At 35.7% G+C, this 249232-nt stretch overlaps 4 protein-coding genes and 1 pseudogene across 6 annotated transcripts in view; 1 reads left to right on the forward strand and 4 right to left on the reverse strand.

Annotated features, from left to right (window-relative positions):
* The window catches only part of PAN2 (PAN2-PAN3 deadenylation complex catalytic subunit PAN2), a 207770-nt gene extending 158260 nt beyond the window's left edge, over window positions 1-49510 (forward strand). The window contains exons 16-21 of one of the 2 annotated variants that reach the window (XM_089090455.1): window positions 10332-10546; window positions 20474-20603; window positions 22322-22543; window positions 34657-34766; window positions 39424-39545; window positions 48545-49510. In XM_089090455.1, the coding sequence (XP_088946581.1) occupies window positions 10332-10546; window positions 20474-20603; window positions 22322-22543; window positions 34657-34766; window positions 39424-39545; window positions 48545-48601 (856 nt within the window). In that variant the 3' untranslated portion in view covers window positions 48602-49510. Of the gene's footprint in view, window positions 1-10331; window positions 10553-20473; window positions 20604-22321; window positions 22544-34656; window positions 34767-39423; window positions 39546-48544 lie in introns of both variants that reach the window. The other variant, XM_089090454.1, reaches the window with a different exon arrangement.
* LOC148950786 (uncharacterized) lies at window positions 41735-43518 on the reverse strand (annotated as a pseudogene).
* Window positions 49511-64789: 15279 nt separating the features above from the next.
* Uggt (UDP-glucose-glycoprotein glucosyltransferase) lies at window positions 64790-98918 on the reverse strand. 2 transcript variants are annotated; one of them, XM_089090456.1, is made up of 4 exons: window positions 98785-98918; window positions 78277-80132; window positions 73552-75807; window positions 64790-69155 (listed from the first exon to the last, which is right to left on the reverse strand). In XM_089090456.1, the coding sequence occupies exons 2-4, from the start codon at window positions 80116-80118 to the stop codon at window positions 68739-68741; spliced, it is 4515 nt and encodes a 1504-aa protein (XP_088946582.1). In that variant the 5' UTR covers window positions 80119-80132; window positions 98785-98918; the 3' UTR covers window positions 64790-68738. The 2 variants fall into 2 exon arrangements, with proteins under 2 accessions (XP_088946582.1, XP_088946583.1); XM_089090457.1 differs by having other exon boundaries at window positions 98768-98830.
* Window positions 98919-105686: 6768 nt separating this feature from the next.
* On the reverse strand, window positions 105687-192301 carry LOC148950788 (uncharacterized). Its single transcript, XM_089090458.1, has 12 exons — window positions 192178-192301; window positions 182818-182932; window positions 168515-168686; window positions 162086-162282; window positions 154389-154556; window positions 151214-151525; window positions 144160-144346; window positions 125033-125182; window positions 114763-114925; window positions 113179-113428; window positions 110017-110157; window positions 105687-105824 (listed from the first exon to the last, which is right to left on the reverse strand). Exons 1-12 carry the CDS (start codon window positions 192298-192300, stop codon window positions 105763-105765), a joined length of 2040 nt encoding a protein of 679 aa, XP_088946584.1. The 5' UTR covers window position 192301; the 3' UTR covers window positions 105687-105762.
* LOC148950789 (T-cell immunomodulatory protein) lies at window positions 185457-192307 on the reverse strand. Its single transcript, XM_089090459.1, has 2 exons — window positions 192178-192307; window positions 185457-187305 (listed from the first exon to the last, which is right to left on the reverse strand). Exon 2 carries the CDS (start codon window positions 187297-187299, stop codon window positions 185551-185553), a length of 1749 nt encoding a protein of 582 aa, XP_088946585.1. The 5' UTR covers window positions 187300-187305; window positions 192178-192307; the 3' UTR covers window positions 185457-185550.
* Window positions 192308-249232: the final 56925 nt, after the last annotated feature.

Genomic DNA, 249232 nt, shown 5'->3' on the forward strand with positions numbered 1-249232 from the left:
CATAGAGACGACATGCATAGAGACAACACACACACACACACACACAGACGACACCCATACAGAGGCGACACACACAGAGACGACACACTCAAAGTGACGACTTACATATAGAGACGACAAACACACACACACACAAACACACAAACACAGACACACTAACACACACACACACACACACACAAACACACACACACAAACACACACACACACACACACACACACACACACACACACACACACACACACACACACACACACACACACACACACACACACACACACACACACACACACACACACACACACACACACACACACACACACACACACACACACACACACACACACACACACACACACACACACACACACACACACACACACACACACACACACACACACACACACAAACACACACACAAACACACAGACATACAGACAGACGCGCACACACAAACATACACACAAACAAAAAAAAAAAAACAAACACACACACACACAAACGCACACAGAGAAAGCGAGAGAGACGATAAACACACAGAGACGAGACACATAGAGAGACGACAAACCCACACAGAGAGACGACAAACACACAGAGACGACAGACACAGAGAGACGACACACACACAGAGAGACAACACAGACACAGAGACGACACACACACAGAGACGACACATACACAGAGGCGACACACACATAGATACGAAAAACATACAGAGAAGACACAAAAAACAGAGACGACACACTCACATAGAGACGACACACACACACACACACACACACCACACACACACACAAAGACAACAAACAAAGAGAAAATATGCAAAGTCGACATAGCTTTATTTCATTTTTTAAGGTTAATTTAGACGAGGTTACGTGCGCGCACGTAACCTCGTCTAAATTAACCTTAAAAAATGAAATAAAGCTATGTCGACTTTGCATATTTTCTCTTTGTTTGTTGTCTTTGTGTGTGTGTGTGTGTATGTGTGTGTGTGTGTGTGTGTGTGTGTGTGTGTGTATGTGTGTGTGTGTGTGTGTGTGTGTGTGTGTTGTGTGTGTGTGTGTGTGTATATGTTATGTGTGTGTGTGTTTGTGTGTGTTTGTGTGTGTGTTTGTGTGTGTGTGTGTGTGTGTGTGTGTGTGTGTGTGTGTCGTCTCTATGTGAGTGTGTCGTCTCTGTTTTTTGTGTCTTCTCTGTATGTTTTTCGTATCTATGTGTGTGTCGCCTCTGTGTATGTGTCGTCTCTGTGTGTGTGTCGTCTCTGTGTCTGTGTTGTCTCTATGTGTGTGTGTCGTCTCTCTGTGTGTGTCGGTTCTGTGTGTTTGTCCTCTATGTGTGTGAGTCATCTCTTTGTGTCTGTCGTCTCTAAGTGTTTGTCATCTCTCTGTGTGTGTATGTCGTCTCTCTATGTGTCTCGTCTCTGTGTGTTTGTCGTCTGTGTGTGTGTGTTTGTGTGTGTCGTCTCTATGTGTAAGTCGTCTCTTTGAGTGTGTCGTCTCTGTGTGTGTGTCGTCTCTGTGTGTGTGACGTCTCTGTATGAGTGTCGTCTGTGTGTGTGTGTGTGTTTGTGTGTGTGTGTTGTCTGTATGCATGTGTCGTCTCTGTGTGTGTTTCGTATCTGTGTGTGTGTGTTCTCTCTGTGTGCGTGTTGTCTTGAGTGTCCTTACTAAAAAAACTACAGTATTAAAAAAAAAAAATTAAATTGATCATACGACCTAAATTATTTCATCAGATACGCCATGTCTCGTCTCTCTGTGTGTGTTGACTCTGGGTGTGTGTATCGTCTCTGTGCTTGTGTCGTCTCTATGGGTCGGTTCTGTGTGTTTGTCGTGTCTGTGTGTGATTCGTCTCTGTGTGTCTGTCGTTTCTGTGTGTTTGTCCTCTCTGTGTGTGAGTGGACTCTGTGTGTGTGTCGTCTCTGTGCATGTGTCGTAACTGTGCGTATGTTGTCTCTGTGTTTGTTGTCTTTGTGTGTGTGTGTGTCGTCTCTATGTGAGTGTGTCGTCTCTGTTTTTGTCTTCTCTGTATGTTTGTCGTCTCTATGTGTGTGTCGTCTCTGCCCTCATAAACGCCAGATACGCCAGCCCTCATAAACGATCCTTTTTTGAAATTCTGCTAATAACATCGATGCTCAAGGTAAAAGTTTGAATCAAACACTTTTAGGATATCGAGTGTCCTTACTGAAAAACTACTGAATTAAAAAATAAATTAAATTGATAATACGAACTAAATTATTTCATCGGATACGCCAGCCCTCATAAACGATCCTTTTTGAAATTCTGCTAACAACATCGATGCTCAAGGTAAAAGTTTTAATCAGACACTTTTAGGATATCGAGTGTCCTTACTGAAAAACTACTGAATTAAAAAATAAATTAAATTGATCATACGACCTAAATTATTTCATCAGATACGCCAACACTCATAAACGTTCCTTTTTTGAAATTCTGCTAACAGCATAGATGCTCAAGGTAAAAGTTTGAATCAAGCACTTTTAGGATATCGAGTGTCCTTACTGAAAAAAATTCAAAATGAATTTTGAAAAATCATGAGAATGTAGCTGTGACAAGGTAAACCATGACAAGACACTACTGAAATATTCCAATTCTTGCATTTCACGAAAGAAATTCAAAATGAACTTTGAAAAATTAAGAGAATGTAACTGTAACAAGGTAAAGCACAACAAAACACTACTAAAATATTCCAGCTCTTGCATTTCAATGAAAGAAGTTCAAATTGAAATATGAAAATCAACAGAATGTAACTGTGACAAGGTATAGCACAACAAAACACTACTGAAATATTCCATTTCTTGCATTTCACGACAGAAATTCAAAATGAACTTTGATAAATCAAGAGAATGTAACTGTGACAAGGTAAAGCACAGCAAGTCACTACTGAAATATTCCAACCCTTGCATTTCAACGAAAGAAATCCAAAATGAACTTTGAAAAATCATGAGAATGAAGCCGTGACAAGGTAAACCACGACAAGACACTACTGAAATATTCCAATTCTTGGGTTTCACGAAAGAAATTCAAAATGAACTTTGAAAAATTAAGAGAACGTAACTGTGACAAGGTAAAGCACAACAAAACACTACTGAAATATTCCAACTCTTGCATTTCAATTAAAGAAATTCAAAATGAACTATGAAAATCAACAGAATGTAACTGTGACAAGGTAAAGCACAACAAAACACTACTGAAATATTCCAACTCTTGCATTTTACGACAGAAATTCAAAATGAACTTCGAAAAAACAAGAGAATGTAACTGTGACAAGGTAAAGCACAACAAGTCACTACTGAAATATTCCAACTCTTGCATTTCACGACAGAAATTCAAAATGAACTTTGAAAATTAAGAGAATGTAACTGTGACAAGGTAAACCACAACAAAACACTGCTGAAATATTCCAACTCTTGCATTTCAATGAAAGAAATTCAAAATGATCTATGAAAATCAACAGAATGTAACTGTGACAAGGTAAAGCATAACAAAACACTACTGAAATATTCCAACTCTTGCATTTCAATGAAAGAAATTCAAAATGAACTATGAAAATCAACAGAATGTAACTGTGACAAGGTAAAGCACAACAAAACACTACTGAAATATTCCAACTCTTGCATTTCACGACAGAAATTCAAAATGAACTTCGAAAAATCAAGAGAATTTTAACTGTGACAAGGTAAAGCACAACAGGTCCCTACTGAAATATTCCAACTCTTGCATTTCACGACAGAAATTCAAAATGAACTTTGAAAAATCATGAGAATGTAGCTGTGACAAGGTAAACCACGACAAGACACTGCTGAAATATTCCAATTCTTGCATTTCACGAAAGAAATTCAAAATGAACTTTGAAAAATTAAGAGAATGTAACTGTGACAAGGTAAAAATCAACAAAACACTACTGAAATATTCCAACTCTTGCATTTCAATGAAAGAAATTCAAAATGAACTATGAAAATCAACAGAATGTAACTGTGACAAAGTAAAGCACAAAAAAACTATACTGAAATATTCCAACTCTTGCATTTCACGACAGAAATTAAAAATGAACTTCTAAAAATCAATAGAATGTAACTGTGACAAGGTAAAGCACAACAAAACACTACTGAAATAATCCAACTCTTGCATTTCAATGAAAAAAATTCAAAATGAACTATGAAAATCAACAGAATGTAACTGTGACAAGGTAAAGCACAACAAAACACTGCTGAAATATTCCAACTCTTGCATTTCAATGAAAGAAATTTAAAATGAACTATTAAAATCAACAGAATTTAACTGGGAAAATGTAAAGCACAACAAAACACTACTGAAATATTCCAGCTCTTGCATTTCAAGAAATAAATTAAAAATTAACTTAGAAAAATAATGAGAATGCAACTCTGACCAGGTAAAGCACAACAAGTCACTACTGAAATATTTCAACTCTTGCATTTCACGACAGAAATTCAAAATGAACTTTGAAAAATCATGAGAATGTAGCTGTGACAATGTAAACCACGACAAGTAACTACTGAAATATTCCAACTCTTGCACTCACGACAGAAATTCAAAATTAACTTTGAAAAATTAAGAGAATGTAACTGTGACAAGGTAAAGCACAACAAAACACTACTGAAATATTCCAACTCTTGCATTTCAATTAAATAAATTCAAAATGAACTATGAAAATCAACAGAATGTAACTGTGACAAGGTAAAGCACAACAAAACACTACTGAAATATTCCAACTCTTGCATTTCAATGAAAGAAATTCAAAATGAACTATGAAAATCAACAGAATGTAACTGTGACAAGGTAAAGCACAACAAAACACTACTGAAATATTCCAACTCTTGCATTTCACGACAGAAATTCAAAATTAACTTCGAAAAATCAAGAGAATGTAACTGTGACAAGGTAAAGCACAACAAGTCACTACTGAAATATTCAAACTCTAGCTTTCAACGAAAGAAATCCAAAATGAACTTTGAAAAATCATGAGAATGTAGCTGTGACAAGGTAAACCACGACAATACACTACTGAAATATTCCAATTCTTTCATTTCACGAAAGAAATTCAAAATGAACTTTGAAAAATTAAGAGAATGTAACTGTGACAAGGTAAAGCACAACAAAACACTACTGAAATATTCCAACTCTTGCATTTCAATGAAAGAAATTCAAAATGAACTATGAAAATCAACAGAATATAACTGTGACAAGGTAAAGCACAACAAAACACTACTGAAATATTCCAACTCTTGCATTTCAATGAAAGAAATTCAAAATGAACTATGAAAATCAACAGAATGTAACTGTGACAAGGTAAAGCACAACAAAACACTACTGAAATATTCCAACTCTTGCATTTCACGACAGAAATTCAAAATGAACTTCGAAAAATCAAGAGAATGTAACTGTGACAAGGTAAAGCACAACAAGTCACCACTGAAATATTCCAACTCTTGCATTTCACGACAGAAATTCAAAATGAACTTTGAAAAATCATGAGAATGTAGCTGTGACAAGGTAAACCACGACAAGACACTACTGAAATATTCCAATTCTTGCATTTCACGAAAGAAATTCAAAATGAACTTTGAAAAATTAAGAGAATGTAACTGTGACAAGGTAAAGCACAACAAAACACTACTGAAATATTCCAACTCTTGCATTTCAATGAAAGAAATTCAAAATGACCTATCAAAATCAACAGAATGTAACTGTGACCAGGTACAGCACAACAACACACAACTGAAATATTCCAACTCTTGCATTTCACGACAGAAATTCAAAATGAACTTCGAAAAATCAAGAGAATGTAACTGTGACAAGGTAAAGCACAACAAAACACTACTGAAATATTCCAACTCTTGCATTTCAATGAACGAAATTCAAAATAAACTATGAAAATCAACAGAATGTAACTGTGACAAGGTAAAGCACAACAAAACACTACTGAAATATTCCAACTCTTGCATATAAATGAAAGAAATTCAAAATGAACAAGGAAAATCAACAGAATGTAACTGTGACAAGGTAAAGAACAACAAAACACTACTGAAATATTCCAACTCTTGCATTTTACGACAGAAATTCAAAATGAACTACTAAAAATCAAGAGAATGTAACTGTGACAAGGTAAAGCACAACAAGTCACTACTGAAATATTCCAACTCTTGCATTTCACGACAGAAATTCAAAATGAACTTCGAAAAATCATGAGAATGTAGCTGTGAGAAGGTAAACCACGACAAGAAACTACTGAAATATTCCAATTCTTGCATTTCGCGAAAGAAATTCAAAATGAACTTTGAAAAATTAAGAGAATGTAACTGTGACAAGGAAAAGCACAACAAAACACTACTGAAATATTCCAACTCTTGCATTTCAATGAAAGAAATTCAAAATGAACTATGAAAATTAACAGAATGTAACTGTGACAAGGTAAAGCACAACAAAACACTACTGAAATATTCCAACTCTTGCATTTCAATGAAAGAAATTCAAAATGAACTATGAAAATCAACAGAATGTAACTGTGACAAGGTAAAGCACAACAAAACACTACTGAAATATTCCAACTCTTGCATTTCACGACAGAATTTCAAAATGAACTTCGAAAAATCAAGAGAATGTAACTGTGACAAGGTAAAGCACAACAAGTCACTACTGAAATATTCCAACTCTTGAATTTCACGAAATAAATTAAAAATTAAATAATAAAAAACATGATAATTTAGATGTGACAAGTTAAAGCACGAAAATACTCTACTGAAATATTCCAATTCTTGCATTTCACGAAAGAAATTCAAAATGAACTTTGAAAAATTAAGAGAATGTAACTGTGACAAGGTAAAGCACAACAAAACACTACTGAAATATTCCAACTCTTGCATTTCAATGAAAGAAATTCAAAATGAACTATGAAAATCAAGAGAATGTAACTGTGACAAGGTAAAGCACAACAAAACACTACTGAAATATTCCAACTCTTGCGTTTCACGACAGAAATTCAAAATGAATTTCGAAAAATCAAGAGAATGTAACTGTGACAAGGTAAAGCACAACAAAACACTACTGAAATATTCCAACTCTTGCATTTCAATTAACTAAATTCAAAATAAACTATGAAAATCAACAGAATGTAACTGTGACAAGGTAAAGCACAACAAAAAACTACTGAAATATTCCAACTCTTGCATTTCAATGAATGAAATTCAAAATGAACTATGAAAATCAACAGAATGTAACTGTGACAAGGTAAAGCACAACAAAACACTACTGAAATATTCCAACTCTTGCATTTCTTGACAGAAATTCAAAATGAACTTCGAAAAATCAAGAGAATGTAACTGTGACAAGGTAAAGCACAACAAGTCACTACTGAAATATTCCAACTCTTGCATTTCACGACAGAAATTCAAAATGAACTTTGAAAAATCATGAGAATGTAGCTGTGACAAGTTATTCCACGACATTACACTATTGAAATATTTCAATTCTTGCATTTCACTACATAAAATCAAAAAGAAAATTGAAAAATTAAGAGAATGTAACTGTGACAAGGTAAAGCACAACAACACACTACTGAAAAACTCCAACTCTTGCATTTCAAAGAAACAACTTCAAAAGGAACTATGAAAATCTAAGAGAATGTAACTGTGACAAGGTAAAACACAACAATACACTACTGAAATATTCCAACTCTTGCATTTCAATGAAACAAATTAAAAATGAACTATGAAAATCAACAGAATATAACCGTGACTAGGTAAAGTACAACAAAACACTACTGAAATATTCCAACTCTTGCATTTCACGACAGAAATTCAAAACGAACTTCGAAAAATCAAGAGACTGTAACTGTGACTAGGTAAAGCACAACAAAACACTACTGAAATATTCCAACTCTTGCATTTCAATGAACGAAATTCAAAATGAACTATGAAAATGAACAGAATGTAACTGTGACAAGGTAAAGAACAACAAAACAATACTGAAATATTCCAACTCTTGCATTTCAATGAAAGAAATTCAAAATGAACTATGAAAATCAACAGAATGTAACTGTGACAAGGTAAAGCACTACAAAACACTACTGACATTTTCCAACTCTTGCATTTCACGACAGAAATTCAAAATGAACTTCGAAAAATCAAGAGAATGTAACTGTGACAAGGTAAAGCACAACAAGTCACTACTGAAATATTCCAACTCTTGCATTTCACGACAGAAATTCAAAATGAACTTTGAAAAATCATGAGAATGTAGCTGTGACAAGGTAAACCACGACAAGACACTACTGAAATATTCCAATTCTTGCATTTCACGAAAGAAATTCAAAATGAACTTTGAAAAATTAAGAGAATGTAACTGTGACAAGGTAAAGCACAACAAAACACTACTGAAATATTCCAACTCTTGCATTTCAATGAAAGAAATTCAAAATGAACTATGAAAATCAACAGAATGTAACTGTGACAAGGTAAAGCACAACAAAACACTACTGAAATATTCCAACTCTTGCATTTCACGACGGAAATTCAAAATGAACTTCGAAAAATCAAGAGAATGTAACTGTGACAAGGTAAAGCACAACAAGTCACTACTGAAATATTCCATATCTTGCATTTCAACGAAAGAAATCCAAATCCCGTTTATTTTCGATTCTGAGTATTTTTGGTTTTCCCTCCAAAATTGACCCCCCCCCCTGCCCTCAGAAATGGGGGACGGAGGGGCTTCTGTGCCTTGCCCTTGAGGCAGATCCCATTTATTTTCGATTCTGAGTATTTTTGGTTTCCCCTCCAAAATTGACCCCCGCCCCTCCCCTGCCCTCAGAAATGGAGGAAGGAAGGGCCTCTGAGCCTTGCCCTTGAGTCAGATCCTGTTTATTTTCGATTCTGAGTATTTTTGTTTTTCCCTCCTAAATTGACCCCCCCTCCCCTGCCCTCAGAAATGGGGGAAGGAGGGGCCTCTGAGCCTTCCCCTTGAGGCAGATCCCATTTATTCTCGATTCTGAGCATTTTTGGTTTTTCCTCCAAAATTGACCCCCCCTCCCCGGCCCTCAGAAATGGGGGAACGAAGAGCCTCTGAGCCTTCTCCTTGAGGTAGATCCCATTTATTTTCGATTCTGAGTATTTTTGGTTTTCCCTCCAAAATTGACCCTTCACGTTAAAAAATTATCCAATCACTAATTACCCCTTTTTTGCAAATGTCAATCAATGAATTCCGATTGTAAAAGCGTGTTTAATCATGTTACCTAACCCACATTTCAGCAATTTGATATGCGTAGCCTACTGCCAGGAACCAGTGGGGGGATCCTTGCTCGTAATTGCTAATCACCTTAACCCTTTTATCCATCGTCAAGTACATGCTCCAAAAATATTTAATTCAGAGATTTCACGTTAAAAAATTATCCAATCACTAATTACCCCTTTTTCGCAAAGGTCCATCAAACGCCAAGGAACGTAATCTCACCGAACACGTCAAACTGTTTCCACATACTTCAAAAATGGAACTGTGGATAACACATGGGTGATTGACAGCTTTCCCTAAAAAACCTTTCCTAATAACTTGTCTAGTAATCTACCATGGAAGGCTGCCAGGGAACGTGCCGCACGCAAATAACACCGGATGGAACATAAAGTATTAGAAGTATAAGTTAACATACTACTAACAGTATTGCATGTCACCTGTTTAAGAGGCATTACTGTCCGTCCTTGAAGGACTGGCATCCAGTTTCCTAAATTATGTAAGAAAGAAAAAAAACAATAAGTTACTCCCTCAACGGGGCCGTACCTAAGGGGGTTGGGTGTGCCAGGTTTTAACCCCCACCTAAAAAAATATTTTACCGATTCGCGAATTAGTCTTGAAGATACAGGTAGAAAAAACTATATCTCCTAAATAACCTAAAAATTATTTCTTCAATTTGTAAACATATCCGAAAATGCCAGCAAAAAAAACGTATTTTAGACTGTTAGAAAATGTCTGCAGGAGGCAAACCCTTTCTTTTTCATTCTTCTGGTAACCCACTCCCCCCCCTCCCCCATAACAAAAACTATGATACAGTCCTGCCCACAAATCAATGTTTCGAAAAAAAACATACTGTAAAAAAAAAAATCGAAAATAAGGATGTTTTTATTTTTGCTGACTTAAAAGGTAAAAAATAGGGGGCTAAGCCGTTCAGCATCAGCCATACATTTCAACCTGTCATCCACATACAATTTTCTTTAAAACTTTCGTTTTTTTAGAATAACAGCTGTTGAAAATACAGATTTATTTATTTTCTTACAATAGTATTTCCCAGCTTGAATTACTTCTGTTTTTAGTGTGAAAAAAATTGGTATTGATGACGCCTTAGTTTGTGCTCCCCATTGGAAAGTGCCTTGCTTCGTTTCGTACATTTTAGAAGGGTCCAATTTGCCTTTAAGTACACCAACAAATCCAATCGCGAGGGATGTCTTTTCTGATAACTGGGAACTAAAGGTCCTGAAGAACCCACGTGAAGGTCCCTTCAAACCACTTGGTAGTGATGAACACATCGGTAAAGGTAACTATTCAAATCCCTATCTTGATTTAGTGGCCTTTTCGGTTTTCTTTTAATTTATGATTTTCCAATTAATTATATTTTGGGTTCTCACTAAATTGTTCTTTTGCTCCCTGGACTGGTGCTCCTTTAAATCGACACTTGAGATAGCAGCTTCCTAATTTTGAGACCAAAAATGTATCTTAAGTCGGAACCAATAAATAAAATACATGATACAATTAAATCTCCCTGTAAGGTAGCAATCAGTACTTTAACAAATGACGCAAAGCGCAAACGATGTTCTGCTCTTTAGAAAACGTATGAAGTGTTGGTCCTACTAATGTTTGTAGTAATTTCTGTTCGGTTCAGGTTTGACCTGATTATTTATTTTAATTTGTGTTCATTTTGGGTTGTTGTTTGTGGTCTGACGCGTTCGACAAATAGGTCATATGCGTTCAATTTTGGGTTTCATTTATTTATTGATGGTAATTTTTGCTCGTTTTACGCTGGAATTATTATTTTACCTTATTCTGCTCGTGTTTGGTAGGAAATTCACTGTTTAATAAAACAAAAACGGAGTTGTCAGATACTTTCTATTCTGAAGTTTGGAGATTTTTTTTTTTTTGTCGGAGAAATTTAATGGTTATTTTATCCAGCAAATAATTAAAGCAACTTGAGTTTGAAAATAATCTAAATAAGACATTAAAATTTTTATTTTTAAACTTGGCCTAAAATGTGCAAACCAAGTCAATAAGAATTGGAATATCTTTGGACTGGATAAATTTAGAATTAGAAAAATATTTGAAATTGTTTTCAAAATTTTCATTTTTTCAAAAATCTGAAAATTAGAATTTGATTAAAAAAATACAACAAGTTTTGAAAAATCCAGCCTAGAGCACTAATGAATCCAAAACTCTGTAGAAGCAATGCGTAATAAAATCATATCTTTGAACTTCAGAATGTTCGAAAAGATTTATCAGGGGAAAACCTATTATTAATTTAGTATAAAAGATAAAATGCTGACATTTAGGCTTGTTCGGCTAAAATTTAGCATATGGCAATCATGTTGACAGTTGACAATTTTTTAAGAAAAAATACTTGAATTGCACTTGTACTTCCTGTAGAGAATGCTGCTCATCAACTGTAACTCCATATTTTTCACTTTTCTCTCTTGAGACATGTTTAATACCAGGAACTTCGGCAATTAATCCGACAACAAACTCGTGAATAATATTTTCTTTCAGTTTCTACCACTTTCTTAAATCCCTCTTTCTTCTTCTTCTTCGAGAAAGAAACACTGGTGCATTGAGCGTTGATGTTATGGTTGTTATTTAATAGATTGTGGAATAAAATAAGATTTTATTCATTATCAAAACACATACAATAATACACTGTGCTAGTCCCCCCAAAGGCTCCTTGGCCTGTAGCTCCTAGGGATATGTCTTTTGAAATGTAAAACTCATTTTAATTTTAATGAAACTACATAATAATAAATTTGTTTAATTTATAAATTCAAGAAAAATATTGTTCAATAAAACTGTTGCTTGTCTAGATTTGTCAGCTAAAATCTAACGTCATATGTAGCTTGGTGCATGGGGTGCCAAATTAATTTTTCTCTTCACATTCTAGGGTGTCTAAAATTCTTAAATATTCTAGTTTGTGAACAAAACAATCTGGGGTGCTTAAAATTCTGAAATATTCTAGCTTGTGAACAAAACAATCTGGGGTGCTTAAAATTCTGAATATTCTAGCTTGTGAACAAAACAATCTGGTTTGCTCTAAATTCTTAAATATTCTAGCTTGTGAACAAAACAATCTGGGGTGCTTAAAATTCTGAAATATTGTAGCTTGTGAACAAAACAATCTGGTTTGCTCAAAATTCTTAAATATTCTAGCTTGTGAACAAAATGATCTGGGGTGCTTAAAATTCTGAATATTCTAGCTTGTGAACAAAACAATCTGGTTTGCTCTAAATTCTTAAATATTCTAGCTTGTGAACAAAACAATCTGGGGTGCTTAAAATTCTGAAATATTGTAGCTTGTGAACAAAACAATCTGGGGTGCTTAAAATTCTGAAATATTCTAGCTTGTGAACAAAACAATCTGGGGTGCTTAAAATTCTGAAATATTCTAGCTTGTGAACAAAACAATCTGGGGTGCTTAAAATTCTGAAATATTCTAGCTTGTGAACAAAACAATCTGGGGTGCTTAAAATTCTTAAATATTCTAGCTTGTGAACAAAACAATCTGGGGTGCTTAAAATTCTGAAATATTCTAGCTTGTGAACTAAACAATTTGGGGTGCTTAAAATTCTGAAATATTCTAGCTTGTGAACAAAACAATCTGGTTTGCTCAAAATTCTTAAATATTCTAGTTTGTGAACAAAACAATCTGGGATGCTTAAAATTCTGAAATATTCTAGCTTGTGAACAAAAGAATCTGGTTTGCTCAAAATTCTTAAATATTCTAGCTTGTGAACAAAACAATCTGGGGTGCTTAAAATTCTGAAATATTCTAGCTTGTGGATAAAATAATCTGGGGTGCTTAAAATTCTGAAATATTATAGCTTGTGAACGAAACAATCTGGTTTGCTCAAAATTCTTAAATATTCTAGCTTGTGAACAAAACAATCTGGGATGCTTAAAATTCTGAAATGTTCTTGCTTGTGAACAAAACAATCTGGTTTGCTCAAAATTCTTAAATATTCTAGCTTGTGGACAAAACAGTCTGGGGTGCTTAAAATTGTGAAATATTCTAGCTTGTGAACAAAACAATCTGGTTTGTTCAAAATTCTGAAACATTCTAGCTTGTGAACAAAACAATCTGGGGTGCTTAAAATTGTGAAATATTCTAGCTTGTGAACAAAACAATCTGGTTTGTTCAAAATTCTGAAATATTCTAGCTTGTGAACAAAACAATCTGGGGTGCTTAAAATTCTGAAATATTCTAGCTTGTGAACAAAACAATCTGGTTTGCTCAAAATTCTTAAATATTTTAGCTTGTGAACAAAACGATCTGGGGTGCTTAAAATTCTGAATATTGTAGCTTGTGAACAAAACAATCTGGTTTGCTCTAAATTCTTAAATATTCTAGTTTGTGAACAAAACAATCTGGGGTGCTTAAAATTCTGAAATATTCTAGCTTGTGAACAAAACAATCTGGTCTGTCCAAAATTCTGAAATATTCTAGCTTGTGAACAAAACAATCTGGGGTGCTTAAATTTCTGAAATATTCTAGCTTGTGAACAAAACAATCTGGTTTGCTCTAAATTCTTAAATATTCTAGCTTGTGAACAAAACAATCTGGGGTGCTTATAATTCTGAAATATTCTAGCTTGTGAACAAAACAATCTGGTTTGCTCAAAATTCTTAAATATTCTAGCTTGTGGACAAAACAATCTGGGGTGCTTAAAATTCTTAAATTTTCTAGCTTGTGAACAAAACAATCTGGTTTGCTCAAAATTCTTAAATATTCTAGCTTGTGGACAAAACAATCTGGGGTGTTTAAAATTCTGAAATATTCTAGCTTGTGAAGAAAACAAACTGGGATGCTTAAAATTCTGAAATATTCTAGCTTGTGAACAAAACAATCTGGTTTGCTCAAAATTCTTAAATATTCTAGCTTGTGAACAAAACAAACTGGGGTGCTTAAAATTCTGAAATATTCTAGCTTGTGAACAAAACAATCTGGGGTGCTTAAAATTCTGAAATATTCTAGCTTGTGAACAAAACAATCTGGTTTGCTCAAAATTCTTAAATATTCTAGCTTGTGAACAAAACAATCTGGGGTGCTTAAAATTCTGAAATATTCTAGCTTGTGAACAAAACAATCTGGTTTGTCCAAAATTCTGAAATATTCTAGCTTGTGCACAAAACAATCTGGGGTGCTTAAAATTCTGAAATATTCTAGCTTGTGAACAAAACAATCTGGTTTGTCCAAAATTCTTAACTATTCTAGCTTGTGAACAAAACAATCTTGGGTGCTTAAAATTCTGAAATATTCTAGGTTGTGAACAAAACCAATCTGGTTTGTCCAAAATTCTGAAATATTCTAGCTTGTGCACAAAACAATCTGGGGTGCTTAAAATTCTGAAATATTCTAGCTTGTGAACAAAAAAATCTGGTTTGTCCAAAATTCTGAAATATTCTAGCTTGTGCACAAAACAATCTGGGGTGCTTAAAATTCTGAAATATTCTAGCTTGTGAACAAAACAATCTGGTTTGCTCAAAATTCTTAAATGTTCTAGCTTGTGAACAAAACAATCTGGTTTGCTCAAAACTCTTAAATATTCTAGCTTGTGGACAAAACAATCTGGGGTGCTTAAAATTCTTAAATATTCTAGCTTGTGGACAAAACAATCTGCGGTGCTTAAAATTCTGAAATATTCTAGCTTGTGAACAAAACAATCTGGTTTGCTCAAAAGTCTTAAATATTCTAGCTTGTGAACAAAGCAATCTGGGGTGCTTAAAATTCTGAAATGTTCTAGCTTGTGAACAAACCAATCTGGTTTGCTCAAAATTCTTAAATATCAAAGCTTGTGGACAAAACAATCTGGGGTGCTTAAAATTCTTAAATATTCTAGCTTGTGCACAAAACAATCTGGGGTGCTTAAAATTCTGAAATATACTAGCTTGTGAACAAACAATCTGGTTTGCTCAAAATTCTTAAATATTCTAGCTTGTGAACAAAACAAACTGGGGTGCTTAAAATTCTGAAATATTATAGCTTGTGAACAAAACAATCTGGGGTGCTTAAAATTCTGAAATATTCTAGCTTGTGAACAAAACAATCTGGTTTGCTCAAAATTCTGAAATATTCTAGTTTGTGAACAAAACAATCTTGGGTGCTTAAAATTCTGAAATATTCTAGCTTGTGAACAAAACAATCTGGTTTGTCCAAAATTCTGAAATATTCTAGCTTGTGCACAAAACAATCTGGGGTGCTTAAAATTCTGTAATGTTCTAGCTTGTGAACAAAACAATCTGGTTTGTCCAAAATTCTGAAATATTCTAGCTTGTGCACGAAACAATCTGGGGTACTTAAAATTCTGAAATATTCTAGCTTGTGAACAAAACAATCTGGTTTGCTCAAAATTCTTAAGTATTCTAGCTTGTGAACAAAACAATCTGGGGTGCTTAAAATTCTGAAATGTTCTAGCTTGTGAACAAAACAATCTGGTTTGCTCAAAATTCTTAAATATTCTAGCTTGTGGACAAAACAATCTGGGTTGCTTAAAATTCTTAAATATTCTAGCTTATGGACAAAACAATCTGGGGTGCTTAAAATTCTGAAATATTCTAGCTTGTGAAGAAAACAAACTGGGGTGCTTAAAATTCTGAAATATTCTAGCTTGTGAACAAAACAATCTGGTTTGCTCAAAATTCTTAAATATTCTAGCTTGTGAACATAACAAACTGGGGTGCTTAAAATTCTGAAATATTCTAGCTTGTGAACAAAACAATCTGGGGTGCTTAAAATTCTGAAATATTCTAGCTTGTGAACAAAACAATCTGGTTTGCTCAAAATTCTGAAATGTTTTAGCTTGTGAACAAAAAAATCTGGGGTGCTTAAAATTCTGAAATATTCTAGCTTGTGAACAAAACAATCTGGTTTGTACAAAATTCTGAAATATTCTAGCTTGTGAACAAAACAATCTGGGGTGCTTAAAATTGTGTAATGTTCTAGCTTGTGAACAAAACAATCTGGTTTGCTCAAAATTCTTAAATATTCTAGCTTGTGAACAAAACAATCTGGGGTGCTTAAAATTCTGAAATATTCTAGCTTGTGAACAAAACAATCTGGGGTGCTTAAAATTCTGAAATATTCTAGCTTGTGAACAAAAAAATCTGGGGTGCTTAAAATTCTGAAATATTCTAGCTTGTGAACAAAACAATCTGGTTTGTCCAAAATTCTGAAATATTCTAGCTTGTGCACAAAACAATCTGGGGTGCTTAAAATTCTGAAATATTCTAGCTTGTGAACAAAACAATCTGGTTTGTCCAAAATTCTTAACTATTCTAGCTTGTGAACAAAACAATCTTGGGTGCTTAAAATTCTGAAATATTCTAGGTTGTGAACAAAACAATCTGGTTTGTCCAAAATTCTGAAATATTCTAGCTTGTGCACAAAACAATCTGGGGTGCTTAAAGTTCTGAAATATTCTAGCTTGTGAACAAAACAATCTGGTCTGTCCAAAATTCTGAAATATTCTAGCTTGTGCACAAAACAATCTGGGGTGCTTAAAATTCTGAAATATTCTAGCTTGTGAACAAAACAATCTGGTTTGCTCAAAATTCTTAAATATTCTAGCTTGTGAACAAAACAATCTGGTTTGCTCAAAACTCTTAAATATTCTAGCTTGTGGACAAAACAATCTGGGGTGCTTAAAATTCTTAAATATTCTATCTTGTGGACAAAACAATTTGCGGTGCTTAAAATTCTGAAATATTCTAGCTTGTGAACAAAACAATCTGGTTTGCTCAAAATTCTTAAATATTCTAGCTTGTGAACAAACCAATCTGGTTTGCTCAAAATTCTTAAATATTAAAGCTTGTGGACAAAACAATCTGGGGTGCTTAAAATTCTGAAATATTCTAGCTTGTGAACAAACAATCTGGTTTGCTTAAAATTCTTAAATATTCTAGCTTGTGAACAAAACAATCTGGGGTGCTTAAAATTCTTAAATATTCTAGCTTGTGAACAAAACAATCTGGGGTGCTTAAAATTCTGAAATATTCTAGCTTGTGAACAAAACAATCTGGGGTGCTTAAAATTCTGAAATATTCTAGATTGTGAACAAAACAATCTGGTTTGCTCAAAATTCTTAAATATTCTAGCTTGTGAACAAAACAATCTTGGGTGCTTAAAATTCTGAAATATTCTAGCTTGTGAACAAAACAATCTGGTCTGTCCAAAATTCTGAAATATTCTAGCTTGTGCACAAAACAATCTGGGGTGCTTAAAATTCTGTAATGTTCTAGCTTGTGAACAAAACAATCTGGTTTGCTCAAAATTCTTAAATATTCTAGCATGTGGACAAAACAATCTGGGGTGCTTAAAATTCTGAAATATTCTAGCTTGTGAACAAAACAATCTGGGGTGCTTAAAATTCTGAAATATTCTAGCTTGTGAACAAAACAATCTGGTTTGCTCAAAATTCTTAAATATTCTAGCTTGTGAACAAAACAATCTGGGGTGCTTAAAATTCTGAAATGTTCTAGCTTGTGAACAAATCAATCTGGTTTGCTCAAAATTCTTAAATATTCTAGCTTGTGGACAAAACAATCTAGGGTGCTTAGAATTCTGAAATATTCTAGCTTGTGAACAAAATAATCTGGTTTGCTAAAAATTCTTAAATATTCTAGCTTGTGAACAAAACAATCTGGGGTGCTTAAAATTCTGAAATGTTCTAGCTTGTGAACAAAGCAATCTGGTTTGCTCAAAATTCTGAAATATTCTAGCTTGTGGACAAAACAATCTGGGGTGCTTAAAATTCTGAAATATTCTAGCTTGTGAACAAAACAATCTGGTTTGTTCAAAATTCTGAAATATTCTAGCTTGTGAACAAAACAATCTGAGGTGTTTAAAATTCTGAAAAATTATAGCTTGTGAGCTCAACACAAACACACACAAAGAAAAATCTAGCACATTTGGTTGAAACTTTTATATTTGGTTGAACACAGGCATCTGAACACAATTTTGCCTGCCTAAGAAACACCTTAATCAACCCTGGTCCATCGGAGCAGTGAGTCTAAAAAATCAGTTTTCTGAAATCATTTTTTTTAGAGTCCCTGAAGATATCTTTGACAATTTCCTGTTTAAGAAATCGTATTGGATTTTATTTTAGATAAAAATTTGAAAAAAGAGTACCAATAGCAGATTTTTACGTGTGGATAAACAGTGTAAAATAATAACTATAATTTTATGTTTATTTATTTTAATTAAAGGGCATTAAAAAAATCTTCTTGAGGGCGAAATCTAGGTCACTGCTATGATCAGAGTTGATAAATTATTTGAATAGTTACTTTGAGGCTCAGTGACTTCAAATTTTGTGTTTAGAGGGGGGGGGGATAATTTGTCTCTGATCATTATAAAAAAGAACAAGCAACGATTTCTTGTTGTATAAAATCTGAAAAATCAGTCTGATGAAGTCATTTTTTAGACTCCCTGAATATATCCTAAAAAAAATTTTTTTTTTAAGAAATGGTAGTATTGGAATGTATTTTAGATATACATTTGAAAAAAGAGTACCAATAGCAGATTGTTACGTGTGCATAAACAGTAATATAATAACTAAAATTTCACATTTATTTATTTTCAATTAAAGTGCATTAAAAAATTCTTCTTGAGGGCAAAATTTAGATCACTGCTACGGTCAGAGTTGATAAAATTGTTTGAATGGTTACTTTGGGGCTCGGGGACATCAGATTTTGTGTTTTTTTTTGGGGGGGGGGATTTTTCTCCGATCATTATAAAAAGAACAGGCAATGATTTCTTTCAGCCTGTCGGCGGACGGGCTTTGCTGCTAGTTGTTGTATAAAATCAAATAAGTATGCATGTTCGGCGTGTTTTGTGTCGAGTGACCTTAATAACAAGCTAAACTAATCAACCTTTACAAAGTCGTCGAATTTTCCGATATTTTCAAAAACCATGCCATTTTTTTACGTGAGCAATTTTATTTGCTTGGAATCAGCATAAATAGCAAATTTTTTAAATGTATATATTGTAATAAGGTGACAAAACGTGCCAAGTCCCAAAACAATTTGTTTTCTTGTTTTTCATTGGATGATCCAAAGGACCACTGTACCAGTGTCTATTGTATATCTAAAGTCTGCTTCGCATTTTTCTGGGTGCAAAACTCAGCATATATGTAATTTTTATGTTATTTACTACTTTTAGACCATTTTAAGACCATATATTTTTTTCTGCTTTTGTGTAGAGAGGTTCGAAAAGTTTATGTCGTTGCTAATGCATGTTTCCTTTGTTACATTCCTAAGATGAAAATAATTAATTTTTTAAAATTCATTTTGTCTAACAATAATACAAAATTAAAGAAAAATTTTAAATAAAAAATAAAAGTTTGTAATTGTAAAAATCTGAAAAAAATTGTTTTGTTCAACATCATATTAAAGAATATAGTAAAGTTAAGAGATAGGATCTTCGGTGCTTTAGCATTTGGTGGTTATTTTTAACATTCCATTGACTTATAAAGTCAACGAAAAGTATGCATAAGTGTTGTCTCAAATCATTAGATACCTAAGCTCAGATAACTAATATTAGCTCCATCCAGGCCTTACATGAGGGGGGGGGCAACCGAGGCAAGCTGCCCTGGGCTCTGTGGTGTATTATCTGGGGGGGATGCCACGGATGAAGGCTGCCTACTTTGATCAAATTTTTCACTTTGATTTGGCTTCAATGTCTTATATTTGAGTCGGGAGGGGGGGGGGCTGTAAGGAACGGCTATGGTTCTATCTTACCTATCTTGTCAAATCTAATCATTTTGTTTTGTCCCTGTCGTAGTGTAAACAGTTTTGAAAATTTGACCCGTTTTTTAGTTCAACTAAGTTTTATACTATCTTTGGTCAAAAGTAACTCACGGATAATTTTTGGTAATACTTTAATTTTTGGTAATCTTGTTTTGGTAACATGTAGACAGTTTACTTTCTTGGTAGCCTTTCCGATTTTTTATTGTCAGGTTGCAATCCAATTAATTTTGCAGGTTCTCCTTATTTAAAAAAAAACTAGGGGTGAAGCTTTTCTATGATAAAAAATCATTCGCTTTTTGTATTTAAGAATTATTTATTGGGTTGCCAGCGATTCATGGGAATCCAGTGGAAGGATGTAGCTCCCTTCAGTCTCACCTAAATGGTATCCAGATTATCGTGTGTATATTTTTAGGGTTTCCTGTTTTTTTGTTATAATTTTCCTCTTAAATTACTTCTCAAGGTACTTTGGTTTCGATGGATGCCGAGTTCGTCACACTTCAAAGTGAAGAAGCCGAATTGAAGTCGGAAGGAAAACCGGTCATTATTCGCCCTTCTCACAAAGCAGTTGCTCGTATCACCGTTATTCGAGGGTAAGTTGTGCTTGTAAAAACTGGGATGCGACTGTGTTGCGATACTACTTTGTTTCGAACTATGTGAACTTGTTAAATGGTAGCATTGTTCAGAAGTGTTTGAACCTTGACTGATTTTTCTCTCTCTCTCTCTCTCTTCCTCTCTCTCTCTCTCTCTCTCTCTCTCTCTCTCTTTATATCGTGCTATCTTTTTTATTTTTAGTGGTCTTGTGCTCACTTTGTCTTAAATCGCGTTTAAGTCCCATCAAGGCTTTTTAAGGTGCTTAATAACCTTGCTTGAATTCTCTGTTCAACGACCTTGGTAATGGAAATTGGGTTTTCTTACAATATAAATATTTTTGAATATAAAAAAAGCCGTTCTAGCCGAGTGGATTGGTGCGCTGTATTTAAGATTCTTTGTCCGAGTGGGCGAGGATTCGAATCCTAGTGTATCCAATTATTTGGTTTGGAACGGGGGTCAGTGGCGTGACTCTGTACGCTCAGCTAGAGTCAACCCAGCTGTAAATGGGTACCAGGAGAAATCTGAGGAAAGTAAACAGGCAGGGTGTGCGAAAGCACAGGATGGTTTGCCCTCACCCCCCATCGCACTTCATGGCTGAAGGCCCAAGAAACGGAGATCAGCACCGCCGATAGGGACTGTAAAGTCCAATGCCATATTCTTTACCTTTTTTTTACCTAAATATTTTTGTCATTTACACACATGGCGATATTCTTTAAGTTTATTTTTTTCCGACATTTTTTCGGATTGTTTCTGAAATAATTTAAGTTTTGTAGGTAAACTTCAAAAAGCGTTATGTATGTTAATTTCAAGAATATATCTAGTGGTCATAGTGTTTGGCTTAAACTCACAATTTTTGGCTCAAGACAGGTTTTCTTTGGTATCTGGTGCAACTATTGATGGTCGCTTTTGTTATGCGATCTAAATTTTTCCCTAGATCAGAATTTTTGCTCAAATTTTCGGCTTTAGCTCACAGTTTTCTACTCAAAAAAGCTGCTGGGATATTTGATGCGACTATTAACAGTGAATTTGGATGTACAATCGGAATTTTTACTCGTGTTCAAAAATTTCTGGTTCGAGTTTAAGCGCTTCTCCTAATTTAGGTGCTATGAATTATTTATGAATGTTAATTTTAATTGTTTAGGGAAGTTTTTATATGCTGAAAAAAAAAATATATATGTTGAGTGCTCGTAGTTGTATCCATGCTGTAGCGATTTCAGGTTTTTAATTTGAATTGTCGGCGTTTCAGGTATAAAAAAGGTTCAAAAAATCATTCTGCAAAACTGTTGGCAATGTAAATGCTCTGAACTCATTTTCGAAAGTAGCGTAGAACCCCCTGCTGGAATCACATATTATTGTTCCAAATCCTAGCAAAGATTTAACTCGGTTTCTGTTGCCGTTTTCCGAGCAGGAAGCAAAACTTCATGGCTGTGCGCTTTTCACGAAATTCAGACATCGCAAAAAAATGACGAGTCACCTTAATTTAAAAAAAAAATAGAACGCAACCTTCTACGGTGATGGCAGTTGACACGCTGACTTGTGAAAAGTTGCTGCAGACCCTTTTACTAGCGAAAAATCCGTACTACAGAAACCTAGTCCTCCAAAACATCAGTCTAGTTTTGTTTTGGGTACCCCTTCGTATTTATATAGTGATGTTTTACAATATATTTTTAAAACCGTTCTTGGTGTTATGTATTTAACTTTTCTTTTCTTCTTCTAGAGAAGGGGAAGATGAGGGAGTTCCTTTTTTGGACGACTATATATCAACTTTTGATCACGTTGCTGACTATTTGACTGCTTATTCAGGAATTCAGCCGGGTGATCTGGATGCAAGGAGCTCAGCGCGATGTCTTGCTACCTTGAAATCAGCTTACGTTCGCTTGCGACATCTTGTCGATTTTGGAGTTGTCTTTGTTGGTCATGGACTAAAGAACGATTTTTTGTAAGACTACAAATGCTCTTTTATATTAGCGCATTTTTGCCTATTCTTTTCCTCTTTTTTATTCTTAGGGCACCAAGGACATAAAAATAAAACCACTTCCCCCTTAAACCCAGCTTAGAATTATTCTTACCCAGAAATGCAATATTCTCGGGTTTTTAATGCAATTTTCGCAGATTTTTTCTTTTAGTTGTTTCAAATATATCATAATTTATTAAAAAAAATTAAAAAGAATTATCGAAATTATCAAAGTAGTTTCAAAATTTGGTTTTATCAAAATATTGTTGACATTGTTTGTTTTGTATTTTTTTTTTTTTTTTTTTTTTTACTTTTTTTTTTTTGTCATGGACTAAAGAACCATTTTTGTAAGATTATAATGTTCTTTTATAGCAGCGCTTGCAGTTACTATATGTTTTTACCTATTATTTTTCTCTGTTTGATTCTTAGGGGACGAAGGTCATAAAAAATAAAAACACTTCCCCCTGAACCCGTTTTACATTTATTCTTACCCAAAAATGCAATTTTCTCAGTTTTTTTTTTCTTTTGGCTGTTTCAAAATTATCTAAAACATAAAAAAAAAATAAAATAATATATATAAAAAAGCAAAAAATATCAACATTATCTAAGTTGTTTCAAAATTTGGTTGTATCAAAATATTGTCGACATCGTTTTTTTTTTTATAGTGGATTACAAAATTCTTTTTAGTAAGATTTTAAATGATCGTCTATATCAGCAAACCTTATTGACCATGTTGTTGTAAAACGAAGACCGGCAGGATCAATACAAGATACTAGGGTAAATAGGAGTTGGTGTTATTGATGTTAAAAGTAAAGATCACCATCTAGTAGTGTCTAGGGTTAATTTAAAGCTGAAATTTCGGAAGGGTAGCTACCTCCCGGGAAGTTATGATGTTGGTACATTCCAGGGTGGTAATTTGAGAGAAACTTCCCAGGAACAGTTAAATACTAAGCTTAAGAGTTTAAAATTTGACAATGTGGAAGATGATTGAAATAATTTTGGAAAAATAATTTGTGAAGTTGCTGATGGTGTTTTTTGGAAGAAAGTCAGGACTGCAGCTAGGAATATTAGTGAAAAAGCCTTATGTTTAATGAAAAGGAGAAAGGGCTTGTACAAGAACTATCTGAGTGATTGATCATATGAAACCAAAAAAAAAAATAAATAAAAAAAGTGGAGAAAGTATTAAAATATGAAATAAAGAGGTGTGAAGAGGAGGTCATGGATAAAATTGCCGTGGATCTGGAAGATGCAGCTAGAAAGCATAATAGTAAAGTATTGTACTGGCATGTTAATAAATTGAGAAGGAGTTGTCAATCCAGACTTGTCTTAGTTAAAGATAGAAACGGGGCCATAATAAGTGCTAAGGAAAGAGTTAAAGAGAGATGGGCAGAACATTTTGAGAATGTGCTAAACCAAGATAGAGTTGCTAGGAAAAGATATAGAGGAAAATGAAAATGTTTGTGATACCTTGGATGTGAAGGAAGATTTGTTTTTGTGAGGAAAAATTAGCGACAGTACTAAAAGGATTAAAGAATAATAAGGCTCTAGCTGCTGAAAGTGTGATAAATGAGGTTCTTAAATATGGTGGCTCAGAGGTTAGAAATAAGCTACTGAAAATTATGAATATGATTTTTGAAAAAGGGAAAGTTCCTAAAGATTTTAGGAAAGCCTTAATTAAACCACTGTATAAGAAAGGTGATAAGAGTGAGTGTGATAATTGTCGAGATATTAGTCTGGTCTCTGTAGGCAGCAAATTACTTAGTAATATGATACTTCTTAGACTGAGAGATGCTATAGACAAAAATTTAAGAGAAGAACAGTGCGGTTTTGGAAAAGATAGAGGATCTGTCGACCAAATTTTCACTCTTAGCTTAATAATTGAGAAGTGCCTGAGGTGTCAAACACCTTTGGTCCTCAGTTTTATAGATTATGATCAAGCGTTCGATTCTATTGATAGAAGAGTTTTTGCAAAGGTCTTATTCTTGTATGGTATACCAGACAAATACATTAAAGTGACTAGTGCTATATACGAGAATAACACTGCTGTGGTTAGTAGGAAATGAGGTTAGTAGCTGGTTTTGTATTAAATCAGGAGTTAAGCAGGGTTGTGTTATATCCTCCCTTATGTGGATCATTTTGATGGACTTTGTCCTTAAGAGCACAGTAAAGGCAACGGGAGACCACGGAATCAAATGGGGGAGGGGAAAAACTCTCCTGGACTTAGATTATGCTGATGATTTAAGCATCCTAGATGAAATTTTGAGCAAAATGAATGAAGTTTTAGAGGTTTTGTAAGTTCAGGGTGCTAAAATAGATTTGAAAATTAATGTTAAGAAGACTAAGTCACTAAGGCTAGGAATAAGTGAAGATGAAAAGGTGACTTTGGGTAACGAAAAGATTGATCAGGTGGGCAGCTTCACTTAGCTTAGTAGTATTATTAGTGAAGACGGTGGGAACAGTGAAGATGTTAAAAGTAGTGTAGCCAAGGCTCAGGGTGTTGACCGTATTTCACAGTAGGCTGTAAGAAAAATGTTGTTTAATCCCGCTTTCTAGGGCTATAATGAAGGAAAGGCTGAGGTGGCTAGGGCACTTTGTGTGGATGAAGGATGACAGATTTCTGAAGAGTGTCCTTTTCGGCTAACCGTCTAGGGCTAAACGGAAAGTAGGTTGTCCTCGTCTGGGGTGGGAGGATGTCATAATAAAAGATTTAAAGGGAATGGGAACTTCCTGGGAGGGTGTAAAAAGGGAGGCTTTGAATAGATTGGGATGGAGGAGGAGCGTACGTAGCTGTGTTGGCCTCAGGCGGATGAATGCTGGGGTGAGTTGTTAGTAGCAGTAGTAGAATCCTTATTTGAACTTTTTATGCGTCATATAAAGGCAGTCTGGTCTTTGAAAATACCTATATGCTAGTGGAAAGATGTTTGTGAGACCTTTACTAAATTAGGAGCACTTACTAAATTAAGTTACAAAATTAGGAGCTTGAAACCACTATACTAGGGTTTTCCGATACGCTCAATCTGATGGTGTGATTTTCATTAAGATTCTAATACTTTTAGGGGGAGTCCCCCTTATTTCGAAAATCAGGCAAATTTTCTCAGGCTCGTAGCCTTTAATCGTTAAGACTAAACTTAATGAAACTTATATTTTTAAAATCAGCATAATAAGCCCATTCTTTCGGTATATCTATTGGTATCAAAACTCTGTGTCTTAGAGTTTCGGTTACTATTGAGCCGGGTCGCTCCTTACTTACAGCTCGTTGCCACGAACTGTTTGATGCTCAAGTCTCTGTATGACTACCCATAAACAATGGGAGAGCTATAAAAATGACTTAAAAGAACTGAGAGAGTCTGAAATACCTCTAGTAGTTAAAGTAGGGTAGACTTTATTCTTGATTAACAAAGAAACTTAAGACTCCAATGGAAGGAGCTTCAAGAATCCAAATGTTCTAGTTATTCATATAATCTTACAGCTGTTAAACATTTCTTAGTTCAAGTTGTATTTGAGGGATAGGAAGAGATTTTTTTTGCTGAATCTCGACTGCTGTGCTTTAAATAATCTCGTATCTTTCCAACTTTTTAAATATTTTTGCTAGTCCCTTCCTCTCCCCCTCTGGAAAGACGCTCTTCCTTTTTTTTATGCTTTTTGTTTGTGAAGAAGTCCCCCAGGGCCAAGGACCTTAAACCTGAAAGCATGTACGTTTTTTAGAATTTTTGATGTTTTTACTCAAGTCTCAATAAGTATCCTACCTGGAGAGACCGTAATTGAGCTAACTTTAGTTTCAAGTACATGTGCTGGAAGCACTATTTAAATACTATTAATTAAAAAAAAACTTTCCACAAAATAAGTTTTTCAAAGAAAAGTAAAGAACTCCATTAAACAAAAAATGAGCAAAAATAAAATCAAATAATCTATAAAGCGTGAAACTACCTTAAATCAGCATCGATAAATAAATGAAACCCAAAACGAACAGAAATTAACATAAGTTGGGAGCAAAACCCCTATGCCTCCCCAAGGCCAGAACAAAATTTGCACTTTACTGAAAAAAATATAAATGTTTTTACTTTTATAAGTTTAATAAATCAAATAATTTAATATTTTGATTACTAAATATCAGTATATGTATATTAAACTGACAATGCACATTCATTTGTATTTTATCAGTAAAGTGCAAATTTTGTTCTGGCCTTGGGAAGGCATAGGGGTTTTGCTCCCAACTTATGTTAATTTCTGCTATAAAATATAAATGTTTTTACTTTTATAAGTTTAATAAATCAAATAATATTAATATTTTGATTACTAAATATCAGTATATGCATTTCGATTACTAAATATCAGTGTATGTATATTAAACTGACAATGCACATTCATTTGTATTTTTTCAGTAAATTGCAAATTTTGTTCTGGCCTTAGGAAGGCATAGGGGTTTTTCTCCCAACTTATGTTAATTTCTGCTCGTTTTGAGTTTGACTCGGTTATTTATTGTAATTTCTATTCGTTTTGGGTTTCATTTATTTATCGTTGCTGATTTAAGGTAGTTTCACGCTTTGTAGATTATTTGATTTTAATTTTGCTCTTTTTTTTGTTTAATGGAGTTCTTTACTTTTCTTTGAAAAACTTATTTTGTGGAAAATGTTTTTTAAATTAATTTCTGTTCGCTTTATATTGACATAGTCTTTTCAGGGAAAAAGGAAATAATACTTTAAATCTTTTCGTTTCTTAATACTTTATAGTTTGTCATGCTATTTGCATGCTTGAGCAAAATTTTCATTGATTTTAGATACTATACACCCTTTGTAAAATTTTGACACAGATAGCACTGTTTAACTCATTTTCATACCTCCTTAAGTTGACCTGAAATGGAAAACTTGATACCATTCGCAAAAAAATCTGTTTACCTTCTTTGATAGCACGGATACACTTACGCTATTTTGATTTGGTTAAATTTTAGAGCAGAAATAGCCCTGAAAGTTTGAACATGATATCCTCAGTCGTTCTTGGGATACGGCTGAGATGCCTTATTTGGAATTAGCAATATCACAGTGTATTTTGATTTAATCTTAAGGCAACATTTAGTTTTTAAACATAATGGGCAAATGGGAGGGTGGGAGTGGAAGGGGGATTAGTTGCCCTCCAATCACTTTTGACTATTAAAAATGGCATCAGCCCTTTCTATTTTCAATCGAATGAGTCCCTTTCGAAGTTCCCAAAACTACTCCTTCGATACGAAGTGCCCTGATCTAAACAACAACAGCAACAAAAAATATCACTAATCACTTTCGACTATTACAAAAGGTACTAGCCCTTTGAATTTCAAATCGAATGAGCCATTTTTCAAGTTTCTACAGCAAAGATTTCAAAAACAACCTTATATGTCCCCAGGGCATAACTTATAACCCTTGCCCTGAGGGTTGTGGGGGAGTGTCCTCCTCAAAAACATATTTTCTCTCTGGAAATCAACTACACTGAACAAAATGGCTATCTCAAAATTTTTATTGGGTGTGTTTGGGGGAATGGTGGGCGTGGGGGAGGGGGGCTAGTTGCCCTCCAATCACTTGTGACTTAAAAAGGGCACTAGCCCTTTGAATCTCCAATCGAATGAGCTTTTTTTGAAGTTTCTACGACAACGCTTTCCATAAAAACCTTATATATCCCCAGGGCATAACTTAAAACCCTTGCCCTGAGGGCTGTGGGGGGTATTCTCCTCAAAAACATATTTTCTATCTGGAAATCAACTACGCTGAACAAAATGGCTATCTCAAAATTTTGATTGGATGTGTTTGGGGGAATCATGGGCGTGGGGGGAGGCTGTTTGCCCTCCAATCACTTTCGACTATTAAAAAGGTCACTAGCCCTTTGAATCTCCAATCGAATGAACTTTTTTTGAAGTTTCTACGACAACGCCTTCTATAAAAACCTTATATGTCCCCAGGGCATAACTTTGAATTTCCAATCGAATGAGCCTTTTTTGAGGTTTCTAAGACAACGCCTTTTATAAAAAAAAAACCTTATATGCCCCCAGGGCATAACTTAAAACCCTTGCCCTGAGAGTTGGGGGGAAGTGTCCTCCTCAAAAACATATTTTCTATCTGGAAATCAACTACGCCGAACAAAAAGCTATCTCAAAATTTTGATTGGATGTGTTTGGGGAATAATGGGCGTGGGGGGGGGGTTTAGTTGCCCTCCAATCACTTTCGACTATTAATAGCTTTGAATTTCCAATCGAATGAGTCTTTTTTGAGGTTTCTAAGACAAGGCCTTCTATAAAAAAAAATCTTATATGCCCCCAGGGCATAACTTAAAACCCTTGCCCTGAGGGTTGGGGGGAGTGTCCTCCTCAAAAACATATTTTCTATCTGGAAATCAACTACGCCGAACAAAATGGCTATCTCAAAATTTTGATTGGATGTGTTTGGGGAATACTGGGCGCGGGGGGGGCCTAGTTACCCTCCAATCACTTTCGAACTTTCGACTATTAAAAAGGGCACTAGCCCTTTGAATTTCCAATCAAATGAACCTCTTTTGACGTTTCTGCGACAACGCCTTCTATAAAAACCTTACATTCCCCCAGGGCATAACTTAAAACCCTTGCCCTGAGGGTTGTGGGGAGTGTCCTCCTCAAAAACATATTTTCTATCTAGAAATCAACTACGCTGGACAAAATGGCTATCTCAAAATTTTGATTGGATGTGTTTGAGGAAATGATGGACGTGGGGGGGGGGCTAGTTGCCTTCCAATCACTTTCGACTATTAAAAAGGGTACTAGCCCTTTGAATTTCCAATTGAATGTGCCTTTTTTGAAGTTTCTACGACAACGCCTTCTATAAATACCTTATATGCCCCCAGGGCATAACTTATAATCCCTGCCCTGAGGGTTGTGGGGGAGTGTCCTCCTCAAAAACATATTGTCTAACTGGAAATCAACGACGCTGAACAAAATGGCTACCTAAAAATTTTGATTGGACGCGTTTGGGGTAAAAATAGGCAATGGGCGGGGGGTCTAGTTGCACTCCAATCACTTTCGACTTTTAAGAAGGGCACTAGCCCTTTTAATTTCCAATCAAATGAGCCCCTTTTGACGTTTCTACGACAACGCCTTCTATAAAAACGCCTTCTATACCCTGGTCTAAACAACAACAGCAACAAAAAATATCACTAATCATTTTCGACTATTACAAAAGGTACTATCCCTTTGAATTTTAAATCAAATGAGCCATTTTTCAAGTTTCTGTAACAAAGATTTCAATAGAAACCTTATATGCCCCCAGGGCATAACCTATAACCCTTGCCCTGAGGGTTGTAGGGGAGTGTCCTCCTCAAAAACATATTTTCTCTCTGGAAATCAACTACACTGAACAAAATGGCTATCTCAAAATTTTTATTGGATGTGTTTGGGGGAATGATGGGCGTGGGGGAGGGGGGCTAGTTGCCCTCCAATCACTTGTGACTTAAAAAGGACACTAGCCCTTTGAATCTCCAATCGAATGAGCTTTTTTTGAAGTTTCTACGACAACGCTTTCTATAAAAACCTTATATGTCCCCAGGGCATAACTTAAAACCCTTGCCCTGAGGGTTGTGGGGGAGTGTCCTCCTCAAAAACATATTTTCTATCTTGAAATCAACGACGCTTAACAAAATGGCCATCTCAAAATTTTGATTGGATGTGTTTGGGGGAATGATGGGCGTGGGGGGGGGCTAGTTGATCTCCAATCACTTTCGACTATTAAAAAGGGCACTGGCCCTTTGAATTTCCGATCGAATGAGCCTGTTTTGAAGTCTCTACGACAACGTCTTCTATAAAAGCCTTATATGCCCCCAGGGCACAACTTAAAACCCTTGCCCTGGGGGTTGTGGGGGAGTGTCCTCCATAAAAAATATATTTTCTATCTGGATATCAACAAGCCTAAGCTTAACAAAATGGTTGTATCAAAAATTTTGAGTGGAGGTGTTGTGGGGACTGATGGGCGTGGGGGGGCTAGGTGCCCTCCAATTACTTTCGACTATTAATAAGGGCACTAGCCCTTTGAATTTCCAGTCGAATGAGCCTTTTTCGAAGTTCCTACGACAACGCCTTCTATAAAAACCTTATATGTCCCCAGGGCATAACTTAAAACTCTTGTCCTGAGGGTTGTGGGGGAGTGTCCTCCTCAAAATCATATTTTCTGTCTGGAAATCAACTACGCTGAACAAAATGGCTATCTCAAAATTTTGATTGGATGTGTTTGGGGGAATGATGGGCGTGTGGGGGGGGGGGCCTAGTTGCCCTCCTTTCGACTGTTAAAAAATGCACTAGCCCTTTGAATTTACAATCGAATGAGCCTGTTTTGAAGTTTCTACGACAATTCCTTCTATAAAAACCTTACATGCCCCCAGGACATAACTTAAAACCCTTGCCCTGAGGGTTGTGGGGAAGTGTCCTCCTCAAAAACATATTTTCTATCTGGAAATCAACTAGCCTTCGCTGAACAAAATGGCTATATCAAAATTTAGATTGGATGTGTTTGGGGGAATGATGGGCCTGGGAGGGGGCTAGGTGTGCTCCAATCACTTTCGACTATTAAAAAGGGCACTAGCCCTTTGAATTTCCAATCGAATGAGCCTGTTTTGATTCTTTTTTTTTCTATGACAACGCCTTCAATAAAAACCTTATATGCCCCCAGGGCAGAACATAAAACCATTGCCCTGAGGATTGTAGGGGAGTGTGCTCCTCAAAAACATATTTTCTATCTGGAAATCAACTACGTTGAACAAAATGGCTATGAATGATGGGCGGGGCGAGGGGCTTGGGGTCCTCCAGCCTCTTCTTACCTAGAAGAATTGCACTAGCTGCTTCCATTCCAAATTGAATAAGCCGTTTTTGAAGTTTCTACGACAACTCTTTCTACACGAAATGCTCGGGTCTAGAGAAAAAAACACAGTGTAACCACATCGTTCTTTACTTAGGCAGCGCTAGGTCGCTGCCTATGATTACTGCTAACAACTCACTGCTGCACCAAGCCACCTGACGCCAACAGTAAAAAAACCTTTTAATTTGCTAAGTTTTCGTCCAAGTTATCTTTACACCTAAATTCATGGTGCTATTTGACTACGATAGCCGTAAAGCTAACATAACATGGATGAGTTGAAGACAGGGCATAGAGATGGAGAGGGATATTACACTCAGTGTGAACTATTCGGGAAAATGTTGTGCGAAAATATTATGCTTTGTGAAAATGACCTCTTGAAAATTGGTCAGAAAAATATTGTTATTATAACATAAGACTCGCACTTAGAATCGTCCGACCCCATGATTTAGCTTTAAGTAACATGTCAAAGATTAATAAAGTTATGGATGTCAAAATTTGGACGACCCGGCACATTATTTACTATACTTGCTAAGATTTATATCTTCCCATGTCGGTTGGCGCACAAGACAACAGCGGCAACTTTCCAACATGACCTCTCGGGTGCTTTACACAAAGCTTTTTCAGGAATGACCTGTACAGCACAACATCCTTCTGGACGTATCAGCCGAATATTTTCTACATCTTCTCGGTATCTGTATGCCGGGTGTTTAACCACAAAGCTGCGTTTAGAGTATTATCTGCTGTTTTGCTGTTGCCGACATCTCGACGACTTCTGTTTGGCAGGACAGAAGAAAAATCTTTGGCAAGAACAAATCCTAGCGTCTGGTTCCCGCCGAAAATTAGTAAGCAAGACATCTTGGACGGTGTAGACATCTTCCAGAGACGACCTGTGACATAGCATCCTTCTTGAGACAATGCTTTTTTTTCTTTTTTCTATTATCCACGTCATGTAATGCTGGGAATTAAGCCATAAAACTGCCTTGACAGCTCTACCACAAAATTTTGCACATTGCAGGATCGAAGTTAATTTTTCAGTAAAGAAATAGTGATAATAAGTGGGGGGAGCTGGATCCTTAGCTAGTATTTTTTTTTTTTTTTTTATTGCAGACTAGTACCTATACTCTTCTTATTGTAGAGTACAGAGCTGAATCACTAGGCTGTATTCTGATGTTTAGACTTTGTTTTGAAGGTTCCCTGTCAAACATGCAATTCTATGACAAGCCAGAAGTATGACATTTCTTGTACGTATTGTGTCCTTAACTCACTTAGAAAATCGGAAAATATTCCTTTTTTTGTATATTTCTGCATTATTGTTTATTGTATTTTTGAACCAAAAAAAAACTTCAAAGTAAATTGAAAAATTTAGATAGTATAAAGTTGAACAATAAAATAAAATTTTATTTATAATAGTGAATTAATAAGAATTAATAAAAATTGTTCTAATAATGTTCTAATAATTGTTCTAATTAATCTAATAATTGTTCTAATTAATAAAAGGTTCTTAACAAAAGAACAATTAATAAAAATTTAGTTCAGTATTTAGTTCAGATAAAGCTGAATCTTAGCTGTGGGATGATAGCCAAATTTTCACCTTATGTTATAGCATTGAAATTACAGAACTGTAGTAAAAATATGTTTTTCACATATACATATATACATATACATACGATTTTTTTATTTTTACGTCCTTGGCCCTTTAAGATTCTGTATTTTTGTAATATCCTGTTAATATTATAAAATAAAGTAATTAAAACTAAAGAGTTTAAATAACAAAGTGCGCAGGTTTGTTGAAATATGACTCGATATTAGGTTAGTTTCTATTCTCTATTGGTGTTTATATTACATATTGAAATGTGTATAGAAGATATATAATACATAAATTCCCAAACAACCCGAAAAATCCCCCCTCCCCTAAAAAAAACTAAACATAGTCCGCAATCTAAAAAAGCTAGTGAGACTTGGTGTCTGCAAGGCTATTTTGCTGTTTAAGTTTTTATCATTAGAGTATTAATCTAAGATTAATCTATATTTCCTATTTGTATATGTTATTAATATTAGTAACTATAAATATTGGAATTGTTAATGCTTATCATTAATTATCTATTAGATCAATAGTTAATCAATCATTAATTGATTTCAGTGTGAATGAATTTTTGAGAGTGCACTTTTTTAGAGTGCAGGACGCAAGACGAGGTTTAATATATATATGTAGTCTAATTACTGTAAATAGATATTTAATAAATAAAGTATCAATAGGTTGTTTAAATGGGAGAATAAATAAATGATAAGAATAAATGAGAGTGAGGAGGTGATGTCAGATAACTAGAAGATCAATCAAGTGGATAGATACACTTACCTTGGTTGTATTGTTATTGAAAAGAGTGGAAGCAGTATAGACGTAAAAAGTACAATAGCCAAGCCCCAGGGTGTTTTTTTATCGTTGGAAAAAGTTTGGAAGAATAGGAAGTTGTATCTGTGAACTTAGATTAAAATATTGGAAGCCACGGTAATGACAGTGGTCAAGGATGGTTTTTGGACGCGGAAATTTCAAAAAGGGTGAGAGAAATTTATAAATGTATTCTAGAGAAATTGTCTAAGGTTAGTTTTAGGTAATAGATTGACTCACCGTATATTAGCAAGCTGTACAAAAAATATGCTTTGATCCATCTTTCCAGGGCTATAATGAAAAATGGCCCGTGTAGCTAAGCCATGTTCCACGGATGAAGGATGATATATTGCAAAAGATTGTGGTTTCAGTCATCAAGCTATACAAAAATATGCTTTGATCCATCTTTCTAGGGCTGTAATGAAAAATGGCTGATACAGCTAAGCCATGTTCTGCGAATGAAGGATGACATATTGCCAAAGATTGTGGTTTCAGTCGTCCCTCTTGGGCCAGACGAAAAGCAGGCTGTTTCTAATTGGGGTGGGAGGGATTCTTAAGGAAGGATGCTCCTAAGGAATTTGGAACTTTATGGGAGGGGTAAATAATGAAGCTTTGCATTAATTTGGACTGGAGGAGGAGAAAGCGCGCAGCTGTGTTGGCCACAGGCGGCATGCCGCTGCATTAAGTTGTTAGTAGCAGTATTTGTAGCATCTATTATAATTATTTTACGTCAAACTAATTTATTTTCATTTTTCAGATATTTCTATAGTTGAATTTTCTTACCAATAGCTTTTGTAATCAGCTTTTAGTTCGTAATTCTTATAATCCCCCATTTTCCTTTTCCATCAGTAATCCGTTCCTTTTTCCAGTGTTATAAACTTACTGGTTCCACCCGAACAAATTCGAGATACTGTTCATCTATTTCATCTACCTCACCAAAGGATGATATCTCTTAAATTTCTCGCATGGTACTACTTAGGTAAGTTGTTCTCTTGAAAAATGCCCCCCCCCCTGTACCTTTCAAAAGAGGTGATAAAAAACAATCCTTTCTAGGATAAACATTTTGTTTCTAGACAACCTTTGATAATTTAAGTAAATAAGTAGAGGATCATCTTGGATATCCTATTCTGAAAGTATCTGAAGTTAGTCCGAGAAGGGATTGTTTACCCTTACCCATGCCTGGTGATTGTAGAGGATAAACACCGTAGAAAATAATGTTATATGCTGATCAACGGTCCGTACATTACAGGTACTAATCTCCCGATTTTCGGCCTTCGATCGGGAGTGCGATGAGTGGTCGAGTTAGGTTGAGTGTTGTGGGGGAAATCATCTGATACTTCTCGTGCTTTTTGGACTGATTTCTTTAGGTGCCAGTTTGGAGCTGGGTCATCTCTGATTGAGCTAACAGGCTCACACCATCGATTCCCATCCCAACCAAATAATCGGACACCAGGCCTCCATCACCTGCTTTTACGGATATGGGTTTGTAAATCCAGAGCATGAGCCAGTCGGCTAATATTGCTAAAAATTTTGTTTTCTGGCCAAATTCTACCATGTTAACCTATGTTAAACCACCAAAGAGATTAAATCGCCAGAAGTTTAATTCTCTTCTGCTGTCTGTTTTCTTTGGTTTTTCCTATCAACTTTTGCGTTATAGATAAAGTACGTCTTAGTATTATTATTTCTGTTAGCATTATGGAAACTGATGTTCGACTCAGGCCACAAATTCCCATAGTCGCCACACTCAAACAGCCACTGCGCTGTTGGTACTCCCTCGGAAATGGCTCGCATATCCTTCTTTCCCCTTTTTAAAAGAGCCTTGGCAGTGTAAACGTGTCCACCATTGTTTCCCACATCCTAAAAACCTCAATTTCCAGCCATCAGCTGGAAAACATTTTGTTTCTTAGAATCCTGTAATGCTCCTTAAGATATCTTGTTTGTGTTACGGCTAGAACTTTAGATGTGCAGGGAATTGAACCCCTCCTCCCCCCCCCCCTCTTATGATTTTGTCAGCCATTTCTGGCTTCAAAATATCCCATCTCGGCAACATATTCCACAAAATACCCTGCCTCATAGTCAAAACTTGCCAGGACGGCCAGTGGTTGGAAGGTGACTGAGATTAGCAGTAGTAGACCTCTATTTATGTCTACTACTCTCGGAGGCAGCACGAGTAGGTACCACTACGCCCGAAGTATGTGCTAGCGCACAAATAAAAGTTCAAATAGGGATAAATCCTTTTATTAGATAGTGAAAAGCAATGAAAAAAAAATGCTGGATTACAGTGAGGTTTAATGTATCTGCTGATGACGGTCACTGTATATAAGATTGAAATATCCAGAATCTTTTGTCATTGTTTTTACTGTCTAAAAAGAAATTTATCCCTATTTGAACTTTTTATGCGTCATGGAAAGGTATAAGATAAATTGAGAGATAACGATTTTATTTTCAAGCGCCATAAAAACGGTCATGCCGATCAGCGGCGGTTTTTGTCATAGCAAGACACTAAACATATAAAACATATAAAAATCACAGTCACAGCCATCGTCATGCAAAAATATACATTGATTCGAAATATCACAAATTCAAACTAAACAGGGTCAAAACGGAGTCAAGTTTAAAAAGAATAATGAACTAAAGAAAATAAAAATATATAATTATTGACGAGTGGGTGCAGAATTAAAAATCTTGACGAAGGAGGGAACAAAACTGCTTGCGTACCGCATATGCCACGCTGGTACCAGCTGAATTTTTGGTACCGCTTGAGCTACATTTCGCGGGAGCCTTCGACGCGTAGGGAGATACTCAGGGGGGAGGATTCCACGAAGCCGCGGATTTTCCAAAACACCGACACCAAATTTAAGACACAATTCATCACGGCGTGTCGATAGAGTTTTAAGCGAAAATTGTTTCAACAGGGTGCAATAAGGGACTTTGGGAGATTTTGACACTACCAGAAGACCTCGGTACTGGATCCTTTCCAGGCGTTCTGGTCTGAAGTCAGGCCGTAATGCCAAACGGGACAAGCATATTCTACCAGCGGTCTGAGAAATGTAAGAACAATACGCAATAGGTGGGGGGTGGGGACACCAGGATGACTAAAGATTTTTAAAGAAAGGATATCCAAGTTTGCCCGTTTGATCATCTCCTTTGTATGTCTTTCCCCCTTCAGGTCATGTCTAAGATATATTCCCAAGAATTTAATATCTATAATGCCTGAAATATTCTGTAAAGCAAGGGATAAACTGTCTCTTAGAAAAGAGAAAGTTAATATGAGCGATTTTTCACGACTGACGATCATTTTGCCCTCCTCAGCTTGACGTGATAAACTCGCTATTATTTTGTCTTCATCACTTGAAACACTCTTTTCACCCAGCTCCAGTACGGATAGATCATCAACGAATTTAAAGTTATCCGACTCATCATTTACCAACTCATTAACCATAACCAAAAAAAGTAGAGGGCCTAAAATTGTTCCCTCTAAAAAGAAAGGTAGTCTGGTCTTCGAAAATACCTATGTGCTAGTGGAAAGATGTGTATGAATCCCCTTTATTCATATTATGTGCAAGCTTAAAAATCCCATTAAAGTTTGTTCTTTTGGTTAAATAGTTAATTCAAAGAAGCCTAAATGACGCGATAGGCATATTTGCAGAGATTTATTTCTGGGGCAGGAAAAACTCAAAGCAAACTTAGTCTCTATTAAACTGCCTAAAATATGAACTAGAAACTTTACAAAAAAATAATAATAATAATAAAAATCATAAAAAATTGCTCTTAAGTTAAGTGAAAAATGTACGAAATTGTGTTCACATCGTTAAAATCATGGGAATCTGGGAAGGGGAAACAGGCCAAACTTTTATTTTTAACGTTTGAATTTTATATTATTCTATGTCAGTAGTCTTACAGCTATTTTCACGTTTTTATTCAACTTTGTAACGCTATGCTTTAGAGCCATGAGCTATGTGATAACAATAATAACTATATCCATAACTTTTATAACAGTTACAACCATTTTGTCCTAAGAGTATTTAAATTTCATTGTCTTATGACTCGAAAGTACCTCTGGAAGAGAGACATCGTCACTCACAAGGCAGTCATGTGCTTTTTCCAGGTTTTATGTTTATCCTGGGTTTCTGTCGTACCCTTTATGGGGACGGATTAAATTGACTCTCAAGTCATATGTTTGTTCTTTTTCAACCTGGAATGTGAGATCAATCAATCAATCAATCAATCAATCAATTTATTAATACTAAAAAAAAAAAAAATACAATTACAAACTTAAAAATTTAAATACGCCCAAGAAGCTAAGCTTGTACAGGGCCAACAAAACAAATAAAACACTATTATAAAGCACTAAAAAAAAAAAAAAAAAAAAAAAAAAAAAAAAAAAAAATTAGATAAGAGACATTTATGAAAATAGGAGAAATAATAGGAGAAAATAGGAGAATTATTTGAAATATATTGAATGAAAGAAAAAAAAAAGACATAAATGTGGATAGAATGCAAAAAATGAAGAAAAAAGGGGGAAAATACTATACTGGAAATACCCAGCGAGAAAGTGCCTTTGCAGAAAGAGATAGAGGGACATCAGGAGGGATGGAGTTCCATAGTAAAATAGATTGATAAACAGGAGACCTCTGACCTGCTGTCGATGAACGCTTAGGTAAAATGAACCTGCGATAAGAGCTACGTAAAAAAGAAGAGTACCTACCTGAGCCTGACAGAAAGAAAAACAATTGCAGAAGAAATCAATTGCAGAAGAGTTGACAGATTTTTTTTTTCTTGATTTATTTATGTTCGTCGAATCAGAAAATTAAGATGTGAACTTTAAAACAATGTTTTGGAAATTTTATTTGAAATTACAAGAAAAGAAATTTTTTATCAATTGGGTCACTGATCTAGTATTCTGCAGCTAGTGTCGGTTTTTGCTAATCTTAGATTTTGGGTGATTGGCTCGATTCTGAAACCTGAATTTTTGGTCTTTCAATTTTAATTTTCCTAATTTGTAATCGTGTCGTAATCTTCATCGTTTTCATGATCGTATTGAACACTTTTTGGAATCTATGACGTCATTCGCAATTATACAGGATGACGTTAACTTGCTGTTAAATATTACTTTGGACCCTGTTATTACTTTGATCGAACAATCCTACCATCTGAAAGAAAATCATATATTTTTGAAGGGATTTTGATATTTCTGCTAGATATCGGTTCTGTATTAATTTTAAATTACTTAAAAATATCGCGTTTTTATCGTGTAGATATAAAAATATCGCGGTATTATCACGTAGATATAAAAATATCGGGTTTTGGGCTTTAGTGTGGTGTCATGACTGTAAAAATAAGAAAAAGCAAATTTGGTTGATGTTGTAGCATCGATATATTAGATTATGTGGTTTTCATCTTCATGGTTATCACATTTCCTAGCCAAAACTGCTGGTATGGAAATACTGCTTTTTGGGCTTTACTCTGGCGTCATTAGGGCTATATTTACCACTAATTGTTATTAAACTCAATCTTAAATAGCACATATTTTAGCCGTTTTTATAAATTCGATTAGCCAAATTCAATTTTTAATATCTCAATTTGTGTAAACTACTTCAACTTGGCGTTGTTAAGATTTTTTGAATTTCTTTTAGGGGCAAATATTCAGTCTGGATCTCATGATTCTGTTGAGGATGCAAGAACGGCATTGAAGCTGTATAGAATTTACATTAAGTTACTCAATGATGACGAAAAAACATTGAGAGATTCCTTAAAGGTAAAATATTTTTAGATTTTCGTCTTCAATTCTCGTTTCTTTTTTTTTATCTAACTCATGTTTCAAATAGAAAAAGTTGCTGCGATTGGCAAATATTCATGAATTCGTTATGTTCACATAAGATCACCTCTTCTAAGATAGGTGTATGCAAGAATAGGATTACTCTTTTATCTTTTCTATGGCTGCTGCTATTGTATAGAAAAGATCTAAACAGAAATTTGGATTGCTGTTAAGAAAATTGCCAAAAGAATCGCAAAGCTACTCGATAACTGTTGAATTCCTTCAACTCAATTAATTTCTTGACAAACCGACCAAATATGACGGTGTCGGTAAAAAATTGCCTCGACTAGCGAATGGTGCTCAAGTCCAAAGATGTATATGAAGCAACATTCACGCCTAGTTTTCATTTCGCTGTTATCCCGTGCACACGAGATACTTACAAAGAATGGGGAAAATTTTCTAATAAGGCTCTTAACTCTACTCTAGCTTATTATTGAAATATGACAATTAAGCTTCTTACTTCATCCTAGCCAAGTGGTTAGCGCACTAGTCTCGAAATTCCTTGTTCATGAGGACGGGGGTTCCTAGTGTCGCTGCTTATTTGGTTTGGAACGGGGGTCAGTGGCGTGACTCTGTAAGCTCAGTCAGAGTCAACCCAGGTCTAAATGGGTATCTTGAGAAATCTGGGGAAGGTAAACAAGAACTGTGTGCGAAAACACATGACGGCTGGCCCCCAACTTCCTATTGCACTTCTTGGCTGTAGGGCCATGAAACGGAGGGCAGCACTACCGGTGGGGATTGTAAAGTCCAATACCTTATTCTATACATTTCCTTCACATTCTCACATAGCTGCTAGCTCTAAAATTGACGTTTTAGCAGCTACTTTTTTGCCGCCCAAAAAGGCTTTGCTAGGGCAAAACCACTTTTTTTATCTAAGTGGTGTAATACATATTCTGAGTGATATTTTGGATAGGGCTCAGTTAAGTTTTCTTCCACACACAGTTGTTTAAGTTGCATAGCATGACACAACGAAAAGAATCAATACTTTAGTTCCAAGTGCACAGTAAAAACTAATTTAGTTCCAAGTGCACCATCAAAAGTAATTTAGTTCTAAGTGCACCACCAAAAGTAATTTAGTTCCAAGTGCACCACCAAAAGTAATTTAGTTCCAAGTGCACCATCAAAAGTAATTTAGATCGATTTGCACCACCAAAAGTAATTTAGTTCCAAGTGCACCACCAAAAGTAATTTAGTTCCAAGTGCACCATCAAAAGTAATTTAGATCTATGTGCGGCACCAATAGTAATTTAGTTCCAAGTGCACCATCAAAAGTAATTTAGTTCTATTTGCACCAACGAAATTAATTTAGTTCCAAGTGCCCCATTAAAAGTAATTTAGTGCCAAGTGTACCGCCAAAAGAAATTTAGATCAATGTGCAGCACCAAAAATAATTTATTTCCAATTGCACCACAAAAAGTAATTTAGTTCCAAGTGCACCATCAAAAGTAATTTAGTTCTATGTGCAGCACCAATAGTAATTTAGTTCCAAGTGCACCACCAAAAGTAATTTAGTTCTATGTGCACCACCGAAATTAATTTAGTTCCAAGTGCCCCACCAAAAGTAATTTAGTTCCAAGTGCCACTAGTAATTTAGTTCCAAGTGCACCATCAAAAGTAATTTAGTTCTATGTGCACCACCAAAAGTAATTTAGTTCCAAGTGCACCACCAAAAGTAATTTAGTTCTATGTGCACCACCTAAAGTAATTTAGTTCCAAGTGCCCCATCAAAAGTAATTTAGTGCCAAGTGTACCGTCAAAAGAAATTTAGTTCTATGTGCAGCACCAAAAGTAATTTAGTTCCAAGTGCACCACCAAAAGTAATTTAGTTCCAAGTGCTCCATCAAAAGTAATTTAGTTCTATGTGCACCTCCAAAAGTAATTTAGTTCCAAGTGCACCACCAAAAGTAATTTAGTTCTATGAGCACCACCAAAAGGAATTTAGTTCCAAGTGCACCACCAAAAGTAATTTAGTTCCAAGTGCACTACCAAAAGTAATTTAGTTCCAAGTGCACCATCAAAAGTAATTTAGATCTATATGCACCACCAAAAGTAATTTAGTTTCATGTGCACCACCAAAAGTAATTTAGTAACTTTTCTTTTCTCGAAGAATAAGCTGCTGCATTCTTGGACTACAAAATTCCACAACAAGTGGGCGAGATTTCAAACCTGAGCCGTTTTCCAATCCTTCTAACAGAAACTATGTCATTCTTAGTCAAAGAAATTCCAGGAAATCTAGTAGTGCAAAATCCAAGAAATTTGCTTTCAGAAGCTTCTGGATAAGGGTCTTATTTGAAACCAAATAGGATCAGATGATTTGAAATTGTCGTTTGGTCAAACTGATCGCTCAGACGATCCACATTGAGTTGAATTGGTTTCAGAGATTTTTGCAGCTCTGACAAGCCTGAGTCAAGCAAATGAAGGGATGATTCAAGCTTTGACATCCTCAAACCATATTGTTTTAGTGATTTTTCCACAAGCACATCAAAATCCATTTTAAGACTATTGTATACCTCTTGTTTAATGATTTCCATGTTGTTAGCATCAAAAGCAGCAGGTACATGACTAGAGGCAAGTTTTTTAACAGAGGCCTCAACCAAAGAACCAACCTCATTAGACAGTGCCTCACTGACAACTTCTGCCATAGTAGATTTAAGGTTTTGGTCATTAAGTGAATCTGCAATTAGCTTCTGCTTGTTCTTAAGGGTGTTAATGTGTGAGGTGGGCATAGCAATCTGCTCATTAATAGATTCAGCTCCTCTGTACTGGATGGAGCAGTCTGATCTCATCTCTCTGTGACTAGGAGGTCTATAGCTCTTTTTTGAGTTGTCACCCCTGATGTAGGCTAAAGTGAACTCCAAACTAGGCTAATCAAGCTACAAGCTAACAGCAAAATGCAAGGGGTCTTCTGGCTGGCACAAGCAATTATAAAAAGGGTCTAATAACAGCTAAGCAGAGGTGTAGGCACCAGGCAGAAAAATAAAAAGACTGTACCTGGGGGGTCCCCAATTGCACCCCTGGGGTTGGAGCTGCTAGGCTTGCCTGCCTTTTCCACTGGACTGGTAGGCAGGCTAAACCAGTTCTTCAGACAAATTCAATTTAACGAGAAGATTAATGACGCCAGATATTACCACTTAAATAAGCAATATAAATTCCAGTGTGCTTCTTAATAAATGTTTCTTATAAGAAAATGACATAAATTTTTCTGTATCGATATTTTTTCTGGCAGCTTGATTTTTTTTTCCTTTTTTAATCAAAATTTCATTAAAGCAAGAATTAATTATGTTTTAACTTTTGCCTAAATATAATTGTGCATCTCAGTAGATTGATTCGAATACTGAAATCTATATTTTCGCAATTTGTTTAACCATTTTTTTTTTTTTTTTTTTTTTTTTTTTACATGTTTGGAAGGGATGGGTCTTGAAGGAAGCATTGATGGAAATTAGAGCTGTATTAAAATAACATAACTAAATTAACTGCCACAAAATAATGTTTTTGGTAAAGCGTAAATGATACTTTACTCACTTAAGAGTTTCGAGGGGGAGGGGCTGGCAACCCCATATATATTTGCGGTAATTAATAATTTTTTTTTAATTAAAATTGTTTGTTTCTGAACTCTAATCGTCTTAGATTTCATTTAACCATTCATAGTAAATTCTCTTCGTAATTTTTGTCCTACAACTTCATGCTGCAATGTATGACCTTTGCAATGAAGATTTTGACTTCGCAATAGTCGAACCTTCTATTTAGTGCTGGAGCTACTTTATAATCGTTTCAAATTTTGAATTCGCTTTTTGCTTTTCGTGGATTTTTTTTTTAATTTATTTCTAAAAATGAAAAAAAAAACCTCAACAACATTGATTAGTTTAAGCACTTCGTGCACATTTGTGACCGAGGCTATATTCTGGAATTCCATGCTAATTTACCTATATTCCAGCTACAATTTTAATAAGAGAAAGTAGCTTCTTTTGTCATATTTGGGATACAACCCGCAATCTCTTGGTATATAGTTAATAATGCCTTTTGCAATAAGCAGTTTTAACATACCTGCTAAATGCTTCTGTAGATTAGATTTAGTGAAGTCTCAGTATCAGTAGACCAATGACCTACTTGGCCTATTGATAAATGCGATCCTACTCTTATATAGTTTATACCCTCAAAAATGCGAAGTAATTAATTGACCCCCCCCACCCCTGAAATTTGGCAATAAAAACTTTTAAATTCTAAAATGTTCTTAAAGTCCCCCCCCTCAAGGATAGGATCTGCATACACCTATGGCTGTCTGGTTGTTTTCAACCCATCTGTGGGCTAAGTTCCTATTAGTGTAATGACAAGTGTACATTCGTGCATTGACCAAGATAGGTCAGCAGTTATAAAGGAACTTCAAGAATATCATTAAAAAAGTTTAGAGCTGATTTCTGGAGAGATTCCTTCTTATCTGTTTTGTAGATCCATTCAAGTTTAGGTGTGACAATATCGAAGACAGAAGTCTTCAAAGTCATAGACTGCGCTTAAATTTGTTTTAGATTCCTGACCATGCCTCCTTGAGTTTTATAGGCCTGTATCCAGGATCTTTCTTGGGAGAATTTGGTTTGTTGTTGAGGATGGGGGCCCATCTATAATAAAGCACAAGCTTATTCGTTGTCTACAAAATATAAAAAAGCGTGTTATTACACGCTAGGAGGGATGTGTGGGGACTAATTCTCCCCTAGATTAGTCCGGAAAACTCCTTTCTTGGAATATTGATAACAGTAGCCTAAAAATAAACTTCTCTTGTCTTTTGAAATCTTCCCCTGGCTATGGGAAAATTCTTCTTATCCCCCCTCAAAGGGAGGATAAGTGCATCTATGTTTTCATATTAGGTGTGACGTGGGTGGATACCACCAAAAACTTAGGGGGCCAGAGAATTAGGGAGTTGGACCATCATCACCACCCTCCCCCCCCCCCAAAAAAAAACTCATTTTTGACAATCGTGTATATCTTGTTTGTGGGTATCTACAAACGAAATTTTAGTTATTACAGAAACAATTTAAGAAATAAATTTAAGTTGTTAACGTTCTCAGTTCTCACTTTTAGTTTTATGGATAGTTCTCCATCTCTAAACCCCCCCCCCCCCTCTCACTTTGATTACTTATCACGCCAATTTCCTTGGTATTACACTGCCATCCAGTCTTAAATGGGATGCCCGCATTGACATTAAGAAACAGGCAAACCAATACCCTACTCTATGTCCTATCTGTCATTAAGACCGAACTGTGGACGATAAAAAGAGAATCGGAAATATTCAAGAGAGACCTCTTAAGATTAGTTTTAAAGCTCAAATGATTATTTTTCAACGAAAAGGGGGTCTAATTACCGTACACAACAGACAAAGATAAACAGCGCAACAAATTTGGGGCCCTTTGTATCAGCTTTAGACCCCGGCACCGCGCCGATGAGGGAAGGTCGGAAATGGCGAGGCAAAATAGCGCGCCACGCCGCACTGCCGGTAAGATATCGGTGATACACCGTCGGTAAGATTTCGGTGATACGCTGCTGGCGCGATCCATGTTGACAGCAAACATCAATGGTTTCATCAGTCTTTCTCAAATCACAGCTTAAATTTACAACAGATTCGAGCCTTTTCATGAGTTCAAAAATTCACAAGTCGCTGGCTGGAAACTGGTCTTCTTCGTTATTCATCAAGAGAAGTAGAAACGAAATGGCTGTGGCGTTTCAGAACCCTTGCATAATACGAGTAGTTGAAGTATCTATTAGCCATGTATTCTTAACATAAATAAATGTTAAAATTAGTAGCTTTTTTATCGAGCAATGCTGCATACAAAACTTCCAATACCGTATCACAAAATTCGTCAGTTCTCTGGGTAAAAACTTAGAATGTAACTTTGAAATTAGAAGCTTAATTTTTTCATAATGCCCTTTGCCTATATCTGTTTTGTCACCTTTAAAACAGTTTAAATTGGGCGACTTTTATATTGATTGTTTTTTTTTTTTTTGCTCTTTTGGATTCCTAAGAAGCCTTCTTGTGTTAAAAACTGGTTTTTAATAACAATTTAAAAAAAATGAATTTTAAAGTTTTTTTTTGGCTTCTTTATAGAATATATGTCATGTAGGCTAAGGCTGAACTGCTAATTTTTTATTACTTTTGGCTGCTCTTTTGGATATTATTCATTTTTTCTTTTGAGGATTCATTCCAAATTATAAACTGATAAATACCTAATATCAGTCAAATTATAAACTGCATCTAAAAGGAGTAAATTTATCAAATTGAAAAATACATGGTGAACACTTCACATGAGAACACTTCAATTACAATGACACAAAAAACACTTAATAGTTTATTGGCTATGAAGAAAAATGAAGTGCCAGCTATTTTCTTAGGTAAAAAATGAAAAGCTCATCCGTTTTAAGTGTAATTAAATTAAATATTTTGCAGACCGAAGTAGCTCCAGAAAGATGCTAACATTTTCATCCTCGTTCCTTACTTTTAGTCCAAGGAAAATGCTATGATACTTAGTATCAGTTATTTAATTTAAGCTTTGATTTCCAAATGCTCACAAGAATTACCAAATTTAAGAAAGTCGCAACAATGAGTCAGCTGTGATCAAAATACTCAAAGACTCCTCTTTGATCCCCACCCATACAGGCTCAAAGCTTCTGCTATGGTCATTTCCATGGAAATCTCCAAAGAGTTTCTTTTTAAAATAGCTTTCAAGCGTAGTTAGGGGTATTTAGACTTTTTTGCTTTTCTTCAAAGCTTTGAAAAAAGTGTTGTAATATTCCAAATGTTACATTTGTGCATATTTTTGGTAATCATTTGTGGGGTGATCGAATTTTCTAAACCACCGTAGATAGGTAAGAACGTTGCAACATCTAGTACCCTGAGATCATAAGACTGTCAAAAACTCCTCCTTTAACCTCCCAAATTGAAAGCTTTTATTATGACCTGGCCTTTTAATTCAACTTGGGCACTGGACCAAGGGCGCCATTGTTACTCGAGCGCAACGTTAGGTGGGGATGTCGATATCGCTTTCGTCACACCAATTCGTTTTAGTGTGAATCTGCCTGGTACTTATGAATGAATGTTTTCAAAGTAAACCCGTTTCATCAATAAGAAAAAAAAATGGATTGGACGCATATGTCCCTTTCCCTTTGGACTATAAAACCATGCAAGTGCTGTATCAAATATAACTCACGAAAATCTTGTTAATTTTGTCAACTTTTCAACTTTTTGACATCCCTGCTTTCAATAAAAAAAAATCAAGGTACTATCACTTAAATATAATAACTCCCTATGCCCCCCCCTTCTGGATACCATCTTGATAGGATACCGTCTCTGCTTTAGATAACAAAAAAATAATTTACTTATTGGCACCCCTGCTTTAAAAAACATCGAGGTATTATCATTTAAATATGATAGCTCACTACCCCCTCCCCTCTGGATACCACCTTGATAGGATGAAGAACTGTGTATATTGCAATATTTGCAATAGTATATTGCATCTATCTGGTTTTTATGCAAAGTAACAAAAGAGACGAAAATTAATGAACAAGAGAGTAGTGAAGAATTATGGTATGCAAAGTAATATTTGGCAGGGAAAGTCACTGGTGATAAATCGCTAGGGGTGGCACCAGGATTGGGTGATTTTAGGGAATTCAGGAACTAAATTTTTTTTCGTGGTGACGCAGAGATTTTCGAGCAAATACCTGTAAACTCGGGGATAGTGCAAGCCCTGCTTGATTTCTAATCAGGAAAATCAGAATGCTAAACCACACGAGAAAGAAAAGCTCCGACTTTGCGGTTGACGCAATAAAGAATTACCGCAAAATTAATTTTAAGTCGACCGAACGCCGCCGCCTTTGCCGGCGGCGGCGTGCTTGCGGTGCGCCAGCGGCGTTACGACACTTTGGCGGCGTTCGACCTGGCCTCTCGTCGGCGGCGTTCGGTCGATCCGCCGGCGCGGAGCCGGGGTCTAATCAGCTTCGACCGACGGTAGTAGTTAGTTACTGGACCAAGGAGCTATCCCCCCCCCCTTCCACAACCTTATTAGGGTTTGCCGTCCAACGATTAAATATCAGATGTTTTCCATTAATATCAGAAGGTTTCTCTGCTCTCAGTTGGCTAGAGTTGAAATTTCGTTTTAACTGTTTGTATTAATGAAGATTTAGGTATCACCTCCAAATGGACATGTGGGCCTATAAGAGGGTTTTTAAGCAATTTTTTGCTTCTATTTGTTTCAGACCAACTCCGTTTCAATTATTTTAAGTCATTTTAGACCCACGTCATTTTATACAATTCTGAAGAAGGCTTATGCCAGCTTTGCCTCTTAACTTTTTCATCACAGTCCACCAGCTTTATTTTTTTTCTACAACTTAATGACTAAAATATTTTAGTTTGATTTTTAATTTCGTATATTTTGATTTTTATTCAGTTAACAACAAAATTACTACGGGAGTTATTTAGTTTGTTATATATTCAGCAGTATGTTCTGTATTGATTTTAATTTTGATTGACTTTTATCTTTGTTTCATCAAAACTAGTGTTGCAATTTTTATATTTGCATTAGTAATTCCCGTAAATATAAGTTGGACAATATTTGCTAGCGAGAGAGCTATTTTTAGACTGAAACTCACAACGTTTATTACAGACAGATAAATAAAATATTCAGGTGTTTCTCGCTCTCTCTTTCGCTGTTCGCAGATATACACTTTTTTGGGTTTTTCCTTTTTTTTACTAGCCTATGTTGTGCATACTAACCTTACCTCGACAGTTTTATTTTAATAAAGAAATTAATAAATTTTTAAAATAAGATAGAAAAGAAAAATCATGAAATTGTTCTGTCATGAAGAAAAATCGGTTTAACAAAATGTTAAACACAACTAAACAATTATCAATAATATTTTTATAAAAATTTCTATGCAAGTTCTTTCTTATATTTCAGAAATTGTATGAAGCTGGAACAAGACGAAACTGGTTGATTGAGAATACCTTGAAATAATCATGGAAATACGATCAATATTATTCTTAATAAGCTAGAAGGTTTGACGAAGGTCTAACTGAACGGTTGTGGATATAGTTTCTATTGGTACCTTAGAGTGTTTTAGCAATTTTTCAAATTTTACATCGGTTTTGAGAAAAAAAATTTTTAAAGAAGGTCTTACGTTCACTTTAATGATTTCTTTTTAAAAAATAACTTAAAATTGTTTCTTTTTTAAATAACCACCAAAAAAATATACGAATGTCAAAAATAAGTTTTACAGTTCATAATTTTCAAATTTTCAGACTGCGTCTTCAGAGAAAGATTATTGCTAGTGAGCTCTTCTCGCCTCCTCCCCCCATTTCTGAGCAGGTAAGTAGGAAAATGAAATCCTGTATTACACAATCAAAGTGTTTCTGAGAGGAATAGAGAGTAGAGTAGAATATTTTTATTTACAACACATACATAAATAAATATCACAAAACAGCGCACATGCCTAGTGGCATACTTTAGCGCTGAAAATATTGCCAACGAAAAAAACAGCCATCTTCTAACTAAATTTTACAACAACGAAAAAGAAAACCACAATAAACAAAATGCTTAGCTTGTTGTAATATGTTTCTTCACTAGTCTTAGAAAATGACGCTTGTTGCTGCATTCTCGAACTGATGCTGGAATTGAGTTCCAGATTTTTGGCCCAGTGCGACGGATACTGAATCCGCTCTCGACGTCGGGCGAATTTCCCAGGAAAGGTCTGAACGATGCGTAGTAGGATAATTATGAAATTAGAAATTAGTTGGAAACATACCGGAGAAATTTACAGGTAAATTACTATATTGATAATCGTGACAAATACTAGAGATAGAAATTAAATGAAGTTGATCCAAAGAATAAATTCCTGAAGTCCCATATAGGTGTCTAACTGAAGATCTGCAATCAACATTAAACAGAATCCTCATTGCTTTATTGTGACGTATTTGGAGAGATTTGAATATAGACGAAAAGGTAGAAGCCCAAACCAAAATGCAATAGAGAAAATATGGGTGGACGAAAGAATAATAAATAGATTTTAGGATAATTTTAGGAAAGAAATGACGAAGACGAGTTAGCATGCCAATATTTCGGGTAATTTTTAATAATAGTTCTTTTACATATCTATGAAACGACAGATTTTCATCTAAAATAATCTCAAGGTATTTAAACTGATCTATCCATTTTAGTTCAAGACCATTCAAGAAAAAAGAGAAGCCATCTGAAACTACTGATCCAGTTCGCGAAAATAACATATATTGGCTTTTTTTTTCATTAAGAGCTAGTAAATTCCTTGAATACCAATCAGATACAGTTAGTAACATACTTTTGAGGTTCTGGAAAAAAAACTGATAGGTCCTGGTGAGAAGCAAAAATTACTACATCATCAGCAAACATTATAATTTTATAAAGAGGCAAAACTTCTGGCAAATCATTTGTAAAAAGAAGAAATAGGATAGGCCCAAGGGCAGAGCCCTGAGGCACTCCGTAACTAATCGGAAAAGTTTCAAAACGGAGAACACGAGATTTATCAACACATTATAGTCGTCTCCCAGAAAGCTAAGATGCAAAAAAATTAACAGCTTGTGTTGAAAACCCATAAGACTTGAGTTTAAAAAGAAGCAACGAATGATTTACTGTGTCAAACGCTTTGGTGACATCAAGAAAAATCGCCAAAGCGTGTTGACCTTCATCTAGTGAATCATTAATATTTGGTAAAAGCTCATGAATTACCAGTTCAGTTGACTTTTCTTTTATATAACCATATTGAGACGTGTGTCAAATCTAACTATTAAATAAATATTTTTGTAATTGACTGTTTCCAAGTTTTTCCAAAATTTTGTTGAAAACCGAAAGTAGAGAAATGCCTCTGTAATCTGAAGGGTCAATTGAACTCCCAGCTTTAGGTAATGCTAAGATTTGCTTTTTTTAAAGGCTTAGTAAATACCCCTTGCATAAGTGATAGATTGAAGATATGTGCCAACAAAGGTGAAATGCTTGACGCTACTTGCTTTACGGTTTGAGCCGAAAATCCAAATTCGTCCGTAGAAAAACTCCGTTTAAGCTTCAGAATAATTTCTTCAATCCAGTGAGGTACAATCTCAGAAAAAGAAAACGAATTTTCTGCATATTGCTCATTAACTAGAACAAAGGGGGAATTCAGGTGCTTATTCATAGTCGATGCAAGTCTAGAACCAATATTACTTGGTTCTTTGGAGAATTGGAAGAATTTGGTGTGTTGTTGAAGATGGGGGCCCATCTATAATAAAGCACAATCTTATTCGTTGTGTACAAAATATAAAAAAGCGTGTTATTACACGCTTGGGGGGGGTGACTAATTCTCCCCTAGATTAGTCCGGAAAACTCCTTTCTTGGAATATTGATAACAGTAGCCTAAAAATAAACTTCTCTTGTCTTTTGAAATATTCCCCTGGCTCTGGGAAAATTCTTCTTATCCCCCCTCAAAGGGAGGATAAGTGCATCTATGTTTTCATATTAGGTGTGACGTGGGTGGATACCACCAAAACCTTAGGGGCCCAGAGAATTAGTGAGTTGGACCATCACCACCACCCTCCTCCCCCCCTCCAAAAAAAACTCATTTTTGACAATCGTGTATATCTTGTTTGTGGGTATCTACAAACGAAATTTTAGTTATTACAGAAACAATTTAAGAAACAAATTTAAGTTTTTAACGTTCTCAGTTCTCACTTTTAGTTTTCTGGATAGTTCTCCATCTCTAAACCTCCCCCCTCTCACTTTGATTACTTCTCACGCCAATTTCCTTGGTATTACACTGCCATCCAGTCTTAAATGGGATGCCCGCATTGACATTAAGAAACAGGCAAACCTATACCCTACTCTATGTCCTATCTGGCATTACGACCGAACTGTGGGCGATAAAAAGAGAATCGGAAATATTCAAGAGAGACCTCTTAAGATTCGTTTTAAAACTCAAATGATTATTTTCCAGCGAAAAGGGGGTCTAATTACCGTACACAACAGACAAAGATAAACAGCGCAACAAATTTGGGGCCCTTTGTATCAGCTTCGACTGACGGTAGTAGTTAGTTACTGGACCAAGGAGCTATCCCCCCCCTTCCACAACCTTATTAGGGTTTGCCGTCCAACGATTAAATATCAGATGATTTCCATTATATTGGCTTTTTTCATTAAGGCTTTTATTGGCTTTTTTTTCATTAAGAGCTAGTAAATTCCTTGAATACCAATAAGATACAGTTAGTAACATACTTTCGAGGTTCTGGAAAAGAACTGATAGGCCCTGGTGAGAAGCAAAAATTACTACATCATCAGCAAATATTATAATTTTATAAAGAGGCTAAACTTCTGGCAAATCGTTTATAAAAAGAAGAAATAGGATAGGCCCAAGGGCAGAGCCCTTGGGCCTATCCTATTTCTAAAAGAAAACGAATTTTCTGCATATTGCTCATTAACTAGAACAAAGGGGGAATTCAGTTGCATATTCATAGTCGATGCAAGTCTAGAACCAATATTACTTGGTTCTTTGGAGAATTGGAAGAATTTGGTTTGTTGTTGAAGATGGGGGCCCATCTATAATAAAGCACAAGCTTATTCGTTGTGTACAAAATATAAAAAAGCGTGTTATTACACGCTTGGGGGGGGATGACTAATTCTCCCCTAGAACTCAGTTGCATATTCATAGTCGATGCAAGTCTAGAACCAATATTACTGAAATAATCGCCATGTCTTTCTCATATCTGATTTATACTCCAAAAATTTCTCTTTATAATATTTTCTCTTCCCATGTCTTACTAATTGAATTTAGCTTATTCCTATAAACTTTGCATTCTTCAAACGACTCAGGTGTCTGTAATTTTAAGGGGGCAGCCGCTTCTGTGATGGAGGGGGGAGGGGTCTTACTAATACTTCCCCAGGTCCTTTGAATATAGGTCTTTAGAAACTAGCCATTCTATATTTCGCTAAAACTCGGCCTTTAACATTTTCCATGTTCTACTTTTCCTGCAACAGTATCAAGGAGGCACACTTGTGCCTCTTTAAAGAGGCGACCCACCACAATGTTAAGCGATTTCCGGTCCTAGCGGTCGCAGAGAGACGGCGGTGATCGCATTTTGTAGCCTAAGCTCAAACTAATAAAAATACAAAATTTCACCCTCCTCCGGCTTTATCTTCATGGGGGAAAGTGGACCGGAAGTTTCGACCGTCCAAACACAGCCCCCCTTTAACGTTGTCCGATCAGGCTGAAATTTAGAGGATATGTTTTCCTAGGGCCTGGGAGCTCGTCCTCACAAATTTCAGCTCAATCCCATCACTCCTTTCCTGTTTTCCAAAGACCAAATATAGCCACTGAATAGACATCAAATTATTTTTTTTATCAGCCGCACCTACAGGCAACAGTTGGCAACGAATCCGGGTGAATTAGGACTCATTGGAAGCGGAATTTGACCTTTTAGGGCCTTTTGATTTTCAAACCGAAAAAATTATCCCCCGAATTTACATTTACGAAAAACCTCGTTTTCCTATAAGAGCCCATGTTAATTTTTGAAATTCCTAAAAGCATAGTATTTCTTTACTAAATTAGATCAAAATAGTCCTCTTAACCTGAAAAGACCGACTGCAAGCTTCCAGAAATTCCAGCTCTTTCCCAGAAGTTTTTTTTGTTAAAAAACAAAAATCGTAGTTTGTACTTGCTCGCGTCGAAAATAGATTTCAGGGACTAAGAACATATTAACAACAGTTCATGCTAGTAGAGTGGTCACTATTCCTGTCTGTCATGTGGAAGGCCCGGGTTCGATTCCCCGTCAGAGTAAATTTTTATATATTGAATTTAAAGTAGTATCTCTTAAATTTAAAGTTTAAAAAAGAAACTCAGTTTCTTTTTTAAATCCAATCTATTAAATCCTTCGGCTCAACAGGCGTCTCCAGAAGAATATCACAGTCGGCCTTCAGCTTACAGGTAAGTCTCTCCTGCTTTGATAAGATACCGTATACCCGCATGCTCAAAGAAAAGTTGAAAAAAGAAAAACTTTCTGTGCATTTGATTTGAGTATTTAGGAATTAAAAGCCTTAGCACAAGAATCTTCAAAAGCCGTGGGTTTAGGGGGCGGAGCTGCCCTGCTTTAACTCCGGACAAGATCACCTAAGAGTTAATCAATCAATAATAAGTAATAAACTGTAAAAAAACGTGCAGAAATCATTTGAAAAAAAAACTACGTTTTCTAAAGAGTTAAAGAGGCTGAGTCACAAGTTTGAACCTTAAAACCTACAGGGATTAGGAGGTACAGTTGGGGGCTGCCGCCCCCCAAACCCCCAGCTTTTGCAGCCACTTTTGTTAAGGTTTTTTACGTCCTGTAGCCTGCAATCCGTTGGTCGTACCAAACCGAATGAAGCTGTTTCAATGGCATTTTTTTTTAATCTCTAGAGAAATTGCCAGTGACAACTCAGTGTCTTACAGTTGTAACTACAAACCTCTCTTTGTGCCAGGCATAATTATCGAATTGGTCGGATTATGTATGTTGGAAAAATGGATGAACCCGAACCTATTCGGACCTAAATTGATTGTTTAATCTGAATCCTTCTACTGTTCTTTTTTTTTTCAGTTCATAATTTTTAAGTTTATCCCATTACAGCTTGTTATCCGCTAGAGAAAAATCTCATGTAAACAATCCAGCAAACAAGCTCAGTACTGTTTCTGATCAAAGAGATGCAATAGGATGTTCTTACGGTAAAAAATTCTAGCAGATTTCGTTCGTGTTGCAAAGCATTTCTTTGCAAGGGAAAAAGTGGGGGTTGAGGGGGGGCGGGAGACCCCCAAAATAAAAATCTTAACAAAAGAGGCTGCAAAAGCGGGAGGTTTGGGGGCGGCAGCCCCCCAACTGTACCTCCTAATCCCTGTACGTTTTAAGGTTCGAACTTGTGACTCAGCCTCTTTAACTCTTTAGAAAACGTAGTTTTTTTTCAAATAATAATATAAAAGATCCACTATGCAACTTCCAATTTCCAGAAAACATAAACACCACAAAAGCGATTTGACACAAATCACATTATGGTTAGATAACAGCTTCTTCTAAGAATTCAGTTCAAAAGTTTACACTTGGGCAAAATTAAATATCAAAATTGGTATAGGGGAGACCGGCCCACGTTTAGCCAAAGCAAACAGTTTCAATATAAGAACCTATGGGGCTTCTGGTGGATTTTAAAAGCTCTGACAGATGGCAGTGTATGTTTTTAAAAATAAACCTTAATTAATACTTTTACCAAAAATATTAGATTGGATCTGGTTTTAAGGTGATTAACTATGGAATTTTGTTCAATTTTGTTTGAAAGCTTACGCCTAATTACGAATACTAGAAAACTTGCGTTGTAAGGTCACATTGTATTCTCTTTCTATATGCCTGTTTTTGGCAGCTTCCGAGACGTGTCATCTTCGCCAGTTTGCTGATAGTATTTTTTCATCCAGTGGGATAGCAAACTCCTATGTTTGGTCAAAATACCTAGGGTAAATTCAGCATGCCGTACCAAGTTGTCCAAAAGTGGGCTATGCTTGTAAAAGCTGTGTAAACAGCATATGTAAAGGTTGAAGGCAAGCTTAAAACCCAAAACTCTGTTAATTCTGGTGTTGTTTAATCCTGTCAGAACAGTAGGTGAACTGAAGTTCCATTTTTTCCTGTTAAATTTCATTCAAGATAAAATGCTTAAAAGTAAAACAGAACAGAAAAGAAAGAAAAGTGGCTGTGATCCAGAAGAAAATAAAACAGCAATTTTTTCTGTCTTATTCTACAAGAAGTCAGTTGGATTCTCTAGAAGTGCCATGGTTGTCCTTAGAGGAAAGCTGCAAGACTACATAAAAAAAGTTGAGAAGCTGAATATCCCTCTAGAAAGTATGGACCTAAGTTTCCTTACACCCTGCTACAACACATGATAAATATTTACAGAGGAACAAGAAAAAAGACTAACAACTTACTTGAAAACGATAGCTCATATGCTTTCGACTGTATTCCCCTAGAAGCGTGTAAATTTACATACACTTATGCCATTATTAAGAGTATAAAAGTACCAAATAACGGAACTGCAAAGGCAGTGGAGACAGTGGAGGAATTACAGGTAAAGATTGGTACTGTGGTTTTATGGATTGCCTTAAAACTCTATCAGTAAGAACGCCAGAGAGTACAAGCCTATGACGAACAGCTGCTTTCAACTGTCACAATGTAGGAGCTTTCTTTAACAATCTGGAACGAGGCCTATATAAACACATATTCAGACCACGACAAATTTGAAATTTTGATAAATTAGGTTTGATAAAATCCACAAGCCTGGGAAAGTCATTGCACAGGGAGGCCAGAAGTAAGTAGGGAAGGTCGCGTCAGCAGAAAGAGGTCAGTTGACCATGATTTGTGCTGGTGTTAATGCATTCGGAACACAGTCCTTCCTCTACTTATTTCCCCACAGAAACAGTGTCCGGAAATTTTACTCAGGGAGCTTTATCAGGAACCATCACGATCAGCTCAGAAAATACTTCTGGCTGGATGACTGCCTCTCATTCTTTGCTTTACTTGCAGCATTTTATCAATCAAGTCAAACCCTCCAAACAGTCGCCTGTACCTCTGAAATTAGAGCACTAGATCAGCCGATACACCATTGAATTGCTTGATCTAGCTAAAAAAAATAATACTGTTGTCCTTTTAACTGTCCTTCCCCACACTACTCACAAACTACAACCTCTAGAAATGATAGTCATGGGGCGCCTTAAGGACAACTACAACCAGGAAGCCACAAGTTTTATGACTGTCCACAAATGTAAAGCTATATCAGTGAATAAGATTGCTGTGCTGCTGGGGAAAGCATATCCAAAGGCTTTCACTCCTGAAAATATAATCAGTGGAATCAGAGCAAGTGGTGCCTACCCCACAAAATTAGATGTTTTCAAGGATCATCAGTTCTTCTTGTCATATGTCTCTGACAGAATGCCTACCACATCTAGTGAAGCACTTACCAGAGAAGTTTCTATGCTCAGTGGAACTCCTGTGCGACATTTAGACTCCTTTAACATAAACCCTGAAACAGACGCAGCATAGGTTCTGTCTCTAAATGAGAAGCAAAGGTCAACAGATGATTCGTTAAAGAGATCGTCCATGCAAACCCCTTTCCACACGAAAAATCAACAGGAAAAAAATATGAAAAAGTCAGAAGTGCTCACTGACACCACCATGAAAGAATGCATTACTGCTAGGATAAAAGCTCTATCTGCCAAAAAGCCCTAGTCCTGGAACGGAAGTCAGACAAGTGAAAAGACTAAAAAGCAAAAGGCGTGTCTCTCGCAACAAGAGTTACAGTTAGAGTGACGATTTTGACGTAGACGATCCTGTATACAACAACTCTTCAGACCCCAGCATAGACATTGAAGACGAGCCTCCAACCAGCAACTTCTAATTTGACACTGAGAAAGTCAAGGCTGGTGATTACATTCTGACTGAACTGAAGAGCAAGAAAGGGAAATTTGTTCAGAATGTTATCATTATCAAAAAGTAGCAACTGAAGAACTTAAGGTCCACTTTTGAAAGGAGACTGGAGCAAGAGACTTTGCGCTAACTGAGGAGGTGGAAAATGGCGGAGTATTTCTAATTGTCTTTTCAAGGATGGTATTGAATGAGTTACTTTTGCTTTGGCATGCTCAGTGTTGGGGTTCAACCCCTGTTTCTTTTCCTTTCAGATAAATGACCTATTTTCGTTTCTTTAATTACATTTGCTTATAGTATAATTTCAAAAGACAAGTAAAATTCCCGTTACTAAGCGATAGTGGTTTTGCAATAGGTAAGCTGTGAAGCAATTTTATTTTTACTTCCTGGTTTGGGGCTTCATTGAAAGAAATCTAAGAGGTAAAATTGGGTTTGAAAGAGGAGGTAGCTGATTGGCTGGGCCAAGTGACAGTCCACCCATACAAACAGTGATGTACAAATTATTATTATGTTTTAGTCTGCGTTCTGACCCCAGTCAGGGATATATATATTTGTGGTATTTGTCGGACAAAGATGAGATTAAAAGGGCGAGTGAAGCCCATAGAAAAAGTAGGAAAATAGAAAGAAAGGCAAATATGGAGGCCTTTGAGAGAGAGCACCAAGAATATAAGGGAAAAATGCAAGCTGAGAAAGATGAAACTAAAAAGAATAGAAAACAGGACGAAAGGGCTAGAGTAGCCTATAAAGAAAGAGACAATACGGATAAAGAACGAACATATTCAGAAAATGAATTAAGAAGAAATAATGACAGACGGAATCAAAGTAGTCCGAGTAGAAGGAGCAGTGTTAAATTGAGGTCCAGCAGGGGCTCGCGAAAAAGCACTCGAATAGATATAGCACAACGAATATTAAATTTCATGGAGGAAGAAAGAATAGCCAGAGAACGAGAAGACGAAAGAGATAGAAAAGAAAGGGAACAAAGAGAGAAGGAAGAAAGAATAGCCAGAGAACGAGAAGACGAAAGAGATAGAAAAGAAAGGGAACAAAGAGAGAAGGAAGAAAGAATAGCGAGAGAAAAAAAGGAAGAGGCTGATAAAATAGCTAGAGAGAAAGAAGCCCCGGCTGATGAAAGAGCTAGAGAGAAAGAAGAAAGATATCACCAAGAGTTTAAAAGAACGATGATAGGTCTAATAGAATCCCACTGGGGAATTCCAGAAAGTGAGACTTTATCACAACTAACTTCTAGGCTGTCAAATACCCATAACAATTTGTCTAAGAATCAATTGGGAGAAAACGAAAATTACCACACATCAAACGCTTTTACGAAAAAACATAATACTTCGCTAACTTCGAGGGGAGATGAACCGGGCCATAAGACACATGCGAAGGCTGTGCCATCCTATTGGAAAAACGAAATACATGATACGCATGTTCAAAATGTTGATATTTCACAAAGGGATGCGGCAAAAAATAAACAAGATAAAATTGAAAATAAGACACGCGAAATGGATTTTTCAGGAAAATTTGCAAATAATAGAAAACTTGAGAACACTTTTAATAAATATGAGACGCGAACAAATTCAGGCCAAAATGAAACACTGATTGAACCAGAAATAAGGAGACGAAATTTATTGTATGCACTTTTCCTTAGAAAGTTCGAGAAATTTTAGTAAAATATGAAAAACCAAATGTCGGAGTTCAATTCCCATTTGAAGACGAACTATTTATTTCGACGGTAAAAATAAAGAAGACTAGAAGAGAGAAAAGAGATATTAAACAGAGCTACAATGAAGTAATGCATTCAAAGATAGTGGACACTGGAGTCCAAATTAGATATAACGATGATTTATTATTTTGCGCGAATGACAGAATTGAGAAAAGTAGAGACGAAAAGAGGAATTCAAAAAAGAGAAAACATTGGGAGATTCAGCCTGCAGTGGCGAAAAATAAAAAATTAACTGGGTTGTGCCTAGATAACATAAATAATAGGGAGAAAAATGAAAAAATGTTGGCTGGGCTTTGCCTTGAAAACATAGACACTACGTTGGGCAGAGAGTACCAAGATCCCGGTGGAAGCATACAAAATGGATACAAAATAGAGATGGAGAAAATAAAACGAATTGGAGGACAGTTGTGAAATATTGAATGTCAAATTAGACTGAAAAAATTTTGGAAGGAAACTAAAATTGGTTTGATCGACTCAAAAGATGGGTTTGTTCCTTTGTGAGGGGGAAGAATCCCTTGGTGAAGATCCCCTGCGGGGAGTCGCGAAAGATAGCCCTTTTTCTCAATGCACAACTGATCGACAGGTTGTGATCCCTTTACCAAGATTTCGCCTTTCTGATCTGGAGTCCTTGGTGGATACTCTCTCTCAGTCACTTCATACGTCACCCAAACGTGTGTCCAGTAACCCTATTCATAGTTGTTATTATTAACGGGAACCGAAAATTATTCCTGGCAAATTGTATTCAGTGGGAGATGTATCCAAATTTCATTTTTAATTAGAATCAACGTAACTTCTTCAGTTAATTTTCCCAGGGATGGGACCCAGAGAAAAGCGATTCATGGTTCACCCAAAATTTTACTTCATTCCCAGTACCCTTGTTGTTTTCACACGGCCGTGTATTTTCGGCCTTAGATTATTTAAAATTATACCAAGGGCAAATTTACATATTAATTGAGATGTGGGGTTGTTTCCACAGACGGAAATCAAGAGGCTAGTACAGCCAATTTTTCATGATGGCTGGCATCATCACAGGCGCCAAAAACTGATTCTCTGCTCCTCTCCGATGTACATTCGTGAAAGCGAGAAAATTTGTTGTTTTGAATTGTGCAGCGCACATTCATTACCTATGAATCTTGAAGATTTCAACTTGCAAAATCTAAGTGCGGATGCTATGCGATTTAGACCATGGTGGTCCTACAGTAGGGACGCGTCGAGGACGACCGATCCAGATTCCAGAGCCAAGCGGTGGAAGAGAGAAGGCAAATGGATTTTGTAAAGTTGAAGTTAAGTGTTTATTTTGGTAAGGGTAGACCAAGGTAGCATGTAGGCTGTCATACATCTCACGGGGGGAGGTACTAAGGTTCCACCCTTCCTTCTTTTCCTTTCAGATAAATGACCTAATTTCGTGTCTTTAATTACATTTGCTTATAGTATAATTTCAAAAGACAGGTTAAATTCCCGTTACTAAGCGATAGTGGTTTTGCAATAGATAAGCTGTGAAGCAAGTTTATTTTTACTTCCTGGTTTGGGAGTCATTGAAAGATAACTCTAAGAGGTAAAATTGGGTTTGAATGAGGAGATACCTGATTGGCTGGGCCAAGTGACTGTCCGCCCATACAAACAGTGTAGTAAAAATTATTATTATGTTTTATTCCGCGTTCTGATCCCAGTCAGGGATATATATATTTTTGCGGTGTTTGTGACCCTTTTGGAAGAATACAAGTAAGGTATTTTCTACAAACTGCTTACTATTTTCTGTAACCCAGGCAGGGTAGAAATAGAGGTAAAAGGCACCGTCATTATTATATTGACAGGGAGGGTTGTTACCTCCAAGGAGAGAGTAGAGATTTTCTAGTCGCAACCCAAGGCGGGTACAGTTGGTTTTAGAAAGTGGTCATTTGACCACTCGATCGCGTGATCAGAACCTGGGACAGGATACACTGTACCAAACCCGATATTTGGAGAACCGTTGGGGTAAGAGCGGGAATCTCACTAACATTTGGGCCGACAAGGGGTTCTCCCCTTCGAGTAAGTAACATAGCAACCTTTTTTGCGCCATTTTTGCCTTTAAAAGTGGTGACCCCGCGCATACACCCCAATACTCAGCAACTTCTTATCGTTTGAATCAACTCATAGAGAATTAAACAAGTCAAAATCAGCCGATCGTGGTCCAGTCTCCTATCTATATATCGGACCGAAAATCAATATTGAAGATCGAAACGTAAATGTTGATATCTCAAACGATGTTGGGAAATTTCTGTTTGTTTCCAGCTTTTTTAACCATTTATCAGATAACATCCAGCAAAAAATTCCAGCATATGAAAATTTCTCGTTAATATCTAGCGTAAATTTGAAGTTCTAGGGGGGGGGGGCAGCTACCCTCCCCTGCCCCCCTTCCCTACACCCATGACTAATGGTCCATGGTTTCATCCAAACTTGATATATAAAGGTTTCGTTCTTGATGATTAATATTGCAGCATAAAAGTTCAAAGGCAGAATGCTTTAAGTAAATGTACAATAGTAGACTAGATAGAATAGTTTGTTTAAATAAACCAATTATGTTTTGTTTTCATAAAGCCGATATTTATGGATTTTCTCAGGCTGCTGTCTGTAAATTTGAGGCTCATCCTGTAATATAAGATTTTAAAACATCATATTAAGTCGAAATTTACAACTAGTAATAAAAGATTCCAAGTTTTTTTACTATAAAACTTAGGCTAATAACGCAACGTAGAATTTGAAAACCAAACTAATATTTAAAGTATTTCGGATGTTGTTGATTACAACTGGGTCGCCAACATGACGATGGAGCAATTTTCTGGCTTGGTTATTTTATTTTATCTTTATGAACTAATTTTATTATTTATACATTTATTTTATAAATATTTTCTTTTTATCTGTAAAGTAACAAATATTTTTTGTGTACAAGTTTTTTTTTCATTTGTTTGTAAACTATTTAGCGTATTTTGACAAATCCAGAGATTCAAGATTTGTGAGATTTAAATTAGAAAAAATATCTTAGTAAAACCATGATTGACTGCGAATTCTATTTATACATTCAAATTTCAGCTCGAATTTGAATTGTCATCTGAGATAAAACTTGTGCAAAGAACGGGTTTGAGATAGACAACCCCCTCATAAATAGAATAATTTCTGCTTGTTCTAAGTTTAATGTTATAGTTTGCTTTCTTAAAAAATACGATTTTTATTAATTTCTAAATGTTCTAATACCATATTTAGGATTTTCGCCGATATAAGAGGGCTGCTGCCCCACTCCCCCTGAACTCCTGTTGTTTATGCTAATATTTAACATTTGCAAAACTATTCCCTGAGAATGGAATGGCTCATTCAGGTGCCTTTGCTTTATATAACCTTTACGTTTTTTGTTTTTTTTTTACCAGTCAGGTTCGTCAAAAGTTAGAATTTTGAACTTTTCTACATTTTGCAACTTTAAAACACCCATTTTCGAAAATGTTTCGAAAATGTGAGTAAAGACTGGAAGAAAGTTAAGTTCCCACACGCCTACGATAGAGGTTATCCCCCCCCCCCTCTGATCTGGGGCCTCTCAAAGGAATTTTGGCTAAAATAGAATTCTTTATGGCCTCGGGCACTACTGACTCCCGACCCAACAACACTGGCACTGGGCAATGCTGTTTACAGTATTGCGATTACAGTAACTTTACTGTTTAGCTAGTTTACAATTACTATTTACCAGCATTCACCTGTAGCTAGTCAAGTTTTACAGGAGTAGGATCAACTGACTCGTTTAAGACTCCAATATTAACATTGAGCTTCCGCACATCATGGCGCCTTGGCGTCGAGACTTAACAGATTTCCTAAAGAAGATTCTTTTCGTTAATACAGCATTATCCATATCATTGGATTCTTGAACTGCCAGAGTTGGCATTACTGGGCAAAGGAATATCATCCTACCGTCTCAGAAAACTTTCAGAGCCAAAATAAGATAAGATTAGGATGTCAAATGGCTTTCCTGATGCTGGAAGATGCAATTTCGTCCCAATGTTGAAAGATGAAATAGGGTTAGCCGGAATGCCAAGGAGAATCTTTTAATTTTTCGTCAAGATGGAGCCCTCCATAAATTGTTATTATTTTCCATCAATAGCCCAATAGACATTTCCCTTGGTGATGGCTAAGTCGACACAGAATTGATTAAATCAGGGCTAAATGTCTTGATTCAACACCATACAACTTTTTTCTTCAATCTATGAAATTTGACACCTGAGATTTTAGTCTCGCTCACTAAATCCAGCCACAAAACTAACTATCAACTTTTCGTTTGTGCTTAAGCAACAAATTTCTGCAGTCAGCCAGAACTGAATTTGTTAGCCAGTGCGAATTCGGCCCATCTGGGCTCGTGATAGACATTTTTATAAATAAATCTTATCTTACATACACAAGTAGACGATGGGGTATGAACAATCACTTACTGTTGATATAATTATAAAGGCCCTTTTGTCTTTGCATTTGTAGGGATAATTGCTTCTTGTTTTACTTTTATTCTGTCATTTTAGCTGTTTATTTCGAGCTTTTTCAACTATCTACCTTTAATCAACTGCTTTTTTAGAGCCATATACCTTTTTTAAACAGCTTTTTCAACCTTCTGCTTTTTTAGACTTATCCAGTGTAAATTCGAAGTTCTAGGGTGGGGCAGCAGCTTCCCCCCCTCCGTAAACCCATGAACGTAGGGGCTATTTAGAGTAGAAGGTGTTCATGTACTATAATCCAATAATAAACTTTAAGTAAGGAGCAACTCGACCCGATAGTAACCGAAATCCTGAAAAATGGAACTTTGATACCAATAGATACATCAAAAGGATTGGAATTTTTTCTGATTCTGAATATATACAATTAATTAAGTTTAACGTTACCTGTCAAAAGCTAAGAGACTGAGAAAGTTTGCCTGATTTTCGAAAAAGAGTGGAAACACCCTGAAAAATCAAGTGATCTTGATAAAGATCATATCATCAAATTTAGCAGATCAGAGTACCCTACTTTAAAATTAACTAAATTCGATCTAATTACTTTTATTTTAAAGGAATGGTGATGAAGATATAGAAAAAATGAAAATTTCGGATTCAATTTGCTTTTACTTTCTGCCAACTCGGCCCTGTGCTTTATCTTAAGAAAAATGAAAGTTTTCAAAATGATTATAACCATTAGATTATCTATTTGAAATTTTGCACCCAGGGCATATACCCTCCTAAAAACTGCCTCTTAACATGACTATTAAAAACATAAATGCTACTATACAAGACAAAATTCAAGGAACATAAAACTTTATTCATATTTTTTCATCAGAATATGAACTTTGGCAACATGAGTAGGGGAGAGTCCACGACGTTTTCACCGTTATCGAGACCTCTTCTGACTTTTTTATTAAGTCATTTTCTATTGTATTAATTAATTAAAATTTATTTAAGAATTAAATTTGATTTCAGGATTAGCTTTACGGCATGGGTAAAAATGACTCAACTGCATTTCAGACACCGCTACTAGGCACTAAACTATTTGTCGATTATTATTAAGTTAAACAATGGTATAAATTAAAAAAAAATACTAAAAGTGATGAATATTAGAGGCTACAGAACTGAAGGGTATGAAAAGTTTTTGTCCCACTCTTTTCATTTGACTTGCTATAAGACTTTAATTCAATATTAAATAAAAGTTTTCGAAAAGCGGCGATTTACCAAATGATACATAAAATACGCACGTGGATCCACGCTTATAGTCAGCACTTAACTATCTGTTTATTAACATAACTTAAGATTAGTTTCAACCAAACTATTTCACTCGGTTCATCTAACTCCACTAAAAAGTAAGCAACACTGCATATCTATGACTCCCTAAGAAACCTTCCCCGCAAGTGACTCCCCTAAGAAACCTTCCCCGCAAGTGACTCCCCTAAGAAACCTCCAATCGACCAATATTAATCATTTTCCTATTCGATGTTTTGGGATGTGGTCTTGACATGGAAACTTTCAACATTGAAAGAGAGGAAGGATAAGCAAAAGGCTGAGAGCATTTTTCACACGACGATTAAGTGGCCTCTGAAGAAGGTACTTTTTACCAGGACTATTTTCCACATATTCTCAACGGGGGGGGGGGGGGGAGGTCCTGTAGATTATGTTTTGGAGGGAGACAGTATATGTATTTACATACATTTCAAATTCCTTTGTGGCTTTATTCTTGTCACCAGCACTTTTAAAAAAAATTATTTTTCGTTATCATAATTTCAAATGAATTTCAATCCAAATATTTGAAATCAATCGTATCTACCAAAGTAAATCAGTTAAAAAAGTGGATATAATAAAGAAATATATATCTAAGACATTTGAATGGCTTAAAATAAAACATAAATAGAAAAAATGCATCACAATTATTTAAACAATATGGTAGCACATACTTGGAAGTTGCATCAGGAATTCGAATGTAACTAAATTTACAAAACCTAATATAAAACAATCAAAGAGGCATACACGCATCATTTAAAACACGATAATGCTAACATTTGAAAGCAATGAAGGAATCCTGATCAACGGTTGAAGGAACCTCATCAAAATCTAGAAGATTTTGGCGTTAAAATTCACTATTAAAGGGGTTTCAGACCCTCTCAATCGAAAAGCATCACCAAAGACCCCTCTGAAATATTGTTGGCGTTCACCAATGATTGCAGCAAGTTCAAATGTTTAGGAAAGACCAGAAAGCTTGAAATTTTATCTTTTTTTTCATAATTCGAAATTATTTGCTGTCTTCTCAAATGTCCCTAAATCCAATACCGGGGTTGCAGAAACAGGAAAGGGAGTTTTAACGGATGGAGTCCAAAGAACGGCAACTCTTATCAAAAATTGGTAGATTATATACCAGGCCAACATAATTAAATAACACGTCATTGTTTTTTTGGGGGGAGGTACAAGGGGGGGAGGGAAGAGCAACAGCTCCGTTCCCCCGCCCTCAAGATCTGAACTTGAAAATATGCACTTCTCCTTAGTTTATTTGGAATAGGATCAGTGTATAAAGTCACCAAAACTAGAACTCTCTTTTTCTTCTGCAAAATATTTCGTAACTAAAAAGTGGAATGTTGAAATTACTTTAGTTTTGAAACAAATCATTACACCTAGAAAGACAAATCACTTTCAACATTACTGTACTGTAATATGCCACCGTTAAAAGCTCCAAGGAGTATAAAAAAATGGATATCAAAAAGGATAAATGGATATTTTAAAAAAGGATAAATAAAAACCAAATTCGCGAGTTATTGAAATCAGAAAAATAATACCAGAAAAAGTTCAATAATGTCAATTTCACCTAACAGTTGCATCCCAATGTGCCCTGGTTAAGAATTAACTACTATATATCACAATAACTTATTGAAACCAACATTAAATAAATAGTTATTTTCTATTAAAACTATTAAAGCAAATATTCACCTAAAAGCTACACCCCAATACGCCCTGTTTGGGAATTCCAAACTTACCATACATCGCAAATACTTATTAGAGCCAGCATTAAATAAATAGGTATTAATTAGAAAACAGATTCACGATTTTTTTGAAAAAGATGGTTTCATTCTTGATAAATAAATTTTGCACAAAAATCTATAAAATGAATCAAATACTACTAGCTGACCCGTTTCCAAATTCCATCAGAAGTTTTCAAACGGTTCGTGGTAAATTTGCAGTTACTCGGCCCAATACTAACTGCAACTCTAAAAACTGAATTTTGATAACAATAGATATATCAAAAGAATTGGCCTTTTATGGTCATTCCAAATATATAAAATTCATTACATTTAATTCCATTATATTACCCATCAAAAGCTATGAGCCTGAAAAAATTTACCTGACTTTCAAAAAATGGCGGAAACTCCTCCAAATAGTCAAGCAATTTTAATGAAAATCACACCTTAAGATTCGACATATCAGAAAACCCTACAGTAGAGGTTTCAAGCTCCTACCTACAAGAATATAGAATTTCTTATTTATTGCCAGAAGATAGATCACGGATGTGTGTTTATTTGTTTGATTTTCCCTGGAATGATCGTATCGAACTAATTATCCTAGAAAATAAGGAAAGGGCTCATTTAAAAATAAATGAAAATTTCTAATGCCCTTTATAAGTAACCAAGATTGGAGGGCACCTAGCCCCCCTTCCACGTCCCCTGCTTCTCCAAAGACGTCCGATCCCATTTTCGAAATAGCCCTTTGATTCAGCATAGTCGAAAGATCCAATAACTATGTCGTCGGGGATGATATAACCCCCCATGAGCGAAAAGACTATAATTGCGCAATTTGCCCATTATTCTCGTACAGTATTTGTTATTGGGAAAATATACTGAAATTCTTTGGTGGAATTTTCCGTATGAAAGAAAGTTTCTGGGGAGAATTTTAAACACAGTGGGGGGGGGTTGACCTAAAAAACAGCTCAGAGCCCTCTCAGAGGCTGTCCCCCCCCAAGGACAGACGCCCCCTTTACCTTCCCTAGGTAAGCCACTGCTACATAACCAACGACCATAACCAGGACCAATGTATATTCGTATATATAACATTGAATAATTGTATATAGATAAATACATGGGGCCATTTTTGATCCCAAGGGGACCAAAAATTCTCTCATTGTTTCTTGTACTGTTCTAATTTTCTGAAAAATAAAAGAGGAGCAGGTTATATATTTTAATCCTTGCTAACCTGTATTTAATCCTACGCTAGATGTAAATGAAAACCAAACAGAAAAGGCCTTGCATCAGAGAGGTAAAACATTAGTAGTTGGATTAGCAAAAAAAACTGGCCATATTTTTGGACTATGAGTTCATACTCAGTAAGGTAAAAAAGGACTCAGACAAGCCAAATAGAAAAGGACTTGCAACAGAAAGATAAGATATTATCAGCTGGATTAGCAAAAACGGGCCAAATATTGACAGAAGTCTCTCAGTCACTTAAGAGGTTTGCCAAATAAAATAAACTTGTCAAAAAAATTCACATGATCAAAAAAAAATTTTTACGCGAAATGAATATGCACTCAATTTGACTATTGCCTCCTTTTTTAAAAAATATAGGAGTCCTTTTTTTGAAAATATTCTTTTTTTTAACAAGACAGCTTTCTAGTGAGGTTTTTACTGTTGACTTAAAAACTTAACAAAAAAAAAAAAAAAAAAAAAAATCATCACATAAAACAAAGGAAAGAATTGGACGAAATTTTGAGTTTAGTACATAAACTTGCGTCAAAAAACTTTCACAAATAATTAGTTCTTTTACTTAAATTTAAAACACTCAAATTTCTCAAGAAACAAATTGTCAACAAAAATTGCACCACAAAAACTATGGGCAAAGAAAACAAGCTTCCAATTGCATATTCAAAATAAGCGTTAAAATGTCAATAACAAACATCGAATCCCAGCGTTAAATAATAAATTAAATAATTAAATTGATAAAAACTTCAATAAATAATATGAAAAAGTAGGGCGGGGTCATTACGTAGGGCAACACCATTTTTTTAAGCTGTTTCCCTTTCAGAAATGTAAACGCTATATTTGAGACTGGTGAATTAAAAAAAAAATGATTTTTCAAGAAAAATTTCAGAAAACAAGAAATTTCATAATCTTCTGACTGATTTATATAAATCCTCCTAAAACACATTACACAAAAAGTTCTAGACCACACTATAATTCTGAACGATCGTGGGACAGCTTTTCCTCTGGTTCAATTTCCAATCCTTGATGAAACTTTTTTCGTTAAGTTTCCGCATTTTTTTATAAGTTGTTTCACTTTCATAAATGTGAGCAATATATTTAAGACTGGTGAATTAAAAAAAAAATATTTTTTTTCAGTTTTTTTTTCAGAAATATGTTTAGAAACTAAGAAATTTCATAGTCTTCTGACTGATTTATACAAGATTCCCCTTGTACATACTACACAAAAAGTCCTAGATCACACTATAATTCTGAAGGATCATGGGACAGCCTTTCCTCTGGTTCGATTTCCAATCCTTGATGAAACTTATTCAAAAGTTCTTTAATTTCATTATCATAACTTGACCACTCACTGATAATTCTTTGAGCAGCAGTCAACTTTGATTCTTTCGTCATAGGATTGTTGCACAGATCAATAGTCTTTGCATGTTCTTTGGACTTGTCGTCACACCACGTTTCACACCAGAGCCATTCCTGAGGTAAGGACTTGATAGCAACTTGATGAATCATGTTATTAGGCAAATCTTGATCTAAATTTGATAAGCTATTTGGATCTTGACTTAGTGCTTGATACTGTCCTCGAAGTCTGTCACCTGCAGCTACCTTGCGGAACTTTTTCAGATCAACAACGTAAAGAGCAGAAATATGGTACTTTCGGTTCTAAAAAGCAAACAAAGAACAATGACTAAGGTTTTGTTCAAAAGTATCATAAGAAAACAACAATGGTATAAATATGGTACTGAAAACAACAATGGTATAAACAATGGTAGAAATATGGTACTTTCGGTTCTAAAAAGCAAACAAAGAATAATGACTAAGGTTTTGTTCAAAAGTATCATAAGAAAACAACAATGGTATAAATATGGTACTGAAAACAACAATGGTATAAACAATGGTAGAAATATGGTACTTTCGGTTCTAAAAAGCAAACAAAGAACAATGACTAAGGTTTTGTTCAAAAGAAAACAACAAATAGAATCTATAAACGAAAATATAAAAACAAAAACAAGTTCTAAATTCTGAGATATTTATAAGCAAAAATTCGGAACAAATAAGTTTGAGTTCTTAACGTTTTATTACACCCATTATTTATTAATTAATAATCAATTCAATCAATCAATCATTTTATTGATACTAAGAAGGAATCATCTTTTACAAACACTAAAAGGCCCATGAAGTTTAGCTAGTAAAAAATAAGTAAATTTTGAAAATTGATAAACAATTTTAAAAGCACCATGAATTGAGCAATGAGCAACTCTAAAAAAAAACGAAGAGTAAGGTTTTGTTGAAAAGCGTCATAAAAAAACAAAAAAAAACAATTGTATAAACGACAAAAATAAAACCAAAACATTCAAAATTCTGATATATTCACAAACACAAATTCGGAACAAAAAAGTCCAAGTTTCTTAAGCCTTTATTACAGCCATTATCAATTAATTAATTATAGATTAAATCAATTAATAATTTTATTGATATTAAATAGAAATCTACTTCTACTAGCACTAAACGGCCCATGATGTTTGGCTCATACAAAAAGTCAATCTCCAAAAACTGATAGACAATTTTGAAAGAATATGAACTGAGTGACAAGCATCTCTGTGAAGAAAATAAAAAAAAACGAATAAGGTTCTGGTCAGAAGCATCCTGAGAAAATAAAGATTGTATAAACACCGATATAAAAACCAAGAAATTCCAAAATTCAGACATATTAATAAACATATTTAGAACTTAAAAAGGTCCAAGTTTTTAATGTTTTATTAGTGATTATCTATTAAGTATCTATTCTTGGTTCAATCAATTATTTTATTGATACTAAAAAGAAATCCACATTTACAAGCATTACAACAGCCCTGTACAAAAAAAGTAAATTCCCAAAAAATGATAGAAAATTTTGAAAGACTGTGAACGGAGCAGCAAGCAACTCTAAAAAGTAAAAAAACAAAAACAACAACCAATAAGGTTTTGGTTAGAAGCATCCTGACAAAACAAAATATGTATAAACGACAAGTTAAAAACCAAGAAAACCAAAATCTGATAAACTAAATTCGAAATTAAAACAATCTAAATTCTTATTGTTTTATAACAGCCATTATTGTTTGATTAATTGAAAGTTCATTCAAAAAATCCCCAAAATATCCCCAAAAAACTGATGAACAATTTCAAGAAGATGAATTGATAGATAAGCAGCTTTGTTTCACAATGATTGCATAAAGCAAGCAGCATATAAATAAAGAAATAAACAGTTATTAAAATAGAGGCATTTGATCATAAAGTGGTGATCTTAGTGAGCGCCCGTTTTTCCTTGTAAATTATTATAAATAATAAAATACCTGATTCTTCAAAATTTATTTAAGAAAAAAGAAAAAATTCTGCAAAGCATTAAAATCATATTATTGGGTTGTTTCATTGAAGAAAAAATGCACATGTAAACCAAGCCTTTGGAGACGGCTCTAGTCAAAGTTAATTCTCAAGGCTACCACTATTTGGGATTTTTCCCAAAACCCGGAAAGTTCAGTCCTTAGGTTAGGATCTTTGGAAAAGTATGTGTATATTAAAAATTACCTTCAAAAACAATGTTCAGAGCATGTATTACTATTATTCAATATCTTATGATCAATTTTCAAAGAATTGGATTTTTGGCAAACGATTCTTAGCATAACGTTATTGTTAAAAGGTCAGTGACAGCCCTGTTATAACAGTACTAAAATAAATACTACTGTTCAGGGACGTACGAGGGGGGGCTCCCCCCCCCGAAATATCACGATTTTTTCATTTTCCCATAATTTTCTGATTTTCTCACAGAATAATGGGTTTGAAGGATTTGGCCCCCCCCCCGAAACAAATTGCCCCCCGAAACAAATTGCCCCCCCCGAAACAAATTCCTGCGTACGTGCCTACTACTGTTGCCACTGTTCCTCAATGTTTTTTTTTATATTTAATGCAATTACAAAAACACATTATAGTTGACAAAAATAAAATATATCGATTCTATCAACTATTTTGAGTAAGACTAATTAACAAAATTAATCTAAGGCATATTTTATTTATGCTCAATCAACAAATTCTACACACGCAAATGCCTGCGAAAAATATCTGACAAAAAAATTGATAGCAATGGAAATATGCTCTAAAAACTTGAAACTCGAAAATTATAACAACATAACAAATAAATCTGAAATATTTCTCTATTTTCCCGTTTTAAAGATTTCGTGTTATCCCTGATTTTAACATACAATTTTTATCAAGTTTTGAAGTTCACATAATTCCTCTAAACTTCAAAATAAATTATATACATTTTAGTTTATTCACAGATTCATGTTGCAAATCAGCTGGGATGAATTTATTCGCCTTAAATAAAATAAAGGCAGTGTATCTACTCATAAGAAGGCAGATTTGCCAGCCTATGAATATTTCATGGAATCCCCCAGAGACAAGCGAAAAATTTAGGCCTATTTTGGAGCCGTTTTCGCCCAAAAAGAATAGTGAATCTGAAAATATGACACATGTAATGGAGCTTAGAGATTAAAGCAAACAACATGCAGTACTCAACAGGATTTTTTAGGGAGTATTAGTGAGTATAGTGAGTATAGAGTATTAGTGAGCATAGTGAGTATAGAGTATTAGTGAGTATAGTATTTTGTATAGAATTAAAAACAATCTTTTAAAAACCTATTGTAGAAGAAATCACATCTTTCTTTTAAGCTTAATAGTCCTGATAAAAGACGGATGATAAGTTAGAAAAAAATATAAGGATACAGTCAGCTAAAAGTATTGAAAGAATTAATAAACATTAAAAAGGAAAAATTAGCTTAAACAATGTATATACGTAATACAATTTAATGTTCTGTTTCTATAATATTAGGCTATTATGTTAAAGCCATTTGTCAAATTTAAAACCCTTGTTTTTCTTTCACTCTTTGTTGTTATTTCTTGCTTCAACAGAAAATTAACTTGTGGCTTCATTTTAATCTTGCTTATGATATAGGTAAAGGAGGTAACATAAGTAGGGGTAAAGGAGGTACCCCTCTCCTCATATACGGAATAATTTCTGTTCATTTCAAGTTTCGACGTTGCTTCTTACTTTCAATTGGGAAAACTTGTTTGTTTTATTTAGTTTCTCATCGTTTTTTAAAACCATACAGGGAAATCCCAGCCCCAATCGGTGGAAAATCTCAAGTGAATCACTTTAGTTAAATCAAGCATCAAGATAATAAATGTCTATATTAATCTTTTATCTTAAGACTAGAATGGAATTCTCAATCACCGTAAATCACCTTTAGTTAAGTGAATCACATTAGTCAATTCAAGCATTAATAATAAATGTCTACATTAATCTTTTATCTTACATGAATTAGAATGGACTTTTGAATCCCCTTAAGTTAAATCAAACATTAAGATAATAAATGTCAATATTAATCTTTTATCCTAAATGGACTTTTGAGGAACAAAAGCGCCATCAATGGTTGTCAACAATTTAGTGTCACACAATGGCAGAAAAACACCAGTTTCTTGTGGCATAATCTTTTCAGTCACCGAAAAAGGACATTGGTACTTTTGATTTCCTTTCGGATGAGCCCTCTCCCCATCGTCTAGGCCCACCATTTCGATCCAATCATCCCTGGAAAAAATAAAACAGAACAAAAAATAAATAAATACACATCCATGATCTTCTGAGAAAAAATGCAAAATTCCATATTTTTGTAGATAGAAGTTGGAATCGTCTAATATAGGGTTCTCTGATATGCTGAATCTGATAATGAGATTTTAATCAAGATCACTTGACGTTTTCGGGACCCCCCCCCTGTTCGAAAATGAGGCGAAATTTCTCAGGCTCATAGCTTTTGATGAGTAACATTAGACTTGATGAACTTTATATATTTGAAGTCACCATAAAAAGCCAACAGGTTTTTATATATTAATTGTAATCAAGATTCTCCCGTTTTAGAGTTTCGATCACTATTAGGCAGAGCTGCTCCTTACTTACAGTTCGTTACCATGAACTCTTTGACACCAAAGAAAAAAAAACTTATAGGAAAGTTAAGCATTAAGTTTGTACCTGTAAATGAGTCTTCCAGTAGCCCTGTTGCCAGAATCTGTATCCATCCATTTCTTTTCTACTCTCACAGAATGGTGTATAGCCATAAGGGGCGCCTCCCAAATCCAAGTCACGCAATTCGGTCATATCAGCTCGCACAACTTGATCCGCATCCACGAAAATAATCTTTTTCACGTCTAGGGGAAAGAGTACATCAAGGAAAAGGATTTTGTAGCCCCAAATTATCCTTTGTTTTTCCGTCTGTTGGTTCAGCCATCGAGGCCATTTATACTGGACAAGTTCATATTGAAACCCATATTTCTTAGCCATGTAAGGCAAAAACTGCTTGAAAGACGGGGAGAGATAGTTCTTCAAAAACCAGAACTTCACTGGAGTTCTAGCATTTTTCAACACGCTAAGCATCATAATCCTCAGAAGCCGTTCATACAAGTGACCCGAGGCAAGAGAAAAAATGTTTAAAGTTTCGTCAGCTGACTCAGAAGTAGAACTTGAAAAAGTATTTGCTAAGGAGCTCCATAGCCCACCTCCTTCCTCTTCGCTTTCCAGAAGATCCTCATCCTCTTTGCCCGACTTCTTCTGTACCTTAAGTTTCAACAAATGCGACTTGAAAGACGTAATAAGGATAACATTATCATGGAAGTCTGTAGCTAGAGCTCCCTCAGCCTGTGTAATTGTATATAAATCATCTGATCTTCCATCTCTTAATTTTAACAAAAACATTCCCGGGTTGGCTTTGAGCTGAAAATAACCAAGGTTCGCCATGACGATCGTATCAAATGCATTGGGTTTTGTCTCGGTGCCAAGAACCAGCTGCAGCCCTCTTGGAGGTGAACCACTGGGCTGCTCAAAGCACTGACCTTCTAACAGAAAATACTCCAGTTCAAACTCACTATGGACCCCACCTTCAATATCAGCTAGTTTTATATTGTCGAGATCATGAATAGATTCTACAGCTTCTACAAGCCAATTATCAGGTACATGCATATTTAAGGTGAGAAGAGGTGTAGCTTTTGGCAATGAAAAGACAGCTGAAGGTCCTAAGAATGTTTTACCCTCTTCATTGAACTCTATCTCTGGTTCAAGTACATATCTATAAAAGCTTTTAAGAGGTATTTGACTGTGCTTAGCTATACAATTGAAAAATACCCGAATATCTGCATTAAGTACTTGACGTAACGAAACTAATATAGCAGATAGTTTTTGAGCCCCAGGACTTAAAGGATCTAAAATCACATTCAAATGAAAAATGGGCAAATCCAAACGTGGTGCACTGAAGTATACAGCACTGTGTTTATTCAAAAGTTCCCTCATCTCATACCGCTTCCTTGTAGTTGGATTTTGCGCCACGATGGCATAGCCTTTAAAGATGAGGTTGCTTATTTTTGGCGAAGAATAGTCTCCAAGCTTGAAATAAATTTGAGTTGCTGGCCCAACCATGATCTTCATTACAAGCTCTAAATCCCCCACTGTAAACTGTTCATTCCCATGAAATGGACCAAATATTTTTCCGTTTGCAATAATTCCCCGTGTTCCCAAGTCCCATTTAAGAACCCGCTCTGCAAATACGCGATCACAATGAGTCACCTCTGACACGTGTTCATATTTTGACTCCAAATCAGCCATACCTGGGATGTCAGAAATTTTTTTATCACCATTTTCAAGAGCTTTTGCATTGCTTGGCTTCAGAATAGCCTCAATAAAAGGAATCCATTTATCTTCAGGAGCAAAGTCCATAATGGTTTCATACAAATTTGCAATAGATATAGAATTCTCTAAGTCAATCTTTCCATTATGAATGACACCAAGTCTCATATTTTTTGACCTCTTTACATAACTGATATATTCACTTAATGATTCGCGGTTATCAGCATTAGCAAGGTCTGTGACAATCCAAACAGTAACAGGGCAATAACTAACGTCCTTACAACCGTTAATATAATTCATATGTTCAACCATGCTGGCAGATACATCTCTCTCATCAATTTCTTGAATACTAGTGGCACACATTCTAGGCAAAGGGGTTCCGTCAACTTGAAGAAACTTTGGCTCCGCCTTCAGAATGTGATTGTTAAACCGGGATACAACAGTAGGTTGCCTCATCAAGAAATCAAGCATATTATCACTGTCTTTGATTTCTCCTTTCATAACAGCTTTTGTCAAAAAATTCATTGTTTTCATTATCTCCATTATTACCGCCTCTTCAAATTCACCAGCTTCGAGGCTTGACTTTTCCAGTGGCTTCCCATTAAATAGTACCTAAATAAGTCAAGAAATTAAAAAGATCTTGAAAACAATTTTCCCTCTCTCTAATGTTGCTGCTGGAAAAACTTTTAAGGAAAATCTGCGCCGTCTCCGAAATACCAGGATTTAACTATTTTCTTAATTTCCAAAAAATTCCCTTTCTTAGCATTTTATTTCAAATTATACCTCCTTCCCTCCCCTTAGAACTAAACTGCAAAGTGCTTACTAGTGGGATTATTTCGAAAATATCCTAAGTGGCAAAATATACGAAATATGCATTAGATATCTTCAGTTTTTCAAAAAATATACCCATAAAACTAGCGATGAGACATGTCCAGAGGAGGGAGACTACGGGCCTGCCCCCCCCCCCAAAAAAATTGAGATATTACGAATTTCCCCGTACCCTCCGATATCTATTATGTTACTCAACTATTTTTAACATTTATGGCAGATTCTCAGTAAGTAGCAGCTTAAAAGGCCAAGCTAATAAAACAAATGAAAGCAATAAATTATATAAATGGAAAAAAATTGCACCCAAGAGATTAAAAAAATATACCTATTCTGAAATCAAAGGACAAATGAGGTTACGAAGTTGAGTTCCTTCAAGTATCTCTTTTGCAAGGTAGTAGTCAAATTACAGTACAAGTTTAACTAAAAAAAATAGGTTCCTTTCTTTCTTGTACCCTTTACCTTCCCAATGAAATCAATTTGTGGCTGGTTCCATTACTCTCATTAGAAGTTTTACCCGTTGTATTTTTTTTTTTTTTTTTGTTCTTCTAAAATGAGCTGTCTAAAAAACTATTTGGAGAATTAAAAGATATTCAAAGCATTGTGGCTTAAAGAAATTATTAACAATTAATTGCAAAAACTTTTAAAAAAGGCCAACTTAAATTACCCAAAAATAGAAAAGCCAATTGAAAAACTCTTCAAGACTTCAGTATAAAATATGTCCACCAGATCAGCACCCCGATGGAGCTCAAGCTGCAGCCATCTCCTGGGAACTGTGGATAATGAAAGACAAATGCAACGGATAACCCATAAATCTGACTTTAAAAATGTCCCTTAAACAACAAAATGTTATGCATAAATGTTCTAATTTTCAATTTAATTACTTTTTATCTCTAAAATATTATCCTCTTAACTTTATTCAAACTTGGATTTATATTTTATTAAATTTTAAATAAATAAATTTGGAGAAGGCATACATAAATAAATAAATGTAGGGACCCTAGACCAAACTCTCGTCTCCAATAATACAGGCTGAAAAGGCTTATACCATTCTGCTTCAAACAAGCTGCAACATGACCAGGCCAGGATTTACACATATGCCCATTAGGACCCGGCCTAGGGGCGCACAATACCGAGCGTCACAGAGAAAAACCCTGAACGATTTTTTTCTTAACAAATACTGGACTGACTTGATCCGTGGCCGCTTATAAACTGCCAGATGTCTCTCGAAAATGGCAGCTGAGACCTCAGTTTCACCTCTCTCTTGCATTACACTTGACTCATCACTCATCAGTTGCCTTCTGCTCAGGGCTTCCACTATGCCCGAATTTTCGAGGATTTCCCCGTAAATCGCTTGGACAAAGGAGCGCCAGAAACACAGAGCCTAGGGGCGCCAAAGACTTATGTCCGACCCTGAACATGACACCATTTCTGCTTAGAAGGTGACAGAATGGAAAAGGGAAGGGAGATAGAAAATTTAGGGATATAATATACAAATAAGTTATTAAATTAACATTAAATTATAAAATTATGTTTTCAATCGTTCTTTAAGATATAAATTCTTACTTTGTTTAAAATTTAATTTAATTTGTTAAATTTCGTCTGGAATTTATTTATCTAATTGAAAACGTTAAGGACGTTTTTCAATAAAATCAACAAACTTTTATTATTTTTTTATTAAACCTTCATTCTCTAAAATTATTTTTTAGTATTTTCAGATTCTAGTCTATTAAGGTGCAAACTGCAGATAATCTAGAATTGGCTATAATTGGACAGACAAATATTACTTTAGATCAATTATAGCAGTTGCAGACAAGTCAAACATGGATTCTATTGTTAAAATAAATATAATTTGACTTTCAGCCTATCGAAATTAAGTATAGCCTATAGCATTGCAAAGTGCACACACTAAAATTAAAAAATAAATGACATTTTTTTGTATAAACCAGCCTATGTAGCAATCAAATTTTTAATTGTCGAACAAGTGTATAATCAGTGAACCACCTATTGGCGACCCCAAAACTGACTACTGGAAACTGCTAGTACACAGTTAAGATAGTTCTGATGGAAAGATAGCCTGTTGACAGGGGCGAATCTAGAGACAAAATCTTGGGGGAGGGATTTGACAAGGGCATCAATAAGCAAAATCTTGCGGGGGCCAGAGGTCCCACACCACCCCCTAGATCTGCCACTGCTTGCTGATAATAGGTATCTTCCCTAACATTAAATAATTCTATGGTGTGAGCTAATATTTACCTGAGGTTTTTCTTTAATATCAGCCCGAGCCACAAACTCTTCCGCTAGTTTCCTCCCAACATCATATTCTGAATCTTGTTCAAAAACACTTTCTACATCAGCATTCTTATATTTCTTCTTAAACATAGTCTTAACATTTTCAACTTCAATATTTTTGGTGCCCACTATTGAATAGAGATCAGTAATGAAACTCAAAGCTGTCTTCATATCATTAATTTCAGCAATGTAATTGAATGCATTTAGAATTGCCACTCCCGGGTCAGTGTCTCCGGAGGCTGCACCAGAAGAATTCACCGCAAAAACAAAACCAATCCGAAGGGGAACACTATGCAACAGAAAGGATTCGGCAAATTTGACCAATGGTCTAACATTAATATCGCTTGGATCAAGAACAAAAATTAAGTGATTCACATTTTTTCGGATGGATCTAATCATGCCTGGATAAGTGGGCCGTAGAAGCTCTGTGATTGTCGAAGGCCATCGAGTATACTGCACATCTAACTCTATGTCATTAACATATCGTACCGCCGAGTCACGAATGTCAATTTGATACTCCTGATCATTATCCACTTTTAATAGAAGCAATTCGTGAATCTTGGAACCATTAATTCCAACTTTGTGAAATCCATCCATTAGCCTGAGTTCACCCTTAATATTATCAAATAACGTGAAAATATCTAAAGAATCAATGTCATGATATTGACCATTCAAAAATAGAGCTGATTCACCTGGTGAAAGATTATACAAGTCTCGAAATAGGTCTTGATTTTTTTTCATTTCCTTTCGAAATTTCTCTGGTACTTTAGTCCTTATTAATGATCTGGCTTGAATGGGGAAATTCTGGGAAATTGTCATTAGGGTCTTGAGTTGTTCCTCCTTTGACGTTTCCAAAATTCTAGCAGCTGCTTGATTGCTCAAATCTTGAAGCTGCCAGACTTTCATTGGTGTGAAGTCAGAATTCTCAATTAACAATTCTGTCTTTAATTCTAGCAGCTTATCAGTTTTATCAGGATGTAGCTTATTCAACTGCTCAAAGAGGAATCCTTCAACTTCATCTTCGTCTTTTAGCTTTTGCCCTATATCTTCATATGTGGCATTTCCAACTACTTGGGAATCATCACTAGCTTTATATTCTGTTGACTTTATCTGCAGCTCAACCCCATACCCAGAGAGTCTTGTGCGTTCATGCGATGGATGAAATATATGATGTCTTAATACATAATCAACCCTTCCAACCCTTGCAAGAGCCCGCAAAACCTGATGAAAGACACTAAATTCAGGAGTTCCAACTTCACCATAGAGAATGGCAACAACAGATCTTGATCTTCCTTCAGGTATTGAGGGCCCAGGATAAACATGATCAATAATAAATGTTTCAGCTTTGGGTGTATCCTGAGCAATAGCAATAGCTCTATCTAGTTGATGATGGTCACAAGTCCCAATTCCATTGATGTCGACGAATGTGCTACATCCAACAGGATAATTTTTTTGACTTGCAATCTGATGATACATAGCTATTTTGGGGGAATAAGCCCTTATGGAAACACTAAATTTTAACAATTCTAATGTGCCCTCAGTAAGATAACGTCCAGCTTCACTTATTAGAAAATCATATTTTTCTTTATCACTCCATTCATGATCACAATATCCAGCCTTGCCAATGGAGTCAACAAAGGACCAGAAAAACGATGGATCTTCATCATTCAAAAACTCACTTATCTCTAGAATTAGAGGATAGTCTGGCCATTTAGTTTTTAAATAAGTTGATACTGGCATCAGAAATCCACTGGAACAAGGCAAATATATAACACAAAACATACACGCCAAAAACCATATTTTCATCTTGCTGAATTAACCTGAAAAAAAACCTTCAGTTAATACATCTCTATAGGCTTCATATTCAATTTATATCCAACGATAGGCTGACAGAGAAGCCGACAAAGGGCGCCTTGTAGAAGCTAATAATCATTAAATATAGTCAATTACATGTTATTGTCTCAATATAAATTCTATCTCATTTGTGCTCGAACTAGACAAAATTTTTAATAATTCAGAATTTTCTATACAAAATGTTTCATTATCTGGTAGTTTAGAAGACAAATAATCATAAGAATCAATTATCACTAATGATAATTGTCATCTGGAAAAAAAAACAACATAGTGTCACAAGTACATACGATCATAAAGAAAGAAAAACGAGCGAAAAACGAGCTTCATACATACGAAGGAGAAGATTTGCTTTAGAAACAAGCTTGGGATCCCTACTAATCATATTCAAAAATAAACAAGCAAACTATATATCAAGAATTGCCTCATTCTTTTGCACAATCCAAAGACAGACCAAAAAAATAAAAATACTGTAAATAAACTGGCAAAACTTTTTGAAAACACAATGAGACGAAATGATTTATGAATCGAAATTTATGGTGGAACTTTTAATGCTCCCTATAAAGTGTTGAATGTTCATATTGTTATTGACAATATTTTGTTTTTGCTTCATCTCCATAAAAATTTAATAAATTAGCAAATTACTTTTTTGTAAGTACTTCTGCACTCTTACTTGGCCAGGCTTCTTTTACCTTTGTTACTGTGTCTATGATTTCTCAGTTTCTGAGGACTTACTGCCGCTTGGAGGCGAATTCGGTCCAATCAATAGGCCTATATGTAGTTTATATGAAGCTATTATAGACAGTTATATATTGCATTTTTATTATTGATTTAATTATTATGTATTTCGCAACTTAGTTATTTTATTTAGTAATTTAGTTATTTAGAGAAATGCAGACAACAATTATTAGACAATTATTTACAGGCTCCATTTAAACTTTATTCATTTATATATAATATTGCTGAGGCGCAGACCGACTGTAAAGATGAAGGAAGAGCATTGGATATTTCTTTTTTGAGGGGGAGGGGCATGAAGCCTCATTAAGTGCATTTTTATGTCCAAATGTTTCAGCTCCCTATAAGTCCTCCAAATAAATGTGGAAGGGGCAAATTAGCCCATTCATTTAAAGGAATATGTTTGACTAACTATCTAATACAGATTTTGGGGGACACCTCTTTTTTTAATGTGCAAAAATTTGGAGTTTAAAATGGGATATTAAATTCTCATATTTAAATCTGCAGAGTGGAGAGGCAAAGGGAATTAGACACGAATATGTTTAACAAGCTCATGCTCTCTTGAAAAAACTCAAAGTAAATTGAATAGCTTGTTATACACAAAAATTATTTTCAGCATTACCAACCCCCATAGAAACCATCTTTAGGAGTACACTTTTTCCAGGGATTATTTTGTCCAATCTACAATTATAAAACAGAACAAAGGCTCGTCCAAATAGTTCTCCTTCCTTTTATTCAAGGGCCTTTTTAAGAGCAAAGCAATATGAAGCCTTAATTAACTACCATTTTTTGCAGAAAAAAAATATTTTTGCCCAATTTGTTAATGAATGCCCTAAAACCAAAAAAATATGACTAAGCAGCCAGTCGTTTTTTTTTTATTAGTTTCTAAGGGCACATTCCCACGTGATCATGCCTCTTGTCCTTTAGACTATTACCGTGCTGTATAACAAGCAGATAAATAACTAACAGAAATTATTTCATTTTTAAGCTATTTTTTCTTGCTAAAAGTACTTTAACTGGCGCTTTCTTAAAAATTATTAGATACCAAATATTGGATAACAGATATCTGGTTTTATTTACCTACCGTCTTTACATAACTAAAACTGGTAATTTTGCTGTTTATTGAAAATTATTCATCTTAAAGCAAATGCACTTTAATTAGCACATTCATTCAAAAATTACTTTGATAAAGAGTAAAATTTTGAAAATATGCATTCATATCCTTTTGAAACTTTAACATTGCTCTTTACTTTCATCAGAAAGAAGTTATGATTTTTTCTAATTTAATACGCAATAAAGGACTGATGTGAGAGTATGCAAGCATCAAGAGGTAAACATCAAAATGCTATCAATTTTTTTCTTACTAGACTCATTGATTTTTCATTGTATATTGTGTAAAAAGAACATACTATGTCTACAAGGGTGCCGGTATATTGTGTACATAGGGTTTCCTTGCATATTGTGTACATAGAACATACTATGTCTACCAGGGTGCCGGTCAAAATTTCTCGGTTACTAATAGAGGCATGGGAGGAGCACGTAATCGCTTGAATAGAATCTTCAATTAGATATAAATATCATGACGTTTTTTTTTTATATAGGGCATAACTATTACAATTTTGGGTTAATAGAGCAAGCCTAATTTCCTTTCAATAATCCAAATATAACATGAGACAAGGCCTAGAACATTGAAACTAAACCCCCAGAAGAGATTGGGGAAAGGACAATGCTCACAGTAGTAATTATATTATTTTTCCCAGTAAAACAAATAATCATTAACAAATTTTTGTTATATACCTGGGTTCTAAGCCCCAGCCCCTCTCCCAAGGGTCAGGTGTGGGTGCACCTATATTTATTATCATTACAAACGACCAATCTTAAAAATTCAATAAAAATACCAACGTTTCTAGTACACCTCTTCAAACAATGTCAATGTCACTTTACTGAAATAAGTTGATTATAACAGAGGATGTGTGGTCAGTTTTCAGAAAATATGCTTTTTCAGTTAATGTTCATGACAGATTTTGTTCAAGCTTCTTATTAGCCAGCTGTGCTTTCCACTGGATGTGCACAACTGGCGCCTTATTTACTGTCAAGAAACAACTAATCACAGAATCCCCTGACAAAATACTACTGCCACTATGCATTAATAACTCACTGCAGCACCAAGCCACCTGAGGCTAAAATAATAGTGCACGCTCCTTCTCCACTTCTAACAACGCAGCTTTTTGCAAATATTCTACCTGTAAAGATACCATATTAATAGTTTTTTTTATTCTAGATGCTGCATTCAAAACATCATACTTCAGCATAGTCATGGACAGACCTTTAAAACTTTTATTACGTCCAAACTAGACAAAAAATTGCAAATCGTATGGTCACAGCTACTAGACAGCCATCTGGTCAGTACGGACAGGTCTATCCATAATCCTAGTATCAGGCTTCCAGTAAAATCTGAGAAACAAGAGTGATCTGCTAGAAGCAAGATATTTCGCCCAACCACCCAACCAGACAAAAAGATATTGCCTTTTCTCAGGCCAAGGCTAGTAGCAGTCTATTATACATCAGATGGTATAATAGACAAAGATGTCTATTTCTAGACCCTTTTTTTTAGTGCAGGGATAGATGTCTTTTGTCATGGTAAACTACCTAGACTTATACGCAGAAGGTAGTTTATAATGCCAATCTTTTAAAAAAATGAGTGTCTTACAAGCTAAATTGTAATTATGAGAAAATATATTTACCATTTGCCAGCTTTAAGGGGCCTCCCCCAGGCCACTCAGCGTGTCCCCAGGTGGCGAAAGGGGAACACCCTACAGATAAATAGGATACCTTCATAGGAGACACGGACCAAGGGGGGAGGCCTTGTCCCTGGGGGTCCATGACAGAAACTGGGGCACCCTCACCCAAGGCCATAAATACAGGTGAAGGAGAAAGAAGGCCCCTCAAATGCACACTCAACAGGGCCCACCGGCGAGTCCACACGTCCCCTGAGTTACAAACCTTCTCCCAGCAATGGGCTAAATTGCATAGTGACGCAGAACACCATCGCGGGAGGATCCTCTATAGGAGGACAACTGCGGCAGGGTGTAGGATCCAGATATATGGGCAACGGCCTCTGCAAAAGGCTGCCTCGACCCTTTCGGGGTAACTACAAGACTGGGGACCTTGTGGTCAACTCTATTCCAACTTGAGGAGTGGCGCCCCTCGAGAAAATTATAGCCTAGTAAACGACACAGCATTTGCCCGGGATTCTGATTAATGGATTATTCTTCTGGGCTTGGTTTGTCTTGACGGGAGTTCTCGGCCTGAAAAACCTATTCCTAGCTGATTTATCTATTTTGGGCTTCCTTCATTGTAGTAGCATAATATCTGTAGGCATGGGTATATAATGAGTCGGAGGTAGACCCCGAAGCAGCGCCGAAATAAAAATTGGCAGCGGTGGATATAATTACGCCGGCGGAGGCGCGCCGCCGGCGTCACCGAAAATTTTGGCGGCGCGCCTCCGAATAATTATCGGCGGCACGCCGTCAGTTGATCAGCGTTTGTTCTATTTTTAGTTTTTTTGGGCTACTTTTAAAAGTTTTGGAAACTTAATTGGTATCAGTTTTATCCTAAACCGGTCCACAATTTCTTTTTAGCTTCATTGCCATGACCAAACCTCGGAAAAAATAAGGACGAGATATCAATCTTAACTTCTCAAAAACATTCTTCTAATCCAAATGATCAACAGCGACACCTGAAACTGCCATACAATTGAATGAGTCCGAGATAATGGATAATTTGAAATTTAATTCAAATTAAGCTCTAAAACTTGAATTAAACAAATTTACTTGCACCATAAATCCATGGCTAATCATCAATGGAATCTGATGTGTATATCTTACTTTATGTTCGAATTTCCTGGTCTTGGAACCTGCATCCTGCATTCCACTTCTTTGACTACCGGATCCCTCAACCCCTCACTCTCTTACACTACAGAAGCCATCATACTCATTGCTTCAAGATTGGATCCTCTCAAGTGATAAAATAAAAGTTTTAAAATTAAATATTTTAACCAACTCCTTTGAGAATGAAGGAGTAAGGTACTGTCGTCGTGGACGTAACTGAACATGGCGGGTAAGCATATCAAACGATCAAATTTCTACTTCAGCGTCTAGGATTTAATACTGGATTTTTTTTTCTTTTTACAAAGCCAATTTTAAGAAAGTTAGCATATCGTTTTTCAAGAACAGTTTGTTCCCAGGTGTAAGATGAAAAAGAAGCAACATTTTGTAAAGAAAAGCTTTTATATAAAAAGAGGCAACATATTATAAAGAAAATCGTTCTTTATAATTATATTATTGAATATATTCTTAAGGTATTATTAAATTTTTAATTCTGACTTTAAATTTCAGAATTTAATTTGAATTAAGTTTTAAATTCCCTATTTTGTTAATTCTCAGGCAGTTTAAGGATCCAGAATTAAAAATTCAAAACACTCTAAAAATAAATTCAAGCACTATCCTTTAAATCTTTGACGAGCTTGCAGTTACCATGTATAAAAATTAAGCTTGTTTACACGGTGTGGAGCCAACGTAGAATGCATAGCCGTAATAATTAGTCCTATACCACTGAAAACCCTTTCTGCTCCGGCACTTGTTGCCGGCAACGATATAATTTTTCTTGCCAAAGCTGCAATCCATGACGGCTGGATAGAATATATTTCTCAGAAGGCAATGGTTCGGTTGATGGCATCAACTAGGACAGGATCATCTTCTGGCATGGACTGCCATGGTCAGATATAGATCGACTTGACGCCGAATCACATCATCATTTTCATTCTGTTCTGCATCATTGCTTTCACACATTTATCTGATGAAGCAGCCTCCTTTTTTATGCATGATCATGAAGAGATTTAGAGTTTCTGCCCTTCTGAGAAACACCATTAGCCATATTCACACAACTGACTGGGGAAGCTGATCCACCGAAATCACCAGAGATTACAGCCTCCCCTTCCAAGCTTTTCGAGGGCCATCTCCTCTTTGTACAAAAGAATTTCTACTGCACTAAAATACTCACCACTAGTTGAACTGGAGGAGCCTGGAATGTTGATAGGACAATTTCCGTTCACATGAGTTGTGATAGACTATCTTATCTCAGTCTCTAGCACTAGAGTCTTGACCATTTTGAACAAGAATTCCCTTCTTGTCAATGAACCATCAAGAAGGTTCAGATGGTCATCAGTTTCATTCATCTTGAATTTTTCACAGTCCAAAAGTGGGACTGACACCATGAGATGGAAGCGAAGGTCAAACTTATTTCTCATCTTTTATTTCAGAAGCAAAATATAGCTGCTATCATTTTGTTGCTCCTGAAGCTGATCTTTTAGGAGGCCTCAACAGAGCAGAGCAATATTCAGGGTGGGAAAGAATTCTCCGTCAATAACCTCGACTGTAGTAGAAAATTTGACAGCAGAGGGCAAAGGTCAAATATCAATTCATATTCCTCATCATCTACAGCAAGTTCAGCTCTCCAATTTTACACAAAACAATTGCCAGAGGGCCTTTGTATTGAATGATACTTTGCACCATACTATATGTTGCATTCCATTTTGTGGGCAAATTCCGTTTTAAGCACCTGTATTGTTCATATTTTGGCAACACAGTAGGCAAATGATCAGCAACCTGCACAATGGGCAACCGAACATTAGCACCAATAACCTAATCTAAATCACAAAATTTTTAAGGAATTCATTTCCATTTTAAATTTAAACTTTTTCTAGAAGGTTGTTAGGAAGACAAAGAATTTTTTCATACAAGTTTAGTTCTTCCACTTTGTACGTGCTTCCAAGTACATATGTAAAACAAAAGCATTTACATATGTAAAAACCTTGTTCTAAGGGTTTTGTAGAGTAGCTGCCTTTTTTGAATATTGTAAAGCATTCATAAATAAGGTATTCGAGGAATACCATGGCTAGTCGAAACTCATTTTAATTAGAAAATATTACATTGTAGCGAAGAGGAAAGAAACAAGTGAATGATAATCTGAAGTCTATAGTTGATGAGTAGACAAAAAAATATTTTGAGAGGATCCAAAATTTTTGCATGGACCATTACATATAAGATTTTGCATTATATTTGTTCTCAATAGTCTCAGAAAATAATTCGGTGCTTCAAATTTCTTGCAGCGCGCTGCCGCCGACCGTATCAGCGGCGGCGGTGGCGCACTGATGCCTTTTCGACAGCGGTACGCTGAAATGTTTTCGACGGTGCGACACCAGTTTTCGGCGCAGCTTCGGGAACTAGTCGGGGGTAATGGGCTTCAGACTGTCTGTGCAGGATTTCAACTCTTGCTGATAGAAGAACATCGCCAAGTGCTGAAAACCATGTTGTGACCAAGATGAGCCCCAGATTGCACAAAGCCTCCATTCATACTGGAGGTCCCCAGGGACTTCTCGATGTCCGGGTCTAAGCCGGCTTAGCGCTTCGGTGTAGACTTGAGAAGATATGTGATCCCGTTCTGCACTGGTATCTGGGATCATAGCTTTTCTGAGGCCAAAATAATTTCAATGATTTAAAGAACATGAAAATTGGAACTTGGAATGTTACGACGGTAAAAAAACAACTATCGATTCGACAATTTGACTGACGAATCCAGACGATTCAAACTCTTCTTATTAGGAATTTCAGAAACTCATATCATAGGGGTAGGAAGCATGAAATTAGATGATATGGAATTTGTTTACTAAGGCAGGAAGAATGGGGTACATAGACAGGAAGTAGAGCTCATGATGAATAAAGAAGCTGCTAGGTCTTGTTTAGGTTCGAAAGGTATTAATAATAGAATACTAATTGCTATTTTATGACCAAAAACTTCAGGGTATCAGGTATAGTAGTATATGTCCCTGTAGAACCGACTGATGGATACACTAGTAACTCAGAGATGAATTTTAGTTACAGTTACAGGAGCAAATAGACAGGGTCCCAGGTAAAAAATATGGTGCTTTTACTAGGAGATTTTAACGCCCAGGTCAGTAGAAACAGAGATAGATGGTATCCTAGCCTAGATAAATTTGGCGAAGGAAAAGAAAACAGTAATGGCTATAGACTTTTGCAGTTTTGTAGGAATAACAATCTAGTTATAACCAATAGTGTCTTTGGCCATAAAATGGCCCATAAGTTAACATGGTGTTCACATGATGGTAAGACAGCTGGCCTTATTGATTATGTTATTGTAAACTGAAGACCGGCAGGATCAATACCAGATACTAAGGTATATAGGAGTGTTGTCAATGATGTTAAGAGTAAAAATCACCATTTAGTAGTGTCTAGGGTTAATTTAAAGCTAAAATTTCGGAAGGTTAACTACCTCCCGGGAAGTTATGACGTTAGTAGACTCCAAGATGAGAATTTGAGAGAAATTTTCCAGGAGCAGTTAAATACTAATCTTGAGAGTTTCAAATTTGACAATGTGGAAGATGATTGGAATAATTTTAGAAAAACAATGTGTCAAGTTACTGATGGTGTCTCAGGGAAGAAAATTAGGACTGCAGCTAGGAATATTGGTGAAAAGGCTTTATGTTTAATAGAGAGGAGAAAGGGCTGGTATCTGAGTGATAGATCGTATGAAAACAAAAGGAATGTAAAGAAAGTGGAGGAAGCATTAAAATATGAACTAAGGAGGTTTGAAGTGGAGGCCATGGATAAAATTGCCGAGGATCTGGAAGACGCAGCTAGACAGCATAACTGTAAAATATTGTACTGGCATGTTAATGAATTGAGAGGAAGTAGTCAATACGGACTTGTCCCAGTTAAAGATAAGAACGGGGCCACAATTAGTGATAAAAAAAAGAGTCAAAGAGAGATGGGCAGAACATTTTGATAATGTGCTAAACAAAGACAGAGTTGCAGAAAAAGACATAGAGGAAAATGAAAAAGTTTGTGATACCTTGGACGTGAAGGAAAATTTGTTTTGTGAGGAAGAATTAGCGACAGTACCAAAAGGATTAAAAAATAAATGCTTCAGGTGCTGATAGGGTGGTAAATGAGTTTCTTAAACATGGTGGCTCTGAGGTTCGAAATAAGTTACTGAAGATTGTGAATACAATATTTGAAAAAGGGGAAGTACCTAACTATTTTAGTAAAACCTTAATTAAACCCCTGCACAAGAAACGTGATAAGAGTGAGTGTGGTAATTATCAAGGCATTAGTTTGGTGTCTGTAGCTAGCAAATTACTTAGTAATATGATACTTTTTAGACTGAGAGATGCTGTAGACAATGCTTCAAGAGAAGAACAGTGCGGTTCTAGAAAAGGTAGAGGATGTGTCAACCAATTTTCACTCTTAGATTAATAATTGAGAAGTGCCTGAGTTATCGAACACCTTTGGTTCTCAGTTTTATTGATTATGAGCAAGCGTTTAGATTCTGTTGATGGAAGAGCTTTAGCAAAGGTTTTATCCTTGTATGGTATACCAGAAAAATACATTAGTCATTAGGGCCATGTACGAGAAAAACACTGCTGTGGTTAAGGTAGGAAATGAGGTTAAAAGCTGGCTTGGCATTAAATCAGGAGTTAAGCAGGGCTATGTTCTATCCCACTTTATATGGATTATTTTGATGGACTTTGTCTGAAGGAGCACAGAAAAGGCAATGGGAGACCACGGAATCAAATGGGGAGGAAAAAGTCTCCTGGACTTAGATTATGCTGATGAATCAAGCATCCTAGATGAAAGTGTGAGCAAAATGAATGAAGTTTTAGAGGTTTTGCGAGTTCAGGGTGCTAGAATAGGTTTGAAAATTAATGTTAAAAAGACTAAGTCATTAAGGCTAGGAATAAGTGAAGATTAAAGGTGACGCTGGGAAAAGAAAAGATTAATCAGGTGGACAGCTTCACTTACCTTGGCAGAATTATTAGTAAAGATGGTGTGAGCAGTGAAGATGTTCGAAGTAGAATAGCCAAGGCTCAGGGTGTTTTTTGACAGTTCAAAAAGTTTGGAAGAATAGGAAGATAAGTCTGCAAACCAAGATTAGAATATTAGAAGCTACAAGGATGACAGTGGTCAAATATGGCTCTGGAGCATGGGAGCTTCGAAAAGCGGATTAAGATTTGCTAGATGTTTTGCAGAGAAATTGCCTATGGATTGTTCTGCACCAGCTGACTGACTATATTTCAAAGAGTAGGTTGTACAAAAATGTGGTAAAACCCTGCTTTTTGGGGCTATAATGAAAGAAAGGTTGAGATGGCTAGGGCATGTTGTGTGGATGAAGGATGACAGATTGCCAATGCTTGTCCTTTTTGGCCAACCATCAAGGGCTAAATGGAAAGCAGGTCGTCCTCGTTTGTGGTGGGAGGACGTTGTAAAGAAAGATTTAAAGGAAAAGGGAACTTCTTGGGAGGGTTTAAAAAGGGAGAATTGAATAGATTGGGATGGAGGAAGATTGTGCGTAGCTTTGCTGGCCTTCGGCGGCTTGGTTCTGTGGTGAGTTGTTAGAAATAGTAGTAGTATTATACAGTTCATTCAACATTGGTCCTTTCACTTCATTGCAACAAATGTTCAAACAATTGCAAATTACATAAAAAGCCTACTGGAAATTGTTGTTGTTAGGCTGGTCAAATAAACAAGTACACAAGATCTGTTAGATTCCTGCCATGTATTATCATATATTTTTTCCTTATGCCTTATCATATAATAATAATAATAATAATTTATTTATAACCCACTTTTATACAAAACAAGCAGAGTAAAGTACACTAAAAAGGGGAAAAAAATCAAATACACAGAGACAAAGATAACTTAAACCTTAATCACTGACAAAAACACACGGATAATATTATGGTTTATGCCAAGGGACACAAAGGCATGTCTAGTTAAACTAATACTAAGCAATTCAAACGATTGGATAATGTCGGTAGTACCATACTTCTCAATAATACATGTATTACGATATGAAGTGGGAAAGTACAATAAAAATTTGCAATATCTAAAATAAGCAATACGGATCTGACGCAAATCATTCTTATTCAATAACGAATACATTCCACTTAAAAACAAGACAGAATGGGCAAAATGTGTGGAATAAATTTTAGCTAAAGCTCGGCGTGAATATTTTCCACAGTTAGGTACAATTTTCGCATATCTAGTCTTCAACTTTTCTTTAACATCTCTCAGAACTTTAAGTTGCAAAAAAGTGAGTGTAGAACAAATACTAATTCCTAACCACTGTAAACTCATAACATTGTGAATTACTTAGGATCCACAGGACAAATTATGACCTGATGATTTGGGATTGAAAACTAAATATTCGCATTTATCAACATTCAAAAATAGACCAACATCCCGAAACATTATAGGAATACGTTGCACTAATAATGCCAAAATAGACTTGGTTCAGCTTAAAACTAGCAGGTTGTCTGCAAATGCAATATAAGACACATTTTGACACATTCCTAATAATACATTTTGAATGCAAGCATTAAATAGATAAGGTGATAGCACCCCACCCTGTCGTACTCCAGATTGAACTGGTATATTACCGCAGTACCCTGTACCAAATTTTAAACAAAGAAACGAATAACTATACCAAAAATTTAAGTACATGTATGACAGAAGGGTTCACTCCAAACTGTGACAAAGAGTTCCACATTTGTGCATGGCAAATACTATTGAAGGCTTTAGATAAATCCAAAGCGCAAATATGTAATTCATAACCTTTAGACTGGGCATCATAAAGAGTTGAAGCTAAAACCTTATGTGCATGTTGACACGCAATACGAGGTTGAAATCCAAATTGGTTTGAGTCTTTTGCAGTTCGTTCAATAATATATGGAAGCAGAACATATTCAAAAACCTTACTAATATTGCAAGAAACAATGATGGGTCTATACGAACTGCAATCAAAAGGGTCTCTTCCGCGTCTAAGAATCGAAGTTACCGTTCCGCAAAGGAAGGAATCAGGCACCATTGACAAACATAAACAGAACTGAAAAAGTAACTGGAGCTGAGCGACTAGTACCAGACAATCACAACGTAAATGGTGAGCGCTAATCACATCAAAATCACTCGATTTAGACTTATGTTTAAGCATACAATTAACAATACTTTTAGTTGAGACGGAAATAACATGACGTTGCAAAACTTTAGGTGGCACAAATTTAGAAACTAAGCACTGAAAATGATAATGAACACTATACTCAATCTTTGACAAGGCAACCTTAATATCTATTGTAAATGGCCTACCACAATCTTTTAAAGAGGTAATTAAGATAAAAAAAAATACATAAGACGAAATTTAGCAATATATAGAGACAGTGGGGATATTTCATTATGCCCAATTTATAACAATTTAATTTTGAAGGACTCGATCAATATTTTCACCCGGTGTAACTCGAGTGAACCTATTTGCACATCAAATGAAGACCGAATTTGTAGAACAGCTAAAGCTATAGCAAAACAAAGGATTATTGTTCAATCATCTTGGTAAATTTCTTTTTCATTGATTCCAACCTGGTTTTTATTTAGTTTATGTTCTGTCATTGTGAAGTAAACTTCGAAAGGTTCGATTTTTATTGGTTTCTTTTTTCTTTTCTTTCTTTTTTTTGTTTAGCACTGAAAACGACTTGGCTGAGGTCCTTGTTGAAATATTTGCTTGTTTCTTTGTCTTCATGGTTCACCACTGGCTGACAAAATCTTCGTTTTTTCACCCTTTTTTGATTTGATTTTTCATTTTGTTATTGTCTTTCCTCTCTGAGTTTCAATACTCAATCTTACAAAAAATATTTTTATAATACCTAAGCCAAGACGAATCTGGGATAACATCACTGGTCCCTAATGAATCAAATTTACACATATTAATGACTTCTTTCCATTGTACTGCACTTGTAGGAAACTCAGCACCATTATATCGAACCAAACAAAGATACCATTTATACTCCGCTTTTTTCTTACTCTTTATATCAAACACTTGGCCTTGCAAGGGCCACCCACACGCAATCCAGATGCAAAGCCAGAGTTTAGCACAATTTTTGATGGCTCTAAGACCCAGGTCTTCTTTCCAAATTGGACATCGAGTTTTGAGTTTAACCTGGACAAGGGGAACAGCCACATTCTCAGCTTGTTTCATGCACTTAACTAAGTGAAGGTAATAAACGTTCAGTTACACTCTGGCTTGTGGCGAAAAAAAGACTCGTGCACAGTAGATTAAAAGGGATCTTGACATAGGACAACAGAGCTGTTAGGGTAGAAATATATAAAGGCAGATTGGCTTTGCTCCACTCTCGTTTCATACACCATTTTTTATTAGCAGCACAGGGATGATAAGATGGATCAGCAGTTAATGTAACAGTAAGGGAAAGGGGAAGGTGGTCAAAATCATGTTCGTCTTTGTCAACATTAACAACAGAGCAGGGAACATTGGCAGAGCAAATACAATGATCAATATTGGTCACAGTACCACTATTATGAATATAACTGTAATTAAGAGCTTTGGGTACTATGAGGTAACCAACAGGCAACAAATCTAAAACTAAGTTGGTAAGATTAGAGGAGCTATGAACATCACAATTGAAGTCACCTATCATTAGCCAACAATAAACATGCTTTTCAATATTGCATAACAGAGTTTTAAGGGATGAGCAGGCATTAGAAAACTTAGTAAGTGAAGCTAGACGTTTCTGATCACAGGGAAGATATACATTTATAAATACAAGGTGACCAAGTCATATTGCCATAATAATATCAGAGGAATGAAATAAGATAGGTGACAAAGGAGTAGCTAATCGTTTGATAATACATGCAAGGCCCCCAGAAGGTTGGCCTTTTGTTTTTTGGGCACTGGTGGTAAAGACAATATAGTGGCTACTTCTTTGTAGAGAGTTAATGGAGACAGCGGGAAGTAAATGTTCTTGCAAGAACAAAATGTCAAAATAATTCATTTTTTGATTTAATGAGCCATCTTTATCTTCCATGCCATTGATATTAAAAGAGCAGATTGAGATGGACAATTCGACAGTCATTTCCAAATCACACATTTACTCAGGACATCACACAGAATACAACATTTTAGGCTGTATAATGCATCATTATCCTCACAATTAGCGCATTTTGGATCAAAAACACAGGGGGAATCACAGGATGGTACATGAGAGCTGCCACAGCAACTGCATTTTGTTGGCTTATTGCATTTAGTTTTCATGCGGTTGGGAGATTGACAATTATGACAGCAATGGGGCGGGCGCAGGAATTGAGAGACCCAGAATGATTCATAACCCACCTTGAGCCCGATTGTAGGCTATTACTCTGGGCTACAGCATCAGCAAAGGTAACTTTCACAGTCAGGAATTTTCCCAAACATTCAGTGTCAATGACACCTTCACATTCCTTAAAAATTATTGCCTCATCATTAGCAGGCACCCCCTTAACAATGCCATGAAATTTCTTTTCTTGCATCATGACATCACAGCTATTCAATATGGTTGGAATCGCATTGCTGAAAATCTTTGCTGCAGATTGACTAATCTGAATAGTTCCTGAACTTACTAATTGAAAATATGGGCTAAAATTATCATCCAGGCATCCTAAAACCAAATATGTCATACAACCTACACACTTGGCAAACAGCTTACAATTTCCACATCAGTTTTATAAATGGAATGCTGCAATTTCTACCATGAACAGTACTAATATAAGTACAACTAGTAATAAGATCCAAGATATAAATTCATTATAATTGTTTTCAAAATCAATAGCCTACATATTCCAAGTGACACTGGTTAATTTCAGGGAAACATCTTGGGGTTTTTGAAATGGGGAAATTAGAAATCCCAACTATGAGTGACATCTTAAGACTAGCGGATCTGTAGAAGAAAACATCCTAATAAACTAAAGTAGTAGTAGTACCATTAGATTTTATAGTTTATGCAATTTATGCTTTTACATTTTATAATCAATCTCTAACCCACTATTACAATAATGTAAGCAGTTGAATAAAGAACAGAGAGAAAAAAAATCAACAAAAAAACACAGATTCAAGATCATGGAAAGATGGCAATTGACTAATTCTATGCTAATATCTTAAAGCCTTTTCCTTGCTACTGCAACTTTTCAAAAGACATAATTTATTTTTTAAATTTTGGTAAGACTTTTATTTTACAGTACCAAGGCAGAAGAAAAAGCAAAAATTTACAGAAACAAAAATACTAAAAATAGAAAATAATTCTTTGTCAAAAGTGAGAAAAACCCAGAAATACATAAAATTGAACCACCACAAAAAAATATTTAACAGCAATATTTAAGTAATCAGTCCTACTCTTCAACCTGGAGTTGGAAACCAGCAGTGAATGGGAAGAATCTAAAAAAGTAGTATGGCAATGTTAATACCCAACCACCAAAAAGATAAGACAGAAGAAAAAAAATGGAATTTTTTTTTTTTACAAAAAGGGGAGGAGGAAGCTGTCATTAGTCATAAAGCACAGGAGAAAAATCTGAAGGCTCGATCAAACAGGCTAAGACACAAGAAAGATCACCCTAAGTAATATAGGAGAAGATGTAGTATATAATGTGACATTACTTGGTTCAGAAGATTAATACCAATGTCAGTTAACAGATCTTTCAAAAAAAGAATCTCATAGATCTCACATAACCCAATCCTTAAATGGCTCTCAAGAATATATACAAAACTCAAAGAGAACCCTAAAGCAATGGAGTTCTTAGTTTATAATATACATTATGTGTCTATTAATCAGATTATAATGTTTCCACCCATTGTTGTTCATACTCATAAAAAATTTTAAATAGCAGTTAATGCACACTTTTTGTTCTATTGTAATTACCAGGGGTGTAGCAACAGCATTTTTATTGGGCAAGAGCAGGTGCTATTCAAGTGGTAGTGAAGAAAAGTAACTGTTCAACAAACACATTACTTGGTGAATTTAACAACATTACAAAATACATTATAAACAATAAACACATTAAACAGTCATGTATATAACTACTGGTGCTTGGCAATGACTAAAATTGTCAGCAATGAGCTACTGCAGATGACAGTAGTATAGCATAAACAACCTTTCAGGTGGGTGAGGGTGAATGTTGTATACACTTGGCTTTTTTTCAGCCAGATTGACTACTAATACTGCTGTACATATCCCCCTTCACTTTCCCCAACCCCCACTCCTAACACAGGATGCTTAATCTCATAATTGAACCAAGGAATATTCTAACAGCCCTGGGTATCATGCTAATCATTTGCTTGTAACTTTGAATGGATTTTGCCTCTGTAATATTTAATTTGTTGTACTTAATTTTTAGTAGACATGTTTTATTAAAATATTATTTGTGATTTTTTATTAAATTGATCTTTGTGGGTTCCCCAATTTATATTAATAAACAACATTGATATCAGCCCTTTTTTTCTGAGCTTAATTCATAAATTAAGACAAATTCTATAAAAATTGCACATAAGTTTTTCTAATGTAAATCAGGGTGTGGGGGGTATACATCTCTTGAGGGAGGTTACACTGAATATCGTTTTTATGTCTATAATTATATTCACAAGCAAAGCTTGGTCTCTTAGTGCAGCATGACAAAACTGATCACAATAAAAATGGCTTGAAAATGAGAATGGGTTGGTACCACTTATATGTGCAGTCAAAACTTCTAAATTGTGAGAAAAATATACATATTTTGTTTATATTCTTGGTATTCTATTCTCAGCAGACAGTTCACACAGCATGCTGATGCAGATATAAATGTCCCACAAGTAGTGCAGGTGTTGTGTGAAATGTGACTAATTTCAGTCATAATTCTTAGCATATTTATGTCAATTCTTTTTTTGAAGCTGGTTAAAAGAAATAATTAAAAAAGCAAAAATAGCAGGAAGCAACCATGGTATTATACATAGAGGCAGTTATACATTTATGGGCTTAGTATGTGAATCCAAAACATAAGAAATAGGATGTTATCAGCACTTATTAGGCATACAAATGACAAATAAGATATTTGGAGTTTCAGTTATAAACTGGGAATAAAAAATAGTACAATTAAATGATTCCTGAAGCAAATCCCTCACTACCAAATTCCATGACCAAACTACAGCCAATTTGACCTATCTAGCTATAGTACAAATATCACTATAAAAAGCACTAAGTCTTTTTTTCCTTTTCAATGATTTCTTTTTTATTCAAGAAATTATATTCACTGTATGCCTTTTTAATTATGTCAACCTTCTTATTCTTCAATAATTCCCTTTCTTTCCTATTTCCAAATGTGGAGAGTGTATTCATTTCCATTTTTAAAAGTTTTAAAACCAGAGAATCTAATCTTGAACTGATATATTTTAGGAAATAAAAGCAACTTAAATATCAGGAAAAAAATTTAAATGAGCAAATATGGCAAAACAGGAATCATTAAACATTTTCTATAATTTTGACATTAACTAGGCTCACAGTTTTACTTGATGATGAAGTTTCAAAGGCACTATTTTAGGAAAAATATTACTTTGCAACATACTATGAAGTGTAATGGACCCCTATTGGTAAATTTCTAATGCACCTTATAATTTAGCTAAGATGAAAGTGAAAATGTCATTTGATGCCTTTTTTATAAGCTTTCATAATTCAATAATTGCTTCTGGGGCTAATTGCATCTTGAGTGCTTAAAGGCGCCCCAAAGGTATTTTATATGAATAACAAAAGCATGAAAAAAGCATCAAATGATGTCTTCACTTTCATCCTAGCTAATTATATGGTCCACTGCAAATTTACCCTACCCAATCCCAAATGTGGAAATATATACCATGAATTGTTGACAGTAAAGTTTTGAATCACAAAATTCAAAGTTATTTTTGTTGACAGCATATGAAAAACTTGAAACAGTAGGAAACAGTTTATATTTGATTTGCCTAACAAATAAGATTTGAATTGTTATAAATAAGTATTTTTGGAATATATTACTCTTAAACAACCTATTTATAAACTAACAATATGTTTTTAATCACTTTTCAATAACTTAACTAGTGTTGATAACTTTTTTGTGTGGTTCTAAAAATGAAATACCTTTCATGTCCCTTTAAGGGCTCAAGATGCAATTAGCCCCAGAAGCAGTTACTGAATTATGAAAGAGCATGAAAAAGGCATCAAATGACATTTTCACTTTCATCTTAGCTAAATTATAAGGCCAACTAGTTTTAATAAAAATCATCTTCTCAAAGTAAGGAGCAAACTTGACACTTAGAACAAGCAACAGTTTTAAAGCTACTTAGTAAATTATAGTTTTTTCCACATAATTGGGGGGTCAGCACTCCAAATTAGCCTACTGTCAGCACTTCTTTCATCCAGTCTTTCAAACAGTCCTTTAACTTGACAAGGAGTGGGAGAAGAAACCATGGAGGTTTGACTAGAGTCATCAACTCAAGAGCACTACATGTCTGGAGGACCTTAAAGCTACTCAAATGGATTAAGGTAGCCTAAGGTATCTAGTGGTAGGCCTACTACTTTTATTTCATCAAGATGTTTTCTGTTGAGAAATACCTAATCTAAAATTTTACAATAAGGTACATTGAGCTGCATATTCATCTTTTAGCTAGCAAATTAATTAAGACTACCAAAATTTATCAGAATAACAACACTAGACTAGGCTCTAACCTTCCAAAAAGGTTATTCAATAGTGTTTTGGACCTAGATTCATGGGTACCCACAGGCTGAATTTTAGGGGTGGTTTTTCTGGTCTAACCAGCACTTCCAATGCTGTATAATAGAAATCTCATAACAAAAATACAGGCCTAAGGCAGTAGGGTTCTCCTTCAGTCAGGGGGGGCTAGCGCAACCCCTCTTATGGGTGCCCATGGCTGGATTGCCCCCTTCCCCTAAGAAATCAAAGATTTAATCTTTCCTCACACTATACCAAGCATTACCAAGTTGGCTTAATTCTTAGCAACTTCAAGTTAATTTTCAATTTTGAAATAGGCCTCAAATCTCAATTCGGATTTCATAGCTCAGCAAGATTCTCAGCTCGAAGAAATAACAATTGTAATAAACAGACTGTGATCTAAAACTAAATATTTTATTAATAGTTATTCCATAAGTTTCTATGTTTACCTCAGTATTTATGTATGTGCACCAATTCAGCTAAATAAGGTATTTAATAGATGGCAAACTAAAAATCTTGTCTATGCTCTGTTACAAAGAGTATGGGAAGTATAGTTTCCAATACTCTTTGCCCTGTTATAGATAATCGGAGAAAGCTACATAGATATGTCGCAAAGCGGTTACCGAAACTAACAACTGCTGCCTGTTAGAAAGCCTTCAATTTATCTAAAATCATAAAGCATTGAAGACGTCCATTGGGTAGTACCAGCTTGATGATAAAACGTGTCTTAAAGGCAAAAAGTTCTAGCTGTGAAATTTCAATAGAAAGCGACTTTCAAACAGTTCGTGGTAACGAACTGTAAGTAAGGAGCAACCCGGCTCAATAGTAACTAAAACTCTAAAAACCAGAATTTTAATACAATTAGATACATTAAAAGAATTGGATTTTTATGATGATTTTAAATATATCAGTTTTAGTAAGTTCAGTTTTACCCATCAAAGGTTAAAAGCCTGAAAAAATTACTTATTTCCAAAAAAAGGGGAAAATGCCACCTAACAGTCATATAATCTTAACACAAATCACACCATCAGATTCAGTGTATAAGAGAACTTTACTGGAGAGGTTTCAAGCTTTAAGATAGCAATTTCAATTTGTCTTTAAATATCACTAGCTAAAATATTTCCCACTAGCTGTACGGATGTGATTTCAAAGGATAGTTAATTCTTGTCTTACTGCAAGTTTTTTTGATTATTTGCATTACAGGCGGAGTACGTTAACTATGTAATTTAAATTCTGATTATGCTAAATATCTAAACGTAACAGAAGCAATGGCTTCTTTTCTCATCAGATGATCTTGTCGGAGATTACAGGACATTAAAAGTTGTAGGTTTTGTTAAGTGACACTAGTATAAAATATAATAGCTTTTATTAGGTGCGTATCCTTTTCTGGGGGGGGGGGCACTAGTGGTGGAGGAAAACATAAGATTTTAACTGGAAACCCTAAAAAGATATTTCAAATTTAGTATGTACACAGTTAAAGAATTTTACCGTAAAATTTATGGAATCTAGCCTCCATTTCTTTTACTGTCTCTACAATTTTGCCAAGCAATCTTATCACAATCAATTTCTGACAGCCATGGGCTGCCAGATATTGAATAAGTTTTCAAAGAAATAAGTTCTCAAAGAATAAGTTTTCAAAGAAAAGTAAAGAGCTCTATTAAGCTAAAATGGGCAAAAATAAAGTCAAATAATCTTCCAAGCGTAAAACTACCAAATCACTATCAACAATTAAATGAAACAAACGAACAGAAATTATAATAAATAGCCGAGTGAAACTCAAAACGATCAAAAATTAACATTACTAGGGCTGACAACCTCCATGCCTTCTCAAGACCAGAACATAACTTAGGATTTACTGAAAAAAAAAAAAAAAAAAAATGACCGTAGATTGTCAGTCTAATTTATTCCTTACTGATAATTATTCCTTAAAATAAAAAATGGGAAAGAAAAAACTGACCAAAAAAGTTTTTTACTTATTTAAGTATAAAGAAGAGAAAAAATTTAAACATATTTTGATTCTAGTAAAGTGCAAATTATGTTCTGGTCTTGAGAAGGCATGGAGGTTATCAGCCCTTCTAATGTTAGTTTCGAGTTTGACTCTGCTATTTATTCTAATTTCTGTCCATTTTGAGTTTCATTTATTTATTGATAGTGATTTGTGGTAGTTTTACGGTTGGATGATTACTTGACTTCATTTCTGTCCATTTTTGGCTTAATGGAGCTCTTTACTTTTCTTTGAAAAGCTCATTTTGCGGAAAAAGTTTTTTTAGATGAATTTCTGTTGGTTCTTTATTGACAAAGTCGTTTCCATGAAAAAAATAATATTTTATATCTTTCCATCTTTTTTACAAGAATCCATAGTTTGTCAGTAGGGGTTTGAAATGCCCAATATCCCTGAATACATAGTTTCTGGACCGTTCTACTATGCTGAACAAAATAGTTGTCTACAAAATATTGACTAGATGTGTTTGGGAAATAAATCGACTTGAGAGACGAGCTGATTGCCCTCCAATTTCTTTTTACTCTTAGAAAGGACCCTAGAACTTTTAATTTTGAATCAAATCTGCTTCTTTAAATGCTTCAATGATATTTATAGCTATTATAGAGTGGTGCTGCTTATGATATTGCTTATATTTCTTTTTGAAAAACCTGCATGTCTACAGTTTTTTCGTTTAATTGGAACGCCCCCTACATTGGCCTGCCATAAGCTGAATTTTAGGGGGGGGGGGCTGAGCTGGTCTAATCGGCACTTCCAATGCTGTATAATAGAAATCTCAAAACAAAAACATAAATATAAGGTAGCACCATTCATCCAAGGGAGGGGCTGGAGCCCCCTCTGCCCCCCTTTTGGGCGCCCATGCCCCCTAAACACTTCCTAGAAGTTTTATCTTAATACTCTAAGCGTCATTAGTTACAGTAACTGTAGTTGTAGTATACACATAGTGCCTTCTGGCTAGTTCAAAATCCCCCACAACTTGCTCTTAAAGATCTAACTTAATAATATAAATTGTTCTTGAGATATTGCTTTCTCACCTTTTTGATATTTCACATGCTAATAGTTTTTTTTTTTATTTAGTTCAACGTCCGCCTAAATATTTCTTATATTTGATTACTGAAGACATTGCTATATTCTCTTTGGACTATTAGCTAAAAAATGGTTGTCTCACAATTTCGATCGAATGTGTTTGGGGAAAAGAGGATATCAGGGAGAGGGAGGCAAATTTCTCTCCATCACGCTTGACTATTAAAATGGGACTAGAAGTATGTATTTCCAATCAAATGAGCCTCTTCTAAAGTTCACAAGACCCCCTCTTCATAAAAACCTCGGATCCCCCCAGTGTAAGACCTAAAACCCGTATTCCCATACTGTGGGGAGAGCTGTCAAACCCAAGTACTGTGTTATGAGGTCTTTTGATTTGTTGGAAAAAATGGCTATCTTAAAATATCTATTGGATGCACTGGGGGAAAATATGACGTGAGAGGGAATAGCTGCCCTCCGATAATAATTTGACCCTTAAAATGCCCCTTCAACTTCCGATTTCCAATCGAATGAGCCCCCTCCGAAGTTTATACGACCACCGTTTCCATAAAAACCTTAAATGCCCTCGGTGCATACTTTACAACCCTTGCCCTGAGGACTGTGAGGGAGTTCTTATCCTCAAAGACATAATTTCTATACTTTTAAACTACGTCAAAAAAATAACTATCTCGAAATTTTGACTGGAAGTGTTTGGGGAAATAATGGGCGTGGGGGGATGGTTGCCCTCCAACCACTTTTCACTATGAAAGAAGGCACTAGCCATTTCAATTACCAACCGATTGAGCCCGTTTCGAGGTTTCTACTACAACAAATGTCCATCTTAAAATTTCCATCAGATGCGTTTCTGGAAAATACGACGTGTGTGTGTGGTGGGGGGGGGCTATTTGCCTTCTGATCACTTTGACTCTTAAAAAGAGCACTGTAACTTCTGATTAACAATCCAATCAGCCCTCTGTGAAGTTTATACGACCACCATTTCTATAAAAACCTTATATGCCCCCAGGTCGTAACTTACAACCCTTGACCTGAGGGCTATATGGGGGGGGGGGGGTTATCCTCAAAGACAAAACATAAGATTGCGAAGAAAGGAAGAAAACGAGGACAATTAAGAGCCAGTGAAAAACTGGCTTAACTTTTTCACTGTCTGTTAATTGTCCTCGTTTTCTTCCTTTCATCGCAATCTTATGTTTTATCATGATTAGCCAGTGTGGTCTCAGAAATGTGGTCTCATAGTTCAATCCAAGCAGAGAAAAAGGAACTTCGGACAGTCATCGATGAATGTCGACCTTAACCAGATTTCGGACATTCACGGTAACATATATTCAACTTTTCGAGTACATTAGCCAGCTATGAACATGTATAGACGGTCATCTGGTTATATTACCTAAGCTAATTTTGTGCTATCCTTATGAAAAAAAACATTCAGGTCCATTACTGTGGCGAAAGTAATACCTATAGACATGTTACCAATAAGCGTAGAAAGTTCTGCAGAAAAAAAACAACAAACAAACAAGGAACTATGCTCACAAAATCTAGCTCAATTGAACATCTGTAAATAAATGTTTTGTCTAAAACATTTAAAAAATGGGAAAGCAGTTCTGAAGGTTTATCCTTTGTATAAACTTTTATTCCAGCTGAAATAAGGGTTGCTGAAGAATTTTGCAACACGAGTACGAAGTTTTATTTCAGATGCTACAATATTACCTACCAGTAAGAATTTTCAAAATATTCCCTTTTGTCCTCTATTCTTTCACCATCATTTGATGTTAGTAACAACTAATAATTTGGAAAGGAATTTTCGGCTATACGACCAATAAAAAAAATTCTTTAAAGACGGGATGAATGTTTCCTATATTTTTTATTCGTTAAATTAATGAACCATAAAAGTTATGTCAACCTTGATGATGGTAATAAAAAGAGGGGATCATCCAACAGTAGTTCCTTCACCCGCCAGAGTCACCCATGGTATTCAGGAGAGACACGAGTCATTCCTCATATACACTGCTGTCCAGACGTCTTCCCACTGTGGTTGGACTATTGTCTAGACGCGCTCCAGGTTCCACCATAAGGTGTACTAAAGCATAGTTTTCACTCTCATTATCCCCTAGTTCTTTCTGACTATCACTTCAAAAACATTTTGGCGGAAAACAGAGAAAGTGATAGTGGCTAGTCTACACAGCAGCACTGAGATGAAATATGGCCAATTGCAACGGTGCTTTTGGAAGAAGAACAAATCTGATGGAACAAATAAATAAACAAAGATATTTTATATATTAATTCTTCAATAGCCTATTATCACGAAACAAAAAAAAAAAAAAATATAAATTAATGTTTCTGTGTAACGCTTCTGATTAGATTTGTTGACAAAAAGGTTCTATCCAACCACACGTCGTCCAGCGTTGAAAAAGTTCATTTGTCGTTTTTGATATATCAAAAGGAGAGCCTAAACAAACCAACTTATTATTGGTAGTGATTTAAAAGCTAAGCTCTTCAATTTAAGGTGTATAATACTCCTCTTTTGACAAAAATAACTCGTTCAAATTCCTCGTTTTCACTTAAGGTTAGTAATATATAGAAATTAACCATTCCGAAGCCAAATGAACAAAGTCCATAGAACAAGTAATTTTTGTTTGTTTTAAGCATGACTTGAGTATTCATTTTAATTTACTCGTTTTAGGATTTATCTATTCACCTACATCAGTATCTGTTATCCTTATGTTTGGTATGATTATCAATTTTAATTTCTGTTCATTTAGGCTTTCAGTTATTCTTTGAAAGTAATTTTGGTCGTTTTAGGTTGGAATTATTATAGGACTTTATTTATACCCGTCTTAAGTTTTAATATGACTCTTTGATTTTTTTGGAAGACTTCATTTTTGGAAAGTTTTTCATAATTGATGTGAAGGAAAAATCCTTGTGAATTGGCACATTTAAGAATCAATCACATGCTTTGTCACTAAATTAGACAGTTAGAAAAGAGCAAACTAAGCTTATTTAATCTGGCTTCTGATCTGTTCTAATATTGGTCTGAATTATCAATTCTTAAAAAAAAGATAGGTTTAGTTCTTCAAATATGTTCTTGATTGTAAAGAGAAGGCGTCATAACATCGAACCGTCAGGAACACGAACGTCAGAAGCAATACAAAATCCGTCATAACATCGACAAAAAAATCCGTCAGAACCTCGAACCGTCATAACATCGAAAATTTTAAAACTTTAGTTTTTTGGGGTTTAGAGGAGAAAAGGTACCTAGGTTAGGTTAGGTAGCGTATTTAATATATGCTATGCTTTACCCCCACTCCCCGTATGTGAAAATATATAGCCGGAATTTGTTTCTAAACAATTATATACTTATTACTATTATATAAACTTATAATTTTTTTAGATGTTATGAAGGTTTGAGGTTCTGACGGTTCGATGTTATGACGTTTCGTGCTTGTGAAGGTTCGCCAAAATGGTAGCACCCCGATTTAAATATATTTTATCACATGGGTAAGCTGTTTGCAACTGACGTCAATAATAACAGTTTTCTATCTTTCTAAATTTTTCTTCCGAAGTATAAGAGCCAAAAGATGGTGCATAACTCAATAAACCTCGATAACTTAACTCAATAACTAAAATTAGAAACTCGGTAAGTCGATAACAATGAAAATCGATAACAGTTTTCTATCTTTCTAAATTTTTCTTCCGAAGTATAAGAGCCAAAAGATGGTGCATAACTCAATAAATCCCGATAACTTAACTCAATAACTAAAATTAGAAACTGGATAAAGTAGATAACAATGAAAATCGATAACAGATTTCTATTTTTATAAATTTTTTTCCGAAGCATAACAACCGAAATCATGGTGTATAATTAAAAAGAAAAAAAAACAATAACTTAACTCGATAACTATAACTCGAAACTCGATAACGACAAAACTCGATAACAGTGCATAATTCAATAAAACTCAATAACTTATGCACAAATTTTAAGACCAAGAGAAGGATAGGTACGTATGCCTAAGTTTGACACATTAATCTATCATGATACGCTAATATGACCTGATACGCTAGTCTAGAGCGTCTAATATAGCTCTAAACTTCTGACAATGTCCGATGTTCCTTTCAGTAAAACGTATAACAAGTAGTGGCTCAGATATTCAACTGTCATAAAAACATCTATAAAAGTTAGCAAAATAAAATACAAAAAAGAAGAAACTTCTAGTCGTTCGAAGACACAAGAGGAGCCAAGCAATAGGTACATTCCGATGGCATGCCAAAAACTGAAAAAATGAAGCATTCAGTATGTTATTAGCATAAACATGAAAAAACATCCCATTTTTGTAGGAGGCAGCAATTAGTGACAGCTTTAAGTGGCTTTCACACTACCTTCGTTATTTTGTGCGCTAAGTGGTCAAGTTACGTTACGTTAAGCACAACCTTTCACCCTTAAACAAGTCCTTTCACACTAGCGTAACGTAGAAATCCATAAAACTATCATAATCATCGTCTAAAATCACCAAGATCATCATAGGCACATTATTCAAAAATTTTAAACGGAGAATAGAGCTGAAAATTTAAGCTCTGGTCAAGCATGAAAGGCTTTCTAAAAAAGCTTATTAATTTAATTTCCATATTTATTAATTGCTCAAGATTTAATTTTGTTGCTAGTCTAAGTTTCATGATGACTTTTCCATAACGTAAGATAATCTTCGTAACGTAGAATTCTAGGAAGGGCTCAAGTCTATTTGGCACCAACAAAAAAAATTTGCTCCGTAAAATTACACAGAACAACGTAAAGTCTCAAGTTATGCTGACGTAAAAGGTTCAACGGAGTATCGTGAAAGCACCAAAAGGTAGATTGGACGGAGAAGCGCAAACAAAGGAAATTACATGGCAGTTGCAAGCGATCGATAGTTCGGACAACTGGTATTAGTACTTGTAGAGGCAAATTATTTCGCGGTCACTAGTTCCATATCTCTAGAACCCTGTATCAGGATTATTTTTTTCAAAATTTGGGACAAAATGGATGGCTTTAATGCAGTTTATGCTCTAGTGTTCTAAGAATTCATAAACGAAAAAAAAGGTGCATGGAACATCATAAAATTAAATTACAAACCATCCCGTGCTCACACATCCGCATTTTTTTTTTTTTACAATAATTGTTCAATTTGACTTCAAGCAAAAAATCACTAGATTCCGCCAAAAAAATTTTCAAGTTCACATAAAAATATTTTTGAAGCACTTTCAGCCTAGAGCCAAAGATCCAAATTCCTTAAATGAGTATTTACCTCAGACCTACTTAACTTAACTAGGGATTTAGACTGAGAGGGACACGAGTTACTATAAAGAATCTAATCTTCTGATAAGTGAATTTAAAAAGAGTGGTTTTAAGGTAATTCTTATTCCATACAAGGTAGCTGTTCTACAACCTCTTATTTTCCTTCCAAAACTACTGCTACAGATTATTTCTCCCAGTTTTCACAACTATCTATTAGTTTTCTTGTTGCTTTTGATTTTGTAAATAAATTACTGGATGTTTTATGACTGTATCAATAAACTTCCCATGTTTATTTTTATCATGCATCTTTCAACTTCTTTTCTAGCTTGAAGCTGCGATTTAAGTTAAAGTTAATTAACTTCACTGATTTTTGAAATATCGTCAAAACCAACCACAAAAGTTACTGAAGAAACGGAAATCGTAAAAAAGAACGTGAATCCGTTGTTTCTTGCGTAAAACCACGGATGTGTGATAAGATTTTCTTCTATTAAAGCATTACAATGAAGCATAAACTATTATTTTTTGAAATAAATTAGTTACTTATCTACTTCTTTTCTTTGCGTAAAAAAGTAAAAAAGTTTTGGCTAAAATACTGAATAAGTAAAAACAGAAAAGAAATATATTATGATATACAGCATGCTATTCATATTAGGATGTAGCTCTGATATTGAAGAAGATCATACTCGGTTTCGCATTAAAGAAAGAAAGAAAAAAAGAAAGAAAGAAAAACAAAAAAGAAAGAAAGAAATAAACATGAATATGGTCGAATAAACTAGAATACCGTATCCAAAATCTCAAATACCTTACTACCATCTATTCTCTTACATTATGAGATAAAATAGATGGCATGAAAGCCGTTTATACGTGTTCCAAAGATACATTAAAAATATTGGAATTATTAATATTAACAAATAAGATTGGAGTGTTATTTTAATATAGTTTAAGAATGTGTTAGATACAATATCGGGAATTAATCATTGGCGTAATAGAATAATATAAAAAAGGTAGCATTAGAATGTACTCTAAAAGAATTTTTCTTTCATACCCGATTTCCGTCAAAAATGAATTCATAGAAAAGTCTAATGGTTCCAAAGGAGGGAGACAGTAATACTCAATATAAAATGAGTTTACCATGTGTTACAGACAGGAATATACTCAGGGGGGGGGGGTTTATGTCTATAAAACTTCAAGTTTTTACTCATAATTTCCTATACTTTTCGTTTAATGGGCTGCAGTATTTTACCTATTTTTTTTCGATTTTGGACCCCTTTGAGAAATAATTCCCATAAATAGCTAATTCATTCTTTACACTGAGTTCTTTCTGCCCAGGTAACTATTCGGGACAAGGATCAGTAGACACAACTCCTTACTGAAGGGCTGGTTTGGCAGTGACATCAATTATGGGGGGGGGGCAGGGGGCGTCTGTCCCTTCCCCTAGATTCTGTGACCTCTCCCTAGATTTTGAAAAATTAATAAAATATAATATACAACCTAAGCGAATGTTAAGACTATTTTACATATTGTTTTAATTCACAAATTTAATTAAAAATGACCTAAAATAATATAGGAAAAACCGGTAACCGGTTACACAAAATCTGCATCTAAAACCCCAACAAGACTGGTTACCAAAAAATAAAGAATCGCTTGAAAAACTTGTTCTTAAAATAATTTTATTAGGATGAATTACCTTGTGTGTCAGTCCTAGCTGAACTTGAGTGGAGCAATGATGTTAGGACTGTTTTATATATGGTTATATATTTAATTTTCTCGTTTTTATCCAACATTGAATTTTATCTTTATTCTACTTTTGTTTTCTACTGAGGACGTCAATGAAACATATGGCCGAAATGTCCATTTAGGTTGTATGCTATATTTTATTTACTCTTTTCAGAAAATTCATCATTAATTTCGTGTATTTTGTAAAAAGGAGGCATTTTTTTTCGAAATTTACAGAGGGAATCTTGCAGAGAGGGGGCAAATACCCTTACCCCTTTCCCCCACCCCTTTTGACGTCACTTTTTGGCAAAATGGCTTCTCGTTTAGTAGTCAAGGGTTTTGATGAAATTTTCTTTAAAGACGGACCAGGACAAGCTCAAGGATAGAAAATGTCCGGATCTTGAAACCACTTAAACAAAAGTCAACTAGATTGATCAACCAAACAATCCTTCGAAAGATGGCACCCATAATTTCAAAAGCCTTCAAAGATTTTATTTTACAGTCGCTGCAAGCTGAAGTAGAACACAAAAACGAGCCTGTGCAGTTCGGTTTTCGTCGAGGACACAGCACAACACACTATCTGGTCAGATTACTTAATGATCTACTAGAGCACCTAGAAAACCCCGAGGCCCTTGCTGAAATAATCATTTCTGATTCCGTGAAAGCTTCCGATCTGCTTGATCTAGAGACTGTAATCAACGAAGCCCGTGCCCTGGAAGTCTCGCAGTTTCTCTTATCTACCATCGCAAGTTTCCTTTCTGGTCGAACCCTAACCATTCAAAAAAAATTAAATTGTATAAAGTCTTGATTAGTTAATATTCATATTTTGATTCTATGACTTAACCTAAATTAAATTTCAACTGAATTATGGTTACATTTCCTTCAATGCAACTTGAAAAGTTACAATAGCTTTTTAGTTAAAGTTTATGTACAAAAGTAACAATTATGTTTTTAATGTTGGAAGATTCTTTTTTTTGTTTTGTTTTTTAAGCTTCTTCTTTAGTCCGTCACCTTGATGAATGTATGAGTTACAGGAACGTATTTAAATCAGTTATTCCAGTGGTAAGTCTGATTCTTATTTTAGGAAGTTTTCTGATTTTGGAAAAGATGTTCTGAAGACATCTAGAAACTTATTTAGTTATTAAACCTGGCCCTCCCAGATCACTTTTACCTACGTCTTTAAATGAACGGCCAAACGTCAGCTAACGTCTTATTTCTCTGCAGTTGGAAAAACCACTGCAGCAGCTATTTTTCCAGTGCCGTCTAATTCGAATTACAAGTCCTATCAAATATACCGACAATGAAAAAATTCATGTAATGCAGAATGAATTACTGTGAAAGCACAAAACTCATAAAAATGTGTAAACAGTAAAAAACTACTTATGGGAGCTTAAGGTTCTTAAAAAATTTCGTATTATTTATATTAGCAAGATCAATAGCGTTTAAAAAAAGAGAACGGACATTAAGAAAATATGTACCTGCATCAGCTCTAAACGTAACTCTGCACCAGGGACACAGTCTCAATGGCCTTGACTGACATAACCGAAGTGACTGTGGACATCTCTCAAAGCTGTGATGCTTTGGACAAGCTCCAGAAGATACCGTTGTCAATTCTATTCGTATTGACGAAAGTCAAGGGACAATAAAAATTTCATAAAAAGATAATAAATGAGAGAGAGAGGGAAAGAGAGGCAGAGAGAGAGAGAGAGAGAGAGAGAGAGAGAGAGAGAGAGAGAGAGAGAGAGAGAGAGAGAGAGAGAAAGAGAGAGAAAGAGAGATAATAGATATAAGAGAGAGAGAGAGAGAGAGAGAGAGAGAGAGAGAGAGAGAGAGAGAGAGAAAGAGAGAGAGAAGGAGAGAGAGAGAAGGAGAGAGAGAGAAGGAGAGAGAGAGAAGGAGAGAGAGAGAAGGAGAGAAAGAGAAGGAGAGAGAGAGAGAGAGAGAGAGAGAGAGAGAGAGAGAGAGAGAGAGAGAGAGAGAGAGAGAGAGAGAGAGAGAGAGAGAGAGAGAGAGAGAGAGAGAGAGAGAGAGAGAGAGAGAGAGAGAGAGAGAGAGAGAGAGAGAGAGAGAGAGAGAGAGAGAGAGAGAGAGAGAGAGAGAGAGAGAGAGAGAGAGAGAGAGAGAGAGAGAGAGAGAGAGAGAGAGAGAGCGAGAGAGAGAGAGACTGAGAATGACTAGATTCTGTAAGGTAGGTTTTTGATCGGAGGAGGGGGGGGGGGTTGAAGCTTAAAACCTGAATTTCCTACGCCAGACTATTCTTGTACGAGATACATCAGATTAATTTGGACGGGGAGGGTCAATGCACCCCTAACAAAGAGTTATGAGATTCCAAGAAAAATTCCTATTAAGTTTAAAAAAGCTAAGGGAGGTTTAATCGATACGACAAGATGACCGAATGCCAGATATCTGCGTGGTCTCATTCATAAAGGACCCAAGGTCCGACCGTTACCCAATCGAAGAGAGGGGTATTTGCAAGGGCTGAAAACTCGAGTCCCACAGAGTAAAGCGAAGGCCCGAGTGCAAGGGACGAAGGAGAGTCCTGACCAACCCTAAGGAAAGCTATCTGCAGTGACGGAAGGCTCAAGCTTCTAACCGTAAAAAGGAAGAAAGGCAGCCAAAACCCGACAAAGCGGGCTTATTGTTAGCCAAGAGGTCTGTCAAGTAATTGTTTGAGTCATTTTTTTTCATGTCATTCCTCTTTATCAATTGTTTGCGAAATTCTGCTATTGACATATATTTTGAGACAGTCATTTGCTGTAGAGTATCAAAAAGCCTTACGAACCCATCTGTTTCCCTGTACAGATTCGCACCGGTGACGAGTTGGATTTTTAAACAAATTATTGTGTAGTTTATAACTTATTCGTTATAAACAAATCTTTTAAATGGAATAAAGTTTAATATAGAAGTCAAGCTTCTTTTTTAAAATTAAAGGAGGACGATAAAACATAAAATCCCCAGAAATTATGCTAAATATAAAAACTGGAATCTGCTACCCTTTCTACTTAAGTTTTATTTCTGCAAAAATAAAAGCTTTCGAAAATGTTGAACTGAAAATTTTACAATTTACAGTACTGCAAAAAACTAAAGCAAAACGAGCTAAATGAGGATATTCGTTTTGGTAAATATATGTTCAAAATATGTTCAAAATCCTGCCTTGTTTGTATTAAACAGTAGGTTACATTTATGGTAAAGAAGGCAGGTTGAGGCGTAGGGACATTGTTCATTGAGAAAATAGAAATTGTTTAATATTAAACAATCGTTAAATATGGGTTTGATTTTAGTGATGTGCCTTGGGGTTTAAACAACTGTGATTGACTAATATTCATTCAAGCTTACAAAAGTTCAATTCAAAGGTTTATAAGTTGACTTCTTTATTTTAAATACAGCTTTCCTTAACAAAGTAAAATTCCTGGTAAATTTGCAGTGGGCCATATAATTTATCTAGGATAAAAGTGAAAACATCATTTGATGCTTTTTTATGCTCTTTCCTAATTCATATAAAATACCTTTGGGGCCCCTTTAAGGGCGCAAGATGCAATTAGCCCCAGAAGCAATTCTTGAATTATGAAAGATCATAAAAAAGGCATCAGATGAAGTTTTCACTTTCATCCTAGCTAAATTATATAGCCAATTATTGGTTGGGGCGTAGGGACATTGTTCCATAAGAAAATAGAAATTAACCTTTCGATAGTAAATTTGCAGTCAGTTTTAGGGCTTAGTTACTAATTACTGAATAAAAACCTAGGATGAGCCATATGAGCTTGAAAAAGGGAAATTAAAATAAAAGAAGAAGAAAAATAGAAATCTACAAAAAGAAAGATGAATTAATAAAAGGAAAAGGCTTAAGAATGAAAAGGAAACGAGGTAAATTGGACCATCTGTTGGATTTGGAGCTAATAAAAGACTAAGGCCCCTAAATAAGGTAAACATTAGGTGTAAAAGGAAGATCAATGTTGCCACCGTTTTAAAAAAAAGGTCAGAAATCATCGTTATTTCTCGAAACCAAATTTGGTCCTGCGGATATCATTACGTATTTTTTGTCCTCAGTGGAAGCAGAGTCTTTTATCCCAAGCACAAGAAAAAACGTCAATCTAATAAAAAAGAACATAGAACCTGCAATGTCAAGCAACCGGAGTCCAGAGAGACCTCAGAATAGAAAGTGCTGGTCCATTTTATGGGCCTGACACAAAGCCGTATCCAGGAGGAAGGGTGTCATTGGGTTTGAAGCACCGTCTAAAATTTTTGTCTTAAAAACGTAACAAAAAATACATATAAACAGAATTTTAATGGGTTTTAAGTTTCGTTTCTGTAAACCCTCCCCCAACCCCCTCAACAAAAATCCTGGATAAACCCTTGGCCTGACACCCTGTTTGTGTTTGGGCAATTGATCTACACCCATGGGGACTAAAGACTAGATTCAGGAGGACTTACCCAAATTGCCAAGTGAAAATTTTTCTATAAAGATTGAACAATTACCTAGCACAACAGTTGAATCTAAGTCCTGTTCTTAACTAAGAATAATATTAACAAAACCTTAATTCACTAGGCCCACATTCAGAAAAATCTAATTTATCAGAATTTCAGTTTTGGCTCCAGTTTCCAACAAAGAAACTTGGAAAAATAAGATTATAAAAGGATATCTTGCTTGTCAAATCGACAAACTTCTCTTGCTCTCAACGGCTTCCTCTCTCTTTCACCAAGCAGCTCATACTGCCTTCCAATGAGTTCTGGGTCAATAACAAGCTCACCAGTGAGCGATAATAAGAAGTCACACATTAAAACAGCAGACAAAACTTCTTCTTTATTAGATGGTCTCGAAGTCAGTCTCAATAAAATGTTTAAGCAGTAATCTTTCATTATCCTCATTTCGCATTGACTTTTTACTTTGTTCTAAAAGAAGAAAATTATCTTACTATCTAAAAAGCTAGATACATACTTTATTCGTTTAAAATATTGCCTTACAAATCGGCCCTCGGTCAAGAAATTCGGCTTGAAAACCGTTACCTTACTCATATCAACATGAACATTAACATATCATCTTCCCACATCAACATATCATTATCTCATTTCACTTGTTTTTAATGTAGAGAATGTACACCACTTCAGAGCAGAGGCAAACATTATCTTATATCATTCTATTTTAGTTTTGGTCTATTTACAACTACTAAGTCGGGAGCGATTTATTTACTCCAGATGAAGCAATACAATGTAAATTATACGATTGAACAACGTTACCAGACACTCGAGTGATATCCACTATTAGGCAATAAAGTAGATCTTTGGTTGTAAGCGCATTTGTCATAAGACACCAGAGAATGTGGTGAGCCTACGGTTAGCTACAACCACTACAGAGACCAATATGCATAGACATAGAATCGAATTCGGAATGAATTTCTGGTAGTAAGGAATGTTCAAATAGTTCGCTAAAAAAAACACGACGCACTAATTCGCTGGTAGCTACTGCAATTTTCAGAATCTTTTCCACGGTTTAGAATAGAACTAACATGACCGATTCAAAACCATCTGGTACAATAGATTAAGCTAGGCACACATGGAATAGGAGAATGAAATGACAAAAGAGGGGATGATATGATGACTAAAAAACGAAGGCATTTTAGCAATAAGTCAGTTTAGCTTTTTAGATGTTGTGTCTGTTTAAGATAAATAAACTGGATGATTAAAAGCAACTTACAAAAGCAGGGGCCTTGTCTGGATCTTTTATTGTTTTCCTTCGTTTAGCCCTTTAGAGAACACTATGTCTGTTAAGCCCTTTATGAATTTTGTCTGTTTGATATAAATAAACTGGATGATTGAAAGCAACTAACAAAAGCAGGGGCCTTGTTTGGATCTTTTATTGGTTTCCTTCGTTTAGCCCTTTAGAAAACACTATGTCTGTTAAGCCCTTTATGAATTTTGTCTGTTTGAGATAAATAAACTAGATGATTGAAAGTAACTAACAAAAGCAGTGGCCTTGTCTGGATCTTTTATTGTTTTCCTTCGTTTAGCCCTTTAGAGAACACTATGTCTGTTAAGCCCTTTATGAATTTTGTCTGTTTGATATAAATAAACTGGATGATTGAAAGCAACTAACAAAAGCAGGGGCCTTGTTTGGATCTTTTATTGGTTTCCTTCGTTTAGCCCTTTAGAAAACACTATGTCTGTTAAGCCCTTTATGAATTTTGTCTGTTTGAGATAAATAAACTAGATGATTGAAAGTAACTTACAAAAGCAGTGGCCTTGTCTGGATCTTTCGTATTTTTCCTTCGTTCTTGTGCAAGATCAGCTAATGCTAACCAACGAATGACGCGGTACTGAGTCAAGGCAGTGGACGTTTTCAGACCATTAAAAAGATCCAAAGAAGTCTGATTGTTTTGGCGAACTAAGTATCTGAAAAGGAGAAAGTAAAAGGAGAAAAGAAAAAGGAGAAATTATAAGAAGTCTATTTATGTGCCTTTTTTAAATAATTACAGTTTTTAAATAATCTTTTAAATAATTATAGCTTTCCCTTATGAATTTATTACAATAATTGTTATATTTGTTTCACAGGGAATTACATGATTTGTATTCACAGGTATAATCAAAATTCAACTTTTTCCACTTTTATAAATATATTTAATTATATTTATAATTTTTTTCATGTTTAATTATATTAATTATCTTTAATTATATTTATAGTTTATAATATGTAAGACACGTTTATAATTTTTTAATCTTTTATCCACTTTGGTAGAGCCATTGAAAATTTTTAGAAAATTTGGGTGGATGGTACAACGTTTGCCAAGGCGGCCGGAAAATTATTGACTATCACCATCACATGATCTTAAATGTGTGCTTTTTAATGATGATATATATATATATATATATATATATATATATATATATATATATATATATATATATATATATATATATATATATATATATATATATATATATATATATATATATATATATATATATATATATATATATATATATATATATATATATATATATATATATATATATATATATATATAAATACATTCCTGACGATCACAATCATTGTATACATATAGTCATAATATATGTATATATATTATAATAAATTATAAATGAATACACATTATTATAATGCATAAGCGAACGTTTCGTAACATCGTACTGAAAACTAAAAGGCCTATCAAATATTTTTGTAATTGTACAGGAGAGTCGAAATCAGATTTTGCGGTTTCTTCCCAGAACAGATTCTGTGTAGTTTTTGAAACAGACTGATCGGTATGGTGACGAGACATAAAAATGTGATCAAAATCACAAACTCACATTAAGGATACTATCTTTTTTCTTAAAAAATAGGGTTTCCCAACCAGCGGCGACCTTTATTTTTCCTATTGTAGTGGCTTTGCCTACTTGAAAAGCCCATGAGGGAATCACAAGGGGTCGACCAGGATTTAGGATTGACACATGACCGATAAGTAACCCGATCTCGCAGGCAAACAAGCGACCTGAGCCTAACAGGCCCGCTTGCCTAGAGTCTCAGTCACCATAAGACCTAGAAAGCAGATTTTAGACTATGCGTATATGAATAAAAATGTGATGAAGCGTGTAATATGGCTGCTAAGTGGGTAAGGCGTAAAATTATGCTACTAAGCTTTAGACTAAGATATACTGAAACATGTTTTGCCCCATTTTAGACCGTAAATACCTATCTCTTTGAAGTTAATTCGTGTCAGTACACGATCAACCTAATGGATAAAGATACGGTGCTCTTGGGGGGCACAACACTACTTTTTGGAAACCAAATATATATTTTTTTTTCCAACTTAAGGACATTAAAACTTAAAACGAGCATAAATTAACGCTGGAGAAATTTAGTTATTTAAAAAGGTTCCGTTTTCAAGTTCAACGGCCCTTGTGTTTCAGTAGTTGCTCTTAAAGATTTGGGACAAAAGTCAAATTTTTGCATAAAAAGTGGGAGTTGAGGAGGGGATATCTCCCCTCATATACGGAATAATTTCTGCTTGTTTCTAGTTTTAATGTTGCTCCTTACGTTCAGTTGAAAGGACTTGTTTTTTAAAGTTTAACTTCTGACCGTTTTTCAAATGATACAAGGCCTAATCACGATATGATGTTGGGTACGATCCCCACAAATTCCTGATTTCTTGCTGTTAAATTGCCTACGTCAATAATTGTAAATTGATTGGTAGCGCCCTGCTTTTACAGTTTTTCTGCTATATATATATATATATATACATACACATATATATATATATATATATATATATATATATATATATATATATATATATATATATATATATATATATATATATATATATATATATATATATATATATATATATATATATATATATATATATATATATATATAATATATATATATATATATATATATATATATATATATATATATATATATATACATATATATATATATATATATATATATATATATATATATATATATATATATATATATTTTGATCGGACGATTTTGGGAAAAAGGGGCGTGGGAAGGGGCTAGCTGCCCCCCCCTCCAATTTTTTTGGTCACTTAAAAAGGGCACTAGAACTTTTAATTTCAGTTAGAATAAGCCCTCTCTCGACATTCTAGTCCCACTGGGTCGATATGATCATCCCTGATATAAAATTAATCTTACATCAGCTAGATATTAGGCTAGATATTAGTTGGCCTTCCCCAGGCAATTCAGCGTGTCCCCAGGTGGCGATATGGGAACGCTCTACAGATATGTAGGGTACCTCCAGAGGAGGCACGGACCAAGGGGAGACCTTGTCCCTGGGGGTCCATAATAGAAACTGGGGCACACTCGCCCGGGGTCATAAATACAGGCAGAGGAGGAAGAAGGCACCTCAAATATACACTCAAAAGGGCCCACTGGTTTGTAAACAAGTCCCAGGAGTTACAAACCTTCTACCAGTAATGGGTTAAATTGCATGGTGATGCAGAACACCATCGCGGGAGGATCCTCTATAGGAGGACAACTGCGGAAGTGCGTAAGATCCAGGTCTATGGACAACGGCCTCTGCAAAGGGCTGTCTCGACCCTTTCGGGGTACCTTCAAGACTGGGGACCTTGCGGTCAACTCTATTCCTACTTGAGGAGTGGCGCTCCTCGAGGAAATTATAGCCTAGTAAACATGGGCGCCCATAAGCTGAATTCCAGGGGGGGGGGGCAAACCTGATCTAATTGGCACTTTTAATGCTATATAATAGAAATCTCAGAACAAAAGTATAAAAATAAGGCAGCATCATTCATCCAGAGAGGGGCAGCAGCCCCCCCTGCCCCCCCCCCATATGGGCGCCCATGCTAGTAAACGACACAGCATTTGCACGGGATTCTGACTAATGGATAATTCTTCTGGGCTTGGTATGTTTTGACGGGTCTTTTCAGGCTGAAAAACCTCTCCCAAGCTAACTTACCTACTATGGGCTGCCTCCCTATGGTAGCATAATATTTGTAGGCATGAATATATAATGAGTCGGAGGTGAAAGGCTCGATATTGTCTGTGCAGGATTTCGACTCGTGTTGATAAAAGAGCATCGCCAAGTGCTGAAAACCATGTTGTGACCAAGATGGACCCAGGATTGCACAAAGCCCCATTCATGGAGGTCCCAGGGACTTCTTGCTGTCCGGTTCTAAGCCGGCTTAAGCACTTCGGTGTAGATTTGAGAAGATATGTTGATCCCTGTCCTGCATTGGTATCTGGGATTATTTCGTTTTCTGATACAAAAATAGTTTTAACCATTTAAATAACATGAAAACTGAACCTTGGAATATTACGATGTGAAGAAGTGACCATCGTATCAACATTTTGATTGACGAATTCAGATGATTTGAGCTGGACTTATTAAGAGTTTCAGAAACTCATATCCCAGGGGTATGAAGTATGAAATTAGGTGATATAGAATTTGTTTACTCAGGAAGGAAGGATGTGGTACATAGACAGGGAGTAGGGCTCATGATGAATAAGGAAGCTGCTAAGTCGCGTTTAGGCTGGGAAGGTATTAATAATAGAATACTTATTGCTCATTTTATGACTAAAAAAATTAGAGTATCAGTTATAGTAGTATATGCCCCTGTAGAACCGACTGACGGAGATACTAGTGATCAAATGATTACAGTTACATGAGCAAATAGACAGGGTCCCAGGTAGAAATATGATGTTTTTACTGGGAAATTTTAACGCCCAGGTTGGTAGAAATAGGGATAGATGATACCCTAGCCTAGGTAAATTTTGTGTAGGAAAAGAAAACAGTAATGGATACAGACTTTTGCAATTTTGTAGGTATAACAATCTAGTTATAACCAATAGGGTGTTTTGTCATAAAATGGCTCATAAGTTAACATGGTATTCACGTGATGGTAAGACAGCAAACCTTCTTGTTTATTTTATAATAAACCGAAGACTGGCAGGGCCAATACTAGATGCTAGGGTATACAGGAGTGACTCTAATGATATTAAGAACATAGTTCACTATTTAGTATTGTCAAGGATTAATTTAAAGCTGAATTATCGGAAGGGTAAATACCCCCCAGGAAGTTATGATGTTGGTAGACTCCAGGATAGGAATTTGAGAGAAACTCTCCAGGAACAGTTGCATGCTAAACTTGAGAGTTTAAATTTTGATGATGTGGAAGATGGTTGGAATAATTCTAGAAAAATAATTTGTGAAGTTGCTGAAGGTGTCTTAGGGAAGAAAGCTAGAACTGCGGCTAAGAATATTAGTGAAAAAGCTTTATGTTTGATTGAAAGGAGAAAGGACTTCTGAAAGGAGAAAGGTACAAGAATTACCTTAGTGATAGATCATATGAAAACAAAAGGAATATAAAGAAAGTAGAGAAAGCATTAAAATATGAACTAAGGAGGTTTGAAGTAGAGGCTATGGATAAAATTGCTGAGGATCTGGGAGATGCAGCTAGACGGCATAACAGTAAAATATTGTACTGGCATGTTAATAAATTGAGAGGGAGTAGTCAATGCGAACTTGGCCCAGTTAAACATAGGAATGGTGCAGCAATTAGCGATAGGAAAAAAGCTAAAGAGAGATGGGACGAACATTTTGAGAATTTGCTTAACCGAGATAGAGTTGAAGAAAGAGATATAGAGGAAAATGAAAAAGTTTGTGATACATTGTATGTGAAGGAAGATTTGTTTTGTGAGGAGGAATTAGCGACAGTACTAAAAGGACAAAAAAATAATAAGGCTCCAGGTGCTGATAGGGTGGTAAATAAGTTTCTTAAATATGGTGGCTCTGTGGATAGAAATAAGTTACTGAAGATTATGAATATGATTTTTGAAAAAGGGGAAGTACCTAATGATTTTAGGAAAACCTTAATTAAACCAATTTATAAGAAAGGAGATAAAAGTGAGTGTGGTAATTATCAAGGGATTAGTCTGGTCTCTGTAGGTAGTAAATTACTTAGTAATATGATACTTTTTAGAGAGAGAGATGCTGTAGACAACGTTTTAAAAGAATAAAAGTGTGGGTTTTGAAAAGGTAGAGGATGTGTGGACCACATTTTTACTCTTAGGTTCATAATCGAGAAGTGCCTGAGTTTTCAAACACCTTTGGTCCTCAGTGTTATAGATTATGAGCAAGCGTTCGATTCTGTTGACAGAAGAGCTTTAGTAAAGGTTTTATCCTTGTATGGTATACCAGGCAAATACATTAAAGTGATTGTACGAGAATAACACTGCTGCGGTTAAGGTAGGAAATGAGATTAGCAGCTGGTTTTGTATTAAATCAGGAGTTAAGCAGGGCTGTGTTCTATCCCCCTTTGTATGGATTATTTTGATGGACTTTGTTTTAAGGAGCACAGGAAACGGAATCAAATGGGGAGGTAAAAGTCTCCTGGACTTCGATTATGCTGATGATTTAAGCTTCCTAGATGAAAGTGTGAGCAAACTGAATGAAGTTTTAGAGGTTTTGCGAGTTGAGGGTGCTAGAATATGTTTGAAAATTAATGTTAAGAAGACTAAGTCACTAAGGCTAGGAATAAGTGAAGATGAAAAGGTGAAGTTGGGTAATGAAAAGATTGATCAGGTGGATAGCTTCACTTACCTTGGTAGTATTATTACTGAAGATGGTTTGAGCAGTGAAGATGTCAAAAGTACAATAGCAAAGGCTCAGGGTGTTTTTTCACATTTGAAAAAAGTTGGGAAGAATAAGAAGATAAGTCTGCAAACCAAGATTAGTATTTTATAAGCTACAGTGACGACAGTGGTCATATATGACTCTGAAGCATGGGCGTTCCGAAAAGCGAATGAAGATTTGCTTGATGTTTTCCAGAGAAATTGCTTAAGGATTGTTATGGGTACCCGGCTGACTGACCGTATTTCAAACAATAGGCTATACCAAAAATGTGGTTCAATACCGCTCTCTAGGGCTATAATGAAAGAAAGGTTGAGGTGGCTAGGACACGTTGTGCGAATGAAGGATGACAGACTTCCAAAGAGTGTTCTTTTTGGCCAACCGTCTAGAGCTAAACGGAAAGCAGATTGTCCTTGTTTAGGGTGGGAGGACGTCATAAAGAAAGATTTAAAGGAAATGGAACGTCATTGCCGGGCGCAAAAAGGGAGGCTTTGAATAGATTGGGATGGAGGAGGAGCGTGCGTAGCTGTGTTGGCCTCAGGCGGCTTGGTGCTGCGGTGAGTTGTTAGTAGTAGTAGTAGTAGTATATATAATTTTATGAAATACAAAACAAATCATTCGAATACAATAAAGCTATAGAATAGATGTCCAAAACATTTTTATACGACAAGAAGGGAGGCATCACCTCGAAGCACCTTTATTCACGCTTATTATAAAAGAATGGAGAAGCCGAATTATCCTCCCCCCCCAATACCCCTTTCTGTATGCATCTGAAAGCTCATGGAGCGCTAGACAATTTGGGCATTCTCCTGCCCCCACCCCTCCCACTCAATGGACCCTTGCCCCTCCTTCGTAATAGCTGATGCAGAATTATAGATCACTAAACACAATTTCATAAAAATTACAGTGAATCAACTCAGTAAGATCAAGCATTAAGATGAATATCCATAGTAACTATTTATCTTGAATGAACTACGTGACTTTTTCAAGAACGAATGTGCTACCGTGCGGCATTACTTCCTCTGCAACTTGGAAGCTCAATATATAGTTTTTGATGCTTATAAATCAATTGGTTATCTCAGAATTTTCAATCGACAGCCACATGGTCCTCTTTGGGACAAAACCGTAATTTGGTGCCACAGAAAGGTAGAAAACGCCACTTTCCATGGCACAATCATTTTGATAACCTAAAAAGGGCACTAGAACTTTTAATTTCGGTCCGAGTGAGCCTTCTCCCAATTTCCTAAGACAACCGTTTCAATACAGTCACTCCGGGAGAAAACATACATAAAAAAAAAAAAAAAAAAAAAAAAAAAAAAAAAAAAAAAAAAAAAGAAAGTAAACAAGCACCCGTAATCTTTCTTCTGGAAAAAATTCAATAATTCATATTTTTGTAGATAGAAGCTTGAAACTTCTACGGTACGGAGTCTCTGATATGCTTAATAGAATGTTGGGATTTGGTTAAGATAGCTTGCCGTATTGACGCTGTTTTTCCCTTTTTTTTCGAAAACGAGGCAACATTTCCCAGGCTCGTAGCTTTTGAGGGTAACATTAAACTTACTGAATTTTATACATTTGGAATTTGCATAAAAAGCCCATTCTTTTGATGTATCTAACGTTACCAGAAGCCCGCGTTTTACAGTTTTGGTCACTACTCATCCGAGTCGTTCCTTACTTACAGCCTACCACGAACTGTTTGAAAATACAAGATACATCCTATTGTTTTAGACCAGATCAAAAAGTACGGGAAATTTTTAAGAGAAATAGTTGGTGATAGTGCCAAAAGGACAATCACCAATGCCATCTAGCGTTTGAAATCCCCCCCCCCCCAACTTACCTTAAATAAAAGAGGTAAAATTTAAATTTAAAGGCACTAGACTTCATAGTCCGATTCAACGGTGCTGATCTCCGTCTCATAGCCCTTAAGTCAGGAAGTGGATTGGGGGTTTGAGGCCATCCTGTGCTTTCGCACACCCTTCCTGTTTACCTTCCCTAGGTTTCACGAGGTAGCCATTTAGAGCTGGGTCGACTTTGGCTGATATTACAGATTCATTCCTCTGACCGATGTCCTAACCAAACAATCAGCTACACCAGGACTCGAGTCACAGCCTTAAAGGACATATAATTGCAAGTTAAGTGCGCTAACCACATTGCTAGGGTAGCTAACCACTTGGGTAGGGTAGCTACGAGAGGTGTCCTAAATTGCAACATACTTGTCGTTTCTGGTACTTCGAGATGTTGAGGAGCGTACAAAAAGACAAATTTTGCTACCACTTGGGTTACTAGCTTAAGGTCAACTAGTCCACTTGACCTGTCCTGATCTTCCAGAGCCAACCTAGGCTTACTTTGTGTAGACTGGATGTTGACTGAAATAATTCTTGAAAAATAAATGCTGATTAATTACCACTGACAGCGAAATTTCCGCTTTAGTCCTACAATATAGCAAATTAATTACACTGATTATCCAATCTTTGAAACTGTTTACTTTTTTGATAAAGTTGGCAGACATTACAATGTTACTAGTTTTGAATCCCTCGTGTAAGTGTCCCAATTCCCTTTATGTCAGACAAGTGGATCTTTAGAAAAAGAAAAGTTTTACTAATAAAGGTAACTATGTATCTTTTTTTCCTTTCTTTAGAAAATGATAAAACAACCCAATGCTTATGTAACTTTATAAGACCAACGAAACATCCCACAAAACCACTGGATTTCGGTGGTCCGGCTAATCCCCCCCCTCCAGGCAGAAAAATCACCCAAAGAGCCCACCCTCTGCAGAAAACTACCTCAAACTATTTCCCTACATATACCCGGCAAAATTTTTACAACGTATGAAAAATAAGAAGAATTAAAAAAAAGAATGGATTTTGAAAAATAATTCTACCCATATTCCAGAATATAGGCATTCTCTCCATCATAAATTTTTTTGGTTCTGACTTGGAGTTTGTCTCCATGTTACTGAAATTGAATTTAAAAAAAAAACACCCTTTAAAGGTACTTCAGAGGGGAAACCCCTTCGGGTTCTCGATCGCAAGGGTGAACTGGTATCATGTACTATACATATCGGTGCCAGGCCAAGTCCAAAGGATGTAATTATTCGTAATTCTTAGTCCCAGCCTGTAATTTCTGCGGACATTCATGATAATGCAACTATTCTGCAGTTGTCACTAACTTCATATTTTTATATTATTTTCTTTAGCCTTTATTTTACCCTGCTACGATAACTAAAACCCCAAAAACAAGAAAAAAAATTAAAGGAAATAAGAATATCAAAATAAATAGTATGCGACATTCTACGCCTACATTTTGGAATATAGGTGGTATATTCAAAACCCACTTCTTTTCTTCATTCTGCTTATTTGTCATAGTTTCCCTTTGGCTCCTCAATTTTGTACGTGAGGGAATTTTCCGATGAGGGATTTCATAGGGAAGATCCCACGGGAGGAAAATTTCTGGTATGGAATACATCTAGAAAACTGGATTTTAAATGCCAGATAAGTCAGAAAACGCTTGGTCCTGCCGCTAGCAAGCAAGCAACCCAACGTTATCTAATGTTGCTCTGAAATCGCTTTGAAACCTACTCTTATTTTAGTCGGTTAAAATTGGTTTCAAATTTCACGGTTTTCAGTCCCTTTCGACATGTCTTAAAAGTGTGTGTTGCCATTGCATTTTTTTAAACGGCAGACAATATAGAAAAACAGTTGCACCCTCCCACCTCCAAAGGCTGTACGACAAGGAATACAGGGAGAGTTTAGGTAGTTTTATCAATTGTTTTTTTTTTAACAAAAGAACTAAAACTCCATAATAACCCTGGGCGCATCTTAGAAAATCTTCTTAGATGAGTGGTCTTAAAACGATTTCTTAGAAATAAATTAGTTTTGTGGTCAAGACAATCTTATTCCATATTCAGGCTTAAAGTAGTAAAAAAAAAAAAAATCAACAATCAACCTACCTAAAATAAAATATAGAAATTGATAATCAAACGTCCTTAACTAAAGAAATATTTTCCCAACCAGAGAGCCTTGGGGGGGGGGGGAGGGGGTACATGATTAGATATTTGATTTTATTGTTTAATTTTATTGCTGAGTTGCTCAATAAGTCTATCTATCTACTTATTTTCCAAAGGCAACGTAGTTTATATCCATAGTAATAAAAAAAGACAAAACCTTGCCGTGTACAATTTTGAGAGGATCAAAGAAAAAAAAATTGCAACCCTCTCCCAAACAGAAAATTATATGCTCCCTTATCAAAATATATCTTTATGGAATCAGAAGGGCAGCTCGCATATGACAAAATAATTTTAAACTAACATTCCCTTATTTATTTAGGGTTTCCTTTTAATTTCTTGAGTCTTTGCTAAAAAATTGAAATAAAATATTGATACCTCAACACCTCCAACAATGCCCCTTTCTTTGAAAGTGGTTTTCTGTCATCACAGATTTCATTGAAGACTTCATTGACAGAAGACTTAGTTGTATAGATAGAAAACTTGGACGGGTCTCTGAGAACTAGATGATCATATGGTACTTGTATGCTGAGAAAAGAAAAAGATGAAGATAATTAATGATGATGGTAAAAAGTAAACAAGAAAACCAAGGCAAATAATGTAGTATTTGTTAAATTAATAAAAATTTTCTCCGACAATTAGGGAGGAGTTCAGAGCATAAGCAAAGTCAAATTAATCTGTATGATATTGGAGGGGTTATTAACTTTTGCCTCGACGTTGCTTTTAAAGCAATGGTGCAATTTCCACGTTACTGAAATTGTCTGATGCTCAGATGCATATTGCGTCAATTATTTTAAATTCAAAATTAATTTGTTGCATTTTCCTTAATAAAAAATTGTATTAAGATAAAACAATATATTGTGAACATGAAAGGAATGAAATCTAAAGGATGAAAACTTTGATAAAAAATGATTGTATTTTCACCCCTTAAAGTTTGGCTAGTTTAGTCTTAGATGGCGGGGGGGGGGGGGGTGGACGTAGCTTCGGAATTACTTAAGTCTTTCCCAGGAAGTGTGAAAACAAGTATCACCCTCTTTTTCTGTATAAAATCCCTGGGTTCTGCATGAGACCAAAATGAATTGACTTATTCGACTTTGGCAAAAAGAAGGAAATGAGTCCTCCACTCATCTTCGGGAAAACCATGAACAAAGTTTATAGCTCCCACCAAATATCACTAAGAACTAATGAGTTAGGAGTTGCAACTCTATGCATTAGGAGCTGCATAAATTAAACAAAACTGGGATAAAAGTTCGGGAAAAGAGCTCATGATAGCTGCGTCTCTGTGCAGATGATTCAGGTTAAAAAAAACAAAAAAAACAAACAAACTTAGAACTGACTGTAGGTTAATTATGGTTAGCAGAAGCTGAAGGTTCGAACATTCATTGACGGGCCAATAGGCCAAAAGACAAGATTTTTGGCTCGAAATCTGATAGGTTAGACAAAAAAAAACTTACAATGCTATTTTAATTAAATCTTTACACACAGGATACTAAAATATAATTAAATTTTCCCTTTACGTATGGCTATTGTGTAAAATGTGTTTTTAGCTAAATGTTTAAAACGCAAAAAGTCGAAAAAAGAAAGTGAGCAAGAACAAACTAAAGGTTCAAAGAGAAACCGAATTATTTGTCCAATAGGGCACACGAAACTGAACCACAAAAATTCTTAGAGGATTGAAACTTTTTTCTTTTTGAAAATCCAAGATACACATTTTTTTTTTTAACCAAGCTTTAAAAACCTACCCGAACTATACACGATGTAAATATTGTGTTTTCACATTGACATTCAGAATCAAAATTTTTATTAATAGAAAAAAACACTTCTTGAGCCAATAAATTAGTTTCCTGCTGTAGAGAAATTTGCTCTCTATTGTGAGCAAAATTGTTGGGTATAATATAATATGAAATAGCTATAAATTAGCCGACAAATAACAAAAAAGAACTTCAGCTGGAAGATACAAATCCCAACTATAAAAGTAAGAAACAGTATGACGGCAGTTTTACGTATCTACACACTAGCGTCAACACATAACTAGCCTTTGAAACCCGAAATAACTCTTTTTATTTCAATTATTTGGTTTCATACGAAACGAACAAAAAAGCCTTATAGTTTGGAGTTTTATATTTTTCTCCGATTTATTCACCAACTTACAAAAAACAAGAGAACGCCAAGCAGCTAAAAACTCGAGAACATATGAGAAAAATATAAAACTTTACGAAAAAAATTGGACAGATCTTGAGATTTCCGTTTCTGGACCAGTGACACTCTTCCCAGCAACCTACAGTTTATATTTTTCTCCAAATTTATTAGTGTTTTAAGCTTCAAAGGTAGCCTACAAAAAAAAGAAAAAAAGGGAGATTATGAGAAAAGTATACAACTTCACGAAAAAAATCGGACAAGCCATGAGACTTCGGGCTCTGGAGCAGTGACACTCATCCCACCAACCTACAGTTTTATATTTTTCTACAGACCAATCACACTTCTCCAATCACACCTATTGGATGTATACAACTTGAAATATTAGTTATTTTCTTCAGGCTCATAAGTTTCGATAGCCAATTGGTACGTACTATTTTTGATACATCCGAAAACTCATAAAATTTTGAAAATCTTAAAGATTACCTTGGTTTTCGACTTATTTTGTTTATTATAGTTCTCAGCGGGAAAAAATTAACCAATTAGAAGAAGGTCCAAATTTGAATTATAAAAAAACAAAATAGAAGAAAAACTTTGCATTTAACTTGCTGGTTGGCTATAAATCAATAATACCTGGCTTAAGCAATGGAGGGGTTTCCTAGGATTGTTTCTAATAGAGTAAGAGGGGAGGGGGGGGGTATTTTGTATTTGGATACAACCAAGACTTTGACGGAATTTTCAAAGTTTCATCGAAAACTTTCTGCAAAAACCTTACCCCCCCCCCCAAAAAAAAAAAATTAGGACACTGTCGCGTGTTAACATAGCAGCAATCTAAAATACTCCAGAAAAAGCAACAATTATTTCTAGAGGTTTCTCAATTAACACTGAAAATTTTTTGGTCTTCTACCCAACCCAACCAACATCCACCCAACCTAACAATTATGTATCGCCTTTTCATTCGTCCAAAACCCACTTCACACTTCTCAACTAGATTAGCTTCAGAGGCTATGAATAAGCAACAGAATTTCAAAATAATGGTCAGTATTAGCTGTAAGCGAGGTGGTTGTGCCCTATCAGAGGTAACGCTATAGCGTTGCCTATAGTAAAGGCCATACTGCTCCAACGTTTTATTATTTATTATTTTTTTTTCTCCCAGAGGCACTTCATATAGAAGGGATCGTCGTAGAATCTTCAAAGGGGGCTCATTCGATTGGAAATCGAGAATTCTAGTGCCCGTTTTAATAGTCGAAAGTGATTGGAGGGCAACTAGCCCCCCCCCCTGACGCCCCCCATTCTCCCCAACACATCCAATCAAAAGTTTGAGCTAGGTATTTTGTTCAGCGTAGTCGATTTCCAAATAGAAAATATGTTTTTGAGGAGGACACTCCCCCACAACCCTCAGGGCAAGGGTTTTAAGTTATGCCCTGGGGGCATACAAGGTTTTTATAGAAGGCGTTGTCGTAGAAATTTCACAACAGGCTCATTCGATTGGAAATTCAAAGGACTAGTGCCCTTTTTAATAGTCACAAATGATTGGAGGGCAACTAGCCCCCCCACCCATCATCCCCCAAACACATCCGATCAAAATTTTGAGATAGCCATTTTGTTATGCGTAAGTGATTTCCAGATAAAAAATATGTTTTTGAGGAGGATACTCCCCCACAACCCTCAGGGCAAGGGTTTTAAGTTATACCCTGGGGGCATATAATGTTTTTATAAAAGGCGTTGACGTAGAAACTTCAAAACAGTCTCTTTTGATTGCAAAATGGATGGGCTAGGGTCCTTTTCGTGAGTTGAATGTTATGAGATGGGAACTAGCCCCCCCCCACACCTATCATTCTCTACAACACCTCCCATCAAACTTGAGAGATAGTCATTTCGCACAAAGAAGTTTATTCCTACACAGACATTAGGTTCGTTAGTAGGTGACTCCCCAAAACACTAGAGGGCGATGGCTGTACGTTATGCCCGGGGGCGTATAAGTTTTTTATAGAAAGCGTTGTCGTATAAACCTCAAAAAGGGCTCATTTGATTGAGTATTGGAACTAACAGTGTTCTTTTTAATAGCCGAAAGTGATTTAACGGTAACAAGTCCCCCTCTCACGCCCACTATTTCCTCAAACACATCCAATCAAAATTTTTAGATAGCCATTTTGTTCAACTCAGTTTTGAGTTCTAGAAATTAGGTCTTTGAGAATGAGAACTCCCCCACATCCCTCAGGGCAAGGGTTGTAAGTTATGCCCTGGGGGCATATAAGGCTTTGTATAGACAATGTTGTCGTAGAAACTTCAGAAAGGGCTCATTTGATTGGAAATTTAAATGGCTAGTTCCCTTTTTAATAGTCGAAAGTGATTCTAAGGCAGCTGACACCCCTTCCACGTGCACCGTGAGTAATATGTGATATAGTTAAAATACAAAAAGATAAAATTTCTTCTTTCTAAAGATAATTCCGACATAAATTAGGCTTCCCCTAATTAAGTTCAAATCCCGTTTCCAAGAGTCTAAATTCTTAATCAGCAAAAAAGAAAAACTGCGTTTCGGCCTCAGCCAAACAACGACACTATTCGGTTTTGAATTTCGCTAAAATAATTGGTAATAAAAAAAAATGATAGATACAAAGTTTCACAGGAAGCTTAAGTTATGACGTTTAATCATCAGAAATATTTAAAGCAAATTATTGGACGGTCAGTGAGCATAATGAAGTGAGTTTGCAAACATAAGTACTAGGTAGCGGCCCCCTCCACAGGACCTTGGCCAATCTTGAAAAAGCTAGTAGAGCACAGAAGCTGTATTTGTGTGATATAGTGAAAAAAAACTGTTTTTCGTTTCAATTATGGATTGTCTCTATTGCCATCATCATTATTTTTGAGAGCCAATTTTATCCTTACCTTTGTTGTTGTCAGTTGAAGGGAAGCATTGTTGTACACAAGTCTCAATAAAACTATTGCTTTTCTGATTGTGTTTGTTTTATTTTATATGTCTGTATCTAATTGCACAACAGGTAATTAGTTCGCAGGTCTCCCTCGATAGTGCTCCCAGGAATCTGATTTCTACATAACCTTAGATGTAATCGACATGGCGATAACCCCTAGAAGCAAGGTTACGCTCCTGAATTGATAGTTGGAGGATTTCTAACCTTCTAAAGCTGCGCATGTCGTTTTCTCGCCTTTAGCGAGTGGCACGATCGGTACAGCGCTTTTGATCATAGTATTACATTTGTGGCCCCAGACTTCATTGCCACATTTGGCGCATCTTAATCGCCACAGCTTTAAAGAATAATATTACATATGGCGCAGTATTTAGCGCTATAAGTGGTGCAATCGGAGAACTTATAAGGTATAAGTTCACACCTTGAAAGCACGATATTACATTTGACGCGGTCAATCTTTATTACCACAATTAAGGCCAGTCTATTTTTATATCGCTACATATGGCACGGTCAGAAATTTGGAGGAAGACACGCGAACTAGTTAGTCTATAAACTTTGTAACTTAAATTTAATCATTGGAGAGATACAGACATATAAAAAAAAATTAGGCCTATAATCGCTAAGCTATTACAGGAAAACCCTTTAAAATATATCATAGGAGATAATAGCCTCCCCCAAAATAAGTTAAGTGAAAAAAGATTTATTTTGAGTTAATTTAAAACAAAAAATTTCGGAAGAATTAAGCGAAGTATTAATGGTGCAAAAGTTAGTCACGAAGAACGTAGAGATAGCAAAATCTATTCCACAATACGATGGACAAACAGATATCGACGAATTTAATATCAAATTGGCCCAGCTTGTAGAATTAACAAAAACAGAGCTAGAAACGTTAGTCGGCATGCTCCTATTAAGATTAAAAAGGCAGACTTTAACCTTCCTAAAGCAAATTGAACATACTATAGGTAATGACACCAGCTTGCCAATAAATACGGTGGACAAATTGTTAACGGCATTTAAAGATAGATTTATCGAAACCAGTCCTACAAATAAATTAAAACACGGAATGGTATGCTTTGACCATTCACAAAACGTAAGAGAATATCTTGATAATATATGGATTTCAGTAGAAGCAAAATACAGAAAAGTGTCAGGAGAACTGTATGAAAAAGTCATACTAAATATCGGACTACCCCCAAAACTATATCGAATGGTAATATCCAAAAATATTCAGACGTTAGATCTTGTAGTTCAGGAGGCAGGGCGATCGATTGAAGTCGATAAGATGGTGGCAAATCACAGTAAAACAAAAATAAATAGCCTAGGCGAATCAAAAGCAAGCCTCACCTTCAAGGGCGATCAGGCATCTCCCAATTTCTTTTCAAGGATAACTCCCCAGTGCCACAAAGAAATAAAACGCAAGAACCCGCTAGGCAGAAAACAGTACGTTTTCAGCCCGTAAAACAAATTAGTTATGAAAATAACCCGACAATAATAAGATGCTACATTTGTAATCGACCTGGGCATATCGCGAGAGAGTGCCGTTATGTCCCCAATCGCACAAAAACGATTGCAGTTGGTAAAACGCAAAATTACGGCAACCATTTGTTCGGCAAAACAAATTTTAGCGCCAGTGGTGCACTAGGCTATAACCAGGGAATCAGTACCTTACGACGCATACCAAGCAAATTTGTACAAAATTCCCCCCAATAGACAAATTAATTACCGATTTGAAAACCCAAATACTCGCCAAAGCCAATATAATGCGAGAATGGTATATAGAAATGTCGTAAATAATTTCTGAGACCACACTGGCTAATCATGATAAACAAAAAATCGCGAAGAAAGGAAACGAGGACAATTAACAGCCAGTGAAAAAAATTGAAAAATTATGCAAATATTTCGGTCAAGACCTCCGCTTGACCGTCCTCAGTGCAGAATAAAACTGATAAAAATGTAAAAACCAAACCTTAAAATACAAACACCAAACTAAAATTGGACGACCCTTTCCTAGTAACGGTGAAAGGGTAACCCTTTCACCTTTTGTTAGCCGAATAAAAAGAGCCAAATTTCCAGAAAGATGGGTACCGCATCCCCCGTCTGCCAATTCATACGATTCAAAAACTGAGCACCCTAAATCAAGATTGGCAGAGCTAAAACCCTTTAATTTCAATCAAGACTATTTCGAGAATGATAGTGACGAAGAAAACTTTGAAGAATTTTTAGCTATGAAAAATCTAGTTATTCCCAAGAGAAAATCCCTAATACCGGTAAGAATAAAAACGCCAAAAGATCCAGAAAGTCCATCATCGGAGAGTGCAGGAGAATTAGATTATACGATATATCCGAAAACTCCATTTTTCCCTGATAGAATTTCGACCCCTTGTCCCCCCAAAAGATTTCCAGACGATATGGTTTCCCCTGCAACGCCAATAGAGAGGCCCCTGTCATTAAAGGAGGAACAGAGCTGTAGAAACTCCGGGTATTACTGTAAAGAAAACTCCTCCCAAAGATTCAATTAAAACAAATCTGCGAGAAGCTATGGATTTAATAAATTTCCCAATAAAAAAGAGTCAAAGTACATTGCCTAAAAATCAAACTCCCAAGAATGACCAGCAAGGACAATATCATGATATATCAGTGTCCAAGGTCAAGCCTAAACAGTGGACTTCATTGAGGGAAACACTAGTGCAAAGAATGCCCCATCCCCCTGAAGACAGGGCATTTAAACAGTGGAGGAACCCCGCAAAAACTTTTGATTCCTCTCAAGGCTCTCGAGAATCTTTCAAATCTCCCGAGTCGGAAACTCAAAGTGATGACTTAGAGAATAAACCTTCTACTTCCAGAGGAGTAGAAATTTACGAAGGAAGGGGAGATGATACCTCTAATATGCAAGGTGCAACCTCTAAAAGTTCTAATGCGGAATCATCGGAAACCACTTCCGAAGAGTCTGACGACGAATCAAACCATATGGTAGTTAAAGAAATAGGGAAATCAAAACCGACTTCAGCAGCCGCGCACGCGAAAGAAACAAAATTAAAAGGGCAAGAATTTTTGAAAAAACAATACAAAAAATTAACCTTATATCGTTAGCAAAACTTAAAAAGAAAAAGAAAAAGTAACGACACAGTCATGTAGAACGGTTAAGAAACCGGAGAGATTAAAATAACCTTAAATATAAAAAAAAAAGATTTTTATGCATAGGCATCATAAAGGAATAATAATTTAAAACTTTTAGCTCACAAGTAAAAATCATACAACTACAAAAACGCCATAGAAAAATTTTGTTCAACATATATCAGTTCCCGAAAACAAATTCTAATTAAAAAGTTTCATTGCATATAATTAATTCGAATAATTTCCTTTAATGTAGGAAGTCTACCCGTACCATTCCAGTACGATGTATCCAGTCCAACTGAAAGAAGCCTTGATAGGAAGTACTAAACGAGAAATATTCATACACCTTAGAAATGACCTTTGGTTATTTTCTGTTCCAAGAGAAACTGTTGGAACTTTGTCCTGCTATAATAATACCGAAAGAAAAAATTCAAGTTACAGGACAGAATTACTGTTACAAGATGTGGGTACGATAACCATAAAACAAGGATGCCGACTTGTCACTAAAGAGTCAACTGTTAGAACGTCGTTAATCACCACGAGCGCAAATGTAATAAGTCCTAAAATAATCAATTTTAAGGCAATTAGCCTGTCGTACACTATTCCCGATATAGAAAGTGAGGAAATGAAAACCTCGATATGGTCCAAAATAGAAAAGATTAAAGGGACATTAAGGCTTACAAAAATAAGAGAAGCATTAGACTCTCAGATTCCCCTATTTACAAGTGAGGACCAGAGATTAACATATGTGTATAATAGATACGGATTATTCTCAACCAATTTCTGGTGGAACATACTACTGACTGTATGTTTCGTATTCGCGATTTCCCTGACCATGAGAATCTTACTGACTTTTAATTATGGAAAAATCCTGAGACTAAGAAGGCAAAACCCAAAGGAAGAACACGGGGAAATGGCTGAAATGCAGAAGTTAAACCCGGAACCCCATGAGAACGTCTAAGCCAAGAAACAGGGAAGACATTAGAAAGCGAGTGGGTATAGAGGTCTTCACTCGTCCTTGCTATGTCTTGTTCCCTCATTGTAAGTGTCGTTTACGTAAAACCGTGTGGCAATGACGCTGCAAAATGCGTTTCTTAACAAGCACGGACGTGCGTGAACAATGCAGGCATGAAATTTGTTGTAAAATTAGACCTCAAACTTAATGATGTAGCGTAACTTATATTTAAATGGTTATTTTAAATCTAATATAGAATTAAATGAGAGTTGAGAAAGATTAAGTTAAATTGTGTGTAACAAAATATACCAAGGAAAATAATAAGGGACATTAATTGAAGCTAAGAGAAGTAATCTCTAATAAGAGAAATAAAAATGCCAATTTGTTAAATACAATATATGCATATTAATATTGGCATTTGCTTGAGTGTAATGTTAACCATTTATTGTAACCAATCATATTGCTTATTATGTGTTATGACTATTTGTTTTAAAGAACGTGTGATTCTGCCTCGTTATTTTTATTACAGGAAGTGGATTGACATATTGGAAACCGATCATTACAATGCATAGTCCAGTGCAGATACAACATAGTAGCATCTATTTTCATCATACCTCAACCAACTAAGAGTACTCACCATAGACTCCAGGCAATTTTCATCCCAGCTTTGTCTACAAAAATTATAGCTACGTTTAATCGTTGCTTCCTCGACCACGAACCATATCGCGTATCAGGTAACACTATATTTGAATCTCAGTATTCAGTGCATTATTGAACTAGATATTCACTTGAATCCTGAGAACCCCATCGACCAGTACAAGACATAAGTACATGAAGATCACCCTCGAAAATCAATATGGACCCATATACCATACAACTGTACTGTTATGATATTTGATGATCCCAAAAATCATTCACGCGTCGAATCCCTTTCGACCATTTCTCGGAATCCATCCTATCACCTCCATCAAATAAGAAAAGTTAATATCTCTGTTATCCCATACATGATACGAGATAATTTCTGAAAAATAGACCTGGAAACCAACCATTGAATTACAGAAACAAAAATTAACCCCAGTGACTAACCCCTCAGTGACAATATACCCCTCCCACAAGTTAAAGACAATGAGTTGAAGGAGCCACTAAAGTTTGATTTCGCTCCATTCCAAATCCAAACATCAACTTCCCTGTGATTAATCAAGGAATCACCGCAAAAGTTAATAGACGCAAGCCAGGCACGAACAATTTTATAAGAGAACTGTAATCTCTAAGGGCACAAACGAACAATTTTATACGAGAAGTACATTCTCTATGTACTTTAAAATATCCCAAGAACGATATGCTGAGAAGAAAGTTAACGCAGTCCCAGTGTTCAACCCCTTAATGATAAGGCACCCTATGAACTATCCAAAAACAGTAGGTGAGAATGAACTCTGATATCAAAATTCCACACGCCTGTACCTGGGAGTATCATTTCCCATTTGACAATTAGAGAAAGCTTTTCGTGCAAGATGAACATAATCATGCTCGAACTGTTCTGTGAAGAAGCTATATTGTAAGTGTTTTAAAAATTTTGCCAAGACGAATGGAGTGAAGGACCATCATTTACAACAGAAGGATTGAGTACAATAAAAGACATTAATGGTGATGAAATAGGTGTGAATTTGCATATGTTACATTTTAGTAACTTCGATAACTTAAAAATTCCAATATCCTATCATTAATATTACATAGCAAACATTCCCAGTGAAAGTGTTCTAATGTTTACCAGTGAATGTGGTAAACATAATATTGTGTGTTTTAAATCGTTCTTATATGTAGTGTTAGATGTTCAGATAGAGTTATGTGTAGCGTTGTCGTACTATTCATTTAATTTAGCGTATATAGGAAGCACAATTATTCTATAGTTAGCAAAGGATAAAAACTTGTAAAAGGTGAATTTTCAAAAAAAACAACCTCATAGTAAGAGTAGAATAGCCTCAACCTTGTTGGAAATGTAAAAGTCATCAGTGTTAGATGTAGAAAAAAAATCTTTAGTATAGTAGCTAGCCTAGAACCATAGATAATCAGTAGATGAACTCTAGATAGGGATGTATAATAAAATAAAACAGTAATAAAGAAAATTTTAAACACTCCTGATTAAGCTTATATAAAAGTATAAAATAATACAATGTCAATTAAAATTAAGTAGAACAAATAGTTAATAGATAGCGAACATTTCGAAAGCCCAAGGGCAAGCAAGTCCTAATGACGGGACGTCATTAAATAATGGGAAGGGTAATATGCACCGTGAGTAATATGTGATATAGTTAAAATACAAAGAGATAAAATTCCTTCTTTCTAAAGATAATTGCGACACAAAATAGACTGCCCCTAATTAAGTTCAAATCACGTTTCCAAGAGTTTAAATTCTTAATCAGCAAAAAATAGAATCTGCGTTTTGGCCTCAGCCAAACAACGACGCTATTCGGTTTTGAATTTCGCTAAGATAATTGGTAATAAAAAAAATGATAGATACAAAGTTTCACAGGAAGCTTAAGTTATAACGTTTAATCATCAGAAATATTTAAAGCAAATTATTGGATGGTCAGTGAGCATAATGAAGTGAGTTTGCAAACATAAGTACAAGGTAGCAGCCCCCTCCACAGGACTTGGGCCAATCGTGAAAGCTTAGAGCGTTGAAGCTGTATTTGTGTGATATAGTGAAAAAACTGTTGTTCGTTTCAATTATGGATTGTCTTTATTGCCATCATCATTATTTTTGAGAGCCAATTTTATCCTTGCCTTTGTCGTTGCAGTTGAAGGGAAGCACTATTCTACACCTAAATATAAGTCTCAATAAAACTATTGCTTTTCTAATTGTGTTTGTTTTATTTTATATGTCTGTATCTAATCGCACGGCAGGTAATTAGTTCGCATGTCTCCCTTGATAGCGCTCCCAGGAATCTGATTTCTACATAAACTTAGATGTAATCGACACGGCGATAACCCGAGGAAGCGAGGTTACGCTCCCGAATTGATAGTTGGAGAATTTCTAACCTACTATAGCTACTCATTTTTTTTTCTCGCTTTCAGCGAGTGGCACGATCGGTACACCGCTTTTAATCATAGTATTACATTTGTGGCCCCAGACTTCATTGCCACATTTGGCGCATCTTAATCGCCACAGCTTTATAGAATAATATTACATATGGCACAGTCTTCAGCGCTAAAAGTGGCGCTATCGGAGAACGTATAAGGTGTAAGTACACAGCTTGAAAGCACGATATTACATTTGACGCGGTCAATCTTTATTACCACAATTAGTCCAGTCTATTTTTTTTTTATCGCTACACACGCCCACCATTTCCCCAAACACATCCAATCAAAATTTGATATAGCCATTTTGTTCAACGTAGTTGGAAGTTCTGGAAATTATATGTTTGAGCTGGACACTCCCCCCAAAGTCTTCAGGGGCAAGGATTATAAGTTATGCCCTGGGGGCATATATGGTTCTTATGGAAGGAATGCTCGCATAAACTTCAGAGAGGGCTCATTTGATTAGAAATTGAAAGTTCTAGTTCACTTTTTAGCGTCAAAAGATACTGGAGGGTAACCAGCTTCCCCCCTTCCCCAACCCTTTTCCCCCAAATGCATCCAATACAAATTTTAAGATAGCTATTTTGTTAAAAATAGTTCAAAGATCACATAACGAAAAATCCGGTGTCGATAAAACCCCCCAGGGCCCTAGGGCAGGCGTTGTAAGTTATGCCCTGGGGGCATATTTGGTTCTTATTGAAGGGAAGCTCGTACTAACTTCAAAGATGGATCATTTGATTGGAAATTGAAAGTTCTAGTTCACTTTTTAAGAGTCAAAAGAGATTGGAGAGCACCTAGCCCCCCTCTCTAAGCCCTTTTCCCCTCAAACCCATCCGATCAGAACTTTGAGATATTTTTTATTAAATAGTTCAAAGACCATATACCGAAAACTCAGGGGTCAACACAGCCACCCAGGGCCCAAGGGCAGGCGTTGTAATCTATGCTCTTGAGGACTATATGGTTCTCATTGAAGGGATGCTCGTAGAAAATTCAGAGATGGCTCATATGATTGGAAATTGAACGTTTTGGTTCAGTTTTCTAGAGTTGAAAGAGATTATTGGGTAATTAGCCCTCGTCCCACGCCCCTTTTTCCCCAAATGCTTCCAATAAAAATTTTGAGATAGCCATTAAGTTAAAAATTGCTCAAAAGTCAGATAAAAAACCCAGGTGTCGTCACAGTCCCCCAGGGCCCGGGGGCAGGCGTTGTAATTTATGCCCTGGGGCATATATTGTTCGTATGAAAGGGATGCTCGTATAAACTTCAGAGAGGGCTCATTTGATTGGACATTGAAAGTTCGAGCTCACTTTTTCATAGTCAAAAGAGATCCGAGGGCAGCTAGCCCCCCACCCCACGCCTTCTTTTTCAAAACCCATCTGATGAAAATTTTGATATATACATTTTGTTAAAAATAGTTCAAAGGTTGGATAAGAAAAAACCCGGTGTCAATAGAACCCCCCAGGGCACAGGAGAAGGCGTTCTAAGTTATGCCCTAAGGGCATGTATGGTTATTATGAAAGGGATGCTCGTATAAACTCATAGAGGGCTCATTTGATTGGAAATTGAAAGTTCTAGTTCACTTTTTAAGAGTCAAGAGAGTTAAACTAGCCCCCACAATCTTTTTTCCCGAAACCCGTCCGCTGCAAATTTTAAGATAGCCAGTGTTTTGAAAATGGTTCAAAATTAGATAACAAAAACGCCCCCCAGAGCCCGGGGTATAGGCGTTGTAAGTGTTGTCCTCGGGGCGTTTATGGTTATTATGAAAGGGATGCTCGTATAAACTTCAGAGGGGGCTCATTTGATTGGAAATTGAAAGTTCTAGTTCAATTTTTAAGAGTCAAAAGATTTCCGAGGGCAGCTAGCCCCCCCCCCCACCCCACACGCACACCCTTTTTTCCCCAAGCCCATCCAATAACATTTTTATAATACCCATTTCATTAAAAATAGTTCAAAGGTCAGATAAGAAAAATTCCTGTGTCGATGGAACCCGCCAGTGCCCGGAGGCAGGGGTTATGAGTAATGCTTTAGGGGCATATATAGTTTTTATGGAAGGGATGCTCGCATAAACTTCAGAGAGGGCTTATTTGATTGGAAATTGAAAATTATTGTTCACTTTTTAAGAGTCAAAAGAGATTGGAAGGAAAATAGCCCCATCCCCCCTCCTCCAAACCCTAAATCCATTAGATAAAAATTTGAGATAGACATAGTGTTAAAAATAGTTCAAAGTTCTGATAACAAAAAACTCCGGTGTCGGCCCAGCCCTCCCGGGCCCGGAGGTAGAAGTTTTAAGTTAAGCCCTGGGGGAATATATGGTTGTTATGGAAGGGATGCTCGTATAAACTTCCTAGAGGGCTCATTTGATTGGAAATTGAAAGTTGTAATTCACTTCTTAAGAGTCAAAAGTGATTGAAGGGCAGCTAGCCTCCCCCCCCCCCCAAATCCATTTATTTTTTTCCCAGAGGCAATTCATATAGAAGGGGTCGTCGTATAATCTTCATAGGGCGTCCATTCCATTGGAAATCGAGAGTTCTAGTGCCTTTTTAAGAGTCAAAAGTGATCAGAGGGCAACTGACCCCCCAATTTTAGGTAGCCATTTTGTTAAAAATAGTTCAAAGATCATATAACAAAAACTCTTTTACGTATGGTCATTTCGTTAAAAATAGTTCAAAGGTCAGGTGAGGAAACTCCTGTGTCGACACCCCCCCTCCCCCCAGGGCATGGGCAGGCGTTGTAAGTATTGCTCTGGAACATATATGGTTCTTATGGAAGGTATGCTCGTATAAAATTCAGAGAGGGTTCATTTGAATGGAAATTAAAAGTTGTAGTTCATTTTCTCAGAGTGAAAAATTATCAGAGGGCAACTAGCCCCTCTCGCCCTCCATGCCTTTGGGTGTATAGGATGGACAAACCCATCCGATAAAAGTTTCAGGTGACCATTTTTTTAAAAATAGTTCAACCATCAGATATTAAAACTCCAGGGTCTACACAATCCCCCAGGGCCCAGGGACAGGTGTTGAAGGTTATACTCTGGGGATATATATGGTTCTTATAGAAGGGATACTCGTATAAACTTCAGAGAGGGCTCATTTGATTGAAAATAGAAAGTTATAGTTCACTTTTAAAGAGTCAAAAGAGACCGAAGCTTAATCTAGTCCCCCCATGCCCTTTTTCCTCAAACCCTTCCGATAAAAATTTGGAGATAGCAATTTTGTTAAAAATAGCTCAAACATCAGATAATAAAACTCCAAGGTAGACACAAACACATTATTTCACTTTAATATTGTTACTTTGATATCAGTTTTGTTACTTCGATGAATATTTGATTTTTTTTTTTTTTTATATTGATTTTGAAATAAGGAATTTTTAAAAACTTGAAATTTTTGTAAAAAAAAACGAACAAAAATTGATTAAAAAAAAAAAACTCCGAAAAATAAGTTTTTCAAAGAAAAGTAAAGGCCATTTTAAACTTAAGCTCAGCAGATACAAATACCTTTCAAAATTCAAGCTCAAAACGATCAGAAATTACTATTAAAGAATAAATGAAACCCAAAACGAAAAGAAACTAAATAAACAATCCCAGCAAAAACATACAACAAGCAATAAGCTAACTGAATAAATAGATCTTAAGTGAGTAATGCTGTAGATTGAATATGAAAATCAATCTTAAAACGGAAAAAAATCTTTTCCTATTGAGGCATAAATGAAACTTAAAACGAACAGAAATTAAATAAAAAATCAATTCAAACGAACATAAAATAGATATTAATGTAAATTAATAAATAAATCTTAAAACGAGTGAAACTTAAATTGAATATGCAAATCAAGCTTGAAACGAACAAAAATCACCACAAACAAGAGTTTGGGTATGACATCCTTCTCTCACTGTAGAAGTCTAAAACCTACTGCGTCATTGGCGCTTTACTGAAAACTATTTGCGTCTTGAACAGTCTTCAAAAGTATAAACAACATCAAATTGAATATTTGATGTATAATGATAATTAATTCTTGAAAGATCCATCGGTTCAAGAATTTGTTTCACTGTAATTATATTTTTATTTTCAATGCTGTAAGAACTGGAAAAGATAATATTTGTAATATAATTCGTTTTCAGTGAAGCACCAATGACGCAGTAGGCTTTTGGTTTTTATTTACAGTTAGGAAAGGAGGCAGTATCCAATCACTTGTTTGTAGGGGAACTATATTCGTCTTTAACAACTTTAAAAAGAGCTAATAAATTAAAATGAATATTTGACGTATAATGATATTAATTGCTGAAAGCTAACCAGTTCAAAATGCTACTATGATTTTAATGTTTATTTTCAATATTAAGTACAAAAAAAAATATTTGTCATAAAATTGGTTTTCAGTGAAGCGCCAATGACGCAGTAGGTTTTAGACTTTTACAGTGAGAGAAGGAGGTCATACCCAAACTCTTGTTTGTGGTGATTTTTGTTCGTTTCAAGCTTGATTTGTATATTCAATTTAAGTTTCACTCGTTTTAAGATTTATTTATTAATTTACATTAATATCTATTGTTTGCTTGTTTGTTTGCATCGATTGTTTATTTAATTTCTGTTCGTTTTAAGTTTCATTTACACTTCAATAGGAAAATATTTTTTTTCGTTTTAAGCTTGATTTTCATATTCAATCTAAACATTACTCGCTTGAAGACCTATTTATTCATTTATATTGTTACTTGTTGCATGTTTTGGCTATGATTGTTTATTTAATTTCTGTTCGTTTTGGGTTTCATTTATTCTTTAATAGTAATTTCTGGTCGTTTTGAGTTAGAATTTTAAAAGGTATTTGTACGAGTTTTTTTTAATTAATTACCTAAAATGAGCAATCATTGCCCCTTTTCTAAGGTAATGGGGATTGTCTTAGCAAGCTTGAACGCTTTCCATACACAATTGGCTATTTTCCTTATTTTATTTATTTGAAAACCCGTCATACAGAGAAGGAAAAAGATGGAGAAGGAAGAAGGAATTATTTAAAATAATCTATGGATTTATTTATTTAATAGAAGAAGAAAGATGGAAGCAAAACACAAAAAACACAATATTTTCCATTCTGGCCTATTTTACTTTCCATTAACAAGGACAACTGCTTTCTCGAGTAGAACCTTGGCTGAAATTAAATAAAAAAAAACTAAGTTTTTTCTGCTGAAGGTAAGGAGCAACATTAACACTTAAAATGAACAGAAATTATTCCGTACATGAGGGGAGCTGCCCCCTCCTCAATACGTCTTTTTTAACGTTAAGTTTTTGTTTTTTAAGAACTTTAGAACGTTCTGATTCTAATTACACGGCCCTTGTGTTTCAGGAATCGTTCTTAATGGTTTGAGACAAAAGGCCGAACTTTAGTGTAAAGAAAGTATTGAGAAGGGGACAACCACCCCCCCCCCAATGGTAAGTTTCTCCTGTAGATAATTCTCCCACGGTAAAGAGCGGGGTATCGAGAAGGGAGCAGCTGTTAGGGGGTGTATCCCACCTTTTTTGAAAATAAGGCAAACATTCTCAGACTCGTAGTCTTTGATGGGTAACACTAAACATACTAAATATTATATATTTGAAATCAGCATAATAAGTCAATTCTTTTGATATACGTTGCTATCGAAATTCCCTTTTTAGAGTTTTGGTTACTATTGAGCTTTGTCGCTCCTTACTTATAATTCGTTACCACAAACTGTTCGATACTACGTAGCTAAAGCAGGTGTTTGCTCATACCTATATAAAGAGGAAGAGAAATATCCCCCTTAGATAATATATTACCTTGGACGTGAACACAGAAGTGGTAAGGCCTTTTGTAGTTCAAAAGACATTTTGATTATGTATGCGAGCATTTATTTATTTCAACGCTCTCCTGATGACGTCAGGAAACGTGACACAACAAGTATAACTCGTCTTTGAATCCTTTTTGTTCCACCATAATCCATAGGAAGAAGCCAAGAGAGCCCTTGAGCCCGCCGACTAGGAAGATGTATTAGCCATACACAATTTCATTTTTTTTAATCCCGTTTCAATTCTACTTTGAAGACTTCCCTCCTTTCAAATATGTGAAATCCTTAAATTTAACTCTGTGAGCTTGGGTAGTTGAGCGATCCAAAAATGTTCCTGAGTAATTATAGGCGTTGTAAGAGTAGCGGTATTTGTAGTAATAATCGTGGTAGTAATAAAAATGAATGCAGTAGTCAAGGAGTAGTAGTGGTCTAATCATAGCAGTAGCTGTGATAGTAAAAATAAGAGAAGTATTCGTAAAAAGAACAGTAGTGACAGGATATGCACGGAGGAAGCAATAATAACGTATGAGTGATAGTGGTAGTAGTAAGGGCTGTATCAAGACTGTGGCCTGAAAAAGTCACGAATGTTCATTAGTTCTTTGAATGTTGAAGAAATTTACAAAATTATTAAAATCAGGCAGTGAGCGTGCTAAGACTCTGTATTGTCTCTGCACAAAACATTTTGGTGTTCTGTATATGAAGGTCATCCTGGTAATTGGTTAGTCTATATTTATCCTAAAAGCTCTAACATATTACTAGACTCTCAGATTCATATTCCTATAGATATTCTGGGACAAATTTCCCTGATATAAGCTCCAGTACCTTCTCAGAGACAAATTTCAATAGATTCCTTCAGCCGATTTGCAGCATTTTCCTTGAAGAAGATTTTGATAATTTTCCTGACCAAAATTCTGGTAAAATCCCTTGCCCAAATCTCACTACATTCTCCCACAAGTTCAGTTAAGCCCCTTAGCTGAATTTTAGCATATTTCTCCGGGCACATTCCAGTTTATTCCCCTGCCAAATTTCTACAGATTATCATAGCCAGATTCCAGCAGACCTCGTGTGCCGAGCTCTGGTACATACCATGGGGATAATTCTGAAGAGTTTCCCGAGCAGTGAAAATCCAGTACATTCCCTAAAAATATCCTAGAAATTCTCTAAACTTAGCACGTTCACCCAGCTCTGACTGACTTGATAACATTTGAATTTTCCCGTGATTCCTTTTTTCACATAGGTTCTTGGGAGAGGTGGGGCGAGGGGTATCTTCCTCAAAATAGCCCTCAAAGACACGTAGCACCTCTTGAAAAATACACTACCAGATAGAAATTTTAAAATGCTAGGAAATTTGGATATAAAAATCTCTGTACTATGTAGAATAGTCTATAAAGTTAATCCCTAAAACATTAGTTTGTTGCTGACAAGTGTTTTGGATCCATCCCTGTTCTAAAATATCACATCAAAACCCGAAATACCACAATATAAGTTCATAAACCAAGATAAAAATTCACTCACCTTTCCTGCGTGCAAAAGAGAGAGCTGATGTAGATATTTTTCGCAATGCCCTTACAAGCAAATTTCGTACTTTCTTGGGCTATGATGAAGTTGCGTACTACTATTCCCTTTTCCTCCATCGATACTAGCTTTAGATTGAAACTCTCGCATCCAGCAAGGACAGTATCACTTTGATACAAAGTCATCGCTATTAGAAAGAGGAGAAAAATGAGACAGGCTAAAAACAGACCATAAAAGGGCAATAAAAAGACAAAATTCAAATTCAAATTCATTTAATTCAAAAACAAGATTTAGCTCTCGTGGGCGCAAAGCCCAAATATGATGTCTCTTAGTCATAATTAGCAAAATAAAGTTGTCTGATAAAACTTTGTCAGGATAAATAAACTAAAGGATAAAAATACTGGAGATTGAGAATAAAATTGTCTGATAAAACATCGTCAGGATAAAATAAACTAAAGAATAAAAACACTAGAGATCATTGAAATATTTCACAAAGCTTGGCACAAAGCTTTTACTGTAGCGCATGGTGTTACAGTGGACTGGGGTTAGTTTCAGGCCACTTCCCTGGGGGGACGAGATCTTATAAGGATAAAAGGTGGGGGAAGGAATGATCGGTAGATGGGATGTTGAAGGAGGGAGGAGCCAAATCTTTGGCACAACGGTGTTAAATAAGTTATTGTAATCTATTAGTAAACATAAGAATAATTCTATGGAACTAGACTAAACTGTCTAGTCTATCTTATCCAATAAGTTTACCAATTTATATAATCAATTTCAGCATTTTGCTTTTTCACGAGGCCAAAATAATTGAAAAGCGAATGTTTTGAACAAATATTACCTCCTTGGATACTACTTGACTTGGTGCTTTAGATAATTTCTTACTAATATTGATTAAATTGCATTGAAATACACATACACAGCAAGAACAATATCCCTTTGATACAATGTCATCACTATGAGGAAAAAATGAGACAGGTAGACCATAAAAGACAATAAAAAACGATAACGGTGTCAAATAAGTAATTGTAATATATTAGTGAGCATTAGAGTACTCAAATGAAACTAGACCTGTCGGAATAATCAGAATAAACTGTTAGACTTTATCCAATCAGTTTACCATTTTATATAATCCCTTTTGCCATTTTGATTTTTACCCATGCCAAAATAACTGATAGCTGAAGGCTTTGAACTACCGACTCATTTCCCTTCATGGACACTGTTTTGCTTAATGCATTAGATATTACTCAAAGTGCATTGAAATGTTCACACCCAGCAAGAACAGCATCAGTTTGATACAAAGTCGTCACTATCAAGAAATGAAAAAAACAGTTATCTTGAGCTATTGTAATTTGTTATTGAATACAAGACTAGCGAAATGAAAATTAAGATTGTTTGCTTACTAGCAGTTATTTGTGTACAAAGAAGCGTAACGACAAAAGCGTAACTGAAAACACGGTTAGTTATTTGTGTACACCTTTGAGAAAGAAAGAAATTCATTTTAATTAAAGACCAATATTAAAAAAAAAACTATCAAACAGACCTACCACAGGAAAATCTGTACAGATTTGTTTGTGGCAGGACAAAGAAGCATAACGACAAAAGCGTAACTGAAAACACGGTTGGGGGTTAAGGAATCGTCACCCTTCCCCATATATGAAAACAAACAAACTAAACCTTACGATAATTCGAAAAAAAAATGAAGATAAAACAAAGAACGAGGCCAATTTTAAGCCAGGGAAAACAAAACAATGCAGATAGTTCAGCAAGCATGTCCCCTAAGCTGTGTGCAGTGCTAAAAAAAAAAAAAAAAAAACTTTTCGAAGTCCTTAAAAACAGAAACCGAACTCAAATAAAAAAAAAAAAAAAAAAAAAAAAAAAAAAAAAAAGCCTTGTCAAAACACAGAAAGGTGCCATGCATTTAGGTATACACTCATTGGCGTAACCAAAATCCAAAATTCAATTTCACCGTGGCCTGGCTCTATAAAAACAGGTGGCAAATACATTTTGGTTATGGAATTAACAATGCTATATTTTTCGCTAACGGCAATAAAGTGACGCCAACCGGTACAATGTTACCAGCAACAAAGTAAGATTAACACTAAAACTTTCCACTATTTCAAGCTCTAAAAATACCCGGAAGAGTAGAAATGCTTGATAGACATGCAAGAATGGAATCGCAACATTTTTTTCTTAGAACATTTTGATAATGAACAGCATTGTCAAGTTAACTTTTTCGATGAAAAAGGCTTTTGCATTATCAGAAAATTACATCTCATTGGAAAGTTTTCACTTCAAATTCCCAGAGCACATGGTACCATAAGTAGGAACTTTTAAGGTCCAACCGACTAGAAATATATCTGTTGGGACCCTTCAACGTTCTATGTGTTCCCTGGGGAGCCTGCTATTTTCCACGGAAATAGTAGCAAACAAAGCTGACTCATTTGGAGGTTGCTACTTACAACGAAGATTAATATATACAAGTTTACCATATGCCGAGTGCCGGGGCCCGGCTTTGAACTATTTTGACATTTCTGGCTAAATACGACATAAAAAATTCACAAGCTTAAGGAAGAATTTGTATTTTTTTTCCGTGGTGGTTGTATCGAACCAATGGTGACGCCATGACATCAAGAAGTGGCTTATATTGTCTGCGGTTATAAGATAAGTTACAATGAGAATAAATTTACAAGCCTGTCGCGTAGCCAAGCTGTAGCCCGGCCTAAAAATCGACTACATAGTTTTTTTTTCTTCTGGCATACTGGCAAATTGACATTTCTGGCCACAAGAACGATCTAAATAGGTCACAACTTTAAGAAAGATTTCGAATTTCTAGCCCCCCACTGTTATGTAATCGGCCCATTATGCTTTAAAACTATAAGTTGCTTTAAAACTAAATCAAAAGGCACTGTGTGTATGATTGCCAATAAGACACCTCAGCAATATATCGAGAATGACTGGGGGCATTAAGTTGAAAGTTTCGGGGCTACTACTATTGCTACTTTTGCTCATGCAATTTAAATAAATCAAAGAGTGTAATTGTATCTAAGTTGTCAAAGAACATAGAAAGAATTTTTCGGGAATGACATTATATTTTATTTTTCAGGTTAACTTAAGGAGATATAAAATTATAGTAAACAATACTATTTGTGTCAGGATTAAACGTAGGCAAAAAAATTTCTCCAACATACAAATAGAAAGCCAAACTATGGATTCTTCTAGAAATTCAACAAAAATACAAGTTTTTCAACTGAAAGTAAGGAGCGACATTGAAACTTAAAACGAACAGAAATTATTCCGTATATGAAAGGGGCTGTCCCCTCCTCAACGCCTCGCTCTTTACGCTAAAGTTGTTTATTGTTTTAAAAAATAAAGTTGAGAGATAGTCAAACTTTAGCGTAAAGAGCGAGGCGTTGAGGAAGGGAAAGCCCTTTTCATATACGGAAGACATAGTTATTGTATTTTTCGACCATGCTGAACAAAATGGCTATCTAAACATTTTGATCGGGTGACTTTGGGAAAAAATGAGCGTAGGAGGGGGCCTAGTTGCCCTCCCTTTTCTTTGGTCACTCAAAAAGGGCATTAGAACTTTTAATTTCTGTTCGAATGAGCCCTCCTGCGATATTCTTGGACCACTGGGTCGATACGAACACCCCTGGGGAAAAAACAAATAAACACACATCCGTGATCTTTCTTCTGGAAAAAATACAGAATTCCACATTTTTGTAGATAAGTAAATGTGTAATGCTTATAACACGCAGATTCCCGTTTTTAATTCAAGCCTTGAGATTTCAAGAAATATTGATTTGCATGATTTCATACCTTCTGTGGTGATTGAAAGTCCAATCACAACCTTGAGTATCATCATTTGAAAATTATTTTGAAAATAGGAAGGGATAATTTCTATTTTTGTGGCTGAATACAGTTTTGCCTAACTTTGCCTCAAGATTGTCGTTTGATTTTATTCAGCCAGTTCCAGGCCTGAAAAGAGAAGGAGGATTGGGCTGTGGGCTTGGAACCTACTTCAAAAAACTTTTATTACAACTGAAAATCGATAATAATTCTATGCGGAATGATCTAAAAGATGATAACTCAAGCATACCCTAGGACCAGATTTCTTAACGTGAGAAGCTACTTTTTTAGATTATTCTCAAACGAACAATTAAAACTGGGTGTCAAGCATAGCGACAAACGTCATGGCTTCAGACCTAATTGCTCCTGAGCAGAACTTACATTATACTCACTGAGTACTTAATAAGAAATTTTATGAATGGCAATCTAGGCCATAGTCACTGACTTTGAAAAAGTATTTGAATCTGTTGACAGAGAAAGTCTTTTAAAGATACTTTTCCACTATGGTACCCAATCAAAGACAATCGAAATAGTCCATGATATGTATCTGAACACCGAGGCTTTAATTCACACACCCGAAGGCCTAGCACGACATGTCAAGGTTATTTCAGGAGTTAAGTAAGGATGCGTCCTCTCACCGTTACTATCCATCATAGTAATTGATCATCTACTGAGAAACGCAACCACTCATATATCAGCCTGAACGCAGAATAAAAGCATGTGATCTTGACCATGATGATGAAATTATTTTCTTCCAGAGCTGCAAGGAGCGCATCCAAAAGCTCCTTGATAAAATCAACACGATGGCAAAACGTACTGGGTTCAAAATCAACGCCAACAAAGCCAAATGCACATAGACATCAAATTCACTACTTAAGACCAAGTGCACTGATGGCGAGTTGGAACGAGTGGTCAAAAGTAAATGCTTAGAAAACATAATTGAAAACACTGGCTCATTGCCGAAATAAGTAGTGTCTTGTATAGGCTAAGGAAGTTGAGTTTTGAATGGGATGAAGAGAGTCTTGCGGTTAAAATTATTCTCATTTCTTATCAAACATAGACTCTTCAATAACAATGTTCTGTCGATTCTGACGTACACAGACAAACGATGGCATACTAATAGATAGTAATAGTGTCAGATGCTAACCTTTGAAAATACGTGTTGCCACAGAATCCTGAAAATAGACTGGACATATGCGAGTCTCAGTTTTTAAGATCTGAAAAATGACCAACCAGCCTGAATTACAAATATAGTCCACCAACGTCAGTGGTGGACAACATCTAGGCCATGTGCTTAGAACGGGAGATTTAGAGCTCCCAGGTCAACCTTTCAGTAGCAATCTAAAGAATGAAAGAATAGGGGTCACCTCAAGAACGTCTTAGGCCGCAGATATCAGTCAGATCTCCACTCTTTTAACACGATCCTGCAATTCAAGTGGGAAGATGTTCTGGCGACAGCATGATACTTCAAAGGCTACAGGCTCCTTGTCGATGGCTTAGACACTCCTTAAGAAGGACCTAGGGTGGTTAGGTCCTTAAGGACGACCTAAGGTCAAAGGTCTGTTTCATTTTCTTTTGCCTAAAAAAAGAGACAATCTATTTTCAGAAAAAAAAAAAACGTAGTAGAGTCGAGAATCCCTTGACAGAGGCAAAATTCCTTTTTTCCGTGTCTGTTTTCTTTTCTTTTCCCCAGAAAATAAAATCCATTTTTATAAAAAAAAAGAAAAAAAAAACAAAGAAGGGTTAAAGATCTCTTGAAAGAACAAAAATACTCACAGTAGAGATTGGGCCACTGATTGTTATCTTTCAAGAAGAAAAAAGTACGGTCAAAATACGACACATTCTTTACGGAGAAATACCTTTTCTATTTACTTGTAACATTACTGCTAATTTTGGATTTGTTCTTATTCTTTTAAGTGGAACATCTACAACAAATTATTATATAATAGTGTTACGGTAGCATGTTATGATTATTTCATAATATTAATATATTTTTAGAAGACAGATTTTTAGGGTGGGGCTTTTATGATTCTTGATCAACTTATTTCCCGACCTGTGGCGCCATTCACAAAACTGTGTGGGAGCATTTTTTTTTTTCAATTTTCTTAATGAAGTATTTTTCAGAATCTTGGGTGAGCCTTTTTCATTTTTTTTAAAGTTTTTTCATTAAAATACAAAAAGGATATTCAAAATTGCTCCCATTATGCATTGATACGAAATATACTTCAGTTAACTCTCCTTTAGCGCTTTTAGAATATGTCAGAAAACAGACACCGAGAAGGTCACTGCCTAATAAATGGACTTATCCCCATTTGAACGATTATTTGTTCGTCACAGAAAGGCAGTATGGCTGCAGAAAAAATACCTAATTTAAGATATTACGTCAAAAATAGATCAGGGGTTTTATTCCAGAAGGACTTTTGTGATACTTACGAAGTGACGTGAAATGAAGTGAAGTGCTGAAATTGAAAGTGAAGTGCCTGAAATTGAAGTGAAGTGGTCAAAATTAAGGCCTTAGTTTCGGTTAAAATTTGGTAAAACCAGTAAACAACTGTTAGACAAATTCTTAAACAGAAGCTTTCCGAAAGCTTTCAAATCTGAAAGCTTTCCACTAAAAGATGAGAGCAATAAACGCAAAAAAATTCAAATTGATTTAGAATAAAATGAAACCAGCTCACAGATGAATATCAGTATTGAGTATCAGCTAGTTTGTTGGTACGATAAAAATGCAAAATCAGACTTAGTTTACTTATCCCTCCAAATATGCCACTTCATTTAATACCAAGAACATCGGACTTCAACTGGACAACAAAATGCCCAAAATAAAACAAAAACAAAACTGCAATGCAAAATAACATATGAGAAATAAATATAAAAAATAAATTAAAATATTAAGATAAGAATGTAATTTTTTTGGAAAAAAATAAATATTTTTACAAAATATTATAAAAAAAATATATTTTACAATATAAAAATATAATAAATAAATAAATAGAGCACTAAGTATAATTGAAATAAAAAGTAAATGCAGAATAAAAATTAATCAATAAATTCCAAAATTACTTAACCCCCTACACATGCCATTTCATCTAATTTAAATAAAAACAAAAATAAGATACGACAAAAAAAAAAAAAAAACGCAGTATAAAACGAAAGTGAAAAAAAAATAATAACTAAAAAAAAAAAAAAAATGAAAAATATGTACCGGAAATAATGCTAGGCAAAACAATTGATCCAAATGTCCGAATTAAAAGATTCATCTCTGAGATTTGAAACATAATTCCAACCAGAAAACTAGACTTGGCAGCATAAAGAATAAAATCGTCATTAACTGCTCTCGTTAATGACGTGTCGTCCTTTCCGCTTTTCTTGACTAATATCATGTGATGTGCCGGGAGTTCATCCTCTTCGTCCCATAGTATACCCACATTAGTATATCGTAAGTTATCATCGGTAAAGGACAATCCCTTCAGGTAAACTTTGCCACATAAAGAAGCAATACTCAACAAGAAAGAACCTGCAATAGAACATAAATTCAAATAAAATACAAACGTAACAATTTGTGTGACAAAGATATTTTCTATTTTGAAAATGTTCTTCTTCTTACGAGCTCTTGCACGGAATTTGTATGACCATGGATACTAACATCTATACGAATTTAACTAATAATTGGATAATATAATACCCAAAACTGTTGTTTTTTTTTCGGCTAATATTCTTAAGCAATTCTCTCGGAATATTTATTTATGAATTTTAACAGCAAGATCTAACCCAGGTCAAGCTTGTTCTTTTTTTGACTAATTAGAGTTTTACTACATATGGATAGAGAGCATTCGACCGCGGTCCATAAATGTTGTTGGGATCAATTTTGCAAAAACATCCAGTTTTAAATTCCCCTATTAAATAACCTCCCCCCTTTCAGAAGGCGTCTAGAATTCATCTTTTATACTTTTCTTATATAATATCATGTTAGCGGTTCTGAGCACCATCGTCCCTTAGCATACCTACATCAACCTTTTTCTCTGCAAGGGTTGAGTGAGTTTGTAGGCACTAGCTTATTTGGCATTAACACGGCAAAGAGTAATTATATTCTGTTTAATCGGCCTGGTATATCTCCGAATCTTCCCAGTGAAATCGCAATAAATGGTTCTTTATTAAAGCAGGTTGAGGAAGTGCGGTACCTAGGACTCATTCTCGATCAGAACCTAAGCTGGAGAAGACACGCTGATGTGGTTGCGTGTAAGGTAGCGCTTGACCTTGGGATTTTACGACGTTTTCAACATTTTTTAACCTTCTCATATTTTAGTTCTTTTGTATTACTTTTTGATTCCGCTGTATATAAATTATGGATGTATGATTTGGGATAGTAATTTTACGGGCAATGTTAAATGAGTGCATATACAGAAAAATAAAGCAGCGGGGTTAATTGTTAAGTATGATACAGGAGTTTTAAGTACAGTGTCGATTTTTAGGAAACTTAGGATTTTGACTCTAGGTCAGATTAGAGATTTTCAGATTGGTATTTCTGTGTTTCAGAGTTTGAAAGGTTTCGGTTTCAGACTTTGAAAGGTTTTAATTTTTTGTTTTAATTCATTTCTCGGATATGCTACGAGAAATGCTGAAGACCTGGTAAGGGAGCCAAGAAGTACGGTTTGTTCTAACCATCTGGCAAGGCAGACGGGTCCGGTGGTCTGGAATACCTTTCCAGACTCGATTCGGGAAGCGGAAAGTTTGCCGCAATTTAAAAACCGGTTAAAGAAGCATCTCATTGCGGGCGGTTGGTATGTATGGGATTGGATTACGAGAGAGGACAATGTAAGTTTTTGGTCTTACTTCTATTATTAATATATTCTTTTCTTTTTTCTTTTTTAAATTTATTATTCAGTAATTATTATTAATATTTCTTTTTTTAATTGTTCTTTATTTATGTTTATTTCAGTGATGGTTTGGTTGTTTAGTGTTAGTTGTATAATTCAGTAATTGTGTATTGGTTGCGTTTTTCAAGCATACTTATTCTTTGTTTGTAACTGGTCGTCAAGCCGGCATGAATTATTTTTAATAAAGTTGTCGTTGTTGATGTTGAATGCAATAGACCCAATTTCTGAATAATCGTATACCTGAGGTATACCTGACAGTTTCTTCAAGTAAATTTTACCACATAAGCAATACTCAAGTTAAAAGAGCCTCAAAAGAGATTATCACAGGTTAATTTAAAACTCTCAAACTTTACAGGTTTTCAACCCCCCCCCTCCCCTCTTCCCTAAAAAAGGTAAAAACAAAGTAAGTCCTTAAATAAATAAATTGAGGATAATTGTCTATTTTATTAGAAAGGCCTAATTATCTAATTTGTTGTTAATTGATCCAGGTGAGGGAGGTATAGTTTACTTAGTTGAAATCCCCCCCACGCTCGAAATTGATCTTTAACTCGTAAATTGGCAGTAAACACACCTGTAAAACTACAATTTGTCAAAAAATAAAATACAAAATCCGACTCGTAATCTGGTTTGAAAAATGCAGGTGAAACATTTTATGCGCCAGTTAGACAAAATCTACAGGATATAAACCCCTCGTACTTAACTATTTTGATAGCCCCCACCCCCCTTCGAACGAAAATCCCAGACAAGGCCCTGGTTTATAGCGTAAAAGACAGTCACCATACTTAGCCGTATCATCAGTTTTTCAATATTAAACTTCATATGATCCAACAACGATTCGATTCGTTAAAAATTCGTTAACATCGGTAGCACAAATATTTTGTTAGCTCATGGAAACACAATTGTTAGTAAAATTGTTGCTAGTAACTTTCGTTAGTAATCTGGAGAAATGATTAGTCATGTGTGCTGTTCATTTGATGTTCAACAATAATAGCAACTAGTGCCGGTTCTGGCCTGTCTTGCACCCGGGGCAAAATCTTGATTGGCCCTTCCTCATGTCTCCCACACAATTTTCAGGCCAAATTTAAACACAATTTTCATTTATTAACAAAATTACTTTCAATTGATTAATTAATTAATAATTAAGTTTTCAATTATTTTATTATTATTAACTATTTTAATTATAATTATTTAATTTATTTTTATTTTATTAATTAATTATTGATTTATTAATTACTTTCATTTATTAACTGTGTCCTCTACTTTATTAATAAAATGTCAAAAATTACAAAAATGATTATAACAGTAGGATTATTTGTTTAAATTTAGCGCCCCTACAATTTCCGCGCCCGGGGCAAATGCCCCGTCTGTTTCTCCTTCGAAACTGCCTCCGACAGCAACTGATCTGCTGTCGTAAGTCCTTTTTTTTCTAAATTCTTTGCCAAACTTTGTAAGATTAGTGTACCAATTGGTTTTGTGATACGTCCTGAATTACTAATTCCTTACCTCGAGCAATGCATAAAGTTTCCATATAAATGGGTCTGTTTACACCGGAATCAATAAAATGAATCAGTTTGTTCTCTTTTCCGATTTTCCACAGAAACAAACAGCCATCTTTCTGCAGTGTCAGAAGAAAGCATGACTCATTTCCATCAGACTGTAACCACTTGAAGCCTAGAACAACGTTACAAATGAACCTATTAAATAGCAAATATGGATACAGCATTTGAAAAACTGCAGAGGGAAGTTCCAACTTTTTCAAAATTATCATTATGGGCAGGGGTCAGACCAAAAAAAATCAATTGCCTCCATCCCACCCCCCACCCCCCCCCCCGTGTAAAAATAATACACATAGCAACAACAGTGCCTGACCTAATGTTTTTTAGAAGCACCTTTATTTAAAAGGTTATTCCCACGGAACAATTGTCTGACACCCCCCCCCCCACACACAAAAAAAAGTATTAAACAGTGAGAGGTAATTCTAATTGTTTTTGCTTTTATGCTGTCAACAGAAATTTTTCTATCCTTAATTAGTCTTAACAGAGCAAAGAAAATTTTATACATAAGTTTTTACAGATCAGAGCTAATTTTCTGAAAATCCAACGCACCGTATTTTTCTTTCTCTAAAAAATGGAAAATCCAAAAGAAAAGAATCGATTAAAAGAGCAGGCAGAAAATTATTGGCTCTAAAAAAAAATCCTGGGCGGCAGGCCTTTGACCTAAACTTGAGAAGCTTGTGGCACATTCTAAAGCACTACGGGGTACCAGATGAAATAAAAGCCACTATTGAGAATATGTTCGACCAGTTCAAAACCAGAGTTGTAACCACAGATGGTTTTTCAGATGAATTTTTAACCTCGTCTGTCGTCTTACAAGGATGTATTCTATCTCAACGCCTGTTCAATCTGTTTCTACATGCCGCTGCTACACGCACCGAAAATAGGTAGAGCCCTCATTGACAAGATTGGATATACCGACGATATCTATCAGACGTCTGCAACCATAGCAGAACTGCAAAGACAGGTGGACTGTCTCAGTCAAGTAACGAGACCGCTCGGAATGGAAATAAATACCAACAAAACCAAACTTATGGCAAAGAGTCGTAACGAACTAGAAAATCCTCCCGCCATAGCCATTGACAGCCAGAAAGTCGAAACAGTCTACCACTTTATCTAACTGAACAGCCTCTTGACTTCTGATAACTGTCATACCACTGACATCAAACACCGCCTAGCTCTAGCAAGATCCAGCTTCAGGAGACTTGAATATAAGGAAAAGCAGTTACCTCTCCAATCAGTTGAGAGTCTATCTCTTCAAAAGTCTGACTGTGCCAATCGCTCTGTACAGGTGCGAGACCTGTACCTTAAATACATAAAACCAGCGCAACCTCTTCGCGTTCAAGATGCAGTACCTACGCCACATCGCAAAGATCAACTACATTGAGCCCATGACCAACGAAAGCGTGTGAAAACGGCTGGTGTTCTCTGGTACAATCCTTGATAAAATCAGATGGCAGCAGCTACAGTGATTTGGTCACGTCAAAAGAATACCCCTAACTATCTCCCAAAAATCGCACTCGATGGAACGATTGACGGAAAGCGACCGCGAGGAAGACCACAGAAACAAATGGATTAATAAATAACCTTGACCACAAGCACATCGCATAACTCTCAAGAACAGCACAAGATAGATCTTCATACCGATTCCTGGGTCAAGCCCTGTTAAAAGGAGTGGCCCCAAGACGTTCCATGAGGATGGAAGAGACTTAAGTAAGTAAGTCAGCTAGTAAAAAGACAATTGTAATGAATAATCTTGCTCTACTTTCCAAGTTTCCAACGGAATGCAAGTAAACATAGGCAGCAATCTATTACAGCGGGCTTTGTAATGATTCATTAGCAGTTTTCAAACCTCCTACCCCGCACTGATTTTGATGATTTTCAAGAGAAAAACCCAACAGCTCCGTCACTCTTTTTTTTATGCATATAAGTAGTGTTTTAAAGGATATAAAATAGTTACCTTTAAATAGTTGCCAACTAGGCAAGTATTATGATCAACTAGGCAAGTATATGATCCTCTAGGCAACTAGGCGAGATAGGCAACTAGGCAAGTATATGATCCTCTGACCAACCCTGGTGGAAGATGATCACTTGAGAATATATCATTAGATTTGAGGTGATTTGCTTTTAAGTTTATGATGGCTTACATCAATGCTGAATGTCTATGGACCCTTATTTCCGGTTGATTGTGTTTGGTTGTACTGTTTTCCCTAGGTTATTGGATGGGTAAGTGGGCTCAAGGCTTCGTCCAAGTTCTTATCTGTCTTAATTGCTAAAGTAGAAAAACAGTTTTTTTTATCATCGAATAAACTTTAACACATTGTATGTAAATGTTCAAATAGTTTAATCTTCAAATAGATGAATGTTTAAAAGTTTGTTTTACGGTCCCCCTCCTTTACAGGCTATTGAGCCTTTTTTGAGGATTAGTGATTTTATTTATTGAATGATTGAATTGGATTCCATTGAATGATTTCCGTAAGAATAATAGCCACTTGAAGCCTACAATACTATTAGAATCCAATAAACAAAACGGTACTGGAAGTATTGGAGTTGACAAATCAACAAATTGTAGTAAAAATTCCATTTAAAAGGTCTAAAATTAACAAACCTATAGAAAGTGGAAAAGGGTAAATTTTTTTTAGCATTTTGACTTCTGGGCGGCACAGAACTCAAATTTCAAAGTATCCACAGTGACGATCTCAAATTAAAATAAGACTTTTGTTTTCAGGATAGGTTGCTAAGATACCCAAAAATAGGTAGAGTCAAAGTTTTTGCTTCAAAGGGCAGTTTCTTTCCTTGTAAGGGAATCATATTTCTTCCTGACCACTAAGGTAACATCACTAACACTTGGGATAATCTTTGAGTTATTCATTAATATGAGTATAATTTGAAGTATAAATATAGATTAGCAAAACAAAACAAGAGAAACTAAGTCAAGGAACTTACAGCTCTCTCCTTCAAAAGAAACGAGTCAAGAAAGCATTTTTAAGCCCTCGAAGAGACAAATCAAAAACTGAAAGCTCTTTACTAATAAAACCCGCATGTTTGATTAAAAAAATTATCATCAACCTATTTACTGGATAATAGTGGTAGCTGCCGATTAAAAGCTTCCCGGTTGAGGCCTGCGTGTCGCAAGGAAGAGTATTACTATTTTATTGGAGAGGAGCTGGAGCTGGAGTTGATGAATGAGGAGTTTTGGAGGCCTGAAATAACTGAGAAAGTTGAGAGTCTGGTTGAAGAAACAAGAGACATAGATGAAATTTTGGAATATTTGGGTTTTGTGATTTACGAGTGAGCTCGTGTGTCAGAGAAACCCAATATGAAAAGTAAAACTAGTTTTTTTGATGATGAATGTAGTTCTTTTAAAAAGGAGTTGGAGGAGTTATTAGATTTAGTGAATGCTTGCTCTCTAGAGGAAGAAAGACAGAGTTTGTTTTTACGGTTTAAGGAAAGGAGAAAGGAATATAATAGGCTGACACGGAGAAAAAAAGGGAGAAAATTAGAGTGGAACAGAAAGAGATAGAGAAGGCCTATGTGGTAGGGAATACAAAGCAATTTTGGTCAGGAATGAGGCAGGAAAATAGACAAGGAAAAGGTCAATTACAAATCCCTGAAGCTGGCACTTGGCCTAGTTTTTTTTTGAGAGTATAGAAAAAGATCTTAGTAGTGTAGATAGTGAAGAACCAAGTGTTGGTCCGCAGTTTCCGATGAAAGAAAAAGATTATGACTTAGTAAGGGATGTAACCTCAGAAGGAGTTAGAGAAGTTGTTAAGAAGATGAAGGGAGGATCAGGGCCAGGAATGGATGGCATACCAGCAGTTTTGTTAAAGAGGTTTCTGGGTGTTTTTTTTGCTAGTTTTCGTGAGTATTTTTAATAGAATTATAAGTAGTGGTGTATGGCCTTCTCTATGGAAAGAATCGATTATGGTACCTCTATTTAAGAAAGGTACTCCTAGTGATAATGATAGTTATAGGTTGATAGCATCAGCGCCAGCACTTAGTAAAATTTTAGAAAAGATTTTGGATAATCGGTTGAATGAATGGTTGGAGGGTTATGGGGTAATTAAAGAGGAGCAGGGGGGTTTCAGGAAAGGGTATAGAACGTCGGAAAGAGCATTTGTGTTAGTGCAATGATAGAGGAGTATGGATCAGGTAGATATAGAATGTATGTTGGGTTTCTAGACTTAAGAAAGGCATTCGACAATGTAGATAGAGCTCTCCTTGAAAAGTGTTTTAGAGATGTAGGTCTACCTTTCAGCTTTATTCGTTTATTTGTTAATATGTATTCAGGGACTAAGGCTATGGTCAGGGTTGCAGATTCGGGACTTTCTAGGCTATTTGACGTTAAGAAAGGAGTGGAGCAGGGCAGCGCCATGTCCCCAATACTCTTCGGTTTGTTTTTTAATGATATGGTGGAGTTTCGGGAAAAAGTGGGCTCCTAAGGTGTGTCTTGGAAAAATAAATTTTTTTGTGTTATTATTTGCGGATGACACTGCATTGGTTGCGAAGTCGGCAAGGGAGCTACAAATATTACTTGATTTAATTGAGGAATATTTACAAATGAAAAAGTTACAGCTTAACGTTATGAAAACTGAAGTGGTTATTTTTAGTAAAAGCAAAGAATAAATTGAAAATATATTTGTATTGGGAGGACAACAAATGGAAGTAGTTGAAAAAAAAGTATCTTGGTTTTATTTTCCAAAGTAATGGTGGATGGGGCTCCCAAATTAAAGAAGTGTTAATAGGGGAAGAGCTGCAACATTTTCACTTTTCCGGACTAAAATTAGTGGAATAAAGAATTTGTCTTTACATAAGAGGTTTTCCTTTTTTATCTAAGATATTGCCGATTCTCCATTATGGGGCATAGATTTGGTGACATGAGAACGCTGCCGAGTTAGAAAGTGTTCAGTTAGGTTATTTTAAAACATTGTAGAGACTGCACAGAATGACCCTTACTCAATTTCTTAAAGGAGACCTTGGACTGTGGTCTCTTGAAAGTTATAGAATGGTCAAAATGATAAAATTTTGGCTAAGGGTTGTATAGCTACCAAGTGATAGACTACCTGAAGGCTGCATATGATGAGTTACTTCAGTTACGAAGGAAAACATCTTGGCCTTTTAAAGTTAAGGAATTACATGATAAAACAGGTTTTCCTTTCACTTGGAATGATGGCCTTGGACCAAATAGTCAACAATTATAGTTGGACAAGGAAATCAAACGGGTGCTGGAGGACCAGACGATACAGAAATGGGGTGAGGAGGTTAAGAATTCGGGAACCTTAAGATATTATAAATAGGTTAAGATAGTATTTGGGCAGGAATTCTATTTTTAAATTTACTGGTTAGATACCTTACCTATTCTATGCAGCTACGACCTAATTGCCTTCCGATTCGTTCGAGATTGATTGTTTTTGAAAGGAGGGAAAGTGTCCCGGACGGCAGGTTTGCTTGCCCTCTTTGCCAAGAAGAGAAGGAAAATTTGGAGCGTTGTCCGAGTCGTTGTCGAGGTCTTTTGGGAGTAAGGGAAAATTTATTTGGGGATGATGGATTGCTGCTTCCTGATGCCTTGAAGAGCACGTTGCAACAGTTTATTTTTCTGGCGGGAAGATATCTTGATCAGTTTTTTTTTTTTGCAAAAAGAAGAGAGTAGTTTTTGTTTTTTCTTTATTATTGTGACGAGTGTTGTAATTCGTTAATCTTGTATGTTGTTTGTGTACATGGCTATATTTTGGCTTAAAATACACTTTATCTTATCTTATTGTACTTCCCCGCTGAAGGGCGATGAAATGGACATCAGCACAGTCAGTAGGGACTGTAAGGTCCAATGCCGTATTCTTTAACTTCTTTATCTTATGCTAGTAGAGAATTGAAAATAACAGTGTCCTTCCATCACCACTGTTAGGCTTAAAGGTCATATTTGCCATTTTCACCCTTCCAGGATAATTGCCAGACAGTTTTTTAGATCGTTCCTAAAGAGAGGATCAGTTGCGTAATGTAGACAAAGTGAATCAAACTGTTATAGAACGTAAATTACCTTGCTGGTCTTCCAGTTGGGAACAGCTTAGTGAGCAGATTTGGCAACTATCTCACAAGTTTGAAAATGTCAGATATGGTCCTTAGACGTGACAGCGACAATAATAAGAAAAATAACTAATATTCACAGGGAGGAAACTTTCTCATTTCTCTAAGTGTCCAACACCTAAAATCATCTAAGAAATACCGTTACTACACAACCGTTAATGGTAATCTGAAATACTCCTAGACAGAAATCCTAAACATGCACAAAGGCAAGGGATAGTTCCAAATGTTCCAGAAACTTCTCACATTATTACTGCTATTATCTAATATTTATTCTATTTTTTATATATATCAAACATTTCACATTTATCCGTTTTAAACACATTTCCTGTTGGTGTTATTAACAGTGGAACACCATGGGTTTTCACGACAATTCTGTTCATTATCGGAAACTCGCTTACACTTATTCAGTTCTTACACTTATTCAGTTCTTGGATTCCACTTCAATTTGGTGCCTATCCTTTGTTTCATTTATGGTACCAAACTAGTTCTACTTAGGTTACCCCAACATACCTAAATTCCTATTTCATGATTTTTATTCTGACTCTATTTCATTACAAAAGGTCATTAAAAAGTCAGGCAAATGTTTCGTTTTCATAAAACAAGAACTGTGCGGATATTTAAATGTAAATTTGTTTATTTTTATTGCAATTTCACAGAAAGTACCCAACATACAAAAAAAAAGAAAAAAACAATTGAGCATACCCTCAACTTAAAAAAAAAATGTGATGGTAAATGGCATGATTTTTAGGAGAACACATTATTCCAGAAATTTACTTGGGCAGAAATGAAAATTTAATAGAAGCCATCAATGTGAAGAAAACCCTATAAAAAATCCTACATCAACTATATTCGTAAAAGTGGTATTTGTAATTGTTTAACGAATATAGCAATTAAACTGTTTAACGAATATATAGCAATTAAACTGATCGTATTTTACTATATATTGGTGATAATCAAGGTTAGTTGCAAAATTCACGAGACATGAAATATTAATTATTTTACTTTACAGTAACTTCAGGACATAAATTACCAGTTAGGTTGGCACTAAATCAAACTATAATAGAACTAACCACTGCAAAAGAAAATCCTGAAGCAAAACTGTAAGGCAACTGAATAAGAACTGATTTTTTATAGTCCATTTTTTCAGACTATCAACATAGTCAGACCATTATGAAAACTTGATGGCAACAGAATAACGGCTGATGGTAGGCTCTGACTTTCGCCACATCAACTGCATTCACAGAAGTGGCATTTGTAACTGCTTACCAAAGACTAACATTAATTTTCGTCAACTTTTACAAACTATGGGTGATAATCAAAGGTAGAAACATTATTTTATGTATTTTACAGCAATTTCAGTACATAAATTATTAGGTTGGTTCTAAATTAAACTACAATTTAGAACCGACCACTGCGAAAGAAAACCCTGAAGTAAAACTGGAAGGCAACAGAATGAAACAAGTACTTCTGAATAACTGACTTTTTATCGTTAAATTTTTCGACCAATCACATAGGTGGACCATTATAAAAAAAAAAAACTTAATGGCAACAGAATAATAAATGTACCTATAAATGACTGACGATAGGCTCTGGCTTTCGCGGCATCAACAACATTCACAGAAGTGGCATCTGGAACTGCTTGCCATCCTTTCTCACAATAAAAGTCGAACAACATTTTTGACAGATCAGCAATAATTTGACATTCTTTTTCAATTCCATAGATTCTTCCATGGTAATCTAAAGAAATCGTGGCTAGTACACTCCTGGAAAATAAGCTTGATTAGATAACATGAGCATTTACTTAGAATCAGCTTCTTATAAGCACGTTTCCGGACAAAATTTTTGGTTATATTTCTTCTATTTCTTCTTATCGCAAAACTTTAGAAGTTCATGCAAAGTCACTGCCCCAAAGAGAGAGGAGGGATGAGGTGGAATTTGGTACCTGAAAATATCTATCAGGGTTCTAAATATTAGGCTGTTTATCCGTTCGTGAAAGTTTCATTCACCTACGTAGAATTATACTTACAGTGGAAACTCAAACAAAAACCTCTCTAGGCCATGGCCCACTATATTTCATTAATGGCGAAAAGGTACAAACTTTGAGGTAACGGTTGAGTCTGTATGATCCTGTGAACTAAACAAATTGATAAAACAATCAAACAGTTCGTGGTAACGAACTGTAAGTAAGGAGCGACCCGGTTCAATGGTAACCGAAACTGTAGAAAACGGGATTTTGATACCAATAGATACATCAAAAGAGTCAAGTTTTAATGCTAATTACAAATATATAAGTTTCATCAAGTTTAGTCCTACCCAGCAAAAGTTACGAGCCTGAGAAAATTTGTCTGATTTTCGAAAAAAGGGGAAAATACCCCCTAAAAGTTATAGAACCTTAATGAAAATCACACCATCATATTCAGCCTATCAGAGAACCCTACTGTATAGAAATCAAGCTCCTATCTACAAAAATGTGGAATTTTGCATTTTTTGCCAGAAGAAAGATCACGAATGCGTGTTTATTTTTATTATTTTTTTTCTCCAGGGGTGATCGTACCGACCCAGTGGTCCTAGAATATCGCGGGAGGGCTCATTGGAACGAAAATTAAAAGTTCTAGTGCCCTTTTTCAGTGACAAAAAAATGGAGGGCAACTAGGCCCCCTCCCTCGCTCATTTCTTTCCGAAAGCCACCTGATCAAAATTTTGAGATAGCCATTTTATGCACCATGGTCGATAATATGATAACTATGTCTTTTAGGATGACTTAATCCCCCGAAGTCCCCGGGAGGAGCGCTGAAAGGTATGAACTTTATCCAATGTTAACACATAGTATTGGTTATTGGGAAGTATAAAGACGTTTTCAGGGGGGATTTTTTCTGGTAGTGGGGAGAGGGGGTGAGTCGAGGGTTATGTGGGAGGATCTTTCCATGAAGAAAGTTTTCATGGGGGAAGAGACATTGCTATGAAGGGGCGCCGGATTTCCCAGCATTATTTAAAAAAGATTAGAAATTAAATAAAAAAACAAGTTTTTCAACTAAAATTAAGGAGCAACATCAAAACTTAAAAGGGATAGAAAATATTACATATATGACTGGGTTCACCCCCTAGTCAATACCTCGCTCTTTAAGCCAAAGATTTTTTAGTACTTTCATAAGAGCTATTTATTCTAATTATCGGCCTTTGTAATTAAGGGGTCATTTTTAAAAAATTGGAACAAAATTTGAACTTTAGCTTAATGAGCAAGGTATTGACTAGGGGGCAAACCCTCTAATATACGTATTCAAAATATATGAATACAGAAGTTCGTTACGTAAGTTACGTATATTTATTACTAAGAAAAACGTTCGTAAATAAAATTAAACAAGTTTCGAGAAACCCATTCAACCAAATAAAAGTAAAATTATTATGAAAATTTTGTTGTAATTATGCACGTATGGTGAGCCAAAACAAAAGCCTGCATTAATTCAAAAATGTTCAAAAATTAATAAAAAAAACAAGCTTTTTTAACTGAGAGTAAGGAACGACGCTAAAACTTAAAACGAACAGAAATTATTCCGTATATGAAAGGGGCTGTCCCCTCCTCGACGCCGCGCTCTTTCCGCTAAAGTTTGACTTTCTCACAACTCTTATTTTCTTTTTAAACAATAAAAAACTTTAAAGCAAAGACCGAGGCGTTGAGGAGGGGACACCCCCTTTCATATACGGAATAATTTCTGTTCGCTTTAAGTTTTAACGTCGTTCCTTACTTTCAGTTAAAAAAAACTTGTTTTTTTTTTATTTAATTCCTTACTTAAGGCGAGCGTCCTACAGAAATATCTTTGCAAAAAAAAAAAAAAAAAAAAAAAAATGAATTTGCGGAGGTTCTTAAAGTTTAGAACGCGATAATAGCTCTGGAAATCAGTGTTCAAAAGATTAAGTCGCTTAAATAAGGAATGAATTAGGACGAAGAGCTAATGACAGATACCAAGTGGAGAGCTTCGTACCCCTAGGTAAGATTATTTGTAAGGAAGTAGATGTAGAAAGAAGAGTAGAGAAGGCGTAGCTAGTCTTTTCACAGTTGAAAAAAAGTTCACAAGTCTTAGCCCTAGAGCTAATTTTAATACAATCAACTTAAATTAATTTTAGTGTTTATCCCAAACAAATTGCAACAGTTTTGAATTTGTTATCATTCAAACAGGGGAACAAAAATTCTACAGCATATAAAAATTGTCCAAAATCCGTCGAAGCCAAACTGACGTTTTTTCGTCTTTTCTTCTAAAAAAACTAAAAGAACATAAATTTACCCTTTAAAAAGTCAGTGATAGGGAAATCTGATGAATAGATCATGAATATGGACTCAGTTTACTGTTTTGACCACCCCCTGAGTCGTTTGACCCCCCCCCCCACCATACACACACACGCGCGAGATAAAGCGTATATTAATATAAGTTGCATATTACACGAAGTGCAAGTAGTAAATTTTCTCTGGATCCACGCAGAGAAATTTGCACTTCCTATGACGAAATACTAGGAAAAATCGTGTCCTAGTATCTTGCATATCCCCCCCCCCTGACGCACACTCAATAAAATAAATGGTTTTGCACACATTTCAAAATCATCTGCAATGTTCCTCAAAGGTCTTGATGAAAAATTATTCAATAGATGCTATAATGCGCAAGACCAAGCTGACCCATTTTGCCGACATTCGAGTTTGAAAGAGCCTGTAAGCAGTACACTTCAACTGATCAATTTTAGCCTCTAGTTAACTTTTTAGTTACATTCAAGATGCAATGTAGGTTTTGCCAAGCTGAAATTGGAGCAAAGCTAAATAATGAAAGGACCTGATGAGTTAGTTTAACTATGAGCCATCAAAGTATACATTTTTTTTTTCAATAAATACTGTTTCTCTACTAGAATGATTGAGATGTGTGGAGGATAATCACAACTTAATAATTATACGTATAATTATACGTATACGTATGACCAGAATATTTTGTGAAACTCTCAAAAGCATCTGAAGAGATAGGTGTTATTCATACTCTAAAGCGATCAGCTTCTAATGCCTCACACGAGAACTTACCACACGAGAACTATCGCCTCAGAACTAATGCCTCGCACAAGAACTAATGCCTCACACGAGAACTATCGTTTCTACCCTCTAGCCTATGTTTGCTTCTTAACGAAAGGTTCGTTGGTAAAGACACTGGAATGAAAATTATTGTAAGTGGACATGCAATTGTCCAGGCTATACGCCCGCGCGTAGTCATTTCCCCCTTACTACTTGGAGTGGCTCTTCAAATGCATCATTACTATTCCTACAAGTTCTTGATTGATACCTTGAATTCGATGAAGTTTTGTTCCTCCTATTCTGAAGTTTTAAGGTTTGGGAAAAATGCTGCCGTTTATTATGGAATCAAACTACAATGAATTACAATGAATCGAACCAGTGGCGGATCCAGAGGGGGGAGGGGCTAGGGAGTGCCCCCTCCCCCCTAGTGTAGTCTAAAGCAGTGTAATTTACTTAATTAATTCAAGTTTGCGTTAATTAAACTTGCTCTTAACGCAAGTTTCTCGGATCAACCTATTTTGCAACCACCCCCCCCCCCCTAAATTTTTTTTTCGGATCAACCTATCTTGCGCCACCCCCCCCATCCTAAAAAAATCCTGGATCCGCCCCTGAATCAAATTGATATTCAACAAGTGGTGGACAACGTTGATCACAACATATGTACTCTCGATGGTAGAAACACCTTTCATGGCATGGGTATCGTTGCTGCTGTAACCCAGGGCTAAAACTCATCTTAAAGAGTATCTCTAGTCGGGAGGTTACTGTTGAATAGATAAACGCTGCTTATAGAATCCGAATCGTCCATAGAAAGTTAAAACGATTCTGTCCTTTCAACATTATATTATGATCTTCTTCATCCAGGATCAAAAGAAGATAAGATTTCAAACCCAGATGTTCTTTGGCTTTACGTCATGGCATCTCAAGCAACCTAGGCCAGGCTGGAGTGAAACCATGCAATTAGTCATGGTCGGAGACCATTCCGGTAAAGCCAACATTTTCTTTCTCCCTGTGATCGATCTTCCTTCAAGCGACGAGAATCGTACCCTTTCTACACTGACATTCATTACCCCTCAGGGCGAATGATACGATTTTACTCCAGTTATAACCTTTGACCAGCCATTGTGGTAGAGATCCATGAAGATTATTGCTACAGAAGCACCTGAAAGTAGCGCTACAAAAGTGGTGGTTAGACTAGGAGGATTCCACACCCTCATGAGTTTTGTCAGTGTCATTGGATCTTAGAAGGATGGATCTAGACTGAAAAGAATTTTGAATTGATGAATTGCTTCACATACAGTTCCTCATCTTCCAAGTGATAAGGCTATTTTTCGAGCTCTGCAAGCCCATACCATTGTAGACACAGTACTTCATTCCATTTTCATAAAGGAACTTGATAATGAGGATTCAGATGCAAAACTTGAATTGAATACAGAACTTGCATTGAATACGGTTGAGCTTAGTGAAATCAAAGACCTATATGAGAAAGTAATGGATTGACGAGCTTCTCTTGAACATATATCCCAGTCTTCAGGTGTCATGGAATTCAGAGCTTCTCTGTCGGCTCTTAAATCAGAGAGACGTCACGAGACTCGAACAGGAAAACTGTAGATCTAATACATGGACATGGTTGCCATTCTCCAAAACTTCCTCAGAGCTGAACGTACAGGTCAATAGAAACTTCATTTGGAAAAATATTCCGACATGCTCCCTTACCTTGCAGCAGTTCGTCCTAACAACTACACGAAGTCGGCAAGGCTGTACCTACAGCAGATGAACAGACTTGAACATACAAGCCAAACCCATTTCCAGTCTTTAGAATAAGGCTTGCATACTGTGAGAAGATCGGACACGGTTTATCTACAGACTTGGTCATAGAACAAGAACTAATGAGAAGTTTGAAACGGAAACCGGATTGGTTAGAGGTGGAGGAATGACGGAGGTACAGAGACTTCAGTGGGTAATGGGACGTCCAGCCTGTGCTCACGTTAATCTTCCGATTATTATTAATCTTAAGTCTGATTTCAATTGCTTCTCGGACTACCTGTTTTATGCCTAGGTCATTACTAATAAAGGCAGATTCATCAAAAAGTATGTTGTGGCTAGGATTTTCATATACATGGCTGCCTAAAGCAAAAAGACCTTTGAGGTTAGCTCCCAAAAAGGCAGGATTAGCAATAAGAACGTGTTTTTAAATTATTCTTCTTTCATCTCATTGAATCGCCTTGTTTTACCTCACTTTTTTATCAGTCCTGGTTGAACTTCGCTGAAGTAAGGATGCTGGGACTGCTTTGAAAAAAAAAAAATTGGTTTTGATTGGTCGCATGTTGTTGTGAGTCTTTTTTCTTTTATATATTTTTTTTCTTGCTGAGGACGGCCCTTGGACATAGGACCGAAATATTCATTCAAAATATCTCCACTGTCTTGCAAAAAGATTTCCCTATTGTTCTTCATGCGTTTGTTGTTTGTTATGGAAAGGCAGTGTGGTCTTCGTCACTATTTTCGCTATTTTTACATTTGCAGATAGGTGCTTGAAACCGCTACAATAGAATTCCCTAATATATTGAATTTGACAGTTTGATTTTCAACAAGATCACTTACCTTTTTGGGACTGTTTACCCCCTTTTTGGAAAATCAGAAAAATTTTCTCAAGCTCATAGCTTCTGATGGGTAATTCTAAACTTGATAAATTCTATACATTTGAAATCAGCGTACAAAATCAAATTCTTTTGACGCGTTAAAACTTTATTTTTAACAGTTTCAGTTATTACCTGCCCAAGTTACTCCTTACAGTATGTTACCATGGACTCTTGCCCACTTCTCTTTCAACAACCAACAGCCAAACATCACTTGTAGATGGTGATTACCATACCTTTTAATGGGTACGTGATCTAAAGACTTGGTCGACTAAACAGACGAATAAAAACAAAAGCATAAGAAAAGGATTAACTTGCCTTTTCGTACCCGTTCCATGAAAGGGTGGAGACCATTCAATATTAGAAAAAGCTGTAGAAACGGAGTGGCAATCCTCACAATGTCTCTTTGGGAATAGGGATCGCTCCAGACATGCAGTATAAGTCTGCTTTCTTGTATAACAATTAGTAAATATCTCGCTTTGCTCAATTCCTAAAACATAAAACATAACTTACAACACAAATCCAACACAATTACACAAATCCCTAAAACACAAAATATACCTTACAGGGGACAAAAAGGCAAATCTGATGATATTCCAGACAAGGCTGGTTTTTCTTTTCAAGGAAGTCATTACAATCCACTAGTCCGATAAAAACCAAGCTGTTCTATTCGGGTCTTTTATTATTCTTTAAGGTACATATTCCCTCTTAAACTAGCAATTTATTCCCTCTTAAACGACAAGCCAGCAGCTGTAACTTACAACAAAAGGACAAGATACTCATGTTGTCGGATTCACTTGTTTCAGGTCTATTCACCAAGCCAGAATTATGATATTACTTAGAATTCCTTCCCAGAGAAGGATCTAAACTTGCTTAGAAATTTTTTTTTCTTTTTTCGACGATTTTTAACAAACTTTAAACTTATTTTTGATCTAAAGAACCCTGTATACCAAATTTCCAAAATTCACGTCGGTAAATGTATAAAACTAAATGTCAGCTACGGTGTGATAGCAAAATTTCCAATATTCGTTTAAAATAAAAACGGTACGAGAGCAGGAAAATAGCATACCAAGTCTTTCAAAGGGAATATAAACCTTAAAGACGAAAATTTTACCTCTTCAAAACTATGTCTCCAAAAATTTACCTGAATGGGAAGACGTCATCACTGCAGCACCACTTTGGGACGAGTGGAGAGGTTTCGTCGATACCCTATGCACCACTGATTGCTCCAGAGGGACTAAGGTCTTAGGCCAGGTTAAAATTATCTGCAGAAGCTCTAAAGCATACGGATTTTGTGATGATTTAGCAATTGAACATTGAGCTAACAGCTTTCTCTTATGAAGACCAAGTTGCCTGGATCAAATATGGAAGAGGATCGAAAAGGAAGTGGAAAAGTGATATGGAAAAGCGAAAAGTGAACGAAAAGGAAGGTAATAAGAAAATTGATCAAGTCCCCATCCACCACAAAGGTAGTACACCACTCACCTGCGTAGCGTTATTAGCAAGACAGGGGGATGAAGTGAAGAAGCATGAAATAAAATAGCTTAGGCTTCAAGTAAGCCGTTTACCAGGTTCAAACCCCATCCTCCAAAAATATGTCCTATTCGTCGAAAAGAAATACAAATGTATATATATAAATTTGCTATGTGATTATAATTTTTTTTTTCTATTTTTTTGCGAGTTTTTGCTGTTGAAAACAACCTGGAAGAAATTCAGTTTTAAAACTAGGGTTAAGCTATTAAAAGCCAGGGCTACACCAGTTATGGAGCATCACTCTGAAACATTTTCAAAAGATATGCACTATGATATTCCGTTCGAAGATCCAAAGTACCAATCGTTCCAGTGAAGGGATTCCCCCCCCTCATATTTAGCATGTGCGCAAAAACATGTACGAGGGCCCCTCGGGTTTTTAAAAGATAAACAAATATTTAGTTAAAGGTCATAATTAAAGATAATTTAAATTAGGTAAAGTTTTACATTTAATTCGTTTATTTTGAATATTAACTGACTTTTTAATACTAGGTGAGGTGGCTGAACATCCTGGGAGGACGGAAGAACCCCTATATTTAAGGTCATCTGATAGTATTTCTTGAGGAGGTGTGTGGTTGTGTCAAACCCTTATGTAGAAACCACACTCCATATTAGGGAAGAAACCTTAAGCTTTATGAGTCTCAATGAGCATATTGCCACAGAGTAGTGCATTTGAAGTTAATTTTCTTTCTTTTTTACAAAATAAACTCGACTGAATCTAAAGAATTTGTCTTGGAAGACTTAAGATAATATCAATTAGGCTGGCCAGCCGAAACTAACATAGCAACATAGCCCGGTCTTTTTCTTTGATAAAATTTATCATCCATGTCAAAAGTCAGAACAACAAATTCCACATTTGCAAAAGATTTACTTTTTTCTGATTAAATAAGGTTTTCTTTATTTCACCAACATAAGCTAAAGACGAGAAACAAAAAACACAATTTTGGTACAACAACTTAAACAAACTATATAGCAATTTTTATTTCGAGCTGTGTGTTTTAATCAGTCATAATTTCAACAAAAAATAAGAAATAAAAACACCATAATAACCAAAATTATTGAAAGAACTAATGAAATATAGAGTGACAGTTTGATATATAATAATATTCGTTTCTGGAAGTCTAAGCGATTTTGGATTCATTAACGCTATAAAGGAGAAAGCATTAAGACATATTTAGTTTTCAGTAAAGCACAAATGACGTTCTGGTCCTTAGAAGGCATAAGGATCTGTAGCCCTACTTCTCTTTGCGGTAGTTTCTGTTCGTTTAGAGCACTGTATAAAGACAATTAGCAGTAAGTTCATCGCAGATAATTTCTGGTTTTTCATTCTCGGTGCGAACAAACAGCTCCTCCCACATACTCTTTCAATAGCGCGTATAAACAGCTCCTCTTATTTGATCTGCCATCAGCGGTCCAATTACCCTGGAACCCGTATTTTGGCAGAAACTTTCTCAAAATGCCTTTGAAGGCAACTCGACACTTCGAAACCTACTTGCAATTCCTAAAAATATTTAATAATAACATTGCAGTTCAAATTACCTATTTTCATATATGAATTGAAATAAATTAATCCAAAAGTAGATTCTTTGAAATTTAGTGTTACAAAGGTGATGCCAAGTTTCACATTCAAGAGAAATCTGACTTGTCTACCTTTGAAAAGATCTAATTTCGCTTATTTTTTTACGTTCTCCGGAGCACTTGCATCTCGGTCCGGGTTCTTATAATGGTTGAGATAGTGGACGATCAAACTGTCTAATATTTATATACTGTGGTTTAGAGTTTGACTTAATTATTTATTGTAACTTCTGTTCCTTTCGAGTTTCATTTATGTACTGATCACTGTAGATAGAATATACAATACCAACAAAGGCTATATTCTCCGTTAAAAAAATGTGAAAAAGATTTAAAACCACACAAGATTCATTCTTCGCACATGCGCGATTCTGACGTACACATCACGGTATGCCTATGGAAAAACTGATTGAATGCCGAGTAGCAACTGAATTAGGCTGTGACTGTACGGCTTAGAATTTTTAGACGTGGTATCAAATGTGTTTCATGTTTGGAAAAAGATGACACTACAGTCTACAGTGGTATTGACAGTGATTAGTGATTTATGCTCGTTTTACGCTAAAATCGTTATTTGACTTTATTTCTGCTCGTCTTAGGTTTACTGTTGATCTTTACTTTTCGAAGAAAACTTTTTTTTGGATGGAAAAGATTTTTTTTTAATAATGTGTGTTCGTTTTTAATTGAAATAATTTTTTCCTTGGTTAAAGCTTTTTTCGATTGTTCAACGATTTTTCAACCGTAATTAAGGAGCGATTGGGCTCAATACTATTCGAAAATCTAAAAAAAGGAATATCAATAACAATGAATACATCAAAGGAATTGGCTTTTTATATTGATTCCCAAAATATAGAATTCACTAAGTTTGATGTTACCCATCAAAAGCTACGATACTGAGAAAAATGACCTGATTTTCAAAAAAGAGGGAAACAGCCAAAAAGTGAACCATTGGTCCTAGAAGATTGGGAGAAGGCTCAATCGGATGAAAAAGTTCTAGCGCCCTTTTTAGGAGACCAAAAAGATTCGGGGCAACAACCCTCCACGCCCCTTTTTCCCCAAATACACCCAATCAAAATTTTGATATAGCCATTTGGCTCAGTATAGTTGAAAGGTCCAATAAAAAACATCTGGGGATGACATAATCACCCACCGAACGTGCGGAAAGGGCTGTAAGTTAGGTAATTTGCCCATTGTTTACGTATAGCATTTGTTACTGGCAAATATTTGAATTCTAGCACTATCAGTGCTAGCACTGATGCCAATAGTGTAGTCATCACAGCCACCACACATTGTGGTTTATCTGCAACGTTCCACAGATCCTACCCGTCCTGCCCTAACCAGTATTTGTGCTGTGGGGGGTGCCAGAGCTACGATCAGCTTAGCTACTACAAGTGCATTATCTGTGGGGAGTAAGTGCCACAGTATTTGGCCCACTGTGTCACAAACCCGTAACTCTCCTTCTGGAAAACTTATCTTCCCTCGGGAACAATATCTCGAAATAATATAGGAACTCTTTCCTGTATCCCAAAGACTCTTTATTCTCTTTCCCCACCTGAAGAGCTCTTAACCAAGTCAAATAAATAATATACGAAAGGCCAAGGTAGAAAAGTGAAAAATCTTAATGTTGCAAATGAAGCTTATAATATGTAGAACTCAAAAATTGAACTTTTTCTTCTATCTCTGGGTTAGAGCACGCGGCGTAGCGCTCAAGTAGTCCAGCCAATCATAAAACTCAAGGGATGAGCCGGCGTCCGCACGCTCCTCCAAATCAATAGCCTTAGCTCTCCTTTACAAGAGCCCTCCTCGCTAATCGTGGAACCCTGATTTTTGATCATCCGATGAGTCATCCCCAAAAGTATAATTTCAGGTTAAGCAAATGAGCAGGAGAACGAGAATTTACGGAATTAAAATTCCCCAAAACTTTCATTTTAGTACCCTTAGCCTTTTGGAGACCCAGGAACAAACATGCCTCCATTTCCCAATAACAAAACCTATATATAAATAATGGGCAACTTGCCCTAAGGACTGTGGAGCGCTATGTTATTCCCAGAGGAATAATTATTGGACCTATTAACTATTTCGAACAAAATACCTACCCCAAAATTCTGATCGAATGTCCTTGGGGAGGCCAGATAAAAGAGCACTAGAACTTTCAATCTCCTAGTTGAATGAGCCCCCTCCAAAGTTTCTATGACATGTCCTTTCATATGGCCCGGGAAAAAAATAAATAAAAAACATATTAAAAAACACTAAAATACAATAAATAAACAGCACATTGAAGATTTATTGGTCTTAACTTAGGCAGTCTTATTGCGGTGCCTAAGACTGGTTTCAGGATTCTCTTACTTATTTAACTTAATTATATAATTTTTGCCAAAATTGCACTTCATTTTGGGGTAGCTGAACTCCTTTTTCCAAGATTGTGACATTCTTTATTTGCTGATCTCTTATGACATCTTAAGTTTGGAAGTTCGACACTCACGATTTTCACTGGATAGCATTTTGGCTCTCTTTGGGCCTAAATGTTAAGTCTTGCGCTACAAAATGGCAGGAAACACCACCCTCTTATGGTGCCATCTCTTTTACTATGTAAAAAAATGCACAATTATTTTCAATTCCGCTTGACTGAGCTCTCTCTGATATTAACAACCCTTGACTCAATGGAGTCACACAATGCAGTCAAATAAACACGTATCATCTTTCTCGGAACGAATTTAAAACATAACATTTTTGTATTTAGGGGCTTCAAACTTATAAAATAGGGTTTTATGATGTCCTGAATGTGATTGAGTAATTTTCGTAAATATCAATCCTCTTTTTGGGAGTGTTATATTCTTTTTTGAAAATTAGGCTAATTTTAGATTTCAAGTCATTTTACATATTAAGAATCATCCTTAAAAATCAATTAATTTTATGTGTAAGTTGTTGACAAATCTCCTTTTTTTAGTTTTGATTACTATTATTACGAGTCGATGATTACTTACAGTTCGTCGCCATCAGCTGTTTTATACTGATCTACAATAGAAACAAATCTACAAATCTACAACAGAAAGTGTTCCAAGGCCAAAAAGTGTCCCAAAAATATAGATTATTTTCAGCGGTTTCTTTCTATAACAAAGCCGTGAATCTGTCGGGTCCTATATTTTGTCCGTATATGCTAATATATCAATAGTAAATATAACAGTAGTTTAATAATTTGTAAGTGCTTTGCAACTGTTTCAACTAAACTCTAGAATTTCCAATACCTTTCCAACAAACATTGATTTTAACCAATCAAGATCCAGACTGGTTATGTTAAGATTATTCCAAACAGAGGAGGTACCACAGACACACTATGTCCAAAACATTACTCGAACTTCTTTGGTCATTCTGTAATTTTAGCTTCAGGGCTTTTTCCTATCCTTAAGGAATTTAAATAGAATCCAGATATATAATTTTCAATTTCGTATAATTTCTTCTTTACATTTAATAAAATAACCGACTTTACGTTTGAATTTACACGTCAAACATTATTAATCTAAGAGAACATACATAACTTTCAGTAGCCCCCCCCCACCCCAAAGTATTGGATTATAATATCTTCGAATAAAACAGGTTTGAAAACCTACTGAGAGTGGTTTCAGTCTTATACTGGCGAAAATCCTTCCAGAGAAGGGTGGTCAAGTGTGCTTTTTCTTCCGGGTTGATTGCATCGAAGCAGCGGTTATAAAATATAAGACAGGCCTCTTCGACGAGAATGACCAATAGGTCATACCCAACCACCAGGTCGTTCTCAGTCATTATGTGCCCCAAAACAACGATTTTGACAAATAACAAAAGCAATTCGACAAATCGTTCGTGTGTCTTTCAAAGACGAGAAAATAGGCAAGTGGGATACCACAAATGTTCTGGTCCTTAACATTAGGGATCACATGGAGCTAAAACTTCTTCGATTTTTCAATTAACAAGTAAAACAACGTTTAACTACAATTTGACGAATCGTTCATGTCTCCTACAAAGAGGAGTAAATAGACAAATGGGAGTCCATAGATATTGTGGACCCCAAAATTTTAAGGATCACAAGGAGCTCCACATTTTTCGTTTTTTCAACTAACAACTAAAACAACGTTTGAATTCAATTTGATGGATCGTTCAGACGAGTAAATAGACAAATCGGAGTCCACGGATGCTGTGGACCCCATAATTTTAAGGATCAAAAGGAGCTCCATATTCTTCATTTTTTTAACAAAAAACTAAAATAACTTCTGACTACAATTTTATGAATCGTTCGTGTCTCCTTGAAAGACGAGTAAATAGACAAACGAGAGTCCATAAATGTTGTGGACCCCAAAATTTTAAGGATCGCAAGGAGCTCAAAATTCTTCGTTTTTTCAACTAACAACTAATACAACGTTTGAATACAAATTGATTGATCGTTCAGACGAGGAAATAGACAAATGGGAGTCCAGGATGTTGTGGACCCCGTAATCTTAAGGATTCCAAGAAACTCCACATTCTTCAGTTTTTAAACTAAAAACTAAAACAACTTTTGACTACAAGTTGACGAATCGTTCGTGTCTCTTTCAAATACGAGTACACATTTAATCTTTAGATAAAAACAAGGGCTTTTCTGTAGCTTTCCTCTCCATTCAAGATAAGTCTCCTTTTTTACACTCCTCTATCTAAAATTTTGTGTACAGCCTCGTTTAACAAATGAAAAGAAGATAAAATACGGTCTGAGACCACTGGCTATACATGCCATTCACAAAAAAACGAAGAAAAAAATTTCTTCGTTTTTCTATATATATAAAAAAAAAATTAAAATTCTGAAAACAAATAGATATAATTAAAAAAAAAAAATGAAAAACCAAAACGAGCCTTATTTTCAACAAATGGGCAAAATGTTTTAGCATAGGACTGAAAAAATATAAAACAATTTGGTCCCAGGATCCCCACAAGATTAACGCAAATGCGTTCTTAGACCGTTTTGGCCTCAGAAATCATTTTAATTTCTTAAGTAAATTTTTTCTCTTCGTTTTAGACGAACAAAGCGTAAATGTAAAATATTTTCACAGTTTCTACATTAAAACTTAATTCACCTTTGACTTAATGCATCTTTTTTAGATCAAGCTAATATTTTTGTGACCCTTTTGTTTGCTCCAAATATTCATGCAGAAGTAACGGAAAACTACCCCTATGCCAAGAATGGGGCATTCAAAGAGACGAAAGTAGTCCTTCCTAAAGCAGTCAAGAACTAAAGTTAATCGAGACCAACGAATCTTAATCTGAAAATATCTTATTCATGCATTTCCGCCATCTATTCTTAGAAAAAAACTCGAAAAAGAATCTCTTATAGATGTCACTGGCTATTGTATTTCCTATAACGCTGACATACCTCATTAAACTTTTTTCCTAGGTTAATAATATTTGTCTGAGAAGAATGCTGTCGAGTAGCCTCGTTGTATACTCCAGACTTCTGCTATGACCCTTAGCTTCTGTGAAGCCATAACCCGAGTATTCTCTCTCTGTCAGGCCACAGATATTCGAAACGGCTTTACGGGCAACCCAGCGATACCCAACACCGACAGAGGGGGTTCAACTTCAACCAAAAAAAATAACAAATGAATTCCTGCAATCAACTATCCCCCCGCATCAATTTGCTCGTGTGACAATCATCTGACAGATCGCTGAAGTATCTTTCAAAGATGGGTCAGTACACAAGCAGTATACTCCGGTATACTCAGTATACTCCAAATCCTATGGACCCAAAAACTTACGGGATCCCAAGGAACTCCACATTCTTCCCACATTCATTCATAAGTTACTGAGCTATGTTCCAAAGAGGTTGCATCCAGTCTCCCGTCTTTATCACCATATCAACCCACCCTTCATGTATACACGAGCTGGCCTATTCCATAGCCCTTTAAAAATACCATCGTTTTTATAAATTAATTAAAAAAACTTTGTGAAAGCATCGATAAATAAGTAAAACCCAAAACGAACAGAAATTACAATATATAACCGAGTCAAACTCAAAACGAGCAGAAATTAAAATAAGTTGGGCGCAAAACCCCTACGCCTTCCCAAGGCAAGAACTAAACTTGCACTTTACTGAAAAAAATATAAGTGTTTTTACTTTTATAACTTTAATAAATCAAGTAATATTAACATTTTGATTACTAAATATCAGTATATGTATATTAAACTGACAATGCACATTCATTTGTATTTTTTCAGTAAAGTGCAAACTTTGTTCTGTCCTTGGGAATGCATACGGGTATTTAGCCCAACTTATGTTAATTTTTGCTCGTTTTGAGTTTGACTCGGTTATTTATTGTAATTTCTGTTCGTTTTGGGTTTCATTTATTTATCGATACTGATTTGTGGTAGTTTCACGCTTGGTAGATTATTTGATTTTATTTTTGCTCATTTTAGTTTAATAGAGTTCTTTACTTTTCTTTGAAAAACTTATTTTGTGGAAAAAGTTTTATTTATTAATTTCTGTTCGTTTTATATTGAAATAGTTTTTTCAGGAAAAAAGAAAATAACACTTTAAATCTTTTCGCTTTTTAAGACTTTACAGTTTGGCCTGCTATTTGTATGCTGGAGAAAAAGTTTCAGCGGTTTTTAACAACATACACCCTTTGATAAATCTGGACACAAATAGAGGTGTGTAATTTAGTTTCATACCTCCTCTAGTTAACTTGAAAAGGAAAACTTGATACCATTCGCAAAAAAATCTATTTACTTTCTATGATAGCTTGGATAAACTTAAGCTATTTTGATTTGGTTAAATTTAAAGAGCAGAAGTAGCCCCAAAAGTTTGAACATAAAACCCTCAGTGGTTCTTGGGATACTGCTGAGATGCCTTATTGGGAGTTATCATTATCACAGTGCATTTTGATTTAATCTTAAGGCAACATTTAGTTTTTAAACAAAATGGGCAAATGGGAGGGTTGGAGTGGAAGGGGGACTAGTTGCCCTCCAGTCACTTTCGAATATTAAAAAGGGCATCAGCCCTTTCTATTTTCAATCGAATGAGCTCGTTTCGAAGTTACCACGACAACTCCTTCGATACAAAGTGCCCTGGTCTAAACAAAAACAACAACAAAAAATATCACTAATCACGTTCGACTATTACAAAGGGCACTAGCCCTTTTCGGAAGTATGACGAAAACGCCTTCTATAAAAACCTTATATGCCCCCAGGACATAACTTAAAACCCTTGCCCTGAGGGCTGTGGGGGAGTATCTTCCTCAAAAATATATTTTCTATCTGGAAATCTACTACGCTGGACAAACTGGCTATCTCAAAATTTTATTGAATGTGTTTGGGGGAATGATAGGCGTGGGGGGGGGGGCGCAATTTGCCCTCCAAACACGTTTGACTATTAAAAAGGGCACAAGCCCTTTGAATTTGCAATTGAATGAGCTTTTTTTAAGTTTCTACGACAACGCCTTCTATAAAAACCTTATATGCCCCCAGGGCATAACTTAAAACCCTTGACTGAGGGTTGTGGGGGAGTGTCCTCCCCAAAAACATATTTTCTATCTGGAAATCAACTACGCTGAACAAACTGGCTATCTCAAAATTTTATTGAATGTGTTTGGGGGAATGATAGGCGTGGGGGGGGGGGGCGCTAGTTGCCCTCCAATCACTTTCAACTATTAAAAAGGGCACTAGCCCTTTGAATTTCCCATCGAATGAGCCCGCTTTGAAGTTTCTACGACAACGCCTTCTATAAAAACCTTATATGCCCCCAGGGCATAACTTAAAACCCTTGCCCTGAGGGTTGTGGGGAAGTGTCCTCCTCAAAAACATATTTTCGATCTGGAAATCAACTAGCCTATGCTGAACAAAATTGCTATCTCAAAATTTTGATTGGATGTGTCAACAAAATTTTGATTGGATCTGGAAATCAACTAGCCTATGCTGAACAAAATTGCTATCTAATAAAGACCTAATTTCCAAAACTTTCAACTACGTTGAATAAAATGGCTATCTAAAAATTTTGGTTGGATGTGTTTGGGGAAAAGTGAGAGGGTTAGTGAGAGGGGGGTTACTTGCCCTCAAATCACTTTCGAATTTTAAAAAGGGTACTAGCCCTTTGAATTTCAAACCGAATAAGCCCTTTTTCAAATTTCTACGACAAAGATTTCAATAAAAAACCTTATATGCCCCCAGGGCATAACTTATAATCCTTGCCCTGAGGTTTGTGGGGGAGTGTCCTCGTCAAAAATATATTTTCTATCTGGAAATCAACTACTCTGAACGAAATAGCTATCTCAAAATTTGTATTGGGTGCTTTTGGGGGAATGATGGGCGTGGGGGGGGCTAGTTGCCCTCCAATCACTTTCGACTATTATATAGGGCACTAGCCCTTTGAATTTACAATCAAATGAGCTTTTTTTGAAGCTTCTACGACAACGCCTTCTTCAAAAAATCTTATATGCCCCCAGGGCATAACTAAAAACCCTTGCCCTGAGGGCTCTGGGGGAGTGTCCTCCTCAAAAAAATATTTTCTATCTGGAAATCAACTACGCTGGACAAACTGGCTATCTCAAAATTTTATTGGATGTGTTTGGGGGAATGATAGGCGTGGGGGGGCCCTAGTTGCCCTCCAATCACTTTCGACATATTAAAAAGGGCACTAGCCCTTTGAATTTCCAATTGAATGAGCTTTTTTTTAAGTTTCTACGACAACGCCTTCTATAAAAACCTTATATACCCCCAGGGCACAACTTAAAACCCTTGTCCAGAGGGTTGTGGGGGAATGTCCTCCTCAAAAACATATTTTCTATCTGGAAATAAACTACGCTGAACAAAACGACTATCTCAAAATTTTGATTGGATGTGTTTGGGGGAATGATGAGACCGGGGGGAGGGCTAGTTGCCCTTCATTAAAAGGGAATAATTTAGGGGCTAGTTGGGCTAGTTGCCCCAGGGAATAATTTACAACCCTTACCCTGTGGGCTGTGAGGGAGGGGTTGTCATCCTTAAAGACCTAATTTCCAAAACTTTCAACTACGTTGAATAAAATGGCTATCTAAAAATTTTGGTTGGATGTGTTTGGGGAAAAGTGAGAGGGTTAGTGAGAGGAGGGTTAGTTGCCCTCAAATCACTTTCGACTTTTAAAAAGGGTACTAGCCCTTTGAATTTCAAACCGAATAAGCCCTTTTTCAAGTTGCTACGACAAAGATTTTAATAAAAAACCTTATATGCCCCCAGGGCATAACTTATAATCCTTGCCCTGAGGTTTGTGGGGGAGTGTCCTCGTCAAAAATATATTTTCTATCTGGAAATCAACTATGCTGAACAAAATAGCTATCTCAAAATTTGTATGGGGTGCTTTTGGGGGAATGATGGGCGTGGGGTGGGGGGCTAGTTGCCCTCCAATCACTTTCGACTATTGTATAGGGCACTAGCCCTTTGAATTTACAATCAAATGAGCTTTTTTTGAAGCTTCTACGACAACGCCTTCTTCAAAAACTTTATATGCCCCCAGGGCATAACTAAAAACCCTTGCCCTGAGGGCTCTGGGGGAGTGTCCTCCTCAAAACATATTTTCTATCTGGAAATCAACTACGCTGAACAAACTGGCTATCTCAAAATTTTGATTGGATGTGTTTAGGGAAATGATGGGCGTGTGGGGGGGGGGGGGCGAGTTGCCCTCCAATCACTTTGGACGCAAATATTGACGAAGACCACACTGCCTTTCCATATCAAACAAACACAACTTAAAAACAATAGGGAAATATTTTCAAATACAGTGTAATCTAAATTGGTGAATATATCGGCCCTATGTCCAAGGCCCGTCTTCAACACAACATTAAAGAAAAAATATATAGATAAGCAACTTACATTAAAATACGAAGTTCAAAACTAAAAATGCTTTTAAAAAACCTTGAAAAAAGCCCCAGTATCCTTACTTCAACCAAGCTCAACCAGGACTGACAAATAAAATGACGGGAGAAGATTAAGACAGTTAGACGGAATAAAATAAAATTATTAACTGCAAGTTTTCTAGGCTAATCTTGCTTTTTTATCAGCTAGTCTTAAAGTCCTTTTTGTAAAAATTTCAATACTATTGCCCGTCTTCTCAATACTTCATTCTTTTAGAAAATTTTTTATTAAATTAGAGCACAAGAAATTAAGTGAACATTCTCATGGATTCCAATTTAAGGAAGTATTTTTATTTATTTTGAGCTTAATTTAGATTAATTCCCGAACTACATGTTTTATAATAAGATTACGACTTATGAGAGAAGATTTTTAAAAAAGTATTGTGTGGCTGGGATTATCAAATATATGGCTAGCTAAAGCAGAATCAAAGGAGTTATTAGAACTAATAGCAATTAACGCTTTGTCTATGTCTTCTTTATGCTGGTGTATCCGTTTCTCTAGATTCTGATGAGTTCTGCCAACGTAGTAATTGCCACAATCGCATGGTATTTGATAAACCCCTCTTTGGCGAGTTCGCCTTCTATAAAAACCTTATATGCACCCAGGGCATAACTTACAATCCTTGCCCTGAGGGTTGTGGGGGAGTGTCCTCCTCAAAAATATATTTTCTATCTGGAATTCAATTACGCTGAACAAAACGGCGATCTAAAAATTTTGATCGTATGTGTTTGGGGAAAGGATGGGCATGGGGGGGGGCTAGTTGCCCTCCAATCACTTTGGACTATTAAAAAGGGCACTAGCCGTTTGAATTTCTAATCAAATGAGCTTTTTTTGAAGTTACCACGACAACGCCTTCTTCAAAAACCTTATATGCCCCCAGGGCATAACTTAAACCCTTGCCCTGAGGGCTCTGGGGGAGTGTCCTCCTCAAAAATATATTTTCTATCTGGAAACCAACTACGCTGAACAAAATGGCTATCTCAAAATTTTGATTGGATGTGTTTGGGGAAATGATGGGCGCAGGGGGGGGGGGGGGGCTAGTTGCCCTCCAATCACTTTGGACTATTAAAAAGGGCACTAGCCCTTTGAATTTCCAATCTAATGAGCCTTTTTTAAAGTTTCTACGACAACGCCTTCTATAAAAAACCTTATACGTCCCCAGGGCATAACTTATAATCCTTACCCTGAGGGTTGTGGGGGAGTGTCCTCCTCAAAAAAATATTTTATATTTGGAATTCAATTACGCTTAACAAAATGGCTATCTCGAAATTTTGATTGGATGTGTTTGGGGGAATGGTGGGCGTGGGGGGAGGGGGGCTAGTTGCCCTCCAATCACTTTCGACTATTACAAAAGGCACTAGCCACTCCAATTTCCAATCGAATGAGCCCTTTTCGAAGTTTCTACGACAACTCCTTCGATATGAAGTGCCTGGATATGGAGAAAAAAAATACATTGTGCCCACGTCGTTCTTAACTTAGGCACCGCTAGCGCGCTGTCTATGATCAAATATTTTACCTCGTTTGCAAAGTTGGGGAACAATGGAGGAAGGTTCTCTAGGGATGTGGTAGTCTCTAATTGAACGACAAAAAAAAACAGCTTACTCTGTTAGAAATACACTACCAAATTTACCATAGCTTACCTCCTTTTAAGTAAGGATTAACTTCATCTTCTGAAGTTTGACATAGGTCTTCGATGAAGTTGACCTCTAAATTGAAATTGTTTACAGGGATGATGGTACAATCAGGAACAACATTCTAAAAATAGATAAACTAATTTATCCTTAATTTGGTTTCCTAACTACACACAGATGAGGGGGTTTCTTCACCAAATCAGATATTAAAAAAAAGTAACAATAAACAAGAAAGACTCAATGTAATATGAATATGCAGACTACAACTGCTATCTTAAAATTTGTAGCCAGGATGGAGAAGAATATCTTCTCCTCACCTTTGTGCAGGTATGCTTCATTTTGATACTCTTCTTAAGCTGCTTGAGAATTTATAAGTTTCATCGGCATATGACCAAATGACCATCAATATAAGACCAAATGATAGAAAGGTATATGACCAAATCGGTATTACAATAACTAATCGAATCCACATTGGTAAAAATAGATTTTTTTATATACTATTTTTCTTAAGCCTTAATACAAAACACGAGTCAATAATTTCGACCTCAGTGTTGAAGTGAATTAAGTCCAACAGAGTGACCTTTGACACGTAAGAACTTAACACAACATATAATGATACACTGTAACAACTCAACTTGAAACCCCTTAATTGTCATAAACATGAGCTGACAGATTGATGTGGACTAAGTTATTTGAGCTTTCCAAGTCTTCATTGGTTATTACTCGACCTTGAAAACCCCTTACTGAATGATCAAACACAAGACTCCAACAAATCATAAAAGACTCTTAGACTATTAATGATTTACCCAGCTCTAGTAACGAAGATATCGTAAACCATTCGTCACTTATTTTACTCGGTATTTTAACTATAAAGCTTTAGGATGTATTAATGTAGATGTCCGATGTGCTTTATTATATCAATTTGTCTGATGGGTGCCTGTGAACTTTATACTTTTGATTTGATTCACGACAGGCATTTGATTGTCGCTGGCACGACATACCTGCGCTAGCGTTCCCTATTTTGGTTAATAAAGAATCTTTATCTTTAATGCCTTTAATTTGCCTTACATAATTAATATTTACCACATCGCTGAAACCTCATAACACATCTATTTACGACATCAACAAATTTCAATAAAGTTGATAACGAAAGCTAATTGTCACGCAACTGCATTAGGACCGACAGGACATAGGCGTTAAATATTGTCATATTTTTTTTTGTCTCCTTGTGCATGGCTTTCCGTGACCTACTAATTATACGGCGTTGAGCTTCCTCATCTAATTTACCATTGGTAGAAACAATAAGTTCATGATACGTAAACTATTTGAAAAACAAGATTTCATTTGGATCAGATTTGATGCGGCCAAGTGCTGGTTGGTTTTGGTGAGGCTCTATCAACATGCATTTCACCTGGACACAAAAATTATATATTTATTTTTGTATGATAAGATTTTGCATGGCAAATGAACAATAGCCAAATATAGTAATGATCAATTCGGCTGGGTCCTTTCCAAAGAGGCAACAGATTTTCAAAATCCTATACGGATTATTTATTTGGTGTAAAATTACTCTCTTTGTAGAAATAATTGGTAGTTGGATCAACCTTAATACCTTGGGTAAGGTAGTAGATGGGACTTTTGCTTAGGTACCTAAATGCTTTTTATTTTTATCTGGCATTAGGAATCACCAGTAGAGTTCAAAGGGAGAGGGTGTTCGGGGCAAGCTGCCTGGACGATTGGAGAGTTGCCTACTTTGATCAATTTTTTTCATTTCGATTTGGCTATTTTTTGCTTATATTTGATTCAGGACGGGGCGGTGTAATTGATTTTTCTCCGGGCGCCACAAACACATGGAATAGCTCTGTATAAGCAATTGGCTGAATTGGAATGACCTCCCAGTATCTTTCAAAAAACCTTATCTATTCTCTTTAAAATGTCGTATTTTTTTAGACCAAAATTTTAAACTCTAAAAAGCTCAAGAATAATATATAGCGTAGGTAGGCCATTCAAATTCACAATTTTGCTTTATAAGAAGAACACATAAGTAATACAGATTTCAAGAGAATACACCCTGCAGAAAGAAAAGTTTTATATCAAATTCTTATTACTTCAAAAATTGTAAGATCCAAAATTCTCGCAATTGTCACTGACTACGAACAGTTGGCGTCAATTGGGGTATTGATAAATTATATAGCATTTTGATAAAAAGCATTTCTATCACTGCTATCATCATCACTGTCTATTAAAAGGATTTTATCCCTATTTCAACTTTTATTTATCGTCATGGCAAGGCAGTGTGGTCTCCAAAATTATCTACGTCATAGCTTCAAGAGTAAAGAGTTGCTATTCTAGTTCTAAAATATTAAAAAAATTACATAGTGAGATTCTGATGTTATTAATAAATTATATACATATATGAATTAAAATTTAATCCTAGGGTAGGTCTCCCTAGAGACTCCCCTGGAAGTAAGTTTCCTATAAAGGACACGGATGTCTTTTTCGGGAAATTACTTTTCCAAGGGAGGGGAGGTTCTTGAGACCATTCTTGGTTGAAGACTACTCCCCCGGTGCAGAGGTGTGATTATATGGCATTTTAATAGAAAGCAGTAAAAATAAACAAGTAAGTCTAGGCTTGAATTTGATGAACAAGGAAATTCGGTATTTATTTGTATGAACAAAACACAAGCTACAGCCAAGTACACAAGTTACAGCTATAACACGAATAAAGCAAAGAGCAGGTGATCACATAGCATCAAAATGGAATTTATGAGCCTCTTGTTGCTTCTCAATACGATCTTCTTTTCTTTCCTTTTTATGTAGCAAAAATATTAACAAAGAAAGAAATACTATAAGTCCACCAAGGGCAACTGCAGTCATCATAATCCCTCTACTAGGGGTTACAAAGAGTTTAGCCTTCCAACGCTTATCACCATTGACGGGAGGTACAATAACAACCTGGGAATTAGGAATAATCTGTGTCCACTCGTGATATTTACCTTCACTGACACCCACTTGCAAAGTTTCAACAAAATTTGGCATGCGTCCAAGACCAAAGAGCGCATAGGGAAGTTGGAGAGCAAAATGAGAGCTCTGGGGTAGCTGAGGAACGCAAGATTCTCGAAATTTACCTTCATTCGCATATGTTTTGTAGCATAGCATAGGGCCAGGGAGATTGGTTCCATAAGCTAGCCCTTTAGGAGTAGAGCAATTCGAGTGACACCTACTAGTGGTAACAAGCACTTTCAGAAAATACGCATCATACTCAATTACATTCCGAATCGCAGCAGCTTCTAGCCTGTCTGGTCCTTGTTTAACAAGAATAGCATCTAACACACCATTTTCATTTATATCATAAAATGTGCCCATTATTGTAGAATTAAGTTCATAAAAGTAAGACCAGCCCAAGGAAAGTTTTCGTTTAAGAGGGCATGTTTTGCACTCTAAATTCTCAAGAAGAAAGACTTTGTACATTCCATTAAAAGTCAGTGTAGCTATAATATCAGGATATCCGTCTAAATTATAATCTCCAACTCTTAATGTCAAAGTTTCAAGGTATTTGTATTCTGTTGATGATGGATGCACGAAACTCCATTTATTCCCTTCAATATCTTTCAAATCCAAATCCAAATTGATCCATTTGTCACCGGGGTATACAAACACACTGCTATTAAAACAGTCAACATCATCACATATGGGGATCAAATGATCTATGCGTCCATCTAAGTCAAAATCCATGAAAAACGACTGCCCAATTGCTCCACCCCTTCTCACATTTGGCTTTGGAATCGTTTTATTCAATTCGAATCCAGAATAAGTTCTAATCCAATATTCATATCCATCATCTGCAGTTAGAAGTAAATCAGCAGTGAAATCTTGGTTTAGATCTATATAACTGTGTGAATGGGGAATACTTAATGTTGCATTATTGTCCATGACTATGCTATCATGTATCTTCCTATCTGTATCAAAAATCCAAAATTTTCTCCCACTTGGATCATTTCCATTGTAATCAACCCCAAAGATATCATGAATCATGTCACCTTCATAATCTAACACCAGCGGTTGTCCTTCTAATATTAAAATAGTGTCCTTATCATCATTCTGACACTTGAGACTTTTACCATCGCCCCATTGAATATAAAGCCTTTTCCTATGTTTCTTATCTTTTGCTTGCCTTCCAACCACTAGCAAGTCCATATGTCCGTCACCATCAAAATCACCGGGCACAATACTTTCAACACTTATATGATTGAAGCGACAGATCACTCCTCCGGACCTTAAAAATGGTTTTTCACTGCTAGCCAGAAGAACTTCCACACTTACACCATCCTCTTGAATGACGATTAAATCGGTCAGTTTGTCTGAATTGAAGTCTCCAAATGCAGCAGGTACGAAATAGCGATTGCCTCCAAAAACATCTTCAGTTATATCAAGAGGTGCAGATGACTGTAGACAGGAAAACAACAATAAGGCAACCGTGGAGAACCTCATCTCTCACTAGAAGAAAAGACAACCCTTAATGCCAGATACAAAGAGTGCGGGAAAAGCTTAGACTTGAAGCTGGTTCTAGTGTGGAAAAAAATTTACCAGCCCCTTTTAACGTTTGTCATTTATTTGCAAACATTGTTACTCTTTTGGGCTTAAAAATAACTTCCTAAGACATAATCTTTGGTCTAGATCAATTTCTGGAAGTTTCATTTCCCAACTCAACTACCTTCCAAGGTAGGGAAAAAGCCCATGGTTTTCGGTTTTACTCTAAAATTGTTTCCAAGCTTACGTCTTTTAAATAGTTATCACAGACTTGTTCCTTCAGAGACTTCAAAATACAGGATAGGTAAAAACCCCATTGTCTCCTATACCAGCATAACGTCAGCTAGACCTAATGCTGCTTATCCTACCAAGAATTTCCCCAAGTTACCGTAGCCCTAATTTGTGCAGACCGAAATTTCAGGTTAAAATAATTCAAGAAAACAAAAGATTTAATATTTCTATTAGTAGCAGTGAAAATCCATCTTTAGTGTTGTAAAGAAACAGATTAATAGTCTCAGTTAACATGTTCTCTTTGAACCTCTCTACCTTGTTAGTTAAGTCACCAGGCTATGCAGTAAAAGTGGGGCTGCAGCCTAGTTTCCTATCTTACCGTGTTAAATCGCCAAAGATCCAATTCATATCGATTTTTGAGAATCTTAGGCCGGATATAGACGGTTTGCACAGATAACACTAAGGCCATTTACATGCCGTCAACAAAGTGACTAGTCATACACTATGTTAATTCGTTTTTTTTTTCGGTAAACTTTCATGAAGTACTTAATGGCCGTCAGAAAGACGCTAACCTTTGTTTAAGTTCTTTCAAATATTCTGCAAAGTAAACCGAAAGTAGCAGAAATCTAAGGCAACATTTTCAAATGGAGAGAAGGTGGTCTTTCGAAACTGAATAATAATTTATTACTTTTGCCAGCGATGAATCAACCGGCTGGTTAAACTGATCTGAAAAAATGTAAAATTCTTCCTTTCAATAATGTCTATTGTTTGTAAAAGAAATTGGAATCGTTTGCTACGGAAATTTTCCATAAAGTCAATAAGGCTTTATTGAAAATCCATCTTTAGTGTGGATTTTCCGTAGCAAACGGAAAATCCACACAAACTAGATTTCCAGGTCCTCAATTTCAAATTTCGTGATATTGTCAATTTTCGACAATATCATGAAAATTGTCGCGTAAAAGCTGCGAGGGGGGTATGACAAACTTTGAAATTGAGGACCTGGAAATCTAGTTTGTAAAAGAAATTGGAATCGTTTGCTACGGAAATTTTCCATAAAGTCAATAAGGCTTTATTGAAAATCCATCTTTAGTGTGGATTTTCCGTAGCAAACGGAAAATCCACACCAACTAGATTTCCAGGTCCTCAATTTCAAATTTCGTGATATTGTCAATTTTCGACAATATCATGAAAATTGTCGCGTAAAAGCTGCGAGGGGGGTATGAGAAACTTTGAAATTGAGGACCTGGAAATCTAGTTACGTGACAATAACACTTACTTACTGTTAACACTGATGATACAAATCAGTGTTAACAGTAAGTAAGTGTTAACTTACTGTTAACACTGATGATAAAAATCAGTGTTAACAGTAAGTAAGTGTTAACTTACTGTTAACACTGATGCTATATATGATGTAAGATAAAGCCTAGGGTAGGCTCTTATCTTACAAGAGCTATCATATATAGCATCAGTAAATGTGTATCAGTGTTAACAGTAAGTCACATTATAAAAAAGTGCCTACCCTAGGATGGATGACAGACTATCATCAACAAGTGAAATTGATTGTTTTTATACAACTCTGAAAAAGTCATGCCAGCTTTGCCTCTCACAGAGACAGCCTTGACTTTACTCTAATTAGAGTATGACTTGGCTCTCAAGTCTTCCACCAAGTTGATCAAATTCAAAAATCAACAAGCTCGGTTCTGAATGCCGAACCAACTGCTAATTACCTACTGAGAGGTAAAATTTTGGTGATTTAAATCTCGGTTAAGGGGGTCCACACCAGCATTTAATTCATGAAAGACTTTGCTAACTTCATGAACAACGTGCGAGTCAGCTACAAGAAACAGACTGGATATCTTCTTATTTGCATCTGGGGTTTTAAAATAACCTTTCCCCAGCCGATTTTAAAATTGTAAGAAGACCTTTCCCCTACGTAAAGTTTTGCATTCAAACTATTTGAATTTTGATTTTTTTTCTGATTTTTGGGCAATTTTCTTCCCATTAGGCTTAAATACATTTCCTTTTACTGTAATATCAAATATTTTTAAAGAAAGTTTATTGAGCTGTTTGCCAATCCGCAGTCGTAATTTTCGAAAGAGATTCCTTTTTATGCAGAATATCAGTCACTTCAACCAGAGCACCATCTAAGGACATTAGTATACTACTAAGTTAACTGGCCTTATTCAGCACTAGCAGAGATATTTAACATTTGTTTCATTGAAAACCTTTGAAAACCATCATTTAACATTGAGAACCTTGCACAGGAGAAACCTGATGTCTTTCAGGACGCATGTCTTGCAGGTCTTTCAGGACGGTTCACATGTTTGAGCTTAAGATCGATTTAGTGACGATGTTTATTAATAATAAATAAACTTAGTAAACATACAATAATGGATAATACTGATAGGAAAGTGGACGCCAAAAATATATAAAATTGAATTAAGGTGCGACTTGATACATTTGGTACTTGAAACTCTAAAGATAATTTGTTTTTTTTATTTATTAAGAAACCTTTGAAACGAGAGGCCAGATTTTCCGTTAGAATTTTTACACCCTGCAACACGACAGTAATTCACCATTTTAGCATGAGTGAACAATTTATATTTTAGCAAGAAACACAAGCTTTCCGTAATGATCGCATTGAAACCTCCTGAAGTTAAAAAAAAGCGCATGAGTGAAAAGAAAGCCATGTGATCGGCAACCTGTCTTGCTTATAAACTCTTTGAGTACTATTTTCAAAACTATCTCCATGGAGTGTAGTTAAAATTACCAAAAAACGAAAGAACTGAAACAAACGAAAAAAAAATCATTGAAATCTAAATTAAATCCAAACCCAGTATAGTGGATTATTGATTAAGTCGGACTCACCTTCTTTAGGAAAAAACATATTAGAAAGGGTGTCAGACATGACCGGAGAGGAGGTCAATCACCAGAGGGAGGAGAGCACCCAAAAGGCCTTTAAACTGGAGTTAGAGACTGCATTACATAAAAACCGTCCAATCATTTATAAAGCCAGATTTAGAATCTAGGCGAAGGACCATGGCCGTCTCCAGGGGGGAGGGGGGAGTAGGGGATTTGAATCCCCCTCCGAAATTTTTGCTGACTTGTAAAAATGTAACATAATTGCATATATACAAATTTTTGAGGCATTTTTTTTAAATTCGTAACCCCCTCCAAAGTCTTTTAGACAAGAAAAGAGTAATTTAGACGTTAGGTAGAAGTACAAAATTTTAATCCATCAGGCAATTTAAGAAACACATTTGAATCAGATCTTTAATTTGCTCTAGGTGCAGCGTAAGGAAATTTAAGGAATGTTGGACGGGAAAACAGTGCTAGAACTTGGTATCGTGTTTTAGAATGAGAGCTACCTAAACTTTTAGTCTCGAATCTTCATTGAGTTGGGATCGTCTAGAACCAAAATCTTTGATTTGTTCTAGGTGCAATTCAAGGTAATTAAAGATATGTTGGATGGAAAAAAAGGGCCTGGTGTACACAATTTCTAAATTTTGGCTTCTAAATCTGCAACTGAAGGATCTAATAATACATCCTACAAAATTTTTAAGGCTAGGATTCAAATTCTTAAAGCTTAGATTAAATGGGGTCTTCTAGACTTCAAAATCATAAATTTAGATAGAATTCTAGATTCTAGATTCAATTTAAGGTAACAGCTTGGTGTCACCTTGTAGAAAGAAAACTACCCAAAGCCAAATGTTTACCTAGTCCCGACTCTTCTCAACTAGTATTAAAAAGCTACAATGCAACTGCGTTTCCAATGGGCCATCGCTTTTCTCTTTAGTTTTAGGTTGACCTCAATTTCAACTACAGAAAGCCTTACAGTCATGACAAGCCAGTATCTCAACAAGACCTTTAAGGCTTGAATTAAGTTGGGGTCTTCTAAACTGATGCGGAATAACAGTGGCATTGAAAACTATGTTTAAAAGGATCAATATTTTCTCAGTCAAGTTATACAATCTCATTTATGCACTTATTTGACTTTGATTTTACTATAGGTACAGGAAGGAAAGGTAAGTCTCGCTATGAACATATTCAAGCTAATTAAATCCTCAAATTCTTGCCAAAAGAACAGCTCTTCCAAACTTCTCAAAAAATTCACCACCTTCTCTTCAGAATCACATACCCAGAGCAGCTGCACGAAATTGGTCCAATAGACCTCTAAATTAATTTTGACCTTGGAAGTAATATTTGAGGCAGGCGCATTAACAAAGGTTTGTTTCATGGGAGGTGTAGAGGTTCAACAATTCGCCGTGGAGGTTGGAGGGGCAACTTCGAAAGAAAGGCAAGTGTAAGCGATTTATATGAACAAAAAAATTAAAGGACAAATTTTGACTTTTTGAGGGCATAAGCTCGCCACAAAACCCCTATTTCCTGCGTGCACACCTTATATAACGAATCTAACCTTTCTCTTTAACAATAATCACGCTGTAACTGGTTTCCATATGCTAGAAAAACAGCCTTTTAAGTAAAAAACAAAGTGAATTTTCCAACTCTCATTAATCTGAACATAAAAAACTCATTTCCTAAGTTAATTAGTAAAAAAAGAAGGGCTGAAACTCAGAGCTAAACAGTTCAAAATATTAATATACTCACAAGAAGATATATCCCTTTTGTAGTTAATACGGCAATTGTTCCATCTTCACTCCATTTTACAGCAAAATTGGCTTTTGTAGCATGAGCATTAAAATGGTAGGAATAAAGCAAAGTTGCAGTCATGAAGGTCCTAAAAAAATGTTAAATGGAATACAATGAAAATAAAATGGAACATAAAGGTAAAATGGAATATAATGGAAATAAAATGGAACATAATGGAATATAAGCATGTGCATAACAAGCTGAGAAGTCTCACCGGAAATATAAGCAAGAAGTGTGAGAAACAGTGGTAGCTGCAAAAAAACAGATATACAGCTTAGGGCAAGGAAGTTTTTATTACATAGGCCTAAAGGGGATTTGATACCTTAAAGGATCATCCTCTCTCATCCATTATAAACTTTTATAATCTGTAAGGGCAAACTATTTGTAATTGATTGGGTGCTCTTGTCAAAACTTGGATAGAAAATCCCACAAAACAATAAAAAACTAAAACCTGACGCATACTGTCCCACAAATCATTGAAAAGCCATTCAACTTCTCCCGTTTTGTATCGAGATAAAAATATTCAAAATATGAAACTTATATTATTAGAAAGTGTGAATTTTTTCTGACAGAGCAATGTTTTAAAGTTCAAGAAAGAGCAGTCCCTAAATATATTCTTGCATACTTGCTTGAAAACATTATAAATCAGCTTAAAGGAACTGCTTAAAGGAACATTTGAAAATTTGACAATTATGGGAGTTCCTTGTTTTGATACTTGCTTTGATCGAATCAAAAAAAAAACACATTTTTTCGAACTGAAAGTAAGAAGCAACAACAAAACTTAAAACCAACAGAAATTATTACATATATCAGGGCGGCCACCCCCTCATCAATACCTAGCTCTACACGCTTTTTTGGTATTGAAAAAAATTCTTATTGTTCTAATTAAACAGCCCTTGTATTTCAGGAGTCGCTTGCAAAGACTTGGGACGAAAAGTCGAACTTTAGCTTAAAGAGCGAGGTAATAATTTCTGTTTGTTTTAAGTTTCGATGATGTTCCATACTTTCAGTTGAAAAAACATTTAAATTTTTGATCGTTTTTAAACAATGCCGGGAAATCTGGCCCCCCATCCATGAAAAATTCCTTCCCACCACAGAAAATCCCTCAATGGAAAGTTCCTCCTACATAAAACACCCTTCACCAGAAAAAATCGTCCCAAGACAATTCCATTCTCACTGAAAATTTCTTCCAGACGATTCTGCCTGAAATTTTTTTTTAGCGCACTATCATTTGAAAAAAACTTTAATTTCTGATTTTCTTTCAAATCATGCCAGAAACCTCCCTCCCATGGGAAAATTTTTCCGAAAATCCCCCCACCCCTTAGTATGAAGTTGCTCCTGCAGAAAATTCCCCCTGGAGAATTCATCCTATGAAAAACTCCCACATGGAGAATTTCTCCCATGTAAAATCCCCCCCCCCTTCAGAAAGATCCTCTAGACAATTCCGATCCGGAAAAAATTTTCCCCATGGAAAATTTCCCAGCAGAAAATTTTCCCCGTGGAAAATCCCCCATCAGAAAATTTACCTCACCCCAAAAAACGTCTGTATACTTCCCGATAACAGATACTATAACAACTGGGCAAATTCCATAGCTTATAGGCCTTTTCCCAGGGGTTGTTGGCCTTCAATTTTTGGTCACTTAAAAAAAGGCACTAGAACTCATAATTTCCGTTTGAATGAGTCCTCCCCTGATATTCTAGAACTATTTATTTGACATGTTCACCCATTGAGAAAAAAACAACAAAAAGGCAAATAAAAAGTCATCCGTGATGTTTCTTCTGGCAAAATACAAAATTCCACATTTTTCAGATGGGAGCTTGAAACTCTACAGTTCTCTGCTACGCTGAATCTGATGATGTGATTCTCTTTAAGATTCTATGACTTTTAAGAGTATTTCCCTCTGTCTTCAAAACCAGGCAAATCTTCTCAGGTTTTTAGATTCTGACCGGTAGGCCTAAGTCTAAAATTGATGAATCTTATATATATTTGGAATCAGCATAACAAGGCAACTCTTTTGATGTATCTATTGATATCAAACTTCCGTTTTTTAGAGTTTCTGTTACTATTGAGCCAAATTACTCCTTACTAACAATTCGTTACCATGGACAGTCTGAAACCTTGCCAACACAGGATGCATGTTACTTATGCTGCATATAGATTGAATAGACAGTGCTTTGATGAGCAATTAGCAAGAGATTATACATTTCCTTTATTTTAAACTACCCTCTCATTAGCTTTTCAAACGGTAAACGCATTTATGATCCCCAATCAATTTTTACCAAAACTGCTCTGGGAGTGCCCTGTGGCGCTGAGAGAATTCTCTAATGGCCTCTAATACCCCTTTGTCTTCTAGATGGTCAGCCGACGCTGAGACTCGCCAAATTTCAGAAAAAGAGAAAAAAGGGATTATTATCCTGTACTTCTGTGCTAAAAAATAAGCTTTAATTTTATTGGTTACATTTCTGATGTATGCTTCACAAATTATTCACGTTATTCCTTAAGCCAAAAAAGCCAAACAACTGCAAATTTCTTCAGAGAAAGAATATATATATATATATATATATATATATATATATATATATATATATATATATATATATATATATATATATATATATATATATATATATATATATATATATAACATCAAAATTCCAAACATCAATGTGCTGCATAATAGTCCCCAAACAAGTTTTGACCTTATAAGCAAAAATCATGATAAAATCCAAACTGGAAAAAGTCAATGGACGACAGCTAAATTAGCAAATAAAAAAAAACTATTCATTATATAATACGCAAGGTTTTTTTGACCTGTTGCTATTTATAAGCTTAGATTTCATCTATACTCCAATAGATCTTAGCCTGTAATTTCAAACATGGGTCATAACATAGAGCACATGTAGATTTTTCAAATAAATTCTATATTTCATTTTCGCCAGATTCTCATTACCCAATTGATATTAAACTAGAGACTATATATTCTGGAGACAATGTATATATCATTCTGTGTTGCACATTCATGCTAATTCCAGTGATTACTCCAGTGATATTTAAAATTTTTAAGACGTGTGTTTATTTATCTGTTTTTTATTTATATGCTGTGTTTAATTTAGTTTATTTCATTTCTTCCTGGTGATACGGACCGTTTCTTTAAGGGAGTACTTGCTAAAAAAAAACTTGGATGCATGATTTTTAATCATATTTTATGAAGCAAATGCTTTACTTGTTAAATGTTTAAATGTTTAATAGTTTAACATTATGAGGTTTGTTTCATAATTCCCCTTCTATAGGCCATGGAGCCTTTGCGTGGATTTGTAGATTGTAGTGTTATTATTGTACAGTTATATGAAAAAATAAATATCTTTGTCAAACTTGTTCATATATTGTCTTTACAAATAGTTAAAAATGTTCACTTTTGAAAGTACTTACTAAAGTACAATTAGGTATTACTTTAGTAAGCACTTACAAAAAAACTGATGAGTATGGTTATTCATCACTTACATTAAATATCCATCTAAATGAGCCCATAATCATAATCCAAAAGTTAATCCAACTGAGAGTTACAACAGATTTGATGTCAGTCAGGAAAAGCTATAATCCATAATCAAAGTTGTATCCAGGGGGGGGGGGGTAGGGATTAGTCTGAAGCCTAAAGTGTGTGTCTATAATCAGGCTCTACTGTAGACTAGCAGTGCATTTAAAATTGTTAATTTTGTATTTTGTCAAAGCATTCAAGCTAATTACAAACTTATTAAAACATTTTAGATAGATCCAATGGTAATGTGACTCATCTCTTAGTTGATATAAACACCTTTTTGGATTTAATCTCATCTGCAAGTGAATGATTAAGTGGAGCATTGGGGTGTTTTATAATAATTTGCTACATACTATTGTTTTTTTTTCTGACCAAGATTCAGCAAAGCACTTTGTGTTAATTGATTATGGACAGGGCTGTATCCAGTTTTTGTTTTTTTTTGTGGGGGGGGGGGGGGGGGTTCACAAAAACTTTTAAAAACCCATAAAAATTTGTTAAACCCATAAAACCATAATAGATTCAATCTAAGTCAAGTGTTGTAAAGCAGAATAATTTTATTTAAATAGGCTAGGATGTAAGGGTGGCCTTAATTTAAGTCAAAATTTAAAAAATGTTTTATAGATTGTAGTGAGCCCCTTATAACTAGCCCAGTCCCAACTACCTAAAACTATTATAGGCAGTACAATAGCGCTGCCAAGTAAAGACCAATATGAGCACAATATATTATTTATTTATTTTTTTAAGGGGGGGGGAGTTTAGACCAGGGCCCTTTGTATAGAAGAAGTAGTCATAAAAACACTCATTGGATTGGAAATTGAAATTTCTAGTTCCCTTTTTAAGAGTTGAAAATGATGGAGGGCAACTAAACCCCCCACCTGACTCTTTTTCCCCAAACGTGTCTGATCAAAATTGTGCAATAGTCATTTTGTTAAAAATGACCCAAAGAACATATAACAAAGCGTCCAGGGTTGACACAACCCACCAGAGCCCTGAGGCAAGGATTGCTAGTTCTACCTTAGGAGCATATAAGGTTGCTACAGAATGGGTGGTTGCATAAATTTTGGATAAGGCTCATTTAATTGGAAATAGGAAGTTATAGTGCTTTTTTTAAGAGTCAAAAGTGAATTGAGGGTAACCAGTCCCCTCCCATGACCATCATTTTCCACAACAAACATCCAGTTAAAATTTGAGACATCTATTTTCTTCAGCACTGTTGAAAAATCCGGTAATTATGCCTTTGGGGATGTCAACCCCCTCACAGCCCTAAGGGCAAGGGCTGTAAGTTAGGCAATTTGTTCACTGTTTATATTTTTTAAATGTTAATTAATTTAAATCTATGTGTTAAATGTTTTTTGTTCCCGACTCTGTCAAGTTTTCTCTTTGTTGGGAATTTAATATGTTGTGTAAATGTGGTATTAATAATAAAACCTTCCCAAAAATACAAAGGGCATACAGGTGAGCCTTTCAGAGAAGATTGAGGGGAGTGCTCGACTAAATCAAAACATGTTATATTTATACAGGCTGTCAAAAGGCCATAACTCAGGAATGACTAAGTATATTAACTTGGAACTTTCAGGAAATTATAAGAGAGGCAATCAATTGACCAAAAAGGCAATATTTGCATGCTACTCCTACAACTACTACTACCATCACAGAACTAGATTGATGGGAAATTTGAACTGAATCAAAAGACACCATGTGGATGCACATTGTCAAAAGAGTGTATCTCAAGAATAAATTTGAGCATTAAGTTGGAACTTTCTGACAATGCTTAAGGGGGAAGATCAATTACCAAAAGGCAATACATACATACTACTAAAAATACTACTACTGCTGCAACATTTACTACTATTACTAAAACTGTCACTTCAACTACTACCTCTATTGCAACTACTTTAACTACAGATTATCCAAAGGATATATCAGCAATGGTTAATAGTATTACACTGAAACTTCCAGGACTTGATGAGAATGATGTTCAATTGACAATACATTAATACTACTGCTGCTACTAGTGCTGTTACTATTAATACTTTAGTACTATTAGTAGTAACACTACAGTTACTGTAACTAACGACGCTAAGGGTATTAAGGTGAAATTTTTAGGGAACGTTTAGGGAGAGTTTCTATTAAACGAAAAAACTATATGCATGCAGGTTTTCAAAAGGGCATATAAACAATATCATAGGCAGTGCTGCTCTATAATAGCTACCAATTTCATAGAAACTTTTGAAAAAGCTAATTTGATTGGAAACTAAAAGTTCTGAAAAAGTTGTGTCCAAAGATTTTCTTTATTTTTGTCAAAAATGTAATCCACGATAAACAAAAAAAATTAAAAAGAAGTTAGGCCTATAAGAATTTTCTCAACAGATACAATTTTATTGTGTTTAATCATAGGCAGCAAAATAGTACTGCCAGTACTGCCTAATTGAAGAGTGATATGGGCACCATGTATTATTTATTTGTTGGTTTTAGACCAGGGCATTTTGTATAGAAGGAGTTGTTGTAGAAACTTCAAGAGGGGCCCATTCAATTGAAAATTGCAATGTCTAGTGCCCTGTTTAATATTCAAAAGTGATTGAAGGGTAACCAGCCCCCCCCCCCCACAACTATCATTTCCCCAAATATACCCATTCAAAATTTTTAGATAGCCATTTTGTTCATTGTAGTTGAGAGGTTCACTAATTATGTCTTCGAAGATGACCCCCCCCCAACAGCCCCCAGGGCAAGAATTATAAGCTATGCCCTGGGGAATATAGGATTTTTATGGAAAGGGTGGTTGATTAACCTTTGGAGGGGGCTCATAGGATTGGAAATCAGAAGTTCTAGTGCCCTTTTTAAAAGTCAAAGTAATCAGAGGGCAACTAGTCCCACCCTCTCCTCACAGCTTATTTTCCCCAAATGCATCCAATAAAAATTCTGACATAGCCCTTCGTTCAAAACAGTGCAAAAATCACATAACAACGCCTTTGGGATTGAAGGGCCTTTGGGGTTGAAATATAGTTCGTAATCTTGGTTATGATATAGATTAATTTAGAAAACTTTTTCTGCAAAACAAGTTTTTAAAAGAAAAGTAAAGAGCTCCATTACATCAAAAATGAGCAGAAATAAAGTCAAGTAATTTTCCAAGCATAAAACTACCAAAAATCATCATGAATGAATAAATGAAACCAAAACACATATATATTACAATAAATAACTAAGTCAACCACAAAACAAGCAAAAATCAACATGAGCAGGGCTGACAGTCCCCATGCCTTCTCAAGACTAGAACATAACTTGCACCTTACTGAAAGAACAAAAAAACAAATGACAATAGACTGTCAGTTTAATATACATATACTGATATTTATTCCTTAAAGTTTCAATAATTTTTTATTTATTAAGGTCAGAAAAGTGAAAACATTTAAAATATATTTTGGTTTCAGTAAAGTGCAAATTAAGTTCTGGTCTTAGAAGGCAGGGCTTGTCAGCCCCACTCATGTTAATTTTTGCATGTTTTGACTTGGTTATTTATTGTAATTTCTGTTTTTTAGGTTTTATTCATTTATTGATGGTAATTTGTGGTAATTTATGATAGGAAGATTATTTGACTTTATTTCTGCTCATTTTTGGCTTAATGGAGCTCATCAATTTTCTTTGAAAAACTTGTTTTGTGAAAACGTGTTTTAAATTAATCTATATCATAACCAAGATTGAGAACTTAACCCTTTCGCCCCGGAGCCCGTCAAATGACGGGTGGCTAATTTTTGCTCACCAGATGCTATCTAGTGTGAAAAGTAGTAACTAAAACCATGCTCATTGTATTCTTGAGACATCTACCAATCTATTGATGTATCACATGTGTTGTTTGGAACATTACAGTGGACAAAAATTTAATTAGAAAAAAAGTGTGAAAAAGTCTGTTAGAGGTGGGTAATTTCTAGTTAGAAATTCAAGTAGGCATATCATTTATTTGTCTACTTTTGTAATATCATTTAAAACTAGATGGTCGAAACTAATCAATAAGAGTTCTATTTAGAGACTAGTGCCATCTAATGGGCTGTCAGAATTTTCACAAGTCAGTGTACGTCAAATGACAAGACTGGGACTCTCAGACTGAGGCGATTAATCCTTCCGAATACTTCTACTAGTACATTCCGCTTAAGTTTTTTGAGACTATGGCTGAAAAGACTGACTTATACCATATGAAGGAACACAGTAAAACTATAGCAGTCAGAGGCAAAAGTCTGGCCCAAGAGATTCACCAAATGGTTGGGATCTCAATCCTTATGGGATCCCTGAATCTTTTGTAGATACGACTTTACTGGAACAGAAAGTACTTTCTTCCCATAGTTGCAAGAACACTTCCAACAGATTGATACCATAAATTACGGAATCATCTCCACTTTGCGTCCAAAGAGGACAGGAACAAAAATGATGTGTTATGGAAAGTCAGGCCTGTGTTGTCCCTTGTTTGAGCATGGTGTTTGGACCTTGAAAGGGAGGAAAACCTATGTGTACATGAGCAGATTATCCCCTTCAAAAGCCAGACAAGGATTAAGCAATACATAAAGTCAAAGCCAAGACTGCAGGGGCTGGAAAACTTAGTTCTCTGTGGTTCTTCTGGTACCATGTATGACTTTGAAGTTTATCAGGGAAAGAGTACCCCTATTGGGAAGGAGTACAGAGAAACAGCTGGAGGTTTGGGAGGAGCCATTGTTCTTAGTCTGCTGGAGAAAATTGACAAGCATCTCTATCACAAAGTATATTTCGACAAATACTTTACAACGTTACCATTGCTTGAAAAGTCGACAGTAGATGGCTTCTTTGCAGCAGGAACTATCAGAAAGGGCAGGATAGCCAAAGCAAAGCTTGTAGATGAGAAGGATCTTAGGAAGAAAGGACAATGGTCGTGGGACGAAGTTATCAACATTGCAAAGGGACTCGTCCTTGTGCGTTGGTTTGACAATAGTGCAGTAAATATGGCGTCGAATTATTGCAGTACAGGTGCAGGTGGAGTAGTGAAAAGATGGAGCAACTGGAAGAAGGAGAAGGTTGGTGTGAAAAGACCTGATGTTATTGGTCACTATAACCTCAACATGGGAGGAGTAGACAAGCTGAATCATCTTGTTGCCTTGTATTGAATTGAAACAAAGACAAGAAAGTGGACCTCTGTCACTTTTCGAGATACAGAGCGAAACTGCAGAAGCATTGCTGAAGTGTGAATATGAGGAGCAGATCTCTAAACAAGGAGCTGGTCATCCTTACCAGCAACAAGATGCCAAGAGTTCTCCAGCTCCTTCACTGTCCCAACCTGCTGTGCAATCAACTTACACAATTGAAAGCATCCAGTATGACTGAGTAAATGCTGTGTTGTGCTGTGTCTGAACAAAGACAGGAATTGCTTCAAGATGTACCATGTTCACTGAGTTTGAAACTTGACTTTGTGCATATGTTTTGTGCCTTTTTTGTTTGAACAAAGTTGTCTTGGTGGTATACCCTTATAGTCCCATTACTGTCTTTTGACAGGGATCGAGATTTCTAAGAACATGTACCCTGACGGTTTTCTAACACAGCCATAAGTTTTCTAAGGTCGAAATGAGCCCTATACTAGAAAATTAGAATTTTCCTGTGCAGGAAATTTATTCAGGGCTGAAAGGGTTAATGTCAAAATTTATGAGATACCTTTGAATTGAAATATTTGTCCAAGATTCTGCAGTGTCCAAGTGCTTGATGTATTACCCTAGTCACTATCATCAAAATTGCATTCTAGTCATCCCCCCCCCACCCTTATGACAGACTAGATATAGCCCTAAGCTATATATAAAAGTTTACTGATTTTATGGGTTTGCCATTAATTTTGTGTTAATTTCTTATGAACAGTTGGTTTATAAGGAAAGACCTAGATGAAGGCCTAGGCTTTTTGCTATTGTGGAAAACGATTGTATTCAGAGAATGAACCTTTCTGGAATGAGTTCAGAGCTTAAATCATGTCCTAGGAACATGCTTTCATGCTTCTACATGTACTCTTCCCCTGTTTCAAAGGCTTAGAAATAAGACATATCTAACCTACCTTAACTTTAGAAAAAAAATTATATTTTTCAATTGCATTTCAGGTTTAGAGAACATAATTCTAATGATTTAATATTTTAGACCACATTGGGATTTCTTTTTTAATTTATGACAAAAATTGGGATTTAGCAATGTTATAAGGCTCAGAACAGATGTATGTGCAGTAGATCTATTTCTGAAATTTTTATAAAACACAGTTTTAATAATTCATCACAGGACATTGCCATTTAGAGCAAAAGGGGTGGAGGAGACACATTAAAGAACCTTTCTGGGGCAAAATATAGACCCTAGAAATATTCCAAGTTTTGTTTACCTAACACAACTTTCCAAGAGAGCAGAGTCTCACATGTAGAATTTCAACATTTATAATCCTAAATAATGACAAAAAATACCAAATAAATCAACAAACTTTTCCATAGCCTACAGTTGAGTTGTATCTAGCCCTCTTTTGGGATGGGGATGGAATTATAGCAGCAATGATTATTATCTCCACATTCAATGAGGCTATTGCAATTGTTTCTGGCAAGATAAACTTTTCATGGTTGATCACTTCTAAAGGAACTAAGTTAAATAAATAAACGTAGTATTGTTAGATTCTTTAGTTTATGCTCATTCCAAACATTAAGGTTACTTTTCTGATAATGTACATACCCCCTCCTTGATGGTTGCTGACATTGACCTAGGAGAAATAAAAAAAAAAATAATTAAAATGTTCAAATTATCATTAAATCTTTCTAGACTACCTCAGGACTGGAAAACAGCACATATCATTCCTATTTTTAAAAAAGGTAGAAACAACCTTCCTGAAAATTATTGACCCATCAGCAGTTGTTAAGGTTCTTGAAAGAATAATCAATTCTGCAGTTGCTAAACACCTTGAAGCAAACAATATTTTACACAGTTCACAACATGGCTTTCATTCTGGAAGACCTGTTGACAATAATCTCCTTGAATCATATGATCACATCCCCAAGTTGCTTGATATTGGGGTGCCTGCTGACATGATTCTGCTTGATTTTTCTAAAGCTTTTGACAAAGTGTGTCACAATCAACTTGCAATTAAATTATGCGCAGTAAAGCTTGAAGAGAAATCCCTGCTCTGGATCCTTGATTTTCTTTATTTGCAAAACCAATGTGTTCAGTTGTTTGATGACTCTGGAAATTGTATTCTTCTTCCTCAACGCCTGTTCAACACCTTGAAGCAAACAATATTTTACACAGTTCACAACATGGCTTTCATTCTGGAAGACCTGTTGACAATAATCTCCTTGAATCATATGATCACATCCCCAAGTTGCTTGATATTGGGGTGCCTGCTGACATGATTCTGCTTGATTTTTCTATAGCTTTTGACAAAGTGTGTCACAATCAACTTGCAATTAAATTATGCACAGTAAAGCTTGAGGAGAAATCCCTGCTCTGGATCCTTGATTTTCTTTATTTGCAAAACCAATGTGTTCAGTTGTTTGATGACTCTGGAAATTGTATTCTTTCTTCCTCAACGCCTGTTCTGAGTGGAGTTCCTCAGGGAAGTGTCTTGGGTCCTATACTATTTAATATTTTCATCAATGATGCTCCTTCCATTATCAGCAGTAAATCAACTCTTTATGCAGATGACCTGAAGCTTCTTGGACCAGCTTTGTCCTGTGAAGATCATGCCTTGCTACAAAATAATCTTCAACTGCTCAGTTAATGGACTGAGGCCTGGCTTCTTAAATTCAATGTTGCCAAGTACCATATCATTTACTTTGGCAAACAGAATCCTTGCTGCTCTTATTTTTTCTTAAGCCATCCACTCTCCTCTGTAAATAATGAGCAAGATTTTGGTGTCACTATTGACAATGAATTAAAATTCAGCACTCATGCTAAGAGGTCTAATGCTGGGGCTGGTTCAACCTTGGGTTTGATTAAGCATATCACTTCCACTCATTCTACTAAAGTCATCAGTCTTCTTTATAAGGGACTTGTGTGTCCTAAGCTTGAAGTTGGAATGTCACTTGCCTCCCCATATTTTAAAAAAAGAAATAAAAGTTCTTGAAGCTGTACAGAAACATGCCCCTAAAGTGATATCTGGTATGCAAGAGTTTTCCTACCTGTAAGACTATCAAAGCTGAATCTCCTTACACTTGTTTACAGGAGAAATAGAGAGGATGCCATTTTAGCCTTTAAGTTATTGAGGGCTAATATTCTCCCAGCATTATTTCCTACTGTTAGTACCAATTCAAGAACTAGAGGTCATCACCTGAAACTTGTCAAGCAGTCTACAATATCTAGAGTTTGTACTCAATTCTTCTCAACATGTATTGTCAATAATTGGAACAAATTATCCGATGAAACAGTTGCTGCTGAATCTGTTGATGTTTCTAAATGAAGGCTAGATGCTGAGTGGTCCTCCAGAGAGTGTAAATTCAATTGGGATGCTACCAAAGATGGAGCAGCACCTGGTCACCAATGATCCTTGCATACAAATAGTCATCATTCCAGAGCTCTTCAAGGAGAAATTCTTAGATTGCTCCTAGCTGCAATTTAAGGTAATTAAAACAATGACATTCTAACTACATAATATGAAGCATGGTTATGCTAATAAAATTATTGTGTTTCCTTCCATTCCCTACATTTTTTTATTATTTCAAACAATATTTTTTACCCAAAAACTATATTAATCTCTATGTGGAATGCTTTTCTACAGGTCAAAAATGCATGAAAACTGGTTGATAAAGAAGACTCACAAGATGCAAAAGACCAGGATAATATTATAGGGGCTATATCCAGGAATATTAGGGGTGGGTGAGGATATTTTGGGAGCATAAAATAAGGAATGTAGTTGTAGTACTTTTAGTTCATTAACATATTTCCTTTGGAAGTGGCCAACAACTAAGCTTACTCTGTGATTTTCAGCATTCAATAGCCAACTGTAATTATTGAGTTGTATCTTGAAACCTATTGCAATTCATTATTTGTTTATTGTGTTTCAGAGCTTAATAAGCTGCAATTCATTCTTTATCAGATAGAAAATATCTTATAATATTTATCTATTAGAATAAGTTAACAATATTTTTGGTTGGTTTCAAAGTTTCTACAGGCTTGTAAGATTTCTTGGCAAGAAATTCATTTTGATGTTTAAACCATATTTAATTGAGCACAGTAAGGTAAAGATCAATTTAAGTTCTTCCTACCATTGTGGAAAGTACCTGCATCAAGTGACCTATTTACTTTTCATCCTAGCTAAATTATGAGAAAACTGCAAATTTACCAACACTCAAAGTAGCCTATGCAGACAGTGCCTAATCTCAGACAAATGTCTGGATTCAAATATATCTTTCTTAAGCATAGACAACAGGTTCCTAATCTTTGATGACGTAGCCTAGGCCTATCAAGGTTTAGATACCATATTGGGGATTGGCTGATAGTTTGGATTAGGCTAGTTGGGATTGACTGACTACAATCTTGGAAAACTTATGTTTTTTGACATTTGAAATTAGACAAAATTGACCCCTTTAGCTTAGCCTAGCTAAAAACAATTATGCTGTTTCATAATAATTGTCTTAGATTAAATCCGTCCTAGATTTAGGCCTAGATACTTTGTTCTAAATCTAAAATTCTAAATTCAGGGTTGAATAGTCTTTTACCAGATTCTTACATAGCCCAAGGCTAAATAAAGATATTAACAAATAAAATGATGAGATTATTACTTTAAATATGCAGCAAGTAAGCTATCAATGAATCATAATTCCTTGTTGTTGTTTTGTTTTTGACAGTCTCTAGGACTAGGCCTATGTGAGACAGTTGAAGGGGAGCTGGGGATGTATAGTCAAAACATGAACAAAATTACAAAAATGAACATAGGCTAGGGTAAAATTAGAAATATGAGTGTCTTGCTTTTTGTTCTAGCATGTCTCCTTGTGATGAGAGAAAAAGAGAGAGAAAAAAGTGAACCACTATTCTAGGATTTAGCCAGATTAAAATTTGATGTGATGATTAGTTGTCTAGCCAGGCTAGGCCTAGAAGCCTAGGGATCTTACACTAGGCCTAGCTTGCATCAAAGGTGTAGGCTAGCTATACAGGTTATGGGGTTAAATATATACCAAATCATATTATTGAGTTAGGAATAAAGTGAATACACCATTCAATGCCTTTTTTATGCTGATTACAAATATAATAATCATTTCTATTGGAAATGAATTTCAGCCCCCCCTAGGATATGCCAATTCAGGGTATATATTTCTACATTAGGGGGGTGGGGGTAAAGTTTAAACTTACCTCCCATTTACATCAGAAATAAAATTTGCCCCCCTCCCCCCTAATGTAGAAATATATACCCTGAATTGGCATATATAGGGGAGGGGCTGAAATTCCTTTCTGATAGAAATTATTATTATATTTGTAATCAGCATAAAAAAAGGCACCGAATGGTGTATTCACTTTATTCCTAACTCAATAATATGATTTGGTATATATTTAGGCCTAACGTTATGGCACCATCAGGGGGAGGGCAGGTTCATTGTCATAAATGCAAGTATGATATTGGTAAAGAACCCATTTCATTCTGCTGAGAAGAGAGGATAGCCTAAGTTAGATCTATTTCTTAGCAAACTATAGGCCAAATCAAGACCTTAGACTTACAAGAAGGCCAAAATAGATTATCAGCAAAATTCTTCAGTCCTCAATTTCAAATTTTCTGTTGACTTAAACTTATCTTCATACTCAATATTTAAAAGAAATAGAGGGCGTTAGTTGCAACCTGGTAACAAAGCAGATATGCTGCCAGTAGGATTTTTTATGAAGGTCTAAATCGGGTCAAAACTTCCCAAATTCTCGTTGATAATTTTCCCAAATTTCGTTGATTATCAACGCAAATTTGGGAAGTTTTGACCCGATTTAGACCTTCGGGTCAAAACTTTCCAAATTATCGTTGATAATTTTCCCAAATTTCGTTGATTATTTTCCCAAATTTTTCACATGTTTTTAAACAATTTGGGAAAATAATCAACGAAATTTGGGAAAATTATCAACAAAAATTTGGGAAAAATTATCAGTAAAAATATGTGAACAGTGGTCCAAATTGGGTCAAAACGTTATACAATTACGTGCTGACATACCTTTCAAGCATTGTGAAGCAGACAAAACCCATCTCCTTTGTCACAATCATTAATTACGTGAATTTTTAATGCTTTTGAATTTTGGGAAAATAATCAACGAAATTTGAGAAAATTATCAACGAAAATTTGGGAAGTTTTGACCCGACGGTCTAAATCGGGTCAAAACTTCCCAAATTCTCGTTGATAATAAACGAAATTTGGGAAAATTATCAACGAAAATTTGGGAAGTTTTGACCCGATTTAGACCTTCATAATTTTTGTGACTAGAAGAAAGCAGTCGGGTGCCTGGGCCACTACCCATGAGAAGTCAAGAGCTGGTCAGACTTGGAAATTGAATCTAAGCTTCTGGTAGAAAATGTTTCCGGCAAGTAGTATTTAGAACTAAATTCAAGTTATTCCACTCGCAACAATTTCGACTGTTTCCTATATTTTTTAATCAACAACTTTACAAAATGAGTAGTATTTTCAAAATATTGGGAATTTATTTCTAAGGCGCATCAGTTAGCCCTAGTTTTTGAGAAAAATATGTTATAATAATTGAAACGTTGTTAAATATTAATTAATATGCTTTTTTTCGTCTGTTTATTTGTGACAAGGTTCACCAGCTGGTCTTATAAGAGGGGCGTTTTTTCACTCATCATTGTGCCAAGATCTTACATATTTTGTCAGAAAACGCTTAAAAGTGAAATCTTTGAACAAAGATCTTACATCTTTGGCCGTTTTTGTGCAAACGTCTTTCATCATTCTACTCTGATCAGCGGTCTGAAAACAATAGGCCTGTTTTTTCACACATCAATGTGCTAAGATCTTACATCTTTTGTCAGAAAACGCTAAAAAGTGAAATCTTTGAACAAAGATCTTACATCTTTGGTCGTTTTTGTGCAAACTTCTTTCATCATTCTGCTCTGATCAGCGGTCTGAGAACAATGATGAGTAGATCATCAAAGTTCTCTCATCATTGTTCTATATGGGAAAACAGTGGCGGTCTTCACACTTTTTGCTAACATCAGTGGGTGTAAGATCCTAGAACAGAGATGGGTTAAAAAACGATAATCTTGCAGAAAGATGTAAAATCTTAGTGCTAAAAAACGGGCCTAAGCAAGCTTTGTTTTCCAGTGATTTTCGACTTGCACTTTTTCTCCATTAAGGCACAGGTTGTCGTAAATCGTTTCTAGATAATCTAACCGCATTTAGGGGAAAAGGGCTGCTACTAGCCAAATTGTGGGGGGGGGGGGTGGGAGAGCAAGAGAATTTACCGACTCGGTAAAAATGCTGCATTTACCGACCGAGATTCATACTTCGGTACATATCATGTCACTATTTTAATGCTCTTTATTTAACCAAATGGAAAATTGTGGTACCATCTGTATACTCACGGCAGCAGTTGGTAAAACTACTGCGTTTACCGACCAAGTTTGAACTTTCTGTAGATGTCAGTATTTTCTTGATTTTAATTTAACCAAACAAAATTTAGCGGCGTTGGAAAAAATCGGGACGCTTCGCTTTACGATTTTTTTTTACCGAGTTACCAAAATATCGGGGGAGGGGGGGTTGTTTTCCAGTTAAACAGTTCAGGCCTTTAACTTCTTCTCGTGACAATTATGCAGCAGCAGTTCAAGCAGAGACGATTCTAATGAAGGGGTTTGTTCTGACTAATATTGCAACTACTAATTTACCCTGACTAGACCCCAATTCCATGTTTGTTTATCGGTGGCACACTGCCGATTAAAGAAGTGCCAGCACGGAGAAAAATATTACGGCGAACCGGGCTGCTGCCGGTCTGTCTATGTTTAGCCCTATGGTTTTGTACCGATTTTTGATTTTGGCGTGCTTATCAAGCTAACTTTCCATATAACTTTGTAAAATTCTATCGATATTGACTTCTAACCAGAAAGTGGGAATAAGAGCTTAGGGAGCCAGAGCCCCCCCCCCCCCAAAAAAAAAAAAATATCTCAGGATTTTTTTGAAAAGCTTATTCTTTCACTGACAGCAGTCTTCTCTATTTCTACGCAGCATAGTTTATTTGAAGACGCTCACAGAAATGAGAATTTTCCCCTTTAGAAATCTAAATTTTCTTTTATGTATCTATTAAGATTATGAAACAAGTCATTGCCATGAACTGTAAGTAAGGAGTGACTAGACCAAATAGTTATCGAAACTCTAAAAACAGGAATTTTATAACAATAGGTGCATCAAAAGAATTTGCTTTTTATCTTGATTCCAAATATTTAAAGTTCATTAAGTTTAATGTTACCTATTAAAACTACGAGCTTGAGAAAATTTCCAGGATTTTCAAAAAAGGGGGAATACACCTTGCCACTTTGCCATTTGATTAATAGGTCATTTCAACTAGGAGTATTTCCTCAACGTCTTAAATTGTCGCGTGTGATAGCTCTCTTTAAAGGAGGTGACCGTGAGGATCCTGGGAATTATAGGCCGATCTCTCTTTTGTCAGTGTTCTCTAAGATATTTGAAAGGCCAATGCTCAAACGTCTGGTCAGGTTTCTTGAAGCTAAATCTTTTTTCCATAAGCATCAGTTTGGGTTTCGCGCAAAGTACTCTACTGAACATGCTTGTAATAAACTTCTTCAGTTTATACGACAATCTTTAGACTCTAATCTTATTCCTGCAGCCATTTTTCTCGATGTAAAGAAAGCTTTTGACAGCCTTACACACAAGATTCTCATTGGTAAACTTTCTCATCATGGTGTGCGTGGGGAAGCATTGTCTTGGCTCTCTTCATACCTCACTGACAGATCTATTGCCATGGAAGATACAGACAAGGAAATTCCAATTGAATACGGAGTACCCCAAGGTTCTATTCTTGGGCCAACCCTATTCCTGATATATGTGAACGACCTCTACCGACTTCTAAACACCCCAATTCCCAATGTTTGCTGTGGATTGTGTCACAAATGTTACTCTCAGACTATGTCGGCGTCCACATCTGATAGTCGAGAAGAACTGGTATCATTTGCAGATGACACTACTCTAGGTGCTGCAGCTCCGGATGAGTCATCCCTTATTCTAAAGCTTCAAGCAATGACTGAAAAGATACTCATTTGGTTTGACATAAATCAACTAGCTTTAAATGTAAAAAAAAGTCGTACCTTCTTATTTTGTCCTGTACAGGTGTGAGCTGCCCCACAATTATTGAACATCTTACACCAAGAGGCTCCATAAGTCACCCCCCAGATCAATATTTATGATTCCTGGGTGTTCTTTTGGATGAAAATTCATCGTTTAAATGGCATGTTCAAGTAATAAGAGTAAAAACTTCCCGTGGACTTGGAATCATCCAAAAATTAAAGTGTATATTTCCTTTTCTTATACTCCGTCTTTCATATTTGTCTCTCATTTTCCATCGAACCTCTAAAAACAGGAATTTTATAACAATAGGTGCATCAAAAGAATTTGCTTTTTATCTTGATTCCAAATATTTAAAGTTCATTAAGTTTAATGTTACCTATTAAAACTACGAGCTTGAGAAAATTTCCAGGATTTTCAAAAAAGGGGGAATACACCTTGCCACTTTGCCATTTGATTAATAGGTCATTTCAACTAGGAGTATTTCCTCAACGTCTTAAATTGTCGCGTGTGATAGCTCTCTTTAAAGGAGGTGACCGTGAGGATCCTGGGAATTATAGGCCGATCTCTCTTTTGTCAGTGTTCTCTAAGATATTTGAAAGGCCAATGCTCAAACGTCTGGTAAGGTTTCTTGAAGCTAAATCTTTTTTCCATAAGCATCAGTTTGGGTTTCGCGCAAAGTACTCTACTGAACATGCTTGTAATAAACTTCTTCAGTTTATACGACAATCTTTAGACTCTAATCTTATTCCTGCAGCCATTTTTCTTGATGTAAAGAAAGCTTTTGACAGCCTTACACACAAGATTCTCATTGGTAAACTTTCTCATCATGGTGTGCGTGGGGAAGCATTGTCTTGGCTCTCTTCATACCTTACTGACAGATCTATTGCCATGGAAGATACAGACAAGGAAGTTCCAATTGAATACGGAGTACCCCAAGGTTCTATTCTTGGGCCAACCCTATTCCTGATATATGTGAACGACCTCTACCGACTTCTAAACACCCCAATTCCCACTGTCTGCTGTGGATTGTGTCACAAATGTTACTCTCAGACTATGTCGGCGTCCACATCTGATAGTCGAGAAGAACTGGTATCATTTGCAGATGACACTACTCTAGGTGCTGCAGCTCCGGATGAGTCATCCCTTATTCTAAAGCTTCAAGCAATGACTGAGAAGATACTGAATTGGTTTGACATAAATCAAAGAGCTTTAAATGTAAAAAAGTAGTACCTTCTTATTTTGTACAGTACAGGTGTGAGTTGCCCCACAATTACTGAGCTTCCAACAACAAGAGGCTTCATAAGTTGACCCCCGGATCGACATGTGCGATTCCTGGGAGTTCTTTTGGATGACAATTTAACGTTTGAATTACACGTTCAAGTAATAAGAGTGAAAATTTCCCGTGGACTTGGAATCATCCGTAAACTAAAGCGTTTATTTCCTTTTCCTATACTCCGTCTTTTATATTTCACTCTCATTTTCCCTTATATATGTTACTGTTCGTCTGTGTGGATGTCTACATTTTCTTCTGTACTTGCTCCTGTTCATATTCTTCATGAGAAAGCGATAACAGTTCTCCAGTCGACTACACACTCTCCTGTTAATCTCCTTAAGATTAGAGATATTTATGTTATATCTCTAGCTTCGTTGGCATATCAATTCTTCCACGGAGATCTCCCATTTTGTTTTTCTGGACTACTTAAGCCAGTAGGGGAAGTAAATTTTTACTCAGTTCGGAACAGGGAGGATGTTATGATTCCAGCTACTCCCTCGGTTCGTTCAGACTTTGGTCTGGTCGTGACTGTGGGACGTGCTTGGAACTTGGTTCCTGCTGAGATTCGTCAGTTACAAACACTTGGCTCCTTTAACAGACAGATGAAAAGTTTCTTATTAAAGCTAAATATTAAATAGTTTATAGTTGTTGTATTGTTTTTTTGTTGGCGTTGGATCCTCGATGATGTAGAAAATTTTTCATTTTTGATTTATTTATTTATTGTCGCGTGATAGGAGGGTCGCTGTTTCATGTTGACTGTCGGTGAGTTGACTTCTTTTTCTTATAGATTTATAAGTTAAACACTGTTTAGTATTGTTTATGCCAAGTTTTAATATTAGTCATTTATTCTGTGTCGTTTCCCAAATAACGGGCCATTGAGCCCTTTGGGATATTGTTTTTGTTATTGTTATTTATGGAAATAAATGGAACTTGAACTTGAACTTGAACACCCTTGAAATTAATTTATACCACTGAGAAGAGCATAAAAGTTGGTTTGGAATATGTTCTGTAAATCTCAATTAGCCTCGTCCTTCAGAGCGACCGCAGCCGACAAACCTTTTTCGTTTTTTGGCTCTCCTGAAAAGTAACAAAAATGGCGTATGTCGCCCTTTTAATTATCACAGCCGCATTTCTTAGTACCATTATTTGTTATTAGGATGCATACAGCCGATTTTTGGGAGGTGGTGGTATTTTCTGCAGGAGAGGATTTTTCACCGGGAGAATTTTTGCGTTGGGAAGGCAGTTTCCACAGCTGGGCTTCCCAAGGAAGATTTTACCTGGGGAGACTTTGCCAGGATTCCTATAAGAAATTCTTTTAATTGGTCTTAATTTCTCTTTGGTGACTCAATTTTACATGTAGAGAGGTTGCAGGGGCAACTTTCAGTGAAGTGGAACTTTTATGTTTTTCTTATGTTTACTTTTTATGTTAATTTTTATAGTGATAATTCTAAATACTAAATTTGACAATGAAACTGAATTTACTTGCATCCAGGGCTTCATGCGCATTAACTTTTAATTTTTGTTGTTGAATTTCTAGCTTTAAATGCACAGTAATTGATATTCATCACATATGTGATATTCATCACATCACATAAGGAATGACTATGATTGTATTTCTGATTTTGGCGTAACAAGCTCCACTGGTAAGTTATGAAATATTTATTGAGCAAATAATGTTAGTTTTGTTCCCTAGCGTACTTCACTTTTGACTCTTAAAAGAGGCGAAAGGACTTTCAATTTCCAATCGAATAAGCCCTTTTCGAAGTTTCTACGACAGCTCCCTTTTATACGAAGTGCCCTAGTTTGAAACCAAAAAATAAAAATACATTGTGCCAACATCGTTCTTTACTTAGGAAGCGCTATTGCACTGCCTATGATAAGATATTATATTCATGTGCTTACCGGAGCAAAATGTGGATGGGGGGGGGGGTCATGAGCACTCTTTGGGAATTTAACAAGAGAAGGGTGCAATTTCTACCAGAAACTTTGTCAATGTTTAAATGGAAATATTAAGTTTATTAATTTTGTTCATGTATTTAACGGTTTTTGGTTCCAAGCTGTAAATAAGAAATCACTCTTGTTAATAGTAGACAAAGTGCATAACTTGTAGTTTTTATTGCAATTTACACATTGAAAGAATAGTTAAAAGATTTAGAAAATTTACTATATTTCTGGAAAAGGGGGAAACCCACCCATATCGACGAATTGTTTTGGTGACAATTACACCATCAGATTCAGATTATTAGAGGACTATATTGTAATAGACTCTTCATGCCCGAATCTAAAAAAATATGAAATTTTCAATTTTTTTGAAAAGGATGATCATGGATGCGTGTTATTTTTTTTAAGAGAAGGCTCATTAAAAAGGTAATCGAAAGTCTCCACAGGGTGCCGAAAAGCCAATGAGCGAAAATTATCAGGTGCCATCCTCACAGAAATAATTTATGGACCTTTCAACTGCGTTGAACAAAATGGCTATAATTTTGATTGGATGTGAACAAAATTTTGATTGGATGTGTTTGGGCAAATGGTGGGCGTGGAAGGGGTGTTAGTTGCCTTCCAATCAGTTTTGACTATTTAAAAGGGCACTAACCCTTTCAATTTTCGATTGAATGAGCTCTTTTTGAAGTTTCTTTGACACTTCCTTCGATACGAAGTGCCCTGGTCTAAAACCAAGATTTCTGTCCGTTTCAAGTTTCACTTATTTATTGATAGTGATTTGGGGTAGTCTTACGCTTTTGAAGATTATTTGACTTTTTTCTGCTCATTTTTGGCTAAATGGAGCTCTTTACTTTTCTTTCAAAACTTATTTTGTGGAAAAAGTTTTAAATTAATACTTCCCAATAATCAGTACTATATGTAAACAACAGGAAAATTCAAGAATTGCAGCCCTTCCTCTGAGGACTGCGGGGGTTAAGCTATCCTCAAAGACTCAGTTATTAGATTTTTCTTCTACGCTGAGCAAAATGGCTATCTCAAAATTTTGATCAGGTGACTTTGGGAAAAGAATGGGAGTAGGAGGGGCTCGCTGCCTTCCAGTATTTTTGGTCACTTAAATAGGGCACTAGAACTTTCAATTTCCGATCAAACGTGCCCTCCCTGATCTTCTACGATCACTGGTTCGATATGATAACCCCTGGCAGAAAAAAATAAACACCAATCCGTGATCTTTCATCTGGCAAAAATGCACAATTCCACATTTTTGTACATAGGAGCCTGAAATCTCTAACGTATGGTTTTCTCGCATGTTGAATCTGATGGAGTCATTTTTATTGTTATTAATGGATTTCTTGGGGTTTCCCCCCCCCTTTTTCAAAAAATAGGGCAAATTTTCTCAGGCTTGTAACTTTTGAGAGGTTTAACTAAATTTGATGAATTTTACATATTTTGAATGAGTATCAAAATTCAATTCTTTTGATGTATCTATTGTCATCAAGACTCTGTTTCTTAAGGTTTTGGTTACTATTGAGCCGCGTTACTCCTTACTCACAGTTCGTTACATCGAGCTGTTTGATTTTATCATTCATTGAATTGGATAGTTGGATGTTGGATCTCGAGACTGAGAAATCGAAAAGTGGAGGGAAAACGGGTTAGACAGTGACGCCAATTCATGGAAATGTAAGGAGAAGGATGTATTTGTTATTTTTAGTGGTGGGGAGGGGCAATGATAAAAGGGCAGTGGTTGACCAAATCTAAAGAGGACTTGCTAATACAACATAAATAGTATCTTTAGATTCCTTATTCTATGCTCTTTCCAAATATAAAATCTTTCCTAGGCCAATATGCTATATTTGGATCAGAAGAAAGGGTTGGGATGCATTCTAAGAAAATTGTTCATGATATTTGGAAAGAGTATAAAATAAGAAATATAATGGAACTGCTTTAATTAGCATATTTTCCTTGGATGAGTTCAACCACTACAAATTTACTAGGCATTTTTTTTTTCAATGAAAGTATCAAGAAGGAGCTTTTTCAGTCAAAATATAAAAAATACTTTTTGAAATTTAGGAGGGGCAAACGCCCACCCCCTTTGTTGCTACCGAGCCTGAGGTCCGAGCAAAATGTGCCAATCTGGGTAGATTTATAGTTTCTTATAGTTTTTAAATTTGGTTTTTGATACTTTTTCTTCAGGCAGATAATAAAGAATGGATAGATCGTGCAGCTTTATGTGATGCCTTGCTCTTATGCTGGTGATTATGCACCAGCTTGCCATTATGTGCTTATGCTTATTTGCCTTGATACGCTTATGCTTGCTTTGCTTTGCTTCTAGTGTTCTTTATTATAGGTGCCTGGGTTTTAAATAAAGATTTATCTACCAAACATTGCATGGTGCCAGAAGTGGGTGACCAATAATGAATGTCAGCAAGCCTAGTATCAGTTGGGACTCACTGTGTCTTCCAGATGAGTGGAAACGATATGAACAGCATGCACGTCTTATGTTTGCTGGCCCCTTATCTGATAAAACCGAGAAGATGATGTGCACCTACCTACTTATTTGGGTAGGAGACAGGAAAAGAGAGATTTTTAATATCTTCACTTTAATTAAGAGTAAAAAGGACAATCTTGAGCCATACATGACAAAATTCAAAGACTATGCAACACCTAAAATAAACAGCATGTTTGCAAGGTACGTCTTTCAGAAACGTGACAAACATGAGGGAGAAAGCATAGAAGGCTACGCAACAAAGGTGTAAACCTTGGTTAAGGCCTGTAGCTACAGGGACGCAGACAAAATAGTACGAGATAGAATAGTCTGCTGAATACTGAACCCAAGTATCAGAGAGCACCTGCTAGTAAAAGGGGATGCCCTAACCCTCGAAACAACTATAAAGAAATGTCACATGTTTGAAACAACCCAGGCACATCTAAAAACGTTCGATGACGGTAGCGTAAAAAAAGAAGTTGATTCCATCCAAAAAATCAATCACCGTTCAAGACAAAGAAATGACGAGTTCAAGACCACTAGCGCAAGATCTAGAAAATGCTACTTCGGACATGCTCTTGCCAAAAGCATAAATAAACAAGGCTAAGCAGAAGCTTACTAGTTACTGCGGTGGAAGGATTCCCTTTCGAGGGACATGTAATGTGAGCCGTACGTATGAACAATCTAGGCCTTCAAACTAGCAGTTCTACATTGTGGAAACAGACTCATAATTGGCTTCAGGTCAAGCTTAAATCTGAACCTTGAAATGAAACTGATCATGAATATCAACTCTGCTACAAGCACTAAAGAACCAATCTGTAGCTCTGTTTCAGAGTTTATTAAATAGTTTAATGACGTCTTTGAGGGGATAGGAAAGCTGGATGGCGAGTGCCATTTTTATTTGAAGGATGGAGCCATCACTAGGGTTCATGCTGTATCTGCTCTTCGTGAAAAGCTTAAGGCGGAGCTTGATTAAATGAAGAAAGACGGTGTCATTGAGAAGGTGACAGTCCCTACTGAATGGGTCAACTCCATGGAGGCCGTTCAAAAGAAATATGGTACAATCCGCCTCTGTATCAACCCTGTGGATCTCAATAAATCCATCAGAAGACCTCACTATTCTATTCCAACATTAGAAGATTCTACATCCAACCAGTATGAAGCAAACTGCTTTCAAAAGCTAGATACACGTTCAGGATACTGTTCATTGTTATTTGATGAGGAATCCTCAGACCTAACTACCAGCGAACAAGGAAGAGCTGACCACACTCCTAGGATTACTGAATTACTTAGCCATATACATCCCCAATCTATCAAAAAGTGTAAGGACCTTCGTGACATCTGCATAGACAAAGACTTTGTTTGGAAAACAAAGCATGATGTTGCCTTAAAAGAAATAAAGGGCTTCATGGTGTTGCACCTTCATTTATTCGATCATCGAAGAGCCTCAATCGACCTGTTCTTTATTATAGGTGCCTGGGTTTTAAATAAAGATTTATCTACCAAACATTGCAGATAGGATATCACTTTAAGGACACTCCTATGGGCTTACAGAAGCAATTTGCAAAGGAGGCGACTTGTAGGATATATTTTGAAAGACTATGGAAAGACGCATTGAGTGATGCATTTACCTAGTAAAATGCTTTAAAACTATAAAATTACTGAATTTGTTGAGATAATGGTAAAATCTCAAAAATTTCGGATTGTGTCTGAAGCCCCTCCAGTATAGGGGCACCAATTCGTGAAAATCAAGGGAATGGGCAAGGATTATTTTCGATTTTCAAAACAAAGACTCAAAAATACTTTTTTTTTCAAGTCTTGGGGGCACTTGTCCCCCAATCTTGAACCCTGTTCTGGTGCACTTGCCTGGCTGTCGGCCAAATATGAAAAAGGTTTAAAAACTTTCTTATACTGAGGTCTTATGAGAAACGAAGTTGATTTGAATTTTACGAAGAAGGAAAAAAACCTTTGACAAGGCATAGGAGAGCAGCTCTTCTGAACGAAGCACTATAATGAAAATAAGCCCCAATTCCCAATTTAATTCCCCATTTGATTCCCAAATATATGTTCTTTCAAAGTATAGTATTTGTTACTCTGAGAATCAGCCCCACTTCTTTGACCGGTCAAAAGCATTCGCCCTATCTGAGTGCATAAGAGTTTAAGATCTGTTGAGTATAGAAAAATATTGGTATTTAAAAATGATTTGAAAATATAGATGACAACGTATACAAATATGATAATCTTTTTAACAAAAACATGATGCATGTTATAAAGTAGGAATTTTATTGTTTTAGTAGTCTCTTTCACTTTTGCGAGTACCCTAAGACGATATATAGAACCATAAGGGCGTTGCATTGTCAGAAAAGTAAACATAATATTTGGGAATAGCATAAAACAGAATAAAATAAGTGGTACTTGTTTTGTGCTTGTCCTTCAGAAGAGGCGAACCACAAAACATTTGCCTTAAGTTTAAAAAGGGACATAATCTAAACTGGCAGCCCTTCCCCCTCTTTTTCGTCATCTATTCCTTTACTGCTGAGGCTCTTGAAAGTGCAAAAACGTCCAAAATGGGACTCAAGGATGGTTGTTAAGTGCTTGCAAGTGATTTTTCACAATGTGAGACGGTCGAGTTTTGTCTCCTAGTAGCTGACACAAAAACAAAACTGGGGCTTTTCATTTTTCTCATGTTTTGAATGTTGTGCGTTTCTTACTAATCTTGCGCTTTTCGAATGTAATCGTCGAGCTTGATTTACAATTTATAAAAATGTGAAGATAGACAAAAAAATTATCTGAAAATTGTCACTTTCAGATATAAACTACAGGCAACACTGGGCTTGAAGAGAGCGGAGCTGGAAACTTGGGTGTTGTCATCTGACAAGAGTCTTCTTTAAAAAGAAAACTGAAGAAACCAAAGCATCAGTTACATCTCATTAACGTGAGGAATTTTTTTTTCATTCGCGTTCATTTTTTTATTACCCGCTGTCCATGTTCTTTTCTGTGCCAAAGTAAATGAATGAGTTTTTACTTTCCCTTGAGTTAAAATGTTGCAAATGTCAATCTGCTAAACTCTTCGAACTATCTGACTGCCAGATTTGGTTTAAGAGGTTAAACAATATTGGAAAACAAGAATATGTTACCAAGACCATTGCCAAGTTTTGTTCTTGGGGGAGGGGGTCTACAAAAGACAAATATTAGAAAACGCATCAAAAATTGGTTTATATGCGTTTTCGTTATTAGTATAAGCGTTTTTTGTGATTTATATTAAGATCATTTGCCTTCTTAGGGTGACCCCCCCCCCTTGTACGAAAAATCATACAAATTTTCCGTGACATATAGCTCCTAATGGTTAATATTAGACTTGATGGATTTTACGTTTTTTTGAATCAATATAAAAAGATGATACTTTTGACGTATTAATTTTAACTTTTTTAGAGTTACGTCTACTATACGACTGAGTTACTCCTAACTTACAGTTCGTTACCTTAAACTATTTGATTCAGGATTAAGGGTAAAAAAAGAGTTTATTCTCTTTTTTATCCATCTGCATTTCTTCTTGTTACCTTTGTTTTTGAAAGTACCACCAAATCGATAGTTACGGAACAGGATCTATCACATGTTGAATATTTCAAATGGTAGGAAATAGGGATATTATCACTTACACTAAGTAAAGCTAACTGTAAGTAAAGAGTGACTCATCTTAAAAGTAACCAAAGCTTAAAAAAATGAAGTTTTGACAATAGTACAAACATCGAAGAGTTGGCATTTTATGGTTAATTTAGATATATAAGTTGACCCCGTCTAATGTTACCCGTCAAGAGCTACAAGCCTGAAGAAATTTCGTTGATTCAGAAAAAAAGGAAAGCATCCCCAAACTGGCAAGTGATCTTCAAGAAAATCAAAAACAGTAATTAGGTGTGTCAGATAATCTCCTTTAGGGGTTTCAAGTTCTTATCTAGAAAGACATTCAGCTCATTTTTGAGAAGAAAGATCACGAAAGCGTTTTAATTTAATTATTTTTCTTTGTTTGTTTCCCCCAAAGGCTATCGTAGCAAACCAATCGTCCTAGAAAACTGAAAGGGGGAATTTCCGACATGGTACCTTGAATTAGATATCCCTTTCCCAGACCACACCACCTTTCTATGATGAAAAAATAAACGTTCAAATGGGGATAGGTCTATTTATTTAGACAGTGAAAACAGGTAAAAAGTTCAAGATATTTCGATCACATTTACATGGATTGGCATCAGTAGAAATACATTAGCATTACTCCAAAGCCAACCAGGGTTGGCTTCGGCTTACGGTGGGGAATGATCCTGTTTTTCATTTCCGAAATTTTCGGTTTTGTCTCTTTCTTTTATGCATCTTTTCATAGAAGTCTGTTACCAAATATTAAAGTTGGAGCTTTGTGACCTCCATTCGGAGATGAAAATTTAACCCATACCAAGTACCTTTGCTTAATACAAGAGTTCTTTTGGCTTCGGGAGTTACAGTAACTTGCGCCAACCCTGCACTAATAGAAAATAATTTTGATCAATTTCTCCAGGGACCTACTCATTGTCCTATTGGGGGTGTACTTCTCGTTCTTCCAAAGATTTGAGTACATAGATGCTTCTTTCACCGAGATTAAAAGTTCTGGTGCCTTTATCTTAATTAGTAAAATTTTTTAGACACATCAAAGTTGGTTTTTCTGTCAATTTGTGGCGCAAAATTACAATCTTGATCCAAAGAAAACCAAGTGGCTATCGATTGAAAACTCTCAGATTGCCAATCTATTAAAAGATATGGGAAAAAACTAAATATTAAGTTTCCTAGTTTCAAAGGCAGCAATGCCATGCTGTGGTATAATTGTTTTTAAAGAATCACAGAGTTCGTGCAAAATAAATGGTTAATGTTTCAAAGCTTTATTCAACTAATGTAATTCACTTGATTTTTATAAAACTATATGCAATAATCTGTAATTGAGCATCAGATATTATATTCGTCCGTGAATTATATTTGTAATCTGATTCTTTCAGAACGACAGTGGACCTTGAAAAAATTCACCCCTCAAAACATGTAATAGTCATCTTTATATATTGTAGCCTACTATCCTTGGGAATTCCCCGAACAGATGTTTTTTTTTTCATAGGGATGTTCCACGTGTGCCGCGAGTAAAATGCGATGTATTTAAAATACCAGAGTTCCTTCTTTTTAAAGATAATTCCGACTTCCTCTAATTAAGTTAAATCTATTTTCAAAAATGAAAAGTCCGTAATCAGCAAAGAGAAAAAGTGCAGTCACCCCCAGACAAAGAACGGCGCTATCAAGCTTTAGATTTCGCTAAGAGAGTGAGTAATAAAAATTATGCTACGTACAATATTTCTAAGGAATTTTAAACGATAGAAACCGTGTGAACGTCTAAATCATCAAAAAAGTTAAGAAAGATTATTGGACGACGGGTTCACATCCTTGGTCCACTCGGGCCAATGGTGAGCCAGTTCTCACGGCGCAGGACTGAAGAGCTATGTTTGATAGTGGGATAGAAGTGCTTTTGGGGATTATTGGTAAATCAGAGTCAAAACCACTCAGACAAAATTCTTATATTCTTCCATCGTTGTCACCGTTATTGTCATTTGAAGTGACCCATTGCTGTGCACCTAAGTATGTAAGTTCAATAAATCTATTGCCTTTTTTATCTGTGTTTATCTCATTTTATATGTCTGCATCTAGTCTAATAATAGGTAATTAGTTCGCATGTCTCCAAGGTAAACGCTCCCAGGGAATCGGATCTCCAGATAGCTCGAGAAAAAAAAGAGGCCACATTTATATGTCTACATATTCAATTTTCTCCCATTAATTGAGGGCGGCGCTAGCCTAGTTGACACAATCTTTAGCGCTGTAACCGGCGCTATCGCAGAAATTACAAGGTGTAAGCTCACGACCATTGGGCATAATATCGCCTTTGACGCGGTCAGTATTTAGTACCACATTTAGTATAGCAAGCCAAATTTTTTTATTGCTACAAATGGCGCGAGTCGAAATTGGAGAAAAACTTGCGAACTAGTTAGGCTATAAAACTTTGTAATTTAAATTTAATTATTGGATAGATACAGACATATAAGTAAAGTGATTAGGCCTATTGCCGCTAAGCTACGACAGGGAAACCCTTTAAAATATCTCATAGGAGATAATAGCCTCCCTTAAAATAGGTTAAGTGAAAAAAATAAATTTATTTTGAATTGATTAAAAAAAATGGACGATCTCAATGAGTTATTAATAGTGCAAAAGTTAGTCGCGAAAAATATAGAAATAGCGAAATCTATACCAGAGTACAATGGTCAATCAGATATTGACGAATTTAATATCCAATTGACCCAGTTTGTACAACTAACAAAAACAGACCTATGAGCGTTAGTCGACATGCTCCTACTAAGTTGGTTAAGGCCAGGCCTTAACCTTCCTAAAACAAATACAACATACCATAGGCAATAACGCCAACTTGCGAATAAATACGGTTGATAACTTGTTAAAAGCATTTAAAGATAGGTTTATAGACACCAGTTCCATAAATAAATTATAACACGGAATAGTAAGCTTTGATTTTTCACAGAATATTAGGGAATACCTTGGTAATATACGCATATCTGTTGAGGCAAAATATGGAAGTGGTTCAGGACAACTGTAAGAAAAAGTCATACTAAATACCTTTTTGCAAGGGCTACCCCCAAAACTATATAGAGTGGTAATATCCAAAAATATTCAGACGTTGGATCTTGCAGTTCAAGAGGTAGAGTGATTGATCGAAGTCGACACGATGGTCGCAAATCATAGTAAAGCAAAAATAAATAGCCTAGGCGATTCAAATGCGAACATAAACTTCAAGGGTGATCAGGCATACCCCAATTTCTTTTCAGGGGATAACTCCCCAGTGCCAAAAAGAAATAAAACGCAAGAACCCGCTAGGCAGAAAACAGTACGCTTTCAGCCTATCAAACAATCCAATTACGAAAATAACCCTACAATAATAAGGTGCTATAATTGTAATCGTGTTGTCCATATCGTGAGAGAGTGCCGTTATGTCCCCAATCGCATACCAAGAATTGCTGTCGGTAATACGCAAAATTACGGCAACCATTTGTTCGGAAGAACAAATTTTAGCACCGGTCGTGCAATAGGCTATAGCCAGGGAGGATTGCACCAATCAGTACCATACAACACGTACCAACCAAATTTGTATAACCCTCCCCCTAGAATACAAATTAATTACCCATTTGAAAACCCAAATACTCACCAAGGCCAATATAATGCAAGAATGCCATATAGAAATTACGAAAATTTGCCAACGGGACATGAACATTTTGCAAGCCATCGGCATTGGTAGTCAGCGCCAGTAAGCGGCACTGACGCAAGACACCCAAGTTACCATAATAATATATGGCGAAGGCAGACAGATGTAAATCAATTAAATATGGCTGCAGAACCTCACACGTCTGAATACCTATTACAGGCACCGACACATGAAATAAATCCTCAGGGAAACGTTTCAGGCCCCTCAGAAATATAAATTGGACCCCGAGGATGCCAGTAATATTTAATAGGTCCAAGGCAATGGTGGTGCCGTCTTGTAGTGATATTAATAACAAGTTACCTATATTTAATGATTTTTGTGTAGAAAATGTTTATTTTAAAGCTTTGATTGACTCCGGTGCAACAATTAGTATCATAAACTCTTGCGTATTTAATATGTTGCCTCTGCATATTCTGCGACAGAGGAACCCTAATAATCCCAATTTAACTAGTGTGACAGGTCATAAATTAAATGCAAAAGGTTCAATTTGCCTAAACGTAAAAAGAGACAATAGGACCTTTAAGACAAATTTTATAATATGCGATAACTTTCCATATGAGGCTATCATAGGCGCAAATTTTCTAAGGTCTAATAGAATACTATTAGACGTGGCTAATGAGAAGCTTGTCTACCCAGCTAAGGTAGGCGAAAAAATTTCTACCATAAGAAATTGTAAGAGAGGTTACGAAGACAACGTAACAGTAAACAAAATTTCTGGCGGTATAATGTCGCAGTATTTTGAACCTCATGTCTCGCAAAGACATGGCATAACTGGAAATTCGTTAAATTACCCTGAGAGACATTGCAGAAATGAAGTAAATTTAAATAATAAAAGTATTGAATCTGCGAAAATAAAAATAGGAGAAATGCGACAGTACAGGTCAAACGAAATTAAGAAAATAGTGGAACTATGGAAAAACATAGTAAAACCCAACGTGACGCCGCAAGATGCCTGAATGGCGCAGTATAGCGCCATTATGAATCTAATAAATAACGAAAATAAAGAGCGATATGACGGATTCGCGATAAGGAAAACAAAAGTCCCTCCCAAAACGATGCAAAAAATTCAAATATCACAGATGATTGAGCCAGTGGTTAGCAAATCAGAAATATGGTTTGCGACCCCATCTGAAATACCCGAAAATCTGCTATGCGAGGAACAGATTATATTTTATGACAAAGGAGAAGGTTTAATTTGGGTAACTAATAATCACGAAACTGATACAATTACAATTAAAAAGGGGACATGTTTAGTTCAAATCCAGGTTTTAACGGAGAATGATTTAAATACATGGGAAAATTCTAAAAGAAACCTCGTTAACGGTATTAAAACTTCAAATAACAAATATCTTTTAACTAAATCGCAATTTTTAAACAAATTCAATATGGATCATATTAAGGACAAGGAACTTAAGAACAAATTATGCGAATTATTTTGGAATTTTAAGGATGTATTCTCTGCATCTTAAGATGACATCGGGCTAATACCTTTTTATGAACACTCAATTTTAACGACTGGTAATCCTGTAGCAAAACAGCCATATCGTGTGCCATATAAGCACAAAGAATGATTAAAAAATAAAATCCATGAATTAGAAAAAACGAAATTATACGCCCAAGTATAAGTCCATATAGTGCACCAGTGATCTTATTAACAAAAAAGAATGGAGATCTTAGACTCGTAGTAGATTACAGGGCCTTCAACAAGCAAGTAGTTAGCGATAAATTTCCTCTACCAAAAATAGATGAAATTCTTGACTCAATTTCAAGCAAAAACTAAATTTTTACTTCCTTGGACCTTACCCAAGGCTACCACCAAGTGAAAATAGCCGAAAAAGATGTCCATAAAACTGCATTTTCAGCATCTGAATGTGGTTCATATGAATACTTAAGGGTACCATTTGGATTGAAAACAAGTTCAAGCACGTTATGTAGACCCCTACTGCACCTGTTAAGAGGATTAAAGAATATAATCCATTTTGTTGATGATGTTATATGCGTGGGGGAAAACACTGAACAACACTTAGCAACTTTAGCTAAGGTGTTCGAGAAGTTCAGACAAGGCAGTTTAAAATGTCGGCCTGAGAAAGTAAATTTAGTTCAACCTAAAATTAAATTTTTAGGAGTAGTAGTAACCCAAGGAGAGATATCCCCAGACCCTGATAAAATAAAATGTGTTGAAAACCTCAAGCCCCTCAGAACCATGAAAGAATTAAGGGGAATATTAGGTCTTACTGGCTACTTTAGAAAATTCGTACGCAATTACGCCCAAATTGCAAAACCCCTCACGGAGTTAACTAAATGGAACTCCCAAAATGTTACATGGTCCCAGGAAGCTCAAACTTCCCTAGACCTTCTAAAAAAAGGCACTCACTTCTGAACCAATATTAGCACTCCCTGACTTCGAAAACGGAAAATTTGTGGTTACGACCGATGCTAGTTCAAAGGGCATTGGGGCTATTCTTTCGCAAATAATTCCCATAGGAAACCCTGATCCTTTACAAGAACCTTCTAATAAAAAAAATAGAAAAAGTTATATGCTATTCGAGTAGAACTTTATCAAAAGGCGAAAGTAGTTATTCCGCCACAAACTTAAAATTATTATCTATTATCCACCACTTGGACAAATTTAGACATTATTTAATTGGTAAAAAATTTATACTACGATCAGACCATAAAAGCTTGCAGTACCTGCGCACATTTAAAAACCCCAGAGGCATTCTAGCTAGATGGATTTTGAAAATTCAAGACCTAGATTACGAATGTGAACATTTAAAAGGTAAACAAAAAGCAGCTTGTGACTTTTTGAGTAGATACCCAGAAAATATTCCGTCGGAAGCCGAAGAAAATAAAGTTAACGCTATCAATGCTAAGAGCAAACACAAATGTAAGAAAAACAAAGTCAAAGACACAGTAAAAGAAAATAAGATTAACTATTGTCCCTTATCTTTGGAAAATATAAAAAGAAAGCAAAAAAAGGACGAAATGTGTGTAGCACTAATTAATTATTTTGTGAATGACGAGGCGTTACCGGATAAATTCAAAACTCTTAGAAAAGAGATAGATAATTTTTACTATGATCTTGATGAAGAAATACTATGTAGAATTGTGACTGCTGAGACAAACAGAAACCAAACCTCAATAATACCTGTATTACCATAAAACTTAATAGGGCCTGCATTTGAATATTTTCATTCGGATACAGGTTGGCATTTAGGAGTTATGAAAACGTTCTATAAGTTAAACCAGTATTTTTAATTGCCGTCTGCAATGACAAAACTTAAAGAATTTGAAAGTACATGCGAAGCATGTAACTTAAGAAAAACTCCCCCACCTTACTCAAATCCTTCATTGGGACGGATCCCGGTAGCAAAGTACCCCTTCGATATTATCTCATTTGACCTATACGGAACAAGTGGAGGCTTGCCTGTTTCTAGCAGAGGCCATACTTGTATGCTTTCGGTTATAGATCATTTTTCATGATTTACCTTTGCAAAAGCATTAACAAATCAAGGTGCTTATGCCACAAGTAAGGCGTTAGCAAAATTATTTTTAAAATTTGGCATTCCTAATAAAATTTTGAGTGACAACGGGAGCAATTTTGTTTCGAAAGTAACAAAAGATTTAATGAGTTTTTTTAATATAGAGTAAATGGTGACAGCCCCGTACCACTCAAAAGCTAATGTTAAAATAGAAGAAAAGCATAAAATATTATCGAATTTACTAAGTATTTATACAAAAAACAATAGGAGCGACTGGGATAAATTCTTACCTTATTTAACTAACGAAATCAACACTGCTTATTCCGAAACAACCAAAGACAATCCATTTTATTTACTTTTTGGTCGTGATTTTAGAATCCCGTATAATGAGATTATTGAATCTCGGCAGTATTATAATAGCTCGGAAGATTACAAACAAGAATTATTAAATAGGATGAGGAAAACTTATAAAATAGTTAGGCAAGAGTTGGAAAAATGTAAAATAAACCAAGAGCTAAGAAACCAACCCAAAGTCAAGGGGAGTATAAGTTTCAAAGTAGGAGACTTCGTTTACCTAAAGAACGAGGCAAAAACGGAAGGAAAAAAACTTTCCAACAAGTATTCTGGACCGTACAGAATAGTCAAAAGTTACGATAACGATTATACTTTTAAAATGGAAAACCCCGATAGTGGAAGAACTTACAAGGCGCATGTTAGCCGAATAAAAAGAGCCAAATTTCCAGAGAGATGGGTATCACATCCCTCCTCTACCGATTCGTCAGATGCAGAAAATGAGCCCCCTAGGTCAAGATTGGCAGAGCTAAAACCCTTTAATTTCAAGCAAGACTACTTCGAGAATGACAGTGATGAGGAGAATTTTGAAGAAATTTTAGCTATGAAAAATCTAATTATCCCAGAAAAAAAAATCCCTAATACCAGTAAGAATAAAAATGCCAAAAAGTCCAAAAAATTATTCATCGGCGAGCGCAGGAGATTTAGATTATACAATATCTCCAAAAACCCAATTTTTCCCCGATAGAATTTCGACCCCATGTCCCCCCAAAAGATTTCCAGACGATATGGTTTCCCCTGCAAAACCAATAGAAAGGCTCCTGTCATTGCAGGAAGAATTAAACAGAGCTGTAGAAACCCCCGGTATTACTGTAAATAAAACTCCCCCCAAAGATTCAACTAAAACAAACCTGCGAGAAGCTGTGGATTTAATACATTTCCCCATAAAAACGAGTCAAAGTACATTGCCCGAGAATAAAACTCCCAAGAATGACCAGCAAGGTCAATATCAGGATATAACTGTGTCCAAGGTCAAACCTAAACATTGGACTTCATGGAGGGAAACCCTAGCGCAATGAATGCCCCATCCCCCTGAAGACATGGCCTTCAAACAGTGGAGGAACCCCGCAAAAACTATTGATTCCTCCCAAAGCTCTCAAGAATCTTTAAAATCCCCCGAGTTGAAAGCTCAAGGCGAGGACTTAGAGAGTAAACCTTCTACTTCCAGAGGAGTAGAAATTTACGAAGGAAGGGCAGGTGATACCTCAAAAAGTGCCACCTCTAAAAGTTCTAATCCGGATTCGTCGGAAACTAGTTCTGAAGAGTCTGAGGGCGAATCAGACCATATAGTAGCTAAAGAAGTAGGAAAATAAAGACCGACCTCAGCAACCGCACACGGGAAACAAACTAAATTAAAAGGGCAAGAATTTTTGAAAAAACAATACAAAAAGTTTGACCTTATTTCGCTAGAAAAACCGAAAAAGAAAAAACCGCAAGAAACAGAGGAGAAAATAACGACACCGTCAGGCAGAACGGTTAAAAAACCTGACAGATGGAAATATCCCTAATTAATGTAAAGACAAATTTGTGGGAAGCCTGGGGAGAAACTCAAAACCCAGGCAGCGTTTAATTTATTGGGTTTTGGCGGTCCCCTCGGATTTTCTATGAAAAATTGAACCAGGTCCTATCTGTGAGCATTTTCAGATCACGACAACGGAATCAAAACCTACTCGAAAGGCAATAATTGATACTGAGTTCATAAGCATAATGAACACGAAGGATAACATTATATATTCGGCAGCTACGTTAGTCGTGGACGAACAAGGAAATCAAATATATGAGAAAGAATGGGATTTAACCTACAACCTTAAAGGGTATGCACCCCACACTTATAAGTATGGTTTAGCACTTTCAAATTCCCCCAAGTATCGTCCGGCTAGAGGGGAGGTCAAAACAAAATATAGGAGAAGAAGCGCGAAACAACTTGTCTGTTTACAATTATTGATAAGACGCCTACAAAAGAACCTGAATATCAAGTATTTCAATTCCAAGGGACCTACTGAAACAGACTTATTGCTCCTCGATAAATGCAGAGCCCCCAAAATTTGCTATAACCTCGAAAAAAAATCCCCAATGTGTCAAATATGAAGGCATACATCATCCTTTAGCAGAAATTCAATATTACAAACAATTTTTATTTGACCCTGAATCTGAAGAATACGAATCCCTTGGTAGTAAATTATTCCTGAAACGTATAAAAACTTACGAAAAAAAAGAGACGCCTATAAAAATAGCAACAAGAAAATTAAGAGGAGATTCTAAACACAAAACTACCGATTAGTAGGTAACTGTGGAAGAAATTAACCTGATATATATAAACTATTTTGTCTTTTTGCAGATTATAATTATTTTAGGTCTACACATATAATAGGACACCAGTGTAATTATGTGCTGCACGCTTGCTTATTCATGCGCTTCTTACTTGAGAAATATAATATAAAATTAAATTGTATAGCGATTACTAGCTACGCTTTAAAGTTATATCTAAACCAGTCATAGAGGTATATCACGACTAGAATAACGCTCGGGAGTCCTAACTTTACTTTCCTAACCTATCTAATCATAAAATATTTATTCTGTTTTACGCCTACAAATCAGTTTTCTTTGGCAAATGCCACAAAATGATTACATAATAAGAAATAACCTAAGTAAAAATTAAAGTGCCTTTGAAAAAAAATATAATAATAAGAAAGCAGTAAACAAACGAATTTTGCAAAAAATGGGTAAAATTAATGATAAATTAATTCTAGAAACAAAAAATAAGATGATGCTTAAGAATATCATCATAATCCTCGTTGTTCACGCAGTGGCCCAAGATATTGTAAAACATGGAGTAATATCCAAGCAGGAAAATTCATTGCTAGCCAGCCATGACGCATGGAGATCAAGATCTTTATGAAATTGGACCCCAAACCCTTCGAGACCTTGTTTCAACAAGTAACAAGACTAGAAAGAAACACGAATGAACCCAAAGAATCGACCAATTTCTGGTGGAACATACTATTGGCCGTATGTTTCGTATTCGCGACTTCCCTGACCATAAGAACCCTATTGACTTGTAATTACAGAAAAATCCTGAGACTAAGAAGGCGAAAACCAATAGAAGAACATGGGGAAACAGCAGAAATCCAGAGGTTAAACCCTGAACCCATGAGAACGTCTAAGCCAAGAAGTAGGGAAGACATTAGAAAACGAGTGGGTATAGAGGTCTCCACTCGTCCTTGTTATGTCTTGTTCCCTCATTGTAGTATCGTTTACGTAAAACCGTGTGGTTATGACGCTGCAACATGCGTTTCTTATACAGCACGGACGTGCGTGAACAATGCAGGCATGAAAAATATTGTAAAATTAGACCTCAAACTTAATAATGTAGGGTAAATTATGTTTATTAAATAAGTATTGAAGAATTATATAAGCCCTTTTTCAATGTTTCCGTTCTCAAAACAAATTTGAAGACATCTCTGTTTTAGATTTCCCAATGGGAATTATGTCGTTTTATTATAAAAAAAAAATTTTGTTGTGAGTACTAATATTAGTATATTTATTTAACTCTGTCTCGTAGCATACTGTCTCGCAACTCTGTCTCGTAACGTAGCGTACCCAATTAATACGTGACTTATTTGTACTATAAATATTTACTTTAAAGAACGTGTGATTCTGCCTCGTTATTTTTATTACAGGAAGTGGATGGACGCATTGGATATTGAGCATTACAATGAGTTGCCCAGTACAGATACAACCTAGTAGCATCTATTTTCATCATATCTCAATCAACGAAGAGTACTCACCATAGATTCCAGGCAATTTTCATCCCAGCTTCGTCTACAAAAACAACAGTTACCTTTGATCATTGTTTCTTCGACCCTGAACCATACTACGTATCAGGTTATATTATATTTGAATATCAGTATCCAGTGCTTTATCGAACTATATAATCATATAAATGCTGAGAACCCCATCGATCAGTACAAGATATAAACACATAGATATCGCCTTTGATACTCATTATGGACCCCAGAATCATTTGACTGTATATTGATGATATTTAATATTAAATGATATTTAACGATATTTGAAGTTAAATGATATTTACAGACATTTGAAGATATTTAAAGTTTAAATTAAAGACATTTTGAAGTTTATCTCTAAGAACCCCATGGATCAGTAGAAGATAAACGATATTTAACGATATTTGAAATTAAATGATATGTGAAGATGTTTGAAGTTGAATTTAAAGACAATATGTTAAAAGAGTCACTATAGTTTGATGACAACCCATTCCAAATCCAAACTTCAATTACCCCGTGACTAACCTAGGAATCACCGCAAGGGTTAATCGACGCAAGCCATGAGCTAACAATTTTATAAAAGGCACAAATGAACAATTTTACGCGAGAATACATTCTCTATGTGCCTCAAAATATCCTAAAAATGATATGCTGAGAAGAAAATAAACACACGCTCAGTGTGCGACCCCTTAATGATAAGGCACCCTATGAACTATAAAAAAAAGGCAGGTGAGAATGAACCCTGATAGCATATGCCAACACCTGTAGTAGGAATCATCATTCACCAGTTGACAATTAGAGAAAACTTGTCGTGTGAACACAATCAGGCTCGAACTGTTCCATGAAGAAACCATAACGTAAATGCTTCACAATTTTGCCAAGACAAAAAGAGTGAAGGACAATAATTTAAAACAGGAGGATGGAGTAAACTAAAGACTCGAAGGTGATGAAATAGATGTGAATTTACATATCTTACTTCCTAATAACTTTGATAACTCAAAAATCCCAATAGTGAAAGTGTTTTAATGTTACCAGTGAATATGGTAAACCCAATATCGTGTGTTATAAATCATTCATGTATGTACCGCTAGACGTTCAAGTAGAATTAGGTGCAGTATTATCATGTCATTCATTTACTGTAACGTAGATAGAATTTAGTATGCAATATACACAGCAAAATAAAAAAAAAGCCTTGTAAAAATTGAATTAAAAAAATCTTTAGTATAGTAGCTAGCCTAGAACCATGAATAATCTTAGTCCGGTAGATGAAGTTTAGATAGGGATGTAGAATAAAACAAGAAAAACAATAGGGAAATTTTTTAGCACTCCTGATTAGGCCATAACATAAATATAAATTAATTATGTAGAAGAAATAGTTAATAAATGGCGAACATTTTGAAAGCCCAAAGGCAAGCATATGCTAATGACAAGGCGTCATTAATTGATGGGAAGGATAATATTTGCCGCGAGTAAAAAGCAATGTATTTAAAATACCAAAGCTCCTTCTTTTTAAAGATAATTCCGACTTCCTCTAATTAAGTTAAATCTAGTTTCAAAAATTAAAAGTCCGTAATCAGCAAAGAGAAAAAGTGCAGCCACCCCCAGACAAAGAACGGCGCTATCAAGCTTTGGATTTCGCTAAGAGAGTGAGTAATAAAAATTATGTTACGTACACTATTTCTAAGGAAGTTTAAACGATAGGAACCGAGTGAACGTCTAAATCATCAAAAATAGTTAAGAAAGATTATTGGACGACGGGTTCAAATCCTTGGTCCACTCGAGCAATGGTGAGCCAGTTCTCACGGTGCAGGACTGAAGAGCTATGTTTGATATTGGGGTAGAAGTACGTTTGGAGATTATTGGAAAATCAGAGTTAAAACCATACAGACAGACTTCTTATATTCTTCCATCGTTGTCTACGTTATTGTCATTTGAAGTGACCCATTGTTGTGCACCTAAGCATGTAAGTTAGATAAATCTATTGCCTTTTTTATCTGTGTTTATTTCATTTTATATGTCTGCATCTTGTCTAATAATAGGTAATTAGTTCGCATGTCTCCAAGGTAAACGCTCCCAGGGAATCGGATCTCCAGATAGCTCGAGAAAAAGAGGTCAAGTTTACATGGCTGTACATTTTATTTTCACCCAATAATTGAGGGTGGCACAGGCCTTGTTGACATAATCTTCAGCACTGTAAGCGGCGCTATCGGAGAACCTATAAAGGTCTAAGTTCACAGCTTCAAGGTATAATTTTAGATTTGACGCGATCAATCTTCATTACCGCTATTAAGACGGCCAGAAGAATCTTTATTGTTACAAAGACAAAATTTTATTGCTACACACGTGGACACCAGTAGGGAGGCCACTTTGTTTAGTGAAAAGAAGATATTCAGCTATGTAAGTAAAAGAGAAACAATACCATTTAAATCTCAGTCAAAATAAAGCCCCCTGTTGCACTTTAATACCCCATCCTCGAGAAACTTTCTGGTGGTACTAACTTTCACGAACCCCATACCTCTCTAGCTTTGTGCTGGTATGCATGTATATCAAACCTTTTATGTTAAGAACAAAAAAAGCCGTCAAATTAACACGCATCTGTTATCATCCTTCTCGACAAAATTGCTAATCTACATTTTTGTAAGAAGAGTCCTTTATAGTAGAGTATTCTAATAATCTGAATCTGATGGTGTAGCCTAATTGTCATCAAAACTATTCGTCCGTATGAGATGGTTTTTCCTCTTCTTTTTGCGACAAATATGTAGCAAATTCTCTAAAGCTTTTAACTATTCTTTTAATGTGTATTTTGCAGAGAGCTCCATGTTTTACATGTTTTACAGCCAATTCTTTGATGAAGGGTGGGGGGCTGAAGTTATATTGTCAGCTCAAAAAACCTTACATTACCAGCAAGTTCTATCATACCTATGAAATCTTTATTAATAAGTAATCACCAAGAACCATGAATCATCAATTAGATTCAGCATTAATCAATCTTCTTTGATTAGAACTAAATTTTTCCGAGACATTATGGATAAGTTTTACAGATAAATCTTATAAGCATAGCTGTTTTAAATACATTAATAACACAGGGAAATATAGGACTTACATGAAAAAAATCTTGTGACACAAAATTTCATGTTCTCTTGGTTGGCTTAACATTTCTCAAAAAACAGCCAAGCAAAATTAAAAGTGTGGAGCAATTTGTCTCGCCAGAAATTGCAGTTCATTAGCTGTATAGATTTATTGCTCAGCATTAATCAACTTGAAACTTGAGCTGGTGCAGTTTTAAAACTGTAGTGTTAGCGCTATTGTTCTCTCCAGAAATAAGGAACAACGGGAATGGCTTATGAAAATGCGTCATAAAAATAAACCAATATAATTTAAGCAAACTGTTTAAAGGGATGCTTAGGACACTTATCTTTTTTTCTGTTTTAAGAGTTAAAACAGCTTTTTGTTTAGACCCAGATTGATGCCCAGTAAGCATAATCTTTATTCTAATGTATATTGATACGTCTATGGGCAGAATACACCCTGTAATAAAAAAATACAAATGAATGTGCATTGTCAGTTTAATATACATATAATGATATTTAATAATCAAATTGTTACTATTATTTGATTTATTAAATTTATAAAAGTAAAAACATATATATTTTTGTCAGTAAAGTCCAAATTTTGTTCTGGCCTTGGGAAGGCATTGCGGTTTTGCGTCCAATTTATGTTAATTTCTGCTCGTTTTGAGTTTGACTCAGTTGTTTATTGTAATTTCTGTTCGATTTGGGTTTCATTTATTTATCTATGCTGATTTGTGATAGTTTCACGCTTTCAAGTTCAAGTTCCACTTATTTCCATAAATAACAATACCAAAAACAATATCCCAAAGGGCTCAATGGCCTGTTATTTGGGAAAAAACATAGAATAAAAGACTAATATTAAAAACTTGGCATAAACATTACTAAACAATGTCTAATTTATAAATCTATCAAACAGTTCGTGGTAACGAACTGTAAGTAGGGAGCGACCCGGCTCAATGGTAACCGAAACTCTAGAAAACGGGGTTTTGATACCAATAGATACATCAAAAGAATCAGATTTCAATGCTGAATTCAAATATATAACTTTCATCAAGTTTAGTCCTACCCATCAAAAGTTACCCTGAGAAAATTTGGCTGATTTTCGAAAAAAGGGGGAAAGACCCCCTAAAGCTATAGAACCTTGATGAAAATCGCACCATCAGATTCGGCGTACAAAAGAACCCTACTGTAGAGGTTTCAAGCTCCTATATACAAAAATGTGGAATTTTGCATTTTTTGCCAGAAGAAAGATCACGGATGCGTGTTTATTTATTTTTTTTCCCCAGGGGTGATCGTATCGACCCAGTGGTCCTAGAATATCGTGGGAGGACTCATTGGAAAGGAAATTAAAATTTCTAGTGCACCTTTTTAAGTAACAAAAAGTAAAGGGCAGTTAGGCCCCCTCCTGCGCTCATTTTTTCCCAAAGTCACCTTATAAAAGTTTGGAGATATTCACTTTGTTCAATATGTTTGAAAATTCAAGAAGTATGTATTTTAAGAGGACTTTACTTCCCGAAGTCCCCGGGGGGAAAGTTAATACTTATGGACCTTACCCAACGTATACAAGTTGTGTTGGTTATTAGGAAGTATACAGACGTTTTCGGTTTTTTTTTTCTGGTAGTAGGGGGGTGGGTAGGTCGGGGGTTATGTGGGAGGATCTGTCCATGCAGGAAGTTTTCATGGGGGAAGGGACATTGCTATGAAGGGGGCGCCGGATTTCCCAGCATTATTTAAAAAAAAGATCAGAAATTGAACATAAAAAAAACAAGTTTTCAAACTGAAAATAAGGAGTAACATTAAAACTTAAAGCGAACAGAAAATATTACGTGTTTGATTGGGTTCACCCTCTAGTCAATACCTCACTCTTTAAGCCAAAGATTTTTTAGTACTCTCATAAGAGCTTTTTATTCTAAATAACGGCCTTTGTGATTAAGGGGTCATTTTTAAAGAATTGGAACGAAATGAACTTTAGCTTAAATAGCGAGGTATTGACTAAGGGGCAAGCCCCCTAATATACGTATTGAAAGTATATGAATATAGAAGTTCGTTACACAAGTTAATTCGTAAGTTACGTATATTTATTACTAATAAAAACGTTCGTAAATAAAATTTAACAAGTTTCGAGAAAGCCATTTAACCAAATAAAAGTAAAATAAATATACAAATTTTGTTTTAATTATTCATGTACGGTGAGCCAAAATGAAAACCTGCATTAATTCAAAAACGTTCAAAAATTAAATAAAAAAAACCAATTTTCTTAACTGAAAGTAAGGAGCAACGTTAAAACCTAAAGCGAACATAAATTATTCCGTATATGAAAGGGGCTGTCCCCTCTTCAGCTCCTTGGTCTTTACGCCAAAGTTCGAATTTCTCACAAGTCTTTTTTTTTTTTAAACCATAAAAAACATTATTCTCAAGAGCGAAGTGCTGAGGATGGGAGTGCCCCGTTCATGTAAGGACTAATTTCTGTTCCTTTTAATTTTTAACGCCGTTCCTTACTTTCAGTTAAGAGAACTTGTTTTTTTTATTTATAAGGAAAAAAAGTCAACTCACCGACAGTCCACACAAAACAGCGACCCTTCTTTCAGCCGAAAACAAATAAACATATAGAATCATCTAAATAATTGAGGATCCAACGCCAAAAAAACAAAAAAAACTCCCCCCCCTAAAAAAAACCCATAAAACAACTTGAAATTATTTAAGATTTACGTTTAGTAAGAAACTTTGCATGTCTTTTAAAGGAGCCAAGTGTTTGTGACCGACGAATCTCAGCAGAAACCAAATTCCTAGAACGTTCCACAGTCACGACCAGACCAAAGTCTGAACGAACCGAGGGAGTAGCCGGAATCATCACATCCTCCCAGTTTCGAACTGTATACAAATTTACTTCCCCTATTATTTTAAGTAGTCAACCTCCCTAAAAGGCAACCTCCCTAAATTTTGAATATAGGGAATAATTTAGGCTATATGAATATAATATTCACTGCCTTTTGCCATGTAATAAAGACAGCTATTATCTCTGATCTGAATTGGCAGTTTAAAGCAAGCCTCCTTGTTTCTTTAATCAAATTCCATGAAAAATTGCTAGAAAAGATTTTACTCTGTTTTAAAAATTAGTCTGAAAAAATATATTTTTAAATAAATTGTGCAAAACACATTGCAATACAAAATAATAAAACAAATTTGTTTAACAAATTGCAGTAATGTTAAAAAATTTCGTTTAACAGAATGATTTCGTAAAGATGTATCGTAAAGATGTAAAGAACGATGTCGGCACAATGTATTATTATTCTTTTGTTGTTCTTTTTTTCATACCAGGGCACTTCGTATCGAAGGAGTTGCCGTAGAAACTTCGAAAAGGGCTCGGTCAATTGGAAATTGGAATGGCTAGTGCCCTTTTTAATAGTCGACAGTGATTGGAGGACAACAAGCCCCCACGCCCATCATTCCCCCAAACACATCCAATCAAACCTTTGAGATAGCCATTTTGTTCAGCGTAGTTGATTTCCAGATAGAAAAATTGTTTTTGAGGAGGATACAACCCTCAGGGGAAGGGTTTTAAGTTATGTCCTACGGGCATATAAGAACGATGTTTGCAAATTGTATTACTTATTATTATTTTTTCTTTAGAGCAGGGCACTTTGTATCGAAGAAGTTGTCGTAGAAACTTCGAAAAGGGCTCATTCAACTGGAAACTGGAGTGGCTTGCACCTTTTTTAATAGTCGACAGTGATTGAAAGGCAACTAAAGCCCCTTCCACGCCCATCATTTCCCGAAACACATCCAATCAAAATTTTGAGGTAGCCATTTTGTTCAGCGTAATTGATTTCCAAATAGAAATTATGTTTTTGAGGAGGATACTCCCCCACAGCCCTCAGGACAAGGGTTGTAAGTCATGCCCTGGGATCATATAAGCTTGTTATAGAAGGCATTGTCGTAGAGACTTCAAAAAAGACTCATTCGATTGGAAATTCATAGGGCTAGTGCCCTTTTTAATAGTCGATTGTGATTGGAGGGCAACTAACCCCTCTCTCACGCCCACCTTTTCCACAAACACATCCAATAAATTTTTTTTGATAACCATTTTATTCAACATAGTTTTAAGTTCTGGAAATTAGGTCTTTGAGGATGACAACCCCCCACAGCCCTCAGGGCAAGGGTTGCAAGTTATGGCCAAAGAGTATATAAGGTTTTTATAGAATGCATTGTCGTAGAAACTTCAGAAAGGGCTCATTCGATTGGAAAGTGAAATGGTTAGTGTCTTATTTAATAGTTGAAAGTGATTGGAAAGCAACTAACACCCCTTCCACGCCCACCATTTCCCCAAACACATCAAATCATATTTTGAGATAGCCATTTTGTTCCACGCAGTTTGAAGTTCAGGAAATTATATCTTTGAGCAGGGCACTCCCCCCACAGTCTTCAGGGCAAGGGTTATAAGTTATACCCTGGGGGCACATAAGGTTTTTATTTAAATCTTTGCCGTAGAAACTTGAAAAAGGGCTGATTCGATTGGAAATTCAAAGGGTTAGTGCCCTTATTAATAGTCGAAAGTGATTTGAGGAGAACTAACCCCCCTGTCATGCCCACCTTTTCCCCAAACACATCCAATCAAAATATTTAGATAGCTATTTTATTCAACGTAGTCGAAAGTTTTGGAAATTAGGTCTTTAAGGATGACAACCCCTCTCCCCCCTACAGCCTTCAGGGAAAGGGTTGTAAGTTATGGCCTAGGGGCATGTAAGGTTTTTATAGATAGAGTTGTCGTAACATTTCAAAAGGGGATCATTCAATTGTAAATTGAGAGGGCTGGTGCCCTTTTTAATAGTCGAAAGTTATTGGAGGGTAACTAACCACCCTCTCACGCGTACCATTCCCCCAAACACATCCAATCAAAATTTTCAGATAGCCATTTTGTTCAACTTAGTAGAAAGTTCTGGAAATTACATATTTGAGAGTGACAAGCCCCCCCCCCACAGCCCTCAGAGCAAGGGTTGTAAGTTATGACCTGGGGGCATATAAGGTTTTTATTGAAATTGTTGTCGTAGAAAATTCAAAAGGGTTCATTTGTTTGGAAATTGAAAGGGCTAGTGCCATTTCCAATAATTGAAAGTGATTATAGAGCGAATAACACCCCTCTCACGCCCACCATTTCCCCAAACACCTCTAATCAAAATTTTGAGATAGCCATTTTGTTTAACGTAATTGAAAGTTCTGGCAATTAGGTCTTAAAATATGACAACCATCCTCACAGCCCTTAGGGTAAGGGTTGTAATTTATACCCTGGGGCATATAAGGTGTTTATAGAAAGCGTTGTCGTTTCAAAAAGGGCTTATTCGACTGGAAATCGAAAGGCCTAGTGCCCTTTTTAACAGTCAAAAGTGATTGGAGGGCAACTAGCCCCCACGCCCATCATTCCCCCAAACACATCCAGTCAAAATTTTGAGATAGCCATTTTGTTCAGCGTAGTTGATTTCCAGATAGAAAATACGTTTTTGAGGAGGGCACAACCCTCATGGCAAGGGTTTTAAGTTATGCCCTACGGGTATATAAGAACGATGTTGGCACTGTGTATTATTTATTATTTTTTTCCTTTAGAGCAGGGCACTTTGTACTGACGAAGTTGTCGTAGAAACTTCGAAACTTCATGCCCACGTTTTCCCCAAACACATCCAATCAAAATTTTTAGATAGCTGTTTTATTAAACGTAGTTGAACGTTTTCAAAATTAGATCTTTAAGGATGACAACCCCTCCCCCCACCCAAACACAGAGCCCTCAGGGCAAGGGTTTTAAGTTCTGCCCTGGGGGCATATAAGGCTTTTATAGATAGAGTTGTCGTAAAACTTCAAAAGGGGATCATTCAATTGGAAATTGAAAGTGATAGTTCCCTTTTAAATAGTCAAAAGTGATTGGAGGGTAACTAACCGCACTCTTACGCCCACCATTCCTCCTAACACATCCAATCAAAATTTTCAGATATCCATTTTTTTTCCAACGTAGTAAAAAGTTCTGGAAATTTGATCTTTGAGAACGACAACCCCCCTCCCCCCCAGCTCTCAGGGCAAGCGTTGTAAGTTATGGCCCAGGGGCATATAAGGTTTTTATTGAAAGAGTTGTCGTAGAAAATTCAAAAGGGCTCATTTGATTGGAAAGTGAAAGGGCTAGTGCCATTTTCAATAGTTGAAAGTGATTGGAGAGTGACTAACGCCCCTCTCACGCCCACCATTTCCCCAAATATATCCAATCAAAATTTTGAGATAGCCATTTTGTTTAACGTAGTTGAAAGTTCTGGAAATTAGGTAATAGAGTATGACAACCACCCTAACAACCCTTAGAGTAAGGGTTGTAATTTATGCCCTGGGGGCATATAAGGTGTTTATAGAAAGCGTTGTCATTTCAAAAAGGGCTTATTCGATTGGAATTCAAAAGGCCTAGTGCCCTTTTTAATAGTCGAAAGTGATTGGAATGCTTGACATTTTAATAGTAAAGATCGTTGTGGGTATAATGTATTATTTTTATTGATGTTGTTTAGACCAGGGCACTTCGTGTCAAAGGAGTTGTCGTGGGAACTTCGAAAAGGGCTCATTCGATTGAAAATAGAAAGGGCTGATGCCCTTTTTAATTGTCGAAAGCGATTAGAGGGCAACTAATCCCCCTCCCAAACGCACCCTTTAATTTGCCCATAATGTTTAAAAACTAAATGTTGCCTTAAGATTAAATCAAAATACACTGTGTTAATGCTAATTCCCAATAAGGCATCTCAGCAGTATCCCAAGAATGACTTGAGGGTATTATGTTCAAACTTTCGGGGCTACTTCTGCTCTTAAAATTTCACCAAATCAAAATAGCGTAAGTTTATCCAAACTATCAAAGAAAGTAAACAAATTTTTTTGCAAATGGTATCAAGTTTTCCATTTCAGGTCAACTAGAGGAGCTATGAAACTAAATTAAACACTACTTTTTGTTTCCAGATTCTTAAAAGAGTGTATTTTGTTAAAAATTGCTATAAAATTTTTCTCCAGCATGCAAATAGCAGGCCAAATTATAAAGTCTTAAAAAAACGAAAAGATTTAAAGTACTATTTTCTTTTTCCCTGAAAAGACTATGTCAACATAAAACGAACAGAAATTAATTAAAAAAACTTTTTTCACAAAATAAGTTTTCCAAAAAAAATATAGAACTTCATTAAATCAAAAAAGAGAAGAAATAAAATAAAATAATCTACCAAGCGTGAAACTACCACAAATCAGCATGGACAAATAAATGAAACCCAAAACTAAAAGAAATTACCATAAATAACCGAGTCAAATTCAAAACGAGCAGAAATTAACATAAGTTGGGCTCATAACCCCTATGCCTTCCCATGGCCAGAACAAAATTTGCCCTTTACTGAAAAAAATACAAAAGTATTTGCATTGTCAGTTTAATATGCATATACTGATATTTAGTAATCGAAATGTTAATATAATTTGATTTATTAAAGTTATAAAAGTAAAAACATTTATATTTTTTTCAGTAAAGTGCAAATTTGGTTCTGGCCTTGGGAAGGCAGAGGGGTTTTGAACCCAAATTATGTTAATTTATGCTCGTTTTGAGTTTGACTCGGTTATTTATTGTAATTTATGTTCGTTTTGTGTTTCATTTATTTATCGATGCTGATTTGGGGTAATTTCACGCTTGGTAGATTATTTGATTTTATTTTTGCTCGTTTTTTTTTTTTTTTTTTTTAATGGAGTTCTTTATTTTTTTTTGAAAAGCTTATTGTGGAAAAAGTTTTTTTTGTAAATTTCTGTTCGTTTCAAATGCCTTTTGTAAATAGAATAATTAGACTTGGTATTTTATACTTTGGTATGTTCCTTTTGTAATGTCGCATGCGTAAGAGATATAAATCGATACGTTCACTCTTGGAGAGGGGGAAGAATGATGAAATTTATTATTTTGGAATGCACTCATAAATATGACGTCAATCATATGATTTTTCTTGTCAATCATTTGTTTCTTGTGTAATTTTGCCTGCATCATAGCACTAAGAACGATAGAATCACTACTGAGGCCAATATTACGTAAGTATGCTCCTCGAATAAATTCATAAATATGACGTCACTGACATGAATATTTTTTTTCAAATTAAGGCTCTTAACGAATTTTCTTAGACTTCTTACCTATATAGATCCTTTTTTAGGCCAAAAAATACCTGGATGCCAATTTTCCCCCAGAAATATGGAGTCACTGTCGAGAAAAAATACATACATAAATAATTATTGCTCTTTTAAAGATATATATATATATATATATATATATATATATATATATATATATATATATATATATATATATATATATATATATATATATATATGCCTGACTCCAAGATCTTTCTCCATGATTAGAATTTTTCAAATTAAAGAAATTCACCCTGTCTGCTTGGCTAATTTTGTTGTGATTCCATAACATTCAGAATGCAAAATTTCATTATTTTTGATAACTTTTCAATCTGTTTGTAAAAACGATGAATTTCTTGCGTCTGGCATTGCTCAGAAAAAAGGTGTTAGAGGTATTATGCGTATATATTATCTTTATTGGGGACGGTAAACGGCCTACATAAGCTTCTTTTATTTTCAAGGAATGGTGAAGATTTGAGGTGGGATACCCAAAAATCGGAAGGGGGTAACCACAGTCCAAGACACATTATAATTATATTGTGATCAAAGACTCTAGAGAAGCTAAATGACCAAACACATATAACAAACATGATTTTTTGGGGGGTTTCCATTGAATCAAATTTCTAGCCCAGAAGTAGCGAGATTTGAAACATCATACTCCAAAAAATCCACCTCGCGGGTGTTTAGTGACTTGTTTCGCGAAGGTGAAAATTTTTATAGCCCAATTGGCGGGAAAAAGCCCAACCTGGCAACACAGCTCTTTAATTATTTAAATAAGTCAAGCTGATACCAAAAATCAGAGTCACCATGTCTTCGGTAATCAGCTTTTCAAAAATTGCAATCGGATTGTATTAACATATTAACGTAAAAAGTTATGGATCACTATAAGGTAAATTAAGGATCAATTTGTATTCACTGCAAGGAAGGAATACGCTCTAAACATTAATTTAATTTTTTCTATCATTATTATTTCAATAGGTTAAAAACAATTTTAATATTATTTGCAAGTTACAAAATCATTTTCAAATCATCTTATTTGGATATAAGGCCCAGTAACTGTTTTTAATTTATATAAATGACCTAATTTTTGCAGTTAGAAATAAAAATCCTCTTTATTGCTGTCGTCTATGTCCTCCAACAGTCTCCCTTACCCACAACTATAGTTTGCATACCTTGAATTCTCTTGTTACTTTTGCCGATGATACCACCCTTATTACTTCTGGGAGAACAGAGGATGAGGTTCGTACAAAGTTAGTGGACCTCTTTTAGAGAGTTTTAATTTGGTTTGATGCTAACTCTCTTGCCTTAAATGTTTCTAAAACTAGTTTTTTAGTTTTTTCTCGTATATTTCAGGCTTGTCCTCAATTATCTAAAATTCAAATATCCAAAGGCTTTATAAGTAGACCACAAGATTGCCATGTCCGTTTCCTAGGTATCCTACTATATGAAAATTTATCTTTTAAACACCATATTGATTTGATTAAAATGAAGGTATGCAGAAACCTCGGTATTCTAAGAAAACTAAAACATATCTTTCCAGGGCCAATTTTAAGAATCCTATTTCATAGCTTAATTCATTCTTATGTTTCCTATTGTCCAGTCATATGGATGTCTACTTTCCTTTCTTTTCTCAAACCGCTTTCGAATACTTACGATAAAGCTATAAATCTTATCCAGGGTGTAAATCGTCCAGAAACTAAACCGTTACTTGATGTTAAAAAACTTTATATTCTTTCCTGTGCGTCTTTCGCTTTTCTTCAGCTTCTTGGTGATATTCCTAGGTCTCTAATATTTACGTCTTCTTTTGTATCTGATTGGTCAGATTTTCAGCTCCGTAGTTCTCTAAAGATCCAAAGTCCGCATACACCAAGAATCAGATCTGATTTTAATCATCTTGTTGCGTGTCAGTTGGCATGGAGCATCCTTCCCGATCTGGCTCAAGAACGCCACTCGTTTGGCACCCTCAAAAGACTAGTAAAAAAAAATTGTTTTCATGTGATTAATTTTCTTTACTTTTCCCTGCTGCCAATATTTTTTTCATTTAATTCTTTTTTTTATTATTATTTTTTTTTTTTTATATAGATGTTGTGATTCACTGTAGTTTGATAAAGCTTATTTAGTGAACTCTCCTTTTTTTGATAGATGTTGTGAATCACTGTAGTTTGATAAAGCTTATTTAGTGAACTCTCCTTTTTTTTTTCTTTTTTTTTTCATTTTATGAAGCAAATGCTTTACATGTTAAAAGTTAAAATGCTTATGTTTATATGTTTAAATATTAATGTTATGTTTATATTGTTTAAATCTTAAGCGTTTCAATGTTTATTTGATCTTTTCATAATCCCCCTCCTACAGGCCATGGAGCCTTTGTGGGGATTTGTAGATTGTTATGTAATTATTTTACTGATATATGGAAAATAAATCTATCTATCTATCTATCTATCTATCTAATACAAGTAAAAGCATAATAAACCCATATCATTGAAATTTAAGAGCTGAAACATCTATGTTTCTACATTTACGAAACATATAAATGGTGCTTAGACATTCTCTATGAATTTTTTTTTATTATTATTTATGGGGTTGTCAGTTGCCAAGAAAAATTGCAATGAAAGTGCCCAAAATTTATGACAAAAATTGCTTTTGGTGTCACATTAGTCTCCAAAAAGGGATTTGGTAGCCATTACAATTTTTTCCTATTTTTACCTAAATGGCCGAAAACGATCTAAAAACACTGTAAAATTTCCCCTGAAAAGTTCAACCCCGGAAACTCCTTTCTCCAAAGAAAACCCCCAATCAGAGTTCACCACCCTTCCCCACCCGACAAGTGTGTGTAAACTTCCGAATAACAAATACTATACGTAAATATTTGGCAACCTTTAGGCTACAACTTAAGTACATTCCCTCAGGGGTTATGGGGGTTATATTATCACCAAAGGCACAGTCACAGGAACTTTAAACTATGCTGAACAAAATGGCTACCTCAAAATTTTGATTAGAAGATTTTGTTAAAAAGGGGGCATGGGAGGGGGCTAGCTGCTCTCCAATCTTTTTGGTCACTTAAAAAGAGCGCAAGAACTTTTAATTTCTGTTCAAATGATCCCTCTCTCGATGTTATAGGACCATTGGTTCGATACTTTCATCCCTGGGAAAAGAACAACCAACTAAACACGGATCTGTTATCTTTCTTCTTGCAAAAATTACTTATCATCACATTTTTGAAGACAGGAGCTTGAAACCTCTACAGTAGGGTTCTCGGATATGCTGGATCTGGTGGTACGGTTTTCACTACGGTTCTTTTATTTTCGTGGGATGTTTCCCCCATTTTCAAAATGAGGCAAATTTTCTCAGGCTCGCAGCATTTGATGGATAATACTAAGCTGAATTAATGTCATATATTTGGAGTCAGCATAATCTGCCGATTCTTTTGATATCGCCTATCTATTGATACTGAAATTCCTTTCTTTAGAGTTTCGGCTACTATTGAGCCCTGTCGCTTCTTATTTACAGTTTGCTACAACGAACTGTTTGATAAAAAAGGTATCAAGCGTTATTCATTTTCAACTTCACTAAGTTATCTTGGAAACTGCAAATTTACCGAAATGCCAATTCTTTCTCCATAGACATTTTTTTAGAAAGACATTTCAAAAATTTTGATTTCCATGCGCTATTTTGAACCTTTTGGTCCCCATAAGGGCTTAAGCTGTAATTTCCTCAAAAATCGATTATTGAAGTAATAAAGAGCATAAAAAACAGCAAAAAGTGATGTGTTCTTCTCATTTTAGCCAATTTGTGTTGATAACTGCACACTTACCACAAGTGTCACCCCTATGTCGTTAGGTTACCCTAGTAAAACAAACACCACTCCCCGCAATCTTGATTAATGCGAAATGCTTAAAGATTACAGTCACATAACAACTATAAGGCTAACCTAACTAACACTTAACGCTAGTACTTAGCCTATTACAAAGAAGCCGTAGTACTTTTGTGCGACGCTTTCTGCCTTTTCATGGAAAAGTGCGGTTTGTCTCTGTCGTAGGTATCTACAGTACGACAACGACTGAAAAGGTGCGAAAAAAGCACAAAAGTGTGACAGTTGACAACCCTGCATAGTATATGACCGAACAAAAATAAAAGTACAACAAAATCTGTGTGTTTTCTAAGCATTGCAAATGAAAATTCAGCGAATGGGAATACTGTCCTAACATGAAAAAAAAATGATCGAAAATATTTTTTCCCACTATTGAAAATGCTTTGATTGCATGAACCTCTTAACCGATGCTGGGTAAATGAAATGCTCATTTGAACCAAACCATAAACATTTGGCTTTTCACGGAGAAACTAATGTGCATGTTTTTTTGTTTTTTCTTTTTTTTTAACGCTAAAAAAACGAGACGCATAATAGTTTCTATATCCAGTGTTTTGTAGTCTATTTGATCAATATTATCTTCTAATTTCCTTTGAAGAGCTAGTTCACATTTTTTAATGTCGCAAGACGTATACATAGAAATGGCATCGAAACTGGCCAAAATTGTATCTTTTTTTATTTCAATGTCTTTTAATTTTTCAACAAGGTGAACTGAGTTTCTTCATACATAAGGCCTCTATCGTTGCCCCCGTTAAAGGTCTCACGCAAGTTTTCAGGGAGGCAGTTGAAATAAAAAAGCACATTCACCAAAAGGTAGCTCTCAATAGAGACACTGGAGAAATTTTTCTAAGTCCCATTTATGACAAAATTATTAATTCTGATCGTTTTTACATACATCCACAAAGTTATATTGTGCAATCGAATAGAGTCTCCGATAACAATCAAACTGGAAAGCGATCAGCCTTTAAAAGTGCTTTACGCAAAATGAAATTCTGAAAGGCCATTTAGACTTGTGTTTTTATTCAGTTACCCTTTCACCGTTACTAGGAAAGGGTCGTCCAATTTTAGTTTCGTGTTTTTATTTTAAGGTTTGGTTTTTATATTTTTATCAGTTTTATTCTGCACTGAGGACGGTCAAGCGGAGGTCTTGACCGAAATATTTGCATAATTTTTCAATTTTTTCACTGGCTGTTAATTGTCCTCGTTTCCTTTCTTCGCGATTTTTTGTTTATCATGATTAGCCAGTGTGGTCTCAGAAATTATTTACCAATTGAGTCCTATATTTAAAACAATGGGAAAAATGGTAGTGTGAACTGCTTTTCTGGAAAAAGTGCCAAAAAACAGACAATAAGCAATAAATAAAAAAAAACCTTTTTAAAGTGGTATCATAGGCAGCGCGCTAGCGCTGTCTAAGTAAAGAACGATGTGGGCACAATGTGTTTTTTTTTCTCCATACCCGGGCACTTCGTATCGAAGGAGTTGTCGTAGAAACTTCGAAAAGGGCTCATTCGATTGGAAATTGAAGTGGCTAGTGCCCTTTTTAATAGTCGAAAGTGATTGGAGGGCAACTAGCCCCCCCCCCCCCGCCAGTCATTCCCCCAAACACATCCAATAAAAATTTTGAGACAGCCATTTTGTTCAGTGTAGCAGATTTCCAGATCGAAAATACCTTTTTGGGTAGGACACCCCCCTACATTCCTCGGGGCAAGGGTTATAAGTTATGCCCTGGGGGCACATAAGATCAATGTTGACAATGTACAGTTTATTATTTTTTTTTCTTTAAAGCAGAGCACTTCATGTAGAAGGGGTCGTCGTAAAGACTTCAAAAGGGGCTCATTCGATTAGAAATCGAGAGTTCCAGCGCTCTTTTTAATAGTCCAAAGGGATTGGAGGGCAACTAGCCCCCCCCCCCCCCCCTACGCCCATCTTTCCCCCAAACACATCCAATCAAAATTGTAAGATGGCCATTTTGTTCAACGTAGTTGATTTCCAGACAGAATATAGGTTTTTGAGGAGGACACTCCCCAACAACCCTCAGGGCAAGGGTTTTAAGTTATGCCCTGGAGGCATATAAGGCTTTTATAGAAGGCGTTGTCGTAGAAACTTCAAAACAGGCTCATTCAATTTGAAATTCAAAGGGCTAGTACCCTTTTTAAAAGTCGAAAGGGATTGGAGGGCAACCAGCCCCCCCCCCACCCCACGCCCATCATTTCCCCAAACACATCCAATAAAAATTTTGAGATAGCCATTTTGTTCAGTGTAGTTGATTTCCAAATAGAAAATACCTTTTTGAGGAGGACACTCCCCCACAACCCTCAGGGCAAGGGTTTTAAGTTATACCCTGAGGGCATATAAGATCAATGTTGACAATGTACAGTTTATTATTTTTTTTTCTTTAAAGCAGGGCACTTCATATTGAAGGGGTCGTCGTAGAGACTTCAAAAGGGGCTCATTCGATTAGAAATCGAGAGTTCTAGCGCTCTTTTTAATAGTACAAAGGGATTGGAGGGCAACTAGCCCCCCCCCCCACGCCCATCTTTCCCCCAAAGACATCCAATAAAAATTCTGAGATGGCCATTTTGTTCAACGTAGTTGATTTCCAGATAGAAAATAGGTTTTTGAGGAGGACACTCCCCAACAACCCTCAGGGCAAGGGTTTTAAGTTATGCCCTGGGGGCATATAAGGCTTTTATAGAAGGCGTTGTCGTAGAAAGTTCAAAACAGGCTCATTCAATTTTAAATTCAAAGGGCTAGTACCCTTTTTAAAAGTCGAAAGGGATTGGAGGGCAACCAGCCCCCCCTACCCCACGCCCATCATTCCCCCAAACACATCCAATCAGAATTCTGAGATACCCATTTTGTTTAGCGTAGGCTAGCTCATTTCCAGATAGAAAATATGTTTTTAGGAGGACACTCCCCCAGAGGACACTCCCCCAAAACCCTCAGGGCAAGGGTTTTAAGTTATGCCCTGGGGGCATATAAAGATTCATAAGAAGGCGTTGTCGTAGAGACTTCAAAACAGGCTCACTCGATTGGAAATTCAAAGGGCTAGTTCCCTTCTTAATAGTCGAAAGTGATTGGAGGGGAACTAGCCCCTCCCCCTCGCCCGTCATTCCCCCAAACACATCCAATTAAAATTTTTATGTAGCCATTTTGTTCAGCGTAGTTGATTTCCAGATAGAAAATATGTTTTTGAGGAGGACACTCTCCAAGAACCCTCAGGGCAAGGGTATTAAGTTATGTCCTGGGGTATATAAGGTTTTTATAGAAGGCGTTGTCCTAGAAACTTCAAAAGGGGCTCATTTGATTGGAAATTCAAAGGGGTAGTGCCCTTTTTGATAGTAGAAACTGATTGGAGGGTAACTAGCCCCCCCCCCCTCACGTCCATCTTTCACCCAAACACATCCAATCAAAATTTTGAAGTAGCCATTTTGTTTAGCGTAGGCCAGTTGATTTCCAGATATAAAATATGTTTTTGAGAAGGACACTCC

Source organism: Artemia sp. Qi Xiang Cuo, chromosome 6, assembly GCF_049724085.1.
Source record: "Artemia sp. Qi Xiang Cuo chromosome 6, ASM4972408v1, whole genome shotgun sequence".
NCBI classification, from domain to species: Eukaryota; Metazoa; Arthropoda; class Branchiopoda; order Anostraca; family Artemiidae; genus Artemia; species Artemia sp. Qi Xiang Cuo.

What these genes read in the sequence shown, in the direction of transcription:
- Uggt (XM_089090456.1), bottom strand. Translation starts at nt 80,118, where the DNA reads ATGAAAATATGGTTTTTGGCGTGTATGTTTTGTGTTATATATTTGCCT. An exon ending in ATATTAAAGAAAAACCTCAG is followed by an intron (nt 75,808 to 78,276) that starts GTAAATATTAGC and finishes TGACTTATTTAG; the next exon opens with GTACTATTTAATGGGAAGCC. An exon ending in ACTGGAAGACTCATTTACAG is followed by an intron (nt 69,156 to 73,551) that starts GTACAAACTTAA and finishes TTTGCTTTTTAG; the next exon opens with AACCGAAAGTACCATATTTC.
- LOC148950789 (XM_089090459.1), bottom strand. Translation starts at nt 187,299, where the DNA reads ATGAGGTTCTCCACGGTTGCCTTATTGTTGTTTTCCTGTCTACAGTCA.
- LOC148950788 (XM_089090458.1), bottom strand. Translation starts at nt 192,300, where the DNA reads ATGACTGCAACTTTGCTTTATTCCTACCATTTTAATGCTCATGCTACA. An exon ending in TAATCCTTACTTAAAAGGAG is followed by an intron (nt 168,687 to 182,817) that starts GTAAGCTATGGT and finishes TTTATGTTTTAG; the next exon opens with GAATTGAGCAAAGCGAGATA. An exon ending in CATGGAACGGGTACGAAAAG is followed by an intron (nt 162,283 to 168,514) that starts GCAAGTTAATCC and finishes CTTATTTTCCAG; the next exon opens with GAGTGTACTAGCCACGATTT.